Source organism: Aythya marila (assembly GCF_965140915.1).
Source record: "Aythya marila genome assembly, chromosome: 8".
In the NCBI taxonomy this organism is placed as follows: Eukaryota; Metazoa; Chordata; class Aves; order Anseriformes; family Anatidae; genus Aythya; species Aythya marila.
This window is the reverse complement of record NC_139049.1, coordinates 21,071,593-21,315,385: the sequence shown is the minus strand read 5'-3', so window position 1 is coordinate 21,315,385 and position 243,793 is coordinate 21,071,593. Positions and strand designations below refer to the sequence as shown.

At 39.9% G+C, this 243,793-nt stretch overlaps 1 protein-coding gene across 4 annotated transcripts; it reads left to right on the top strand.

Annotated features, from left to right (window-relative positions):
- Window positions 1-1,980: 1,980 nt before the first annotated feature.
- Window positions 1,981-228,013, top strand: ST6GALNAC3 (ST6 N-acetylgalactosaminide alpha-2,6-sialyltransferase 3; the record flags this gene model as incomplete). Of its 4 annotated transcripts, none has more annotated exons than XM_082766335.1 (5): window positions 1,981-2,081; window positions 109,561-109,755; window positions 154,696-155,105; window positions 223,348-223,455; window positions 225,038-228,013. In XM_082766335.1, exons 1-5 carry the CDS (start codon window positions 2,055-2,057, stop codon window positions 225,222-225,224), a joined length of 927 nt encoding a protein of 308 aa, XP_082622461.1. In that variant the 5' UTR covers window positions 1,981-2,054. The 4 variants fall into 4 exon arrangements, with proteins under 4 accessions (XP_082622461.1, XP_082622464.1, XP_082622462.1 ...); XM_082766336.1 differs by lacking the exon at window positions 1,981-2,081 and adding an exon at window positions 2,913-2,943; XM_082766337.1 differs by lacking the exon at window positions 1,981-2,081 and adding an exon at window positions 4,534-4,666.
- Window positions 228,014-243,793: the final 15,780 nt, after the last annotated feature.

Sequence of the window (243,793 nt, the reverse complement as noted above, 5' to 3'; positions counted from 1 at the left end):
TAAGAAGCTTTTACTGCTTGTGTTTCTTGAGTTGTGGCTAAGTAAGATTTTAAATTTTTCAGGAATGGAATTTCTTTGAGATAATTTTAATGGAAGATGTTGGATTTCATTATAATAATTTGATTGCTGTCATAACTCAAATCAGGTACATAATGAGGTTTAAAAATGGAAATACGTGGGTTCTAGTGAGTTTCTGACCTTCTCCGTAAATCTTTTCATATGACACCTATGTTAAGCAAGAAAATGTTGCTTAGTTTTCCTGTATATAAATCATATTTCTGCATCCTGTTTAAACATTGGAGCCATAACTTAAAAAAATAACTCCAAGCCAGACTACATATGCAAAACACTTTTTGTTGGTTCCTAAAATGACTGTCATTGTGTTACTGACCATTTATAGCATGCTGAAATAATTCTAGTTCAACAAGACCATGAGTTAAACACAGTGCTAGTTTATATCCTGTGGGAGCTTTGGTAGAATAGGTGGAGATGATAAACTGTTGCAGGGTTGGACCTTTATTGCATCTGTCTATTTTCTGTTGAAAGTTTGTAACCATAGAGAGCTACAAAACCTAAGACTGAGATTAGAAAATATCCTTTTGATTGCTTTTGTCTTGCTGTTGTGCTGTTTACAGAAAGAAGTTTCTATTTCTAAAGAGAGAAAATTCTGGACTACGGCACAAATCTGGCTTCAGGATCTTATTTTTTTTTTCTGGACCCAGGCCCTGAGCAGCCTCTGTCCTGCACTCTGTTCTGGCTGTCATGCTGCCCTGTTTCTGAAGATGTGAGGCAGACAATGGTGGCATGCTCTGTTCTCTGGCTTTCTGTGCATGGCAGAGCATGTTGTGCAGTGGCTGCTGCTGTCTCTCCTCAGTCCTACTGCTGTCAGCCAGAGCAGGGGAAGACCTCCTGAAGTCCTCAGAGGATGCTGCTGCTGGGCTCTCCACTGAACTTACAATAACACTGTATGAGATGCTGGGTAGGCAAAGTGAGTGGTGGGCGCTCTTTTCCCCGTTTTCCTACTATCCAGGCAGTGAAGTAGAGATGGATTGCTGTTCTTCACAAGACCAACAACAAAAACCAAGATTCTCAAGTTCCTATCTCAGCCCCAGAATTTATATATATGTGTATATATACATTTTTTTTTCATTTTTCTTTACATCAGTTTTACATATAAACATTTTTTTTTCAGTGTTCTTCCCTGGAGGACAGCTTCCCATTCAAACCCGAGATGGGGCTTTGGGATTCCCTGAGTTTTGTGATGCCATGAAGCAAAGCAGGATGTCATTGAGCAAGGTGGCTCAGATCCAACTTTATTGGTGCCCTTCTTAGTATGTTATATTAGAGTGGTCATAAGAAAACACTACTCTTCTTTGTCTTGAACTTAAATTAACTCACTCCTGCATTTAGAATAATAAATCTTTACTGATGTGTTTTCAAGTGCAGTGGAACATGAGATAAAGTGTCAAGAATGGATGGGGACAGTGTATTTTTTTTTTTTTTTAAAGAACAACTTTTTCCTCTTTCCCTAAGCCCCCAAAAGAGAGGCACTTTGTATAATAAAACCAGTATCTGCCTGGATCTTTGGAGGGAGCACGGCAGGGGAAGAGTCTTCATTTCTGCAGCTCAGGAGAAAGCGTTCCCCTGAAATGCTGGATTTAAATTTTCTGTTCAAATTTCAGGCCTTCAGTACTGTAATTGAAGGAGTTGCTGGTTCTTCCTGACGCTGCTTTTATGTGAACAGCTGTATACTCAGAGATAAAATCTTGTTAGAGGGCAAATTGGCACAAGCCTATCTAAGTGTGAAATAGCTTTAATATTTTTGTGATGTTAGAATTCTATGTTATAAAAATACTGGGAGTGTAAGGTTTTGATAATATGAGCAAAGAATGTAAATCATTAACAGTGGAAAAAACAAATGTGTCCTTGGCTGAAGAACTTGCTAGAAAGGCCTATTAACCAACCGTATTCTGTAGTCAGCAACATTACCTTTAAATGGCAGTACTTCTTTTGAACATATCATTTAGCTTTTGAATGCCTTCAGAATTTTATTGATGGCTTTTCTTCTTTGGGTGACTACGGTGAGTTATACATTTTGTTTGTCCTTACTTATTTTTACACGGGCAAAACATCTGGAGGTATAGCTGAACACAGCACTCTTCAGAGTTTAGTCTGCTTTAACTAGAGGTAAGCTACCTAGAAAGATGGGCAGTTTCTTCTCTGAGCACGTTTTTTATCCATTTTAAATTCCATTTGTTCTGTTAAAACAAATTTTATAAATAAGATTACACAAGCTTTTCTGTTTAAAAACAAACAAACAAAAAACTAGTTCAGTGTAAACTGGTTGCTGTTAAATGAGCAACTTCAAAAACAGACACCTAAAGTTCTCATCTAAGTTTGGAATGGAAATAAAAGAACAATCATCTGAAAAGTTGTTACTGATTTGTAGGGTTTGCTTTTTCCTTCTTCCAGTATTTCTATGGATGCTTGCATTTTGATCCCTGGAAGTTCATGCATTTAAATATTTAACTTTCTAAATAGTAAATGTTTTGTGACAACACTGTGCTTTGTATGAAAGCCATATACTGTGTAAGACAGGCTATATCATAGAATGGCTTGGGTTGGGTAAAGGATATATATCCTTTATATCCTATAGATATAAAATACTGTAACAGCTTATTCAAGGTTTATTTCATCTTGGAGAAGAAAGAAAAAGTTTTCCTAAAACGTTAGGTCTGGACAACACTTGATTAACGCTTGATTTTTTTTTTTTTTTTTTTTTTTTTTTTTTTTTTTTTTAGAATTTCTTTGAAAGAAAGTTGGGAGGTGTGGATTTGAGTGTTTCTAAGTGTGCATTTGAAATGGATGGGAAGAGACTCCAGAGCATGTGAGGCTGTGTGGCCATGCTAAATTGTTACCATGACACTGAATAATAGCGAGGTGGTGAGCTGAATTTCTAACAGCATTAATGGTGCCAAGCAATCATTGTCTCCTGGTAAAATGTGCAGAAGTACTCCACAACTCAACTTTTTTCTTTTTTTTTTTTTTTTTTTAAAAATGAAGTGTCTTGCAGCTGAGTAAGGTTTAGATTAATTGCACTGAGAAGTAAGCTGAGTAGGGCAATATATACTTCCCATTGGGCTCTTTCACTTACTTGTATGGCACTCTTGTTTGAAGCTGTAAGGTTTTCCTGAAAAGTAATAGTAGAATTCAGACTATACCAAGACTCAGGTGTTCTCCTCAGTGGTGAGAGGGGCTGAGGAGCTTGCAGGGCCTGTGTTGAAGAAGAGAGGAGGAAAACAAAATAAACCTGCGTGGGTCTGGAGGGACAGTGCAAAGGCCAAACACAAATGGGCATTTTCTTTGGAAGTGCACAGGATTGCAACCAGGGACAGCATGAGCTGCAGAAAGCCTCCACAGTCCCTTTCTGTTCTACTCTTGGGGATGATTTGCCTCTGTATGGAAATGAGGAGGGCTAATAATGCCTTTAGTGTCAATCTACCTGTTGCCTAAAGGGATTGTGCCTGGTTAGGAGCAGCTTGCCAGGTAGGAGCAGTATCAGTTACTAAATGGGTGGCACAGTACTAACCCCTTCTGGATACCACATACTAAGAGTCTGGGTTCCAGATGCAGTGCAGAGAGGATGACTGCATCAATTTCAAGGAATTTTGTGTTTATCACACAAAATCACAGGAGTGAAGCAATATAGCACGCAAAGTATACAGAGGTGTCAAGTGCAGAAAATGAGAAGAGTTACAAGGTGTAGTACTGAGCAATGCTGGGACAGCGTGGAAGTGGAAGAAAGACCGCAGGAGAAGCAACAAATAAGAAGTAAGACCTTTATGATATACAGAGTGCGGTACCGGGAAGTTTGAGTATGGTGAGATGATGTAGAAAAACCACAGGCAAAAACTAACTGCAATAAGAATTTCACAAGTGAATTCATTAATCTGCAGGTAACACCACTTCAGTGTAGTTAACCCCAGAGGAAGTTCAGAGCCTTTTTCAGACCTGCACCAAAAAGCTTTCCCTTCCCTGTGACGTGTGGCAGCCTTTTGCAGGGCAAGGTAGCACAGCACAGGCACCCTTGGTGGGCTACTTGTGTTGCTTGCTGATAACGATGAGCTCACCAAAGGAAGCTGGCCGAACACAAAACAATACTTCATTCTCACAGGCAGTGTAAGGGTTTTCAGAGCCCAAATAACAAAGAACTTGGACCAACTGGCAGAAACTGTCTCCTGGGAACACTTAGGGAGTTGCACAGGGATTAATTATAAAGACGTGGCTTGATTTTGGAGCATCACGGACCGCCTGTGAGCCGTAGATTGCTGTCTGTCCGTGCACTTGATGGTGAGCGCGTCCCGGGGCTCACAAACACGCTGGAGCCATGAATCAAACGCGGTCATGTGATGGAGGGGAGGTACCGGGCTGGCGCCCAGCCAGTGGCAGGAGCTGATGGGTGGAACAAACGGGGCATAAAAAGACTAATATGACTAACGGATCCTGGCTGCGTGGTACCCTTATTTGGATCTACAGGAATGTGGGCTCTAGCAGTTCTGCGGCTCTACCAGCCTTTTGCCTGACACTGGAACTGCTGCTCACAAAGTAGAATCCTGCTGCTCTGTGGTAGGAAGGCTAGAGAAAGAACATGGCCTGCATTCTGAAGGTAAATCTCTATCTGTTGCTTGAATGCATTGTTAGAGAGCCCCTCGCTGCTCAGAGGCATGGATTCGGTATGGTCCTATTGCATCTTCGTTGTCTCTTTTGAATACTGGTTTTGTTTGCAAATGAATATGGAGAGATTCTGCAACGTACAGCTGTGCTCTGCTTCCCTCTGCCATTCTTTTCCTCTTTCCCTGCATTGTCAGAACAGCGAGCTATCAGCTAGTGGGAAGGGAACTGTGTGCCGAGTAATAGGAGGGGGGTGAGGGGCTCTGGTTTGTCTCAGTTGACTTTGTTGGAGCTGAATTCCTTCCTGAGCTATAGCATTCGGGCAACAGACTCCCAGTACAAAGGACAAAACGGGAAGTTATTTTCTTTTCTGACTGTGCAGCATTCACTGCTTTTAAAGCAGAGGTTGCAGATGTACACAGCTGCCCCAGTTGCTCCTTAAGCACACACTTCCCTGCTGAATTTACCCAACACCCACATACTCCACAAATTATATTTAGCATTTAATTGTGATCCCTAATTAAGGGACCTATTTGATGCAGGGTTTTTTCTCCTTTCACGCCAGCAAATACAAGTGCAAACTTACCGTGTGCTCATATGCTTTCTCCAGCCTGCTTTCCTCAGATAAAAGTACTTGCAAGCAGCATGTCATGGAGATGGAGGGAGCATCGCTAGCACTGAGTCCTGAATGAAAGGGGAGGAGGCGGAAGTGCAGCCAGTTGGGAACAAACGGCGTTTGTTCCCTTACGGCATTGTCACTTGCAGGCAGCCCCTCTCCTGCGCCTGGCTCCAAAGTGATTTGTTTGCGATTCGTTGGTTATCTCCCTTGCTCCTTTCTGTGTATATTTTGAATAGGTTTGTGCTCTGTTCCTTTTAGTAAATAAAACCTATCTGGGAATACTTTGTTATTTTCAGTCTGACCTCCTAACGAAGGGCTGATTGTCCCAAACTTTGGGATGGCCTCTCACAGCAGTTGCCTTCAGCGTATCAGCTGAATGGGTGAATTGCAAAGCTTCAAAACAGCCCCCAAATAATAAACAGTCCTGTGTCTCCTGGAATCCAATTCTTATCACTTTCCTCGGTGTTGAACTCTGAAAATAACTGCTTATTTCACTGCACCGTTTTTCCCTCTCATTCTTTCCCTAGTCTTTCCCTAGTAGTAGGTCTGTAGTGCATGGATTAGTTTTTACTTTTGTGAGCGCAGATCTTGTGGCAGTTTTTTAAATAAGTATGGTGAAGTCTACCTCAAGTGCTGGAACTTCCTTGAACTCAGAGGTTCTGCATGGAGGTGGATGGTAACAGAATCCCTTAAGCAGACAGCACTGACGCAAGTGAGAGTTAAGTTGCAACTTGGGATGGGGCGGTAGGAGCTCTGTGAATGGAGCCTGGCTTCGCAGAGATAAGCAGATGCACCCCTTTTTTTAAACACTCCCTAGACTTGGCTTGGATCTGTAGGTTCCAGAAGAAGGGAAACTTTTTTTTGACAATGTTAAAAGATCAAATACAAAATCTTCCTTCTGGCACTGACAGTTAAAAGAGAATATCATTCTAGAAGAAAGCTGCAGTGTGTTCCCCCAGCCTCCTCCTGCACAGTCTGATGGCACAATGTCTCCCAGCATGACTTCTGCAGGGCCTGCCTTTAGAGTTTGAATCATAACACACTAAATGCCTCCCCTCTGCCCAGCCCTGCAGCTCCATTTGGTTGTAGTTCCGATGATTAAATCAATAGATACATTGGTGTTCCTTGACAGGGAGCCTGCTGCCAGCCTGGTTCTTAATCTTGTTAACACAAGCAGGTGCAAGGATAAAAAGTGAAACAGATAAGAGAAGATTAGCTTTGTCATAAGGCAGGCTGGACTTCTTTAGTCAGACATCCCACAGGAGTAATCTAAATGTATAGATCTAGATACTTAACTGTGTATGAGTTCTTAATGTAATGCCTGTACTTCATATAAATATGAGTAGTTGTGTAATTTCTGGATCTGACAGAAACAAAAGCAGCAATTGCCCAAAGGGGATCACAAATATTCTTCAAACTTGTACCATAGCAAGGAAGTTGAGAATAGTATGTATCTCTTAATGTGATGCTTAGTTCTTTCCTGAAATTACAAACCTGTTACCCTCATCCTCCTCCGTTCTCTTAGGTTTGTTCCAGCTCCCTAGTCTATTTGGTCAGTAGCCTGTGTGGAACCATACCTATAGCAAATACTTTTATATACATAAAAACTTTGAATAGGTAGTGACACAGTGTATAGGGAGGCAGACAAACTGTGTTTCCCTGCCACATAGGTTCTGAGTGGCTTTGTGGAGCTGCCTTGTGGCTCTACCTGCCTTAGTTCCTAGATTTTATTTTTAGTTTTTCCTTCTTGCTCATTCCTTTCACAAAGATATTGGGGCTTGTGAATACTGGAGTTCCGTATGTGTAAAAGCTTAATATAAATGATGTTTGATGGCGATGTATTTAATAGCCACTCATCTCTGTTCTTTGTAGTTAATAATTAACCAAAGTTAACTTGCAGTTTACTTAAATATATTGGAAAAACTGTACAACTGTATAATGTCTGATACCAAGACACCCCCCTTTGCTGTAATTACTGCAAGAAATCATCTCTGTATGTAGCACTTGTAGGAGTGCTTGGGAAGGTGATTTTTCCTAAAATGTGTGTCGTCTCTGGGGTGTTCCTTTGTGTACTCTCTAGTTAAAATAATCAGGACTGTTGCTTGTTGTGGCCCCAGAAAGTCTGTATCCCAATCACTGGTGGGACATCCTGAATTATAACTACTGAAACCCTCTTCTGAGAAATTCTCTCCTCTGTTGAGGAAATGCAGAGAAAGAGGCAAGTTCTAATACACAAGATCTTTTTTTTTTTTTTCCTCACCATCATGTCTTTTAAAATCATAGCAGAATAGCTGAGTGAAGTGTAGGCTTTTCTTGGAAGAAAACAGTTGATCTTCTGCTTGTTACTATGGCAGCTACGTGCCACCTCGCTGATTACTAGATTAACAGAGTGATTACTACTTATGTAATCACTGTTAACTCTGCAGATGTTGAACTCCCTGACTTCTGCTGTATCAGCCACTGGGTCTTCAAAATGTTATTAAATACATTATTTCAAAGGGACCCCGGTTTTTGATTAATTGAAAAATGACACTTCAGTGCACCTGTCTTCCTACAGCAAACACATGAATGATAATGGTACCCTGTAAAATGTTAATATCCCCCACTGAGGATTGGGCAGTGATACTTTAAAACAGACAGAATGGGTAATGTTACTTCATAAATACCATGCTTTGCAATGGATTATGCCTTCTCATATTCAGATTCTTCTTTTTAAGTTGAGGTTTTGAAGGAGATGATGAAGGTGAATTATGCTGTCATCACAGGGCAGTTTTAACTGTGTAGCTTTTAGTGTGGTAGAATTTAACAAAAAATGTACTTGACAGGCCTGAGAAGACTAAGTATGAAGTCTAGAAGGATGTTTATTTCTGTTTTGTGTGTTGTGTATTTACTCTGAACAAAAGTGATTTCATGTGTCTGTAGACTGGATGTAACCTATCTGCAGAGATCACCAATGAAACCTTCAGTGAAATTGTGTTGTAAGTAGTGTTATGCCCTATCCCTGGAAATGTTCAAGGCCAGCTTGGATGGGGCCTTGGGCAGCCTGGTCCAGTGGGAGGTGTCCCTGCCATGGCAGGGGGTTGGAACTGGGTGGTCTTTGAGGTCCTTTCCATCCCAAACTACTGTAGAATTTTGTACAACCTCAGGCAATGCTGTTGTGACCACAAATGACTTTGAGTTATTCTTTCCAAAGTAAGCAGGTGGCTAGCTAAAATCCATAGCTTCTTTAATATTTTCCTTATCTAATTACAAAACTGAAAAAACAATATCACAAACTGTAACTTGCAGTTTTTAACCCAACCCCTTAGCACTGCCAGTAGCAGTGTTTTGAAGGATGCTATAAAAGATCTTGTGTCTCAGCATAAATCTGTGTACTGCTAGGGGTTTGCAGAGTGCAGGGCTGTCCGTGGAGGCAATGTGTATATCCTGCTTGAATGAGGTCCAAGATCATTCACATGCCTCTTGACTGCTAAATTGACTGCAGTAATTTTTATGCAAAAAAATGGGACCTATCTATTTTCCTGTGCTGAGAATTATACTTTGGTCTCATTTGATTCTCCCGGTGTCCTCTATCCTTTGCCATGATGACAAATAGAGATTCTAATGAAAAGAACAAAGGTAGCCCTCCTTGTGGGAGGATGCCCACCTGATGGGTCATTTCCCAGCAACTGCTGAATTTGCTGCAAGTTGACTGTAATCTGGGTGCTCAACTCAACCTATGGTGGTTTGCTGATCAACAGTTCTGTGGGCTGAGCTATTTTTATTGTGGCTGGGATAATTTCTGTGAACATACCATTGTATCTTTAGGGATGGAAAGTGTCATGTAAATACAAGAGATCAGTCTTCTGAAGTTCCGTTTCCTGCCATTTTTCACACTTTGTGGCTTCTGCAAGGTTTCTTTTTATTTCTATTTTTAATTATAAAGTGCTTGAGGGGGAGAAATTTTCTGTGAGGAAAATACAAGAGGAGTTGTACCCATTTCAAGAGTCCTGAAAATGTTTCATTGCAAATGTAGTTAATAGCAAAAAGCACATAGTTTGCTGCAAGACTGCTTTGAAAAATCTCTTCCAAGAGTAGCAGGCTGTGTAACATTAGTGCTCTGTTTTTGTATAGTACCTGTATTCTGTGTTTTGGAAACTCACGTTTCTACAGTATGGGTCATGTGCCTTAAAGGCATTGTAATAGCAAGCAACCTTCCAGATAACAATTGCAGTGTAAATGCATAAAGGTGCCCCTTATGAGGTATGCAAGTGAGCTGGAAAGTTAGCAGGCAGATGCAACAAAGCGTTACAGAGCAGAATCAGCATTTTTGAGGCAGTAACCAGGTCTCTTGTTGAATCAGCCCATCCTTTATTTGCTGTGGCTGACTTTCCCCCACCCCCACTGCCTTCCAAAAAATAAAAATGCTTTTGTAGACAGTGAGAGATGTTCTAATGGATCCTAGCAAAACTCCACAGCTGCTTCTTTCTGATGCTCCTTTTGTTGGTCATTTCTATTTTAAATGCCTTACAGTTATTCTGTTACTAACTAGAAGACTTCATTTCTGTAGGTCTATATTGTTTGCTTCTAATTTGCTCCAGTGAATGAAGTTGCATTAATTAATCTGGCAATGTGTAGGGCTATGATTTGCTGTATTATGGTCCAGTGGTGCTTAATTACCATGTCAGATTTTTTTATAGGGTGTAGCACAAGAAATTTAGTAATGTTTTTTGTGTTGGATTCTTGAAAAAAATGAGGAAAATTAAATTCTAAGTATAAAACATTCTTGTTCTCATTTGCAATGATATTTAAGTAATTATACTTTAAAGATTATATACTAGTCCACTCCCAAGCACAAGGAGACAGAAGTGTAGTCGGGCTGAGTCCTACAGAAGGCTTTCCTTTGGTTGAATGAACTTAATTTTGATGCCTACGTAGCTAAAACAAGACAACCTCCAGTATAAGCATGCTTGAATTAGTTTAAAATTGGACTTCTGTTGTCCTAATTCAGCAGAGGTGTGAAAACCCAAACTGCAAAATCAGCACAAAATTAGGACCTGTCTCAGTTCTGCTTTTAAGTATTACATGATAAACCAGTAATGGGGCAAAAGGTTTTTGGTTTGCAGTTCATCTTTAAGCAATGAAGCATATGTCATCCAGATGTTCTGCCCCCTTCTCTCTCCCCCTTTAGGCTATGTGTGTTTTATGCATAATTGTGGGTATGGACTATTAAATTCCTATATTAAAGGTCAAGTAGTCCTCTCAAAATACAGCCTCTTTATAGACTTGTGCGTGAGCTTCGGTGATATGTCTTGTTCTTTTGTTTTTTAAATTCTCATTTTGGTACGTAATGAATGCCAAATAATGGTAGATTACAGCATTGCACACATCACAGGAAGCAGCAGGTTCTTATACTTTGTAATATATCAAAACGCTTGAAATAGAGGTCAGATGTGCTCTTCAATATTTGTAGTGAGATGGCAGGCAGAACAAAGCAGATCTGGTGTCAGAATAAATAAACATGCACCATCAATTAAAGGGGACCTGAAATGCAGCTTAAAATATCACTAAAAATAGTAGTCTTAGGTTTTAGTCACAAATATCACAGCATCTGCTCATCTAATTCAAAAAGGCAATTTTCAGTAATCTTTTGTTTCATTCCAGTAGTATCTGTGCACCTTCCAGAAGTGTAGTCCCGGACACCGATCTGTCCAGGGCTTGTTCTTCACCTTTTCCCAGAGAAGTGATATTTGTGCAGCGCAGGTTGACTTCATTTAGAAGGATTTGTTTGTGTGAGACTTTTTAAAGAAAAATAAATAAATCCTTGTGTGTATTAGAGGTGGAGAGGAAAGGTCAAATGCTCACATACCCAGAGCAGCTCTTGCCATAAAATAGCTATTTTGTGCAAGAGACTTGAAATTACTGGTTTTAAACTTATTACAGAGTTTTAGTTTGATTTTCAATTATTATGGGCCTGAGCCATGCAGCCAACTGCAATTCAATGGCTGACACCTTGAACAGGATTGGGAATTCTGTGGGAAGAGTGGGAGGTCTTGGTTTGCGTGTTACTGTTTGATCCCTTAATTGCTGAAGATAGGTGCTGATGTGTGGAAAGTTAGTTGTACCCAAGAACATTTCCAGCCTATGAACTAAATAGATTTTGTTATTGTTGTCCATGACCTGTTCCCAATACTTTCATAGAATCATAGAATATCCTGAGTTGGAAGGGACACCTTAAGGATCATCAAGTCCAACTCTTGACACCGCACAGGTCTACCCAAAAGTTCAGACCATGTGACTAAGTGCACAGTCCAATCTCTTCTTAAATTCAGACAGGCTCGGTGCAGTGACCACTTCCCTTTCTTCTGCCCAACAGCTGCTCTCCATCCATGGCCCAATTTGTAGCACAGATGGTTGGGAATATGCAAATATGACAGAGGTGGAGGTGCGTTAACTTGGTAGTGTTGGAATCCGAGCCCTGTCTCAAGGGGTTAGGAAAAACGGACCTTTATGGGGATCTGTGAACAAGGTGTGTAAAGGAAGCCCTAATTATAGGGTGCAGTCCCAAGAAATAAGGCAAAACTTTGCCTTGAGCCCTATCATTCCTCAAAGCTAAGGGAGCAGTTGCCTTATGGTTGTCAGCAATGTGGGTTGTTTGCTATTCCTGGTGGAAGAAATCTGCATCTACTGCATTTTCTGTGGTTCTTCTTGCAAATAATCCATGCATCACTTGAGCTGAGTTAAGAGACCTGCACTTTTTCTTTGGGTTCATGGGTTTCTGCATACTGGGAACTCTGGAATAAAAAAAGACAATGTGATTGTGTTGTGCATCGTGTTCTGGAGACCAGAGTCATTCACATGCTTTTTAGGAAGTGCATGGCTATATCATTTTTAATTTTTTAATCAGTCAACCAACTGAAATTATCAGTACAAAATCTGTAAAAGTGGGGCATTGTGTTTAAAATAATGACAGTTATTTTGTTTCTGATCGCTTTAGCAGAACCATCTGGAAAATGATCATTCTTAGCTTTATATATTTGATATTGGATAAAATACCACACAGGATATTCTATTTCTTCCTTACTATTGAGAAGAGCAAAGGTGAGGCAGGAACTGAAATGGAAGGGTTTAGGATATGAAATCTTGTAAGTGATGCTGTTCAGGAGTAATGGATTATGTTGTCTAAAGGCAATCCTATTAAGTATTTCTTGTATACCTGTGCAGCATGTGTGACGTTTTAAAATTGCTGTGGGAGCACCACACTTGCTAGTAATTAAATGAAGTGTAGCTTCTTATGAAAGATGTATTTTAGAGCAATTTGCATTACCAATAGGCAGTGGAATACTAGCATAGGCTGGTAACATCCAGGTGTGGAGCAGTTGGAAGTCAGCAGAAAAACATGTTTATTTCACGGGAATAGCAATTTGCGTAGAAGAAATGCGGAATGAATTATTTATAGATCCTGTTTCTTCTAATGAGGCATTGCTTGCATGCTGGTTTGCAGGATTAGGTATCTTCTCTTTTCAAAAATTCTCTTCCTTAAAATACAAATAACCTCACTTCTAGCAAAAGTTTGCTAGGTCTTTAGTGAAGGGAATGACCTCCTGAGTATGTGACAACAGTTAAGACATCATTTTGTGGTACTTGATGTTTTAATTCTAGAAAAGCCAAAACCAAAATACCATATTATCCACAGTATCACTTTTCTGTACACTTCCCAACCTTTTGTTTATAATGAACTTTATTTTCTTTCAAATCTGTTGTTTGCTCAGATTTCAGCCATTTCCTTCTGAGAAAGATAGGATGATACAACAATTAACAAAAAACAATGTGTATTTACTAGCTGTTTAATATTCACATTAGTATCATTACAAACCTATTTAGGCCAGTAGAGCACCACCTTGAATATTCTTGAATAATCACTATTCTATTGTTTTATACTAGATTGTGAAATTATGATCCCGTAGTTTCTATATGTGCTTCTCTAAATTCCTAAGACATGTCCCCTTCTCATAACTGGAACTCAATTGATTTTTTTGGATTCATCCGTGCTAGGTTTTTGATGTTTTACTGTGTTGTATTCCGCTGTGGGATGCAGATATTCTAGAATAATTTCCTCTCCTATTTACATTTGTTCTGATTTGGCAGGTGAATAAAGGTTTCAAATCTCAGTAGATGATTATTGGGGCTTATGATACTACTGAAATTCACAATAGTTTTACTAAAATTTTCTACCTTAGCGCACTCAGCCATGTGAGTGAATGAGTTACAAGTTAGTGTGTCAGCTGATCTATGGTAATTGTCCTGTGTTTGCATTTGTCTGTGGCAGTCTGGTCAGGTAACAAAGTATTAACAGAAGAGAACTTTCTCTTAGTGCTTCATATGTGGAGACAGAAGGAAGATTTTTGCATTAAAAAAACAAAAACAAAAACAAAAAAAAACAGAATGGAGAAGGAGACTGACTCACGGTCCTGTGGGATTGATCCTTGGAGCTCTGGAATGTGTAAGTGGGGGAAAAATGCTTGAAGACATATCTTTTATGGAATTTTTGTAGAGAAAAAACTTTAACTTTTTTTCTGTATGGTTAATAAGGGAATTTCAGACAGCTGTCTCTGAAGGTCTCTTTATCTGTCTCTTTTTATTTCCTTCCACAGGGCATAAAAATACTTTCACAGAAAAAAATAGATTTACCCTACTAAATGTTTTTCTTCTTAAGCAGGGGAATGGGAAGAGAAAAGCCACTGAACATCTCAGACAAGCTCCAAGAAATGGCAGTTTTGGAATACTCTGCGAATAGACCCTGTACTACAGTGCGTGTGTTCTCTCAGCTAGAGCTGGCTGCTCTGCTGCATGCTCTTAAGGCCTGGCAGCCTGTCTCTGCAGCTCTGCTATAAACTGTAGTTCATATATATGTATTTTTTCCTTTGCATTCACTGCCACTTGTGCATTTGCATTTTTTTTTTTTTTTAAACCAGTTAAGGTATCTTAGTGGTTTTATCAGGTCACTTCAAATCAACTAAGATCTGAAGACCTTAAATGGCATAGCTTTCCCCCCATCTAACCACACTTCCTCTTGAGAATACTAAATATAGTGTCCCAGGAACCCACTGTCCTCTCGCCCTTTCCTTGGAGTAGTTCTGGCTTTGTAGGCTGCCCATTGCTACTCACTTCCCCTCTGTTGTGCCAGCACAGCTGTATAAATGTGGTAACATAACCACACCTACAATACTAGAATACACATTATAGTATTCTATACAAAAACATATAGTATTTTTTATATATAAAAATATATTTTTATAATATATAAAATACATTTTTTGTAATTTTTTTTGTATAGAATACTAGAATACAACTGGAATACACTTTTTTTTATTTTTAGTTTTCCAGGCTTGCGTTTAAGATTGTTTCTTGAATATTACAGACATTGCACTGTGCCTAGCTGAGGGCCAGCACACATGCAAAGGGGTGGCCTACATGGGGACAAATCTTTATGCGGGTGGTACTACCTAAAAAGCTTCCAGCAGTGTTAATTGTTTGCACTTAAGTGAGGGGCTGGTTGCCAGTGTCTAGACAATAACCAGATCTAGCCACCATTTAAATGGGGGAAGAATCTATATGGGAAGTTTTGTAGCAGAAGCGCAGCTTTATCATGTGTGTGCCCCACTGCCCTGAGTTAGAGAGGCGACAAATGCTCTTGTCCACTGTGTTGAATCAGTGTCTCTGAGCAATGCAATCTGGTTTTAGTGCACCTAGAATGGAAAAAAGAAGTGGTCCCTCCTTCATCTAGTCATGACAGCAGCCAACATTTTTCCTGGACTTGTAGATACCCCTGTGACCTTGTCCAGCTACGCTCAGCTGAGTAGGTTGCACGCTATCTAGCTTTGTTACCTTTGAACAATGCGCATGGGTCACCTGTCTCCTTGTCTCTATGTGCCACTACTACTCATCTGTAATCCTGCAGAAACTCTAGGTACCACAAAATATCTGCATTGATTAATTTCTACATTTTAACAGTGGGTGCAAGGGGTAGGTAGCTGAATTATTTAAGAAGTAGTACTGTATTTGAGTAGCACTAATGCTATAGTTTGAGATGGTAATTGTACTTAAATAGTATAATAGAGTTGATGACCATGTATGTTGGATGTATGCTCTTAGGCCCTTTATTGCCCTAGATGTGTTCTGATAACTCAGTGTGTGTGTATGTACACTTCTGTCTAGAGGGTGGTGTGTGAATTCAGCTGGTGTCCCCATGGAGTGCTTGTACTCAAGGTACATTGTGTGAAGCTCAGCTGTTGTTTTGTTTAAGGTTTGTTTGCATAGTTTTCTTTGCCTCTTGGTCTGTCTGGTATTTCAGATGGTGGTTGGAAAATAAATGCTTCCAAAAAGTCAGCTTTAGATATTTGCCAAAACCAATGTTAACCAGAAGTATTAGAAGAACCAGATTGGCTGTGCTTTTTTTCACTACTGAGATCTTACATGAGACCTTATTACTACCAGCCATTCATTGATTCCAGTGGGAGAGGCTGACTTTGGTGTGCTTGTTCTGAATGCTAATTGCAAGAGCTTTTAGAGCTACAGACTCTTACTTTACCTCTTACCTCTGATCATCAGTTTCAAATCTGCCTGAGGCCATTGCAATGAAGAACGATCACACAATGAAAAGTGCATCTCCCAAAAGGTAGATATCATGCAGGTCACAGATATGTGGAGATGTATTGTAACTACCTTTCAGCTTCAAAGTCTGCAGCAAAACATTCAGTGACAGTGAAAAGAAAATGGAATTTAACACATTTGCTGCTTTTTAATTTTTGTCTGTCTGCCAAATCTTGCCCTTTAAGGGAAGTTCTCAGCCCCTTGTGAATAAGGCTTGAAGAACTGACTTGTGGGCCTCAAAGCTAAGTACCATCTCTTGTCATGATTTGCTAATGGCACCATTAAGTCACTGGTGTTTTATTTGTAAAGTGTCTTGTGAAGCTTTGCATGAAAGTGCTCTAAAGCAAATTATGGGAAAGAGTAATCCATTTATGGAAATAAGCATCCTTGTAGGAAGGAAAATGGAGAACTCATCAGTTGTTTAGATAAAACTGCAGGAAGTCTACTTGGGGAGAAAAACAAGATAAAAACCCGAATGTTGAATTGATAATAAAATTATTTACTGGGCGGAAACTTTTTGTACCAAATGAAAATGTGTTTTGAAATTGGGGTTGAGACCTGAAGAGAACTGTGGCTTTAACAGCCTTAGATATGTGACAGCTATTTGGCATTGTGTTTTTGCTCAGTAAAAACTTACATAAACAGCTGTGTGCTTTATTAATTGCTGGTTGTTTCTCACTGTTTTATTAGTAACAGAAAAATGGCTGTTTTGAAACAGGTTATTTTGGTGCTTGGAACAGAAATGGTAGGATAACGTTGTTCCACTCTTTCTCTTTAGTGGATGTAAGATTGTTTTAACCTTGGATCAAAATAGTCATTGCCAACTATAATATATGAACTATGCCTATAAAAAAAAATAATCAAAAATCCTTGAGGCTTTCTCATCCAAAAGAAATAGGAAGAATTGCTATGCTTACATGCTAGTACTACCATTGCTTTACCTCGCCTCTTGCTCTGATTAAAACCCAATCCTTGTTTGTATGCTTCCTCATACCTCTGAAGACGGGGGGGAAACCAAAGTGAGATTACAGGATTCATATTGAATCGTGTGTGGTATTCAAGGTGACTGGAAAGGACAGTTATTTTACATGTTTCTGGGACTACTAGACAAACAGGATACAGAGGAATATAATTAGTAGCCAGCTTGCTGCCTAGATGCTATTTTTCAATATACTATTATTGAGTAAAAAGTATAAAGTAACTGTGTTTTAATAGGCTTGTTTGCTTTCAGAAATTTAAAAACTCTTTATAAATTAGGTAAGAAAGGTATTATAAACTTCAAAGGATGAGCCTGGTTTTGCTGATCTTGTGTGAAAAGTTCCCTCTTACTGTTCCATTTGTGTGATTGCAGACTATGACAATAACTTAATTAGTGTAATACATGTACACTATTGCTGTGTATATGTAATGTATTTGCTTAATAGTTTTTGTTTTTGTACTTCTATTAGTCATTTATTTGCCACGCAGTCTGTGAGAGACATGAAATATAGTAAAAGCTGTATCCAAAGCTATGGAAGGAAGTAATTAAGTTTAATTGAAGTCATTTCTTTGAAGTATAATAGCAGATGCAAAGGCCTAATTCAAAGCAGATTTAGGCAACACATGCTTTGAAATGCTAGCTTGCAAATAGACGAGTATTACCATTTTTAAAATTTATGTAAAGCTGTCTCCTGAAACCTCAGTCTGGAGATCAGGTCCAATAATAGACACTTGGGCTAAGTTTTGATGAGGGTTGTTACTTCTGTTTCTTAATATATTACACTCTTAGGGTGAAAAAAAATCCCGGAAGTGCTGTCCACAACATAACAAACAACTACGATAGAACTGGGAATTAGGTCGGGCTACTTCTTCATCAGCTGTGTTAAGGCATCCATTGGAAATTACAGGAAAAACTATATTAATAATTCTGAAATGTAATTACATTATATTTATCAAATGTTACTTGCAAGAAACTTTATACCTTCTCATCTTCATTTTCTAATATTTGTATGGACTTTAAAGGTTCAGTTGTTTTTATATCAGGACTTGAAATTGAATTTTCTGCAATAAATGCAAAAACGTACAGGCTTCTGTTGCATGAGGGACTGATTATGAAATCTGCATAAAAAAAGAAAACAAAACAACAAACAACAATCAGGTAACACTTAGTTTTCACAGCACACATCCTTTATTTCTTTGCAGAACTGATGCAAACAAGAGAATCTTAAACATAAAGATGAAAACTTTTCTTACTCTAGTGTTTCCGAATTGCTGAATAACAGAATGTTTTTTATATATATATTTATATATAAAAAATGTTAACTTCCTTCCACCTGCACAATGATATTAAATAAAAAAGTTTTCAAATACCTCAATTAACTGCTCTATCCAATTCCAGAGAGGCTGAGTCTATCCTTCCCTTCCCAGACTCATGAAGGGGGACAGACCTAGAAGTAACAGCTGTGGAAGGCAACTGTCCCTCTGTGGATTTGGCTGGTGGTGGAATTAATGATGGGCAGATTCTGGTGATAGCAATGCAGAGGAAAGCAGGGTCTGTCTCTGGCCCCATATGGATGGGCACATAGCCTTCTCCAGCACTGAAGTAGTAAAATATATTTGTGGACAGATTAGAAGATGCTGCATATTATTGCTTTTTTTTCTGTCTACCATTAGGAAGAAGTAACAGATGAGTAGACTAGGCTTTTCTGTGTCTTAATTTCATTGCTGCTACTAAAGCACTAAATAAATGTGGTAAGTAGAATAAGATTTACTGCAGAACTGTGAGGGGGACTGCATTTTAAATGTTTTCTTGGGTTTAATTTGTATCTTAGACTGGCGATTCATACTGCGGGTAGGGATTTTATGGCAATGTATGCATAATACAGTAGGCTGTATCACCAGGTGTTCCTGATGTCCTTCTGAGAGGAAGGCAAAGCTTGGTGTTTTTTTGTTATTACACTAGATTTTTGTGTGTGCTGATAGACAAAAAAACAAAACAAAACAAAACACAAACAAAACAAAAACAAAACGGATCCAAACAATTGTTTTTCTTGCTCTGCTGAGAGAAACATTGTTCCTTGAAAGCCAGCTGCAAGAGGGCTGGAGGGGCGACATAAAATGGCTGCCACCCCGGCTAGGCGTGGTAGTGCTGGCTGCCTACGGGAGCAGGACCATGGGGGTACTGGCATTTTTCTGAAAGCCAACAGTGGATTGCACCTGGCTGGACTGCAGAGATGAGGTGCCTGAAGATGCTTCTTGTAATGACAGCCTGTCATCTGGCTTAATTGGGGCCTGTTTTCAAAAGAGACCTCTGTGGGGATTTTCAAAGCTTTTCTCTGGTAAATATAGGCACCCAGTGGAGATTAGGCCTTGGTCCTGTTTTTTCCCTGTTGCAGGCTAAGAATTATTGAAGTGTGACAAATAAGACAGAAAAGTGTTGTTGAATGGACTTGTGAACATGTTTACCTCTGTGATCGTTGTCTAGAACAAGAAGCAAATATGTCCGTGTGTGTGGGAAGCTGGTGTGCGTATGCATTCTCTCTACAGAAAAAGCATAATTAAAAGCAAAAAATTGTGAAGTCTGGGGTTTCTCCTTTGAGAAGAACAGTGGAAGGCCGGTAACCACCCACTAATGCATGTGCAAGTTTTTAGAAAAGAAAAATGTTATGAGAAGAGTCTGAGGGAGCTGGGCTTGCTAGGCCTGGAAAAGACTTGAGCAGTAGCTACTAGCGGTCTTCTGCTACCTCAGCGTAAGGAAGATGGAGGTGGGCTCTTCACGGAGGTGCACTCTGGAAAGAGTCAGCAGCCTCAACTTGAAGCAAGAACAGTTCCAAAGAAACATAATGAGAAAAAAATCCCACAAAGACTGGAATAACACTGGTACAGAGGCTTGGCATATCCACCCTTGGAAACTTTTGAAACTGACCAGGCCGAGGCCTGAGGCAGTGTGAGGTAAGTGACTAAAGCTAGGCCTACTTGAGGCAGGAGTTGGACTAAGTTATCTCTAGAGGTCAGGTCTCCAAGTCTTAATTATTCTGTTAATGATTTCTACAATGCTGCTGCTATTGATAATGTTAATTATAGTACACCATATGTAGCAGGTTTATTGAAGCATGTCTAATAGCTGTGTCAACAGAATCATCCTCAGTTATGTGCAGGTCAAACACTTTGCTTCTCTCTTTAATCTTGCTAAGTTGGCGTACTGGAGGTGATACCTCCAGAAGGTGAAAACCATAGAGTTTGTTTCTACTTAGAGTACATTGAAGAGCTGGAAATGGCGGCCCTTCAGATGAGGTGGAGGATTCTTTTACCAATTGGCTGGGGGGATGAATAAATTACTGTCTAGTAGTCTTGAATGTAGTGTTCGTGATCCTTTATTAAGGTCACTGCAATTAAATACAGGCTTTTATTGAAAGGAATTGCACTTTGCAATACTTGTAAGAGATCCTGAAGAATTGTATTTGGCAGCAAACTTTAATGTGGCAGATCTATTTATTTAGCTGTCCTATAGCTTTTTTCTTTTTTCCATGCAAAAGGCACTTCAGTTTTTTTTGTTTGTTTGTTTTATTGAAGTGGTGGAATGTAACTGCTTTTGCCGCATGTTTTCAACTAGACAGAAAAACCTGGCTAAACCAATAGGGTGTTGGAACTAGATAATCTTTAAGGTCCCTTCCAACCTAAACCATTCAGATTCCATAAGTCTGCTGTAATTTGATGGTATGTGAGAGTGCAAGTGCAAAAGTCCATCTTTCAGCTTTTTTCTGCAGTTTGCTGATTCATCTGGCCTTTTTTTCCCAAAGGCCCTATTTAAAACCCACATTCAGGGTTATTATCACTTTCACCAAGAGAATAAGCTTTATGTAATTATACAAGAGAGACTGATCTGGAATGAGGTTTATAGCTTGCTACTAGTATGAAAATTCTTCTTTACAAATTTATTTTTTTAATTAAGGGTAAGTGAAGGAATGTTTGATACATATGCCCTTATTACAGCTAAAGTGAACAGAAGTGATGTATTCCAGCTGTTTCTGCTGAAATCCTGTCTTGAACAACAACCTTTTCTTGTTGCTCAAGGGCTATAGTGTAGGCACAGAAAATGTTGAGTTTTGCCCAACCAAATTGTGTATGGTTAGACTGCTACTTGAATTTCACATCATTATTTTTACTGGAATGTTAGAGCATACAATGTAGTTCATGGGTGGTGTCTGCTAGATATACAGAAACCTAATCCTATAGGATTCAGGGGAGGTAAGGAATTGTTTTGCTTTGTTCTCATTACCTTACGTTTTTGTGAGGATTATGATGCTAATGTATTGTCAAAGTATTCACAACCTCCCTACTCCCTGGCCCGTTCTGCCATTTAATTTACCATAGCTTAAAATCAACAGCCTGCTAAAACACTTACCGGTAAGCGTTATTCTAGAATGCTTGTAGGAAACAAAGGTCAATCCACTGGTGCCCGTACACTGAATGCATTCTAACATTATGGTCACAGATCTTTGCTTTAGTGTGGCTTTGGTCCTCCTGCTAGCTGTGCTTACTTGTCATCCAGGAAGATTCAAATGAGTTTATGCCTTAACACCCTGCCATGATCTTCACCTTGAATCTAAAAGCTGAAACAACTAAAACAGTCCAGGTTCCCGGTCAAATTGTGTATTAATAGTGGGTGTCATATGCTTCACATCTAGAAGGACAGACTTCACCTAACAGATTTATGATACTCTGACTCCTGAACTAAACTGGAGTCTTTTTCCGGTACAAAGATGGAAACAAAACATAGCTTACTGCAAGCATGCCACAGAGTGGATTTTGCATTACTAGGAATGTTATTGTAGGTCTGCTATCATTGGCAAATATGCACATCTTTAAATAGCTGCTGGCAAGACTGGATTGGAGCATGTGTGTTTTTGTATGCACATTCATGTTCAGGTGGACGGAGGATAAAGGCAAATATGACTGCTGATTTTGGATCTCATCCTGTCTTTCTTGATGTAGTTTCTGGCTTTTCAAGACGTCTTCCAGCTCCAAAATGTTATTTCTTAGACACTGTAAGGTATGAATATAGTATTTTTAGTATATTGTGGGTTAGTTTGAGACAGACTGGAGGACATTAGTAGATTATTGTGCATGACTTGAGTAGTTTCATTTTCAGTTATTCAGACCTCCATATACAATAGGAACAAAACATTCTGGCTTTTCCAACTGAGATGTATGTATGGAATCTGTAAATAAACAATCCTTTCTGTTAGCGTGTAGTTCTGGTTGGTGTTACCAACCTTCAAAGATCAGAATTTTTCAGGTTAGGTTTAATGCAAAACTGCCTGTTGGACTCTATCCTCCAGACCTATAATCAGAGATTTTGATACTGGCTTTCCTCTTGCAAAAATCTTTTAATAGCTCCTTTTAATAAAGAATATAAACTAAGGCTAACTGTAACAACTCTGCCTTTAATACACACCTGCATTGAACAATTACTGTTGTATTTTTCAACACCCTCTCGTATTTTAAGGGATAATAACTTAACAGAAGTCTGCCAAAATAATAAGCAGAGACTGAACATAAGCCAGAATAATGTTCTGTCTTAAATCCAGTTTGTTTCTTGCTTGGCTTCATCTAAGCAAAACAACAGTGTGGTGTAATTTGCCAAATGGTTGTATCAAGTTTACGTCTACCTTGGCTATCACGAAGGGGTCTTCCTGAATTATCTGCTAACTTCTTAGCCATCTAGTTAAGTCTGGTATCTAAGAAAACAGGATGCTGTGGGTATTTTATCATTTTTTTCTAATGGAAAGATGTATTGTTTTCATAGCAGATAGCTCAGCAACAACAAAGTTCTGAGCAGACGGAAGAGCTTGAAGTTCTAGTTTCTTTTAATTAGAATTTTTCTTGTTTAGGCTTTTGCATATTTCTCTATAACTTGTACAAGGTCAGCTCTAACTGTACTCAAATGGGATTAATTAGCTTGCTCTCTGTGGGGCTTGACCTGTAACTGCTGAAGAAAGGATCTCATTTCTTGCAGAATAAGCAATGTTTTTTTTTTTCTTTTTTTACAGGAGTGTTGTAACAGAGCAGTCATTTTGCTTTTTGCTTTTTAATCAGAACAACAATATATTTATTATAATTACTCAAGAACTGCTAAGGCATCAGAATTTTTTTCCTGTGTCTATGAGTTTCCAGGACAAATATATGGATTTTATTAGTTTCAGTGATGAGACTGAAACTGTTCTTGTCTTGATGTAGGGAATGTGTTCTGGTCATGGTGTAGGGGACTGGTTTTGCCTTAACCATTTTACTAGCTGTACTGGAGTCTGAAGCTATTTTATGTTGTTGCGTTGCTTTTGAAGTAAGCTGTGTTCTCCAGAACACAGTTAAAAACTTTATTGAAATGGAGGAAAAAAAAAGAGAATGATACTGGGACAGAAGAAGACAGGAGAGGTATTTTAAGCAGTCACATATCACCCTGCAGAGGTGTTACAAACAATCTTGGGTGCTTCAGTAAACCAGAACACATTTCCATATTATAAATGGTGCAGCACTAAATTCCTTAAAAATGTAGAAGAACTTGTGGTGTTTTACATATTTTATCTGCATAGCAATAATCAAATTCCTGGATGAAGTAGTACAACTTCATTACTATCAGCAAGGGTTCACTGGAGTAAGAAAGAACTGAATCAAATCCCACAGAGCTCCTGTCATGTAAAGTAACAAGCTAATGCTTTGCATGGTACTTCAAAGAAAAAGGCAGAGCTTAATTGAAATCAGATGGAGTGACAAAGCTATATCCCCAAGCCAAAGTGAGCAGTGGTCAGTCGGACTCATGAATGTTCATGAAAAAGCAATAGTTTGCTGAAACTCTACATGGGTTTGGTATGTTTTTTAAAAAAAAAAAAAAAGTCAGGAAACATTGTAGTGGCTGCATCTTCATTTTTGTTTTTGATTTGGGACATGAATGAGATTGGAATAAAGAAGAATCAACTCTTACCTGCAAAACATGTTCTTATGAAATAGAGAAAAGATGCCTTGATGAAGAAAAATGTTTTCCTGCTTAACTTTTTAAGCTGTTTTAAGAAGTTGGGATCTTGATCTGCTAATTGTAATGTAAGTGTCCTGCTTAAAGGAACTGCACCAGCTGCCTTTCTCATACAGAGTCCAAGACTCTGTGCTCACTGCTAGGGCAGAAATACATGGTGTAAACAAGAAAGTAAGGTAAACTTTGAAAATCTGTGATTCTAGCAAGTCTTAATGTTAGTTCAAAAATTCAAAGACCTGTAACAATCAGCCCCTTTAGAGGATGTTTTAGAGGATCCTTCCAGGACCAAAGAAAGCAGGGATTTTACTCTGCAAGTCCCCAAGGGCATGTTGCTCATGTATTGTTTATGTTCCTCCTCTTCCATTCTGGTAGATACCAAATGTTTGTCCTCTAACGGTTTTCTGTCTGAGCTCCAGGTAGCCCATACACTGTTAATACGTTCACCATAATCTATGAAGTAGTTACTGCATAGAAGATCAGTACTATTTCAGCAGCTGTGAAAATGTGCTCTGAGGGCTGCATAACTTGGAATAAATGTTTCACTAAACTTGTTACGAATGATGTATTTAACTACTAGAGCAAGTCAATAATATTTAGAATTAATTTAGTGTTCTTTTTATTATTAAAGTTTGCTTGCTTCCGTGGTGAATAGTCTAGTAAGCATGTGGTACTATAGAAATATGATATGGTCTGAGTGCTTTATTAAATAGCTAGTCAATAACTGCATTTACCAAATGAACTTAATTTATTGCATTTATCTTTTTCTGAGGAGTTCACAGTTCATTACAAATGATTTATTGAACACGCGTAAACCAGTTTAGTAAGCTGTGTTCTGTCTTGAGTGAATGCATTGCTTGTAGTATTGCTAGTGTTTTATAAATTTTAAGCAGTGTTTTAAGTTTCTGAAACATCTGAAAATGGTGATGTATGCATTGTTAGAAGTCTTCATAGATGATCTTTAAAACGTTAGATTCCACCTGTAGCATATGGTGCTTCACACTTATTGGTAAAAGTAGTACGTGGGGATTTGTCCCATATCCTGGGGTATTGTTTTCTTAAGCAGCAGCAGCGAATGCAACACTGCATGAGGAAAAGACAACTGTAAAGCCTACTTCAAAGAAGCCATCCACCTAGGAAGTCCTGACTTACGTTCTGTCCTAAGAGATTAATCACAGTATGGGGTGCTTGTCTGAAGGGGTTTGGAGGTGGGTTGGTACCTCTCTCTGAGAGTCGTTCCCTTTTTCATTTTTGTGTGGTATGTGTGTCAGCAAAGAAAACAGTCCCTCTGCCTTAGTGGCTGGAGTGATCTGTAGTTAGAAAAAATAAAAATAAAAATAGGGCATATGCCTACATTAAAGCTGACTTTCATGGGTGTTGCAAATGTTTTTAGTATCTGAGCTGTGAATAACAAAGCTATTCTGTTTGGTAGAGTTTCAGTGGCGAAGAGAATGGGAACCTTTATCAGTGAAACTACCTCTAGACACTCAGAAACGTAGGGGGGAAAATGGGGCTGGGAGCTGCCTGGGGACTGTTTTGAGCCAAAGTCTTTTACTCATTTCCAGCATTCATGCTTTTTCACTTCCTTTTCCAACGCTGTCATGAGCTCATGTTCAATTTTTACTTTTCTTGGCCAACCCTCAAACTATTTTGCTCCTCAGCCTGTTGGTCTCAGCACCGTGCCAGCATGCCCTTATCTCACTGTGGGTACTTAACCGGCTCTGATAAAGCTCCACGAACGGGATTTTGTATGAGGGGCTGGCATCTCCAATAGAGCTTGTATGCATACTGTGGATGCAGAAAGCATTTTTGTGGATGTCATAAAACCCAATGAAAGGCTTTGACTGATTCAAAGATAAGGGATTGCAGAGCTGAGAACATCTTTTTAAGAAGCCTCTAAAAAAAAGTGGGATATCTTTTCCATTTTGATTGTTTTTCTGCAAAATGGTGGTATATCACAAATAGTAATGTCAGAGAGCTTAGCTGAAAGTACCTTCCGAATGTGCAAGTGCATGTGTATTTTGTTTTTAATCAAAGAATGGTGAAAAATTCCTTCACGCTTGAAATATGGAAACAAAAATTGTCAAAATATTTTCCCCAAGACTCTATCTGGGGAGAGCACACAACAAGAAGTGTAATGTTTCCTTTCTTTAAAACTGCATTGAAAGAGAAGAGAGCCAGCAGGCAGCAATGGTTTTGGAAGCATCATGTCATCGTGTTACTGAGAGAGCATGGAAGAGGTTGCTCCTCCTTTGCAGTCAGATAAAAGTGAAGATGAACGGAACAGAAGAGTTCAGTGTGAAGGGACTCTTCAAAGATCATCAAGTCCAACCGCCTGACTTCTTCAGGGCTAACCAAAAGTGAACCGTATTAATGAGGGCACTATCCAAATGCCTCGATCGCTGACAGGCATGGGGCATCAACCACCTTGCCAGGAAGCCTGTTCTGGTGTCTGACCACCCTCACAGTATAGAATTTTTTCCTAACATTCAGTCTGAACCTCCCCTGGAGCAGCTTTGTGCTGTTCCTGCCCGTTCTGTGCTTGCCTTGGCAGTTTATGATAGAATATCAAACCCAGCTGGGCAAGAAGAGTCCATTTCTGGACACTACTAGGTGTTCAAAAAGCAGCTTAAAATCCATAGGTTTAAGTAGAATAGTGAGGTATTTGAGACTTTTTGCCTCCATCCTGTGGTTTCTAAAAAAAGACTCAGAACTGTATTAACTAAATGCTGTGTGTTTGTAGGGGCTTCTTCAGGAGCTTTTGCTTTCCTTTTTATTGTTCTTTTGTTTTGCATTTCCCATTGCCCAGTTAGGCCGTTGCTCTTCAACATTGTGAGTTTTTCGCAGCCTTTGTTAAACTAATGATTTGGTCTGTGAAGCCCTGAAATCTATGCACAGAAAACAAAAGGCTTGGGGCTTAATTTTTTTCCCCTCTAAGTTAATGAGTTAACACAAGCATGAAGGAGGAATACGTTACCTTGCACGCACTTCTGAATTCTGGTTTAGCTGCACTACATCATGGCCTGTTCTCTTTGTAGCTTTTTAAGAACATGGGAAATTATTAGACCTGTTGCTGTCTTTATTAGTCATAATTTGAATTAATCTGTGGCATCCTTTTCCACTTCTGGTATGCTAAAACTGTACAGGCTTAAAGAGAATCTGATACCATGTCTGGTTCTATATATAAGGCTGGATTCTTCTGTCCTGAATCCCTTTCTTGTGTCCCCCCCTGCAACCTGGAGGCTGTGTGAGGTGACCTGGGTGCATTCAGATCCTTTAGGAACCCTTCCTAGATTCCAGCATTTCAATTAGCGACTGAATAGCTCGGTAATTTGGCTTGTTAAGGTCCGAAATTAATTCTGCCTCTTCTCCTCCAAGCTATTTTCTACTGCTGTTAGCAAAATCTGCTTTCTCCCTGATTCAGCAAATGGATATGCAAAACACTGAAATAATTTTCTTTTTGGACAGTGACAAGACAAATACTGTGAAACATCCATTGGCCATGACAAGTATGGGCTTAAGCCAGAGCTCACAAAAATCGATGGAAAGAATCTCATTGACTGGACTGGATCTGAACTCAATCCTCCTGCTAGCAGAAAAGGGAATGAAATCACTGGGATAAGAAGTCATGCATGTCTGATATTGCATGAAAAAATATTTCTGCCTAATATATTAGGATATTTGTCAGTTTGTGTTATCAGCAGTGTCAATGCTACTGTGTGCGCACCATTCTTCTCAATGCATTGATGTGATTTGTGATGCTTTACGTTAGACCTAGCCTTGTGCATTAGATTAATTTCTTTGCATCCATTTCAGGAGCCTCTGATCCTTGTTTTATGCTCCTGCCTTGCTTTCTCCCTCTGTATATGACTGTGTGGTATTGACAGATGTAACAATAACATTCCCATTTGCTACAGACCTATCTTTCTTGAAACTGTTCTCACTTTTCCATTTGATTTTTCAGTCACCTTGCTCTTCTCAGTGGATCTGTTTTGTGTATAGGTCACCAGACTTCTCCCCCCCCAAAAAAAGGCAATAAAAGCTTCCTCCCCCCCCCCCCCCCCCCCCCCCACTCCCCACAAGGATAAAAAGCCAAACATAAACCTGTCAGTCACCACATGGGAATTAACCAGGTTATTAACCAGGTTGGTGATGGCTTGAAGAAAAGGCACTTTGATTCCTGATGACAGATGTGGTGACATCCCGCATGTGAAAGCTCCCGGGCCCCATTCCATACAGTATAATAAAATCTACGCTGTCCCCATCTGTCCAGTGTCTAGTAGACTTGTGCGCATGTCATGACAGCTTCCATTCTGCTTTTGAATGGCCCAGAAGAAGGCTGGCAGTGGCATTGGTCTTTTGGGGCTATGTAGGACATGTCTCATAGCAACTACAGTCGCAGGCTTTTTTTTTCGCCCCTCATCCCAGTCATCTGTCAGCCGTTTTTGGCACACTGTCTTGGAGTCTTGATACCAGATAACGGATGGAAAGAGTTGCAGGTACAGTGAGGGGAGCAGACTTATTTTTTCCTTATTTGTGAACCTGCTTCTCTCACTCATGCATCCATTGCTGTCAGCAGAACTGACAGGTCCAGGTCCTGAATCTTACAACTGAGGAATATTGACTGAAAAGGCTAATCGGTTCCAGTGTCTGCTCTACGGATGTTTTTTGTGGCTTGCTGCTATCCTTCCCCTGGGAGTCAGGTTAGAGGCATAAGGAGGTGCCTGACTTAGTGGCGATCCCGACCCAGTGTGAGCTGTTAATCAGCAGCTGAAGAGGAGCCACATCCAGATTGCTGCCAGATGTTTGTCTCTGCACAGATTTTCAAGCTGTGAAGCCGGGCCCCTGCCAGCACTGATAATGCTAGGCATAAAATATTGGAGATGGCATCATGTGGCCCAAAGGCTAACATTTCAAAAGCTTGTCAGGCACAGGATTTAAAGAATTCTTGCAGGATTGCTAGGGCTAAGTCTCTTTTTTTGAAAAGGGATTTAAGCATTTGGGCACACAACAAGAAATGTACTTGGTGCCTGATTTCTGCTTCTTTGATATTAGTGAGAATTTAGGTCATAGGAGTGTTTGCATTATTTCATAAGGATCCCAAGGCTTCTGAGTTGCTTTTTAAGTATCTTACCTGATGTGGTGTTTATTTTGAGTGAGATAGTTTACAGATACTCATAGATAAGACAAAATGTTTTACAGATGCTATGTGGGGTGTGAGCCCTCCCATCCCCACCTCTGTGCAGGTGCTTTAGGACTACCAGCACAGTATCGATCCCTTTCACTGTAAGCGTTTCCAGACCTTTGCTCCCTCAGCACGATGCTCTGATCCTAATAAGGACTTCTGAATATCATTGTAGTAATAAAGATGTAAATGATACTACTACAAACCAGAGACTGGCAGCGATAGGTGAGACCAAAGCCCACTTGACAGAAGCAAAAGATCAGAGCAAGCATCAGATGATGCTCCCTTGTTGTCTTCCATCTCCCTGCAGAGCAGGGAGAGGTCTGTAGTTATGTGTAATGAAGCTCTTTGACCAAAAAGACTTGGGAGTTTGGAAATGCATATTCAGCTGGTTTCTGATTGTGAAGGCACTGCTGTAGTATTCAGTATGAGTAAATATGGCATTCAAGTGGATATCATCTCTAAATGTTATATAGATCTCTTAGGTTTAAAGAGGTCACTGCTCTTTGAAGCTACAAATACGACTACTAGAGACTTGAAGTTTTGTAGCTGTCTTAATAAAATGTTTTCATTATCGAGTGTTACACTGGGAGGCAGAAATTCTTCCATTTCATCCTGTATGCAGGTTGTTTTCCCACGTGTGATCCGGCGTGCTTGTATTCACTTTCCTTGCCTTTTAAAAAATGAAAATACCATTTAAAGAATAATATTCTTTGTGGGAACTAATCAGCCAGCATTTTGTAAACATGGGAAAGCATGCCTTAAGTAATCTTGTTCTTACTATTTTTTTTTTTGTTTTGTTTTTGAATGTTAGTGTTTTTAACAATGCTGTGTGTTTAAACTATGCATGTGCATGCCTGCGTTCAGGAGACCTTTCAGTAAATAGACCACTGCAGAGCTGCTGAATTGCACTTCAGTACCGGTGAGCACTTTAGAAGTTATTTCTCGAAGTTACTTCTCTATTGAACTCTTTAACAAGGAGTGTCCACAACCTTGAAGCAGTCTCTTCAAGTCCCTTTTTAGTTGGGAAGATGAAATTGTGATGTCTAACTGTTTAGATGCTTTAGTGCTGGACATAATAAATAAAGAGAGAAACATCAATATCTGTTGTCTGTTAGCAGTGGTTCATAGCCTCCTGTTGTCGAGAAAATATATTTATACTTTCTCATCCCTTAAAGTATGTCTTTGACCTCTTTCTAAGTATTCTGAAACTGTAAGGTTTATGGACAGCACCGACATTATTGGGTATATAAGGAAAATGAATCTGTTCTGCTATGAAATCAATCTTTGGTACTATACCCACTAGTTTTGGGTCACGTCTATGGTGGAAGAGGTTTATTGATGAGAAATACAGCCCAGAAACAAGGATGGCATGAGTGCCTGTGAAATAATGCAGAAGGGCTGTCGTTAACTGAGCAGGTCAGTCTGTTTGAAGGTCCCTTGTCCACACCACGTTTTCTGTTCCATTTTCATAACCCTATATAGCTGTGTATTTACTATAAAGCAAGGGCAAGTTTGGCTTAATTAAAACAGCTGAAGATGAAGGAGAGGTATCTTCTGTTCCCATCTCTGTGTATGGGGTCAAGTGATTTGACCTTTCTTGGTCTCAAAATTTCTATTTTCTGTCCTTGCTAGAGGACAATGCTGAGCTGAAGAAAACAACCAAAAACTAAACAACTAAAAATGCCCCCAACCTGTTTTAGAAAAACGTTGATAGAATAGGGCAAGATTAGTGCAAAGTAATAACTTCTTTCCTTCTTGCTTGTGAGGAGGCTGAAGATCCTTTTCACAGAAGTACATACAGACTGGGACACTTTTTTTAAGTATGAAACACATCACAGTCTTTCCTATAACTTATGTCTCTAAACATTGCATTGCAAGGCACGACCTAGATTTCTCCTTTCTTCCCTACTCCAAAGGGTTTCCCAGCTGAAAATAAAATAGGGGTTCAAGAAAAGCTGCCCTTTAATCTGCCTCTGTGATGCTCCTCGCTTTTGGAGTTGCTCTGAAGGTGTCACAGGTCTGATAAGGAACAGTCGTCATGAGTCTGCTTCATGCTATAAAGAAACAGAAGGAGCACAACAAGAGTGTGCCCCCCAAGATAAACAAACAAAAAAAACCACAACACAAACAGTGAACTCAAACTTCTAGGTTTGGAGTGGGGGGATGCCCTTATGGTGTTGAAGAATTGTTAAAGGGCTGTGGGTCATAATTGGGATTTTCAGTTTCCTCATTCACATTCTAGGACAGGGACCTTCAGGTGCTCAGAGCATGAGCAGAACTTGAGGGATGATGCCGTGATGCTCTGCATGCAGTCCCGAGGGAAGCCCCGACTCACACAGCTGTGAGCAGCGCAGGGCCTGTGCTGCCCATGCAGCATCGTGGGGCAGCCGGGGCCTCGTGCGCAGAGAAGCTGAGCAGAGCCTGCTCTGAGTGGCTCCGCAGAACGCGCTGCAATCCCTTACGTGACACAGCTGGAAGGGGAAGGCTTTGCATTCCTGCTGCAGCAGGAAGGGAAATGAAGTAATGCGTATTCCTTTTGCTTACGGTAGTGTGTCTTGACCAGAAGTGCTCTTAGACTTGCAAGTTGTTTTGTAAGGCTAGGGGAGACCTGTCTGTCACGGCAACCCTTTTCTGTTCTACTAGGAGAGATCTCCTAACACCTTAATAGAATTCAACCCAATATTTTAATCTTGAGATGATGTCAAAGAAGGCCTTGGTGAAGCCTGTGGTCGCTGCAAAAAACACTTACTTTTAGTTCCAAGATGGCTGCATTTATTTCTTTTCTTCTGCAAAGCCTCATTTTTGTTGTTTCAAGGCAAGCTCTCCAAAATAGTTTGCTACACTTAGGATTTGGAAGGGGGGTTATTTTCCAGATAACTTGTTTTTCCACTTGGCAGCTTTAACGTGACCTTTGTCCTAACCAGATCTGCAGCTTTTCCACAATTCCTTACAATTGAGTGTTTCATTCTTTGGAGCCTTCTGACTCCCATTCAGTTTTACTGACCTACATTTTGCTGGTTGGGATTGATTGCTGGGATGATCTAAGCTGCTGTCTGCTAAAGCCTTAAATTCCCTGATTTGAATAAAGGGAAAATTATTTCTTAACTCCTTGTTTAGAGTGATGTCAGGAGAGACAAATTCAAGTGACTTTTAACATCAGTCTTCCTTTCTGGTGAAGTGATCCAGCTTGGATCTTGCTTAGAAAACAGACAAATAGAAGTGTAAATTGAATTTGCTGAGGCAGCAGACCTACAAGAGATGTGACAGCTCAGTGCCTTGTGCTGCGAGAGACCTGAGGCCAGGGAAATTGTTCTTCAGGCGATTGGGATGTTAGCGGGTGACAGTGGCGCTGCAGGGCTTTAAAAACGTTAGAGGAAAACGCAGTGGGTGCTGGTTGCAGCGTGCTGTCTGTCAATCCCCTAAGTCCCGGAGGAATGTTTTGGGGGATCTGGAGATGTTCCAGAAGTGCTGTGTGTTGGAAAGCGATTCCTCCGCCCTCCTTTTGCTACAGCGGGAGCTGTGAGGGGAATGCAAACTCTCAGCAGCTGAAGCTGACAGGGACAAGCTGCTGTCTGCTGGAAACCCCCTGCTTTTCTTGCTTTGGGGGGGGATGTTGCTGGGTTTTGTTTTGTTTCCTGGTGTTTGTCCTTTGTCTCACTCTGTAAGTAAAAGCAGGAAGCCATTTTCTGAGGCATGTTAAAATATTGCTATGGCTCTCAGGTGACTAAATACCTCTGCAAATAAATGTGAAAGTTCTGGGGATGTGATTTACTGTTTTGTAAATGGATTGAATTTCTGCCTTGTGGAAAAAAGCGAGACAATAAATTATAAATTCACTAATAAAAAGTGAAGTTTTGCTGTTTCTGTCAAAAATAATTTACATATGCTATTATTTGTCTCTGTGTTCACATAAGGAACACTAAATGTATATATTACCATGGTCTGGAGAAGAAGCATGTGGTAGAGGAGGAAGGATGTGTGTGTGAAAGAAATATATTTGAGCCCATTGCCTGATCCCAGCCCACCTGTGGCTGACACACAGTGCTGAGGAAGGACCTGGGTTGGGAGAAAAGATTGTTCATGGGTTAACATGTGTTCATTAGGAACCGTTCCTTTGCAGGATGAGGGGAATGTCTTCGTGCTTTGGCTTGTGGCCAGCGTTGCCAGCACTTAGAAAACTTCATTAAATCTTTGTCTTATGAAAGCAGGACTTTGTTGGAAAGGTAGTGAGTAGGCCTGGTATATGGAGACACTTGTAAAATGGATATTGCTTTTTGTAATAGATAGTTCTTAATGCACATCGGTATTTACACATATTCTCTGGGCACCCCACTGGTGAAAGACATGCCGATATAGCAACATATTCTGGGGAAACTCTGAGTTATTTTCATTAGATCCAGTCTGTGTGGTAATTCTGATCTTGGCCTGGCTTCGTTATCGTTTCACAAACACCAATGCTGACAGTCACGGAATTTGCATTTTCGTTTAGCCTTTTGTAACCCTTTGCCTGTGCTCCGCAGCACGAGAGCACATTTTCCTCTGCCAAGGAGAATTAAAGTTAAAAGTCCTGATTTTCATATTTGGTTTTATGTCTAGTTTTGCAATTTTTTGTTTTGCATTTTTTAAACTATCTCCTTTAGAAACCACTTTACGCAGAAGGCAACAATAAAGCTAGTTGCCATTGAGGAGGACAGGAGAGGAGGAGATAGAGGACATTCTAGTTCCTACGTCTTAAGGTTCCTATGCCTTAAGAATTCTCTTTAAGACACAATGAACGATTGTCACAATGGCCAGTAACATTTCTTGTAACAGTAGATTCTCAATCACATCAAGGTTTTTTAGTTTTGTCAGCATATACACAGAACTAATCACATGAAGACTTGCTTTATCTGAGAAGAGATAGAGCATAATTTTTTAAAACAAATCTGCTGGAAAGATCCTAAGCTTACTTCAGGACCCCTTGACATGCCTCTATGTAGGGAAAGATGTCATCAATGCCATAAAGTCTTTTCAATCAAACCTGGTCTCATGGTGCAATTTAGTCTGCTGTTAATAGCATCTGATGTAACAGCGTGGTGGCAGGTAAACTTTTGAGTGACATCTGTTCCTAAGGATCCTGTGATTTTGAAGACTTAGACATTTGGATCCTAATTCTACTGTATTTTCAATTGTTTCTCCATTCATATGATAATCAGGCTGCTTAGTTGCTAATTATTATCACTGTTTAAAGAATGCAGAGAGCAAAAGCATGTGTATGGCCAGACGCTTTTAAAGATTTAAGCAGTAAGATGATAAAGCTAAAAATTCACAGCCCATCATGTGCTGCATAATGATTAGAAAGCAGCTAAGCCCTTCTTGTCAACCTTTTAGCTAAAAGAAGAAAAAGTCTGTGTTTGTAAGCAACATGCTAGCATTTTAACCACGAGATGAATGTCAGCATTTCCATAAATCTCCAATTTAGAAAATTAAAATACTATAGGGACCATAAAGCGCTGAAGCTGATGTCTACTTGCAGTTCTGTGCTGCTGTAGAAGACAGACTGTCAAGGACGTTCAGTTTAATTGCTGGGGAAGGCAAGCACACAATTAAAAGAATGAATAATGTGAGTGGTAAGGGTTTCATGTTCTACGTGGAGTCGACTTGTAAACTCCTTCCCTCTCCCTTTCCTCTTTCATCTTTCTACCTTTGCTTTAGGTCTTCCCATCAGTCTCTCTCCCCACCTGCTCTTACCCACTCTTCCTCGGTAGCTCTGAGTCTACTCTACTGCATGTAATTATGACAGCAGGGACAGGCAACCTGCATCTTCCCCAGTGAACCTGGCTTCGCTGGGGCTGCTTGCATTTGTGCCTTTTAATGAGAACCTGTCGATTTGAAATCTGTGGCCTTAGTCAATATGTTACCTCGGGGTGAGTGTCTGTGATGCCTTTCAGTTTTCATCTTCCCCTGTGCCAAACGATGCTTTCCTACTGACACCGCAGCGTAAATAGGCCATTATTTTCTGGAACTTTCCCATTACAAACTGTCTGATTTGAAGATGGACAAGGAAAAGCAAGCTGACTCCTGCCTGCTCACCTCTATTCTGGTTATGTTTTTGCAGCTTTTCCCTATCAGCTTAAAAGTGTTGGTTCATACTTATTATTTTTGTTAGTCTGCTGTGTGCGAATGTTTCAGCCTGGAGGAAGTATGATTCCCGCAGAGCTGAGCAAAGAAGCATTGGAGGAAACTGCATTTATGAGACAAGATAGGGAATAGATTATTCTGCCCCGATTTGACTTTGGCTTTCCCTGCTTGTGTGTCCATGAAAATAAAAATTCAGTGAAACAGGCTGGAAGAAAAAAATTAAATGTCAGAATCAGGTGAAGTTAAGAGGTGATAAGAAAGAATGTAATTATGTTGTTGCCGACTTTAAAACATGTTACGTGCCTCACCATCGCAGAGTAGTAATATCAGTTTTCACACAAGAGGGCACTCTTGGAATTTTAAAAGATCCTCGGCTCTGGTAGGGCTCTTTATTTTTTAAACATGCATGTATATTTTAATATGCCATTTTCAAAGCTCTCATGATTTTCTAAGGCTCAGTCTGCTGCCTGGAGAAGTGCCCCTTTCCTTCTGTATTTACCTTCACACTGATTAGGACGGACACCTATTCATGTTATACCTTCTAACCACTCAATCCGCTGGGTGGGGAGGGATGATTGGCAAGGAATTCGAGCAGCGCAACCAGGAAGATTTTGATAAGAGTTATGTAAATGGCAGGCGATCAGTTCTGTGTTAGATGTGATATTTGAATGCTGTCAGTCAGTGATGTGACCTAGTTGCAGGTTACTGACAAAGGAAATCCTCTTATTGGCAAAGTACTTATTACATTCTCAGTATCTGGAGAAAAGGATCTGCTTTTAGGGTACAAGGGGGAAGAACACAACTAAAAACCAGAATCTCTCCAGAAAATCTCTGTGGGACAGTAGTTTTGCAAGGGATTTTTTTATACAGAAAGCAGTGTGTTCAGTTGTGGTCGCTACGTTGGGTACAGTCAAAGCACAGCATAGGAGATGTGGCCGGTAGCTGAAGAACTTGCAACGCACTAATCGAGGATGGTGACAGCTGGGAAAGGTGGAAATGCCATTTCCTGCTGAGTTCATCTCATCTGTTGTCACCTGGGTATGAGGATTTTTGAATGCTCACTGGCCTGGTTACGATTCAGACTGGATACCATAAAGCTCAAAGGCTGTGTAGGTCATTGGCATGGCCCGTTGATATGTTCTTTGGCACACAAACTGGGTTTTATGTTGGTGAGAGAAGGCCCAGCTTTCTGGGAAGGTACATATATTAAATTTGGTTCTGGCTTTTTGGAGCTTATGGGATCGGGTTCTTCCACTGTCCTGAACTGCAATGTTTTTTTCAGGAGTTTCTTATCTCCTACAGTTTGCAAAGGGAGAACGCTTACTATATGACATACAAACCAGACTAAATCATGTTAATGCATTTGTTTTGGCATGCAATATTCTGGGTTCCTTGTGAGTGTCGAGGCAGGCAGTGTTTTCTCCTACTGCCTCCATATGCAGCTTGGTGCCCTCTCTTTCAGAACAGCAAACTGTGGAGGGCAGCCCTCTCCCATATCCTCACTTTACCTTCTGACTGAGTTATTCTTCCTATTGCAGAATTACCACATAAATAGCCGTAAATAATCACATTACTAGTGCTATAGCTGCATAGTTCTGGTAAGTTTGAGGATATTTTTCAGTGTCTATAAAAATGAATGATTGCTTTTAGTAAGGTATTTAACATTCAACCTCTATTTTTCCCTGGTAATGAATTCTGTGGCCCAGCAAGCTAATGTGTTAAAGAGTATTTGCTGTTAATTCACTTGCTTTGCTTCTTATCTTCTGTCTTTCAGAATCAGTGACTACTCTTCTTCTATTCACACACTTACAGGTCTGGAAAGGACTTGTCATCACCTCTGTGATCCTTGCCCTAGGGCATGGTCAGCTATATTGGTCATCTTGGACAGGTGATTGTCTAACTAGTTTTGGACACCTTCAATAAGGCAGACTTTGCAGGCTAAACTTCATTACTCTTAGAAAATGCTGCCCTTGTCAGTCTTGCTGAAACTTAATCCCTTTACTGCTTGTGCTGTCCACCTGGCATGAAGAACAGTAGCCTGTTAAGTATTTGAAGCATATCGCCTTGTCATCTCTCCTTTGAATTAATTGACGTATTTACCCTAGCCTTCCTCAGATTTCTTTAAGATTTCTGATCTGATCATTCTGATTGTTGTCTGGATTCCCTATTTAGTTCCCATTTTTTTTGATATGTGATGCTCAGGAGTGGGACTATTACTTTACTTGATACATTACAGTCTTGCAGTAGAACAAAAGTATTTTGCAGCTGTTTCTGTATATAGCTCCTATAAGATGTGTACTTTCCTTTAGAAGGCAAAGAGAGGCTTCTTTTTTTAATTCCAGAGTAATCTTCTGATCTTTTCCAGATGTGCATTTCAGTTTTGCTGCTTTCTTGCTCTTCATCAAACTACCCATCTGATGAATCTAGTCTTAGGTTTCCTTAAACTTCTATTTTTTTCTATGTGCTTGAGTCATAAAAATCCAATTCTTCTATTTGTTCTAAAATTGGAATATCATAAATGACTTTACCATTTGTCACTTCAATAGCATCTTAACACTTCCAATATTTGTCACTTCGCACAATGTAAATTGATCTCTTTATTTGATCATCAATCTACCTTGACTGTAAAATCTAGTGTTGTGTGTGGCTTATGGTTTTGTTTGTTTTTTTTTTTTTGTTTTTTTTTTGTTTTTTTATATTTGAGGCCCAGGCAAGAACAACAGATGAGAAGCAGTCAAAATGTTAATGTAATTTTAATTTACTTTAAGTTCAGCCCTAGTGAGGTCTCTTTCTAGAGAATGACCTTAATTTTGGTCCCTGATGGAAGAAATCTTTCTTATGCGACTATAGGCTGTAATATACCACTGATTTTTAAGCAGAATTTCCCACTGATTTCTTCAGGGAGTTTCTCTTAAAATGCGACATCACAGCAGAGCTCACTCTAGTTACGTGTACCAAATGAGAGGATGCAGTTCACTTACATTTTTGAGTCTGTTGTCTAAGCTCTAGTGGCCACTAGAGGGAACGAGAGATCCCAGGCTGTTTCCATTTCAAAAGAAACATTTTTTTTCCTCATTAGTTTCAGATTCATCTCTAAGAAATAACTGCTAATCTATATTACCTCATCTTTTTTATGATAAGAACATTTAGTGTGTGTGTAAATGTTTCAAATTCTCAACTCCACTGTGTGTTTGATAGCTCTTCTGCAGAAGTCAGGTTGGTCCCACAAACAAAACAACAATAAAAAACATTACAGGATTTTTTTTTTTTTTTTTAAATCTGGTGTCTGATTAGAGAGGTGCGGTTTTTTTTTTTTTTTTTCTTTTCTTTTCTTTTTTTTTTTTTTTTTTTTTCTCCCTCAGAGAGCATTAGAGCTACTGGCAAAATATTGGATTAGTGTTGCAAACTGTCAGGGCCTTCATTTATAATACTGTCAGACTGTTTATGCCAGCCACTAATGACTACAGAAGAGTAGGCATTTTATGCTACTGAAAAATCTAAATTACATTCCAGACAGGTTGACACTGATGCTCCAAAGTGCAGGTTTGCAAGATGATAATTCCTAATCTCAATAGAAAAGAGGTGTCAAATTCAATTTTACTGAGGGACTGATTGTAATTTGCCTTTTAACTCTAGGATGCTACAGAAACAATCCACTTGATTCAGCTCTTAGTGTTTTCTCTTCACTTTTTGTTCTGCCTGCACATAAGCAAGTGTACCTAAGCTCATGTGTTCCTCTGAGTTACTAGTTACCCATTCTCTGTAAGCATGATTTAATCTTACACAAGCTCAATATCTTATTACTTTTAGCTGTCATTAATCCTGAAGATGCATCAGATGCATGGGGATGTTTGAAATAAATCCATATTTCACGAAATGGGGGCTTCCCTTATAAAGAAATATGCATAATCTAGGCTTGTGAAAGGGATAACAGGACAGGAAACAAAAAAAATCCTCCTTGATTGAAATAGGTCATAAGACTCAGTAAAGTCTCTGTTTATTTGTTTGAAGAAACCTGGGGAAAAACTCAGTTTTGAAGAGTAGAGATCCTACGTGTATTTCCCCAGAAGCCAAGAGGCCTGCTTGTTTGAATAGGAATTGAGATGGGCCATTCATCAGGGGTTTGTGTGTCCTTCGCGTGTCCAGAACCACGTTATGCTAAGTGGTTTAGGATCGTAAAATAAATAAATAAATGAAAATCGAGTGTTACGTACTACAACATCTGTTGAAGCTTATACATATTCTGATCTCAAAGTGCTTCAAAGAACAAACATCCTGAGTGTCTCATACAGCCTACACAATAAATCTAAAAGCTTGTTTTAATGCCAGTTTTGATGGGGGAGGAGGAGTAAAATCAGGGGAAGTCCCAACAAGAAATCTGAATAATGAGAGATTTGGGGGTGTTTTGGTAGCAGCTAGTGTAATCATGGGAAGTGGTTAGCATGCTGTTACAGCCTGTTCAGGATGAATAATGTTACACTTAATAAGAGGCTTAGGATGAATTTACTGATAAAAACAAGCTTTTATAAGGTCTTCAGTGTACACAGTGCTTACTGGCACTGGACCAAACAATCTAAAAGAAATATGTGCATGCCCCAAAATAAATAACTTTGAGCTGTCTTATGACTTTCAAAATACATACTAATTTAAGAAGAATAGATCTAGACATCTCTTGCCCTGAAATAACTCACCTAGCCTCAGTATTTGCACAGTGTATGTTTGGATCACTTCTGAATATTAGCATGATCCAAATTGTTACCCTGTGCAAACATTTACTAAGGCAGTGTGAGGTATATTCTGTAGTTTGACGGAACTTAAAATGCCAATTAAAAATGATGACTTATTTAATGTCAACAGGCCATACCCTGCAGTGCTTACTCAAGCAAAATTCTAATTGACTCCAGTGGGAGGTTTGCTGAAGTAGGAACAGCAGAGAGGAAAGGAAGAGGCATAAGGAGAGGCACGACCTCAAATATTACCCCAGGCATCATAAGGAGAAGCGTTTTGTATTCCCTAGAACTGATGGGGAACCTGCCTCCCTTAGGGATGAGGATTGAAGGAGTGGGGATTTCTGTACGTATCCAAAATTCCCTGCAATTGCTATTCCCTTTAGGAAATATTTTCGTTGAAAGATGACTTTTCATCAAAACGATGGATTTAATGACAATGAAATAACTCATGAGCTTGTATTTGTTTTTTCAAATGAAAACAAGCCAATGAAATGGGGAGGAGGAAAGGAGATGAGGTAGCATTAAAATGTATGCACAAGAAGTCTAAGTGTTTAATTCAGACACATTTCACAAGAATCTTTTTCTTTTTAAAGTGCCTACATCTAGAAAATTTCTTCCAATTTTATAAAATGAAAGCCCTTAAATATTTGATATTTAAAAGAAAAATGAAGTGGCAAATGAACAAAAACAACAAAGATTGTTTCCATCTCTATTAGGCTTTATTTAGGGGCCTTCTGGTTCTCACTGTCCTACTCCCACTAGCCAGAGAAAAATGTTCTTTTTTCTTGTGACACAAGAAAATATAGGAAACATCTTTCAAGTGATTGTTCATCTCTATCCATTGTTCTTCTCTGTTCATTGTTTGAATATTTTTTTGTGCTTTTTGAACTCAAAGAAACTTTGTGCAAGTCTTTGGTTGTTACTACTTGAGACGTGTTCTCTAGACAGACAGTTTGGAAGGGTTCATCAGTGGCTTTATTCCTAAATGCTTTTGACATAACCAAAAACACTGGAGAGCAAACTGGATTGATTACTATTGACTGATAGATTAGTCTTTATTTATTTATTTATTTTTTTTGCAGGTAATGAGTTACTCTGTATTCAGCGTGTAAGTATAAATTACAGTGGTTTGGTTACCTTTATTTTATTAAATGCATCTTGACATTTTGAAAAATAACAGAATTTCATAAATTTGACCTTCTCTTTGTAGATGTACATATATAAATTTTACATTTACATACGTGGCTAACTAATTTGTAATGGGTTATTGTCCTGGTTTCAGTTAGCACAGAATTAATTTTCTTCCTAGTAGCTGGTGGAATGCTGTGTTTTGGCTTAGAATGAGAAGAGTGCTGATAACACCCCGATGCTTTAATTGTTGCAGAGCAGTGCTTATACTAAGCCAAGGACATCTCAGCCTTTGCTCTGTCCTGCCAACGGGCAGGCTGGGGGGTGCAGTAAGAGCTGGGAGGGGACAGACCCAGGACAGGTGACCCAAACTAGCCAAAGGGGTATTCCATACCATCTGACGTCATGCTAAACAATATATAGGGGTGGCTAGCCGGGGGGAGGGGGCCGGACTGCTCGGGGTTAGGCTGGGCATCGGTCAGCGGGTGGTGAGCAATTGCATTGTGCATCACTTGTTTGTACATACTATTATTACTTTCGTATTATCACCATTGTATCATCATTATTATTATTATTATTATTATTTTCCTGTCTTATTAAACTGTCTTTATCTCAACTCACGGGCTTCACTTTCCATTTCTCTCCCCCGTCCCAGAGAGGGAGGGGGGAGGGTGAGCGAACGGCTGCGTGGTGTTTAGCTGCCAGCCGGGTTAAACCACGACAGTCTTTTTGGCGCCCAACGTGGGGCACGAAAGGTTGAGATAACGGCAGATCTGACCAGAGTGTGTTAAACTAAAATTGGTATAAGTATTAGACCTGCTTAATAGTCACTTGTCATAATGCTGATTGCTTTAATCTCAACTGTGCTGCGCCTGTTTTCCAAATTGAGTATTATAGCACGTTATTTTCCGTATGTGCTCTCTGTCATGTTGTTTATCCTCTCCGGGCCCTGGTTTCAGACCATTATGGTACTGTGTGTTGTATCAGTGGCTTATGAGATGATGAAATATCTGGCCATGACTCTAACCTGGTATTTGTACTCGGTAACATCTTCGATTCTATACTTTGGAAACTGTATTTTGGAAACTATTAGCAATTGTATCTGTTGTCTTTTTTCATTAGGGAGTCAATCTGTGGAGGGGAAAGGGGAAGATAATTTTTCTTACTTGATCACTCTCCCTTTCTCCTTCACCACCCCTGTACCCTCCTTGATCACTCTCCCTTCCTCCTTCACCACCCTCTTATCCTCCGAGTTTATTACAATAGCTCTCCAAGATATTGAATATCCTTGGGATACTCAGACCAGCATAGTCCTGTTGTTCTGCCTCCTGAATGCACTTCAGGTTCTGCTTAAAGTTAAACAACTACTTAGGAAGCTCATCCGGAGATCTGCCCGGAGGCAGTATAGTTGTGGGTGGCAGGGAGTATGGGAGGATATGGGCAGGCATCTAGACCAGTTGGCACCCCCAGTGTTTTGGAAATTCACCCCTGAACAAGTGCAAAATCCTCAAAAACTGGCAGAATGCTTGAATAAAAGGTGTCGCGATTCGGGAAGTTCCAAAGTAACACAAATCATTGTAACATGCTGGGGCCTGGCTTACGCCTATCGAGCTGCCATGGATACTGCTATCAACTTAGTGACAGACCCTGCGGCCACTCCAAGTCCCGTGACAGATCCAACGGCCACTGTGACCCCTACGGTGGACTCTGCAGCCGCTCCAGTCCCAGCTTCTGCAGATGCTCCAGTCCCAGCTTCTGCAGATGCTCCAGTCCCAGCTCCTGCAGCCACTCCAGTCCCAGCTCCTGAAGCCGCCCCAGTCCCAGTTCCTGCAGTCGCTCCAGTTCCAGCTCCGGCCGCTACTCCAGTCCCAGTTCCTGCAACTGCTCCAGTCCCAGCTCCTGAAGCTGCTCCAGCTCCAGCTCCTGAAGCCGCTCCAGCTCCAGCTCCTGCAGCTGCTCCAGTCCCAGTTCCTGCAGTCGCTCCAGTTCCAGCTCCGGCCGCTACTCCAGTCCCAGTTCCTGCAACTGCTCCAGTCCCAGCTCCTGAAGCCGCTCCAGCTCCAGCTCCTGAAGCCGCTCCAGCTCCAGCTCCTACTGCTGCTCCAGTCCCAGCTCCTGCAACTGCTCCAGCTCCAGCTCCAGCTCCTGTAGCCGCTACAGCTCCGGTTCCTGCAACTGCTCCAGCTCCTGTAGCCGCTCCAGCTCCTGTGGCCGTGTCAGAGAAACGAGCTGTAGCAGTGCAAGTTGACCCTGCAGAGGGCATTCCAACCCCTGTGGCAGACCCTGTAACAAAGTCAGAGAAACGAGCAGTAGCAGTGCAAGCTGCCCCTGTAGAGAAGGTGAAAATATGGTATAGAAATTCAAGTCGTTTAGAACGCAGAGAGTCTTCTGCCAATCCAGGTAAGGCTTCTGCCAAAACTAAGTATAGAGATGACGAAGATGATGACGACGCTGGGCCGTCAAGGATTCAGGAGGAGGAAGATGAGGATGCCGAAAGAGCAACAGTAACTACCCGAAGCCTAAACGAGCGCGAGCTACGAGATGTGCGAAAAGATTTTGGTCGCTGTATAGGTGAGCAGCTTGTCACCTGGCTGCTCCGGTGCTGGGACTCTGGAGCCAATTGTGTGGAATTAGACGGCAGGGAAGCCAAGCGGCTGGGATCCCTTGCTCGAGACGCCGGCATTGACAAAGCAATTGCAGATGGAGCACGACCCACCAGCCTCTGGAGGCGTCTCCTCTCAGCTGTGAGGGAAAGGTATCCCTTCAAGGAAGATATTTTATGTCTACCAGGCAAGTGGACCACTATGGAGAAGGGAATCCAGTACCTGAGGGAATTAGCCGTACGGGAAGTGATTTATGAGGATCCAGACCTCAAACAAACATCCACAGATCCAGATGAAGTCAAGTGTACACGACCCATGTGGCGGAAGTTTGTACGGAGTGCACCATCATCATATGCCAGCTCATTGGCAATAATGGCCTGGAAAGAGGATGAGGAACCCACAGTGGGTGAAGCGGCTAAACAACTCCGGCAGTACGAAGAAAGTCTCTCCTCTTCCTTACAGGCCTGCGTCTCAGCTGTGGAGAAACTTTCTGAAAAGGTTCACCAACTTGAAGAGAATCTATTGTCCTCCCCACCTGAACCAACCAGTGCCCACCGACCAAAGGAGAACACTTGGGAGAAACTTTCTGAAAAGGTTCACCAACTTGAAGAGAGATTATTCTCCTTCGCACCTGTACAAAGCAGTGTCTCAGCTGTCAGGGGTAGGCGTTCACCCACACAAGGAAGACGATATGGTGGGTACTCACCCCGTGCCACCCTGTGGTTTTACTTACGAGACCATGGAGAGGACATGAGAAAGTGGGATGGAAAATCTACCGCGACCCTAGAGGCACGGGTACGTGAGTTGCAAAAGAAAACAATCAGGAAAAAGGGATTCTCCGAAAAGTTTGCTGCTCCAACTTCCAGCAGACAGTCCTTCAAACACAGAAACGAGGAAGATTCTGACCAGGATTAGGGGGGCCCTGCCTCCAGCCAGGGGGAGGAAAGGGACAATCGAGTTTATTGGACTGTGTGGATTCGATGGCCTGGCACATCACGCGCACAGAAGTATAAGGCTTTAGTAGACACCGGTGCACAATGTACTATAATGCCATCGAGCTATAAAGGACCAGAGCCCATCTATATTTGTGGAGTGACAGGGGGATCTCAGCAGTTGACTGTATTGGAGGCTGAAGTGAGTCTGACTGGGAATGAGTGGGAAAAGCACCGCATTGTGACTGGTCCGGATGCTCCATGTATCCTTGGCATAGACTATCTTAGAAGAGGATACTGCAAGGACCCAAAAGGGTTCCGGTGGGCTTTTGGTATTGCTGCCTTAGAGACAGAGGGCATTAAACAATTATCTACCTTGCCTGGTCTCTCAGAGGACCCTTCTGTTGTGGGGTTGCTGAGGGTCGAAGAACAGCAAGTGCCAATTGCTACCACAACTGTGCACCGGCGGCAATATCGCACCAACCGAGACTCCCTGATTCCCATCCATAAGCTAATTCGTCAATTGGAGAGCCAAGGAGTGATCAGCAAGACTCATTCACCTTTCAATAGTCCCATATGGCCAGTGCGAAAGTCTAATGGCGAGTGGAGACTAACAGTGGACTATCGCGGCCTGAACGAAGTCACGCCACCACTGAGTGCTGCAGTGCCGGACATGCTGGAACTTCAGTATGAACTTGAATCGAAGGCAGCCAAGTGGTACGCCACAATTGATATCGCTAATGCATTTTTCTCCATCCCTCTAGCAGCAGAGTGCAGGCCACAATTTGCCTTCACTTGGAGGGGAGTCCAATATACTTGGAATAGGCTGCCCCAGGGGTGGAAACACAGCCCTACCATTTGCCATGGGCTGATCCAGTCTGCACTAGAGCAGGGGGAAGCTCCTGAACACCTGCAGTACATCGATGACATTATTGTGTGGGGTGACACAGCAGAGGAAGTTTTCGAGAAAGGGAAGAAAATAGTCCAAATCCTTCTGAAAGCCGGTTTTGCCATAAAACAAAATAAAGTCAAAGGACCTGCACGGGAGATCCAGTTTTTAGGAATAAAATGGCAAGATGGACGTCGTCAAATCCCAATGGATGTGATCAACAAAATAACAGCTATGTCTCCACCAACTAACAAAAAAGAAACACAGACTTTCCTAGGTGTTGTGGGGTTTTGGAGAATGCACATCCCAAATTACAGTCTGATTGTAAACCCACTCTACCAAGTAACTCGTAAGAAGAATGAGTTTGAATGGGGCCCTGAACAACGACAAGCCTTTGAACAAATCAAGCAGGAAATAGTCCATGCAGTAGCCCTTGGGCCAGTTCGAACAGGACCAGATGTAAAGAATGTGCTCTACACTGCAGCCGGGGAGAACGGCCCCACCTGGAGCCTCTGGCAGAAAGAACCTGGGGAAACTCGAGGTCGGCCTCTGGGGTTTTGGAGTCGGGGATACAGAGGATCTGAGGCCCGCTATACTCCAACTGAAAAGGAGATATTAGCAGCATATGAAGGAGTTCGATCTGCTTCGGAGGTGGTCGGTACTGAAGCGCAGCTCCTCCTAGCACCCCGATTACCGGTACTAGGCTGGATGTTCAAGGGAAGGGTCCCCTCTACGCATCATGCAACTGATGCTACGTGGAGCAAGTGGGTTGCACTGATTACTCAGCGGGCTCGAATAGGAAACCCCAGTCGCCCAGGAATATTGGAAGTGATCATGGACTGGCCAGAAGGCAAATACTTTGGGATATCATCAGAGGAGGAGGTGGGTCGTGCTGAAGAAGCCCCACTGTACAACCAGTTGCCAGAGAATGAAAAGAAATATGCCCTGTTCACTGATGGGTCCTGTCGTATTGTGGGGAAGCATCGGAGATGGAAGGCTGCTGTATGGAGTCCTACGCGACGAGTTGCAGAAGCTGCTGAGGGAGAAGGTGAATCGAGTCAGTTTGCAGAAGTGAAAGCCATTCAGCTGGCTTTAGACATTGCTGAACGAGAAAAATGGCCAGTTCTCTATCTCTACACCGATTCATGGATGGTAGCAAATGCCCTGTGGGGATGGTTACAGCAATGGAAGCAAAACAACTGGCAGCGTAGGGGCAAACCTATCTGGGCTGCTGCATTGTGGCAAGATATTGCTGCTCGGGTAGAGAACCTGGCTGTGAAAGTACGCCACGTAGATGCTCATGTGCCCAAGAATCGGGCTACTGAAGAACATCAAAACAACCAGCAGGTGGATCAGGCTGCTAAGATTGAAGTAGCTCAGGTGGACCTGGATTGGCAGCATAAAGGTGAATTATTTATAGCCCGATGGGCCCATGACACCTCAGGCCATCAAGGTAGAGATGCAACATACAGATGGGCTCGTGATCGAGGGGTGGACTTGACCATGGACGCTATAGCACAGGTTATTCATGACTGTGAAACATGTGCTGCAATCAAGCAAGCCAAACGGTCAAAGCCTCTTTGGTATGGAGGACGATGGCTGAAATATAAATATGGAGAGGCCTGGCAGATTGATTACATCACACTCCCTCAAACTCGCAATGGCAAGCGCCACGTACTTACAATGGTGGAAGCAACCACCGGATGGCTGGAAACATATCCTGTGCCTCATGCTACCGCCCGGAACACCATCCTGGGCCTTGAAAAGCAAGTCCTATGGCGACATGGCACCCCAGAAAGAATAGAATCAGACAATGGGACTCACTTCCGAAACAACCTTATAGACACTTGGGCCAAAGAACATGGTATTGAATGGGTGTATCACATCCCCTATCATGCACCAGCCTCCGGGAAAGTTGAACGATACAATGGCCTGTTAAAGACTACCTTGAAAGCAATGGGCGCTGGGACGTTCAAAAACTGGGATACGCATTTGGCAAAGGCCACCTGGTTAGTCAATACTAGGGGATCTACCAACCGAGCTGGACCTGCCCAATCAAACCTGTTACGTACTGTAGATGGGGATAAAGTTCCTGTAGTGCATGTAAAAAATATGCTGGGTAAAACAGTCTGGGCTACTCCTGCCTCAGGAAAAGGCAAACCTATTCGTGGAATTGTTTTCGCTCAGGGACCTGGATATACTTGGTGGGTAATGCAAAAGAACGGAGAGGTCCGGTGTGTACCTCAAGGAGATTTAATACTGGGTGAGAATAGCCCATGAACTGAATTGCACCATGTTAAATAGTATATTATACTGTATATTATCACTACCATGATTACTATAGGTGACTAATTAGAATGTATGGAAAAGAGTGTAACCTGAGCATGACATAAATGGTATGGAATAAGGGGTGGATAGATGTCCTGGTTTCAGTTAGCACAGAATTAATTTTCTTCCTAGTAGCTGGTGGAATGCTGTGTTTTGGCTTAGAATGAGAAGAGTGCTGATAACACCCCGATGCTTTAATTGTTGCAGAGCAGTGCTTATACTAAGCCAAGGACATCTCAGCCTTTGCTCTGTCCTGCCAACGGGCAGGCTGGGGGGTGCAGTAAGAGCTGGGAGGGGACAGACCCAGGACAGGTGACCCAAACTAGCCAAAGGGGTATTCCATACCATCTGACGTCATGCTAAACAATATATAGGGGTGGCTAGCCGGGGGGAGGGGGCCGGACTGCTCGGGGTTAGGCTGGGCATCGGTCAGCGGGTGGTGAGCAATTGCATTGTGCATCACTTGTTTGTACATACTATTATTACTTTCGTATTATCACCATTGTATCATCATTATTATTATTATTATTATTATTTTCCTGTCTTATTAAACTGTCTTTATCTCAACTCACGGGCTTCACTTTCCATTTCTCTCCCCCGTCCCAGAGAGGGAGGGGGGAGGGTGAGCGAACGGCTGCGTGGTGTTTAGCTGCCAGCCGGGTTAAACCACGACAGTTATATATGTCTTTAGTAACTTCTGTTCTACCTTCTCCACCTAGTTCTCATGCAGCAGGAATGTTTTAAGAACAAAGGAAATGAAAGCTGTATTGTCCTTTTGCAGAACTTTGCCATTTATTGCCAGAGGTCCTGGCTCTTCTGCTAATTTACTACCTCATTGTCAGCAAGTGATGTCTTGCTTGGTTTTATCATTTCTATGGCTTTACCTTAAAAAAAAAAAAAAAAGTCTTCTGGATTTTCCTGCTGCCTTTTGAATTTTCCTGATTATCCTGAGGATAATTAGATGATCTACATATGGAACAAAAAAATACTGTTTAAGTGCAGCTATTGTTTTGGTGGTAGAGGACCTAAGCAGTGTGGAGATAGGCATGCCAAAGGAACAGGACGGTTACAGACACGTGTTCAGTGCAGGTTCCTCTCTATCCTTTCTGTTCTCCACACAGAGAATAGAATTATTCCATTACCCAACACTTTTCACTGAATAACTTAAGGAGGACTGGCAAGCTGCTCATTGCATAGAGGCTTGTAACTTGGTTTTAACTTGACCGCTGTGGTTTTGCTCTGTCATGAGCGCATGTCTTTAGCGTGGAGTTGTCAGGAGAGCTGACGTTCATTTAGGTGCCTGGTAGTCAGGGAACATTTCATGTAACAGATGTGTTTTTGGAGATCAATTTTCTATTGGATTTTTGCATCTTGTATCTGAAAATTTAATTTATTCTATCAAGAACTGATTTAAATAGACTTTCAGACTAGGGCCAACTTTGATCTGTCATTGACTTAAAACCTAAACAGGTTTCTCTTTCTATCATATTTTTTCACAGATGTACGGTAGCTTCAAGTGCTTAAAAAAACCCACTGATTTAAATATTCTCTTACTTCTAATCTTTCTGTTGGTTCCTTTAATTCAGCAGTGCAAGAGAAATGATGAGAACTCTGCACTACTTTTCTCTTTTTTAATGGTTGACTTCAGCATAAAGTGAGATTTTTTTTTTGCCTTTAGCCCCTGGTTGTAGCTGACTTCCACTAGAGCTGTGTGTGGAGATTGTCTGAGTGCATATTCAAAGTCTTAATTGTGTGCATGGATGTCTGTAGGGCAACTTACTGCTGCAGTGCTTTTGCTGACTTTTTTTTTTCCCCCTAGTATTTTTGAGATCATAAAATCAAGGGTGTTCGGAAGTGCGTTCTAGATGGTTCTGGGGGGGGTTAAAATATTTCCAGTTAAAACATGTGCCCACTATAGCTGTATCCTACAGAAGGTCTTACGGCCATTCAGTCAGGAAATTCTATTAGCTCAACTAATAACAAAGATGATTGGACAGTATTTTTTATTTATTTATTTATTTTTTTGTTACGAATATCTTCGTCTTGGTCACTATCTTGTGTGTGGACCCTGTAAAAGATGTATATATTAACAGAAATGCCTTTAAATGAGTTTTGTTCTCCTGAAGTGCAGCCTGTTTCCAATACCTATGCCAAGTGGAAGGCATCCTTCCAGTAACGACTGTAGGGAGAACAAACAAACAAAAGATTGAACTCTGCTTGTGACAGTCACTCCTCACAAAGGAGGAATACGGAATTTTTTTCTCCATGTTGTTTTTACAGCGTGGGCACTGGTGGCTGTTCTCTTGTGCTCTGGGTGTTCACTTCTGCTGTTTGCTTTCATCTTTTGAGCGTGCATCCTTCTATGTTTCTCCGAGTGGAAATTTTTATATTCTAGATTTGTTCAGTTTAAAGAATAATTATTATATTTGCTTCATAGTGGCTCTGCCATCTAATCCATATTAAACATTGCAACTAAACATGTGGACTAGTTTCCAAGGAAACAGCATTCCCTCCTCTGCCCCTGAACCCCTCGTGGAAATTTTGAAAGTGAAGTGTCTCCCTTTAATCGCACTCTGTTGTTGCCATCCTAATCCTGAACTTGGATTCCCAACAAAATTATAGCTTTTTAAATGTTTGCAATGCTGTCGTGAAGTTTACCATGCATTCCAAATGATTTAAGATACTTAAATGGTATTGGAACAAATTACTGCCTTCATTATGACAGACAACAGATGAGTACATTATACGACTTAGTCGCAGCTTCTTTAACTAAAATACTGTGATTGTTTTCCATCCAGAAGTTCTGTAATTACTCTTTCTTTATGTTCACTGTAAGAATCAAGCTGGCCTTTTTTTTTTCCTCTTCCCTTTAAATGGCAAAATATAATTTTTGGCCTTTTTCAGGAGAAGGATTGATTAATTTATGTTTCAACATGAGTGGAACGTTGGTCTAAACCGGCTAAAATTTGGCAAACATGCTTTGCTACCTTCTAGTACTACCTTCTTAGCACCCACTTTTTTTTTTCTTTCTTTTTTTTTTTTTTTTTTCATTCTACTGAAAGTTTTCATGTAGTAAGTTTAAAGAAGTCAGCATATTTGCTAGATTGCTGATAGGATCTAAGCCTGTAATTCTGAAGAGTGTTGAATGCCTAACACATTCATTGCTGAACACCCACTTTGGCATACAGGTTAAGAAAGAACAAACTTGATGCCTTTGTTGAATAAAGGATCAGCCAGGGTTTTAATTAAAAGGTGTTGGTACGTGATTCTCCCTCTGAGGTAAACAAGGATCAGAAATGATGTTGCAGTTTCCCACCATCCAGAAGGGCATCTGCACAAATCTGTACTGCATGTGTCGGCCAGCCTGCTCCCAGGTGGCGGTTGTTCCAGCTGTGCTACCTTGCTGGACATGCCAGGTGGATGTTCAGCAGTTGGATCTGAAATGTGGGAGGTTGTCCTCTCCTAGCAGCTCTATTTCAATAGGTATACTGACCAACATCACGTTCATTTCAGATCAACTACCAATACGCTAGCAAATTCTGTGTACGATAGTCTTTTGTGAGAGCCAGTGAAGGCACTGTCTAGAGTGCTTCCATATTTAATTGTTTTTTTAAAAAAGAAGGCATAAAATTAGTGCACTGATAAAAGATGATGTTTACAAGAATTGTGATCTGTATTAGCTACTGTGCAAGAAAAGATTTGTAAAGGAAATTTTTTGGATACCTTCATGTTGCTGATGAAGTGTTTGGAGTAACGAGTGGAGGAGAGCAGAGCATGCTTGTGCAAAGTTTCAGCATTTAGTCAGAGTTTTATATATATGGGATCAGATAACTTTGTGAAGACAGATATCCAATGACGTACTGCTGGTATTTTATCAGTGTTTTGCTTTTGAAGGAGCTCTCAATGTAGTATGGCACCGGCATACAGATGCAGATGCCGTGGCTGTCTGAAGCAGTTGAGTCTGGGACCTGCTGCTCCTCTCCCTTGATGCATGGCTGTGTTTCTGCTTGAGCCACCTTCTGAGGATGTAAGCTGGGGAGGACGTGGGGGAGATGCGGATGGTATTCTCCTCAGATACTGAAATGATCCCACATCGTCAAAAGAGGATTGTTTTTGCAGAATTGCCAAGAAAAGAAACTGGTACTTAATGTAAGCAAGCGCTATATAGGTTGTAGAATATGCTGATAAATATCTGGGCTTAGCTTACAAGTCTCCAGAAGTCAAAGTTAAGCATACTTTTCCAAGGACTCTTTGCCATTGCTTTGAATTACTCCTAAGGAAATTACTTAAAGGGCTTGGAGAACTGAGGTGGTAAAGAATGTAACACAGAAATAATTGATCCTTCTGGTTTATTAGGTTGTGTCCCTGTTGTGGAAGTTTTGTCAATAACAATAACACTGTGGAGATGTCTGTCTGCAGTTAGTCTGCAACTAGATCAAACATTTCATGGAGTTCTAGCAACATGATTTCTCCTTGAAGAAGGTGATGTATTATTTAATTTGTAACTAAGTCCTGGGATATCTTGAAGCACAGCACTGTTATTTATCTTTTCGATTCCAGGCGAAAGTCCACTGGTTACGTACAGCACTAACCTGAGTCTGTCAATATTTGGCTTGCATGCAGTTGACAATGATTTTGGAATATTTTCAGTGCAGAATTAAAGACATCACTTTTTAATTTGATTTGAAAGGATAGGGTGTTTGAAGGATCCCTTTCAATATGGTGTTTACTGAGTTCTTAAGCAGGTGTTTCTTTTGTATTTTGTAACATTTAAGATGTATTAATTTTCAAATACTAGTCTAGCACATGGAAAATACTTCCTCAGCAGGTACCAAAATTACACCACTCCTTTTTGTTTCTGCAGTGATAATAGAAGTCCATTTGCCTGGTGACAGTCTTAAGTCACATAACAAGCCATCCTGCTCAGGATTGCTCTTGATAACTGGATGCTGAACAGTTAAATTGGTGCTGTGTTGGCACTCTAAATGTTGCAGCAACCCTATGCGAAAATCTGTTGCTGTGGTGCTATGCAAGCTTTTCTTCATTAGTAACATCATGCTAAGTAGTCTCTGATGGTTTCTTTTACTAACCTTCATACAGTGAGGTAAACCTTGAGTTTTAAGTATCTGATTGTGCTGAGCTTCACTTCAAGGAGGCTTTTTAGTTAAGCTTTTAGCCTTCCATCGGACAGAAACATTATCATCAATAAAAATAAAATAAGCATATAGTCTTGCATTCTCTGCTTACTCAAACCGAACTATTCATAAACATCTAGCTCTTAGTTTGGCAACTATGGGCAGTCTGATGACTGCATTTACACCTAAAAATTTACTGCAGTGAGGGTCATTCCATTTCGAAAGAAACTACTTGGTAGATGAGTTGGCAAACAGAATGACTTTGTCGTGTTTAAAGCAGCTCTGCCAAGAATTGGCTGGAAAATGCTTGTTGTCTGTTTGTACCTTTGGAAATGAGAGGCACAGAAGAGGTTTGACTTTAGTCAAATAAAATATATGAGTCTGTCTTGGTCAATGAAGGAGCTGACATATTCTGGGATTTTATTCTTCGTAGCTTCTGCCTTTAAAATGTGACTGAAAAGGGAAGAAATTTGATGACCAGTGGCAGTCAGTGCCAAATTGTCTGATGAGGGATGCAGCCATAAAATGAGGTTACTTTTATGAGTTACTTTTATGAAAGTTCAAAACATTTTTCTTGAAATGCCAATGTGGGGTAGCCCACATAGCATATTCAAAATATACCATGAACAGTCTAGAACAATAGTAAGGAAAAACATCCTGAAAATTAGGAGGTCCAAGTACGGTGATGGACCTGGAATTTTATTTCTCCCTCTCTTAATCACTCAAGCGTGGGCTGCCAGTGTTTTCAAAGTGCTTCTCTTTCCAGTTTGGGCTCTTGTGAATGGGCTTCACTGAGCTATGCTTAGTGCATCACATTCACAATGTATTGATGCTTCAAGTGGGCCCCTGGCATAATGTTTGTATGGAACTAGTAAAAGTAAAGCAAAGAAACCCTTTGAACTGCATGCAATTTAGATCTTTCTTGTTGGAACTGAAGACTGGAGGTAATTATTTACATTTGTTTCAGATTAACTGTTTCCCGTCCTTCCCAAAGGGAATAATCTCTCCTTGCTTCTTCCTTTGTACAGCAATTTATTTTACTTACTCCTGCATTTTCTAAAAGGAAAAGAACAGTAGGAAGGAAAGGGAAACAACCTTTGCTTTACAAATGCTTGGGGCATGATACCGTCTGTTTTACTATGGCTGAGAAACACTTCCTGGTTATAACTGCTCAGGATCTACATCCAAAGCAATAGAAGGGGCCCAGAGGATAAAACTTCAAGGCTGTTCTGAACTGGAGAAGATAGCATGATCCAGAACTGAAAAACCTTCCTAGAAATTTCCGTGTGAAACTCCTCTGCCACTTGCAGTAAAGGAGATCTGGTTCTAGTCTTCCACTGTGTGAGGTTCTTTTTGTTTTTGTTGTTAGTGAGAAGTTTAGACCCACATAGTCTCAAATTTGTATCAGGTTCAGCGATATTTGTGTGGTCACATTGGCAAATTACTCAGGGTGAGATTAAGTTTTCAGTTGGTAGGATTGCCTTTTTATGAATTAAAACAAGGGAGGACATTTCTGAGAAGAGGGGTAAAAACAAACACTAAACCCAGCCCACGTTCTTAGCTGTGTTGTCCAATCCTGATGATTTTCATGCCTGAAGGTGTTGCAAATTACTACCTGGCAGCACACAGTAAATCTGTGTGTGGTAGCTGACGGATTAAGCACTAGGGATTCCAGCAGGGATTAGGCCACACGTTCTGGAAGTGCAGATGTCACTCCTGGTTTACATCACAGAGCTGAGTTCAGCTGCCGTATGTTTCACATAAAAACAGGGGCTGTTATATCATCCCAGTCCTCCCTTTTTTTCCACCCCATCCCATTTTCTCTTTTTATTTGCTTCACAGTGGTGTTTTTGGCAGCGTTTGTCCTCGTGGAGGTTGAGTGCTAACTGCTGCAGTAGCCATGTGGAAGCAATGTCAGGCTGCGAGCCCACTGCATGAGCTGGGGAGGTGGCCTCTTGGTTGAGTCTGAGAGGAGGAGAAAGAGCTGAGAGGATTTGAGAAAGGGAGCTGAAGTGAGGCAATTCAATGGCAGAATGAAAGTAGGAAAGCAGAAATGGAGAACTGAATGAGACATAAGTTTGGGAAAGTTGTCTTGTCTCTGATACTTGTCAGAGCTGCCATCTTTCATTCAGCTTGCTTGTAGCTTGCTCGCACTCGTGTAGCTCATCAGATAATGTGTTTGTGTATTCATCTCAGATGCGCTTTACAAGTATGCATATGAATTCATGTAGAACAATTAAAAGTCATGAAAGAAATATGTCCTGCCCTGAGGTCTTAAAATCAATGTGGGGAGAACTGAGCTACATGCGTAGATGCAGCAAAGGGAGAGAACGAATTCACTTTCACCAACTGAAAGCAAGACTGCAGCCAAGTCTGAACAGAAGCAGCCGCATGTAACTGATTGCTGCTAGTCAGCAGTGCAGCAGGACCTACTGAACAGTAACAAATACTGCTAATAAGTCTAGTAATACCATCAGGAACAGGCCTACACTTCGTAGCAAATATGTCATTAGTGATTCTTGTTAGTTTTCACTGTGCTCAAGGGATGGAGCATTGGAACAGTGCCCTAGGGAGACAGTGGGCTTACATCACCACAGGTGTTTAAGGAGAAATGGGCTGCTTCTCTTGAAATACATGCTTTGCTCCAGTTTTGGGAGATACTCTTTAATGTGTAGGTACTGGCTGCGTGGAATTAAAGGCTCCTCAGGCTGTTTCTTTCCTTCAGGGAAACCTTGAAATAAAATAGGAGTGGTTTTTGTTACATGGAGCTCTGTGTTAATATGACAATTATGTTATATTTCTTGCATCAGGGTTTCTGCTAATTGCCTGCCAGGAATGAATTCCTCTTCTGCACTCTGCCCTTTCCCCGTACATATTTTAACTTTGGTGAGAGCAGGGTTCCTTGTGAGCATCAAACCCAGGATGTAACTGGCTTCTGGATAAGAAGTAGGTCAGGTCAGTGTAATCACCAGGAAGCTGGTACAGAGAATTCCCTTGTGTGTCTCGGCACAGATTTGCTTGCAGGCCTGTCATCATTCAGATTTCTCCTCTGGCTTAGCCTGGCAGGGGCTCTGGGAGCATTTCAACCTTGTGCTGCAGGTGTGGTGTGGAACTACCTGGGCTTCCCTCCGCTCCTTAGTTCCTGGCCATTGCAAAGGTGGTGTGTGCCACAGGTGCTTTGGCGGCTTCTTTCCAGTTACAGCAGACCAAGTATTTCACTACTAAATTAAATTGTGTACCTTGGGTCTTTCAGCTTGATGTAACTTGTTTGGGTGCAACCTGGTTGTGTATCACGCAGACGTCAGGCTGGATCAGTGGCCAGAAGGATGGATTTGCTTTGCCTTAGCCATCTGTGTGTCCTGCTATGCATGGAGGGCTGAACACTTCAAGTCTGACTCTGTTTGGGGAACTGAAATTAGCATTGTTTCCTCCCAAGTAGCCCCCTATGTCCAATCGTTATCATGATTCCAAGGACAAACTGGATGTTTTGCCAGTGTTTTCTCCAGACCGAGATGTCTTTGAAGAATTAGTGTTTTCCACCTGGCTGTAACAGGTTGGAGCAGAACAACTCTTCCAGCAACTTACCCACAAATGTCTGCCAGGAGAGCTTAAATTACTCAGCAAAGAGGCTGAGAAAGATATTTAAGTTTTTCAAATAGAAAAACATTTCTTACTCCTATGAAAGCATCCCCATTGCTTCTGAAGATGGACTTTTCTTTCTTCAAGCACTGCAGAAGCAATTCTGAATGGGAAGGTCCTCTAACATTGTAATAATATTAAAGGGATAGGAAGCGTGATATTTTCAGCTTCTACTCTGCTCAAACTCTAAAAACTGGTCCTGTCTTGCAGTTCTGAAGCATGCATAAGATGCAAGAATTATTAGAAAGTACTTCTGCCTCAACTCGTGCTTTTCCCTGACCTGTTTTATTTAGGTATAATTAGGAGGCATGGGTTGCTGTGGTGGTGGTGGTGTTGTCATTGTTTGGTTGTGTTTTTTCTTTCTTACTTGGCTTTCCACAGACAGTAGGTTCCTTGATTAACAAATGACATTCTGATGTTGTGAAATAGCTTTGGAAAAGACTTCAGATTTCCTCACTTGTGGACTGCAGTATTTATTTAATCTAGTACTTAGAAGATGAGATTTTAAACTAGGTAGCTCTCGTGCTGTAAGCACATTCTTGGGTCACAGCCAGACTTCATAGTTTCCCCACAACATTTACAAATGCACAGAGCAAATCTGTGTGTGATTAATACTGTTTTTATCCAAAGCAGTGAAGTCCATTTTCTTGCAAATCTTCCATATTAGTGTGCTTTAATAGTTAGTCAGGGATGCAAACGGAAGAACCCTGTAGCCTGATGAGTAACGAGACACGATGCAAGTCAGCAGGGATTGAAGGGGGACCTCTGGCACCCAACCCTTGTCTGTGTCATTTGAACAAAAGGGGAGCTCCTCTAGCAGAAGTGAGCTCTCAGCACAAACACCAGCTGCCAGCAGAGGATGGCAATGCACAGGCCTTTCTGTTCCTGGGAACTCAAATTGCTGGGAAGGAAGATCATCCTGAAAAGATGCTGGGTGCAAGAGCGAGTAAACTTTTCTGTTCTGTGATTTCTTTGATTCTGTCTAGCATCTCCTCTGATATGGGCATAAAGCTGGTTCAGCTGAGTCTGACAAACCGAAGACTTAATATTACTGAATATTACTGCCAGGCTGCCGTATTTTGATGCAGCAAGGTTGTTCTGGATGGGAAGTCAGTTAGGTGTACATCACTCTTTTCTTCCTGTCATTATTATTATTTAAAACAAACAAACAAACAAACAAACAAAAAAAAACAACACACAAAACAAAACACAAAAAAAGTCTCTGGTGATTTATGATCTCTTTCCACTAGAATAGATTCTTGTCCTTGAACCAAACTTTTCACACACCAACGCTATTGCAAGGCATTTCTTTTCAATCAGGTGCGTATTTTTCCTCTGGCGATGGTGACCTTCACACACAAGGTACCGGCTGTCCCTTTTATAGGAATGATGCTTCAAGCCCCATCTCACTGGCATCACCTTCTGCGATTGCCTTTTTGTTCACGTAGTGCTTCAAGGTGGGATGATTGGTAATAAGCTTCATGCTATCTCTGATGGCTGTATCAAGCTGAAATAGACGTATCCAGGCTGCATCTTTATTTCGCATCTGATGCGTGTGTCATAGGAATCCTTGGCTTGTTTTAGCACTGCGAGGAGCACCCGTTCACTTGCTTTGACTGAGGGCAGTAATTGTGTTGTCTGTGTACTTTCTGAAATTTCAGAATTTATATTTATTCTTTGGTGTTCTTATAGAAAACTATAACCCTTGTTTCAGTTTCACTAGTATTTAATTTGGTTTGTTGGACAGTAGCTTTGCATCATTTTCCTCAGGATTATGCACGAAAACAGCATGGTGCAGTACATGGAGTAAGGTTCATGTTGCATTTAATTGTCTGGACTTAGTGCATGTCCCATTCATTCTCTTCACTGAGTGCTGTATTGCTTTGTGAACGGGGCACTGTATTCGTGTCCTACATGCAGAACGTTACCACTGATCCACTGAGCCACTGATCCCTGCTGCTCCCTACTTCAGTGTGGTGCATTATTGTCTTGTCTGGGAGCTGTGACATAATTATTCACCTACCTGAGTTGCTGCATATGACCATTTATACAAAACATTGCCCTACTGTCTTGAGTATTCTTCTTCCCTGTCTTCATAGGGCCTTGTATGAAGCTCGTCTGTGTTTTGTACTTGTGCATTTGCTTTCTTCTTGCTTTTGCACCTTCTGAGTGCTGGATGAACAGACATGGAGCCCGTACCACTGGTCTCCTATTTGCATGGGGCCTTGCTCACTAGCTTTGCATCTATCTGTAGGTCTTAACAGACTTCCTAAGCATTCTTGCTTTTCCTACATTTTTACTTCGCCTTATTAATCTGTTGCACAATAATTTATCTTTTTAAGATTTCTTAATAGCTTGACTTGGCCATTTAATGCAGATTGGCAATCTATCAAGGTTCTCTTTCTCCAGATTTCAGGTTATGCTTTGTTGGCATACGACAGCCATTGTGGGTTGAAAAATGCTTCTAAAATTTTGTGTAGGTCCTCCTGGTTTATGCTGAAAAAATCCCAACACTGTTTGGAGCCTGTGGCAGCCATTGCCTATTAGATGGTAATGTGGCTGCTCTTGTTCTCACTCTCTTTCTGTCTAGCTTCACTGCAATTTTTCATTGTGATCAGAAGGATTCCCATTTTCTGACTAAATTCTTTTCATGTCCATCTGCCTGGGGACAGGACTCCGGTACATTGCCACGGTCATTATTTGTTCTCTGTGTGCAGGAGCAGGGGGATTTGGTATTCTTAGCTTCTGCTCTTAGGTACCTGAAGGAGCTAATTTCTCTCTAGCACCATGTTCACTGCAGAAGAATAAAGGGAGACAGAGCCAAGAAGTCTAACACTTGACCTTTTTTTCCTTTCTGTTCATGTATTATCCCAGCTCATCAAGCAGTTTCTAAATGCAGAGCTTTCTAGATGTTGCCTTAGATGTGAATATGCCATAAAATCTCCTATTGGGTAGCAGTTTAATTGTAAAACAGCAAGCTTGGGAAACTGGCTTTTATCTTTTTTTTTTTAGTTAACTCATCTGAGTTGGAAAGAGATTGGTTACCTCATTAATGAACATTTGTATAATCCTTGGAGAGTTGTGAATGAAAAACTTGATTGAACTGCAAAATTAGTAGTGGTGATGGCTGTCTTTGTTCACACTCAGCTTTATTATTGCAGCTGCACACTGAACTCTTTCCCCTCCTCGCATGTACTTAGGCACTTTCTTCTCTACACACAACAGTGTTTTTTTTTGTTTTTTTTTTTTTTTTTTTTTTTTTGTTTTTTTTTTTTTCTCATTTTAAGAACAATTACATTTCTAGGTTAGACTAATGATCTCTCTAAGCCCATCACTCTGCTCCTACAGCAGCAGCACTCCCCTGTAATCCCCAGCATAGTCTCTGCTATGGGGACATTAGAGGTACTTCCCTGCTTCTTTCCTTTATCATCTGCTTATGGGCAGGTTCTGCCAAGAATTTCTTCTCCTTTCTCTGTAAGATATATTGGTTGAAGCTTATCAGTATTGAACTGCTTTACTATCTGTTAGCCTGCGCACCTGCACTTAAATGATCTGCTGCCTTCTGCATTTGATATCGTTTGCAGTGCTCACTTATTTATGACCACCGAGTATTTTAAAAGTCAAATCTTCTCCTGCACCTACTTGTTATCTGTCTAATGTTGGTATCCCACCTGACAGTATTGATCCTAATTCCTCGGACCTGCTGGATCGCGTTGCGCACGGTTTAGTCTCCAGAAAGCTCCAAGGTTCCCCAGCAGTTCACCTGAAGAGCGTGAATTCAAATCTGTTCCCACACCGGTGTCCGCTGCCCTTGGCAGGCCCCCAGGACCCTGTGCCTGGGGGTTGTCCCCTCCCCTGCCCTCAGCAGCTCCCAGGCACTGTGCCTTCACTCTGTTGCAACCACAACTCTCACCAATTTCAGCTTCAGCTCTTGGTGTGGAGGCTGAGGTGGCCCTGTGATCACAAAAGCTGTTCTCCAAGGGTCCTCATGCCCTGATTTAAAGCAGGGCATCCATAACAACTGCAGTGTGTGCTGGAAGATGCACAGCTTCTGCTGATGGGTATGGTCCAAAGTGTGTGCTCCACGTGTTGAGGTCCTGATCATTGTGCGGCGGGGGGGAGAGAACACCATGGCTCTGCTTTCCTATACTAAATCTTACTTTGCTGCTTCATTGCTCTCCACTGACTTAATTTCTGTCTCTGTAGCAGGGCTGATTCTGGGTAGGTCGTATTCTACTTGTGGTCACAGGCAGAAATGGGAAAGGAAGAGATGCTGCTTTTTCTGAAAGTTTAGTTACTATGTAACCTTTGACTCATTCTTCAAATTTTCGAGTTAGTTCTTCCAAAAGATAATTTCTCATCCCTGTAATTAAGCCCTCACCTTAGAGCTCACCTTAGCGATGTGCTTCCTTTACCATCTCTCTGTCTTCGTTAAAAACGAGGAGGCTGAATTATGCTGTGATTTTCATCTTGGCAGTATCCTCAAAGAATCTCAATTGATCAGAGATGAGCTTTTTTCCCCCTGCAAATAGATCAAATTTGTTTTAATCAAGCAAATTCAATTTCGTTGTTCCTCTTTTTGATCTTAAGAGAGCACTTATCCTTGATGCAAGTTTGTCTAAACTATGTGGTTCCCCAGGGCACATATGTAAGCTCATGATGGAAGTACACTCATCGCTAGCTCTAGGAATCTTCCTTGACCTAAGCCTGATCAGAAAAATGTCTTCTGGATTGTATGAGTGTTCTGGGGGTCCTGGCTTAGTGCCCTTCTAGGCAGGTATCCCCCGATTATAATTAACATTTTCAGTATTGTGTTAAAAATGAACTGGGATGGACTTCCTTCCTGAAGGCATTTGCGTAACCGAACCTCGTTGTGTAAGTACTTGTGTTTTGTGTAGATGTCTTAGTTAAAAAGCCTCATTCATCGTGGCTGCAAAGCTTGGGCATAATTGCGAGCATGTAAATGTTGTTCATAATTTTCTGGATTTCTCTTATTGTCTACTACACAAAGGCTTATGTTTTAATGATATTACCTTTAGATTCTAGACTGTAGGGTAAAGTTCTTTACTAATTTCATTATGCTAAGGCTTTATCCATCTAAGCTGAAGTGGTGGTAAAAATTATTTTTTCTCAAGAGGCTTAAGAAGCTTAATTAAGGAAGGGAGTCTTGCTCTAAGTGGCCTTCAAATAAAAAGCAAGGAGTGCAGTGTTTGTTTCAGGAAGCCTAATGGCAAACTTCATATTCCATTAAAATTTTTTTTTTTTTTTTTTTTTTTCTTCCCCTGTAGATCTTGATGGAGAAAACAGTCACTTCATGCCCACTGAAGAGTATTGCCTGGACTGGGCCACTTAGTTCCATGCAAACATTTAATATTTATTATTTCAGATTTGATTATAGCTTATTTATATTGTCGGAAAAGTTGCATGCTGTCACTTTGGGGTTTGGCCCTATGACAGGTTGAGCAATCCAGTGCATGCAGGCAAAGATAGCCTTTGATTTGTGTAGATGACATTGGACATAACCTTGAAAATTGCAGTTTGGTGTTGGTTTTTGTTAACATTTCTGTAAATTAAGATAATCTCAAACTCTGACAGAAAGCAGAAGCAGCAAGGGAGGTGAAGTGGGGCTGAATGACTCTAATAAGTGAAACTGAAGGGCTGGCCCAGCTTAATTATGCAGGGGGGTCAGAGGGTGCGTCTTCACCATTGGAACTGTGTGTGAAGGCAGAGCAAGGACTGCCAGGCTGGGAGTACTGGGAAGAGAAGGAAAATGATGTACTTCGTTTCTATCAGACCAGGTTTGTGGGTCTCACAGCTCACCGAGTCCTGAAGAGCAGGAAGCAGTGGCCAGGTCGTTGCATTGAGATGAGCCGTAAGCAGTAACAGGCCAGGGGGGCTCTGACAGAAAGGCTGGGGCGAGTACTGAAAGGAGAAGGTGAAGCTGAGTTCTGCAGGGCCTGACAATAGTGTTTTTTATTTTTTTAGTTGGATGGAAGGGGATCCAATGGAAATAATCAAAGGAAGAAAAGCTGTGGGGAAAACTAGAAGACAAATTTAGCAGCAGCTTTTTTTGGATATTTGAAATGAATAAATTCAGAGCAGCTGTGGGAAAGAAAATGTCAAAACTTAAATAATGGGGACCCAAATTAGTTGTGCTGATGTCCACACAACTCAAGATTGTGCTTTGGAAATGTTACATAGGAAGTAGCTTTGAGACACTAAAAAGGTTTTTTGAGAGGGAAGAATCGAAGGTGACCCCCTGACTATGGGCCCGACTATTACAACTGCAGCGATTATTTACAGAAATACTCTGCAGTATTATGCGACATCTATTGATCATTTCTCACACATATACTGTTGGTTCAGAGAGCAAGATGAGCAAATCCTTGTTTTTCTTCTCAGCAGAAATGTCAGGGAACAAACACTGGCTACCTTTACCAGAATTTCTGCTGGCAAAAAAAAAAAAAAAAAAAGTGCTTTAGTGGAAGTGGAAATCTCTGTAAACTAACTAAAAGGAAAATGATCTTTTTTTTTTTTTTTTTTTTTTTCTTTTGGGAAGGGGTGGGGGTAAGGCTTGTTTTATGTTTTATATGCCTTTAGCAGTATTATTTTTTTTTCTAAAATTACAAATAACAAATTCTCAACATTGAAAAATGTGTTTAAAAACACATTTTTCTGGCCATATGTTATATTATCCAGCCATTTTCCTCCACGAATACTCATGTTCCAAAGAAAGGTTATATTAATTGGTTGATGGTATGTAGCAGAGGTATTCAGGGTGGAAGTTAAAAGTAATCCAGAACTTGACTGTAGATCATAACGTTATTATTCCAAGTGACTTGGGTACAATAAAGGCCAATAATGCGCTAAAATATGTTGTTTAATTTTTCTTTTAAAAAAAGTATGTAGTGCTTTGTCATCAATTAACTGCGGGAAGGCAAATTATAGTTACAGTAAACTATGCTTGCTCTATAAATCACAAAGAATTAGCAAAGAATTAACATAACTGGTAATTTAAAAACTGCCTTTAGCTCTGAGTAAGGATTGGCTGCAGCCATATTTTAATGTAGTTGAAGAAGTAAAAATAGGTCTCCTAAAGAGCATTTCTGGAATTAATTATCTGCTCTCTTATGAAGTGGTGGTATCTTTTGTAGTCTTAGTTGTGAAAGGGTAATGTGCTATGGAAAAGCCTGGTTATCTTTTCATGGACCCACTTCTAGGTTGGTTTTGGAATGGCAAGGCTTGTTATTGCCACCAAAGGGCAGAGGCAGCTACTTTTCCCATTTCCACTGGCTGGTAGGGTGCAAATGCATGAAAACTGCCTGACTTCTCAAATGCAGATTAATAAGAAGAAATTCAAGGAGAGACCTTGGTATTATTATTATTATTTTTTTTTTTTTTTCCCCTGCATATCAAATACGTTTGGTATGTTTCTGAGACAACAGACAAATTGCTCAGTTGCACGCTCCAAGACTTTACTCCTGCTGGCTAATGAAGTAGAACAAGACCTAGAAGAAAAATACACCTTTCTCATTGGTTTGCAGTATCACATTAATTTTCTTGTGGAGTCTTTCAGTGTATTGACAACCTCAAAATGAAGCTTATGCAAATTGAAAAATGCTGTTGGTGGTTTTTGTCTCTCTCTTTTTTTTTTTTTTTTTTTTTTTTCTGAGGTGGTGGGAGTGGTGTTGAGCTTGTCATAAATGCAAATTAAAGGCAGTCCACTCATGCTGAAGATATCCCCCTCCTCCTGTATTCCCTCTGTGATTACACTCGGTCAATCTCCTTCTCTTATGCTCTTCCCTCTCTCCTTCTCCTCACAAAAGATTGGGAAATGCTACACAAAGACCATATTAATCTTCAGTAGTAGTTTATTTTAGAATGAGCCTGAGCTTGTTGCATCCTCTCTCACCCAGATACTTAAGTCAATTCATGCTCTTCACTATGAGATCTTCAAAAACAGCTTCAGATTTCTTCCCTTAATACTGCTGGTAGCTTTGGTCTGCGAGAAATATGTTATGCAAATATTTTGGTCTTTCATAATAATGCAGCTAATTACTACTTAAAGATTCTTCCTAATTTGTTGCAGTTAGGCTTGATCAAAGACTGATATAAACAGACATTATAGCTGGACACTTGTGTTTATTTAAACTCTTATAGCTTAGAGGACTCAATTAGAACAGAAGAACACAAAATGATTGTGTGCAGTGCAAAAGAATAAAACAAATAATTTCCACAACCTCTTTAATTTTTTAGATACTTTCCATTTGCTTAACAGATGTGTTGTTCGGTGGTTCTTAAAGCTATTTCAAATGCTGTTTATACATTTTTAATGCTTCTGTTAAGCCACAATGTGTAGGCATTAGATATAAAACTCATATTCTTGATGTTTTAAAGAAAAAAAATATTTTTTATGTCTTGTTTTTTGTTTTGCTTTACCTGTTTGGCTTCTTATTAGGCATGCATTTAATGCAGCCTTTTTAGGGATGAGAGCAAAGCTGTGAAGAAACCTTCCAGTGACTTGGACCTGTATTCTTTGGAACAGCAAGGAGATCCATAACACAGAGCATTCCTGCTTGCATCTGTTGGGTTTAGTTTGAGGGAAGGAAAAAGAAATTTTGATCTTGATTGATCAATCCCAGACAGACATAGTGTGTTACGCTGGAGGTATGGTATCGCAGAGTTAAAACTATATTCCAAGTAGATCTGAGAAGAATTTAGTTACTTAAAATACCTTGTTATGTTACGTCTCACTTTTCTTGGCTGTGGCTGTGATGTATCAAGTTGTTTTTTTGGTATGATCTTGTGGTACATAAAATTGCTTTCCCAAAGCTGTATAACAGAAAGAAGTGATAGCATTGAAAAAGACATTAATCCCTAAACTGCTAAAGTAAGTGGATATTGAATACTAAATTAGGTTGGAACAGGATTAGCCTAAGTGAACTTTGACATGTCGTAGAACTGTTTCAAAATCTGTGTTCACTTGTGGAAGATGTATTGAAACTTTTTTTATACTGAGTTCCCTAGACAGGGGTGGCGTCTATCTGGAAATTAATGTGATCCTATCCCCACCAAAAGTTTTAAAAAGTGGCAAAATACTTTCTTGGTATTCTTTGGTGACACTTAAGTGCCATAGTGATATAATGGAGTGAATGTTAGGGAGAACATTATCATAGCATTGAATAAATTACAACATTTTGGCATTTAATGTTCGTAATGCAGATCTCTGATGCCTTTGTGTTCCTCCTCCCTAGCCTACCATAGGGTTTTTATTCTCTTTCCTGAAGCTCCCTGGGCTGGGCACCAAAACGAGGTGTACAGGACAAAGTTGCAACATCCTCTGCAAAATGATAGACTTTTTTTTTCTGTTTTCCAGCGTATTACTACTCAGTGTACTGGCCTGTATTGTGTGTTGTGTACTTGTTTTGCATGAATTAGTTTTCACACTTGTTGTATAGCACACATGCAAGTACGTACACACATATTTGTCTACTACAAAATTTGAGATGCATAGCACCTAAGAAGCTTATAGCTACCACTGATCCTAGAATAAAATGGATGGTGTTTACAATGCAGTTTAATGGCAAGCACTCTGGAACAAAAAATTGAAGTTGCCTAAACAGCATGGACATAAGTGGGACTTTGATACTTAAATATTTTTGTGGACCAGAGACCTTTTATTCACTGTAAACCTGTCCGATTTCTGTTTATTATTTTTTTACTTTTGAATGTCAGAGCAAATGTTGATGAATGTTCTTCGTTCAAACAGCAAATTATTTGCCCTGAAATTTTCAACTCTAGGTCACTTCCAAAATGCTATTAGGCTTTCAGTCTTTTGTGTGCCTCATCCTTTGGTCTTTATTTTCTGTTGGTGAACCAAGCATAAAACTAAAGGTAGGACCTAATGCCCCAGACCCTCCTCAGGGGCTTCTGCCGAGGGCTGGCACCCGGCGGTTTTTGCCGCCCCGTGGGCTAAGAAAGCTCTTTGTGTGTGAGCAAGATGGGGTGCGTGGGGTCCCTCCTGAAGGAACATGAACTTCTATTGCTGTTGGTCAATTTCCAGTTGTGCAGTTCTCAGAACTGGTCAAGTTATGTTTACTTATTTCTTATCTAGGTTTCCTACCTTTCAGCACTTGGTCTTGATGGAACAACTAATGATGCAGAGCGTCTTTGCTAGAGCCATATTCTTGTGATGTGGTTGATGAAAGTGGTTTTATTTTTTATTGCTTTGTAACTTTGTCTATCAGTTTATCACACAGAGCTACCAGTTAGGCACACAATGACGCTTTCCTTAGAAGTTGTCACAAAATTTAACGTAAGGCATTATATTTAGCAAGGGTTTTGACAGTATCATAGGGATGTCAGAGCTAGACCTGCACAACATGTGTTATATTGAAATGTAGCCTTAAGCTGTGAGTTTGGCTGCCATTAAAATAAAGGAGTTATTTATGCATGCAAGCAGCATTTTGTCCTATGAACATGTGGAAACCAATTAACGAACCTTAGCTTTTTAGGAGTCCTAATCTGATACTATTTGACAGATGAACCAACATGCTTTAAAGAGACCTGGTAGTACTTGGCACTCAAGATATTTCCCATTTGGGAGAATGTTCTTTTTAACTTTTTAAACTTTTTTTTTTCTTTGTTCTTCCAGAGACAGAAAACCTTCAGCAGAGACTTCTTCAGGTTATTTTTTTGTATTATTTTTTGGTTTTAACTCTAGTCAAACTAGCTAAATGGGAAAATGGACTGGATGTCATTGATCAAGTTGCAAAGTGATTTGGGAACAGCTAGAAAAAAGGTAGTGAGTGACTTATGCTGCTTTGTGGGTTGTCTGCTCTGCCAGGATGTGTATCTGTGCTTCACACACATCATTCCTTTCTAGCTATTTTATTGCTGAATTTACTGACAGTGTTAGCCATAGGAATAAGCTGACCTCATCGATCTTCGACATTGACACTGTTATTTATGATCCCACATTAACAAACTGGGGCAAGAAAGTTTAAATGATTCTGTCAAGGCCAGAAAAGGAACTGAACATTTCTGGTTACTGCTCTGTAGCCTAAGCGTGTTGTTCCCTCTGTAGGATCCCTGGCTGGAAGTCATCCAGTAATCCTTTGTTTTAAAAATCCAGGTTTAATTCTAGTGAAGGTTACTAAAGCCTTTTTCTATTTTCTGTTTAAGAAGAAAAACAAAAAAAGACATAACAGATGACTTTATTGGCGCACATGTGTTATAGCTGCTTTCAGATTTATGTTTTCCATGCAGATAGATGAATGATTTCTGTGGAAGTAAATCAATTGCACTGAAGCTAGTAGTACAAAGCACCAGGGTTCAATTCCTAGTCTAAGACAATAGAGGTTCTGAAATAATTCGAAATATGATTTAACACATTTCTCTTCTAGAAGAATTTACTAGCATTGTTTGGTCCTAAAACACACACATGACAAATTGCAACTTGGTGTAGTGTAAATGTGCATTAAAATTTTGAAGAGCTGCAGAGTATTTCTCAGCAGGAGATTGAGGCTCCTCTGGCTTCTCCTTCCCAGACATTTTGTTTTCCCTTCTTTTCTAATTGACTCATCTTTCTTCTGCCAGGTACTGCACCTAATTGTGAATATTGTCATCCAAGCTTCATTTCAGCTGTCAGTCAAATAGTTATGTTTTCCAGCCAGCAGGAAGTGGTCATTGGTTATTCTTATCAAACTTGTTTTCTATGTAATGCATTTTTTTAATCTTTCCATGCAATCACTTGCTTTTAAAGCACAAAGGCAAATCTCCTGTAAAAGAATGTACTAAGCACCTTAAAGATTTCTGAGAAATCATTAGGTAATTCAATGATTAATTTCATGTTTGGGAGTCAGGAGAAAACATTATTATGTATTATGGCAAAGCTTATAGGAGAGGTATTTAAAGAGACTTTGAAAAATCTATACCACCACTCTTGATGAAAAATCCTGCTTTCACACTACAATCTGAATAGCAAAACATTTACTTGGCTTCACTAGCCCCCTGTGGATTCCTAGCTGATTCTTCTATCTTCCCTAACTGTGCAACAATATGAAATACTATTATTATAACCATTTACTGTTATGAAATAGCAGCGGCTAATATGTAAACCTAAGTGTGTAGTAAATTTATAGGATATACCTCTCTTAAATCTATAAACTCGATATGTTCCTAGGGGAATCTGTCCTTTAAAACACTTTAAAACAACTGCATATTGAAAGTAGCTGAAGCTCCAAAGTTTCTTTTCGTCTGTTCTCAAGCAGGTGTTGAGGAATTTGGAATAGATGTTACATGTGGGATTCAGTTGCATAAACATAGGTGTCTAATGCCATTTCATGTGCCCAGGTACAGCAAAAGCATGCGCCCTCAGGGGGAGGTGTGAGGCACACCTTCCTAGAAAGTCAGCTGGAGACGTCCAGCTCATTTGTCTAGAGTGTTTGTCAGAAAAAAAGGTAATGGGCTCTTAGTAGGAAAGAGTTTGCCAAAAAGTCAAAGCTAATCAGTCAGCTTTGGTGCAGTTGTAGCATCAGGCAGCGCTGTTCTGAGAAGACAAAAAACAGATTTTGATTTCTTCTGTGGAGGGAGATAAAAAGAATAAGAATAAAGAAGTGCCTTTAGTAATTATTTTCAGCAGAAGCACTTTTCTCCTAGAGGCGGTTTTTCATTCACCCTTCTTAAGGTCTCCCCTACAGAAACAGAGCTCTAGGAAATACAGTGCGGTCCCCATTGATCCCCATGGAGATTGGTGGGAGTTCTGCTGATTTCAAGGAAGAATGTGTTCTTCACTACACGTGTAAATGACCTACCTAGAATTAAGAAGTCTGTGCCTTGCTGTAGCGTGTGCCCTCACGTTGTATGTTCATTGTATACTTTAAGGACTGTTTTTCTCTTTATGAAATTGACATCCCTATGACTCGCTTTTATGTTTTTCTCCCCTCCGGATAAAGTTTGTTCTGACAGCTTTTCCATCAGCTTGCTCCCGAAGTATCGCTGGGTTTGGGTGCTGGATGGGTAGTTCCTCTGTTACAGGGATGGCTGGGTTTCAATATGCTGTAAGAATGTAGTCTTTGAAGCAGTTTGGTTAAAGATAAATTAAAAATTAACGTATAATATTTGTTTTTTTTCATGGAAGACTGCTCAGTGATGCAATGTTTTCCTTGTAAGATCAGTTTTGAGGAATATGAAAATATCTGGCTATGTCTTATACATGTAAGTGTGTTTTTGATAGCTATTTTTTTTACCCTAGCTAAATGTTACCAGTCAAAGAAGTAACAAAAAGAATGATTCTTAAGCTAAGACTCTCTGAAGTTTCTCTGTGTGTTCTGTCTTACATAGATTCCTTCAAAATAAGTGCTGCAGATTTCAGAGAATCTTGTTTACAACCACATTATTTTCAGAATTAACTTCCTGCAAAATCTATTGTTGCCTTAAAAGCAGTGCCACCGGAGCTCTCTTCTATAGGCCATTGTTACGTGTGGCCCCATTGGAAGCAATAAGGTCATTTCTGAAGGGAGCTGACACCAAAAGCAATGAGCTGCCTTGTGTTGTTACTGTTATTCACAACCTTTAATTCAAAGGCTCTGCAGTAAGAATGTGATAGCATCAGCTCAAATAGCGTTTTGCTTATTCCCTTCTTAGAAGTATCATTGACCTGTGGGGAAGCTGTGGGACAACCGGGCAGTTGCAATACAACATACTCAAAGGCCAGAGCAGTAAAAACATTACTAAATGTCAATGAATACATTTAGGCATTGGGATTCAGAAAAGGTACCTTGTTTTCAGGGGTTGTATTGAAGAGAACAGAAAGCAGCACACAAATCTACAGCAGAGACATAGATCAATGGAGGACACTTCTTAAAAACATATAGGTCTAAAAATCTTTTAAAATGTCTTTTGGAGGAATGGGCAAGTTAGTAATTAATTTTGCATTGACTGGTTGTAAAATATACACAATTAAAGAAGTGTCTTCAGCCCCCAGGTGACTAGCATTCGGGAACTGGAAGAGGAACGAATACAGGCCTGTTTCCCATCGCCGATTGTGTGAGCAGAGCAGCTGCTCCTCTGCACGGCGTCCTTGCGTCAGCACAGAGCTGTTGGAAGGCAATTGCTAGGTATGGAACTGGAGCATGATTCCAGTTTTACTGAACCCTTTCAGGGGATTATATTCTGTCTCTTAGTGGGTCAGCCAAGGATTAAGGCCATGAGACGGTTTTATTTGCCAAACAATGGCAAAAATAGTCTTCCTTTATTCTTTTAGATTAAATAAAAGGGTTTATTTATGTATTATTTGATGCCCCAAACTTGTAAGTGTTATGGTCAAAATAAATAGCAGTCCAAGAGTTTATACAATGATATATTTTGATGTGGTGGGTAAGAGTGGCTCAAGTAGAAGGAAAGAAAAACTTTCCAAACTACTCATTTTTGCTGCAGAATTTTTTATTTTCCAGGGTAGTGTGAGGAATCACTTATTTGTTAGGCAGTGATCTAAGCCTTGGTATTTAAATAAGTTTCACTTACTCTCAAAGTTTGACAGAGGAAGAGCTGGAGTTCCGTTTTTGGTGTTGTTTCTGGATTATATTGGTAGTGTCACATCCTAATTAAAGGTGAGACTAACTTTCAACAGTGCTGTTTCTTCATTACTTTAAAAAGAAGTTGGCGTTTTGCCAAAAGTTAATGACAGCTAAATTTTGTTTTTCTAGTTTTTGAATGTTATTGTCTCAACTTCTAGCTCCAATTTTTTCTTACACTCGTAAACGTCATACCAGCTTCTTTCTAAAACCCAGAAATTTTCTTCCTGATATTTTTCCAAGGAACACGCTTGAATAGGAACAGATGGCATCTAATGCTTTCAAACACGAGGGCCTTTTCTATAAGTGACTTTAGTTGTGTCTCTTTCTACATTTTTGGCATGTAGCTTTGCAACTTTGATGCTATATAAATTCATCACCTTAGGACCCACTGCGTGGCCACGCTGTCCAAGCCATTGTTTGAATACGTGCAGAGATACAGACACTGCTCTGAAGTTCTAAAGCTTCTTGCTATACATTGCTGTCTGGATCAGCAGAATGGAAAATTATATGTCAAATAACACATAAGTGAATATTTAATTTGGCTTTTGATTTATACTGTTTTCACAGCTCTTGTAATCTTTTCGCAATTTCTCTTTGCCTTCACTGTCTAAAGTCATGCTGCTCAGTAACAGTTGTGCCTGTACTAAATGGCTGAGTTAAAAGGCAGTATTAATGCTTGGGCAACTCACAGGGGTACATGCACATGTTCTTCTATTTGGATTGCATTAAATGAGGTTTCAGAACCATATGGCAACGTACCTTAACTATTCTTTCTAAAATAGTCTAACTGTTGCAGCCTTCTGTTCTAATTAGTTACATCTTCTGAGCTTCACCAATTCACTGGAAAAACTGCACGTTTAATATTGCTTAAATTTTACTCAAATGCCTTTTGTTCTTGTGGGTGTATTTTAATACTGTGCGTGTGAAATGCAGATAGCTTCTTAGTTACTTGCCTTGCTTTTAATATCTCCCTGGACAATACATGATTATTTTGAAATGGTTTCCACTGTTTATTACAGTCAAAAATATTTCTGCTAAATGGCTGGGATTTGAATGGTTGCAGAAACCATATGAATATGCTTCCTTTGAAACAGACAGATTCTTTACAGAATTACAGTGAGACAGACTTGCTATGTTCTTTTAATTCTTTCTTTCCTTATTTTTTTCCTTCAAGGTTGTTTTGGAGGCAGGGGGAAACGGGACGCACTGTTTCAAATGGGAGTGTGCTAGTCCATTGTTTCCAGATGTTTGAATGTTCACCTGGAATACGTTCTTCTTAAAGGACTTGCTCTTGCGTACTGGAATTGGCCATTTATTTAATTAGAAATCTAGTTGAATCACTCTTATAATCAGTAAGTCAACAAAGAGTTTTGCAAATTTTTATTTTGTCCTTACACCTTTTCTCTTGTTTTGCCTAAGATGACGTAGTTGTCCTGCTTTATTCAGTCTTCATCATCGACTGTGGTAAGAATGTATGGTTTGTACTCCAGCCTACTAAATGTGGAGCTGTGTCTCCATTATGTGTAAATTTTAACTTTACTCTTACATTGGAGTGTCAAAATTATTATTTTTATGATCCAGAACAGTCCAGAAAATGGAAGAAGCACTAAAAGTTGTTTGGCATGAGCATTATTTTTTTTAGAAATTAGTAGTCTTTTTGTGAGTAGAAGAGAGGAAAATACCTGCCATAGGACCTTTTCATCAGTAAAAAGAGAAACTCCATTCTCTTGTTCCCAAAGGCACTATGCAAGTAGAATAATATGAGCTGTAATATCAAATCAATCACATTTACATTTCAAAAGCATCCTTCATAAGAGTGCCCCAGAGGGCTATATCCAGCTAATAAAAACACAAATAAAATAAAATATTTAACAAGCTAAATCAAGCAAAGGTAGGGTGTGCGTGTTTTGTAAGCCTGACCTTAAAAATGGACAGCAAATCAGAATTTTTCAAAGAAATTAAAAAAAAAATAAATTCAATGTCTATAGCTAGGGACCAAAGCATGCAAGTGCACGGTGCAAGGAATACATAATGGATCAGAGGCAAAAGCCACAGAGGCTAAGCAGAAATTGGCCTGAATAAGAGGGAAAATATGGGCATGAAGCACTACAACTCTGCACTGTGCCAGAACACGTTAGGTAACCTGTGGTTTTGCTGGAGAGAAAAAAAAAAAAAAAAGAAAAAAAAAAAGGCCATCTTAATTGTTTGATATAGAACTAAGATTGTAGGATCAGAAACTCAAAATTGAAACATTTCCTCGAAATTAAATTTATTCTCAGATTATTACAACTGAGTTGCACTTCCAGATAGGTTTAAAAAAAAAATAATAAAGAGTGGAGATCTATGTTTAAAACAATCAAATACAGTTGTTCTTGGGCGGCTTCTGAGCCAAGAAAATGTTATGTTGGCTTTTCACCATAAATGCTTTTATGTCATCACTTTTCTTTAGCATCAAAAAGGCTCCACTTAAAGGGTTTACAACAACGGGGTAGACCCACATGCATTTGCATGTAACCATACTGTCTCTCCTTAGCTTCTTCAAAGTTGTAAAGTTGTTTGGGTCGCTCTGCAGGCTGCTTTATTTAAACAATGTGGGTTTGGTAGTAGTGTTTTTTTTTTTTTTTTTTTTTTTTTGGTTGTTTGTTTGTTTTAGGATATTGCTAATATCCTGTTACCTATTTTTACCTATTATTTTTACCTTTTTACCTATTATTTTTACCTATTATAGATATTATTACCTATTGCTACCAATGGGGAAACAATAGTTGCCCTTCATCTGGGAAAACTGTGAAACAGAGATGCTCTTTTGTGGAACAGATGGCAGAGTGATAGCGGATTCCACTTTGAGTATGAGCAAGCACAGGGTGGGCAGAAGGTTTTGCTGCGTATGATTTTATGAAGGCTTGTATGGATGGGGAGGTGGAAGCATGGAGGAGGGGGCTGGATTTCTGAAGTATTAAATGGGATCAATACATTCCTGGCAGTCTAGAGAAAAAGATGAAAAATCATTCTGGATTGAATGTCAGCTAGAAAGAAATTTGGAGCTGTGTGAGTATTAAAAGCAATCAAACAGAAACTCCTTTTGCTTTAATTTCTGTTGTGTTCAAGGCAACTCTGGTGGTGGTGGTTGTTTTTTTGTTGTTGTTGTCTAGTATTAGCAAACAGAATTGCACGAGATGCTTCCTTCTGTCATAAATTCCTCATCCTAATCAAACTGGGGGACTCTTGTGTTGGCTAATGAATTCTGTCAAAAAGGATTCTCAGAAATATGAGTGCTGTGAATTTGCTCTTGTGTCTTAGGGTTGGCATAAGCAAAGTGTTAGATTTTCTCCATGGAAACATTCTATTTCCTGACATTAGGTGAGAGTTGATGTCTTTGTGTACAAGCCCTAGTAGTCTCCTCCAACTTGGGCTGGGCCACGACAAGCCCTGAACGTGGCTGCTACATGCGCACGGTGTCGCTGGAGCTGGCTTTATGGTGGCCAACACAGAACAGCTATTGCACTGCTAATCGATGTCTGCGCACTTCGCTTGTGACCTCAAGCAGACAGTGAAACACCTCTACATTGACTCATTTGTCTTACAGACATCTATTGTTATCTAACCCTCCTAATGAATCCCTCTGTCCTGGAAACAATCAGAACAGACTCAAACAGACTATCTAAAGGGAGTCTCAAAATGAGTAAAAAGTCATTCCATCAGGAGTGGAATTCAGGCAGCCTGCTTGCCTCGGGATGGGGATCTCACATGCTTCCACCTCACAGTATCTCCTGCTTGTCTCTCTGCTTCCCCTCAGCCCTTATGAAATGGCATTTCCTTGTGGTATTGCTGATTTTCCCCTGTGTTGTCTAGCGCCTTTATCTAGCTCTCCAGCTAATGCTGCCCAGATAGCTGGCTGGTCTCTGAGTATTGGAGCGAACCAGAAGAGCATGGGGAGCTTCTGAGAATACTGTCAAGCAGATCTTCACAAAACTTGTAAGAAAATAAGGTTTTTGAAGGTGGGGAACGGACAGGCAGAGCACGGCTGCCTATGATTCCTTTCTTAGAACAACAAGCTGAAAATAGCAAATGAGATGGAAGATGCTGGAAAAATAATGGGAGGCCGTTCACCGTTCTTGGTGGCCCATCAGTGGAATCTCACGTGCTAGCACAGACTCGATCAGTTCCTACTTGTTTCAGGGCAAGTACGAAGTGGCTTCTGTACTAGTCAAGGTTGTAGTGACACACTTCTTGAATTTTAACTGATGATTACATAGAAAGGGCAGAGGTAGGTATGAATTTTTATATTTAGGCAACCAGATCATGTGTGAATATAATGAGCTGGCTGCCAGTTGACCACATAGTGGTTATCCTTGTTGCTGGGCATCCCCTCCTTCTTCCACTGCACAAGTATATGTTCCCTGTATTCTGAAGGTATCATAAATTCGTACCTTGGCTTCTTTAATCCTTAAAATAATTTTCAGCCTGTTTTGCTTTTGTAACCTTTCTATTTGTGTAGATGTTATCTGTGAATCTGTGCCTCTCTCTTCTGAAGATGGTTTGTTTCGTTTGCTTTGCCCCCAGAAGTTCTCACCCTGGATGTGTTCATCACTGCTGTTGGCTCATGCGCAAACCATTAGTGGCAGGATGGCAGGAAGCTTTATTTATTTATTTATTTACTTATTTATAAATACCCTGGAGTGCTCTTTCAGTGTCCTACAGTATTTTAAATAACATCAAGCTGCAGTTTGTCTGTCCATGTTTGACTTTGTGCTATGTGAAATGTTAAGGTCCATTAAGTTTTTTGCAGCAATTGAAATCTTTGCTGGAAGTGGTCTTGGGTATTTTAAGGAACATAAGGATGGGTATAAATGGTGGCATTTTAAAGTTTTGCTTCACTTGGAGCCTCTTCTCAGCTGAATTACAGTAAAACTGTAGTAAAACGTTTTCATCGAATTGTTAAATAGTTTGGAGGCAGAGCTCAGTTTTGGATGAGATTTGCAGAATATTACGGCTCATAAAGCGGTCTTACCAGGAGTGAGGCACAGACTTCATTGGCAATCTCCCTTTGGTTTGTACAAAATTCAATCATTGCTTTTGAGACAACTGATTAGAACCAATTGATCAGAAATGATCTTCAACTAAGGACAGGTTTGTGTTTGAAAATAAAAATAAGAATATAGACAACAGTTGGAGCATAGTAGTTTCTTCAATTTATTTTGCCTTACTTGTATTTTCAAACCAGGGAAGTTGGGTGGTTTTGGCCCCAAATTTTTGACAGGTTCAGTGCTGCAGGGAATCCGTAGCTCTCCCATGCAGCATCTGGAGAAACCTGAAACTTTTAAAATGATGATGATGAAAAACAATGTTGTGAAGTTAGAAGGGATGCCTACTGAAGTCAACTCACTTAGGATAACATCTGCAGCAGTCAGATGAGGTGCTTCTGGGGTAGCAGCAGCCTTGCTATCTATTAACAAAGTATTTCAATCATGAGAATTCCTTGTTGGGAGTCACAAGGCTGCGAAACAGCAACAAGGGAGGCAGTTTGCTTGACGGCTGGATGCCTTTTTTTCTGACCAAATTGGGCCTTTAGGAGGGAGAGCTTTCCTAAGTACAATCTGAAATATGTAGGCATTTTAATACTGCATTTTAGCCATAGGTTTCTTTTCTTTTTGCTTGAAGTGTTCCGCTTATGTGCGTTAACTTGAAAGTTATGTCTAAATGTCTTAGATGGGCTGCTGCAGGGAAAGGTAACATTCCAGACAGACCCAGTGCAACATCTGAGCAGTGGGGAAACCGTGGTCAAGGGGGTGGTGAGGAACTGGGATACGTAGATTTGGCCAGAACCTTGACTTTGTTTGACACTCATAATGTGCGTCCTGTAGGCGTCTTTGGCGGATGATCTACAGGAGGGAAAATATTGGCACTACGTGCATCTGTGACAGAAGTTGTAGGGAAGAAATGTAAATAGAAATGTTTTAAAGGTATGGAAACATACCGCATTTGTGGTTGGGAACGGAACCTTGTTTTTTCCATAAGGGCTGCATTTGAGGTAATTTATTCTTATCTCAAGTAATGTAAAGTAAGTGAAAGGGAAATGAGAGGGTATTTGTTTCACAATTTATCTTTCATCTGCTAACAGTATCCCAGGGTTTCTCCGAACAGTTGAAGTGTTCAATGTTTCAGAAGCCTTGCTTGCTCTCTGTTTGCTAGGTAGATATAGTTTGAGTATTTATGAGGGGAATATTATCTTGCATGATCGATTTTTACCCTCCTTTTAACTTTTTATTTAAAAGTCAATAGTCTTACTATAAAGCCAGCAATTCTTGGCCTTGAAAAATAGAAAAAGTATTTTATTTCTTTTTGTCTTGCTGCTGATAAACAACTGGGGGATAGTTCAGAGCAAGTTTATAACAAGGTGCTGTTCGAGTTAATGTGGTCCATACTCCGAAATTACTTAACGTCCAGTGAAGTGTACAGAGTTTTTGGCAGGACCCTGCAGGATCTGTGATGGTTCTGGCGTGTGTAGTTACTCTGAACACGGTAGAGATGGGCTCCAGGCAGAAGCTTAAAAGCAGTTCCTGGCTCCAGATCAGCGTTCAGACTCAACACAATCACTGCTTTGGCCTCAATTCAGTCCACTGAGGTTGAGAAGCTGGGGATCCAGGATCCCTTATGCATCTCCTATTCAGGATCATTTGGATTCTGCCAATAATTGCAGTGCAGAGGCAAATTTTGATGTTATTTGCCAGTCTCAATTTGGAGTGTGAGGCTGACAGATACAAGATCTAATGGCTGGCCAAAAGAGCCTAGGTGATGCGTTTGAATGCAGATGGATCTCTGATCGCTATGGAGCACAGATTTGAGTTTAGGAAATGTATTATTTCTTTTGACTGGTTCAAAATTTATACTAATGCAGATCAAAGTCCTAAGACCAATTTCATCATTTCAGATCACTTTCGTAGATGAACGCTCCGAGCTACCCTTTCAGTGCCTCAGTTTAAACCCTGCCATTGAGTTCCCCAGTAGCAGCCTGGTGGTGCCAAGTAGCGCTGATGCTGCAGGATGGAGCTCTTGAAGTCTTGTTAGTGGGTCTCTGTCTCAGGTTGAAGCCTGCCCGCCTTCACATACTAGAAGACTGCCAAAAGGTTTTGTTTCAACTGGTTGTGCAGAAGATGTTCTGTAGTCTCATTGCTTGCTTACTGAGAAGGGCTTTAAGAGCTCCGTGGCCAGAGGGCTGCTTGGAGGGAAGGGGCAGGAGATGTGGTATCCTTAGATGATGAAAAAAAAGGGAAGCTCTGTCATATGGTTTTAGTTTAAAAGCAGCGTGTGTGCACAAATATGTGATTCTGGCTGTCCTGGAAAAAGTGCATGGGGTGCTTGTTGTGATAAAATAGAGCACAGACAGTGGAGGCTGCTGGAACAGGATGTACGGTAGCTACAGCTTTGCTGCAGGAGAGCCTGTGGGAATTGGAGGGCATCGCTAACACCACTGGTGTTTCCTGTGAGGACAGGTTACTCCCAAAGGCAAATGATACCAGTGCATCTTTAAAGCATCTTAAATGGCTTTGAAATTTCTAATCCCAGTCTGCTTGCAGCACTTCAGTCCCATGTCAGGTTCAGCAGTGCTCAAAGACCACAAATACGAGCTTTTGTGCGTAGTGGTGAGCAATTATTAAAATGTTAGTGTGATTCCTGTATCATGGGTCTGCAATCTAGTCCCAAGTCTATTTAGATCGCAAAACAGGAAAATGAAGTGACGTGGGGCAGGGTCTGCAGGAGCTGAGCTGGCCTTGTTAATCAACAGATCAGCTGAATTGTCTTTGCTATGGGGCTTGCTGGGGTAATCTGATTAATACTATTAAGTCTGAGAAATTGGTTCACAGGCTTCTATTTAAAAAAAAAGAAAAAATAAACCTGCCCCATCAACAGTGTGTTCCTGAGCATTTAATTTCCTTTCTTTCTTTTTCTCATCTTGGTCTCAGTTTGATGAATCTGATATTGGCCCAAGAATACAGAATTTGTGTGTAGGAAGGAGGGATTGGTATCTGGCTGACACAGCTGCAGCTTTGAGTATGTCTGCAGGATTTGAATATGGCAAATGATGCTGCATGGCTGCATGCCTTTACATTTTATGTTTCACTGCCCCATCATTATATACATTATACCCTTTTGACTTCTTAGCTTTCATTAGCAAACAGAACAGGGTGCTAGGGTACGATTAGCCCACAGTGTGTGACACACAATTTGCTTTTTCATTAGTTTTCAGAAGTGCAAGCAGAAATCATTGTCTTCATACTTTGCACTGGTGTTTGTATAGAGTATTGCTTCTGATCTTTAAGTCCAGAGAACTGGAAACCATGAGAAAGTCCTACGGTCTGTCAACAGAAAATGACCTGAAAATTTCATGGGAGACGATGGAGAGGCTTTGTGCTAAAAATACCTGAATGGAAGTACGCGCCTTGCACTTGGGCTGCAATGACCTTTCAAGGAATGCTGAGTCACTTGATAGAGATCCTCTTTGCAGACTGTGAAAATGACACGGCCCTTCATCCTCCTCTTCCTTCACCATATTTTACTTTATAAAAGACAATTTATTGCTTTGTTTATCCCCAAAGTAAAGATGTTCGTGAGCATTGTGCCCTGTACAGGTTGCCTACCGAGGAGCAAATAGCTAGAGCAGGTAATGCTTATCCCTGAAATCCCACCCTTCTTCCAAATGTAAGATGCTTCAGCAGTGCTTCCTCTAACATCAGTGCTGTGGCATTAAAAGAAAGTCTGATGCTTGTAACTTGTCTTTCAGACAGCTGATGACAGCAAAAAAGGCCAAGTTTATTTAATGCATCTCTTGACAAATAATAAATCAGTTTGAGCTCCCACCCAGAAATCAAGTAAAGCTCCTTCCTTCTGGAAGCAGGAATTCTACATTCATAAGTGTGGAGGAGAAAATTTAAGACTACAATATTTCCCTTTTAATTTGAAAAGAACTGCAACAACAATATGAAGGAGGAGAGCGTGGCAGCGAGACGATGTTCTGCTTCTTCTTCTTGCAGTCAACGGCAGCAACTTCACCCAGCTATTCCACTCCCATAAAAATAAATATCCCATTGTTAAGTGTTTGCCCAAGTATCAGAATAGGCCAAGCATCTTCTTTCAGATCAGCTTCCTGTGCCAGCAGCACTTACCTGGTCTTTTCTTGTCTTGTGGCACCTGATGCAGTCAGCGATGCAGGTGGCAAACAAGTGAGGTCCTGCAGGCTTCTGTTAAGGGTCCTGTGTTCTTGGAAATGTTCACTCTGCTTCAGTGGACACTTGCAAACCTGGTGACCTGGTGGCTTGCTGTGCTGTTTTTTTTTTTTTTTTTTTTTTTTTTTTTTTTTTAAAGGATTAGGAGACCAGATGGGTGACTCACTCTCACATTTTTCCAAATGAAGCCCACAAAAGCTCTCATTTTCCCTCTAAAATGTCTTACAGCGAGACTTGCCCAATGTGCGCATGTAACTGTTTTCCTGGGCAGGAGCTGAGACACAAGGATCTGTAAATAACGTTCGGTGTGCCTGTTAATGTGCTGAAGGATGCTGCTCAATGAGTGTGGTGATAATGTTATGAGAATCTGCAAGGAGCAGAACGGAAGGGTGCCGTGTGTGCCACCTTTTCTCCCTAACTGGAAGGCACCTAATGGCTTATGGACAATGCTGGGAGAAAGTAATGAGTGTAAAAGCAGTGTCCTTGCTCTTAATCCAGTGAGTTTAGATGGAGGGCATGTTCTAGTAGCTGAGAAGCTGGACTGATGGCTATAAAAATGGTTCGGTCTTTGGATTAGTGATTGTGATCTTACACCAAAGTGCTGAAGTAACTAAGACTCAAAAAAGGGGTCTTTCTGCATGGCAATATCTAACAATAAACCAGCTCCACAACACGCTGAAATCCAGTAACCTTAAACAAAAGCCGAGTATATACATTGGGAGAGAATAGGCAGGAAGAAAAGGAGGTCTTGACAGGAGAAAAATAAGTAAAAGAACAAAAATAAGACACAAGAGAATAAAACCAGAAAGCATGAAACAAAAGCAAAACCAAATCCACTAATAAGAGAATTGTCAGACAGGAAAAGAAAAAGAGAACAAACAGAGAGCAAGACAGAAGTAATGAGACAGGGGGGAAATCGGATTCAAAATGTAATCTGGTAATAAAAGAACTGTCAGACATAAAATGAGCCAATGTATGACAGAGAATAAAGAGCCAAGGAGACAGAGGAAGGCAATCTGTGAAGAATTAAACTAACCAGATGCGGCCTCCAAAGGTAATTTTGGAAAAAAAAGTTGATACTACTCCTGATTTCTAATGAAAAGCAAACTCTAAGAAGCACATTTCTTTTATGCTCTAAGGAAAAAGGTACCTTTTATTTATTTATTTTTAGATAAGTACGCAAGAGAGATCAGTGGAGTTTGCATTAGTTTTATACAGCGGTGTTGTAGCTAAGGCAGCACTGAAAGCAGGTAAACTGCTGTAGCTAATGGATCTTGTGGTTTGAGCAATGACTCAGGTGTGCTCAAATTTCCACCTTAATCTGGATTACTTACCCAATCTGCTTGAGTTTTCCTCATTTCAAAATAGTGGTTCATTTTGCTTGTGCAGAATAAACTCATTGACTTCAAAGGAGCTAGTATTTGAAAAAAAATTTACTATTTCAATAGGTTAGCTCAAGAAACTCGGAAATCCACTTAAAATGCTTATGTTGGGATTCTCAAACCTCCTCATGTCTGAAGGGTATTTATTATACAATAACAATTAAATACACATATTGGCAGTGCAGTTTATAGATGTATGCTGCCTACTTCATAGCCCATTTACTAGCAGCAATGTTGGTGGTATAAGTTTATGGAAACAAGTTTAATGCCCTGTAGAAACCCACCAAGTCTTTCATTTCCTTACTGAGTTTTGGGTTAGATGGCAAATGGGTTCAGCTGAGATGGTATTGGTATTTTCATTCTCAAACCTTACAATACTTTCCTTCCACTTAAGACGTCTAAAGATACTTACAGAAGGTACTTTCAGTTACTTCCTTTCCTTGTTCAAAATACAACTGTTCTTCTTCCTGTTTTAGGCAAACAGTGAATTTGCCTGGTCCATGCAGATTTATCAGTGGTATTTACCAGTAGTTTAGCCGAAAGGTCCTTTGCTCGATGTATAGCATTCCACTCACTCTTATTTGAACTTGTTCCCTTTTCTTCGCTGGATGGCTAAAACTTCTCAAGTAGAAGAAAAAAATATTAATGAATATTTCTATTTCCTCATGTACAAGAATACAAGTATTTGCACAAAGTCTTACCATTTGTCAGATGTGAATTGTGGAGGGAAATATCAGAAGCAGCAATTGAGAAACAAATACTGGCCAGCTGAGCAGCAGTCACGGGCCGAATACATGGTCAGGACTGTTGCAGAAGGAAGTTGACACGTGTCATTCTGCGTGTTTCAGCGACCCTCAGAGGAAGCTCTTCAGAGTCTTACTGGTGTTAAAAATGGCTTTATTCGTTCCATCTGCTTTTGGTTTTGATGACGATATAGAGGGATGTACTGCCTTGGTGGATATAACTTGTTTTAATTCTTTTTTTCTTTTCCCTACCATTTTCCTTAGAAGAAACTAATGCATTTTCTGTGTATCTGGAAATTGAACGTTTACACTGGGATATGTCTGAAACAGTATTTGTAGCCACATGTACATAGCAATGTGAAAGTTAGTGGGAAGGTGACATTTGGAGAGCTCTTCTGAGAACACTCTGGGTGACAGTGGGGAATGAATAATGGAAGTGGTGCTTGCAGAGGGTTTTGTCTTGTGAGATTTGTCACATCCTCAGCTGTGTGGTGCACTCAAAGTACCGAGTTACCTCAAGGTACCTTACAGTTAGACACTTGTAGGTTAATCTGCTTGGAGGTTTCAGGGAAAAAAAAAAAAAAAAAAAAAAGAATGTTTGGCTGGTCAGCTGGAGAGAGAAATCCTGAAGTGCAGATTGGGAATGTTCCTATTAGATAAATTACTTGGACTTGGATATATTTTTTTTTTTCTTGGTCCTGCTTGCATTGTGCAGAATGCCTCTGGTCTATGATACAGTCTTCAGTTGACGACCACTTAACAGAGCTCTTGAAAACAAGCTTGAATGTAGGAAATTTGGTTTCCATACTAACGCTTTGGATCTCAGACAATTCCTGAGATGAAATGCACATCGTATTTGGAGATGAGATTAATAATTTATATAACTGTATTGGAATTAAGCTACCTTCATGTGCTTAGAAGGGAACTGCATGCAGAATGATGCCTTAAGGATTAAACTTCTGACGATGGCAATAAATAATGTAGAAAATTCAAATGTTGAATGTAAAAGAGACTTCAATCAGGCAGAGCCTTGCTGAGAGTTCTTTTCATACTGCTACATTCATGTTCCTTCCACTGCTGTTTCTAAAACTGGTGGCCCCCCTCTTGAGAATTTTATTGTGAGCCATATGTAGACTTTGGTGTAGTTTATAAACAAATACTCAACTTGAAGGCAAAATGAAAACACAGGAGGGTGGAACCCTGCCAGGGCCAAGTCCCAGGGTGAACTTCAGTGCATTTCACTGAACGACTTCTACCCTGAGTTATCATGTAAATGGTAATACGATAGTGAAACTCCTGTTGGATTTGAAATCAATAGGGCAGGAGTGGAACTACATATTTGTTGCATTTATTTTTATTTGTTTCAGAGATGTAGCCCTTATATTAGATTTTCACCAGCAAACAACACAGCTGCTTTAGTAGGTAGTCCAGCTAGAAAGTCCTGTAAAATGTTAAAAGGAAGACACAGAGATAAGAATTCAAAAGCCGAAACCTCAAGCAGGGACAGAGTTGAAGTGAGCTGTGAAACCTTTAACTCTCTATCCTTTTGGGTTTTTCTTTATAACAGAGCTGTTATAACCTCCCTCTACCAGTCAAGCTTTATTGTTAGCAACAAGAACTGGACTCAAAGTCTGGAGCTTGTTCTGCAGCAATATGGAATGGAATTATTGTGTGCTCCTAACGAGTAACGTGGGGAAAACTTGGGCTTGCACCGTGGGCGTCATTTCCACACTCACAAACATGTGGACTTTGGTAGCACAGTTTCTGATTTTTTAATAGGAATATTTTTAAGAAGCCCTTTATATCTGCAGAGGTAGAACTGCTGGCTAGGATTTAGAAAGCATTGTCACAAACTGTTACTGCATACAGAGCCTCAGGAGAGAGGAATTTAGAAGTCAGATGTCCCTTCCTTAATGTCCAAGTCTGGGTATTGCCCTTCTTGGGGAATATGTTTGTTTCTTTTTCCCCCCACCATGCAGACAAACCTGTGGGGAAGCCCTGTACTTCTTTGTGGGACTTAACCAGGCGTGCTAGCAGTGTACCTAAGGCACTTGGTGGTTTGCGTTGGGCTTGTTTGAACAGGGGGGCAGGTGCAGGCATGGTGGCTAACTCGTAGGGGATACGTTTTGTCTTAGAAACAAAAGCACTCAATCCTAGCAAGGGAAAACTTCATTAACCAAGCTGAAATTGCTGGGTGGTGCCTGTTGCCTTCGCAGGCTGATGTGACAGAACTGAGCTCTGCCACCAGGACGTGCAGTCCCGCCACCTGCCGGTGCTCTTCTCGCAGAGAGGGCCCCAAGGCCCAGCGAAGACACGCGGGGTCTGCACTTGCAGAGGGCTGAGCACAGGTCTGCCTGCTGCATGGAGGTGACAAAGCACTCCGTCCTTCACTCCTTTCAAGCCATGCTGCTGTCCAAGTAAGTTCTTTCCTTTAACTGATGCTCCATAGGAAGGAGGCCGTTCTCCCATGCCAGGGCCCTGAGACACATGGGATCACTCCGATCCTTCAGAAATGTGTTCCACAGTTGGTCGATCAGTGTTTTTCTGTCGTTGAAATTTGCTGTAACTGAAACACCAGAAATGTTGGGAGCGGCCCCCTGCGTGCTGCTCATTTTGATAACATTGACGTATCAGATTTGTTAAAGCACAAAGCCATTTGCCTCTGCGGGTTCCTTTGCAAACAGTTATTAATGCTGCTTGGTTACTTTTAATATTACATTTCATAGATTTCTTTCACGGTGTGGGAATGCAACACTTGTAACTGTGTAACACAAAGAAAAAAAAAAAAAAGACCAAAAAAACAACAGGAAGGAAAGGCTGAAAGTGGAGACCTGACCTTTCCCAAACCTGGCTAACGGCCATTGCTGGCTGTGGCTGCTGTGGAAGGTTCAGTTTTGCAAGTGCTACGGCTAGGAGAGGACCAGCAGCTTTCATCTGGTGAGAGAGAGACTTCTGTTGTGTCTGAATGGTGATAATGGCAGAAAAGCCGAGGCGCTTCACAGCAAAACACTATTTGATTGAAATAAAAAATGGAATATTCTTTCTTAGTGGTGGAGGCTGAGGAGACTGGGGGCTGCCGGAGCTAAAAGTGTGTCTTTTGCACAAGTGTTAAAGTGACCAGAATAGAGTCACTTCTCACCTGTAAAAACTGGACAATTCAGAATCAGTGCCATGAAAAATTAAAGGTGTCTGAAATACAACTGTGGGAAAGCCGAATGGAAATTAAAAGCCAGACATATGAAAGATTTTATATCCCCACTCCTGGGACAAAAAGTCTTTAAGGATTTTAAAATCATAATGTGATTGATTCTTTATCCAAAGAACAATTTTTTTAAGATTTGGTTCATAAAATTGAAAGTGAGATTTGCATGGAGATAGTTGAGAAAAAGCAGTTGTGTTAGTTTGAATAGGGCTGTGCAGGAGCTGGTTGTTGCAGAAACCGTTCTGAACTTGCCAAAATAGCACATCCCAAGGTTTTATTACAAGGAAAAATATGTAATTGAAATGTTGTCAGCTGCAATCAAAAGGAGCAAGGCCAAAAAAGACACCTTGGTGGTTCGGTTAGTTCTGTATTTGAGCTAAAGCAGTGTTTGTTTTTCAAGACCTAAAGCGTGATCCAGACTTACAGCACGGATGCTATTCCATTCAGTGCAGGTGGGGTTACTGAATGACAGCACTCGAAGAGCGCTGCAGCCTTTTAAACTGATAATCATGTTGCTGATGAGACCATTCTGAGAGCCTTAAAGCTGTTGCAAAACAATGGGAATTGTGCCATGGAGTTCAAGCAATGCAGCCTGCTGCAGTGAAATTGCTGCGCGGAGCATGGGCCGATCAATGGAGCTGCGGCCGTTCTTCCCCGGGGGAGAGCTCTCCAGGGGCACGCTGCTGGGCACGGAGCTAAATGCCAGTAAATGAAAGGAGCGAGAGATGAAATTAAAACAAGCTGTTCAGACAGGTCACTGAAAGCAGTGGCAAAGGAAGGCAGCTTGGAGCCAGCCAGTTTTGTGCATACTCTGTGAAAGCAGCCGGCAGCAGTGCTTGAGGGGTGCTGTGTGGGGAGGGAGCGTGCGGGCAGCCTGGCAAGGCAGTGGGGGGACAAACCTCAGTGACAAACGCTGGCAGGCAAACCCGTGCTCTGAAGTTTTGTGCCACCCAAGGGAAACTGTGATGTTCATAGGAACAAACTTACTGCAGCACTTGGGTTACAAGGACAGAGTTACGCTTCTCCTTTACCTCAGTGTGATGTCAGGTTCCAGGTGTGCTGTTCCTCGAGTCAGTGGTCAGATGGTGATTTCTCCTGTTTGCCCCTTAGGAAACGTGAACAGTCACTGGAAATAGAAAATTGGCTTGATATGACTAGAACTGCTTACTAAGAAGGCACCACACAGTCCACTTTCAGTTAAGCAAAGGCAGCATCGTGGCTGTTCCCGGGCTGAAGACTTCACACTCATGTGAGCCCAGCTCAGACCAGTATGTGAGCCAAGCTGAATCCTGCCTCTGTGTGGGCAGAGCCCTGCAGTGATACCCTGTGATGGGAGCTGGTACCTCACCTCATCAGCAAGAGCACTTCTGCATGATGGAATGGCAAATACAGAGGCTTCCATGAATTTCAGTAGCTTAAGTAGCAAGAATAGCATCTGAGCTTTTAAACTAGGGAGAATGAATGCAACTGGAGGGGAGCTGAGAAACTGTAAGCCCTGTCAGCAAGATTTTGTGATAAACACAGCTGTCACCTCAGTGGCTTCATTACTGCATAAATGGGTTGATGCGTGAATGGCCTGGGGTGCCAAGTTTAACAAAACCCATGCTGCCAGTCAGCAGCAGGTGAGAGATGCCTCAGGTGAGAGGTTTCTTCCTGGACGTGGCACCGTGCTGTAGCTTGAATGCATGGAGGAAGTGAGATTGGTGAAACAGCTGTAGAAAAATAGGATTAATCTAAACTGACTGCAGACACAGTTACCTCATCTTTCCTGAAGACTAAGGTGTGTCTGAGATCTCAGCTATTTATGGTCTTGTAGTAAAAATAGTGAACATACTTAAAGAATCTCCTGAAGCTACCAAAAATACTTGAAAGCATGCAGAAAAGCAATGATAAATGAGCTGGGGAGGGAGGAAGAGAAGGTCAAAAAATGGCTTTTGGGGGATAACTGTTACCTAGCCAGTCACCCTGACAGACAAATCCAAAAATGTGTTAAAGCTAGTTGTCTGCTGCTGTCCACCAACATTAGCCTATCCTGATATTTTTTTTCTTCTGTCTCCTCAATGTTTAGTTGAAGAAAGAATGAATTCTAATCATAGGCTTGGGAAGCTAAACCGGGAGTCTGGCTGTAGTGAAGAATGCTACTTTCAGTGCAAGGAATTGTTACCTTTATTCAAGGAGGCAAAGTTCCTAGCTTTGAAATTACGTGTAATGCTGTGATTTTTGTAACTGTGGCTGTTAGGCACGGTAGTAATTCAGATACTCATTGTACTTGCAAAGGAAAACATTGCAACCCACCAGCCAAAACGAATAAGCTCTCTGAAGCTCGAATGAAAATTTGCTCTGGCAAATCACGACAGACAGGCATTGCCTTGTAATGTGGAAATCACATGAGAAATTGTACAGGAGAGATGAATAAGTACGTTGATTCTCTCCTAAAGTCCTTGATCTGTTGGTTAATACTTTTTAGTACGTTTTTATTTATTTTTTTTTCCAGTAAAGACTTCCGGTGGTGCACCAAATCTACCACCAAGTCTGTTCTTTGGAAAGATGTTACGGCAACCAAGAAAAATTTGGTCAATGCCAAAATTCTTGACCTTAAAATATGAATTCAGTGACTAAAACCAGAGAAAGATGACAAAAGATGACCTTTTAACCTTGTTTTCAAAACACTTGCAATATTGACAAATCCTTGATCAGAAAATGGTTCTATAATAAATGGTTATTTCCCTAAAATAGGAAAAGAAAGCATATTATGAGGTACATGAGGAGGTGGGACATATAAAGGATAAACTTAGCGAGCCTCATAAAACATCTGCTGCATTGGACCCCAGAGGGACGGCCTTTTGGGACATCCCTGGAATTTTAAAATATTTGCACAGAACTGTTTGAGGTTTTATCAAGACTTGCAGCTAGAGAGAGTGTAGAAGCACATGAATATATTTATGTTGTCTGAAGTAAGGCACCAAAGCAACTGTCATAAAAGCAGACAAACCTTGCCTTACGTTGGATATTATTGATGGAACAGGAAGGACTGCTTATTAGAGAGGTGGGAGTAAAGCCTTACTTTTTTTTCAGTTGGTAGAATATTATTCCTGAAGTCCAGGGTGGTATGTATCTTGAAGGCCCTTTAGTTGACAATGCTCCTCGTTAGATGTTAACAGACCCTACTGTGTATCCTCACCGTCCACAGTGCACCTGCAGATTTATGGTCTTCTCTGTGCTTGTCCATTCTTTGATCAGTGTCATCTTTTTTAAAACAGAAACAAATGAACAAAAACCTTTAAAACATTAAGGGATAGCTGCAGTTGAGTAGATTGGATGTTAAAAATACTGTATGTGATTTTTTTTTCAATTTATCAGTATTGTGAAATACATTTGATTTATTTTTAGGCTTAGATGCCTCACCACATGAATCCACTCTAAATGTAATTGAGTTCAGTTACTCTCGTTAGGCTGTGAGTAGCAGGACGCAGTGACACTGCATTGCCAAGCCAGTGCACTACATGTATAATGCAAAGATGTTACCAAGTGATTGCTAGACTAGACCAGACCCCAAGTTCTGAAGTCTTCCAGGCATCTCAGTTAAGTCTCTTGTACTTTGCTATTATTTATGCCTGTTTTTCCCCTTTTGCTTTCCCTTTTTCCTGTATTTTCACTTCTTCATCACTGTCAAAATGTGACATTAGCCTACATGTGCACTCAGAACCACCAGGGCAGAAACATTCAACATGCTGAGTGCAGAATACATCCAGCATTGCAGCAGAGACATGGCTGCTGGGATAACCTGAAACTGAGAAGTACAAGGAGAAAAAGAAACAACAACCAACAACCCCCAAAAAGCCTTCTTTAGTGAATTTTATTGGAAATATTGACTGCTATGTGGGCTGAAAGCCTGATTCTGTGTTCTTTGGTGAGAAAATTACAGTGAGTTATCTCACCATCTGTGATACTCATGTGGACTCTTCAGAGGAATGGCACAGTTGTTATCAATCAAATTGCTTTATCAAACAGACCTCTGCACTATCAGAAGAGTATGTTCACAGGATGAAACAAAGAAAAATATATAATGTATTACTCTCACCTTTTCCTTCTAACATGCTTGGGTCCTTGATTTGCTGCTGCCCAGGAAGGCAGGTTTGCTGAATTCATGTGTGTAAAACACTTGAATGCACATTCTGTGTGATACCCTCTCAAAATGCTTTCACTCAACGATGCCCTCCAGCAGTTGTACAAATCTGAAATGTAAGTCTGTAGGTTGTAATCCTTTAAGACAGCTTTCTCAATCTTCTGGGCTGAGCTATAATCAGACAGCGTTTTCAGAACATACCAAACCAGTCGGGAGCAGGCGATTTCCTACACGTTAAATGGGCTCTTTCAAGATGCTATTGTTAAAATCTTAAACTAAAATGTTAATTGGACAATATCAGGCTTCTGCACGTCTCTGTCTCTTTTCCTTTCTTTAAATTGAATTTAACAATGGAAATGTTTCTCAAGCCAGCTAGCCAAAGCCTGGGAAATGCAGAACAGTTTTCTCTAGTGAATCTTCTCTGTTTTTCTTCCGTTAATTAAATATTCAACATTGTAGCATCCTCATTTCTCACTTGTTTGAACTGGATCAGCTTCCATTCTCAGAACATTTCAATGCACCAATTCATTGTAATCACATTGCTGCCTTGAGGATGTATTTAAGCACATCCCTGGGAATAGAAACTCTGCAGTTCTATACACATGCACTGTCTATCTCCCAAATTCAGGATTTTTTTTTTTGTTCTCCTCCACCCAGTCCTTGGATACAAGCCTGCGATGCACCCAAACTTCACGTACTGTATTTTTCTCATCTCCAGTGAGATACCAGAATTGCATGGTTGTCTAACAGTGTTTGTTTGTCTGTTTATCAATCTGTAACTTTTATGATTAATGAAAAAGGTATCAGACCAATGAAAATCAGTGACTTACCAAAGCTCTAGTATATGCAACTTTCATTCAGTTCATGAGGATTTTAAATACTACTTAATTGTATCTTAATCTTGAACTGAATTCTTTTCACACAGATGAAAAATCAGGAATAGTTCAATTGACTCGACTTACAATGCATCCGTTAGCTGGTGTGCATGAAGAGAAATCAGACTCTGCCAGTATAGTGCGATTGTGGAGCTGTTTGTTTCATGTGATTTAACAAATATTTGTGTTTTTCCTCTTAGTTGCATTAAAGCATTATCAAGTAAATCTGAGGTATGTACATATAACTGCACATAGGGTTCTTCTAACTTCAGCTAGTTGTGTCTGCAGAGATACTGTGAGGATTCGAGCTTCTTTACAAGATCAGCAACATTTGAGTAAACAGCTTTTTCTCCATGAGTGGTGATCTAATGTGTCCTTCATCCTTCTTGTACATTGTTGCTTACCTGCTCTCTTTTACTGTTCTCTCAGCATGCAGGATGGCAAATGATCTGTCAAGTCAGGAGCTATGTGCATCCACTGGTCAGCCAGCAAAATGTCAAGCAAAATGCTGAATAGCTGAGTTGTTCCTATCTGACCTCAATTTTGGTCGTTGATCTGATCAGCTGCTGGTTTCTCTGCTGGGAATTTAGTTACCTCTGAGCTAAGAAACTAGCTTAGCACTTTCTTGATTTCATTGAAATTTGCAAATGAATACTTAACTTACTAGAGGTAGAAAGGATATGTAACAGAGAGATGAGTTACAGCCAAGCTATGAACAACCAAAAATAACCCATGCCCCAAACCTCATGTTAGCATATTTTCAGCAGTGAGTTCTTGCATTTAAGGTGCTTGCTTCCTATAGATCTTACTTTTCATGTAATAGTGAACTGGTTAATACTTATATTCTTCCAATAAACGGAATTAAAATCGTGTAACATGCACTCTTTTTCTGGCAACAATTTGAGAAAAGAAACCTTTTCGGCTTGGCGGGATTCAATTCTATCTTAGCTCCCGTAAAGTGTTTTTCTGGCCATGCTGCTCAGTATAGTTACAACCATGAATTCCTGCATGGCCCTGGATTTGTTATAGAATTTACTAAAGCCAGCATGGAGCCAGAATTAGAGTATTGTAGCCTACTTCACTAAATAAGTCTCTGAGGGCTTTTGCTGTTACAGTGTACTTAAGTACTACAAAAAATTATTCAATAGTCAGTAAGCTGGATCCTGTCTTACAGTTCCTAAGAGCTGGAAGCTGCCAAGACATGCTCATAAATGCTTGTGAAGAACAGGTGGACTATGGACTTTCTCATCCTCAAGTTTGTATATACATGAGGAAAAACAAATCTTGTAATTTGTCTTTACTTATGATTTGTGTTAAAATTGTGATGTCCAAGAATCAGTAACAAAATAAAGAAGAATGGTTACCATCTTTTATTGGAAATAATGCTTACACAACCGTGCTGTTTATCTGCCTGTTCATCTGTCTAGTTATCCTCTTTCCCAAATAACTTCTGCACCACTTGATTGTCTCAGAGCTACTTACAGTCCCAAAAGTTTTGTGATCTTGAGAAGAGGGAGTCTCACATTAATGTCCCAGCTGAAGGAAAGCCAGGCAACGCTGAGCTGTAACACATGCACTGTTTGAGAGCAGCTGCCAGCTAATCAAGCCATATATAATTCCTCAATAACTACAGTGTACGCTGTCTCTGGCCTGGGGAGAGTGTCTTCGAGGACGTAGTTTCATTATTTCCATTATTCATGGAACATCTTGTAATGCTAAATGATATACAAGCAGTAGGAGGAAGATGGAAAACTCGTCCCTGTTTGATCATAAGCTGCAGAACCCTCCAGGGACTAATGAGAGTAATATTGCTTCGTGCTACAGTCTGGGCCCAATGGCAAATGGAAGTCCACGGCTAGATGCAGATGGGAAATCATCCATCTGCGCTCCGGCTGCCTTTGATCTGACACAACGATTAAGTGATTGCAAAGGGCGAGCAGTGTATGTGTGCATGCACGTGCACATGCATATATGGATATCCCGGCTCTTGTACTCATTTCTCTAATTTACAATCCACATGGAAATTGAGGGGATGTCTTCCTTCCATTAGTAATGTTATCATCGCTGTTATATTCTGAGGCAGCGCGCGGTTTGTAGCGGTACAGCATCTTTCCCATGAGATTCTTCTGTTTAAATACCCTCCTTTTGTTTGAAGTAAGACACTTGAAGTTTCATTTCTCTTTCACTCCTGCCTCCTTCAGATGTTAAAGAATAAGGTATCCTATTAATTTTGCTTGTAGGAATTCATTCTGCTCTCATAGGACCATGACTGTGTTTGAAACTGTGTGCGCGTTGGGCGAGCAGTGCTCCTTTGTTCTCTTTGTCACTGTGTGCCAAACTGCTCTAATACCAGCAAATGAAACATTACGTCTGTAGTATTTTTATCACACTGTCTGAAAGACCAGCCAGGAAACCAATGCATCAGGAGCAAACAAGATCAGAATGAGGGCCCTTTGCTTGATGGCAGCGATGTGCTGCTATCCAATGCCCGGTAGGTCTGGTTCCCAGCTCTCCTACCACTGCTGCCTCTGCTGAAAGGGGACTTAGGGAACAAATGCATGGGGTGAGCTTGGGATGGTCAAAGCGGGAAAAAAAAAAAATAATCAAAGAACAAGAAATGAAGGCATGGGTTTAGAATAAAAGAATGGAAAGGAGAGGTGTGGGTAGTGAGTTTCTTCACCTCATCTGCAACCCCCTGATTTCAAATTTCTTTGTAACTGAGCAGTCCGAGTGTGCCATCAGTGGTGCGTGGCTTTACTGGAGCATCTCTAGTATGTTGGGTACATTCTTCTGACACATCCTGTTCTTTTGACAAATTTAACATCAGATTTCTGGAGGTAGCTGCTTACTGCACCTGCAGAGCTCTGCCTGCATGCAGGCTGCTAGGGTTGCTGTGGGTGTTGCTGCTGGAGTCTGGGCAGAGATTGATCTTCTGTATACGCAGGTATTTGTTCTCAAAAAGCAACTGTGCAGCAAATAAAAAGCATTTTCAGATGCTTCTGTCTCTTTTCGTGGCTTGTTCTCCATTCATCTCTTGGTGCCTCATTCTTAATGGCTTCGCTAATAAAAAAAAGAAAATCAATTTCACTTCACTAGATTTCCCAGAGAGATAGCAGGAGCACGGGTGGTGTTTTTGGTGGAGTTTATGCTTGAAGCTTTGCTATAAAAGAGCTCCAGGCCTTACTGAATGCCAAACCAAACACTTCTGCCTTGGGGTTGAGGGTTTTACTGCAAGACCCTTCTTCCACTGACCCTCTGGGGTGCACATTTCGTTTGAAATCTGCTGAATTTAGCATCTGCTAAGTAGAGTGTCAGAAAAATGCAGTATTTCCCCCAAGCAAAAATATTCTTGCTTAATGCCATCAAGCTTAGTGCTTTCATAGAATTATAGCCAAAGCAGTTGTGTTTCTCACGTTCTGTTGCTCAATATGTTGTACTACACAGAGGTTACAACTAACTGGGGATTCAAGGGATGGGAAGAAGGTTCTTTCTGTCTTCCATCCAACCTTTCCATATTTAGTCCAAGTTTTCTAAATACATGTTCTTTAAGCCTGATCTTTATTGGAGTCTTGGGATATGTGGTTCTGAGGTTTTCAGGTCAGTAATCTGCGTTTGTTCTGTATGGTGGTGAAAGCTTGGATGCTACCAGGCAGGAAGGAGGAATCATCATGTTAGGGAATGTCACAGTAGAGCTGTGTAGAACCCTTTCTGTTGGTCTGTGCTTGGTGTGTTCCTGGGAGCCTGTGTGTGCACAAACCCGCTTCTGTCCTTGCTTCAGCTTCTGAAACAGAATGTTTTGGGAGTCTCTCTGTGTATCATAAAGATGTTTCATGGATAAGTGCTCCGTCCATCACAACTGAGGACGTTTTGCTATTTATTAGACAGATAGTGCAATGTGACATACAGCTCATCAGAAAACACAGTAACTAATTTCCGCTGAAAATTTACATGTGAATGCAAGATTCTGGTCTTGATTACTTCCCATTCATTGTTCAGCAGATGTTATTGCTGCTGCGAAGATCTCACAAATTTTTAAATGTAGGACATAGGAATCAGATATGTGTTTGGGACAAGATCTAATCCAGAATCTGTAGAAATTGACTTCATGTGATGGAAAGGTGAGGAAAAATTGCAAACGTATGCTTACATATTTTATCCATCTTCCTTACGACATGTATTTATTGCCAGATACTGTGTAGGGTTAAACACTCGCCCAAGGCCGTACAGTTTGGCAGCAGACTAGGTCCCAAGTGAAATGACTTGTAAGACATGTTTATTACATGGGTATCTGCTACTTGAGTGGCACAGTCCTTCTCGCCTTGAAGATTTAAAATTCAGAGATTTTTACTTATACCCACTTTTAATTTGTGGTCATGTCGAGCCGTACTACAGACTGTATGTAACAATAGCAGTACATATAGTTTTCTTCTCCTCCTTCCTGCAGCGCTCCAGGATGTTGGAGTTTGTCAGATGATGTATTCTTAGTATTTAAGTCTAGTGACTGGAAGTTCAAGGCTCGCATCTGCTCAGAATAATATTCCTGGACTATTGCCTATTAATTATTCCCCCACAATAGCTTTGCAAGCAAGTATCATGGGTCAGGATGATTTACGCTTCCTTGAAATTAATCTAATTAACAGATAATTTTACTATTGTACTTTCTAAAAAGATGATAAAGTTCAACAATAATGGACTCTACTATGGATTTTTCTATCTATTAATATCGTTATAGATCAAATTTGGTGATCAAATTAAATCATAGATGGGAATTAAAAAGCCTTGATGAAATGGTAATTTTTTTAAAATCTCATTCCAGTACTGTTGTAATTGTGCTGCATAGGAGGGGAGAATAAAACGAATCAAACCTAATTTATTCATTACTAGACGATTGCATAATTAAAAAATCAAATTTTGCTTTTAGTGATATGCTTGCCTTACCTGGTTTGAATCTTGGATAGCGTGAGTAACTGGAAAGTTTTGCACTCGTTTGCATTTTGATCAGGCTGTTTTTGTATCATGGCTATTATTGCAACATTTCTTTCCCTCTGATACGATTTTTAATGGGTTTTTAGTTCAGCTTATTGGCCTTGTTGTTTCTTAACAAGAGCTTTGTTTGCACTCGATGTGGTTAAAACAAAAGAAAATCATTTACCCCTATATAATAGGAAGCAATGCTTCACCCCCAGGCAGCAGCCAAAGCTGCTGGAGGATGCTTTTGGTGCTGGTGGCAAAGGGTCTCTTTTAGGTTCTTTATTTCTTGCATGGTGCAGAAGTTTCTCAAACTGAGCTTGTGTGCCAGGACTGGCTGTTTAGTTGCTGTGTAGGTTTTTTTTTTTTTTTCCTCCACTATATTTTTGATTTATCAAAACCTTTCTGATTCTCCTGTCTTTAAGGTCTTTGTGCAGTAAAATAGCATGTTAATTTATCTCTATATAAATATCTTGTGGACAATCTATTCTGTGGCCAGGGAAGACAGAGAAAGCTTTGAGATTTTTAACTGAAAAAAGGCTTTCATATAGATTTTAGTAGTCTTTGCATCACCAAAGACTGAGACATTGGGTGTGAGAGAGGAAGCTGCATTACTTCTCTATTTCGTTGAGCATCTAATAACAGTAACAGACCAAAGCGGAAGATGGGTAGCACATGCCTTTCTGTACTTATTGTCATTTAAACTGATTTTATCATCTGCAGTTTTATTATGCCACAAAATCTCTTTTCCTTTCACTAAAGGGACATGTCAGCTGCTGTCTCGTTGAGGTGACAGGCTGAGGCTTTTAGGAGATGACAGCTCTGGAGCTCAATGGGGAAACAAAAGGAAGAAGGATGGAATAAAATGTGTAACCCTAATATACTTCGTCCTCTAATGCTTTGTACACTTTTACCCTTCAGTGGACAACATATGACATTCCGTGGTACAATCTTTGTCAAAATTCAAGAGGCTAAATTGTTTAGCATGAGAAGTGCACTTTGGTTAAAAAGAAAATGAATATATAACATGATGCAGCTGTGGTAGATTTTCCCTTGTGGTACTGCCTGTGTGCACCGTGTTTCCCTGAGATATTTCCTAAGTGATGTGAGTTAAGGCTGGCTGTTGTAAACTGTCTTTGAACTAGTGTCTAAAGACTAAGAAATGGATTGAAACGCTCTTTTCAAGACCCATTTCTGTAACTTACCTGCCACTTATTTTTTTTTCAAAAACCTGACCCCGAACCCAACAGCTGCTATTATTCCAGCTGCTGCAGCCTCTTCTGTCCTGCCTGGCATTGCTGAGACCTGAGCTGTTCTGAAAATCTGTTCATGAGAGCTTTCTAGAGGTCACTTGGCTCCTACCAAAGGTACATTTGCAGAAGACTCCAGGGCTGTTGTAGTGTTGGCAGAAATGCCATTGGACTGATTCTGGATGTGCTGACCACTCACAAGGTGCTCTGGAATCCGAATGAAATGGGATTGTGAAATATGTTAGCTCAGGGAAGTTGGCTGGCTGGTACACACCGGTGAGGTCCCTTTTGAAAGACCAAGTGCAAGACCTGTAGCCAAGGAAGATGACATGAAAGCAGAACATGGGCTAAGAAAATAGTGTGCCAGGAGACTGCAGGACCTGTGCTGTTGGAAAATGCAAGTTTGGTTCTGTCAGCTTGCTGAAACTGGCTGAGAGGAGATTTGTTAAAGTTGGTTTTTGAGAAGGGATAAGACTGGTTATATACATTAAATGCTGTCTGTTTAGAAAACTGCTTCTAACCTAGTGGCCTTTCATTTAGGTTAATATTTTCTAGGTAAATACATTACAAGAAAGGGGTGTCTGCAGTAATGCCTCCAGAGCTCACTCCTAGGCAGCCTTTCCCAACAGCATGATACACTTCCAGGCTTAAACAAAGGCTAAACGTATTAACACAGAGCTGAAGTACAGAAGTCTGTGAGCATTGTAGCCACCACAGTAGCGGTGTCATAACAGAAAAGCAAAAGCCACACCTTCAATAAAAAAGGGCCACGTACCGGGCTGCAGAGGGAATGGAACTGGTTCCAAAAAGAGAGATGAGATTAATCCTTCTTTTCATCATGTTCAATAGGGGAGGAGAGACGATGCCCTGAGGGGGAATTTAGGATGGAATTAGTCAGAAAGACAGAGGAATATACGCAAATGGAGGGTAGTTAGGGAAAACATGAGAAGGTTCTTAAAAGCAATTCTGGAAAAAGACACTGGCAGGAAGGCTTTAGAGTTAAACAGGAAGCTGGGGCATAGCTGCAGAAAAACGGTGGGTATAAAGAATTAAAGATGGAAATTCCATAAAATAAATGAAAGAGGAATATTCAAAAACAGTAGTATTGGATAGCAAGAAGTTTCTGCCGCAGAGGCTCGCTCTAGCATAGCAAAATGGGGAGCGCTCTGTGAATTTTGTAAGATTAGGGGGTCTAAGAATGGTCAGAGGGACTGACCTTACATGTTGTGGCTCTCAGTGAGGTAATAAACTTTCAGGCAAGAGAAATGGAGTAAGAGCAGCTGAAACTTGACTTGTGGCATTTGTGATGAGTGCTGAATGACCAAGAATGCACAACTGAAAATATCAGGATTTTGTGTCTTGGAACATAAACACCTGAAGTTGTGTCTTAGAGTCAAAAAAGTTTTTGGAGTCCCAGCAGACCTAGGGTTTAAACTGATTAAATCTATTTCCTAGCACTGTGGAGGTGGTTATGTGTACAAAAGCAGGGAAATCACAAAGAAATATTTTGTTTGTTCCCATGCTGTTTTTGGTTTTGTGAAGTATATAAAAAAAGATCTAATAAAAAAGGAAGTGCATCATTAATTTTGGCATTGAAAGCCAAATGAGGAATGATCAGCTGATTAGTGATGTGCATTTTGTTCCTTAACTTCTCCAGCAGTGTGTGAATGTCACATTATGTAACATTTGCAATGAATAAATCTGGAAATGAAATAAGTTAAGATGGATCTTTGTATTCCTCCCCTGACTAGTGGACAACTTGTCCCATTAATCTGTATAGCAGTCTTAAATTAAGCAAACAGCATTATTTGTGGAGATTTATGGATGAAAGACTGAGAGGCTCGCTGAGGAAATCTTGGGCTACTTTTTTCTGAGCACTGCGGGATAATTGTCACAACATACAGTGATTGGAGCAGATCATAAAATACTCCCATAACTTGTAACGACCGTACGAAGTGCTACAAACCCAAACATTCTCACCAAGGACACAAATGCAGCAGGAGCTGTTTGGGCACACGTGGCCAGGGGGCTCTGTGCTGCCCTGATTAATTCAGCTGTCGGTAATCGCAGTTTAAGCAGCACTGGGGTAAAACTAGAGGTATAAACTGATTGCTGTTACCTAAAATAAAAACATCATACTGTGCTGGCGTCAGGGCACTTTTGCAGACTGAAGCCAAGGAACAGAGCAGAGGTGACTTGCCCGAGGGCAGGCCATGGAACCAGAGCCACCTGGGTCCATCCCTCAGTAGAGGCGCCTCCTTCGTGTCTTGAGCCCACCTCATCTCCTGGAGAGCAGCCCGCAGATTGATAGGGGCACTGTTGCCACTGTCATTTTCATTTACAAGCATACAAAAATTAAGCTCAGTATGAATGTTTTTTTTTAATTGCTTTTGTTTGTTTCTTGCATGCAAATAAGGAAAATGTGCGTGAAGGGAGCTGACAAGTTTGGGATCATGTCTGACACCCCCTCCATATTTCATGAACTAGAGGATGAAAAATCGTTAGGCACATGTTTTTGTCACATTTCCACCAAAATGGACAGTGTGTGTCAGCAAAATGTTCAGCATCACCTCTGGTATGCTGGCCAGATGTGGTTTCTTTTTAGAAAGCCATGACTGGGATGTGTTTGCCTTTCACATCTAGCACTCCTGGTTTTTAATATAGCTTCATGTCCAAATGTATTTCTTATCTAAGCTTTATTAGGCAGAGATTGATATTCTTCTGTAAGAATTTTCCATAGGGTTTTCCTTGTGCATGTGCTAGTTCAAAGTTGCATTTTCATATGAAATACATAAGGCTTTTCAAAGCAAAAGTAGAAGCACCAAAAGCCTGGATCCATTCAATGACACTTGCAGATTAAAATAAAAGGGTAATATATATCCATTGTATCAAAATGCTAACTCAGTGAATATCTTATCTGCTTTAAAAATGTAAATCTTAGATTTGATTAGATTATCTCTGGAGTAATCTATACCAAATAAATCTGTCTTCCTTTCATGTGATTTGTCAATGTTTATAATAGGTCTGTACACACAGCTTTCACCATTATTTTCCAGGCAATAAATGCAGCCATGCAGAAAAGCCACCCATAAATGTCAGAAAACAGAGAGATTTTGTTGCATTCCAAGGGCTTTGAAGGTCAAGTTCAATTCAGTTAGCTCACCCAGCATGAGAGGAGTAAGATATGATGATGGAATGTGTGTTTGGCCAGGATATATATGTTACTGTCCCTGTTCTATTCTATCAGGGTAACAGATCAGAGAGAGATTAAACTTTACTGCTTGGAGGAATTTCTTTCGGAAAACTATCAATTTTTATGATTTCCTCTAGCTCCTATTGAGATGCTCTGCAGAAATAATGAATCCAAAGAATTTATAGCTTTTAACACAATGGAGATTGGCTCCTGATTGTGGCTTTTGGGTGCTATTCCACCACAAGTATACCATTAAACTGGGTGTATTCACAAAATATGTCTCAGATCATGGATTTTATGGTAAATGTGAAATTGTGTTTTGCTTCTTTCTGATGAAAACAATTCACACAAATTATTTTCCTAAGTCCTGGAAGGGAGAGGTCAGCACAGAAGGCAAAGATCGTCCACTGTGGATTTGTCGCTGGGATTCAGAGCGGCCAAGGAGGCTGCTCTGCAGTGTCCCACCAGGTCTTGCTGTGAGCTTAGTGCTGCCTTCTTTTTTCTTTTTAAAACAAAGTGAAGACACGATCAATAAGACTCATAATTAAGTTGAGGCCACTACCTTGATCCGTGCTTTTATTGAGTTTCAGTGCCCTGATGTAAGCAGCTCCCTAGTCAGCTGAGGAACGTGTTGTCAACTTCTGAGTGGTACTGGAGTAGCCATTCTGGTCTCTAACTGTAACGCTGCATATGCCTTGCTGTTTGGAGAGTCTCTCTTCTGATATCCTCTTGCTCATGCTTTCCAAGGATGAATAATGAACAGACTGCTACATGGAGAAGGAATGCAATTGTACCCAACGGGCAAGAAATTTTCTTTAAGTTCATGCTAAATTGGAGCATTTTCCTGTGACTGTATCGGGAGAAATGAGCTAAGCAAGGTCAGACTGTGCCAGTACTTAAAAGGAAAATACCTGCCAAAAACGTATAGGCCATTTGCCCTTCTGGGTTAGTGCAGACACAGCATCGCTCCGTGCAGCACCTCCTACAAATGAATTTAAAATGGGGGCCTCCCTTCAATTTTTCACTTCGATCACAAACCTGTTGGGTCTGCCCGTGCATGCATGGTGTTTAACACAGTTGATCTGCATCCTAGATGGAAAGCTCTGTGCTGTACTGCTGTGATAATAGTATTAATCTGCATTGCAGCAAGGTACACTGGCCGTCTGAGGGTACCTAACACAAGACGAAACTGAAAAATGACTACCTGCTCCTGTTTTCCCTCCCATGCTTTTGAATAGCAGGTGTGCCGTGGCAGAGAGAACATTCAAAGCAAGTTTCCAAAGGTATCGACCTCGGTGTAGGATGAAGCTGATGTGAAGGGCCAGAGCAAGAGTCCTGCCAAGCAACAGGCTGGGCAAGATCTGTTTTGTCTTGCAGCATTAGCTGGCCTGCAGAAGGAAACTGAGGCATGAGGCCAAGTTTTGTTAGCTTCAAGTCCAGCATGGCAGCCGGGGATCTTTACATAGGATAATTAAATGGAGGAAGTTTGGACTTGTCCAGATGGTGGTAGGCAATTACATTTCACTTGTGTGAATTTCTGGTTATGCAATTTTTGCTCTGTAGCACAAACTTTCCCCTGCAGGTAGAAGTGAGCTGCAGGCAAGTGAAGGTTTCCAGCAAAAAGCGTTTTCCTCACAGATGTGCAGCCTGAGAATATGGAGTTGGTACAACATTTTATTTACTCTAATTTCTTCTGCCTCCAGGCTTCTGTCATATGTTTAATTTTATTTGTTCATTTTTTTTTTTCTTATCTAGAATTTAGTACTTCCAGAGGTTCCATCATGGTAGCGTGTGCTAAGCATATATGTACGTGATTAACGGCTGCTCCTCCTGCTGTGTACCAAAGGCACCGAGCATTTTACTGCTAGGAACAGAAATTGAATTTATCTCACTTTGATTTTATAAGCTATCACATTCTATTTCCTGTAATTTTTTGAAACAAGAAATTGAGTATTTCTGATATTTCATGTAAAATAATAAAGAAATGCAATAGGCTTTTAATAAGTATATCTTTATATAGAGAGATCTACATATCAGAGGTCTGCTGTTATTTTTTTTGCTAAGAATCTTTCCTGATGCATCTGTAGGGCTTTCTGTTGTTGCCTTTCTTCTAGTTTATGTATTTTTGTGTCTATTTCTTGTTGAAAGAACCAACTTTCTGCAAGGTGTTATTCATGAAAATGTTGGCAGCTACAGGGTGTCTGGCAGGATGCTTGTGACACCACTCAATAATGGGTTCACTCTGAAGATGTTGCCTATCATGAATCTTCATCTATTTCTACAGAGGAGAGAGAGGTCACCTCGGTGAGGTATACCTGGCAGGGGAAGAGTTAATACTCAGACATGGGTGGTTTTTCTTTGAACTTTTTCTCAGCAGGTGAAAAATAGCTACAATCAGGTGGTACTTCAATAAGTAGTAGCAACCAACTGCCAGGTTGAAAGATCACAAATTCTTATACCAGCAGTTCTATTATAGGGAAACACACATCAGCCTGCGTGTGTCTGAGAGCTTGCCAAGCTATTGATAAGAAGAGCTGGGCAACAATCCAGTTTATTTATTTATTTTACACACACACACAGAAAAAAACCACCAACCACCATTTGAGACTGTGCTGCAGATGCTTCTTTTTCTTTTCTCTCTGTAATACTGCTCTATCATGCAGAGGCTGCATTAGTATTTGTATGTTATGCACCTACAGCTGCTGATAAAGTTCACCCTATTTGTGAAGGACATTGATGAATCAGTAACAGCAGTATTAGATTAAATATTCCTAACAGATCTTAAAGAATGAAAAATCAACAACCTTATTTAAAGTGTGCTATTTAAAGTGTGCCATGGATGTTTTAATGGGCTAGATCTTTTAAGCTACCGGACGGCTTTCAGTTTTAACATAAAATGAAGTTGCAGGCTGGCAGAAGGCATCCTTTGCTCTGAAGTTCAAGTTGCCTTGGTGGTGCAGTGACTTGCTGCTTGTGAACATTTGAGCTGTGCTAAGGATGCGTTTGTGCCTTGTTGGGAGCAGGAGCTGTTGGCATTGGGTATCCTAGGCCAGAATTGGGCTACTGAGGGAAGCACAAATCCACTTTCAGGTAAGCAAGAAAAGAGTGGGAGGAACAATGGTCAAAGGATAAGAAGTCCTGGAAAGCCTGAAATCACTTGGAGGGGTAAGGAGGTCTTCAGACAAAGAGAACTCCTCCTTGTCCAGCTGTCAGTTAAGGGGACAGGGGAAGAGTGATAGAGATCAACATCTGGAATCTGGCAGTGCTTTGCAATACCAACAGTCCTCCTGTATGTGAGCACAGAAAGCTTTTAATATAGGCTGCTGCTGCTACATCAATTGTTTGGGCAATAATTTGTCTGCTGATTCCTGTTTTTCTTTATTTAGTAGCTCAAGTCAGATGTGTTTTTACAGTGACATGGAAGCTCTCATTTGTCTTACCTCAGTAAGCCTGAGCACTATGTGCAGATTTTTGGCTTTTAATGAATGAGATGTTTGAATATGTTTTATTTTGCTGTGGAAAACACTGTTGAGCTGTTATAAATCTAGCTACATCACCATTCATTCATCTGTGACTGAATTGAAAATATCACGGTGAAAACTGAATTATGTAACAAGTTCTCAATAACTGACAACAGGAAAAGATGGATGGTGAGCTGTGGTCTTGAAAGCTTTTCAGCAGCATTAGCTACATGTATATAAAAGGCCAGAGCCCCCCTATAGGGGAGGCATGAGGAAAGTAAGGGGTCTCCTGTTCATACCTGCTCGAACATCTTAAGCCATGAACGCAGTCCTGAGTCAGGGAACATGCTTAGAAGAAACACTTCCCAGGCCATGCATACAAGCTGTATGTTTCTTTCATCATACCTTTTCTACCTACTTTTATGTACACAGCATTTGTTGTTTCTGTAGCACTGATCTTCATTTCTGCTCTTACGCCTCTGCTTCCTGGCTGCTTACATTCCGGTTTCAGCAAAGGTGCCCTTTTCCAGAAAATATTAAAATTTTGCTTTAATCTTAATTTTACTGGGTTTTGAACTCAAACCAGATCTTACTTCTGATATAGCCCCCTACCTGCTTTGTTCTCTTCTCCTGAGAGAGAAAACATTGACAGCCCTCTCCCGTGGAGCCTTTGAACATATTCACATTAACTTTCACTTCTGGAGGAGAAAAAAGTAAATCTTCAGCTACCGATTTTATGCAAATGTTGTTTGATACATGTCTGTTTCTAAAAGGATGTTTGCTATCCAGTCTTGCTCCCTCTCTGAAAAGTTTCAGGCCCCCTGCCTGAGTCTCCCCCAAGCAGCCCTGTTAAAGGGAGATTCAGGCCAGAAGGAATAGCTGGAAGGCGTATTTATTGCCTGCACTGGTGAAATCAGAAGGTATGCTGAAGTAGCATGCTGAAAGAATTTCATTTTATGCTCTGTTGTAACAGAAAGCAGTATTTGAAGAGGATGCTGAAGACAATAAAAGAGAAAATTAAATAAACTAGTTTTTCCATGTAGTGGTCTACAAAATGAAACAAATTCAGTAAGTGTAACCATTATTGTTTTCAATTGGTATCGTACTTGAATAAAAAGCCTAAAACCCTGCATCAGTCCCATAATAATAGTAGTTTAATGTGCAGAGATATTAAAAAAGTGATTGAGTTATTCACTATACCTGTAAATTTTACTGCATATTGTGTCATCTAAGATACTTAACACTCATGTAACTCTTTACCTTTCATTTGTCCTTCCAAGCACAGTGTTATCATGTATCCATGAAAATAATGGAGAAAATGAATGCTGAAAACATTGATTTCTGAAAAAAAAAAAAAAAGCTATTCTCAATTTCTGTTTGTGGCATAGAACTTTACTAGTTCCAATGATTCTTTACTAGAGTCTTCCATAATATTATGTTCAACTTTGGCACTTAAAAATTTCAGGCAGAATTAATGGAAATAATAATTCTGAGAGACAGAATTGTTCTAGAATAAAACTTTAGGAGTAGATTCTGTTAATTTTTTTTTTGGTGATATCGAGGAAGCTGCTTTCAGCATCAGTTTATGCATCTGTGAAATGGGTCTTTACTGTTAATCTCACTAGGATGGGGATTTATTATTGCTTATAAAGTATTTTGACAGTGTTTGCCATATCATACATCAGAAGTGGCAGAGTATTGCTGTTGGACTAGAAATCATAATAAAGGTATTACTACATACCTCAGTAAAATTTACAACTTACGAAATTCTCTGCTTATGCTGAAAATATTGCCTTTCTTCCTCCTTGCTAGACATTTGTATACAACACAAAAAATGTTTGTGTGTCATTATTCTATCAGGTATTACTGAAGTGCAAAAAAGGGTCTCATCTTCTCCACACTTCTTAACAGATTATGAAAGAGAAATGACTTAAACTCACTCAGACTGGCAAGTTCGTGCCAAACTGAAGCTAATGAATCACCCTGGCACTGGTAAATAGCCAAAACCAGATGTTATGAAGGTTAGAAATAGTGATAGGAACCACGGTACCAAAATACAGATATATATAGATATATATATATATATGCCCACAAAAATATTGTTAATGTTTTATTGCCACCAAGTTTTTCTTGATATCCCAGCCAGCATACTATTATGACAGTCCTGGTTTTATCTCATTCCTTCTCCCAGCAATATAAATATAAATTTAAGCCTTAGAAGTGTGAATCATGCCTACTGCTTTCTGATTTCCATATACGCACTAGACAAGAGTCAGTCTGGGATTATGTTATTGTGGATATTGAATAAAAAGAGTAGAGAAGAAACAGTGTAGTTCAAGTGTGGGATTTTTGCTTGGGGGGGGTATCACATATGGCAGTACCTGTGTTCTAGTCTGAAAGGTACACACTTCTTTTTTTTTTTTAACAACATCAAATGACCATGTTAGAAACAGCAAAACATCTACATTAAACTCGTTAGAAAAACATAAAGATTGGCTGAGATTTTTACAGAGGATGTTTCCATGCTAGAGAAAATTTCTTCTTGTGGGAGACAGTTTGCATCCATGAGAAGTTAATTTTAAGAAGGAAAAAGTTTTTTTCTTTGCAGAGTGTCTAGTTAACATTTGTTAGGTCTCCCAAATGGAATGATTTTGTAAGTGTTTAAAATGTTGCTGCAGAGCAGTTTGAGATGGGTTAGAGTCTGGTATTCATCCATGTACATAGCTCCGTGCTTCTTGTCATGTCCTAATGTCTAGTAGAATTCCTGGAAGCTCTAATGCTAAAATTTATTATTATTATTATTATTAATTAATTTATTTTTTCCAGAGGAAATATGGCAAAATCTATTTGTCTGCTGGAAGGGAGATTTTACAGGAAGTGCTTGTTGACAAATAGCACCTGTTTTTTTCTTTCTTTTTTTTTTTTTTTTTTTGAGTAGGTAAAGGAGGGAGGAACTTCAGGAGAAGCAATTCTTTTAAGTGTCCTTTAGAGTACTCTTGGCCACAGAGCAGAGAGCAGACTGCCTCACTTGATCTTGAAGAAGGCTAAAATTATAAATAGGTGCTTCGTAGTTTTAAAATGTTTTTTCCAGTGAAATTTATAAAGCCAGTGAAATTCCAGTTTGCAGTAGTGCTTCCTTCAGAGAATGAATACTGTTAGATCTCATGGCTTCAGTAAAATCTGCAGTCGAACTGAATCCTGAATGCACTCGTCCTTTGTACAAGTTGTTAGGCAGGTATTTGGCTTGCATATGCCAAGATTTTTTTTTCCCCCAACAATTGTAACAGATGCCTCAGTTCCTTTCTGTTGTAAAAATTCCTTTCTCTCACTGTGCTGTTGTGGTTACTGCAGGTTCTTTCTAGCTCAGCAACATACAGAAAAATCTTTGTTGTTTTCTTTTTCAAACCATATTTTCTTAAATACCAAAACAGAAGAAAGCCATACTTTTCTTTTCTCCTGTTGTAGTGCATTTAAAGAGAAGGAATATAAAAAGCGCCTGGCATCCTAATGAATGTGTTGTGGCTACACAATCTGACTTCTTCTGGGGTGGAGGTTCTTTGAAAAGCTTCCTACGTGACGCATGCAGAGCTGATCACAACCTTTTCAAGTTCGGAACATCTCTGTACAAAGCAAAGCAAGATAAAAAAAAAAAAAAAAAAAGGCATTTGACAAGCCGTAAAGTACATCATAAAGTACATGTATGTGGAAATCAGATAGTGGCCTCACATAGGGCAGGGTCACTTTTTCCTGTTATGGACATTTTGATTGAAGTGTGCCCATGTAGTGGAATGAGTAGCTAGATTCCCTTTTAAATATTTGCAATCTTTTAATTGAGATTTGCAATAAATAATATGACTAATCTATGCTCTTTTTCACTGCTTTACGATTATCACTGGTGCTGCACATCTTGGCTGCTCTTAACACTTACAAGGCCCTGATATATAGCTAAACATTTCTGTTTCCATCTGGCACAAAGAGAAGTGACACAGAAGTGCTCCCCAGCCAGTTTATTGCAATTTAATGTAAATCTGTTATAATGCAGCTGATGAAAAGTGCAGTGGCTTCCATAGATGCTGAGAGCTGTGATGGGGTTGTGGCTGTTACACTGTCCTCTGAAGATTTGCTGGGTTTAATTTAGCATTACACAGCCATTAGTTGACTGAGATTCCTCGCTGAATCATGTTGCCAGAACACTTCTCTTCATCATCCTCTCCCCTTTCTCCTCAGTGACCTCATTCACCCAGCTCTCCCATCTCGGTCTTTTGTTTCTTCTTTCTTATTAATTGCAGCCTCCAAATACCTTGAAACAGATAGAGCCATGCAATTGTGCCATCCAAACCCTGCCGCAAGGCACTATTTTCTCAGCTCTTTAAGTGCTGATACAGTAATATCCCTGCAAATTTTCTGTGAGCTCTTTGTGATCCTCACAGTTTTCGGTGGCCAGACGCTGACCCGAAGCACGGCAGCGGTGCCTGCAGGCTCTGTGCAGGAGCACATGAGCCTCCTGTGTCACGTTCAGTACAACTTTACGTGTTTCACTGGATGCTTGCTGCGTAAATATCATTGTTTTTTCTGCTTGATGTTTTGAATTTGAGTATCTTCAAATGAACCTCCAAAGAAGAAATTCATTTCTTTTATATGGTGGGTGTCAGAGCTCAGCTTTCATCCCTCCGCCACTATTGCAGCACCTGTGATCTCATGGCCTTCATGTGCAAAAACAGTCAAACACGTAAAGTGCTGGCTCCCATGGGTTGGTGGTGTTTGTAGACAGGAATTATGGGGATCAGATTCTGCCATCCAGCACTGAGGGTTACACTTAGGTAGACTTTTAGGTTTAAAATAAATAAATAAGTCTCTTTGTTATTGTTTAGAGCGATAGAATTAAACTCACTAGGATGACTGAACTGTAGCAAATTCGGTAAAGCTAGAAAGTTGTTGAAGTACTGTAGGAAACACCTGGAAATGATCATTGCTGCATTCTGTCAGGGAGATTGTAAAAAAAATCACCTTTACAATTGAGTATCATACCACAAAGCATTACTTATGCCAGCTAACCCTTTTTGTTCGTAAATAGTTTGTCCAGAAGTAGTTGACTGCAATATTTTAAAGATAGATGTTCCCCTCTCTTTTAGCTTACTTCTTTTAGTTTTTCTCCTGTAGACTGAGGAGTTACCCAGGGAAAAGGTTGGTATCTTTTTGTGGTTGTATTAACCAGTCCAGCCAAATGGATAGGTCAGAGGTGGAAAGCAAAGGTTAATTAGATACAGGCTGCAGATCTGGTACATTATTAACAGCGGAGGTCATCTTGTCCAAGATACTAATGCCTTTGTAAATTTGTGAACCTGGAATAAGGCAGCAGGTTGTGCCGACTTCACCGACCATTCTAAAATATTTAAGATTAGAGTGTAAGTTCTGTTGCACAGAGATGATTTAAAAATAGCACACAATAAAGAAAATCAGCAGTGACCTTTGTCTTCACAGTAGACTTTATTTTGTGTGGCTGCAAATGGCATTTGCACTTTGTATATTTATTTGTGCCCACAGCACTGATGATTGTGCATAGAGGCTTTGCTGTGAATGTTTACAGAAAAAAAATCTTAATTACAAATACAAATAAAATTTAAAACTGGTAGATGTGTTTTGAAACATTGTAAGAAATAAAACGATAGTTTTTGAGCAAAGTCAATTTATTTCCTACCTGTTCTAAAAGAAAGTCTCAGTCCCTAAAATACACATTTATTGAAGCAAAATGAACCAGTACACCGGTCTTCTTTTGTTCTTGCAGCAAGGTGACTACCATACAAAATAATCTTACAATAGTTTTCTAAACCATTTTTCCCTCATCCTACAATAGGAGATACATTTTTAAATTAAAATTAACTATTCATTTTAATACTTTTTTCTTTTTAATACTTATTTTTCTTTCTTTGTATTACAGAGAAAGTCTGTTGTTGCTGTGAGTTTCATTGCAGCATTCCTCTGTCTGATCATCGTTCGTCTCACCAATGAAGTAACTTTCCCTTTGATTCTAAACTGCTTTGGACAAACCAGTGTCAAGTGGATACCATTTTCTAACGGCCAAAGGCAGCCTCTGAGAACTCACTATGGATATGTAAACGTGAAGACACAAGAGGTAAGGCCTCGTATCAAAAGTGCTGCAAAATAGACCAGTAAAACTCTCTCTGATCCCACATAACTTGTTTTCTACTGCCCAGTGTAAAACCTTAAGAAAGGAGTGTGTCTGAGCAAAGTGTCTTTTAAAAGTGTGCTACCACTTAAACAACCACTTAATTATTTTCATTTTTGTACTGGTTGCAGTGGATAGAAAAGCGAGTTGCCCTCAAAATAATTCTTGGTTACAGTGACAACTGAATTTTACACAAGCAAGAGAATTTTCCAAATGAATTCCAACCTTCAGACTATACACATGAAGTTGTATTGTGTATGTTTGTAATAGAAGTCTTAGGACTTAATTTTGCCTAGGATACCAAAGTTAGAAGTAGTTTATCTGTATTTCTATGTGCATAGAAGAAAAAGAGAATGATTTTTGTTATGAATGTTTGTAAGTTTAGCAAAGATATAGAGCTGGAGATTTAAAGGGTTTTTCTGAAACTGGGTATTTTGTCTATATTTTAAAAATGCATTGGCCTCTAGCTCCCTTGCAAAATACTTTTTTTGGGGGTTGATAAAAGAATATTTTACAAGGACTTTTGCTTTATACTATCTCGGTTGGCAAAATGTCTAATGACAATGTTGATTTTCCATGGCAGTGGTGCTTTTTCTGCAAAATCTTCCCCTTTCTGTCTTTGTGTGTACTATTATTAAGAGATGCAAACTTGGAAAATAAATTTGCTAACATAAAAAAAAAAAAACAACAACTTTCTAAAAGCTCTTTCTGATTAGTTATAGCACTGTCAATCGTGAGAAATACTTTGGGTTCCATTTACTACTAATTTTTATTTATAAAATTGTAATGATTATATTCATGAATTGGATAGTTTACCACCTCATGATACTCAGTCCTACAAGAGCATTGGACAAGTTATTTATTATTTTACTGCTAGAGAGTTAAAAATGAAAATCCTTATGAGAAAGGACTGTAGTCTTTAGGAGATAGCTTCTTTTAAACCTCTTTATCTTTTAATTGTTGTTCATGTAAGATGCATCATTGATTATACTGGAGGCCAAAGTACTTCATCTGCAGGGCAGAAAAAGGACAAGCACCAGAAAGGAAATCTGTTTGAGTCAGGGTGAATCTGAGTCCCGGTGAAATGAATGAGAGCTCTGCTGTTGAGTTCAAAGAGGCTAAGGCTTCGTCCAGCATATCTTAAATATAAAAGCACCAGGAACCCACTAAAAATGAGAGGGCAGTGTGTTCTGTGTGTCACTGGGTTACGTGATTGCTACAGCCACAGGCGTGGAATCTGAATGAGGCAGAGCTGCCACAGTCACTTGATCACTATCAGTCTGAACTGATAACTGAAGAGGAGAAGAGCATCTAATCCATTTTTATTAACCATTGCCTTCATCAGAGGTTAGATGTAGCCTGTGGGAGCCTTAATTCATTCTTAAATTTGATAACACGCTTGGAAGTTCTAACAGTAAATGGAAATGAATGTCCTGAAAGTTGGTGTCCAGTACTGATTAGTAAGACATTTGTCTCAATTTAGCTTAGGTCATGAAGGACTCCTTAAACTTAGTAATTTTAGTTGTTTTCCCTCTTGTACTTGTAGATTACATTAATATTTGCTAATTAAAATGATAATGAAGAAACTGAACATGCCCTGCTAATTGTGAATGCACTATCTTCTGACTTAATTATTCCCAGTGCGAGAGAAGTTTTATTGTGCTGCCCATGTGAAAAGCTTTTACGCAGCTCATGTTCCTAACCTGCACTCAGATGTTCTCTGTGACTACAATCTATATAACAGATTGCTTTATAAAAGCGTGGAAATAAGCACTGGCGTACTATTTGTATTAAAATGGCCAGCATTTCTCAGTTGTTCAGAGATTAAAGCCACAGTTCTATCATTTCGGTAAGTGTAAGTGCCAAACACATTAAATTTCTGCTCATTTCATAGGATTCAGATATCCTTGCCTAGTGTTTTTATGCTGCCATAGTATGTGAGATAAGCAGAAGCTCCAGGCTGTGAGGGCAGCTAATGCCCCAAACAAATGTAGCCGAGGCTTTTACAAAAAGGGACTGCTGCCATCTCATCAGTGAGCAAGGACTAAAAGGTGGGGAAACTATACCCTAATGAATTATTAGAAATGTATGTGGTAGAAGGGAAGATAGGAGAGAAGGCTTTTAAAGACATGAATTATGGTTTTCTCTTTTGTTGAGAGAATCTGTGCACACCCACTGAATATGTTCATAGTCTTCTAGGGTGTCTTTTGAAGCCTGTCACCCCACTGGGCCCTACATGTCTCCTGCTGTTTGATAATGCTGCCTTCTGTTCCTCACCCACATCCAGCATCCTTCTTCTTTCTTCACCACTCTCTGTTCTCCTTTACCTCTCAGGCTCCACTCCTGCAGCAGTGTGCCTGGCTGCATGTTGTTTGCCAGCTTCTCTGTGTACTAAAATAACACATATGCAAGGTCAGCAAAACAAGGTAATGAATGTACTTTAGCACCAGCCCAGTCAGTCATCTAATATTCGTTTCCCATTCCTCCCTCCAATACTTACTCTCCAAGGAAAAAGGGAAAAGGGAAGAAAAAGCATCCACCTTTAATCCATGGGGGGGGGGGAAAGTTGGAGTTAGGAGGAGTTAATTTCTTTTGGGTAAGGCTGGATGGGATAAGAGCTGGAAACCTTATGAGGTGACGGAAAATCAATTACTTCGGTGGTTAGGGCTAAAGTGATCAATGATTTGTATTAAAGAAGGTCAGAAAATATGGTGATATGAACATTTGTACTTAAGTAAAAACCAGTGACATGTATATTATTAGGTATGATCGAAAAAATGCTTTAAAGGCACATTTTGAGTATGTTGTGTATTTGACTTGACAGTATAATTGTATGGAATTCTTATTATTAAAAAAGTCTGAAAACATTTTAAGATTACTCTAACTAGATTATACGGGAGTATTTAATATAAACTGCGAAGAGAGACATAACTTAATCCCTAATTAGGGCTGTGCATAATACTGTGTTGTTGCTATGGTTTCCTTGATTTGTAGCTATAGCAACAGCTTTAGAAAAACTGACTTTATGTACAGTAAACATACTATATTTGAAGTATAAATAGATGTGAAGTGTTGTACTATACTGGCCCATTATGTCTAGACACATTTTAATTTGACTTTTGAGATATTTCGGAAAGAGATGATTCCTCACCTAGAATACTTGCATCCCATCCCTTCCCTTCCCCACAACACAAGAGGATCCCTTAGTCCTCCGCAGGGAGATTTCTCCCTTTTCAATGCCCACATCTGGGAGGACACTTTCAGATTTGCCTGATTTGCAGTAGCGCTCTCTCACCTAAGTACAGGAATTTTGACCTTACAGTGGAAAGGAGGTGTATGGCTGAGATGACCTTTACCATCTTTTCTGTCTCTTAATTCCTCTCCCTTGAACCTGTGGATTTTGGTGATAGGCCCTGAAATGATGAAATCCATCTTTTAAGAAATGCCATGTCTATGGTGCTGATTACTTTTATCTTATTCCTGGTATTTTTTCATATAAAATTTAATTTTGATACAACTCCAGAGTGGATACCTAATTGAAGCCTATTGTACTTTGAGTAAACTTCACGCCCCCACTCCAAGCTGATGTGATGATACTTCTTGTGTATCAAGAATGGGCAAGCAGATAAAAAGAAGCAAGTATAGAAAATATAACCTTCGTCTCTCTTCCATACTACTCCTACTCTACAAAGAGTTCTAGCCATGTATTTAAATTGCGGCATTATGACATCAATTTAAAACCCATTAGCAGTTTGAAACTTTATGCTGAGCAAGTCTAATAGTGTTCTTGGATATTTGACTGTGCTTCCTGAAAGGTGAATTTTGAATAGATTTTTATTCTACCGTCAGTATTAAAATAATATAGCATTTTCTTACATACGTAAAATCTGAAATATAGCTGCAATAACACTTGAAACATAATTATAAGAAGTATATTCAAGTACTATACAAAGATTAAAACTGTTCTTGGGAAAGGGTACGTTCTGAGATGACCTAAAATCCTACATTAAACTGCAGCTGTGAGATCTAATGGCTTAATCTAAAATGAATTCAGAGGGAGAGAAAAGGCTTTGTTTCATGAACATTGAAGAATCTCATAGTATAGCGATGAGCAGTAGATAAAATGAACAGGCATTGTAGCTGTTACGATTTTTTAACTTCTTTTGTAACTGAAAAACCCATCAATACTGTGTTGATATTGAAGACAAAAATTTGGAGCATATCACGTAGCATTCTGTCCTGGGATCTGGGCAGACTACTATACAAGCAATAACTGCTTGCCAGCTGTGGCAGGTAGAGCCACATACATATAAGAACATAGAGACCTTGTTTTTTTCTTTTTACCAGGAGTTCTGTGGTAGATCTCAACTGAAATGAATGGGGGTTTCCATGAATTTCTATTTAGACGAAATGTTCCAGGTATGAATAAAAAAAAGAAGAAGCTGCAGACCTAATGCTTGTTTGTGTATTAATAATAATTATCAATAAGGTCATTTCATTAAAAACATCAACAACAACAACAAAAACTAACATACAATGAAAAACAACACCAAGTATAGAGGAAAACTAACATAACATGCAGAAACGCAGGCTATGGGCTGTGCTCTCAGATCATGAGAGAAGGCACACACCATTTCTGCAAGAGCAAGAGCGTGGTTGTCAAGCATGTTAGGAGTAATCATAGGAAGGAGCCGTAGCAATCATGAGAGACCATGTTCTTATAAAAGTTTAATAGCTAAATTTAAAAATGCACAAAGAAAGCAAAGAATGTGATGGATGTTTTAATATTAGTTTCTTTCCAGATATGGGAAGTCAGCAATAATTTTAAAAGGACTGAAATTGTAGAATGAAATACTTAAAATAAGCAAAGCTAGTGATCCGCCTGGGAGGGTTTAGGTTTAGCCTTAGTGGTGGATGCAGAATCACTCTTACTACGAGAAGAAACTGAGGGAATAGCACTGGGCTTCCTTGCTAAAGCAGAAGGTACCAGGCAGTGAGCTTGGACTGCTGCGTTCAGCGGCCTTCGGAGGTGTTGGTTTTATTCTCTTGCAGGGAAAAATTGGGTCCTAGAGAGACTAAAAAGCTACATCAAGCAGAACTCCCTGTAACAAAAAGTTGCTTTAGTCTTTAATTTCTGACACATTCATGATTTCCATCCTGTCTTTTCCTTTGGGACTTTATTCATTGCTGCAGCTTAAGAATTCATAGGGTATTTTGTTAAGAAAAGGTCATTTGCTTCTCTGCCATCTATCATTGATAGCCTTCCTAAGACACAATTTTATGTCAGTTGCTCATTTACATCATTTCAGCTTTAGTAATCTTGTAATCATCACCATCATAATAATAAGAGAAGTAAAACTAAACACGCCACATGTTTCTGGATATTTTTCTGCTTCTGCCTTATAAATTTTCAGGAACAATTTTTGCTGGAAATATTACAGAAGGATTGGCTACATAACATTGTAATGACAACGTACTGCTTGGTACACTTCTGAGAGAGATTTGTGTATACATACATTTTTTTCTCTGTGTTTGCTAACTGTACTGGAGCTCACATTCCCAGCGCAGGGAGCTATAGGCACATGCTTGAAAATAAAATTCCTGCCGACGACTTTAACCACTAGGAGCACATTTTACATTATGGATATGGAGCTCACTAAACAAATTATTGCCGGAGTCTCCACTTGCTTCTTCCTCTTTCCAGCACCTTTTGGCCTAGGAGAAGAGCAAACCTTCAGAATAAGCTGCAAGGTCCACCTGGCACCACTCAGGCTGTTATGAACCTACAAGAGGGAAGGGAGCACAGATCGTGTGTGTCCTCAGTAGAATAAATCCTGCCAGCTCAGCCTTTTTTCTCTGTATATATGGAATTAGTTTAGGTTTTTAAAGCTGCCACAACTCGGATGGTGTCTCGTGAGGAAAAAGTCAAGTGCCAGGATAAATCCATCAAGTATTCTGTACAAAGGAATTAAATCTGCTCCACAGAGCCTGAATGTGATGAGCCAAGCAGTGTTGCCTGCATGGCAGCTCTGCTTTTTCAAAAAACGGCAAAGGAACTTGAGATTGCTATCAGCCGGCAAGCTATGCCAAAGTCAGTCCTTAAAGAGTCTGGTCTGGTAGGAATAAATGTGCACAACGCACAGAGCCCTGGGCTGGGTTGCTCTCTTGCACAGAGCTTACAGGTTATACCAGAAGAGGTGCCTGCTGTCACAGGTATGCCATCTATCCTGGTTGTATGTTATTTCCAGAGATTTCTCCCACTTTCTTTGGGATTTTTTTTTACTACTGCTGAGGGGAAGGTTTCTGTTAGATAACACTAGTCTCCCTCCAAGAAAGTTCCAGCTGAGCTTTCCATGTGAGGAGCGTGGAGGATGGACGCCTGTCCAAATGAGAGGCGCTGTGAAAACTGACTTGAGGACATTTGGGAAACAGAGACAGAGTTAAGTTTTGCAGTCAGCCAGCTTGACAGAGAGATTTCTATCAGTAAATTTTGTTTTTAGCCAAATAGCAGCAGGACCAGATGAGATGAATGAAGCATTCTGGGAAGGAAGAGAGCTGGGAGGTTTTTAACAGCTTCTTGAATGAGGCCAAACCACAGGGGAAGATGTGAAAGGTGGGCTGGCCAGAGTAATAAATGGACAAGGACAAAGCTTACTATCAATGGAGGGAAGGAGAAGCTTGCTATAACCTGAACATGCTCATGAATTCTATTACCATGATATCATCTCAGCTTTTGTCAATAATATTTGCTAAATGAAGGGCGGGCTGGTTGGCATTATTAGCAAGCAAGCTGTCTTGTGTTTCATTTCATCAGCCGAGAGAGCACTGTTCTGCCATTTACACAATTTCATCCCAACACTGCTGTTTAAAAATTAAGACGCCTTCATCATAGCGAGTCCAGTGGCAGCCTCCTGTGTTAGACTCGGGGTGTATTTCTCAGAGAGATTCAAGGTGTGCTTTGCAGCAAAGTGTCCCTAGTTCTGGATGCAGAGATAATGGCTAAGGTACTCTCTGTACTGGTGCACAAAATACACCATGGGGTAAGAGCAGCCAGTGAAAATGGAGTTTTGCTCGTATAATTGTTTCTACACAAGGGGCTTCTGCTGGCTCTGGCAATCAGGAATTTTAGCTCTTTGAGCACTTGCCCAGCATAGCTATTCTGGCAGAGCTGTGCAGCACTGGGCGGACCTGAGGCTGTTAATACTTCCCTGCAGGGAAGTGGAGCGCCAGCCTCACGCTCGCAGTCACACATACATTCATGGGTGTGCATGTAAACACAGCAGCTAGAACTTGCTCAGGAGACAGACTTCTAACAGTGACAATCATGCCAATTGCTGGCTAGTTTTAAAGCTACTGCCATCTTCCTTGAAAGCCTTTGCTTTCCAAGTTTGCTCCCTTGGCCATCTGTCATAGCCTGTGTTTGGCAGCTTCAGGTTCTGCTGCACAGCTCTGTGGATTGAATACATAGTTCTGTCTTTTTATTGTTCTCTGAGTTGGTGGAAAGTTTGTACCGCAAGCCTTTTCTCTTAGGCTTTTTGTTAGATTAAATTGTGAACCTTAAATGCATTTCGTCTGCTAATCTGTGCTGTCTGCTCTCAGACTGGGCTGGAACAGGTGGGCTGGTGTAGCTGTTGCATAGAAAGAAATGAGCTGAGAGACCCTCTTAGAGCAGATGCAGATCGTATCAGCAAAAAAAATTTAAAAAATTGCTTTTCTCGGGATAGCCTCTTTTGTCTGACTAAATACGTTGATTCGTACTACCAAAAATGTGGTATTTGGTCTGTAAGAGATCCTGTATGACTATCTTAAACCTCATGTTCCTTACTGGCATAACTGTGCTCGCAGCGTGTGCATTCTAGAGCTCTACCTGACACAGTTACGCTGTATGTAACGAGGAGCTAAGTTTTCTGTAAGCATAGCACTAGCTGTAATTTTTGTCTGTCTATTCATCGTAAATCATTTTTGCACTATCTCTCTACCAATAAGTGATATCACTACTAACATTGAAAAGTTCATGGTAAATCGTGTCCATGGGGCTGCACCCTTAAAGAAAAAGCAATTCAGTTTGGGGAGGGATGGGAAGAAAATGAAGTTCTGTGTTTATTTGCAGTATTTCTTTCTTCCATCTATATCTTCCCCCTCCCCATTTGATATATTTGTCATATTCAGCTAGTCAGAGATTACAGTAATCTGTTTCTTCCTGTCATGCAGGAAAACAGTTGAGTTGTCCATTGGATGAATAAATACAGTTTTAAATGAAGTTCCCAAAAACAGTGCAAAGAAATTACTGAAGTGATTTTGTGATTGTCCACTTAATAACAACAATTCATCCTCCATTTTTTTCACCCACCCCAGGGGTGCACATTACTGCCTTCACCTTGTTCCTACCAGTTCAGTCCTCTTTTCCACAAGTAATAGCATCATTTTTTCGAAGTACAGCTTCTTGAACTTGTCTTTAAGAGTATCTCATAGCTAGGACCCAGAGTTTCAGATTTGAAAGTGATGAAAATGTCACAGGTCTTGGATCAATATTTCTCCAGGGGGTAGAACCTGCTTGCTCCATTTAGGGACTGCAAAGAATTCACAAGGGCTTTTTATTAACATTACACCAGCCAAAGTACAAGTTGGTTTGGGTTGATTCCCGTGGTTCTAGTTCAGTAATGCTACCACCCTCCCACTCTCCCTCCCGCCTTTTGAGTTCTTGTTCCTAGTAGTCATGTTCGTAAAGAAAAAATACTGTTTCTGTAGCACATCTCATTAAAGAAGGAAAAAAAAAAAAAAAAAAGGTATTTTTCTGTCGTGGTTCCGCTCGAGTGGGCAGCCGAGCTCCACCACAGCCGCTCTCTCACTCCCCCTCCTCAAAGAGGAATGGGGAGAAAATATGTGAAAAGGGCTCAAGGATTGAGATAAGGACGAGAAAATCACGCAATAATTATTGTAACGGGCAAAACAGACTCGGCATAAGGAGATAGTAAGATTTATTGCCTACAACTAACAAGCGAGAGAAGTGAGAAAACAAAGGAAAAAAAAACCAAAAGCACCTTCCCCCCCCCCATCCACCCTTTTCCACCTCCTCCCCCCGAGCGGCGCAGGGGAACGGGGAATGGGGGTTATGGTCAGTCTACAGCACTTCTTCTCTGCCGCTCCTTCTCGGTCACTCTCGTCCCCTGTGCTGTGGGGTCCCACCCACGGGATGCAGTCCTTGATGAACTGATCCGGCGTGGGCTTCCCACAGGCAGCAGCTCTTCCAGAACTGCTCCAGATATGGGTCCGTACCACGGGGTCCATCCCTCAGGAGAAAACTGCTCCAACCTGGCTCCCCTACGGGCAGCAGCTCCTGCCAGGTCACCTGCTCCTGCGTGGGCTCCTCTCCACGGGCTACAGGTCCGGCCCGGAATCTGCTCCGGCAGGGGTCTTCCACAGGCGGCAGCCTCCGTCGGTGCAGGGCCACCTGCTCCACCGTGGTCTCCTCCACGGGCTGCAGCGTGGAACCCTGCTCCACCGTGGTACTCCATGGGCTGCAGGGGGACATCCTGCTTCACCATGGTCCTCACCACAGGCCGCAGGGGACTTCTGCTCCGGCACCTGGAGCACCTCTCCCCCTCCTTCTACACTGACCTTGGTGCAAGGCTGTTCTCTCACTCCCTTGACTCTCCCGGCTGCTGTGTGGCGCAGCGTTTTTTCCCTGTCTTAAATATGCTCTCACAGAGGCGCAAAACAACATCGCTTATTGGCTCGGATCTGGAAAACAATGGGGCCCTTCCCAAACATGGGGCAGCTTCTAGATCTTTCTCACAGAAACCACCCCTATGGCTCCCTGCTACCAAAACCTTGCCACGTAAACCCACTACATTTTCTAAGCTCTTTTTCCAAATCTATTTAGACTCATGAAATGCCTAACTGCAGGCACAGAAGTCACCCCAAAGTAGCACCAAGGTTGGTACACTGAAAAGCTCAAATCAGCACTGGCAAATATCCTATAACAGAAATTACCCATAAAGGTGAAGGACAAAGTTTGGCCTTTAGTTAAAAACAGTAACCCACTATTTGATGACATACAGTATATTATAGGATTGATCAATGACTGACGATTTTGTTCTCTGGTGTTATTGTGTAATTAATTTTATTGCTTTGTTAACACTTTCTAGCTTAAAATATAGCTTCTCATGTCATCCCGTTTCTAGCATGTAATATCTGTCCTATTTCCTGCTCGCTCTTCCCTTTTGGATCCAGTGCACATTGTCCAGAAGTGCTGATTTCTTCCTTCAGCCTATGTCCTCTCCAATTTGGCTTGCCCTTCACTGCCCAAAGTGTCTTTCATTAAGTCATCAGATTACCTCTTCTCAGAAAATATACTACCATTTAGGACAGCTTCTAAGGCACAGCTCGGAGATTTGGGGAATGGGGTCTGTTTTTAACGAGCCAGCTACTGCTGCATTCTGTGCAAGGTTTGTTTCCTGAATGGATTCAAGGTGTAGCCCCAAGATGAATGCGTTGTATTGATCCAGTCTTGAGGTGACAGGCTTTTGAAAAGCAACCAGGAATAGATTTCAAACCAGAAGAACCCATGGCAAAATTGTGTCTCAGCTCAGGGCTCACATACATTTTTAATTTTTTTTTTCCAATGTCTTTACAAGTACAACTTCTTTCTCAAATGGGATGAATCTCTCAAAAGTTTATTTGCAGCCATGCAGGTGTCTTCCAAAGGCTTAGAATGGGCACTTTTCAGTGTTTTTAAGGCTAAATAGGCTCTCTGGTAAGAAGGCAGAGAAATGTAATTTTCTCAGACACGTATCAGGTGTTTCTTCATTGATCCCCTCTATGGCAGAGCTCCAGACAGTCCCACAGGAGAATGTCTTGGGGATAGAGGGAAAGTCTGATGGGATCCCCCATTCAGGTGAGTCCTGGAGCTGTCCTATTTATTTCTGCTCCAGCTGATCCTTGGTGTTGGATATGCTATGTCATCACCAGCATCCGTGACAGCTGGAGGAGCTGGTACTATTACTAGAATGCAAACAATGATACTTAGCTTTGACCTGCTACTCAGAAGAGGACAGGCAGAGGAGCAGGCTGGAACACATGAGAACTAGTCTCAATTTCTGTTCTGCCGCTGGCCTGGACCGAAGTATTTCCTCTCTTCACTGCTTCAGCTTCCTCATGTTTGTAAGAGCAGGTAGAGTTCCTGAATCGAGTCGCTTCTGGGAAAGTTCAGGAAGCGAAGTTCAGTCAGATTGAGTCTCCTTGCAAAATACTGGGGGATCCACTGCCCCTATATATTATCACTTACTGCTTGTGCATTACTGCCCGAACACTTTTATAAGAACAACAAAAATAATCTTTGCACTGTACTAATGCTTTATTCTGATCGACAAAGGACAAGGCAGTGCAGGTACTGTGACAGCAGTGTTGGCAGACATTGTATAATGATATATAGCAACTTGCCTAGGCTGCCATTAGTTTTTGCATGAATTCTGTCTGTCTTTGATAAGCATGTGTAACTCCTAATAAATTATTTTGGAGCTGAGCGCAAGAATCAAGGAGAAATGGACTTCTGTAAATATGGAGACTGGCGATAGCTGAAAATGAGAAGGTAAAATTGACAGATAATTGTAGATGAGAAGTCATTTTCAAGCAGTGGATGAGAGTGATATTGCTTCCTGTTTAAAATGACGAGTTGCCTCTGCTGGGCACAACGCCAGGTAAATCCTGTCATGAAATCTAAAACATTTGCTATGTTCAGGCTGTTGGCAATCATGTAGGAACCAACATTGTGGGGCTCCTTCCACTCGCTATTTAATGGCTTGTGCCTGTTCTGGTGGGTGTTAGCCAGAGCTCGTATCCTGGGGAAGAAATGGCCTTCTGTGAGGTCGTTTATCTGAATGCTGCAGAAATCTTCTGCAAACCTTACTATTATCATAACAGAGTCCTTAAAAAAATAAAATTATAGTGACACTCTGAGGTTTCTGAGATTAGTGTCTTCCTTTAAGGCCTCTATTTCCTCTGGTATTACTTCCAGTCCTGTTCACTGAAACTACAGTGTCTGTCTACCATGAGTAGCATGAATAATGCATATATTTTCCTACTAGTTTCAGCGTGCTAAATAGCAGCATACACAAAAACTAAAATCTAGACCTGAAGACAAATAATTGGCTGCTCATCTCCCTGCTAGTACGTGATTGACCCATATTCCGCATTAACTCAGTTTGTAACCTGCTTGCTTTCATATTTACCATTTTTGGGCCTTTGCCCACATCCCTTGGAAGATCCCGCAGTGGACTATCAGTTCACCACTTCAGTTTTCCCTCACAGACTGAGATATGGAAAATACTACAGCTGTTTATACCTCTTTCCTTCCTGCTTCCTTAAACATATGAAATATTTCCACTTCTCATTCTCTCATTTCTTCCAGTGTAAACAGATGCTTCCAGTTCCACCTTTATCACCGTGTTATCAAGCAAATCTCTTCCTTATTTTTCCTAATTCATGCATAGCAGCGGTCTACCTGCTTCTCACGTCTCAGCTATCTCAGCTTCCCAGAACTCTGCGTGGGATTCACCTGTACTGGGGGAGCAGACGACATATCATTACCTCTGCTTCTAGATACCAAATTACCCGGGATTTATTTTTCCTAAAACGTCTTGGACACCTTTTGCATGAGATGAATCGCTTCACAGTTTCCCAGGATGATACCCAGCTGGGTACTTCCCTCTTGCTTTTCCGCTCTTTCTGCAAATGCTATTTATTTTCTATTGGAGAACATTTGTAAAGATAAGGCAGATTTAACAAGATCGCAAAGATTTGTGTTGTATGAGGTCAATTAAAAAGGGTTTAGAACTTAAAGGCAAAGCATTTTTTGTTTGTTTCAGTCCATGTGAGCAGTTTGAGTTATTGCTGAAAATAAGATTTGGGGCCATTTTTTCCAGCTTGAGCCAGTTTTCTTTAGCATTCTTGCAGTTTAAATGCTTTTGTTCATATGAGGAACAGGTTTCATAATGGAGTGTGCAAGATCTGTTAGGAAATTAGCTGTTCATTTTATGTTCATAAACACTTGATTTGTATGTATATTTATAGTTCTTGCACTTTCAGATTACTTATGCAATTATCTAGGAAATTGTATTCTGAATTCCTGAAAAACAGTCTTTTTTATCAATCATTACCAAATCTGAAAGTGCATCTAGTAATTCCCCCTCCCTCACTAAATGTCATCTTTCTTTGAAAAATCTAGTTTGTCTGGCAACATCTTTATAAACACAAACATAATTTTAGCAACCACATATCACTAATAGACATTTCTACATTAGATGTGACTGAGTAGATGATATAGTTTAATAGTTCTTAAAATGTCTTTAAATGTTTAAATTACTAGAGGATTTAGGAATTCAGCATTTTTGTTTCTTTCCAATATGAGTGTCTCAGTACATAACCCTTAGTTATTTCTGGATGCAATGAGGTATTTGTCTACATAAGGATGTCCTGGATTTCTACTACTTTCTGTGTATTTGAGATGGGACAATCTTAAAAAATAATTTAAAAAGCCAACATGTTCTACATAGAGGTAGAACTATTATTTAATGACTTACAGGACGTGGGAAGGGCAATGTGTTCTTGATTGCTTGTTTGTTCTACTCCCGGTATCTCTGGAAATGAAGCCCAAGGCTCTCATGCTTTGAGGAACACGCATGCATCTGTACGGCTCTCTTCCTGTTCACTAGATTTGGTATTTTGTCAGATTCATACCCAAATTCTGTTGCCATTTGTGAAGCACTGCTTACAGCTTCCTGCAAGAGTTTTAGAGCAGAGGTGACTCAAACGAGTTCAGGAAATATCCATATATCAACAGCTGTTAGTCTCAGCCCTGCGCTCAGCGATATTTTAAAAATCCATATTTTGCACCATTGTAACTAAACTGTTTATGGGAGTCAGTGATATTTGTGGTTGTAATATAAATCCTACTATGAAAGAATGCCCGGTTTCATTTGCAGCAGAAAATGAGCTTGACACGAGCTTTGGTCTATAGGTAATAGGTTCTTGAAGGCTCTGAGAGGTACTTTCAGCAAAAAGTTAATCTGGCAAATTGGTGGAAGTTCAATCCACAAATGTACCCTTTTTTGTAATATGCAGTTGATTGTAACAATTACAGATGCTATTTAATGGCACCATCCTTAATTTTTCCACTGTGATACTACCTAGAGGATTTGTTACTGATGAAATCATTATAGAGTTACAGGAGTGAAATAGGTTGCTACTGAAATTGGTCTCAAAATCTAATTGTAACTTCACTGGAATTTTTCCCATGCTGGATATTAAGTATATGCATATTTTTTTTATTTTTACAGAAGCAGTGTTTTTATTTGTATGCCTAATTTTATTTCACTCTCTACTGTGTATATATTAGGTTTGGCTTCTTATTTTCAGTTGTGGTGAAAGATAACTTTAGTGTAGTTTGCCTTTCAGTTGATTTTCTTCCATTCTTATTTTACTTGTCACATGAATGAATAAAGCACCTTATTTCTTTCCTTGCAACCTGCCTAGGATTACTCAAATTAACACAAAGAAGAGCTGTATTTTATCAATACCTGAAAAGATACGACTCCTCTCAATTTCCTTTTGAGGGCTTCTCTGGGAAGAAAATCATGCTGCATTATTTCTTGCCTACAACGCAATTCAGATTTCTATTAATTATTTTAATCAAATCTCTTTTTGTACCCAGAAGTTTCTTGGCTTGTGATTGTCCCTCATTTTAGGTTCTGACAGTGTCTGAATAATAAAACAGAGCAGAAATCCTCTAGCTTGGTCATAGCCCATGAAGAATGGTTGGAATCCTTGCTCTGAAGGGAGGGTTTCTGTGACTGCCCGTGTTCCCGGTATGCAGTGCGCCGTCCTTTCATGCCATCCTGTATTGTTCTAGCTCTTACTGAAGATACTATGTGATATCTCACCACTTTCAGAAAGACAGCCTGACATCCATCATTAGCTGAACCATTCTTTCTTTCTGCTCTTGATCTTACAATATAGATTTATTCTATGAACGCTGAAAAAATGCTTGTGTCGGTTCATCAGATTCTCTCCCTGCGGTTGCAGTGCTGGGGCACAGGGGGAGTAAATGACCACCAGCTGCCACCTTTGTCGCCAGCCATAGACTGAATTTGTCTGCTGGGCTCAGAAGAAAATGGTGTAGAAATCGCTTTTCTTTAATTTCCCATACTCTTATGTTTCTTGCATTTTTGCCTCTCCCTAAAGCAGCAGTCTGGATGAATGATTCAAACTTAATTTGATAATTATTGCTGCAAATTTCCCTTCAGGAAACTTGAAATTCACAAATCCACATTTCTAAACACTTACAGTATATTCTGCATTTATACAAAATGCGTTACTCTGTACTTGTACTGAGTCGTCTCATTGTGCCTGGAAGTATGCTACCCTGCCTCCTAAACACAGGGAGCTTTGCAAAGCAAGGGGGGCAATATCATCTCCATTGTTTGGATAGCCCCGTGGATTTCTATTATTTTGCTTAACAATTGCTTCCCAAGAACCTGATACCAGAAGCTATTTGTTAGGAGCAAATATTGTGAAGACCATTGTGCTTATATCCTACTGTGGCGAAAATTGCCATGGGATTGTTACCTTTCACCCAGGTGGTCCCCACTGATGGGCAGAAATGACCTTGATTTAATGGCTCATCTGAAGGCAGACAGCTCTAACTGTGCATCGCCATCCCCCAAAAGCGCCGCTGCAGCGTCAGCATTGGACACGAGCCCACGTCTCAGTCAGAGCTGTGCATCTCTGACCTTCCAGCACAGAGCCAATGGTGCTGCCAGCTGTGTTATGCTGACAGGCAAAGGACTTTGTTTTGATATCCAGAAGTAAAGAAATTGAGCTAAACACACACACTGACTTCTACTGCTGGAAAAAAAAAAAAAAAAAAAAAAAAAAAGTGGCAATAAACCCCAGCCAATCTTACCTTCGGTTTCTAAATTATTTTGTTTTCCAGGTTGCTGGGAGTAATTTTGCTTCATTAACGTGGCTCTGCAGCACGATCTATTTGGATTTTATCACAGAATGAGTTCTTTTAGCTGAATAAAAGCCTTTTGAAAAACCTGATTTATGTCCCAGCCACAACATTAAATAGAGCAATTCTGGTTCAGTGGCGAAGTGCTGGGGTCAAGGTCCATGGTCTGCATTTTCTACATGCTGTGCGTGGATTTGCATGCACACAGCTCACGTTAGCACTACGTGTGGCCCCTGTGCAGCACTTTGGGAATGTAGCCCTCAATAGAGAAGATATTTACGGCAGTGAAGCTCGTGTTGGGATATATGAACAGCTGTGCTCCAAGCAGAAAACACACATCTGAAGTAAGACAAGCATACTGAAAATTATGTCCTGGCAGTTAACATTTTTATTTGTACACACTGCTATGCAAAACTGAAAGGAAATATCACTCTTTCAGGATTAATACGTTCTGCAGAGCTAATGGGAGAACAACCTGTCTTCAGAAACGATTTTGTCTGATTCTAAATTTTTTCCCTGCAGTTCCTGTAGTGTTCATATAAAAGAAATACAATCAATAAGAAAAACTTCTGTCACTTCGCTAGCTATGTTTTACTAGCAGTGAGATGACCTCTTTATACTTCTGAATATATTTACACAGATTTTTAATTTTTATTCTCTTAAATTACCTTTTCTAATATCCCAGCACCTTTAGTGCACAGGAACCAAGCACGTGAGAAGTGCTTTCTCCATTGTTCCCCTGTAGGATCCCTGCATTTGGATTTGTTATTTCTAGAGTTGACCAGTAGCTAAACCCACATTACATTAGAAGGACTTTGCAAAATGCAGTCTAGTTCATTTTAGGTTTCACGTGTTGGTGCTGCAGGTTCCCCCTCCATGGATGCCAGGAGCTGAGGAGCTGCTCTGCGCTCCCTCCCTGCAGGGCGATGCCAGGGAGGTTGGTGGTGTAACTCTGCTCCTCTCCATGCACAGGGAGTAAATGGGGAATGGCATTTCTCTAACGAAACGAACCACACAAATACATGTCCTTCTCACGCTGTTTTACTTGGGGAGACGTTTGAGGCTCTTTTCCTACAGCAGTAGTGTAACAAGTCCATGCAGTTCTTTCTGAGGTAAGAATCAATCCCATTTTGCAGCCTGGGAAAACGAGACCTTGAGGTTGCTGTTTACCTGAGACTACAAAGGAAATCGGCAGCGGGCCAGGCCAAAATTTGGACTTCTGAGTCCGAGGTCACTGTTCTGACCTCTAGACCTTTATTTCACAGTGCCTGTGGGGCTTGTATGTCCAGCAAACAACTTGTGTTCCCTGAAGGAGACCTGGTGAGTGAAAGGCCCAAAAAGCAATTTAGAAAATAGTCTTATTAAATACCTCTTATTTAGGTATTTATTAAGTACTTATTTATTCAGTAGGTATTTATTAGGTACTTATTTATTCAGCATATATTGAATTTTGGAAGACAGGTGCATGTTAGGCTCAAAAATTTGGATGCTTCCTTAATATGAATATTTTATTTTTTAATGACATGTTTGTTGATCAGGGAAAACACATTATTTTTACTAGAGCTAGTTGAGAAAAATATTTTCCTAAAACCAATCATGAAGTTATAATGAAAGAAGAAAAATAGCATGCCTACTAAAGGTGAGGGTGGTGTTCTGCTATTGCCATATTCCTGAAAAGGCTGAAATGCCTGAAATCTGTGTGGCGGACAGGAAGGTTGTGGCCCTGCCAAGGACAACAGAGGTATCACTCTCATGCTGTGAGCAGATTTCCTTGTTTTTTGGTATGATTATGTATCTTTGAAGCTGACATAATGCTAATAGGGCCTCAAAGTCAAGATTCAGGAATTGGGAAATTCCGTAATTAAAATCACCTGTCCACTTTTGATTCAGACTTGTGTGATGTATCCATGGCTGTGCACGGTGGAACAACTTCAGCCTCATTCACTGGCCAGATTTCACCATTTCAGGTGTCAGTTGGAGATGTATAAAGAACGTTTCTAGGACTGCTGCTTAATTTGCTGCATAAAGGCAATGTGTGAAGGAGACAGGACGTTATGGGAAAGGAAGGCGAGGCTGCGACAGTTTGGCATTAATGCTGACAGAGTCTGGTCCAGAATTTCTGTATGATTCCAAACTAATCAAGCCATGCCTTTTACTAATTGTGTGTTGTTTACTTTTTGAACGCTTAGTTTGAGACCCTTGGGTCTGATTTATGAAGCACTGATCTTTCACAGAGATAGCTCAAGTCAATGGAAATTATTTGAATATACAAATTAGCAAAGAATTTTAATTGCCTCAGATTCTGTGTGTCAGTGAGTGTGTACTTCTAGATTTAATTTACAACTTTCACCTTAATTTGTCAGAACCCTTCTGCTGAAGAGGGTTAATACAATCTTCTCCTGTCTCTCCTTAGAAAGGTATTTGAGGAGTGAGGAGCTACTAGAATTAAAGCACTGTACAGCGGCCCAGGCAGAAATTAATAAGTCTCAGAGCAGGGTGTGAATAGTGCTCAATAAATGAGGCATGGGGACACATTGAATAATAACAGGAAAACAAAGGCATTGAGTAGCAGCTCGTTATGTCAGTCAGTGCAGGCAGGGGTCCAGTGGAAAAAATAGTAGGTGGTTGGGTAATTAAAGGCAGTATCATAACGTGTGCACACAAGGTTGCCCAATTAGGGCTGCACAGCAACCTTAATTCTGACACTTGCCTAAATTTTCAATGCTTGATTTTACACATTTAATGTTCTCTAGCATATTTTTGGTGTATTTACATATAGATGCTCCCCATAGCCTCGTTCATTGCCATGCTGTTAATTAGGTAGAACTACTGAGCAGTGCAGTTAGTTGGATAAGCAGGGCTTTGCAGTGAGCCTCGCGTAGCACGCCACAGAGCAGAAAACTTCAGGCTGTCAGAGCTCTGAAGGCCTTACATTGGCGGTGATGAATTTGTTTTCTTTAATTATTTTTAAGTTAGTGATGTTTTTAGTGCATAATCATTTCCAGTCTCTTTTCTTAAACTGTTCCATTATTTCTACTTCTGCTTCCACATTTATTCTTCACGGCTTATTGATGATGGTATGGTTGAAACATCTTTTTAATGAGAATTGTGTTCCTAACACTCTTCTCCCTGGAGTCTGAGTAGTCTTTAGCTATGGCCCTTATTTTAGAAGATAATTTTATTTCATCCATTTCTCCTTTTGCAAAAATATTATCTGGAACCAGACGATTTTGGTTCTGAAGTGCTGCTCTCTAATTGGCATTATCTGCTTGTATGATTTGGAACTTTTCAGAATACCAGTGAAGAGTGATAACCATGAAAGTGGAAAAATTGAGAGACTGGAACAAGAGAAGGATGGACAGGAAAGTAAAAAAGTTTATCCAGACCTTTGTCTTATGCATGCAAATACATTGTTTCAGTGCTTCAGTGATGCTGCTCTCCTGTGCCCTGCCCATTGGATAAGATGGGATTGCACACATAGTAAGTGGGCTACGTGAAGTAGGATGCCGTTTTTCTGAAAAATGCCCTCAGCTGATAAGGAATATGCTCAGTGGTTGAGTGTGGGCTTTGTTCCCTGTGCTCCTCTGGTGAGGAGAGATGCCTGGATGGCTGTTGTCAGAGTCTGGGTCCCCCTTCCCAACCTGTCAGAGCTAGGGACGAACGAGGGGGTGTTTGGATTGCAGGGTGTTGGTTAGAGAGCCACCTTTGCCAGTGCGTGCTCCGGAAGGCACACCCTTTGCTCCAGTACGTGACCACCTTCACAGTCTTGTACCTAAGAGTCTGCAGTCAGGTTTATTTGTAAAACTATGTTTTTATATTTTTACTCATGATAAATCTATCTTCATACCAAAGGGACAGCTGGTGATGTTAGGTGATCTTCAGCATTAGTAATAGTGTCAGAATACAAACCAAAGTGATATGTTTAAGATTAGAAAGCCCGAAAAATGCAGCCTTTTTTCATCTGCTCTCTCCACAAACTTGTAACTCAATTGTTTTCCTTCCCTTTTCTAAGATTTTGCCTGAAATAAAAAGCTGTCATGACGGGGACAAGAAATCATGGACAGAGGTCTCTGCATTACATATTAAGCCTTGCAGATGTCATCTACTAAGCACTATTTGTATTTTTTTTTCCAGAACCAATATTTCTTGGACTTAGTCAGATGTGCTGTAATGAAACATTGATGCACAGGAACGAAGGGAGCTGTTTTTTCTGCTGTAAGGAAACGAGTTTTAGTACACTAATGGAAGAACAGAAGTGTAGTATAGTTTTTAAATGACTGAAAATAAGCTGCAAGTGCCCTTTTACCTGCACTTAGTACTTAATATGTATTTTATTTTTCAATTGAAATTGTCTTTAGTTGCATCTTTTTCTTTTGGTTGTTTAACATTCAGGAATGATGCATTAAAAAGTCTCTAAGACCCTGAAAGCCTCTCACAAAATACCTAAAGTAGCAGTGAAAATAGATGGCTACCTCTGAAATGATATTGACTCCTTTATTGCAATTTTATATCAGTTTTACCGCATTTTTATAAAGCTTTCCATTCTTATAAAACTCTCTTTTGGAAACTATATGGAAATCATTTGGCAATGAATTATGCTATAGCATAGCCTAAAATTATTATTTTATCTTACATTGTGAAGTCCTTTGGCATCTTTGTATAAGACTCAGGCTGGGAGAGGTTCTGACAGTCTTGGAGTACACGTAAGTTACAGAAGCTTTGCCAATCCTTTGTTATTTTGATATACAACAGAACTATTTTTGAGCATCGTATCTGGATGTTGTGACACATTTTTCTCTTTTATAGTTACTGATTTGTGGTGTCGCGTATTCCTGTAACACCCTGCTCATGTGAATTGGAATTAGAAACACAGAGAAGTGCACGTAGATGGTCAGGTGATAACAAATGCAGATGGAAAGTCAAGCCAAAGGACATGCAAAGTACCAAGTATTTATCCAGAAGTTATGACATCTGCTGTGCTGCATTCAGGCTTCTTCAAAAAGCTGTTCTTGAAGCACCTGAGTGTTTTCACCCTCTATTGTTTAAAACTTGGTATCTCAGATAGCTTGGTACTGGTTAGTGCTGGACAGAACGTACCTCGGTGAGGTCTTTCTTTCTCTCTGGTACTTGCTTAGCAAAGCACTTCAGCTCGTACTTGGCACCAGATGTATTTAACAGGGGCATCATCCAAAACCAGATAAAGACATTGATTTTTCATGTGCTTTGGAACAGGTCCCAAAGCATTTAAGCACATGTTAAATTCTATATTCACTGAATTACCTCCAATTTGTAATAGATAAAATTTTAAAGGGAGATAGTCAGTGGGTGTACACTGAAGGCAGTGAAGCTCACCCCACTCCTCCCTGTTTTTTAGAACAACTTGCTTCTACCACAGTCACATGATTTTTGCTGATTTTCTGTTGTATTTTTCATCCACGGTAAACTTAATTGCAAATAACAGGACTCTAGCTACTTACTGAAGTATCTCTAATGTGGTCCTACTCTCTGACAGCTTCAGAAAGTAACATCTATTGAAAATATATTGCACAGATGGCTTAATGTATAATTTATCATCATCTCCAAACCCTTCCTTGTTCTAGATGTTGTGCTGTTCATTCCTTTCTTTTATGATTTAGTCTGTATGATTTTTACTACTACCCAGTCTAATGAGTTCACACGTTAACATACCATTCCTGAGCCCCTTTGTAAAGCATGGGTATCATCTGCGAGAACCAACCCGTGTGTGGCCTTAACATATTTTGATTTATGGGATCAGTCCCCAGAACATGGGCTGATGCCTATACATAACTGTCAAATCTTGAAAAAAACAAAACAAAACAAAACACAACCAACCAACAAACAACCAAAACCAAACCAAAACAAAACTGCAAAAGAAGTAGAAATCAATCTGTATAAACTGTTACCCATTATTCTTCACTATTTGGGTGTAACCATCTACACTGTGGATACAGAGAAGATGACACCATTTGGGTTTTGAAAGTGGAATACTTTATACAAGACAACACTGGTAGGGTTTGCAGACATTTTGTCCCCAGACTTTGATTTCAGTTCTCTGCAGTCACATTTAGAAGCAGCAAGCTCCGATCTCCTCCTGTGGACCTGCTTCTTCCCCTCCAGCTCTCTGTAAAGACCCAGATTATTGCTCGTGCTATGCAAACAATAAAAAGCAATAAAAAGCGTTTAGCACAGACTGTAATATGTAGTAAAGATATTTTGGTTTTTATCTATGTGCTGTTTGCATACCTAACATATATATTACAGATCATTGACGAAAACTACTTGTTAGGCTGGAAATTACCCCACTACATCTAAGAAAGGCCCACTGGCTAGCATAGCAGGTTGCAGTTCATTTGTTCCTCTTTAGCAGACTTTTTTATTATGCTTTTCTATTTTTACGTTTGACTTATGTTAGATGCTCTCTGATTCATTTTCTTCCTAATGGCTACAAATGGTATAAAAACAGCTTAAGTGGTTCTCATAGGAACCCGTATGGCACCACGCATTCTCTACGCTAAAACCTTGAAATGTTCCTTTTATAGACATCCTTGTTTTCTTCTCACTGGAAAGATTTATAACCTGCTCTTTTTTTTCTGTCTTTCTCAATGCCACGCTTTCCCACTTTAGAAATCAATCTGTTGGATGAAGCAGTATCAAATCACTTTTCTGAGCTCCAGAAAAGTTGTGCCCACCCTTCCACCTTTTTCTTTGCTGAACGGTGAGAGGATTTCAAGCAGCTTGCTCACGGAGAACTTTCCTTTAAGAAAAGAAAAAGAATAATAAAAAAAATACTGTTGTCACTGATCTGTGTTCAAGGTATTTGTCTCTGGCTCTGGAGATTGTCTGCTCCAACCTCGCTCCTCAAAGGGGGTCAGCTGGAGCAGGATGCTCAGGGCTTTGTCCAGCTGGGTTTGAATACCTCCATGGATGGAGACTTCACAGCCTCTCTGGGCAACCTGTGCCAGAGTTTGGTCACCCTCACAGTCTGAAGGTTTCCTCTGTGTTTGAGGGGTATTTCCTGTCGAATCCTGGTACTGGATGCCTCTTCTCCTGTCACTGCCCCCCCGAGAGCAGGCTGGTTCTGCCTCTCTGACTCCCACCCACCCTGACCAGACATCAATATCATAGCACTGAACGGGCCCAGTTCTTGGTCTTGCCATGCTGAGTTATCAGTTCAGATGCGCTCACTGAGCCAGGATCTTCTAGGAGGATATTGTTAACTGCCTTTCAGATGTGGTCTCTGCTGTCCCTGCCTTCCTTCTGCCTTGTTAAACTTCTGTTCCCATTTCTTCTTCCCTGCATCTGCCTGTGGTCTCCTCATGGGAGAGGGCAAGTGGCACACAGCACAGACCAAACCCCATGGGAATGAGCGTTGCCTCGAACTGCAGTGCTCAGGGGGCTGAGGGATATCCAAGGGATTGAGAGCTGTACGCCATTTGGTATGGGTTTGCTCCAAGACTGCAAAGATTTATATTTCTTTAAGAGCTAACTTGCTATTAAAACTAGCCCTGACGGCTGCTCCATCCATTTAGAAGTTCAGAAATGGACGTGGGTGCCAGAGTTCAGACTCCAAAATTTGGAAGTGCGTGCACAGTCAGTCTCAACCTTTACTGCTACTGCTGTTTTGTGCTTCTTCACAGGGGTTATTTCCTTTACCCTTCCTCTGTAGTCTTAAATACCCCTTGAACAATGCTACCTATATATACACAAGATTTTAAAGCAATTGGTCTTGGTCTAAAAGATAACTGTATTCATTATTTTTTCTCATGTTTCAGCTTTTGGGGAACAGAACTGGAATTTTCCATGCTCAGCTACAGAGACAAAAGCAAAAAGCGCAATTATAAACCAGAAGCAATATCTTCCCTCAGCACAGCAGTTTCTCAGGAGAAACTTGTTCATTCTCTTTACCCTCTTTGTTTAGATCTCTCTGTAGTGGTTTACAATTCACAGGGCAGGTTTCTTATTTCTGCCACTGGCATAAATGGCTTACCCAGGATTTCAGGCTTACATTAGTGTGAAAGGAGAATGAGGTCCCTTTTCCTTGCAATGACATTGTGTGCATTACCACACTCATACAAAACTGGCTATTTTATTTTATTTTATTTTATTTTATTTTATTTTATTTTATTTTATTTTATTTTATTTTATTTTATTTTATTTTATTTTATTTTATTTTATTTTATTTTATTTTATTATATTATTTTTAAATTACTGGTGGTATAAATACAGCTCTTCCTGGCCATGTGAGTAATCTTGCTGAAGCAATAAGTAAATAAACAGAATAGTGGTCAAAAGATTACGTCTTAGAGGAAATCTCACCATCATTGTTCTGAATAGTCCCCTCGTTGTGCTATTACATTTAATATTAACAAGTGTAAAGTCAAAGCGCACACACACATACAAAGATCTTAGTCTGTCATCCTGGTGACAGTAGTTAGAGCAGACCAGCTTTTGCAGCCTGGCTTTCCCAAGCTTGCAGCCTTTACCTTTGCCTTCTAACCTCGTGTTCGTGTTGCAGCAGAGCTGTGTCAGTGCTCAGCTTCCAGGGAGCTCCGTGCAATATTTGCTTCCCATAAGGGAAATGGAGTGGATAGGCTCATCTCTGCCAGGGAGACTTGTTCAGTGCTCAAAGCGACTTGTAGGGATTGAGGCCAGTCTGGAGTTCAGTGGGCAAGTTCATCTGTAGTGAGGGATGTGAAAATCTATTGCAGCAAAATCTCTAGATATGCATTTCCACTGGTGAGGGGTTTTCTTTGATAGCAAACTCAATGTCACTGATTCACAATACCTCTCTGCTCCAGGGGGCATCAGAAGTTAAACACAATACACTCGTGTTTTATCAAGGGTTATTGCCATTGAAACCCTTTTATCTGTTTTTTCAAGTGAAACACCAACTTGGTTAGCATGCAAGCGTGCAAGAACTTGAACCAAGCAGTGCATGAAATGCAGATTCAGTCTGTCTTTTGTAGGTCAGTAGGCTCAGTCGCTTAGCAATGTTTCTGAAGCATTCATAACTGTGTTTTTTGTGAATAAATTATCAAATGTATTAGCCACAAGCTAGCATTTCTTCACCATAGGACATGCGTGCCTCCTCTGCAGTAAACAAACGTATGTTTGCCGTCACAGGAGGAGCCCACCAAAGAAACTCGGAGCAACACTGGCTCAGGCTCTGTGTTCGGAAACTTTTTGCAGAAGGGTCCTCCAAGGCTTCACTGCCCTTGAGCAATTTGTAGTGTCTGATCCGTTTTCCACTCATAGCTATATGTGAAGATGACACTGACAATATGGCACCGATTTTGGAAAGCAGCAGTGAAAGGCTGATCAGAAACATGTGAAAATGCACACCCACAGATTGACTTTAAAAACAAATTTTTTGCACAGACAAATTTCTATACTTGAAATATGCATTCAACACCACAGTCAGTGTAGACATCACTGTTTCAGACTGTGATATGTACATTAGGCAGCTTTTGAAAAATAACTCATACACCATATTATTTATTTAAGTGACCTTGAAAGCAGGGTCTAATTGCTTAGCATTTGACAGAGCTTACAATAGACCAGAATTTGATATGCTCACTCATGATGAGTGGTACTTTATTCCACAATTACTCCCATTCTTTCTACTGAAAAAAAAAATAAATAAAAAAAAGCAAGCCTAGAGCTATCATAATCTAAGAAGAAATACAGCTTTTGCTCAAAGACAGCTTTGTCTTCTGTTGTAGAAAAGCAGGAGTTTGTTAGAAATACTTAAGGTAACAACAACATAAAAAAGTTGACTGCAACGCTTCTGTTGCCTTTAATTAGCATTTCAGCAGAAACCTTAAAAGGTGATGGGCTGGTGAATTCCTCCATTTCAGTTTCATTTTACTGTAACTCGATCTTGAAAGTGAGAAGCATGTGACTACCTTAAAACAACCAGAAATATTGAACAAGATGTTCTTGAATCTCCAGCAGGTTGGAAGTTGTTGTCATTGCTGTTGCTACACTATGGAGAACTAGATTTGTTCTCGTTTTATTGGCTTCTCTGTGGATTAAGGTATGTCAAACTGCAGTTTGCTTGCTAGTAAATTAATTGCACCCCCTGCAAGGCACACATACACAAGCCCCCAGCTGCCTTTTTCACTCGAATACCTGGATATCTACTGTTCCATGTGTTGCAGAGCACAGTGCTGAGCGGTCACTGTACAGCACAGAATGTCACCTACTCTCTTTGGTATTACCCAGGAAGGCTAAATTGTGAAGTGCTGTATGTATATCAGCCTATTAAACCCACTGAATCACAGAAAACAGGGTAAGAAAGGACTTCAGGAGTTATCTAGTTGGTACTTGTGCCCCTGGCAAGATTGTAACAGTGTTTTATTGTATCACTTGTTAGAAAGCAGCTTAAATTCTAACCCAAATCTCACTTGCTACCACCCTGCTCATGTAGAACAGACATGGAGAATCCTTTGCAGCATGTTTTACATATTTGGAGGCACTTATCGCATCTCCTCCATTTTCTCTTCTCTGCCCTAACCCAGTTTTTCCATTGCTGGTCAAGTTTTCTAGGCCACGGATTATTCTTTTTGCTTTTTCTGTCCTTTCAGCAGCTGATCCAAATTTGTGCTGAAGTCAAATGCCCAGACTGAATTTACTGTCATAGTTGCTGAATAGACTGAAAAGATCATTTCATAACCCTTTATGTATGTCTCAGGATTGTATAACTATATATATATATAGTTATTAAAAACTGTAGTGATGATTTTGTTGCCACTGAGCACACGTTTACTGGCATTGTCAGTGACAGCTCCTCCACTTTAGAAAGTTAATACATCAGTTAAATTAACAAAATGTTTTTATTGCTGTCATCTGGCCAGCACAACAGATATATCTTTTTCTGGAAGAGAAATCCATAGAAATCAAAGGCCATGCTTGGAATAAGATTATAACGTCATAATCTCATTATTTCAATGGTGGTGGTGGTGGGGTGAGATTAAAAACAGAGAGAAATGAAATGAAGTATAGACCAAAACTGGTATTTGCTACAGAGCAAATGCAAAAGGAAGAAATTAGAGGAGACATGCCTGATTTGAACATCAAACCAGTGAAAATAGCATTTCATTTCTATTTTTATTTCAAAACACATCTGAGAAAAGAAAAAAAATGTAGATGGAGACAAAAAGAGGCTTCTGAGTGCTTTTCTTTTCAAAATTTGTCCTAGTGAGAGATGAATGGCAGGGGATTTTATGCCCCAAACAGCACTTATAAGTGCTTTTGCTATTTCAATACCATCCTTAGGCTGAGAAGAGGAGACGGAGAAACAGACAAGGTGCCCTGACACATCACTTCTAAGTGATTTCTGTCCCAAAAGTATTCAAAAGACTGATAGAAGTTATTTTTTATTTATTTATTTTTTTTCTTCTTGGATATTTATTTTGTTCTGTGACTTGGCAGAAATGAAGTGGGAAGATGAAGGGAAGCTCCATCAAGTTTTTATTTCCCAAGGTCAGAAGAACAAAAGGCAGTCCCCACCCCCCCACCCGATTTGACAGAGATGCAGTAAGGCTTCTTTTGGGCAGCTAAGGTAACAACAATGTGGATTTTTTTCCTCATATTTTGTAACGGTAGTAGCAGTGAAAAAGAAAGAGGGGTGCACTCTTATTTTCAGCATGGAGCAAAATAGTGTAAGCTCGTGACTGAAGTACAAATAATCCAATAGCATGAGAAAAAGAAAAGCTGACATATTTTGCAGCATCAGAACCTTACAGTGACCTGACTTGCTGTGGGCATCACCCAAAAAGCATTGTGCAGAAACAGAGTATCCTCAGACAGAGCTGAATTCCAACTTGAAAGGTAACTGCAGGTAGAAAACCTCCCAGCCCTGAGAACATGTTTCTTCATCTACTCCTTTAAAAAGGGTCATTTTCTCTTTTCTGGAAGGTGACCTAACCTTCCACCTCCTCCAAAGTGCCAGAATTGTAGTTACACAATGCAATTACGCTGTAGCTGTGCCTTTTCAAAACCACAAATCATTACTTCATGTATCTGGAAAAATTACATATTATTACCAGTCTTTTTGTTTCAAGCGGAGGCAATAAAATCTTGGCATCCCTACGGAATAAATGCATTGTGTGCATCTTCCTAGGCTAACACACCACAAATCTTGAAAAATTAAGCTTCAACTGGGCTGTTCTGATTCCTAGGTGAAGCCGGAGTATTCTTTAGCTGCAGCAAGGATTAAGAGAAGTCAATTTTCCCTTCAAGGCATTTGAAAATTTAGCTCTGTGTTCCTGACTATTTTGCAAGAATGCAAAGACCCAGCGTTTGGGCTCTGAGTCCCTCTGTATCATGAATCATCACTGGAGAAACCATAGAATAGTTCATGGGAAGAAAAACAATCAGTGTGTTTAAAGGTGAGAGTAGTTTAAATAAGGAGTTAAGAATCATGTCCTGAAGGTGCAGATGTACAGAAGAGTTTGTGTTGAGCAGTGAAGTTCTGCTGTCCACATTAAAAATGCAGGAAGACAAATTCAAGTTGACATATTTACAGATATAAACATGTTTTCCTTTGACACCAAGGTCAAACAAGATGTGTCATTCATCAGGTGATGCAGCAATGAATCCACTTTGCATCTTGAACACTTCTGTACAGGTCGGACATGTCCATGGAAAGCATTCTCGAGTTCCAGTATCAGCAGGTTGCCTGTCTTTGTATGTCAGCTGTTGCTCTTTGGACAGTGCTCTAAATACAAATCAGTACACACATCAGAGGCTCAGACATTTCGAATCTATCAAAACCACCACCACCAGCAAAACCAAAGCAAAACAAAAAAACAACAACAATAACAAGAAAACAATGTACAACCCTCCAAGGAAAGTAATAACAGATAACATTTAAATTAAACTGATACATTAAAAATTCACCACTGTCAGAAGATGTTCATTTAAGAATTCTAAAGATTCTGAAGAAAACAAACTGTCTCAGCATCACGGGGAAGTTTTTCCTGTGAGTTAACTGGTAATGTGATAGGAAGTAAAAGTTAACAATAAACGGCTAATTTTTATTTGGTGGCAAGAAGGGAAAAAGAAGATCTAAGAGGTTGTGTGACAGTGCTTCTTTGATCTCCTCTGCCAGATTTGGGGATTTTTTTACTTCACAGTCTTGTTCTTAGATGGAGGTTGAAAATTAGGACCACAGGAAGCTTGTACTCTAGGCATCATGTAGAATTTAAAATACCAAAGTTAATGATTTAATCTGAGGTGGAAGATACTTGCAAGTCTAAGGCTGAATGTGCACCAAGTGGTGGGGATAGGAGGGGTTTGCAGTTTTGGATTAGTCACCTCCTCTATATCTAAGGCCAATTCTGAAAAGAAACGTAGACATTTGTGACATGATGAGGCAATGCTCATGAGATTGTGGAGGCATCTACAAAAGTCATCTTGGTATTCAGTTGGAAACCAAAATATTACCCAGCTCCTGCCCCTGAGATCTATTTTTCTCAACCTTTGCAAAAAAAAAAGGAAGCAAACAAACCCCAAAACAAACATAAAGGAATTGGCTGCTAACAAAAACCTGTAGTTTTCAGCTACTAGTCTCCTGTTTGCATGTTGAATTCAAGCAAAGAGCTCTTGTTTGTGGAATGGGGTGAAACATCTAACTTTACTTTAGTTGTGAGGGTGATAGGAAGGGTGATAGGAAGTATCTCTATTTGCAGTGGTGTGCCAGAGAAAGTTATTGTTATATTTAATGTGCTTCTCACTGAGTGGTTCCTTTTCCAAAGTATGTTGTTAATCCTAATGGGGTTGCAAATCCTAAATCAAATTCTCTCATGCACAAAGGTGGACAGTTTAGAAGGCAGGAGTCATTAGAGGATAAGGATTTTTCATTGTAGTTTTGAAACTTAATTTCTTTTCACTGTCTTCCCTCCTTTGCCTCAGAAAAATATTGATATAGATATAATTCCTGACAGTGATGTTGATTATAGCATGTAAGTAGTATCCAACAGCAGAAGCAGATGGTGTAATATTGTGATGGGGCCTATCACATAGTGACAAGGTTGAAAGGTGCAGCAGAATGAGTGTATAATTTGGTATAAATGAGAATCTTCAGTCTGAACACTCCTTAAATTAAAAAAAGATCAGATCTGAATACAAACTTCCCAGCATCATCCCACTGCTGGATTTCCGCAACGATTGTTCAAGTGGGGGAGGCTGAGCAGCAGTGTGTGATCACAGGGATGTGGGTAAGGAAAGCTTTCTGCAGCAAGAGCTGCAATACCGAGCAACCAAGTGGATTTTAATCCTGCCAGACGATGGTTGTGTCTCATGTTGTTTCGTGGCAGCCCCTGCCTTTCCTGTTCTGGAGTGCTTTCCAGCTCTGTTGTTAATGATGGCTACCATCAGATACCTGTGATTTTGCTGTGACAGCTGACTGATCATCTGTGTGAGACAGAAACAGCCTCGCAAACCTTTGACCATCGTCCTGAAGTAGAAGATGTTTTAGACTTTCGACATTAAGTTTGACTTGTCAAGGTTTTTAGAATCAGGGACTGGGGGCTGCTCTTCCTGAAACAAAAGTTTCAGAGCATTTGAAATCTGGGGAAACTTTTTGTGTGTGTCTAAGTTTTGTTAGGGTGATTTGTTTGTTTGTTTGTTTTGTTTTGTTTTGTTTTGTTTTTTTTTCATAAACCTTTCTTCCCAAACAGTTTTTTTTTTTAGTTATTATTTTTTTTTTTATTTTTTATTTTTTCCCTGAAGTTCTTCCAGCCACTGATGGTGCTCCGAACAGCTCTGTGCTGCTTCAGACCAAATCGTTTTTGGCAGCAAAATAAAGCACAGCATTAACTATTTTGCTTCAACAGTAAAATGGGAATTAAATTAATAATTCTAGAAAATAATTAAACTATAGGATGGGCAGAAACCTGGAATTAATTTGTGAGGTGTATCGGTTATTTCCACAGTTAATTGCATTTTGATTTGAAATGCGTGTAAGTGGAAGTAAACAGCCATGTGTTTAATAGGCACTGTGTCTGGGTAGCCCAAACAGCATTTAATCCCCTCCATGTCAAATGGTTTGTGGGTAAGAGGGTGTCTGGGGAATATCAAGGCCTAACAAGATAACGACCATGCTCTTTGCATTTAACTTATTAATCAACAGGTGAGAAGAAGGAATGGTTTGGGTACGGCTACCTACCCACGGGCCGCAGCCAGATGCTCTGCCCTTTCCAAATGTACTCTGCATAAGAATGAAACCATGCGAATTGTTTTGCCCATTAGATAGCATTATCTCTGCGGAATGCCAATTCATATCTCCTTGTGCTGCGTGTGGTTCTCACATATGGGATTTTAATAACCTTCATGCTGCGCTATGAATTCATAAACAGGGCTGATAGAGGAAAAGCACCACAGGACTTTATTTTTTCATTATTGCTCTTTTGAAAAACAGGGTCTGCAGGATTTTTGTGAGGATCTTGTGACAGAACAGGTGATGTTTTTGCTACTATAGTGGAGTTATTCCAAGGGGAGGGGATAAGTGCAGCATTTACTTGAGATAAACTTTTTCAGAATTGGTTTTCATCATCCTGAATTTTGTAGCTGCTATAATTCTGGTGTATTGTAGTTGCAGCTTTGTGGATCTGATTGTATGGGAGTTTTCCCATTTCTCTAGAATGCAATGGGCAGCTGATTCCTTGCAATGTACCTCTTCTCCTCTGTCTTAGCCTGTACGTTACAATCACTGCAGCCCTCCAGCTGTGAAGCTAGAGCTTGCTGATCAGTGATCACTGGTACATGACAGCGCTCTTGGCTTCTCTTTAGGAAAAGATTTGTCTTTTTTTATTTTATTTTGTTTTTTAATTTTACCCCTCTCCTAACCTCCGAATCCACTGACCTACTGCTTCTACATCTCAGCCACGTTCCAGTACGTGTGGGGGCACCACTATTCATAAGCTAAAAGCAGTAACAAGGACTCCCAGCCTCGATCTCGAGGCATGAAGTATTCCATGTCACCTCATATCCATTTCTAACAGGACTTAGAGGGAACTAGGAGGAAGGTTCAACTAAAATTTAGTCTCTACAACTATCCTGTGAAGTAATGAACCTAAACTTTTTGAACCACCCCGTTTAGCAGTCCTGGGAGCTGGTTCACACATGCCAGGAAGGAAACGGCACTGTGCTGCCTGTCCGTACCCTGTGCTGCACTGGTGGGGTGTACTTGTACTTGGGAACTTTCCTCAGTCTGGGTTCCAGGGTTGTAACTGTGCCTAGTAATGTTTAATCAGGAATAAGATTTATTAGCTGTGGATTTGGTGTAGAACTGTGATACGATATGCAGATCAAATCTTATCATCCGATTTTCCTTTTAAGAATGTTTCTTTCTCCTGTTGTATTTTATATTTGATTTTGTGTGTGATAAGTGATAGAAACAACCAAGAACAGACAAGGAAGAAGATAATTATTTTCTCTAATTATCTTCTGGTGTTTGTTTTCTTCTCCCCAATGATGAATACTCCTCACTATTAAAAACACGCATCTTCATTTTCATAGAAATTTACCCAGCTTCAACTTGGCTGTTAAAGTGATAGAATTACAGAGTTATTGAGAAAAATGGGTTGGAAGTGACTTCCAGAGTTCACCTTGTCCAATATCTTACTTAAATAGGACTAATATCAAGGTTAGGTCTGGTTTTTGCCTCTACAAACTTTGGAAATCACTAGGGATGGAAACTCCGCAATCTTTCTAAGCACCTGTTCCAAAGTGTAATTGTTCTCTGCTATGAAGGTATATTTGCTAAAAAAATGACCTGTCTGACATATGTAGCCTATCAGTATTCCTTCCTCAGTTCATCTCCCCTGGTCCTCTTTAGCAATAAGGATAGCAAGGTCCTTTTTAGCAATCAGTTGCATAGCTGTAGACCACACATGATGAGCTAGCTGAACACAAGCGCACACATTTTTCTTCCTACTGCATCTATAACTCTACGCTGATATGACTCAGAGAGAAAAGATGCCAAAGCTTTCACATTTGCTTTGTAAATATTTTCTTATAATGAAATTAATACATCATCTAAACCCTCCACATACACCTCTGTTACTGCTTCTAGTTTTGTTTATATATTTGTGGATATATATACACACCTTATCTTCAAAGTCATTAAACAGACAAGAGAACATTAAAATAACATAATTAAAAAATAATAAAAAAAAAGTTTTCTGATACATGCTCTTCATGGAAGTGAAGAAGTGCTATTTTTATGCCAGCCAAGGTTCATTGCTGAGCTTTTTTTGCTCAACACCAGCTGTAATCTATAATGGTATTTTTTTTGGTTTATTATTTTATAATCACATGATGACTTCAGTAGAATGGATTTTTTTACTTAGCTGTGTAATATAGTCTCTCAGACTTTCTTTGAGGACCTTAGCACCTCCAGTTGCCAATGTGCAGTTGTGAGCCAAAGGTATGCCAGAGCCTGTGGCATGGAGCAGCATCCTGCTGTAAGGAGGACAGAAGGGGACGCATGACCTGTTTGCTGTAGAAGGTAGTGCTCAGTCTTCTGTTCTCTCCCCATGCTGTGTAAAACACAAGGCCATCAGCTGACCTGTATTCATAGTGCCAACAAACCGAAGTGGTGAGCAGCTGGATACCATTAGAGGACACTGATTTTCCATCCTTATTACTGTCCCCAAGAATCTGCTTTGTCAGAACCATCATAGTCCATGCTGTATCAGTTGGAGCTGCAGAGCAGCTGATGAGATTTGGTGTTCACCTTTATGATTGCTTTTCAAGTTATCAAACAGAAAAGATTCTACAGTCATTACAGTCCTTGGAAGCACAAGGAATCACAAGCTTCCTTAAAGTCAACAGATTTTTTAAAAAGCAAACCAACACACAGACCCTGTGCACTCAGAGGCAGGGCCGAAATGTAGAATCTGGCTGAACCCATCTGATGCCAGCAAGATCATGCCTAGGAGGCAGTGAACATGGCCTCCTAGGTCTCCATCTCAGGAACTGACTTTGGGGTAAAATTGTACTGAGAGTCATCAGATAAGCCTATATTGTACAGAACATTTGCATGTATGCCCGCATACAAAACCAGCTGGCTTTGTGAGCAGATAGCCTACATCACGAGAACAGCATTTGTCCTTTGCAGAGGTGGAAGCAGAATCATAGCTGAGAGGTGTCTGCTGCTGCCCAGGCTAAGAAGCCGTGCTATATTCTTGGTAGTGGCACAGAACGTGCTTTCCTCAGGTCTTTTGTCATGGTCCAAAGTACAAATTTGTTCTTCAGAGCAGAGAATGTCTTGCTGAGCCCAGTCCTGAATGGATTCTCACCCCAAGCAGATGTGTCACATGAGAAGTTTCCTTGCTGTTTCTCTGTTTACAGATAGAAAACTGTTCCATCTATGAACTAAGAACCTAAATTTCTCATTCCAAGAATGCAGCTGTTAGGTGATATAATGGCTCTGATGATGTCAGTGGGAGTTTTGCTTTTCACTGTAAGGAAGGCCATGAACGAGCCATAGATATTCCTAGAAACTGGCATATAGATGCATGACAGTGGTAATGAGTAGTCTTGTCCTTAAGACATACAAAGAACTAAATTTCTCTCCTAAAAATTTTAAATTATGAGTAGAAGAGCTATAAGATGAAAACTATCCACTTTGGAGCTAATGTTGTTTATACCTTGCAACTGTGTCCCTGTCAGGCCAGCCTATGTAGTGGAAAAAAAGATCGATAGGGTTAATTATTTTCATTTTTTAGTAATATTTAATTTTGCAATTGCTACTAGCGTGCTTCACCTCATAACTACCACCAGACCTGTGCATGTGTGTTGTGCAGCACCTCCTCAGGCCTCGCTCCTCTGAGCCCCGCAGTGATGCTGCAGTGACCAGCACAGCCCTCTGACCTGGTGAGCTGGGGCAGGTCAGTGTGTATGGGGCTTATCTTCAGCACAGCCCTGTAAGGGAGGGGGTGGTGGGGAATATGGCGATAGCAGAAGCTGCGCTGTCAAGCTCCATGAGGAAGGAGAACCAACAAAGACTGATCTGTGAATTATTTGCAAGTCATTTAGCCTGGTAGTTCTCAGCTGAGCGTGCTTACGACGTTATGGTAGGTGATGTTAGCTCATGATACACACTAGTGCCTGCCATGGAATCTGCACAGATGAAATGTGGTTGGTGGACATATGCACTGGGTCAATTGTGTAAAAGCAATTGGAAGAGAATATGTTTGCAACAGATTTTTCATTTGAAACAGACCTTTAGCATCAAAGTTTTTAAAATGCAGCTATGCTCCAACAGTTTCCATTAATGATTTAGAAGACTTTAAAATAAATCTTCCTAATTATTTAAGCAGAACCCTCCAATGCAGTTTAAATTTCTGTCCTAGTGCCCAATGCTGCAGTGTTTGAAAGTTCAGATGTCTGAAAAATGGAAATGTAAGCTTGTATCTTTCTGCAATTAAAGTGATTTAAATAAATTAAAAAGATATTTAAAACTATTTAATTTTTGGACTAGGACCTTGTAAAAGAAGTTTTAGCTTGAAATGGCATTTCTACAGAAGTTTTTAAATATTTGTAAAGCTGACAGTCATAACGTGGTACAGCAAATGCTCCCAATATACCAATGAAATGAAAAGAAATGAATGTGGCCAGAAGCAAGCATGTATTCTTTTTTAGATAAGGCATCCTGCAATTAAAAACACTGGACTCAGCTTCTTAAGGCTTATTTTGTCAAATGAAAAATGCTACTGGTTTTAATGCTATTGTAATAAACCTTATTGTTATTCCTGGCATGTTTTTTTTTTTTTTTTAATTTCAGAAAAATGGATAATTAGCATTTTAGCTTATCACTTTTCTTCCATGCATACAAATAATTTGATAGATAGACCACCAAGAGAGAGAAAATTAAATAATAGGTCTAGACAGCATGGAACTGGAGTAAATTAGAGGTTAGGCTTCCAGCCTGTTAGGCTGATATTCGTGGAAAAAAAAAATAATAAAAAATTATATATATATTTATATATTGGGAATACAGGAATACGAGCTAGTTCTTTTCTGACAGTTTTAACTACTTACCTTGATATCATTTCCCCATACCAGATCCCAAATAAATTGACCTGAAATAGGATGCAAACTTGGATTTATTTGGACTCATAATTTATTTGAGTACACATTTTTCAAATGTATTTAGACTGGGGGCCTAACAGCCATTCCTGCATCTTTAATTCAGCCAAGTAAGTTCCTAGATAATGGCCTATGATTAATGGTGAAAGCTGATAGTAGGAAGTTATTAGAGAAAGCAAACTTGGAATAAATCTACTGTATACATTATATACTTTACCGCCATCTGTGGGTATTTGTAATAAATACAAATGAAAATCAGTGGTTACAGAGTAATCGTGTCTCCCATTCTCACCAATATTTGGCACATGTGACAAAGAATTCCTTAGACATAGCATTATGGTGGGCAACGTCGGAGTGAAGAATTGTCACTGTTTTTTGCACAGCTACTTGCCATTATATGCAGAAAACAAAACCAAAAACCAGCGTTTGTGGAGAGAGTCCTTTTGGCTGTGGTTGTTTTCAAGGTCGTCATTCTGAAGTCCCCTCTGTAGGGGAGGATTAGGCTATCCGTGTTACACGTCACCTGAGCTCCACTGCCACACACGGTGCTGGATGTAGAAGCTGTTTTTGTCCTTTACACTGATTCACTCAGTGTTCAGTCCATTCAGCTAAGGGTATCTTCCCCCTTTTATGTCTCCTTGAGCTGTAAATGACATTTTACCTCCTCGTGTTTTGTATTGTTTGCTGAGCAAATGCGCCTGTATAGGGAAGACACAAATTTTATCGTCCATATTGCTACGTACAAAAACCAGAGAAGAAATACAATATAAATGGGGAATTGCCAAAGATAAAAGTAAACCTAAAAATTATGATCCTAATAACTTGCTGGTAACAAGTATTCTTTTGACCATGCTTCTGCAAATACAGTTTTACAAGGCAGAGATAAAAATGCTGTAGTCAAAACTATCTGGTTGTGTTTGGAGTTGTTTATGAAGTTCTCTGGACAGTGTCTGGTTTAAATTGTCCGTTTCCAGTAATGTTTTTTGTGTGCAAAATTCAAGAGTCATGAAGTGCTAATGAGAGCAAGTGAGCAACGTGGCAGATGTGAAGATAAATGTCTTATTGTACTCAGCATTCAGCAAGTGGCATTTGTTTGGAAGAATTCCCGGCTTTTGAACTATTACAAAGCCATGGTATTTCAAAGGCTGTATATTTGCAAATGAGTGATAGATGGAGTGTGACAAACATAATGGTTATTTATGGTCATCAGCTAGACCACTGGAATGAAATTAAGGGTACTCTAGAACCAATAGAATTTGTTTTTCCTGGATAATATTTGAGAAACTGGGAAATTATTCTTTTTTCATAGGATGTTTTTCAGAGTAAATATCATTTTAGTGCCTATTGTGTGAACTTACTGCATAGAGTGGGTGTAAAGGAGGATACCTCCCCCCTATAAAATTTAGGCATTCGATCCTCAAATGTTTGACATGAACATTTCCAATTATGTTCTTGTGCGGGTTTTTATTTTTATCATGATATTTTATATACCAAAGAAGATTTTTTTTTCCCCCTGATTCAGAGGTGTTAATTAGGTGGATCTGGAGCTGTAGACATCTGTATGTCTACTGCTGTCAGGGTTTCTGGCTACCTCCAAGCAGTAGCACTGCGCGCTGGGATGACTGTGTCTGTCCCCATCTGTTCTCTGCCCGAGCAGTTGCAGTTTAGAGGAAGACAGCTCCTCTCTGCCTAATGCTGAGGTGTTTGATTGATGTGTCTGATAAAGCTTTCTTCACAAAAGTTAGTTTCTATGTTAACAAATATCTTTAGGTGGTTTTGGATCTCCTCTTGTGCTAGTTTTCATTCCCAAACACTATGGGTTATCTCACCGGCTATGGATTGGTATTTTACTTTTTCCCAAATCCTCTGTTTCCATACTTCTCTCCTTTCAAACACTAACTACTTATATTCAGCCTTTCCATAGCCTGTTTCACTTTTCTGAGCTTTTTTTTTTTTCTTTTTTTTTTTTTTTCCCCTCGTCTCTTCTCTTTTGGTATCCTACTTCCGTTTATTTCCTTTCCCTTTTGCAAAGTGCTCATTTCTGTTAATAGGAGCACACCCTTCCTGCCATCGGACATCAGGAGAGGGGAGGCTACCAAGCGCCTGAGCCACGAACTAAAACGGGCCTTCTGCTCTCCCCGCAGGACCAGAAGGATGCTTCCCACATCCTTCAGGCATTGCCTTAGGGCAAAACATTCTTCACTTGCCTCTCTCTCTGTGCCGACAATCCCCTGGCCTGCTGGCCATTAGTCCTCCAGGACTTCGTCTTTGCTGGCTCAGTCCTTGTACGTGAAACACCGACTCTGGCAGCTTCCTTCCTTCCTTAACCCTCCACATAGAGACAAAACAGTTTCTAATGTTCTTGAATTACTCTCTGCCCTGTCTCTGTTTTTGAGTCTTTTTCTTGCCAATAGCACTATCAGAAATTTCTCAACAGTTTATTTTTTCCATGAGAAAATACTAGTCTAAACTTATTTAAAAGGCACCTGTTACAGTGAAGTTTTAGTTGGGAATCAGGGAGGAGGGAAAAAAATGAACGGGACTGCTCTGTTAGTATAAACTGCTGTGCTTTAACTTTTCCATAATACAGCAAAATTTTCAACTGAAGAAGAATTTAAATTCAATTTTAGAGAGCTATTTCAATATGATAAAAAAAAGAAAAAAGTAGAAAATTAAAATATTTTGATCAACCAGGACCTTTATTTACCAGAGTTTATTCTATGGGATTATCAAGAGGAGCGTTATCTTTGACTTTGCAGTTTTAGCTTTGTTTTAGAATAGAGAAAAATACACAAGAAGATCGACTTTTCTGATTTCTTCTTTGTAGGTCATATGCTTGACCCTGTTGCTACTCAGAGTTTTCTCACATTTCCTTGAGGTGTTTATTTTTCAGTGCTCGGATATTTGAGCTGTACTTGATTCTTGCCTTGATTCAAAGCTGCCTGTATTGTTCCCGATAGCAGCAGCAAAATCGAACAACATTCTGGTGAGCATTTGCTCTGCTATATCTTGAAAAAGGTACGAGCTGGCATGGAGTAACTTGAGCTGTCTTCAAAGTGAGAAAGATGACACTGCATCACTTTGCACTGTGGTTCATGTTCAGAAGTGTTTTTTTTTTTTCCCTTTCCACGAGAAAGCAAGCTAAAATGTTTCAAAACTGCATTTGCTGAATGAAAGTTCAGATAGTGCTGGAAACTCTGGCATGCACGTTTAAACCTCTGCATGATGTTCAAGCTTCTTTCCCTTTTCTATCTCTTTACCACTGACATCAGGAATGCACAGGATACCTGTTCAAGAGAAGGACTGATACCAAACCTTTTAGAGAGCTGCAACATGAGCTGCAAACCGAAGCCTAGCAGTTCTCTAACAACTGGGTCAGTGTGTATGGAAAGAATTTCAGTGAAGTTTATTTATTCAGTCTCTTACTGCAAGATTAGTCTCATTATGTGGCTCCTATGGGTTCCCTTCCAATTCATTCAATTTAAATAAAAACTTCCTGCTAGCACTTATGTATCAGTGACACTCATCTAAGTAAAATAGACCAGGCACCTGAGTCACAGGAACAGCCGTCTGAAGAGGCAGATCGTATTCTATTTATTTGGAAATGGGATGCATGTAGGCATAGGGCTTATTTCAAAATATTTCAAAATAATGTCAAAATGTTAAAATCTTTATGAAATCTTAGCATTAAATTTTATGAAGACAGAGATGTTTGCTGAGATGTGATGCCGGAGGCTGGGACCAAAAGCAACCATATGAATATGAAAAAAGCACTTCCACAGGAGGGGATAACCACAAACTCAGCGTAATCAGACCTGTGGGGATCAGACACGCAAGCAAACATGGCACTATCTTTATTTTCTTTAAATGTGCTGAATTTTCACTTAGAGAAGCCTGACAAGTCTTTCATGTCAATCAAAGGTCTGAAAAAAGTGAGTAGGTGTGGATAAAACCAGCTTGGTTAATCATTACTGAAACACGGGAAAAATTAAAATACATTTTTTGCTTGTAAAGTAGAGAAAGGCAATAAAAACAATGCTGGATGGTTAATGCCTCCCTTGTACCTTTCATTTGAAAGACCTCAAAAGAACATCAAGAAGAATAAACGCAAAATCTATTCCCTGTTGGCATCATTATAAATGTTGTATCCTCTGAAACTCTAAAGATGTCCAAGAAGAGTAGGAGAATAAATGGCATTGAAATAAAGAAAGTCTCTCTGGAGCTTTGTTCAATCGGCTTTGTTAGAATTCACTCAAATAGGATGATTACAAGAAAAGATCTCATTTGTTTCAACATTAAAGGAGCAAATTAATATGTGGTGAGCTGCTAATAATTGCCTCATTATGTAGTGAATGGGCATTGCGTCCAATTTACAAAATTACAATCATATTGTTAAAGTAACAATTGGGAAAGTTTAATCTGAATTTCCTAACTATCGCTGTGATTACTTGTGGGATTCACAGAGCAAAGCGGGGCTGGTGGGTTGGGGTGAGCTCTGCAGGGCACCACGAGCCCACGGCACCAGGCACTCTCCGGAGGAATTCAGCTTTTCATTTATGTGAATTACATCTGCTTAGGTCCGGAGCTAGGTTTGGTCCAAGTGAAAAGAATCAGGCAGCGCTGGTGAAGAAGGCAGCTTGGCGTGGGAATGCTCTGTCAAGGCATTGTGCTGTCGGGCTCCACCAACCTCCAGAAATCAGACGGGTTGTGCTGAACGTTTGGCCAGGATGTTTGAGAGACATCCTTCAGGTCACGTCCCCTTTGGTCTTCAGCAGCCCCACGGGGCTGTGGCTGGGGAGCTTGGCAGTCTGGGGTCTGTGCCACTGGGAAATTGACCCATACAAAAGTCCTGGGGCTGGAATGTCATTCACTTGGTGGAGACTGGAAATGACTGGGGGCAGGGGGTGCTCGGATTGGAAAGTAACATTTCCAAATATCAAAATCCTCTGTGGAACAGAATCGTGTTTTGTGACCTTTTCTAATTCTGGCTGTTTTTGTTATTTAATGATTTGACCTTTGATTCTGTGAAGCCACTTCAGTGCTAAATGCAAAGATTTAATAACTAGAGCTGTTTGATAAGTGACCTTTATTACACAGCTATTTCTCTTTGCTAGAGATGCAGCACTGTTTTGCAAGTCCTAACTCACAGTTTTAATTATCTTTTCTATTGTCTGTAAGCTTGCACAGGAAATGGAAAGGTCAGACATTTCATTTTCCTTACTGATTAAAATATAAGTGCTCCTCAACGGTTACAATCTATCACTCAGGAAAAAGACGGGACAATTTGTCAGAATCATGCCCAGCTGCTCTGCTGAGGAGTTCTGTGTCCTTCTGGACAGTGACAACATGAATAATTTTTGAGGAGCAAAAAGCAGCTTATCAAAGATACTAGGTCAGAGCCCATGGTGTCTAGAGGTGAAGGAGCTGTCTAAATACATAAAAAGAGAAGTAAAGTTCTTTATCTCTTTTTCTTTAGCTGATATATCTACCATGCAAGTGAGTGAAGATCTTGTGAAAGGTACAGGTAAACCTTTAACTGCTGTTCTTGGTCTAAAGAGCATAAGGAGTAACAGTGCAGGTTTCCATGTTCCTGCCAGTCTTTCTCAGCCCCATTGCTGCTGAACTGCTCTGCGGGCAAGAGGATAGCTTGCACTGCCTGTCAGACTCATTTTTTGGCTTCTCTGATAAGGCTGCTGCTGAGTTAGCATTTAATTGCTATCCCGGTGTTTGCAGTATGGACACCTGTAGCCAGTTTCTGGTAACTGTAGAACATCACCAGTGAGGCTCGTTTTCTCTGAATCGCAGTTTCTGTATCTCTGTATTCTGGTTTCTTTGTGCAAGAATTGGCTCTCTGCTTCTGTTCATCCTTAATATAAAAAAAACCAGCAATTTAAATAGAAAAGTGGTACTTTCTCATACAGGTTAGGGCTATCATTAGCAACCTTGCGACCAAAAATCCATGCACAGGCAAAGGGTGTGAGGCACAGAGAAACCTCAAAGTATGGGGTGAAGAGGGACAACTGCAGATCTCTCCAGCTCCTAAAGGTTGTCAGGAGACACCAAATGTGTCCTATTTTAGTAGCAGAAGTAGCAACCACAATTATCCAGGTGCTTCCCAGTTTTGGCCCCTCTGGGCACCCAAATCCCTGTGCCTGGGATCCTATAGGAGCCCCGTGGCAGAAGAACTACGTTTGAGCAGCTCATCAGTCCCAAAGTGATGGAACAGCCGTATTGGAGGTGGGGCGTAATAACAAATGGGAATTTCATGTTAAATGAGGAAAATGAGAAAGCTGAGATATGTGGATTGTTGAAACTGCCCCTTTATGTGTAGCAGTTATTAACCAAGACCACAAGCAGTGAGGCTGTCTCCATATGGGGGTTTAACAAATTAATATCGCTGTGTGCTTTCCCATGTACTGCAGAACACATGATGCAAAAACGTACTGAATTCAGTGAGAGGTGCTGCAATCAGTGGGATGTCTGTCATGGGTGTCAGTCTGTCTTTTAACTCTTTCTCTCTTGGGAAATATGCATATTAGGGCATCTAAAATTTCTCTACATTGTAAAATTATTTGTTCTGAGATAGGGCTGGGAGGGGTTAAGCTTCCACTTCTATTGAAGAAGAGCAGATTATATGTTGACCTAGTGCAGGCATTCGATATTATGAAAGTGCTTTATAAATTGGAACAAGATAAATGAATCACAACAAAAGAGCTGGAAAAGTGGGGGACACAATTGCAGGAGTGAGTGTACTTAGTTTATTCGAGCAGAACAGTTTCACTCAGTGAATAGAAAATGTACAATGCATTTCTAGCTAAGGTCAGAGAATCAAACAATTCCAAATTTAAGAGAGCAGCTCTATTTTAATGGAAAAGAAAGAATATTGTGAAAAAACACCAAGGTTGAGACAGATGTAAATGGGACCAGATTCTTGACCAAATTGACTTTTCCTATCTAGCAGTTTCATATTCAGCATTTGTTAGTTTGAAAGTTCACCCTGAAAGCCATAAATTAATCTATTGGGACTTTAACAATTCACTTCATGTTAGGATGTGAGTTATGCTTATGGATTTGTTTAGGTCACCCAGCCATGTCCTCATAATGTATCTCAGAGAGGATTTCTGTAACTAAGCAGTAAACAGAGAGACTGTTGTGTTCAGCTGTATCTCCTGGGACTTCAGCCCTGCTGTCAGGGAGCTAGGCAGGACAGCTCTCTAAAACTACAACAGCTATGAAAAATACATGGTGTACTGTAAAGGAAACATTGCCAATGCTTTTGCATGCAGTCAGGCATCCTTAACTCCTGAAGAAATGAGGAAAGAACACTCTCAGGATCCACTCACACAGAGAAATCAAGCCAATCACAACAGAGAAATCAAAATGTTGCCACCGTGAAATTCATTGTAGTAGTTTTGCAGGGCACACCTTTGTTAAGTATAATGATTATCATCCAAATATTTGATATTTTCTCTATTATAATTTGGCCCTCTTGAGATGTTTATTTCTTGTCCTTACATAATACACCATTACCAAAGAAAGCTGATGTTTTGTCAGCCACCAGGTCCTAAGGTTATAGCGGTCAAATGTAGCTGGGATGTTATCCACATCAACTAAAAGGAGTGTGATTTTGAAGGAAAATAACCACAAGGCTGGTCAGAAAAGCACCTAGTGTCTCATCAAACTAAATGTCAGAAGAACATTAAAGGAATTATTACTAACAAACATTTAATCGAAGTAACTGGCTTCCAGTCAAGAGCAGCACAGAAGATCAAGTCTGTGACCATACAAAAAAATCAAAGAATTGCAGACAATATGTTGTCTGGATCATCTTCAGTGGTTTTTATGGATGGATCTATTTTTTTTTTTTCTTTTTTCTTTTTTTTTTTTTTCAGATTTCTATCCAAAGTTTTCATACAATGCAACTTAAACATAAAGATCTTTTGGTTCTTTTGCTCTTTTAATCTTTTAGAGCAAAAGAACCAAAAGACACCATCTATTATTTCTATTCTGGCAAAAGAAACATCAGTTAGGCCCCTATATCTCTGTTAAACAGATAACTAGTTTCAGTTCACATGGGAGAAATAGCACCATGGAATGCACTTAGGAAACACTGTCTTTGACTTCACTTTGTCCATGATAAGTTCCTAGTTCACACGTCACCACTCCATCTGCCTCTCATTGGGTCGTAGCTGTTCTCTGGAGAGCACACCATATTCCTGTGTGTACATCCTCTTTCCAACTGCAGGGTTTCCATCCTACAGATTGTTTGTTAGAGTTGTGGTTCGCACTTGACTTCTGTCACAAATTTGGGAACTATTCATTCAGACACATAGCCAGAGTCAGTGTATAGTTAAATTCCCAGCATTACTTTTTCTGTACATTTTTCCTGTTGCTGACAACTCGTTAAGAGAGGAAAAGGCCTTGATCTAAGTATTGTTCTCTGCTCCTGCTCTCTTTCATTGTATTCTAGGGGAAAAAGTAACATTTAGAGAGAAAAATAAATTATTATTTTTCTAGTTGACTTTGCAAGGTGGAGAACAAAGGAGAAGATTACAGCTGCCACTTATTTCACTAAAAAGGATTGCATTTAGAACTTTGAGGCAGCAGGGTTTTCCACCAGCTCTAGCACAAGGGGATTGATAAAGAAGTATCATTATCAATTTGTGGGACTGTGCTCATCTTTCTATTAACTGAATTTTCAGTCTCCATGCTTTACAGAGAAGGACTTCCATATATTTTTGTTTTCTTTCTTCCAGCCTCTACAACTAGATTGTGATCTCTGTGCCATTGTTTCAAACTCAGGACAGATGGCTGGCCAGAAGGTGGGAGCTGAGATAGACAAGTCCTCGTGCATATGGAGGATGAACAATGCTCCCACAAAGGGCTACGAGGAGGACGTTGGGAAGAGGACAACCATACGAGTGGTCTCTCACACGAGCGTGCCTCTCCTACTCAAGAATCCCGAGTACTTTTTCAAAGAAACCAACAGCACTGTTTATGTGATTTGGGGACCTTTTCGAAACATGAGGAAGGATGGAAATGGCATTGTGTACAACATGCTGAAGAAAACTGTTGACAGCTACCCAACTGCCAAAATCTATGTGACAACAGAGAAGCGCATGAGTTACTGTGATGCGGTGTTCAAGAAGGAGACAGGAAAAGACCGGTAAGTCCTACTTGTGAAGAGCAATTATGATGTTTGACAAAAGATGCATGAGAGAAGGCCATGCTGGATGCCAGCTACTAAATGAGTCCCAAGATATGTTTTTAATGGATTGTTATATGGTTTTGACTGTTATAAGCACTTGATGAGGCAGCAGCTAGGCCCCATTTACCCCACCTACACTACCTTCTGTTCTTTCCATTTCTGTTGGCTTGAGTCCCAAAAATATTGGATGTCTTCCTGAAATGTTTTCAAAGCTGTGTGTTGTTTTCAGCTCAATTTACTATTGATTAAATTGACATTTTATTTGAAGAGGATAATCCTACACAAACAACATTTCCAAGTGCACAACCTCAGGATAACTCTGGATATTGTATTTTCATCTCTGTTGATATTCACTGTAGCTTCACTTCAAACACAAACCTCAGGGTTGTGTATTATTTGTATTTCTTGCTGAAAATGGATTATCAGTGATACTATAATAGATGCAGGCTTTTACCAGAATGATGCTGAAATTGTATTCACCCTGTGTGAGAATATGTGTTTATGCTGCTCAAGTAAGGGCTATAAGGAGATGAAAGTGTGACGGCCAATGTTTTGGCTAACATTTTCAGAGCTGAATTTGTATCTGTGGAATTAAGACCACAAATTGCATGATTTTGTAGCTGACCTACAAAAAATCTGATGCTCCATGTTTTAGCATGGAAGGGGACCTCTTCCTCATAGTCTCTGGAGCTAGCTGGGAAGGAGTTTCCAGACCACTGTTGTGCCTCAATGTTTGTCTTTTAATTTGCACATTGTGAATTTGCAGTTGTGCAGGACTGTAGCTATTCTGACCAAATTAACAATACAGATATTCTCAAATAGTTTAACTTAGTCTAAACTTTTGACTTAGCTGTTGCAGTAAAAGAGCTTGTTCTCTCATACCGTCTTGATTCCCTTTGTTATGAAACTGTCCAAACTTGATTAGACTTGATTTTGCCTTTTTAAAAAAGCATTGAAATATGGGGAAGAATTTCTCCCTCAGCTCTCACCACACACACATGTGGCTGCTGTCATACAGGAGTTGGCGGGGGCTCCTATACACCATAAAGGTGTCAAGGTTGTCATGACTTCTTGGGTTTAGCTGAAAAAGCTTATGTATGAACAGAGGCTAATAGAGAAAACACTCAAGATCCATTCTTCAAACCCCTCTTTAATAATCCAAGCCATCCAGTTTACCTGTTAATTAAGCTAAATATGATCGTGGATACATTATTGCATAAACATAAATTTGTTTATATTTATGACTCTTCCGTATTAATAGTCTGTCAGGTGGCAGTGACTTTACAGTACTTCATTAAAATCTTATTTTGAGACCAGCCCAGTGTAATCGGTACCTACTATAGCCTATCAAAAATCTCATCATCCAATGTCAAAGTATCCTCAGCTCCAGCCTAATGCATTCCTCTTCAACAAATTAACACATCACAAGGTTTTATTATTACCCAATTAACACGATACAAATGCTTCTTTCCATGTCAAAGACAGATTGAACTTCTCTCCTCCCAGCGCTTATGAACAAAGTTCTTGAGTAGCCTGATGTCAGTGCCCCGATTTCTTTCTGAAACTAGAAGTTTCACACTGTGGACAGGGGCAAACTGTACATAGACTGCCTCATGATCCACATCACATTGTGTATGTGAGTGCTTCCCTTTAACACTGTGAAAAAAACACACTTCTCACAATGGCTATCGGATAATATCCTTGTATCTACTGTTACTTTCATTTTTAGCCCTACTTTTCCTCATCAAATGCTAAGTGGCATCATTTATGCACTTGTAAGCCCAAAACAAGAGGAACAACCAATGTGTCACCAGCCAACACCTTCTCTACCACTAGAAAACATCCTGCAGTTCCCTGCTAATCAGGGGACCTCTGGCTGGAAGCTGTTTCATTTTCTGCAACATCTTCAATTCACAGGGCCCTTCTGCTGTTTCTGGGGAGGGTCATGATGCTCTTAGAGTTATACGCCAGTTGTGGAAGCAATAAAGGCACAGCACAGGAGATTTGGGGGTGATGAAAATAGTTTCACACATTGTGCCAGACTATTATGATACTGAGACAGAATCAAGTTCCTCAGCCAAATATTCCTTCTGTTCCTCAGAGAAACATCAACTCTAGCTCGCAGTATTAGTTTGAACAGAGGTCTGCTTCAACATGTTCCCAGCAAAAATTCTGGAAGGAAACCAAGTTCAACTCATATTCTAAAATGTACCGAGTGGATTGTAATCATGTCTATTTTAGTTTAATCCTAAAATACTGTCCTTATGTACAGTGTATGCTACTAAGGCATAGTAAAATTACAACAGATTTCTAGTCTGTCAAGCCTTTAATGAGTTTTCTATTTCTACTCTTTGGTGTACCATCTTTTCAGGTAATTAGTGGGACTTACAAGTAGTTTCAGTAGAGCTCAAGTTTTAAAGGATATTTTCAGAAGCAGCTAACAGGTGTGTGCTGCAGTCACTTCTCTACTGAAAAAAAAACTCTGGTCCTGCACTCCTGCTGACACGGGAGCTTTATCTCTGACTTCCGTGAGTGCAGGTTCAAACCCCACAGCTTTGCTATTGACAGGTAATTTATTACTGGTTCATGGAAGAAGCAAGAATTGTCCCTAAAGAAGTTCCAGCAGACAAGTTGATTTAACTCAGAATGAAGCATTTTTTATATTCTACAACAGTACAGAATATACTGAGATACGGGTTATCCGTGCTGGTGAATTAACCTTGCTCACAGTGTTATGAATCTGGGGGACATATGTTCTTTCTGAGAGTCTTCATTAGCGAAGCAATGAGTTCAAGGTGGTGAATGCTTATCCACTTTGAATAATTGTTGTACATAAATAATATTCATTACCAGACATTGACAATTTTTCATTAATGCATTTTACTTGGTGCTTCCCTAGAGGGAGCATAAACCTGGCAGCTTCTCCCAGTATTTCACTGATGTTTGGGTATATGACATGCATTGAGTCAAGTGAAAGAATGTAAGGAAACATGAGGCAATTACTCAATGTGGCATCTTTGTATGTATCCAGGTAGGTGGTTCTAAAGACATCTTTAACTTTGCCATGTGTTAGAAATATAATGCAAGATGATATAACAACATTTAATTGGTAATAACAGAGAAAACTGTGGTCTTCATTAAAGCAGCAGAGCTAATTCTGGTCTGATAAAGTGCACTGAACAGCCCTAAATAGGTTTTAATTAGCTGGCACCAAAGCTGCACCACCCTTAGGGAGGGTAAAATTAATGAAAACTAGCAGCAAATAGATCAGTGCTACTGGATGTTATTGCCTTAGGTGAAGGTGATGAGGAAGAAGGGAGTGTCTTTTAAGGATCATTTAGAAAACAGTCTGCGTTAAAAGTCACTTTCAAAAGGCAATGATAAAATAAATTTGTGCTAATATTGGTGAGACACTGTAATGCCATCCAGATTCCAGACTCCATTTGTGTTTATTCTACAAACATCTCAGGCTCACCTCTCAGCACAGTGCGTCCAAGCAGTGCCTCTGATGCCGCGGCTCCATGTCCCCTCTCAGGCCGGTGGTGTGATCGGGCCGCTGCTCTGCCGCTGCCTGTGGAGGACGGTGAGCCTCAGCAGACAGCCACTAACGCGTGTGCTGACACTGCTCCCTGCACAGTTTCACCTGGCATCTGTGGTAACATTTCTTATAAATAACTACCTGCAAAGAGCCTGATAAGCTTTGCCCAGGAGATGTATTCTGATCCCCAAAAAATCCCATTAAGAGACCTGAGGTAATGTGCTGAAAGCCAGCCAGTTGGCTAGACAATTGCCACGTGCTCTTACCTCTAACAACACCCATCCCACTCCCAAACAATTCAGTTCAATACAACATTTTATTGAGATTATTATCTATACAAGCATGTCTACAGGAGGTAGGTCCAGTGAGCCATGTTTGCAATCAGATTGCTCTTTCTGAAGGCTTTTTGTTAATATCTTGGACAGTTCTGAGGAAATGAAATTGCTGCTGTGCTTCTCCTCCAGAAGCTCTCGGTTCCCGCTGTGCCACTTGGTGCTACATGTTGGGTTGTGAGAAAGCTGGTTGAGGCGGAAAGATGGATCATCCTGATCACTGACTTCTACATAAAGATTCAAAATTTGGAGGCGTGCTCAACCTGCTATTTTACGCAGTTCTGCACACTAATTATTTATTACTTTGGTGATATATGAGATCTATATTATATCTCTGTCATTTAGAGCTAACAAATTATATTCATCTGAAATTCAAATTGACACTGTTAGACAACTGCAGTCATCACAGCTTCACCTCAGTTAATATGTGGTTTTTGATGTGTCTGACTAATCTATGCCAAACTGTAGTCTAGTAAAAATGTCACTGAAATGAATAAATGAAATTACATTCTCTGAGCCTCAGGTAGCTGCACCTTCTATACTTTGGTGATGTTCTCTGTGAATTGAGATAGCAAAGCTGTCAGTGGCCAGATCACCGGAGTTTTATGCTGTATTTCTGGATATTGGCTTGAATAAAATAATACAGTAATGCTATTTTCATTTTTGCACTTGCTTACATAGACATACTACTTTCCCTATCAGGGCCATTCAGAGAAAATATAAAATCTTAGCCAGTGTTAAATAACATTTGCAGAAAGCAGTTTTTCATTGGGAAGTTGGGAACACTGACGCTGAACTTGGCTCAAACTTAGATCTTGAGACTTGGGCAGTGCTTCTCATCCATGCTTTATATTAACACACTTTGTCTAAAAACTCTGGAAGATGAGGGAAAGTTCATTTTGCTTTGAAAGGAAAATGAACAGAGCTAGGGAACATTAGCTTGTTTAAACATTTTAAGGACAAAATGTAGTTTATATTTTTTTGTAGTCTTTGTCACGATGATGTAGCCTCTGCTGTTACACTGATAAAATCAGAGAAAGTTCTCCATTGCCTGAGAGCATCAGAGCAAACCCTCAAACTTGTGTTTTATATAGTGACCATTTTTCAAGTGCTTGACTGTAGATCTTTCTCAAACTAGTGCTTGGCACTTCCACTCTCTCTTTTTATAAAGTAATCCCTTCAAAAAACGTTAATGGATTTGTCCATCTTAATTCAAAGAGGGCTTAAATAGTTTCATTGTCAGCTAAGACTGCTTTATTACCTGAAAAAAACAAGGGTCTGCAGCATGAAACCTTAATGAAATAAATAGATTTTTCATTATAAAACACTTAAAATCTCAAACTCTATTGCTATTTGTGGTCAATCATTGGACTTGTAACAACTGTTTTGGGGTTTACACTCACTGCATTCACTCTTCCATTCCCTGGTAAAACACCAGTTGTTCCGGAGTGTCCTAGATTTATTCCCTGCAGCCCATTAGTATCTGCATTTCTGTTTCTTTGTGAAGATTTTCCTAATTAAGATGAACATTTTTCTCTATTAGGCAGATAGAACTCAATAGAAGTCTGTTTTTTATTAACATGTCAGTAAATGCTGTATGAAGCACCGACACTTTTGCTAAGAAACATAGCTCCCACTACATTATAGTAACTATGTAGTAGAATGAAGTTTTATTTAAAAACTTATCAGTATTAGTTATTATTTTGTGGAAATATGTGGCTGCATTTGTGTGGGTTTAGAGACCTGTTGATTCTGTGGTGATTGCTGACTTTAGCCATGGAGTTATTTATTTTCATCTAATCATGTAAGTGAAAAAATACCTAACCAGAATTAACTTTGCCTTCATGTGTTTCTGCATGTTCTTTGAATTAATCCAACATTTCATTCTTTTCATTTATTGCATCTTCTTTAGATGCTACTGAATCTGCTCCTGACAAGCTGGATGTTACATCTTTGTACAGAGCTTGATTCTGTCCTAATTACATGCACACCTTCTCCATCTTGTCCTTTAAATGTTCTACAGCTTTTATGGCCATGATTGCATTGTTTTATCTCTCGTGAGCAACACTGTGATTGCGCATATAGATGAGATTCTTCCTGGACTTTTCTCACATCCCATGAACGTTTACATTTGAAGGATAAGACAAGGCAATGACACATGCTAGCAATCCTGGTAGCACTGTGGGCCCTAGCGGTTCTTGCTTTACTGTTGGTGCTGAAGGTATTTTATGGTTGTAAAGGCAGAAGACTTGGAGGAAAAAAGTAGAGGCACAGATTTTCACTGAAGAGGCTTCACTGCATCATTTTCCATCACAGCATTTTTGTTTTTTCTGAGCACAGTGTTTAAACTAGACCTTGATTTTTCTAAAAGAGTTTAAAATTTTAAAAGAACAAAACAATTTTTAAAAAATCAAGAATTTGATGTATTTTTTAACTCAACCTTGCTGCCAGTTGAAATAATTGTCTTTAAAACAGGGTGATTTCCGCTGAAGTCTATGCTTATCACTGCTTGTCATATAGCAATGCTTTTCTAAGATATATTAAATAGATGAGGAAATGTGATGCTGCTATTCCTTTAGTGTGATATGTGTTGGTTACTGATAACTCTGGGTTTTCTAATGGAAGTTCCCTAAGGTACGCTGGGTCATATTTGCAGTGTTTAGCAATATAAAAGATACTGCAATCAAACCGCATGCGATGCACTGGGAGATTTTGTGTTACTGAGTTGCTGCTCAAGTGAGGATAGCAACTTTCAGAGGCAGGCAATAAAACACTACGGTAATTTGTTGCTTCAGATAGAGAAGGGTTTCTGTATGTCCATCCACCTGCTAGCTAATAAAGTTTACAAGAGCAGAATTTCATAAGAAAGGGTCTATGAGAATAAAAGTGACCCAATACTAACTTCAAATCTCTCAGTGAATGTGATATAGGAAATATTGTGTTCTTAACCTTTGAACAGGTAGGCAACACAACAGAAGAGAAACTGGTTAAAAGTGGAAACAGTTTAGCCAGAACTACTACTGGGATATTTTGCCTTAAAAATATAGAAGGATTAGGAAACAAACACTGCACTGAAAGTTTAATCTGTAAGAACTCACGTCTCAGATGTGAGATCTTATACACATAGGTGGGAGGAAAACTGTGAAAATTGTGAAACGTTGTCTCATTAAGTTCATTTGGAAGTTGTGTAAACTAGCTCATGCAGAGCTTCAATATGTATTTTTGCCCATACGTAAACAAAGCAGATGTTCTGCAATGTTTGTTTATGTGTCAGTGATCATGGATCCCGTAGACAAAATCAGTCTGCGATTTGGAACTCTACAAATCTGTACGTGTGCACGTGGCTTTATAGTGCACATCTTCGAGGGTGACTCGGGATTCACAGCCATGCTTCTGGGGGAGCTTGCTGTGCTGGTGGGTTATGCAGCAACCTGCGTTATGAAAACAATCGCTGGTACACCCCATACAGGTCCTGTAATGCTTGGATTCTCTGAGCCTTTAATGGTGAGGCAGTTGTGCATTTAAAGAGTAACATGCACAAGAGCAGCATGTACAATTTTACTCAGTTTGGAAAAACATAGCTACAACTTGGGGATTTATTATGAATCTTGAGGAGTGCCCTCAAAGAGTTTGTCTGATGTCTTGAATGCTAATCAGCATGTAACACAGTTTGGGTGTGAAAGGGAATACTTTCTGATTCAGGCATCGAAGATTCAGCCATTCTACTTGCAGCATTTTGTTAGCAGCCCTGGCCTATTGCAGCAGTCAGCGCAGGGGGCACTGCATGCCCGGCACCGCTCCTCTCCTGGCCTGAGCTGCCCTGCCCAGGGCGCAATAAACACGCAACTACAGTAGCAGAAAATGTTTCTAAATGCCCATATTTGTTCTTTGCAATTTTGCTGTTCTTACACGAGCCCGATCTTTGGAGACTTCCTTATATTCTTTTTTTTTTTTTCTTTTTAAAAGTCAGTCAGCCCAGCAAGCACATCTCTGCTCTGTTCGTGCTGCTACAGCAGAGAAACCTGAGCAGCGCAATGCAATCTCTGCGTTGACTCATTAAAACTTCCAAAGCCCAGCATCTGCTGCAAAACTTTAAAACTCGCTGCAGATTATGTCATTTGTGTAGAATAAGACACAGAGAATGGAAAGGAAGCAACAGCAGATGAAATCCTAAGAAACGAACAGCGTGCTTTTATCTTAACAATAAAAACAAAGTGTCAGAAATAAGCGCTCCGAGTTCAGTTGTCTCTCCATATGTTGCTTCTGAGCTTTCCTTGAAGTACATTCATTAGAGACACTGGTGCTCCTGTCACTGAAGAACATCCCAAACATTTTCCATGATAGCATTTCCTCATATATTGCAGATATCACTTAAGCTTCAAAACGTCTCTGTGAGGCAATGAATATTTATCCCCTTTGTATAACTTGATTTCCCTGAGAAAAGGACACTGGGGGAAGGCAGGCACTATTGCTATGTGGAAATTCACGCCTATGGGGATCTTTGTATTTTGTATATTTACTGTGATGGCTTTCCTGTCTCCTACACTGCTAATTGTGGGTTGGGATGGTCTGGAACCGCACAAGAGAACCAATTTCTGCTGCTGTGTAACCTGTTTTCAGCCAAACAGGGTAATATTCTGGCACTTCCTTCCACGTGAAATTAGCAGTAGTCTCTTGACATTTTACAGTCAATCAAAATATTAAGGAAAGAAAATAATCTGAAGAGTATTTGTGAAGTGTGTTCCTCTGAAAGAAGAATTTAGCTTCAATTTGTTCAAGTATAAGCTTTCCTATCCTGTGTCCATGTCTCTCAGCATCATCTCCACATCTTCCTCCAGAGCACTGACAGATGTGACTAGCATTCGTCATACGTGGCTTTTTGTTTCATCAAGGGAGAATTGTGGCTTTATTGGAGCTCAGAGATTTTTTTTTTGCTCTCTGTGTGGGCTGCTACAGTTTTATATTAGTGATGACACTGATGAAATATGGTTTGTATTTGGAGTAGAAGAAAGCAGTGGTCCTTAACTCCTCCGGGCTTATTTGATGGTCTTAAATTGCCTTTACCTGTTCTTCCAAGAATGCACACTGTTCAAGGGAGCTGGATTTCAGCCCCACTGTACGGATCCTGCAGGCAATATTAGCTGCAGTGGCATCCCAGAGCATTCTCACTCCTGGAGGTATTTTGGGTCTCACTCATGGAGTGCCTTGCAGATACGGAACTTCATCTAGCTTTGTATAGGATATCCTCAGGTGTTATGTACTGCCTCGACCTGCCTAAGCATCAGTGGCTTCCTGCCAAGCTATACTGCTTTGCCTGGTTAGGAGAAAGGCGATGAATGAATGAATGAATAACTACGGGCAGTTCATTGTTTACCAGTGGGAAACAGAATTTTAGGCAATATTTCTGGATAGGGTGTGGGATGGTACCTGGGGATGATATGGCTAGGATAAGCTTATTCCAGTTTCACTTTAAACTTTTAATTCTGGATCACTTAAGGGTTTCCTTCAGTTTTTGAAATAATAACCTCCACTTTCGTAAGTATTTGACCGGTTTAAAGGTAGCATTAGCAAGAGCAGTTCTGCATGTTTAATTTAAAGTTTTCCTTTTGTCTGTGTACCAGGGCCAAGATTGGCATATGATATAAATATTTTCTTCATTATTGCTTTACATTTTTCCCAAGGCTATCATATTGATTTCAAACCCATGGTCATCATTATACTGAAATGGTGGCATTAATACTCTGGTCTCTGTGGGTGGATTGTAATAGAAAGTTTCAAAATAATAGCCTACTAATGTGAAAGGTGGAAATATGTGTGGTATCGTATTGCTCATAATGTAACCATTAAAATAACAATTATGTGATAATGAAAAGAGTCATTATGCTTTAGTTTATCTTTACATAATGTTAATAGCTAATGAAAACAGGGAAGATTATATCTAATTATGTTTAAAAATACTTTTGCATTTCCTGTAAAGAGAATATTTTGCATGGATTTGTGGATTTGGATGTTTCAGTAAGGTTTGTGTCCACTCTGTCTGTACTTGGAAATGTGACTATTTTTAAACCAATAGTTAACAAGTTCTTTTTTATCTAGTGGAAGACAATCTTCACAGAGGTCAAGATTTTGAATGTTTTTGAAATTTACTTACCAGAGGTAGTTACATGCAACGTGGCTACATTGAACAGAAATAAAAAATCATTTTAGGTCATTTGGGTTCGACATGTTACAAAAATGAAGGTAGTCTGACATTGGGTCAGGCAGTAGAATACCTTCTTTCTTTAGGTGAGTGAGAAATGTTAACTGGGTGCATTATCATCTGTGGTAATTTTGTTTTAATGTTGGCTTGGTCACTTCGGCAAGTTCTTTTTCTGTTATCTACAGAGACAGAATATGCAAGAACAAACAGAAAAACAATGCTTTGACATGGATAGAGAAGCTTCTTATTTTGGATGTTGGGATGTTGAGATCAAATTTAGAGGTGCTTAGCTCAGGAGCGCATGGCTAGAGCTCCCAAATGATCTTAGGGGCAGGAGCGTTGATTAGAATTAAGACATTTTAGTGTTTGCACATCCAGAGCTGACTACACTGATTTTTCAAGATGCAGTGAGGTTGCTCCTCCATTTTTCAATACTTTCAATATTTTCTAAGCATAATGACATGGTTGAACGTTACCTTTAAATGCCAAACTCATGGACATGGGAATTACATTATCTAATCCATTTCACTGCAAAGCATAATTAAGAGATATGAGTAAAACAGTTATGAATTAGGCATTGAAATATAATTACATTGATTTTTTCTAGGTATTATTCCTCATGACATCAATAGAAAATGTCTTTGGTCTAACAGTGTGATATTTAATTAGTTTGTTAATTGCCTGCATTTCAGCAACAAATGGTTTGATTTCTCTATTTATTCAATGAATGAATGAATTAATGCTTGGCCTTCTGCTGTTCCTCCACTGCCCAGTGTCCCCGTCCCCTGTATACTCAGCAAATGCTTTAAACCTGAGTGGGAAGTAAAGGGGACAGAAGAGGAGTGAGGAGAACCACAGATGCAGCTGGCAGCCTCACCACTGCCAGGAGGTCACAGCAGCCTGGCCTTCCTGCCAAAGGCTCAGAGAAGCCTTTCAGTTGAGGTGAAGGGGCTGTGGGCTTCCATCTCTTCCCCACGTTCCCTGTGACTCTCGCCCATGAGCCATGGGAAGGCCAAGGCAACTCAGGGCCGGCGGGGTAGGAGTGGTGCAGCAGAGGGTGAGGACAGAGGCCACCTGAGTTATCTGGTGAGTCCACATAGAGGATCATCCCCTTGAAGGTTCAGCTTCCAACAGCCTTGTGTCTTTGCAGAAGCAGTGTTTAATTCTCTGTTCTGGTGAGCGAAGTGGTAGGTTGAACTTGCGAGCTGCAGTGTACCTGCTTGGGTGGTGGTGCTCAGTGCCTGGCTGCTGGCTGCGTCTTTGGGTGCTAGGAGAGCTCGGTACATACTCAGACACATATCATCCATGAGGCCTGACCCCAAGCAGTTTCTGAGGTGTTTCAGATTCTGTGGCTCCTTCTCTTTTTGCCCATCTTGGACTCTTCCATTTGGATTAGCTGACTCAGATCATGGGCTGTCATGCTGTCACTTTACTTCGATCCGAACTCCTCCTTGTTCATATTTCTCTTTAATAGGATACTTGTTTCCATTTGGCATATTTCTTGCTTTCTTTGAAATATTCTTTTTTCCTTCCTTCACATATATATATTTTATCTATCATTACTTTACTGGTATTTTCCACATTTTTCCTCTTTGATTTTCTGCCTCATTGTTTGTAACTCTGTCATCTGTATAGCTTTTTTCTTTCCACTTTTTGTCCTTTTATTGTGAAACATATTGCCTTGAACACACCTCCTGTTTTTCTGCACGATCTCTATTAAAACAACCCACAGCCCTGCAAGGTATGTGATGAGGAACAGTTCCCCTCCATGTGCCCGTGCCCTTGCCCTCGCCCTTTCATCAGAATCATGGATCAGAATTCCTGAAAGACTGGTCTGGAACTGCAGATCCCAACTCAGTACTTCTAGTACTTAAAACAAAAACAAAATTTCACAGTGGGATGTAGAAGCTGTGCATGATTATTTATTGATGACTGTTGGCTATGTGAATTAAAACAGCAGGGAGCTCAGATTCTGATCAGAAACCAAGTGATTTCCTGTACACTTTTTATTTTTAAAATGTGAACATAATATAAACCCATTCCACTCGTGCTGTTAAATGCTAAACTCTGGCATGACCTATTGTATGAACAGCACATGTTCCCTGTTATACAAGTAAGTCGCTCTGTATGTGCAAGCGTTGCTGAAGGCTTGGAGCTATTAGATGGCAATTTATATATATGCTTTGTATATATATGTATGGGCATATTCACTACATGCACAAGCATATAGATTCAAAGTGGCATGTGGGAGAGAGAAATTCTGTTTCCAGAGTATCTAGGCTAGAGAAACACACAAAGAAAGATAAAAACTACCCAGGAAGTTTAATAAAAACATTTGCAAGCATTTCTTTGACCCAGAGGATGTAAACGCCCTGACACCTATAAATTGCAGCATGGCAAAGCGTGTTAAGTGCGTCCCCCAACCCATTGCACTGTAAGATGAGCTATCACAAATGCTTCACGTCTGTGCTCAGGTGTACCAAGCAGCACTGGGATTTTGGTGTGGAAAGCAGAGGGATCTGGTGTGCCTGTGCACAGCCAGCACAGCCTTTCTGTGAGGTGTTTGTCCAGAGGCTGCCTTTGTATGTTCCATGGCGTTAGCAATGAGCAAGTTTCTCCTGGTTTGTTTTGGATTCTGTAAGTGCTTTTCAGTTGTAACCGTCTGGGATAGCCAGACTGGCAGTGACTTCTGGGTCTTTATGTGCTAGATGTAATTTATTTGCTTTTAGTTTTTGTAACGTCACCAACTGCTAAGGGAATTGATGTTTAATATGCTTCTAAATAAGTAAAACGAAAGTATAAATAAATAATGCCTGGTTTATTAGCCCAGGTGTTTTCAGCATTGCTGAAAGTGATTTGATGACAGCCCCCAGCACTAGCAATGGAAAAAAAAAAAAAAGTGATTTCTCTGTGATTATCATCATTATAATAAACCATAATTGAAAGATTACAAAATTGATTCTTTTAAAAATTAATGTTGCATGAGTAAGCAGGCTCTGTGACATTCAGATTTTTCCAGTGTTACTTGGAAGGAAAATGGCTTGTTTTATTTCCTGGCAGAAAACTGCTGATTTTCAAACAATCACATTAGAGAAAACAGTCCCAGAGGGTTACAGGAGACAACAGACCTATGTCATTATGCTTTACCCTTTCCTGATGGGTTCGGAGAAGAGCCAGAAACAAAAGAAAGTTACATTCATTATTGAGAGAGCCTTGGGAAAATCTGTTTGGCCAAGCAATTTTGCATGAAACTAGTGAGAAAATATTTGACTGCAAAGAACATAAACTCCTTCCATCAATATGCAATTTTCTGAATCCATTTGTCCAAATGATTATTAAGAACAGTAGCTAAATTTGTGGTGCTTTAAAACTTCAAAGAGCTGTGAAAGTATTAACTAGTTAAATGGATGGAAGTTTTAAAAAAAAAACACCAAACCACTGCATGACCAAAGTCAGTTGTAAGACAGTTTAAAGTGCAAAGTATTGAAAACAGCAGGAAACCCGAGGGCCTGGAACAGCAATCATACAGTACCATCCGCCCCAATCAGGAAAGTGGAAACCACAAATTTATCTTTGATGATTTCCTGTAAATATGCTCTTTGAGGACAGATTGCCCTGCCCACTGTTGTTGTAAAAAAGCTCTGAGTTATCTCTCTCCTCACCACAACATATGGATCTCAGCAAGCCCTGCTCCTCCATTTCCGAAGTCGTTCCTCAGGTGGAAATGTTTGAGCAAAAAACTAGTCAAATATTGTTGCAAAAATGCATGTTAGCATCCTTCAAACCTGGTCAGTTTGATCAAAAAATAGCTTTCGGAAGTTTTTCTTTTTTTTTTCCCTGGACCTTTCCTTCAGTAGGATCTGGGCAGTTTTCCACACTTTCTAGTATCCTCATGGAAGTGGTATCACTGATGTTTTCACTCACTCCAGAATACCATGCCTCGCTTTTCCCTAGGATGCAGCAGCCTGAACAGCCTTGCCACCCTTATGCACGTAGTGGCATGTGCCAAGGGCACATGTCAAACTGTGCACAGGTGTCATCCTGCAAGTTTATGGCAGGGCTATGAAGACATCCTTCAGTCAGGGTTCCCAAATGTTCCCAGGGCTCCCTGATGCGCTACCCCGTCCTTTAGTAAGCACAGGAGTGGATTCATGCCTGTGTAAATTCACACTCAACTGGGAGAGAGTCCTGGGTGAACAAGAGATGATCAAATCTATATCAAAAACAGTTTTGTAAACAGAAATTGGACTCCCTACGTGAATTCACTAGAAATCACACATTTCCTAAAATACTGTATGAGTTTAAATACTATATGACTTGGCTCTTGCCTTTCAGCCTCAATTCAGGGTAGGCTTGTACTGCTCAGCTGAGCCTTGCTTAAGGATCCCACTTTGCAGAAGGGAGAGATAATCATTAGGTTTGGGCAGGAATCTCATAAGATGTGCTGGAGCATTGTACGTCTGAGCAGTTGCATTCCTGGCACTTTCCAGCAGTCAGCACTGCCCATCACAGAAAACTGCAAAATAGCTCTGCTACATCATTCTTCATTTGCATTAGAAATGGCTTTAAGCAATAACAGGATTATAGCCAAGAAGTGCCAGTGCTTTATCATTCATTTATTTGACTTAATATATAGAGGTACCTATTTGAAACAGCATTTACTTTTCTTGAGCTCATCATAAAAAAACACTCTGAATGGGAGTGTTTAAGGTAATGATGGCTCCAATTAATTCCCTTATAATAGCATGACTGGAATCAGATACAGCATTTCTCTTTTCATTAGGCATTTCTGAGTTGCTCTGAGTGATCTTCTAGCATGAGATGAATGAAATTAGCTGAAGAAATCCTGATGAAAATAGTCCACAATATGCCGCTATTCTTCTTACTCGACACAGTAAAAACTGTGAGTTCAGGCGCACTGTAGTGGCATCCAGATAGCGTTAACAGAAATGGATCCAAACTTTCGTTCTGGGAAATGTGGAAAAGCCATGCTTGCTGCTTGCTGCAGCTTTCCTTTCACCTGCACTGTGAACTGAGCAGTGCTACAGCTTTCTCAGCCAGCCATGACCTTCTTCATCCCCTCTCCTCACAGCCACCAAATCCCTGTAAATCCTAGTCTGGTCTGAAAAGAGGATCTTTAGTCTGGTTTTCAATGCACACATCCCACTCTGAAGCCAGGAGGTCAGGCTTCATGTTGCTTTTTGTTCACAGATGGGATTGCTCTGTGGGAAGCTACATCAGGAGCAGGCTGACCAGATAGCATGTTTTTTTCCTGCCTTTCTTTTTTTCTTCTGTAATTCCTCTGGAATATCTAGAAAGAAGAACTGGGAACTCTACTGAGGGATGTTTTCATTAACCAACAAAGCAGGGACTTTATGGTAACATTTGTCTAAATCTCTTGTGCTGTTTTTCCAAAACATAATTATGAAGTTCTGCGTGTTGCAGGCATCACAGGTATCTTAGTACTATAAAATGATGGTAGTAGTAAATAAAAGATGGATATAGTGGGAATATACTGAAGATTGAGGTTTTGCAGTGTATCCTGTCCATGTCTAAAAGTAATGTACTCCAGTATCACAGCAAAAAAGATACATCTAAATATCTAAATACTGTACCTTAAGTAGAAAGCATTGTTTCTAATGCCCTGGTCTCTCTGCCCATTCCTTCCTTTTTGGGCCGTCATGAAGTGTACTTCGAGAGAAATGACAATTTTGTGACATGAGTATTCTCTGCCTTCTGAAACTGGAGACAGCAACTCATCGTGCATGCAGTCGGCCGTCCAGCAGTAATGGCTTTCTGTTCCTGTAAACTGGGATTAGATTCCTGATGGGCTTTGACAAGTCATATCCTTCACTCTCCGAAACTCTTAGCTTACGTGTGAATAGCTTGAATAATCTGAGTGCCCTTAAAAGTGACAGACTAATGTCACACACCAGAACCTCGTAAAACCTTTCCAGTTCTGTGAGTTTGCATCAGTCCCAGATCACTGCAACTTTGCTGTTCCAGGCTTTGGCTCCTCCCCGGACAAAGATCCCTGCTCCCCCTGACGTAAGCTGACCTCTCCTATCTACACTAACCACTGCCAGGCACTGGGGAAGCTACCGGCTTCTACCAGCTTGTCTAATCTAGGTTTGGCCTTAATTCTCTGGAGTAAAAGGTGGACATCAAAACAGTGATAGAGGCTCATTATTTAGTAATATTTTAAAGCATTTTGAATAAATCTGAGGTAGCAATGTCTAAAATTCAGTCAGTGCCTTAACAGTGAAAGACTCCAAAGTACCTCAGTGTCTGATGTGCAAAAGGATTGAATTGAAAGGAGTGAGTAGGAAGACAATGGAATACAGAGAGCATCTCAGCTGAAAAACATCTGAGAAAATGCTGTTTAAAGTCAAAGTTACAAAGTGCATACTTTTCTACTGAGTGCCAAATGTATTGGTTTCAAATTAAAGGCTCACACAAAAGTTATCTCTGCTGTGTCTAATATGTAGTAATTGATTCTTCTAATTCCTAGGGGAGACATCTCTATTTAAAGTACAATTGAACTCCAAATTACCTTACAATGCTGCCATGTAAGAAGTCATATCAGCCTCGCACCGAGTGGCACCGAGCGGTTTGCCGCCGCACACAGGAAGTTTGGAGCCTTTTCATTGTGTCACGCCCTTTGGATGCTAAGGAGTTTGGTCCGCCGCCTTCCCCACCTTGTAGTTAGCAGGTGCTTTCATTTCTTACATCCCTGCTCCTGGCAGCAGAACAGAATTTGAAACAGCATGGCTTGCTTTCAGTCATAGGCTGGCTTCGTGGGTTGGTTTTTCTTCTAAGCTTTGTCTGATTCCATAAACAGCACCTGTATTTACCTATTGGAATATCAGGGATACCAGTAACCTGTTTTTATCATTGTTTGAATACATTTTTGGGGAAAAATAGAATTCTGCTGGACCATTAGCTTATCTATCAGAGGAAAATGTATTTATAAGCCTCCATGTGGAAGAGTATATAAAAATAAGTTGTACCTAGTCATCCGATCTGCACCATTATGGATTATAAAAGTACTGGCCTTACTGAATCAGTTTTTAGCATTATTAGTAGCCATAACTTTAGTCATCAGTGCTACAGAAGAGCCTGGCTATAACTAACAAACTGTGTGTGCCTGTGTTTGTATTGCCTGCCTTGATAGTTTCACATATCAGTTCAATAAAACATCTTGCACTCACAGGGGAGACATTTGGGCAGGAACATCTCGGTGACATTCTTGCCATTCCCATTACCATCACCACGCACTCAGAGCAATATATGTTTTAAAAATTGATTGAGTGTGTATTTACAACACAGATCATGAGAAATGTTTTTTTAATAGTGAGAAACTCCCAGTGATGCAGCCTGTGATCTGTAGCATTGATTTGGATTCTTTGATTTTAGTGCTACAGAATACAGTCATAAAACTTTTAGACCCTTAATGTCATAGGGTGCAGCTTTTTGACACAGAATGCTAATGCAAAAGGAGAGAGCTGCTGCAGGCAAGAGCTCCAGACCCAGTAAAAACCAAAGGCTTAAATTAAACATAGTTAACCGACTGAAGTTGCATTCTTATCATTTTAAATATGAAATATACAGAAATTGCTTGAAATGACTTAGGGTCGAGATGTGAAATTGCCAATGCAGGTAGACTTTCAGTGGTTTGCCTTGGCAGTGTGGAGGTAAGGCACCTGGTGTAGATAGTTCTCTCACCTCCCTTCAGGCAGTTTCCAGTAAGCATCTCTAAAAAGTATTTTATTCTGAAAGAGCTGTCGAAAGATAGGTGAAGTAAATTGTCTCTCCTTTCCCTGTTGACTAAAGGGAGTCTGGGTGCCTGACCTAGACACTTAACTCTTCGTTAGCAAAGAGTGGAGAGGTAAATTGTGGTTACGTGTCTTCTGGCTGTGTTTCACGTCTTCTAATAGGTGCAGAGCAGAAAGTTAGTCTGCCACAGCATACTTCTCTTTTCTGTCTGGTTGCCATACTGGTGTTCCCAACTGTTTATTTCTGGCAACATAAAACTGGATCTGGCAATTAATTCCATCCTGGGACAGAGTCAAAAAATGAGAATGAGAAAGTGAGAGAGGTACAAAAAGTCTATTCACAGACGTTCGGCCAGGAAGCTGGAGCGCCTTTTCCAAGTGTAGGAATTATAGCTTTAAGTATTCTTTCAAGAAGTTAGTTGTAGGGAACAGTATGGGGAAGTTTTAGTTGTTATACAGAAGTTTCACAAACATGCTAGATGTGCTGGAGCTCACTTTGATAGAGGAATACCTTGCCATAGCTGACTGCAGTGAGATTACTGTCCAAAGCTGCCTGGAATCTCTCCAGTGCAAAAATTGAGTTTAGAAATGGCTGAAATTGCTTTGTTCCAGTTCTGCAATGATTAAACTCAGCTGGGACATTCAAGCTAACAGTGCTGCGGACTTAAATCCGTGAATACAGTCGGCAGTTTTAGTTGACTGCCTTTTGTTCTGAGATTCATTCCTCCTGTAGATCAGCAAGGAGTGCAGACAGGTCTGTGCCTTCCCCGTTGCACGCTGTCCTGCCCTTGTAGCCTCACGCTGTGGGACCCACAGAGCTGTACCTGGGCCACACTTGTCTGTGAGCGCACTGTGAATGTACCCAACACGTAACATCATTGCTTGTCCCCTCTTGGGCTGCAGGGCTGTGGGCAGAGCAGTGAACCCACTGAGGGAATGAGATGGAAAAGAAACTCATCACAAAGGAGTCAGGTACCTTAAGCTGAAGCCCGACAGTATTTACAGCGCCTGTTCAGACCTGTGTCTCTGTGACTAACCTTTTGCAGTGCCTGCTGTCCAGGAGTGAATTAAGTTTCCCATCTGTCGTGGGCCGGTTTCAGCACTGGATGTTACTATTCCAAAGGTTTCCTGCTGCTCCCAGGCGCTAAAGCTGTTAACGAGAGTGTGCCCCCTGGCCGGGCTGGGCCTCAGGAAAAGCCTGCAGTAAATCCTCAAGACTCCGCTGCCTTCTCTGTGCATGAGCCCAGGACCCCTTGCCACGCACCCCTCACAGCACAGGGCCCGTGCTGGCCTGCAGCAGCCTGGCAGGTGGGAGCTGTCCCACGGTGCTTGGGGATGCTGAGTCCCCGTCACCTTCCCACGTGTTTGGGAGCTTCCACAGTTGTGGGCGAGCTGAATGGAGGAGAGCCAGCTCTAGGAGGCTGTCTTTCATTGCTCCAGCTGTTCACAACTGCTCTACAGCTGACTGAAAAGATATTTACTCCCCTTGTGTGAATAACTTTGAGGGAGCAGAGTCTAAATTGTCAAAGCACATACAGCCAGTGCAAGATGTGTGTCCTGGAGCCATTGCAAGGACGCTGATGTTGAGAAGAGCCTGGTGATTTTTTTAGCGGCTGGCAGGTAGCTGCAGCAACTCAGGGGAATGTAGAGCTGGTGAGAAGGATGCTGAGGATACCTGGCACACAACTACCAGGTTTTTAAAAGCTCTGTTCATATCTGCTTTCCAGAGAAATGCTGAGCCCCCGTTCCCCACAGTTTATGGTTTGCCAGTTCATCTGTGAGTGGAGCAAATACTACTTTAATTGTAGTTCATCAGTTCCATCTGGCGCTCGGGTGGGAGCGGAGACCCTTTCTTACCTTACAGAGCAGCATATACCTTCCCTGCCAAGCTGCTCTGCTGAATAACAGTTAGAGCCTGAGGCTAATTCTAAATGTAAAGATTCAGAACTGTTTCCCACTGGTCTTCCCACTTGGCTCTCCGGATCTGGCTGCTACCTAAAGAAATTAAGACCAACCATATTTTAGTTAAAGCAGTAGTGCGCTGTACACAAAGGCAGAGATGCTGTGTGATACCAACAAAATTGGGTATCTGTCTGCTTTTTTTCTCTCTCTTTAATCAATAAAAATATGATTTCCCCCTAGTTCAAAGGAAATTGAATTTTCACATAGCAGGGGAAAACAAATGCCCTTCAGCATTGCTACCAGTGAATTGGGGCACCAGATGTCTTTTGAACAGGTCCAGCATATTGTCTCACCATTTCCAAGCTACTCTTTCATGCTTCTATTTATTGTAGGCAATTATGCTTTGACCCAAAGACATAATCCTAGTGGAATTAAAAATCATGTGCCCTCTTTGTTAAAAAAAAAAAAAAAAAAAAAAAAAAAAAGCTGAGTCTGAGTTTATGGAAAAGAAGTGTAGAGAATGAATCTAATGGGAAATTAGGCAGTAGTATTTGATGACTGTAAATGTATTTATTTATAACAGCTAATCTTGGTGGAAATGAAGAAATAAGATGAAATAATTAACTTTACTATTTATAAAAGAGTCTCTTTTATCCACTGTGAAATGCAGCCACCTCTGGGATGAAATGCAATGGCTGCTAAACAGCATAGAGACATTTAAGAATGAAAGAAAAGAACAAATGCGCATTTGGCAGAGTAGGGAAAATGCAGCATGGAAGGAAAACATTTTCATGAAAATGTTGCCCCTATTTTTGTTGAAAACATGTTTTTAACAGTCTCTTGTGATTATTCAAACTGGAATTTAGTTATAAAAGTAAAATGTCTCTGGCCTTGCAAGATGCACTTTGACATTTTTAATAGCTTCAGTGCAGAAAAAGTATTTACTTTACAGTAAGAAAGAACACTTGCTTTCGAAAAGATAAAGGGCTTCGTTTTCCTCTCACAAGGACCAGTTTTACTGATGATTTCACTGGAGTTATTGCAGACTCAGAACAGTGCAAGTGCGGGAGGAATCAGAGCCATCACTCCAGCAGCTCTGGGACGGAGGTAAGAGTGCTGCCTACTGAATTAACAGCCCTTTTCATAAACCCAGGGAATGAAGGAGTAATAAAGAGGTTGGCTGGCTGTTGATGAATTCTCTAACAGTGTGCAGTGTATCCTAAAGCTCCAGTTAAACCTTTATATATCTCGAGAGAGAGAGTGAATGATATTGTAAAGAGCACTTTGCCAAATAAAATAGAAAGATCCGTGGGATTGTTGCACTATTACAAATGTCAGCACACAATTAGGAGTCAGTTTATATATATAAAATGTTTTACTGAGGTTGTTGAGTGAAGTTTACAGTTTATAACAGGAGACCTATTGAAAGATAAACTACCATGCTGTCTGTGATGCATGCATTCAAAAATTCCTCTGTTTAAATTATATCACTATTTTTTTAAAAACGAAATTTATGCTATTTCACGGATAACTATTACCCCCAAATAAATCCATATTCAAGCAGTATTATTTAACTGACATGCTAACTGAAAGTTGCAAGGAGACCGAGTCTTGATAAATTGAAAAAAGGCAGCAAAGTGATTTTAGTATCTTAGCATCGTTGATTAAATGTGTGAAGCTAACTAAGAAAATAATCTGCAAGTAGAGATGTTGTGATAGCGGTCACGTCGTGTCATCGATGTGTATTAAATGCTTAGGAAGAGAGAGAGTGAAAGACAACTTTAAAGATTTGCTTTTCATTATGGCATGAATTGATGTTCAGCTACTAAAATGAAATAGGTTTGCATAAGAGTTACTACTGTCAAAAACCATTTGGAATTTCATTCTGTGCAGAGAAATTAAAATTTTCAGTGATTATAAGAAAGACTTTCTCTTCTGAAGCAAGATTATAAAACCAGAGCTGTCCCTTGTTACTGGATCTTCAGATTAGGTGAAATTCTTACATACTGTTTGTTTTATCTCATCTCAAATTCCTTTTAAGTGACTTGCTGAATTCATATCATATTAAATTCAAGGAACTGTGGTGATGGAACAGAATGCTTGAGATTTTAACTGCATATAAAGATGTTCAAAGTTATAGGTCATACAGCTAATGTAAGTCAACCATCTGGGTGTATGCATACAAGAAATATTTATTTCAGTTAATGAAAGCATTCTAATTGAGTACACTGGGCAGATACACAATTAATTACATATTACAATACGGTCTGATCTGATATCGGGAGCAGAACACTTGAAATTCAGAATCTCTTGACATTTTTCATTCATTTCCATAACAATCATCCACTCAAACCACTCCGTTTTGGAAAAAAGGGACACTGGTAAAGCAGTGTGCCTTGCAGCATGCTTTCAACATCCTGGGTTCAATTAAAATGGAAGAACATATTCTGAAATCGTGAGACTTGTCCTTTGAACCAGAATCTGCAGATGAACTTGTATGATCCCTGTTGGCATAAATTTCCCAGATAAGATTAACTAAATCTTGGAAATCTGAGGCAATTTTGAGGGGTCTCAAAGTTCTGATTGTTAAATTCCACAGCCCCTGTATTTTACAGCACGTGACCGTGGCTAAGTGGTTGCTATAGGAATTGTGGGCCTATTATTGTAACCACGTTAATAGAAATAGAGAATTTGGCCATATTGTTTTATCCCCTTAGGAAAAACTGTTAGAACAATCAAACAGCAGAATTCATGGCAAGATCCTAATGGACGTTGTAACTGCGGATCTGAGTGACCCGATCAGCGAGGAGCTGTCAGATTGTGAGGCACCACAGAAAACGCATGTGTAAGCTTTTGTGCATTTAAAGCTTTTAGCCTGTTATTGCAGTATTTGCAGCTATCATTTGTTTTAAAGGAAACAATAAACCAGCAAAATTACCAAGGTGATGACAGAATCAAATAGTTTTGCATATATATAATCAGACGTTCAGATAAAAGCACATGGTGTGTGCACTCTTTTGAATGAGTGCCCACTGAAATAAATGCACTTGTATTTTCTCTTTAGCAAGGGTTTCTAGATGTGTAGAAACAAGCCTCAGATTTTTTTACTGCCACGCAAGGTCAGACCTTCAGACAGCTGGCTTACCTTCAAGTCCCAAGGTGTGTTGGTTTCTTGCTTTTTGAACTTTGGCTCTTCACTGCAGAGAAACAGTGCTGTTGGAAAAAGTCAGCAGATGCTTCAAGAAGGTGTCTCTTTGGAAGTGACACGTGTGCTTGTCATCCCATCCCCGCTGACATGTAGTGTGGAGCTTCTCCTCTGAGTCCCTGGGTGGATTCCGGGCCAGGAGCAGGAGCTTGTTTGAGGTGTCGGGAGGTGTCTTAATGTCATCATTTCCAGCTGTTAAAGGCTGGGGATGAGATGTCAGAAGGATGATCATGGAGTACTGTTAATTCGTGTTCTTGTTCTTGAGCCTCCAGAGTTTATGTTTTCCAGCTGTTCTCTGAAATCATGATGGCTAGAAAATGCCTTCTGTCTCAGCAAAAGGGACGCCTCCCATCTTGTCAATGGGTTCCAGAAAGTGGGGCTCAAGGAATACTAAATACTGTAAAACTTGTAAGGACATTGTGAAACCTCACAGCCCTAGGGGCTAGCCAGTGAAGTGAAAGACATTTGGATCACATTTTCAGGCCAGAAGGGCTGCACGGGTTCAACAAGACAAACATCTCTTATATTTGCATGGATGATTTACTGCACTGTGGAGGATAGGACATCCTAGAAAATGGCCTTGCCACATTTTTAACGTAACAGCCCATAATTGATTAGCTTTCCTTTTTTCACTGTGGAGATGTTTGAGTTAAGGCTACTGCGGCTTTTCGCCTGCACTCTCAGCAGAGGCAAGGAGTGAAACAGGCACAGGCCTATCGAGAGATCCTCAAGCTGTGCCAAAGGTTCAACTCCCCATGCTCTTCAGGCATGACTGTGCTAATAAATTTGCATTTCCTCCCCCAAGCTCACATCACTTTCATCTCCACTGTAGGATTTGCTCTGTTGGCTTGCAGCCAATGTCACGTCCTGCGAGGCTGAGGAAGGTGTTGCAAAGACAATACAGCAACGCTGAGCACTTCAATCCAAACAGTGCAAACCTCCTCAGGAAAAAATGGGCTTTTAATAGCTCCAGCAACACGGTGCCCTCTCCACTCTGCCACACCAGTTACTAGTGATAATACATTACAGAAAAGACTGATAAATTTGTTACAGAGCTCAGGTATCTATACATTTCACCAGCAGTAGCTTCTTTTTATCAGCTCAGCTCTATTTAATAGCTTTGTACCCAGATGACAATTTAAGGGATGCTAGACCATTACTTTTGGATTATGATCCAGAGGCCTGATGAAAGAGAAGCTAAAGTGTTAAACCTTAGGAAGGGCAAATGCATAGGTTTTAGGCTGCATTGACATCCTGATGACAAAAGTAACCATAAACAAACATGAAACAGACCATGTTATTTTTTTTCAGACTTTGCCAAGCTAAATGTAGAGGCCTGTATAAGAGGCTTTTAAAAAAAAAAATCCTATTATTTTCTGGAAATCTTCAGATGCTCACTCTGGGACTGTATTGCTGAGATACTGAATTGGCAGTGTCACTTTGGCATTACTGGGGAAGCTTAGGGTAATTTTCCTTTCATACCTACCTTCTAGTGTGAATCGCTTCTTTCTGATGATGATGGAGTCCAGCAGAAGCTGAAAACTGACCTCAAGGACTTTGAAAGCAGAGCCTTTGATGGACTGCATCTCAGTGTCCTACAGTGCCCCTTTTGTCATTCTGACAACATTTTGACTTTCTGCTAAGACAACCTGCTGTAATTTCTGTGTGTCTGTTTACAGCAAGACACCTAAAGAAAGGCACTCTGAAGTTAGCATCTTAACTTTGTGTATGGAAACCGAAAATATACCCAATTTTTCGAAGTATGCGTAGAGCAGTTGCTGTATTTTAAAAATGACTTTTTTTTTTTTTTCCCTTGTACTGCCATTCAAAAATAAGATGATAATTAGGAGGATAATTATACAGTAGATTGCATTGATTACTAGTGCCTGGTGCTGGGCACTGAGCAGAAATACACTTTTAAACATCTAGGCAATTAATTTGGAGATAACGTTTATTGATTGTGTAAAAAGTTCCCACAAGTCGATCTCAGATGTGACACCCAAAGATGCATTGTTATAAACACAATAGTGAGCTTTGCACTGCGTGTGCAGTGAATGCAATGCTTTTGGAGTGATGTGTTATTTATGTATCAAGTCACCTTAGACACATTCTCCCTAGAGGATTGAGACTGTGGCAAATAAAAGCCTGACAAACCTTGCCTTTGATAAGGAGCCATGATGGGGAGCTCACAGGAGCTTTTTCTCCTCTCCTGTGCAGCTCTTTCATCTCCACCTACAGCTTACCTGGGCCCCTCTGCTGTGCAGGCTGGCACTGTCCTACCTCAGCTGACCACCTCTGGAGTCATCTTCACTTTCAAGTCCATCCAACACGGTTTAGAGAGGAGTGACTGCAACTGTGGCACAACGAGATGGTGTGCAAATGCCAATTAAAGTCTTGAGGCATTGATGGACAGTGTTGGAGAGCTGCCACTCTAAGCACAAGCAGACACCTAGGACTGGGATCATCTGCTGTCCCCCCTGCAGCAAGGGCTGTTCTGCAGTGGGCATCGCCACAGCAGAAGTGTACTTCAGGAGTTCTTCAAGAAAAGCAGGTTTAGGTTTTGGCCTTTTCCTTCTTTCCTTCCAAAAGCATTTTTAAGGGTTTGAACCTGGATGTTCATTTCCCTCATCCCTAATTTTTGCAGCTAATTTCATTCCTATCCTGAAGAATTTCACCATGCGTAGTCCACCCTTACATGTTAGAATCTAGATGCGCAGCCGAGAACAAAGTGACGGCATTAATCTCCACAATGAAAATGTATTTTGGGACATTAGCACACATATGGTGAGGATTTTTAACCTACGTTACTGTATGTAACTTTGCAGCTTAATTAATCAATTAGGATTAGTGCAGTTTGTAATCAAGTCCAAGAGTGATTGATGCATGCCGCATTAATTGCAACATTCCCATGAAGCATGTCATATACGCAGTCGTTTTACAGCTGGATTTCACATTGGGTTGCTCATAAGCACTTAATGGAAGGAATGTTTTAGACTTGCTGTCAGGGAAATTGTATCACACAATATGCTGTATATGTTGTACTCCCTGCTTAGAAAATAACTCTTCCATCACTGATACATCTTCTTGCTCCTCCCTCCTGGTTCGATAATTGGCAAAGTAGTCCATTTTCAAAGGTTTTCTGTTGCTGTGGAACAAGAGGTATAATTAAATTGTATCCCAGTAGTGAAGGTTTCTAATGATGATGAGCCAAAACTAATTGTATTGATTTGTTTATTACTGGCTTAGGAAGCTCATCAAACAAATGGACTGAAACTATTTCCATATTCTTATCTGTTTGGTAAATGAGAAACAAATAACACTTCCATATGTCTGTTTCCTGGTGTCATGGCATTAATACTAATTCTGAAGTCAGACTTGAGCATGGGAAGGGAGATTATCCCCAGTACAGTGTATTTACAGCTAAGAAATGCCACATTTCTTTCCACATATGTGTCTTTGGATGAGCAAAATGAAATGATTTTCTTTCTTTTTTGATATAAATGTTATTACTAATGAAGGTTTTCTGACTGCCAGCACTGGAGAGTAGCAGGCTATGCCCAGAAAGCGTAAAAGATTGGAGCAGCAAAGGAGACTGGAATTAAGTTCTTGCCTCCATGCACGTTTGTTCCTTGGCCTCTGTATTAAACAAAGCTGGATGAGTAATATGGACTAGAAATTTCTATGAATATTCATTTTATTTTTTAAATTAATTTACTTTCGATTCTCACATTAGCTCTGCAAACATGCAAGCAATCGCATCTGGTATAAACGTTTGCACAAAGTAAATTCTGACATTTCATGTGTGGGTTTTTGTAGGAACAGAGTTTTAATAAGAATCTGTGATTAATTCCTAGAGCAAGAGGCCACCCAGAGTCATTTAAATGGGTGCCGATCAAAAACTATTGAAACCCAGGGTGGTCACTCACTGGCTTGGGTGTGTGTTATATCGGTCTCATCACGGATGTGGTTGAGAAAATCCAGATCCAGGGAAAAAGACCACATTGATTGAATAGATTGTTATTTTAGTTGAACTTTGGGGACTGATTGTGTTGATGCCATGAGAATGTGGATCCCTCCTCAGTGACATGTTGGTTTACTCTTAGTGTAATCCAAGAAAAGTGGCTAGCGTTATCAGTTTAAAGCCTGAATCTACTTTCAGTGTAAGCAAATGCAACCCTTTTATTGTTTATTCTGGATAACATTAGTGAAAACTGCCATTTCTATGTGTGGACCCGTCCCCTTCAGTTTCTGAAATGCAGCTGGCGTCCTCTTGCACTCAGTTGTGTGTTTTCAATTACAAATGTTCCCCACATCTCACATCTCTTCTGTGCTGTAGCATATGACACATCGTGGCAACTTTTGTTCAACTAGCGGGTTTTGGTCCAAAGAGGATTTGGTAAAGTTGGAGGCTGAATTACCCTTGGGTCCCTCGAGAAGCTGATCCTGTCAGCTTGGCAGTGCATTGCTCTGACTGCTGCACTGCATATTATGTCGAGACTGGGGATAAGTTAATAAGACTGGAAATAGTGCTAAAGGTAGAGGGAATTATTCACCACAGTTATTAAACTTTGACCTTTTTGATGCTTTAAAATCATAAAACATTTTAAAATAGCTATGCTACATCCAGGATAGCATTACTGTAGGGAAAACTGCCCCTCCATACAATGCACAGCGTTTATGGCAGCACCTCTCTTCATATCCCAATTTCTGTCCATGGCAGCTAAGGGTGATACCTGTTCTGTGTTCCCGTTGCACTGCTTCATGGGCTTCAACATCAGCCTCACAGCCCTGGAGCCCGCGGATGGAAGGGGAGAAGCTATCCCATCTTGCAGGTGAGGAAACTGAGGCACCTGCCTTGTGTTAGGCACTCAGTCTTCTGGAAGAAGCAGAAACAACTAAGGAGATTTAAACTCCTAATTAGAGACCTACATTAGAAGATGTGGCTTTCTTGCTCCTTCTGTATTCATCGGAGAGAAAGCCTCTTTTCGCAGCTGTTGGAGTCCTTTTGAGAGTCATTGGAGAGAGAGGTGTTTAAAAATAGAGGCCTACTTAGGGGCCCTGGGTTGCCTTCTGAAGTTCTCTGTCTTCAATGGCTGTAGAAAGCCTGGGGAAAAGTGTCTCAATTAAGCTGTGTGAATATCCTCTTTCCCCTTGCTGTGCCTTGTGCTCTAATTATAAGGCAGCCTTTCTTCCTTGTTTGTGGCATTGTTGTGCATAGGGAAGAAACAGGTATCAGGGAACAAAAAATTCAAACTCTAGACCTCTGATCTGAGCCTACCCAGTAGAAAACCACCTCAAAGACAAGTGTTTTGCAGAGGCGAGATTTAGATTTGGCTCATTTTAAAGACGCAAGACCCTTTGCAAAATTTAGATGCCTCCTGGTTTAGATCTTCTAAGGAGCTGTCTTCCCTCACCCACGCAGGGCAGCATGAGCAGACAGTGGTCTCTGGGAATCAGAATTCACCACCACCCATACCGTGTTGACATTCGCAGAAGAAAAAAAGTACGGTTGTTTTTTTTTTTTTTAATCATTATGTTTTGTGGCAACAAACACAGAGTGCTTTTTTCCAAGCTGTCTGAAAACCTGCCCATACATTTGTGCACACACAATTATTTTGTTTAATATTTACAAAAGTTGTGGAAGCCTTTGCATTTAAAACAGTAGGTGAATCGGAGGTCTTAAGAGCTCTAATGAGCCGGTCCTGAAGCAGCCATTTCCATATGTCATGTCATTTGACTGAAGTTTGAGTTCAAGGAAAAATGAGCTCTCAGCCACTTAGTATGCAGACATTTGCATGTGCCCTCCAGTTGCTAAGCTTTGCTCCAGAAGTCAGCTCTGTGGCCACTCCATGTATTAACAATACAAACTCTGAGAGTTCAGTTTTTTCTTTCACCTTGTGATAATAAAAATATAAATGATGAGATTGGTCCCGCAGGTACCAAGCAAATGCGTTGAGCGCTGGAGCTCTAAATCAATGGCAGCAGCTCTCAGCACTGGGAGGGAAGCAGCCAGCGTTTGCAAGATCAGATTTTCTGCGTGCAGTTAAAAAGATCTAGTGTCATTTCATTTCAGAGACATTAGAGGAGCATAAAGAAGAAAACTTCAAGCCTTTGAATAACACATTTGGATTTCTGCTTTCACAGTTTTTCTGCCTTTGCATTGCCTTCATGTTGCACAGATGTGAATGTTAGAGTGCAAAGCAGTTCTCAGAAGTGAGGATCTGAGGATATTCACTCTGCCCACTGTACTTCAGAACAGAAGAAAGCTACTGGCACCATCTCCTTGCAATAATGAGGAGCAAGAGAGAGAGAAGTTTGTCATCCGGCAAGGTGGTGTAGCAGAAACAGCCCTGCCTGTAGCTCACCTGACAGCAGCAGATATTCCAGGGAGAATTTACCCCATGCAGCAGACATCCCTTGGGCTAAGTTATCAGCTTCTTGTGGTGCTCACTGTGCAAACATTCTTGGGCGGAAAAACCTGGGAGATGGGATTTACTAAAAGCAAAGGCTTATCAGGACTCCCATTAGGTAAGGGGCACTTTTACCTCCTATTGCACTAGCAACAAAGCAAACAAACACCTGAATGCTTTTGAAAATCCTATCTTTCAGTGCTGGGATGTTTGTAAATATGCAAACAAAGAGGGATAGGAGTAGGAGCAGAAGTGTCAAGGGATTTTATTTATGAAGCTATTGACAAATACATTTTGCTCTGTTTACTCATCTCTTCCCTTAAGGAGAAAGTAGACACTCCCAAGGATCTTTATGAAACCAAGCAAAATTCTAATGTAGCACCAAAGCCCTGAATTTTGTGTCTTAAATATTACTAAGATTGCTATGCTGAGCATGGGATAGTGGGGAGGACACTAGGAAACAAGAGGGAGAAAAAAAAAAAAAAAGAACTCAAGGGCAATTAGAGAGGGCAAACTGTTGTAGAGATCAGATTGGTCTGAAAAGTGAAACTTCACGGAAAGCCTGTGAAATGCAAATATCAACCCCAATATTTTTCAGTTCTTAATATCATAAAAATGAATCTCCAGTCTCTAATGTCAGTGGGAACAGTTCAAATGCCTGTACCCCCCAGACAAAGAATTTGCCTTCTCCTAAAAATATCCTCATCAACAGCTCAGAAACTGGAGAGCCTCCGCAGGGCACAGGGCTGCAGCTGGCACATCACAGCCGCTGCTCCAGGACTGGCGCTGTTTCAGCATGCTTGAGCACCCATGCCCAGGGGGGTCACAGAGACGGGGAGTCTGAGTGCAGGCTGGGTGGGAAGGTGCATGAGGACCAGCCTGGTTTGGAGGTGACCCTGTCCTCTTCCAAACCCAGGAGGATTCACTCGCTTTCAGGGCAGCTTGGGAAAAGCTGAAAACTCACTTTGCAAGTGAATTAGCCAGTGGAATTCCTTCACCACCTACCTTTCACTGCCTTTTCCACAGAAGAGCAAACGCTAATGCTTTCTTTACTTTCCTTTCGTAGAGGAGAAATCTTGGCCTCCAGTCACAGCTGCTTGGTTCTTTTCCTCTGTTTTTCTTCTTACCCAGACGATTATCCAGCTTTGCTGTTGTAGGTTGAGTAATTCAGGTGGAATGAACTGTGAGTTGAAACAAGCAGACAGTGTTCCACCACTTGTCCACTTAAGTTATTCCCAAATTGTCTTGAGATAGGACCTTTGTTCTGAATCTTAAATGATTACAGTGTTTCAGGTAGAGCTATGACTGTATAGTAAGCAGCTGTGTTCAATTTCAAATACTCGGGCATAAAATACATTAGCATTTTTCTTTACCGTATAACTGAAGATGTATTCTTTAATTTGAAGTGCTATTCTGGCCTAACACTAATGAGTCATGTCATTACACTAGGATCTCTTAAGCTTTTATTTTTTTTAATGTTTCTTCAGTGCAGTTCACTTTATTAGTGCTCCCATTAGTTCCACCTGCAGTTCCAGCATCAAGTTCATGTTCAGCCAAGTTATGTATTTGAGTGTCATAGAGTCAATATCTTATTTTCTTAAAATCTCAATTTCCCCCAAACTTCCATCAATAACATCTTTAAAATTCATTTGAAATGTAAATTACTCAAACTATAATCCATCCTGCTGTGTTCCAGAACACTTCCTTCTTATTTAATTGCTATAGACACTTTAGTTACTAATTAAACTTTATTGTTTATGATGTTGCATTTCATTAATAGTTGTGATAAAAATTGCATGTTCTAGCAGATTTTTTTTGCATGCTAATATCAGTAGTGGGGTAGAATTCAGAACTGACAGGAGAGAGCTCATCACAAAGGTTCATCCTTGCAGTCTTATAATTGCAAACTGGTTATAATTGTAGTGAAACTGCCCTAGAAGCAGTTGACCTTAAAAAAAGGGTGCATGTCTGGAGTCTTTCCCTTCTTGTGTGATGGAATGAATTAAAGGTTCCTTAATTGTAATGAAGAGACTGGAAATACCACAGTCATTTGCAGAAGAATGTTTCAGATTACAAGTTTTTATGCATTTGAGTGACAGAGCAAATGTTTAGGAAAGTTGGTGACATAGTTCGAAATAAGAATTTTTTAGGCTCAGAAGTTTCTAAGCCTATTCTCCAAAACCCTGTAATTTACAGATATTAAGGCAAACAGAAATCTGAAGCTTTAGTACTAGGCACAGGAAGGGAGCAGGAATTATCTTTGATGGAAGGCAGTCAGGAAGACACTGATAATTTATAATGGAGCTCTGTGACGAGAAAATGGCCTTAATTTCTGAATAGATAAGTTTGGCAACTCCCAGTCCCGTGGATTCAGGGAAAGGTTCATTTAGGTCCAGGAGCTCTGAAACTACCCGTTATGGGAACTCCCCATCACCACTGTTTCACTGCCCTGCAAAACCCCAGTATAGCACATCAGCCTTACTTCTGCTGCTGGTGGTGCTGAAATAGCATCCGGCCCAGAGAAAGTGGTGCAATGCAGTACTCATGGTATTTGACAGTACAAAAAGCCACATTGATCCAGGTTACTTTTTAGGGTGGAGGATGTTTAAACCAGGATTTTGTCCTAGGGAAGCTCATGTTGCTTCTCTGTGCAGAGCAAAGACCCTCTCCATTCTCAGACTCTTGCACAAAAATCCTCAGGGATGAGAGCAATGAGAATTACTGGCTGTAATCTGCCACTCTGGCAGGAGGACCACAGGCAGATTTTTCCCTGGAAGACCGTCCCTCAGTGTCAGGCACAATTACAACCCATCATCTCATTTCCAAATTTCAGCTGGACCTGTGCTTGAGTGAACAGGCTTGGTGATTTCAGAGGCTATTTCTTAATGGAAACAGATTCTTTCTTGCAGATGCAACTGGTAGAATCTGCCTCTAACCTGCCTGGACCAAGTAAAGGTAAAGGACACAGTCAAGCAAGCCATCTTTCGTGCCCTCACCCGTACACGGTTGCTCCAGACCTCAAGAACTCAGTAGCAGCACATTCAGCACCATTGGAAAGATGCTAAACAATGGGCACAGTCTTAGCAAGAAGTTTCTTTTTCTGGGTACAGAATAATTCTCTCAGGTTGGAGCTGTGCTGAACTGATAGTGTGAGCAGAGCAGCCCAGTGCTGGGCACTCTGCCAGTCTGCAGTGTGTAGAGTACAGGATTTGTCCTGCAGCTAAACAATAGCTCTCCTTCACCTCCGCATCTCTTGTGGCGCAGCCCTTTCAACACAGAAGGAAACTTTGGTCTCCTGATGGCTTGAAAGTCTAAGTTGGCTGTGTGATTAAGAATTATTTCTTTTGTGCCTTAGCAGAGAAAGAATTCAAATAGATGTGATAATGGTATTGCAGTCAGCATGTAAAGATCATTGAATGTAAACGTGGAACAGAATGTACTTCTGTCTCACAGAAAATTGCATTTAGAACTTGTTGCTACTTTGTTGTTTTTGTAATAATGCATCAACCTCAGACCCTGGATCTCAACATAAATATGTTGGCATTTCACACAAAGGAGTCAGAGAACATCTATTATCTCCCCAAAGCTGAGAAATTCAGGAAGGTACATTAAGACTTGATGGGATTCTTCCCCTTGTGACTCCCCAGAAAGTCACAGAAGAGGTTGTTTTGGAAGAACTAATTTTTAAAAAGAACATTTTATGCAATGGAATTATGTCACGATTTTACTTGCACATACTGATCTACAGATCTCCTACAAAAGGAAAAGAGAGAAGAGAATAAATGCTGAATTAGGAGTTCTGACTTTTGCAGTGCCAAAAGATCTAGTGTCACCGCAAATTAAAAATTACTTTTCGTTTTTCTGCCATTGTGTATAAAGCACAGGGACAGTGCATATAACTAAGGCACACACACTTAGGTGCCAAAAATTGAATGTTCTCTCCAGGGTTTGACAGGGAGGAGATTTCCCAAGGTATGCCTGGCATTTCTGTTTCCATAACTGCATGTTTTCCTTGTGAAAATCTTCCCCTTAATAAATGGCTTTAGTTCAGATGAATTCTGAGGTAAAGCAACTTCAGCAGTAGCTGCCGGGTATTCATTACTTGAGAAGGTCAGGCCTCTTGGATAGGCGTTTCTTGCACTGTTTTATTACCGTGCAGACAGGAGGCATGGGACTTGTTTGCACTTCACTCCTTAGCTGAAGTTGGAGCTCTCTATTTGGCATTACACACATCTGTGCTACACATGTGTATCCTTCATTCAGAAAAGCAGAAGAAGATGTCAGCTTTTACTGGCAATTAATCAGCCGTATCCACTTTCTGAAGGTAGCATGATTCTTTTAGCTCGTATTTGCAGTACACGCACAGTAGTGCAGAATGGATTACTGATGTTTTATTGGAAGAACAATAAAAGAAAATTCAAAAATCATTTTGAAAGGGAAATTTAAAGATAAAAAATGTCTGATGGCACACCTTGTAAAATGTTACTTTGGCAATCATCATTTTTAGTTTGAGTGAAAGTGAATTTTGGATTGTCAAAAATTCCCATAAAATGGAAATCAATTTCGGTTCCTGTGTGTTTGCTTCCAGCACATCCTCATAACGCCCAGAAAGAGATCTCATGAGATGTGAGCTGGCCTGACCACAGCCCTTCTTCTACTGCAAACTAAATGGTGATATTACACAAAATTAAGGTGCTGGGCGGTTTGCCCTGTCCAGGTTGGATTGTTGCTCTAAAGTAGATTTAGAAACTTTGCTTGGGTTTATAGATTTCAGCAGATTTTTAATGAACGTTTAGGGGGGAAAAAAAAAAAAGTCTTAATCCATTTAATGGGTTTAGTTTGTTTGTTGTTTTTACTTTTAGTGATAGCTAGAGATTTATTTTAAAGACACGAAGACCGTAAAAGACACCAGGACCATACACTATACAGACATTTTGTAAAGCTATTGTTTTAGTTATAGAAAGATTCAACCAAACAGTGAGTTGAAACAGACAGAATTTAAGCAGAGGTACGAGCACATGAGTGTCCTTATCCATGCATGCAGCAGGTACGGTCTTTTGTCCTTTGAGATGCATTCTCAATCAGCTTGACCTAAGGCAGTTTCCCAATCTGAAATCCTGCTCTCATCAATCCCTCTCCTGTGCTTCCAGCTTCCCACAGCAGCCATTCTCTGCCTTCTCTCCTTGCTTGTGGTCCCACTTCCAGCCTATTCTGATAACTTCCAGAAGAAGATCCTGTGGGATATGCACTGACCTGACAGCAGCTTTTCTCTTTCTTTAGGGAACAAAGTGCTTCGTCTTCTTCATGCCTCGAGCTACCAGTATCCAGAGTCCCTTGATGCCTCCCAAAGGCAGTTCAGATAGGGTTAGCAGCCAAGCCATTAGACTGACAGCAGAAAGAAGTTTTGTTTAGACAGCATAAGAAGTGTGCAGTGATACACAGTAACCTCTTGAATGCAAATATGTGTGACATTTTCATTTTTGCAGTTTTCTAAGGAAGTAGCAAGCCAGGTCATTGTAATGAATTGGTAAACATCACACTGTATTATATATGAAATTCATCTCCTAGAGCTCGGAAGCGGGGTGTTAATGCAATACTCCCCACTATGATGTTTGCTTTTGTGATATTGGTATGATGCTGTGTTCTAAAATATCCGTGTCCCGGGCATACCATACTGCTAGGTTATTAGCCTAAACCTATGAAGACAAAAAAGACCAGGAAGAAAGTTAATTTCACTTTTGGCTTTCAATTCTTATGCACTGTAACAGAATGTGAATAACCTCATTATTATACAATTTTTTGTCTGTCACATAATGACCTCTATACTGAAGACCAAAGTTTGCATAATTGAGGAGAGACTCACCTACAACAGTGCTGGAATTCATTTGCATAAGGCTGAAATAATGCTAAGAAAATAGCATTTGGTGTCACCTATTTAAAGTGAAGCACTAGGTGTTTTCTTTCCTTTGGCTGTCTTAAAGGTACATGCCCGTGATGGGGAACAGAACCGTGCTGCAGCACCTGGCACACGGGGAGGTGGCCCTGTTACTCATCACCACTTTACATAAAGGGAGAAGGGCCGTTCTTCTGTAGCTGTGCACTTCCTCGCAAATATCAGCAAAGTACATGTTACTTAATGCATTTATTTTTGTAGAGGAAGTATTCATATATTTATCTTGACTTTTAAGTGTTCATCCTTCATGCTAGGCTCTCTATGGTAATTAAAATATACCATAAATCATATCCACTGTAATTACCAAAATACACTGTAATTATCTGTTGATCTTTTGCGCCTATTAAATAACTACTGTGATGTTTCAAAGCTAAGTTATTTTTGTATTCCTTGAGACAAACCTACTGCAAAATGTTGGTAATTCACTTAAAACTGCAGCACAGATCAGCTTGGGAGCGTTTTGTATCTTCTCCCTCTCCCCACATGTAATGTATGGCAATTCTATTGAGTATCATTTGGGTAAAAATCGTGTTTACAAATACCACCTGAATCCGGAATGCTATCCCAGCTGGTGACAATATCATGTGGTATGGAGAGGCTCATGAGGTATTTTCAAAGCTCACTCTGAAGATAGCTATTCCTTTCATCTTGCACTTTGTCTTTACCATGACTGCAGACAGAAATTTTACATGAATTGAGGGAATGTGAACCTGAGGTTGGAAAAGGAGCGACTGTTATCTGAAACCTGCAGGTAGTTAAACCTACTTCAGTGTATCTGCTCAGAAGGAGAGAGAGCTGGGAGCCCAATGGTAATAAGCACAAAATATACAAAAACAATCTGAAAAATGGCAAAATAGTTGTGCTTACCTTCACTGAAGTTGTAAGTATCAGTATAAGAATGTGTGCAATGTAGTTTTCATGAGCCTTGGGACAAAGTCACCTGCCATTGCTTACTGCCACATTTCCCTGGTTTTTACCTTTTCATGAGTATAAATTGTAGCTAAAACACAGGTGCCTTCCCAGATTTTTGAATATTACCAATGTCATAGCTGCGTAAGAAGTGTGGGGATGCAATGTCCTGTAGCATTTCATATAGCATTATATCCGAAATGGGGGTGAGCCCAAGTGGAATCCTATAGGTGTCGGGGTTAATTTTATTACTCTTTGTGGAAAAACTTTCAATCAGTTTCCCACAAACTTGAATTTCCACTGGTGGTAATAACTTGCAGCCACAGTTGTGTGTAATGTAGCAGTGGTAGATTCTTGTCATTAGAGATTTATGCAAGTCATTATTTAATAATAGAGATCTAGGAGTCACAGCTGGCTAATTAATCTGTACTAAAGTTAAGTGTCTGGCCTTTCAGGCATCCCAGTGATGGCTGGGTAAGTTTGCCATCCCATCAAAGTGTCATGTCTGTGGTGCTTCTTTTTCTTTCCGCCCCAACTTTTTTTTTTTTTTTTTTTTTTCCTTCTTTTTCTGTATAAGAAACAGGTGCTGAAACAATCAGCTTATTTCAGACGCAGTTTTCAAATAATTGCATGGATCTATTTCGTAATTAGAAAAAAGTTAGAAATAACCAATGAACCTCTCTCCACTGTGGACTGAAGATAATTTATTATGCATATGCCTGTCAGGAATGTAACTAGCCAGGTATATGCTACAATGCTTCATTTTAAGATTGTATGTGATGCAAAATTACCATTATAATAATTCAGCCTTATTGCCTGATGTTACTGTGTTGTGCTTTGGGTCTTTTCATGCCATCCATGACATCTATTGTCATATTGCAATTAATTCTGACAGCCCTATGGCCAAGCGTGAAAGCTGCCTAATAGTTAAAATAAGGCAAAAAAAAAAAAAAAAAGATTCTGTTTATGCCAATATTACAGTAATTCATATTATTAGGATAATAGAAAAGGCAAAAGCGTGTAACCATAACAGCTTGATTGGAAAAAGGAAAATGTCCTATATTTGCAGTGTTTTTCACTAGGTGTTCTTAATGACTGCCGCAGTGGGTAGTGATAGTCCCCAATTCCCTGTAAACAGAAGTAGTAAGTAATCAAATGGGACAAGCCCAGCTAGCAGAATCTTATTGTCAGTTAATAAGCCAATTAATTATTTTTAGTCATAACAACATACATGGGAATACTCCAGCCTTCATTCGGTTGTAGCCTGCTACTGCCATGCCAAACCAGGGACAGCTCACAGGAGCGGCTGGATGTCCTGGTGGCCCTTGCAACCCGGAATACGGCCTCTTTACTCCAAACCCACTCTCACCCAATATTTGTTTAGTTACCAATAAGTGTAGTGAAGAATTAAATGAGTTATTTTCTTTAAAATGTATGTATCCATAAATTAAGGCTATTGGTCTGTTTTGGCTGGGATAATTTTCTTCACAGAGGCTTGTGAAGAATGCTGCACAGATGCTGTGGTTTGGGTTTTGTTATGAAAATAGCGGTGATAACACACTGATGTTTCAGTTGTTGCAGAGCAGTGCTCACACAGAGCCACGGGCTTTCCTTCTGCTTGTGCTGCCCTGCCAGCACCTGGAGGTGCACGAGGATCTGGAGGGACACAGCCAGGACAGGGGACCCAGGCTGACCAGAGGGATGTCCCATAGCATGTGGCATCACTCTGAGCAATGGGGCAATGACAGCTGGGGCAAAGAAGGAGGAAGGGGGGACATTTGGAGTGATAGTGTTTGTCTTCCCAAGAAACTGCTAGGTGTGATGAGCCCTGCTCTCCTGGAGGTGGCTGAACACCAGCCTGCTGATGGAAGTAGCAACTGAATTCCTTGGTTTGCTGTACTTGCACACGCGGCTTTTGCTTTACCTAGTGAACCGTCTTTATCTGAGCCCATGAGTTCTCGTACATTTTCCTTTCCCATTCTCTCCCCCATCCCACCCGGGGACAGCAAGCGAGCAGCCGTGTGGTGTTGAGCTGCCTGACGGGGCTCAGCCACAGCGAGCAGTTACAGTCCACAGCAGCAGATTATGTATAAGGTTTGAACATTTATGCTAAGGTTAGAATTTCTAAAACACCTGCAGGGAGGTTTAGATCCAATTGCAATCACATAAAGAAAATAGGTATGAAAAGGAGGCCCATGTCAGATCACGATTCCCTTCAGTGGAAAGAAGTGCCAGAGCCATAAGCTTGCTGAGCCCCACACAGGGCTGTGGAGCTTGCTAGGCCGATGATAAAGAGCTGAACTGAAACAGAGGTATCAAAGCAGGTGGGTTTTGTCTGTTTCTATAAATCGGTGTCCAAATATTGCAAATATGTTGCTTTGGGGCCTCTGCTTTAGACAAAGAAAGTCTCCTTTTTCCTGTAACCTCTTCCTCCCCCCAACAGAACTGATGTAACACTGGTACCAGCTTTAGCTGCTTAACACATTTCAGTGTGTGCACCTTCCAGATGAAGGCAAATGTATTTGTATTTACCTGTTACCTTCCCACAACTCTTTGGAAATACAACATCTTACCCTAGTCATCTTCCATGAGACAGGAAAGAAAGTTGGTGATGCTCTTAATCAGTTTTATGTCTAGCAAACTCAAACAACAGACCCTTGATAATTGCTAGTTTTCATTCTTTATCTGAGCAGCCTGCCTTGTTTATCTCACACATTGCCAGTCTTCCAGAGTAAGACTGAGACATTGTTATGTTGGTCAATCCGGACGATACAAACGTTTGTTCTGACCCAGAACTGACCAAAGGCTGCTGTCTTGGACCCATGCTGTGTCACTGAGCAGTGTCAAGTATAAACCATAACCAACTACCTCAATTAAAGCTATTTTGGTCATATCATTAGATGTAATTATTCTTTTTTTTTTTTTTTTTCTTAATTAATGCAATCTTAAGAGTTGTTGAAGCACATCGGGCTTTCACTGTATTTGACATCAAAATTCTCGAGGTCTTTCTTCAGTTCTGTCAGCAAGAGTTGTCATTTGATCCAGAGCAGGCTTTTTAACTTACTATTCCTTAGTGTCAGATGAAAGGAAGAAAATACTTCTGTAAAGGTATTTATGGCTCTGTAACGTAGGAGAGAGACTAATACTTACTCTTGCAAAGTCCTTTCAGGGATATTGGTAGACACTTTGTCAATTACAGAGTGACCATAACTATCTGTAAGGAGGAAAGAACTGATGGGTAACAGGTGTGAATAGTTTCCTTGTCTGTTTATGGTGGAGACATGCCAAAGCTAGTGGAAAAGGGCTCCTTCCCTTATGTGGGAGTTGGGTTAGACCATTCTTGCAATCCAAGGACAACTTAAAACTGTGCCTCTAGTGTCCTGCGTCTGTATTTGTGAGGATTTCATTCCCTCAGCTATCAGGTACCTTAATGACATTTTTGCAGCATTCTTTTCATTAGCCTCCTGTGGGAAATTCTGTGTAGATATTGGCTAATGTTGATATCTTGGCTTATTTAATGAATAATAGCTGTAATAACACTCTTTCTAAAACTGTGGAGCAAACAGAGCTGATTGTCATTTTGTCATTTTTGAAGTGCTAGAGTGGAATTGGTATGTCGCTGGCTGCCCAACATAAGTTGATTAGTTGATATATATATATATATATATATATATTTTTAATAGCAACTCATATTTCTACCTTTTAGTGAAATTGAGCCTTTATCTGCTATAACTGATCCTTTTGGTAGAAACCCAGTACAGCGTGGCCTCAGAGGGAGGAAGGCTTAGTTCAGTAATTACACCTAAGGTAGACCTACAATATATACATTTCTTCCATTCTTCTTTTCCATATCTCTCTTTGCTCTGTACCACCTATGACAAGTCTTATGGAGCCCAATGTAAAGGATTTTGAGCCCTAAAGAACAAGGAATACCTACTAATAGTAACCAGAAATTCTTTTACCGGAAGTAAATGTGTACATAAATATTATTCAAATTCATGAAATAAATCGTGCCATGACTTAATCTGTTAGTTTTAAGTCATCTTTTGAAACTGACTAAAACACTTAAATCTGCATTCCTGGAGAGATCTGCTGTGACTCCCAGAACTTTTTCCTGCCAGTGGATGAAGAGCACTTAGAACGACCTCTGGTTATGTTTGCTTGCTTTTTATTTGTGCAAAATGCAGGGAAGAAAGATACAAAACTCTCAGGAGTTCACTTCATGATTAACCATGACGTAATTGACAGAGGAAAACAGCAACAATTCATACAGCCAGTAATTAATCTCTACCTTTATGGCCTACATTTGCCAACTGTCTCCATATTTGACAGCGAGAGTGACTTGCTGAATGTTTAATTTCCTCGGTGACAGCTAAGGTATGAAATCAGATTTGAAGATGAACATCTTCTGTGGCTTCTGCTTGCAAAAAGAGTAGCCAATTAAGTATGCTTGCTTAGTCCTTGCAAATATTTGCCATGGAATTGACATAGGAGACAGAACTGGTTTTTCCTTTCTAGTAGGAACTCTGTTTCTCTGGCTGCTCACCCTCTGCAGTGTATTCAAAAGGATTCCTTGCTTCATGCACACAAACTATGCAAATATTTATTTTATTTCAGTTTAGTTTAATTCTTCGTTTTCTGCCTCTGTGTGTTAAGGGCCAAATCACGTGGGATGCCGAATGTCTCCCGTGAGGAGCAGCGTGCTGTAGTGGGACATGTCCCAGGAGATGATTTGCATCTCTTGGGATAGGTAAAATCAGTAACTATGAGACCTGACAGTGAGTGGGTGCAACAAATTCTTTCCTGGAAAAAAAAAATAAAATTTATATATATAGTTTGAGGGAAAGGATTTTTATTTTATTTTATTTTACATGGTTTTCATGAACAGGCAAGCTTGCCTTTCTGACCCACACCACATACTGTAGATCTGCAGGAGGAAGCTTGTCCTCTCCGCTCTGAAAATCTGACATTCTGTCTACATTCTCCTTCCTCTGGACAAGTCAAACTATCTGCAAACAAATCAACAGCTGTGGTCCAGAAATGAGAGGAGAATTTTACTAAATAAAACAAAACAAAACAACAACAACAACAAAAAAACCCACAAAACTGTGTCCTGCTCCTCTGAATTTGACCTTTAAAGTCAATATACATCAGATGTTTCCCATTTAGCACTATTGAAAGGGTAGTTTCTTGACACAGTTTCATATAAAGTGATGGGGAATGGGGATTCAAACAGCTGTATATATGACAGGACTGTGCTTGTCAGAATCTTCTTCATTAAGTTGGAATTGGTAAAGGATATATATATATATATATATATATATATATATATATATATAAAGCTTTAATGTGCTTTTATTTTGAACTTGTCATTTTGATTTGCCTGTGAGCTTTGTTTTGATTTTCCTTGAAAATTTCTGGTAACAATAATTGTTTGCAACAGAAAGATTCATGTGAACTGACTTCCATTTTAGACTTCAATTCCTATAAAATGAAAAGGGACTGTAATGTGGATGTGAGCGGAGAGAACTGATGCTTCTGTACAATGCACTTCGGCTCCAACTGTAAATATATTTTCATGATTAATAAAACAAGTAGAAGCCATTGTACTCTGTTAGGGTTTTATTGATGGCTGCTCCCCAGAATACTGAAAAGATGCTATCAATACTCTTGACACCCTGCTTAATCAAGATGTGACCCTCCAATGCAACCAGACAGTGTGCTTGCTTCAGAGACAGAACAGTGCTGCGGTTAGGGATGAGGTGCTGGCTGTTATTTTTGGTTGTTTTTTTTCTTTCTTTCTTTTTCTTTTTCTTTTTTTTTTTTTTTTTGGCAGTTTCATTAAAATGTAATCAGAGCCATTAAATAATATTTAATGCCACTAAAATGCTGTTGGACACAAAAAGGAAATCAATCAGCTTGTTCTCTAGTTCAGTGGCCTTCAGACTACAGCCAACCATGTGAACTGCATAGGTACCTCAGGGGGAAAAGCCTGCACCTTGCACAGAAGACAAAATCAGATCAATAATAGTATGTTCATTTTGTTTTTTTAAATTGCTCTGGCTTGCAGTGTGCCAACAGGCACGTTCAATATCAGATATCTGGGCTTGGAACAACTTTTCAAATGCACCCTTAATGTTTGCAGCTTGCTAAGTAGTTTTATTTCGTAGGTGCCGCACATCAAAAGCCAACCGATAAGAGTGCCCAGTTCCTCTGGGCAAGCTGGAAAGATTGTGCTTACTGTCAGATATATAGCATGATCTTAGCCCAGTGGTGGAATTAGTTAGGCGTGCTCCTTGATGTGCTTTACAGTTTGAACAGGAGGTAATCTTCATTGGTTCAGTGCATTCGGCCTCATTGGTGTGCAAAGATGCATTGGTAAATGGTGCCCTAAGATATATTGTGGCAATTGAGGCAGGTTAGGAATTGAACCACACTCTGGCTTCTGTTGCAATCGACCAGTCCCCAGTGGGACTGTTAATGGAGTAGTGTAGTTGCCTCTGAAGGATTTAAGATGATCCCATTAACTGCAGTGGATATTTGTTTGGGTTCCCTACCTGTGGGGGCAGGAGAGGGGATTACTCTCAGTAGCCATAAGCAAAGGAGAGCTGCTGACTGTTAGTAATGTCTTCATAGGGCTGGGACAAACTGAACAGTTCTATAAAATATCCAAAAAATCCCAACCAAAGACTTGTGTATTCCTTCAAAAAGTCCATGTGAGGTGAGTTTTTGCATGAACTCAAACTATTTCAAATGCTCCCACTGGGTCAGGCCAAAATGTGTTTGGTGATTCCTTGCAGCTGTTTAATTCCGACTTAATTGCCTTAGACATTTCCTTCCTGATGTTTTCTTTTTTTTGAGTAAGATTCACTAAGCTATGTAGATAAGAAATGATCTATACATTCCTTTTATAGGAGTAAATCGAAGAATATAACACAGATGGACAACAGCAAGCAAAATACTTGGTTCTTCGTAATTTAAAATACATTGCAGTGTGAATCCCACTGAGTTGAAGAATCTAATTTCCAAGAATTTCCTGAGGCAGGAAGCATGAGGTCACTTTATTCTGCGCCAGTCACACCAGTCTACAAATTAAAATCTAATGAAACATTTGAAACAATTACACACACCTTTTCTGAGTACTTCACAGAAGAAATTTATACAAGCTACCCAAGGACTAGCAATTGTTGCTGACAAACATGAAAATAGTTAAACATGATGCTACATAATTGTGCTGAAAATGTGTTTTTCCCCTCTGATACCACAAAGATAGCTTAATCAACTTTCTGTCATCTATAGGTGACAGATGGAATAAATTACCAAGTCTTTCCCTTTTGGATGATGTTCCCTTGATACTGAGTCCTCCACTACTGTATGTGCACTTTAAAATTTTGTCTTACCAGCATTAACTATTCCAATTGTCTTTTTCATATAGATCCTAAATCCTAACTGACACGTTGAATTGTGATTACCAGGGCATCTGAGCATTCACCCTGTTGGAACACAGCCATGGGCTGTGCAAACTGTTGCGTTAGGCGTTTGGTCCCTGACAGGCGGATGTGGGAACTGTTGAGTGTGGTTTTAAAAAGGAGGGAGGGAAGGAAGGGATGGTGGAAGCTCAGAGCAGAAGGAGAAGGATCTCTTTTGTGAAAGGGAAAAACTGAATACCTCGCATCCCCGGCTCAGCCATATCTAATCTCCACACTCCAAAGAGAAGCAGGATGCGCGCTGTGTGCAGTTGGAAGAGCTATTCAAACCATGCAGTATGAGCGTGGTGTTCTGTTTTGTGATTTTACTTCCTCACACCATCTCCATCCCAGCATGAGAGAAGTCTGTAAGCTCAGTGCAATCGTATCATAATTTGGATCTCTACAGGAGCCTGAACTCGCATCACCAGAATGCATCAAGCCAATGCATGTGTCAATGCACAGTTACATACACACACAACAGTTCCAGACCCATTGTGACATTTTTCAGACTAATATATTGACAGGAGTGCCAGGATATTTTTAAGCATATCCAGGAGGAAAAAGAGCATTACAATGAGGTAGAAAACCCAGCACAACACTGACACCCAAGTACATTACTTAGTGTGCAGTTGCATTAATGAACCATTACTTCAAATCCCAGGTTTGCCAATAGTGTCACTGTTCGTTTATCAAGGCAGAATGATCCTGGATGTGAGCAGAATGCCTGTATAATAGATAACTTCTCAATCCTCCCATACCATATATTTCCTTGAGCCCATTACAAAAGATTTATTTTTAAATTGGAATTTTTTTTTTTACAGCTGGACAGAATGAGACTGTTTGTTGAACAAATGGTGTTAAAATCCCCAAGGGTCTGACTTACTTCAGTAACAACCAAGACTACTGCTTGAGCCAGCTGATGCTCTTTTAATGAGCGCTGCTTGTCAGAGGATCATATCTGCAAGTTGCTGTATAAAATAACTGTTTTCCATGAGTTCATAAACCAGGCTCTCTTTTGAAATGGATGAAGTGTTGTACCAATCTCTGCAGCACACAACATACATTTGTTTGAACTGAAATTGGCGATGGTGGGGAAAAACTCAAAGTATATGACAGGGAGTGTGTCCCCCCCATTATTTTTTTTTGGAGTTGTTTTCCTGTTGTATGACAGACAGGTTTGTGTTTGTACACAACAAGCTCAATACATTCAAAAATAAAGATGCTGAATTATGAGCTTCAAAATGAATTTCAGTCTTGGCCTGTGTGAATTAATGCAAACGCGACAGGTCACTTATTTAGCAAACTGGGTGGCCAGTAAGATGTGACAAGACATCCCAAAAAAGTCTGTGTCTCGCCTAAGGTTTTTCAAGGCAATTCAAGAAGAGACTCCCAGATAAATCAAAATGACAAGTTCAAAACAAAACACACAAATCCTTTTTTTAAAGGAAGATCATACCCATACCAAGCCCAAGCTGATTAACGTTGCTTTCTGACAAGCACCGCCACTTTGTTTCTTCTGTCTGTGGACCTGATTGCTTTTAAATAAAACTGTACCATGTAACTACTGTACTGCTACTACTGATGGATTCAAAGCTAAGATCACACAGTAGAAGAACAGCATTTAGATGCCCTGCAATCAACCTGTTCTTTTTAATATACATGTTATTTGTGGCTGCAGGTTAGGCTATACCTTTGAATATTGCATTCTTCACAAAAACCAGAAATGAGTAATTGGGTACTGCAGGGTTTAATGTTCAATATTGAGTCATTTTGATTAGACCCATATTGTATCACTTGTGCTATTAACATCATAGATTTTTTTAAACTACAATACACAATATATTTGGTTTTAATGTGAGTTAAGGAAATCAGGTTCTAACATTCTCAATATCATCTTTGTCCCATGCATATCAAGCCAGCCCAAGTCACTGATAAAGTTGCCATTGAATTTGTGTACAAACTGCCTGTCTTATGAAAATGAACCACCAAAGTTAATTCAGATTTGTTGAAAGCCTTGAACTGTGTAAGTAATGAATCTTTCAGACAGTTAATTCAAGCAGAGCAAAACTATAAACCACCTAAATGTTACTACTGACTGGATTGAGTCCTGCCAGCCTGGATAGGTCTGAAAATCCAAGCCTTGGTGGGTACAAACTCTGAATCCTAAATTGAACGTAGCAAATAGAGAGGTGATGACTTGGTCTTTGTTTATTCAATGAAACAGCTGCCCTAACTTTCAATTTCTGACCACAATCATAAACATATAATTCTGTTTTGCTCTAAAAATCATCTTCACTTTCGTAAATCTTTCTTCATTTTGCAGATCTTACATCCAGGCTGATAAAATCATGAAGCAGGAGTAATAATGATTTCTACCACAGATAAATGTGTATGTTAGAGATGTTGGTTGAATGTTTCACCTCTATTAACCTCTCTTCCAAACCAGCAGAGAAGTGGGAATATTTACTTATCATACAAATTCAAACTAAGATGCTTTTCCTGTGAGCAAAAATGCTTTCAAACTTTGTTTGCAAGGGTAAAGTCTTGTGTGATTTGCCGTATATGTTACTCTCACTGTAGTTTTTCAGATTATTTAGTGTTCTTAATATTGGGCAGATAGTAAGAAACGTTCCCTCTGGTATTTAACTTTTTACTTCAAAACTCATTAAACTTTTATTCCTGCCAATCCATCTCGAGTTGTCACAGATTTTCCTACAGTATCTAGGCTGCTGTGTTATGATGCAGGCTGTATATATGATATTTAACATACTACTTCTCTTTAGTGTGCTGGGCTACACGGAAAACAGCCTCTAGCATATTAACTGCCTGTTTCACCTGAAATAAAACAGGAAAGCATTTTAAAAGATAAGTTTTCCCTTGACACCTTCCTGCTTGTACTGTAGATTATCAGAGCCTTTTTCCCCTCACATGTAAGCAGAGGCAGATACAGAGAAAAATGTGTTCTTTAAACCATGAGAACATTTTTCTTTGCTGTTCTATTAATATCTGACTGAAAGAAAAAGGAAAAATTCTGAATAAATGACTGTGGGCTTCTTAAAACCTGTAAAATGATTTTTTAAACAGGGGTTTGGCTAACAAAAATGGGATCTGAATATGTGTGTAATGGAGCCAGACTCACAGAGGAAAATGATAATTTCTTATGTCTGGCACCTGTCAGGTTTCTGTAAGAGTCTAAATACATGTGTTATCACTGATAACCAGCCTTTCTCCCAAACAGACCGATCAAAGCCTAATTTTCAGGGGTAAACCTTACCATCCTTTCGAAGTCCAATTTCAAAACATGATCCCATGTTACCCAACAGAGGCCATTATCACTGGATTTGTTTGCACCAAGCATAGCTTTGAAGGATAGTAGTGCTAAGAAATCAGAGAGAATCTCTCATCTAACACTGAACAAGAAGTGATGATAGTACAAGAAGTAGTACCAGTCCTAAAACTTGCCTCTCTCCTCCAGTGGTTTTATGCCACAGGTTTAGAGACGGTATGCACAGCCTCATGGCTGTGAGTCGGCTGAAAGCTACGGTGCAGTACCAGGAGCAGTGCGCAGAGCAGTTAGCAATCATATCACCCTATATATCATGATTAGTCTGGGACAAAGAACAGATGGCATGAGAAAGAGATGGATTCCATGAATATGGAGTGGGTGGCAATTGTAGCTGGTCCAAGCTCTGAGACCTGAGCAGTACTGGTAAACAGTGATAAATGCGGAGGGGTGGTTTCCTAGGTATTACAAGCTACAGGAAGACAGAATGGAGTCATCAGCTATCTGACAACTAATTTTTATACATGAGGGTTTTTTTATGTCTGCTTTTATTCTGTGATGTGTTGTTTCATTTGTTTGTTTGCTGCCAGGCATTCACTGTGAGATTTTACAATTCCCAATTTATGAAGAGATGGCTTTGCATTAGGTCTGAGAACAGCCTGTGAGACCAAGCGGAGAAGCTGTGGTTCTGCAATGAGAGAAGGTGAATTCACAGCTAGTGGTGAATGCTTAAACCCTGTTTTCAGATAAATGAATATAAGGAAAAACATTTGACTTTCCTCTGAGTTGTGTCCCACAAAGTTAGTTTTCTGATACTGAATTTCAGTTGATTCCTTCTCCATTCTGTAGTTACTACACTGGAAAAGGAGTGCTCTGAAAGCCAGAGGAGAGGAAGGTACACCAAAGGAACTTGAACTACTCGTCTCCTGAGACACCCAGTGTATAGATTTCTTTGGCTTATAAAAGACTCATCAGTCACAGCTCCATTCAGGATCAAGCCTAGCCTGTTTCTGAGACTTCGTGTCATAGGCAGCAAGTAATAACTGCTCCCCTCTCTGCAGTGGAGAGCTGACATGTTTCAGTGGCAATGCCAAGGTGTAAGCACTGATTAGTTCAGTTGACCTCTTCTTGGCAGATGTCTCAGAAGATGTCAAATAGCAAACCCCATGGGAATACATCTGTGATTTTAGGAATTTTATTCCTCTATCCTTAGAAATGAATTAACTAATTATTGTTTTTCCTCCTTTTAATCCCTGTGATACTCATTTTTATTCCAGAAGAAACCAGTAGCGTGATACCGTATAAGTTTCACGATTAGAAACTTTTGACTGTTTTTTTTTTTTTCTTATTGTTGTGTAGTTTATTTCTGTACCTAATACTTTGAGTTTAATAGTTATAGACTTTCACAAGTTCTTTACTTCTTTGCAAGAAAAAAAATGTTTCACAATTTCTCAAAGGAAATTATTGAATCATTCCTGCTTTGTACTTAAGAAATATTTGCAATATTACAGCATTGGCATTGTTCTCCTCTTGAATACTTCATGTCTTCCATTGGAACTTGGTAAAAGGCTGTGAGAATATTTTTTTATTTCAGCAAGATTTTGTGTATTTCAGGTGAGGCTGAAGCTCATTTGTAGATGCCATATGGGTTAAAATTAAGATATTGCTTCTGAATGATATATAAATTCTGTAATGAAAAATGGTCATTTTCCTTTGGCTTTGAAGTTGATTGCTTGCCCTTTCCAGAGCAGTTCATTTAAACTGTTGAAGATTTATTCAAACTTCGTTGAACAGGACATGTTGGAAAAGAAATGCAAAACCGCCAGGAACATCAGGTCAATTCATTGAAGGAGATTCTGCATCATTTGGGGAAATAGGATTGAACAATACACGTCTCTTTCCTATTCTGTGGAGGGAACCTGGATTCTGTGGTGTGGCAGTCATTTTGATGTCTGTTTTGTGGTAGAGGTGCACTCGTTAGTGAAAGGAATGTGTGGAGTTGGCTGAGAAAAAAAAAAAAAAAGCTCTCTAAGAACTTGAGGCAGTGAAGGATGGCAGTCTCAGAAACCAGCTCCCCCATATTTGAAACCTGCATTCAGTGAAAGGGTAGTCTGTAACATGCGGCACAATGAAAGAGGATTTACCAGTGTTTAATCTTATGTGAAATTCTCTACTTCAAGAATTTCTGCCTGCATTCAAGCCAGAAGGAAGATTTTATTTATTTATTTATTTATTTTGCATATGAAACCTAAGCATACATTCCCTTTATTTATTTATGATGATTTATGGAATATATTTTTCCTCACAGGGAGTCATTAGGTTTATCAGCTCTGCTTGAGGTTCAGGGACAGATGCAGACAGGGATCTTCACTTTTTCAACAGGCCTCTCCATCCCAATTGGATGATTGCATGCACATTGCCCACATGTAAGGGAGACGTTTGAGATCTGCCAGGGCAAACTGTACACAGGTGCTTGTGTTGCCAAGGCTCGCCCACACCTCATGGAGTGTGCTTTATTTAGCTGTTGTTTTGTGCAACTTGTGTTTGCCAAACACATTGCCTTCCTGTTGTTCTGTAGACTACTATGCATTCTTAATGCAATTGATTGAGAGTTAGATTTGTCTTTAGTTGATTTGCTGCTGATCCTATGGGATTGATTATATGACTCTGGAGACGATGAGAGTCCTGCTGGTGATTTCAGTGGGAGCAAGAGCAAGCCATTCGGGTACCTCAGATAGCCTCTGTGTGCTGCAGTTAATAAGTCTGAATGCCTGCTTAATTTACAGGTGTGCTAATATCTTAATAGCTTTTTTGTTTTTTTCCCCAGGGAAACACTTTGAACAGAAACTGAAAGGCTACTATTAATTTTGGTGTGCTTAAGTGAAGGCAACTTAATAATTCAGTACAACTTTGTGCAAACACTCGTTCTTAGTACGTGATAGCTGAGGCCCTCTATCTACACAGTCATTTAGGTATGAGCACAGTATGGTGTATTGCCAGACCAAAACCAAAAGAGATCTTAAAGAACATAAATAATCTTACACCTTTGTTTTTATAACATTTTGGAAAAAAAAAAAATGAAAACTTTTTCTTTAAACAAATAGGAGAAAAGGATAGATTATTTTCTAGAATGTGCATTCGTCTTCTACCTTCTGCTACTGAAAGCAAATCCATAATGTTAGCTTCCACCTAACCACTCTGTCAAATATCTTTTCCGCCTCCCCTTGTGATTATTTTTGAACAACATTAAGGACCTAAGGCAAAGCACCGAAAAGCTCTCACCACTATTTGCTTAAGGAGGAGTGGTTTACTAGTGGTCTTCTCTGAAGTTGGCAATATTCTGTCACATTGCATAATGTTTGACTTGTGGGGGTTATAACTACTGCTCTGGTAAATAACAATGTGGGGCCAGGTAAAAGAGACAACGAGGTGAGCTGAATGATCTTTACTCAGCTCTGCAGGCTCCTGGAGTGGACTCCTGGAGTGGTGAAGCAATTACCATTACAATGATAATCTTTGTATGTGGCTAGTAGGCATACTTCGATGCAGGCTTGAAAAAGATGTGGTTCCAATAATTGTGTTTATAGTCATAAAGCATTTTTGAAATTGGTTACTTGTCCATAATCAAAATATCAGATATTTTGCTTTCCCTCCTCTGACTCATTTACTTTCCCACTTTCCTATTAATAGAAAATTCTTGGAAGCTGCTCTATCAAGCCTCATGAATGCACGTCTGCAGAGGGTCTTCACACATACCCCGCTGACTGCGCTGCTTTAAGACACAGCCACTTCCTAACTGCTTCTGTCTGCCCAGCCACTGGGGGTTGCTGTCCCGGTACAAATTCAGCTGTCTGCCGTTGTGCTTCCAGGGGACGTGACGTAGTCTTGGTTATTTTGCTGGGAACTGCTTAGGACCTGCATCAGGTGGACATGTTTTGCTGCTGGAACTGTGGGATCAGTAACCTCCAGTTGTTTGGTGGTGATAAATAGCTGGAGCAGAAGCATCGTCTGCCACATAGCTACATTCAGGCACTGGCTGACAAGCTGCTGAGCATGAGTGAAGATGGTATATAAACTCAGCACAGATTTAGCTGTGAGCCATATAGACCTAGCTTTGTTCACCTGAGTCTCAGCTTTTCAGCTTGTTAAATGTTAGTATTCATCCTTGAATACCTTGCATAATGCTGAAGTCTCATTTATGTGCATTATTAAACTGCTTAGGAAGGAGCATTTCAGCAATGCGTGTTTCAGTTCCAGACTGCAGTGTAAAATGTGTTTTTTACCATGGTTAATTTTCATGCATTCATTTAATACAGAATTGCATTTCATGCAATTTATGCAATAGTGAAATAAGTCATCAGGAGGAGATAATTTTGTATTTGTTATGCCTTCATTCCAGACCCTCTTCTTAAAGGTAAACTCCTGATATCTCTAGGAAGGTAAGTAAAAGCACCCTTCCTAGGAAAAATGACATATCTTATGTGTTCATTTTCTGGGGTTGTTGAGGACTGAGTGAGATAGTATCTAACATCTTTTCAAACACTGTGCTGTACAAAACACTTCCAGTCCAGCTGCTTCTTACAGCATTAATAAACTCTGTTTAAATGTTATGGAGCCTGTCTAGTCTACATTGCAGTTTGCAAGGTAGAAATGGGCAGTATTTGAAAATAAGCATTGTTTCTTTACATGCACTTGAAGAAGCCAAATAAAAACACAAAGGTAAAAAAAGAGCAAAGCATCATTCAAGGCCCATAGGAGAAGTGACAGTTCCCTGTTTGAAGAGCAGCTCTCTGATTATGCTTGCACAATGAAATGGCAAACTTGCATCATCTCAGCTGAAGATGTTCTCTCTTCTTTCTCCACCTGTATTGTTATTCGCAGGTACTTACAGAAGCTGTAGCACGTGAACAATTGTTGAAATTTATTGTCTGAGTCATTTTAAGGAATGGCTTTCATAAAATAGTTTAATTTATATTCCTTCCCCTTACCAGTAAATTTTTATTTCTTACATCCTCTTAGGAACAAATTGAAGGAAAACAAAATCATAATGTCCCCACTAAAATCATTCAACATTTACAAAAAGTGATCCTCAAGTATATAAATATAACTCATTTGCTGTTTCTTGTAAGCATAAGGAATACCTGTGACAGATCTCAGTGCAACGTATGTCTATGGTATCAGTAAATCAGTTTAGCTTAATCTCTCTGTATTATATATCTGCAGAGGCTGCACATAACGAAGTGTCTAATAATGAATAGTGCACAATGGAGGACAATACTACACAGCATAAAGGATAATGACGTTACTCTAAAATAGCAAAGCCCTGAGCAATGCTAGTAAACCTATGAGATGCATGATGCCTGCATTGTTTCATATGGTAATATTTGTGTATCCATGTAGTTTTAATTGATGATAGATGGTTATAGACAATTATGTGAGCAGTTCAAGAAGAAATTAGCTGCTTATATTGAGTAATTTCCATATGAATACTTTAGGCTTGTACGTTTTCTTTCTTTGCTTTTCTGAGATCTTCATTTTCTTTCTAACACTGACTTCTTATCACAAACTTGCAGCCATACCTCCTGATCTCATCAGATCTAACAAGTTAATCGTAGGCAGATCCGGTCAATACTTAGATGAGTGATTTCCGAGGTAATTCAAGAATGCATTAGCTCCATATCAGTATTCCTCTCCTGCCAGCATTGAACAAGCATCTCCCATGCTGTTGGGGAGTTCATATGATACATGGCTCTTCATCCCCATCCTAAATTGCCCTTAGTCACTGCTGCACTATTAAACAGTTTCCACATTCCCCCACAAGTGGCTGAATTTGTCAGTAGGTGTGTGTGTGGAAGGTGCAATGGTGCCAGCTTGGACACTGCATTTATATTAGCTTTCAGCAACCCCAATTTTAGTGTATGCCAACAGAATGTCAGTTTTGAAGCGCCGTTCTGAAGCCTTTGACTGGAATATTCAGAGCATTTTCCTTGTCAAAAGTTCTCATGCAGAATCAGGAGAAACACTGGCATTAGACCTTTCAAAAGGGCAAGAAAAACCAGCATGTCCACTATCATCTTCTGTAAGACAAAAAAAAAAAAAAAAAAAAACACAAAAAAACATGGCTTTTTTTTTTTTTTTTTTAGTTGTTTTGTAAGCTGTGATGTAATTGGCATAGTGGACTTAACTGGGAGCTGGACTTGGCCATTGTGTCTTGAGGTTTCTGTTTACTTTTGTTCTAAACCAGATGAGGTAACATTTCTTGACCTGACTGACCACATAGGGAGAAATTGTCTTACACTGTGTGGATTTCTGTCTCTTCTCAGCTCTGTGTAACAGTGACAATTCTACCTCTCTTGGGGAAAATGATGAGAGAGTTACGGTGGAGAATCCATACATGAGGACTGAATATTGCAATAGCTATGAGCTATGGTAAGGAATACCAACTCACTCGTAATCATCAAGCTGTAAGATAGCATCAGTGCAAAATGAAAAAAGAGGCTATCAAACCTATTGCCAAAGGAAAACACAGATGAAATGCAAATAAACACAAAATACAAATGAAAGATGTGTGTAGGCTTCTATAATGAGAAAGAAGAGGCCCAACAATTTGAATAACTTCTTTACTGTTTAATGCCATACTCCAATGACAAACATTACATTTAATTTTACAAAGTAGAAAAAGTCATGCTTTTCTTAAGTATTTTTCCTGAATAAATAGCGAAATCATGGAGCAATTTCTTTAACTCAATGTGCAGAATGAGAAATACAGAAAACAAACAAACAAATCTACAACAAAAATCAACCATTATTAGTGTGATCATACTTGTGATTAGGTAATCACAATTGATTTTATTTTGCTAAGACAATCATCATCAACTGTTTCGGAGGAAAACAGCGTTTGGCTTAATTATATAGGAACTGTTTATAAAATAAAGAAATCTCTGAGCATAAAGCTGGAATGTAGATAGATTCTTTTCACAGATGTAGGGTGGGTCCCATATTAGGGAGCCTTATCTCCAAGAAGTACTTCTGTCTGTATGTACAATATACCAGCCTCACAGAAAAAATTCAGCTCTGGCAGAGGTGGTTCCAGTGACTTCAGTGAAGTTCTGCTAGCCCACACCAGAAGCGAGTTATACTCACAGATGTGAATTTTTGTCTGTATAGTGTGTCAAAGTGCTGGCGCCCGTGCTCTGAGTTCACTTCCAGTGAACTTACCTATTTAGAGCAAATGATAAAATGGAGTCAGGTGCCAATCATGCATAAACCTCTTGTAGTTTTACATATAAGGCTGAGTAGGCAATCTGATTGCATATCAAAAGTATGTACACTTATTGAAGGATAAAAACAAACAAACAAACAACAACAACAACAACAACAAAAACACAAAAATCTCTTTGCTGCTGGTTATTCTTTCAGTTTATATGTATATATACATTTCATAAACATTATGGACACTTGGTAATATGCAGTTTTGCACTGCTTCCTTAGTCTGGTGCTAAATGAGGATGCTTATTTCCAAAATCTCTAAAGCATAGAAAAGTTTGCCTATGACTTTGAAATCCATGTTTAGGTAAGGAGGTCCTATTTTTACAAGCTCAGAGGGGTTTTGTTAATACCAAACATATCTGAATATGCCTGCCTTTGTGCCTTTGCAGGATTTCACATTGCCTACTGTAACGTTCGTCATGGTTTTAATTTTTCCTCAGAATGGATCTCTTTTATGTCTGCTATTTACCATCCTTGCCAGAGTCATTGAGCACAGTATCTACAAGATGCAGAAACTGCTTTCTTCCTCACACTCATGTAATAGGTAATGGATGGCTTTAAGAAAGGATCTTTACTCTGTGCTTTACCTATTCATGTGTAGGATTTTGATTTCATTTGAAATGAAAGGCGTAAACCTCAGGTCTGAAAACTAATAGAATTTCTGCATTTACCTGCTGATCCATAGCCTTTAGGTTAGATTGTGTGTCAGCCAGCAGTCAGCTTGTTGAATGAAGCAATACTTTAAAACTAAAATGAAAAGATTTCTGTTATATGTAGCCTGATACCAGATATGAAGGCAGATTTCTGGTGGCTTATTATTGGAAATATTTTCCAGCATGCCTGATAAGCGAGACTGAACAAGCCGGAGGAAGTAGACCTAACCAGATAATGCTGACTCGCAGACCAGAAAAAAAGAGAGAAGAAATGTGTTTTGCCTAAGTGCTGTACCTTCTTCTGTCGAGTTTGAGGACAAAATGGCTGGTGTAGTAGCAAAAGGCACTGCAGAGAACAGGGAATAAACCTGCTTGTTTGTGAATGTGACTGTTGCATCTAAGCCTCATTTCCTTGTATATATTCATCATCTGTATTACGGAAGGTTTGTATCTACAGGCCTGACTGAGTTGGAGCCCTGGAGATAGGGGAAATAAAAGAACTGGGAGAACATCAAACTGGATCAGCTATTCATTTTTCAGTAAGTCTAGGGTTTTTTGTTTGTTTGCTTGTTTTTTGAACTTCAAAGGAATTTAACATACAGAGTTGTGAGGAGGGTCCCCATGAAGGAAGAAATTCTGCTCAGACTCATAGACCACGCACATCCTTGATGGAAATACATTTGAACACTGGTGATATTCACAGAATGAGTGCATTCTCAGTATGTTTTGAGGAGCACTCATGATGTTGCAGGTTGGAGGACAAAGGAATATTTGTAGGACATTCTTGTAGAAATTGTTAGAATGAGTTCCCAGAGAACCAAAGCAGAGATCCCTACATTATTTCCTGGCCTAGATATGAAGTGATTGTTAACACAGGTAGATATTTAAGCACGGAAAGATATTTAACACAGTGTTGTGGTCTAGCCCAGCAGGCAGCTCTGCATCATGCATCTGTTGGCTTACTCCCTTCTACCCCATGGGAAGGGGAAGAGGATCAAAATAAAAAGGTAAAACTCTAAGCTTGAAATAAAGTCAGTTTAATAGGACAGAAAAGGAAGGGAAAATAATAAAGATGATGATGATAAAGGAATACACAAACAAGTGATGCACAGTGCAATTGCTTACCACCTGCTGACCAATGCCCAGCCCGTCCCCCAGCAGCCCTCCGCTCAGCCCCCCGGTTCTGTTGTTCAGCATGACGCCCTGTGCCATGGGATGTGCCTCTGGCCACTTGGGGCCAGCTGTTCTGGCTGTGCCCCCTCCAGCTCCTGGTGCACCCCCAGTCCCTCACTGGCACGGCAGCATGAGCTGCAGGGAAGTCCTTGGCTCTGTGTGAGCACTGCTCTGCAACAACTGAAACATCAGCACGTTACCAGCATTACGCTCATCCTAAATCCAAAACACAGCACCACATCGGCTACTGAGAAGAAAATTAACTCTATTCCAGCCAAAACTAGGACACACAGCTTCATATTCTTTGCATCTCTTCAGATTTCACATAGATAACAGATCATATCAAATGCAAGCGCAGTCAGTGCTGTCTTAATACTGCATAACAAATGTTCATAGTGTTATTTGTTGGCCTGGACACTGTCTTTTTAAAAAAAGACTATTGCTGAAAAAGCCTCTTAGTTCCAAGTTTTGTTTTTTTTTTTTTTTTTTTAGAAAACAGCTCAGCTCTTGGCTTTGTACCTCAAATGTCTCTTCTCAGGGGAAAGGGAATTTAATTGCATAAAACCTACTCTGCACTGATGTTTTCCAGACAACTATTTTAAGATTAAAGTTTTAAATGGATTGACTGTCTCTGTAAGTGTATTCACATTCATACATGTCTGGAGTAAACATGCCATCTGGGGCTGCTACTTTATTTTCCTTATTGTATACTTGGAATTCATAATAAGGTTTATTTTGTGAGGAAAAATCAATAAATCATTTCAGTTGTCCCACACTTTGTATAACTAATTGTAATTAGTATAATGTCTTTGTTGGCAAGGGCTTATCAGGCAAATAGCATGAAGAGGCAAAGAAAAAGCCTCATAAAGAATGATGTTGTTTTGTAAAGCTAATTGTGATGCTATCTCTGGTATTGTGTGTGATCGAAATGTTAATTTTTAATCTGGTATTCCTTTCGGCAATGTAGCTGTTAGTGTTACCTTAGGTTCTTTGCAATACAACTATATAATCAATTTTGGCACTTCTGAATTTTACAATTTGGTACCACAAAGATATAGTCTGGAGTCATCTGCAAGTGGGCTGTAGTTTATAGTTGTAATAAATCAGCTTGTTTTAATGTTTGCTATGCAAATCCTTCAGATACGAATTTAGTAAACTTTCATGTCCTGAACTTTGATGCCCAGAGAGCAGCAGCAGCCTCTGATGTACGCTGCCAGGTGTGTGGTGTGGGCTGCCGAGGGACTGTTTGTCTGCAGAGCTTTACTGGTCATGTATCCAAACCCTAACTTACTGATACCAAGAATTACTGAAGATGTGATGTCACTTAGAGCAATGTAATACATGGAGGAGGAATCAGAGCATTTATTTATAAAGTGGAGGATCACTGTCCTGCTTCATGACTGTTCTAATAAATTTGGTTCGCTGGAAATTTCAAATAACTGAAGCTAATTGAATTCTCCACCATATTTGATAATTAGGCATTAGCATTGTCTGACAATGAGCTGGCTAGATGATTAGTCCTATAATTCTTGAGTTTACTATTCTCAAAAAGCTGGATTTTGTAAGACTCAGAAAATTAACTAATTTGCTACTTCAGTTGATGGCAGGGAAGCTATAAAAATTCTCCTCTAGAGCATTTCACTGCTGTTGTAATAAGTATGGAGATTTTTCTCCCAGCTTCCATTTGCACAGTTACCCTCCTGCAGTCTGTTCAATGAATATGGGGAAAAACAATCCAACATTGTCGAATGCTGAAGGAACCGCAAAGTGGACTACAAGGGAATCTACTCTGATCCGTAGTTCCTCTTCCTATGCACTTCTCTGTGGCATTTGTTCTGCTTCCAAATTGTTTGCTGCTTTTTTCCAAAAGATGCTGTAGGACTGTTCAAGGGAAAAAAATGCATCATTCTTTGTCCGTTCTGCCTGATCTGTCTTGTCTGCAATTAAGGTGCTGCCTTCATTAAATTTACTTGTGTCAATGGCTGCAGACATCTGGCCTTCAAGGAGACCCTGCTGTATAAATGTAGTGGCTCTTGCAGAACAGAGGGAGAGACAAAAGCTAATTTTGCGTGTTTTGAGGATATTATATTTCAAGTGGACCTTTAATTCCTTGAAATTGTATTTCAAGAGACCTCATCCTCTTCAGTCCACAATGTGTGTCAGGGAGAGGTGCCCATCAGAAAGCCAGCTGCTCTGTAGACAGAGCTGTGGAGAGGGAAGGGGATGCTTCAGTAGCTCAGAGGCTAGTGATGCTAGTGATTGTTTGCTTCTTTTTAGGTAGTTGGACATAGGTGACTTAATTAGGAAAGCAGTGAAAGACTAGACCTATTGCTAGCAAAAGAGTAACATGATACCTATACATATATTATGTGTTTTATTAGATAGTACATCAAAAAAAAAAAAAAAAAAGGCAAGAGAAATATTTTTTCCCTTTTCTACATTAAGGAAAAAGTTAATCTGGAAAAAGTTACAGTAGTAAAAGGGAAGGCAACATCTGTGTTAATTAGCAGTTCATCTTCAAAGCTTGACTGATGGGTTACATTATGGCCTCTTGCATTTGAATTAATATTCAGACCCACGCAAGTTCTTTTTTTACCTCCTTTTTTCCATATCAGAATAATTTGTCTGGATTTAAGATTTCATTTTTCTAAAAATATTGATGTTCCATAATCTAAAATGAACTTTGGCTTGTACAAATAGGTAGTGGAGAGAACACTACTCGCTCCCTGTAGCTCCGGATTCAATTTCACAGAATGTGGCTTTGTAACACAATGCGGTATTGTAGGAAGTTTCTATGGAACAGGACTAGAAGGTCGTGCATTTTTTTTTATTTCATTTTACCTACAATACTTGATGGAGAGACTTTAGCATGCATGTTAAATTACTACTTATGTACGTGCCTTAAATGTAAGGGAGCAAATTGCAGTATGCAGCAGTTCCCTATAAGAGCTAGGGATAAGGAGATGTACTTTCTCTTAAAAAAAAACTGTTTCTCTTGATTATTTGACAGGTAAACTCTTTGTGTCAAAGGCTGTCACCTGGGGTGTATAGTGCCTTACACAGTGAGGATTCTCAGTGCTACTGTAATGTAAATAATTTAGCAACGAGTTAGGAATTAATTTTAGAGTATCTGGAAACACTCTTATGAATACTACAGGTGAGGAGAGATATGTTGTTAATAATGGGATGTGTACTGATGGAGGACTCATCTGTGGGTTTTTGAGTTCCCTTTTTTTCAGAGAATATTTTCCTTTCAGAAGTGAAACTTCCAGTTTGTAGCCTGGTTGGTCTTCCATAAGTTTTTTGTTGGTGAGACTCCATCCAGATGAAAAGCAAAATTCTCAGATAGATGTGAAATATAGGGAGAAAAATGCCACTTTCCTCCCCTCCATCTTAACATCAAAGAGGTAGCAATTGAATTAACACAATGACTGCAGACTATAGAAAATTCAGAAGGATATCAGCTGGTGCCCATCTGTGTTTTTCCTGTCAGCCGAGTATCTGGTGCAGTGTTCTCCCCACTCGAAAGAAGAGTTAAAGTACAGTCTTGTGCTAACTGTTCTTTCATTTTCACCATAGTAGTAAGACAAAATACCTATATAATAGCCTCTGTTTCCATCCCAACATCACAGACATACAATGAGCATCTTTAGAAAGTTGTCTCTTACTTTTTTGCTTTAAAAACTAGTAACATATTTTTATGAAAAATACAAGCTGCTTTCAGCCAAGGTTAGAGGAGCACCCTTCAGTATCTTGTCTTGACAAGGTAAGAGCTAATTGAGAAATTGCTTCTGTGTTCACCTACAATAGATTTCAATAGATATGCAGCTTGGAGTATTAAGTGCCCTTTAATACCAAAAGAAAAGGGTGGGAAAGCCTGCCTAATTAATTCTCTTTGGGGATCCTGGATTAACTGCAGCTCTGTTTAGTTTACATCCACCCCGGAGAAAAATGTGGAGGCCCAAGACAGCAAGTGTTGGTTTAAATGTAGATGCAGGAAGAAGTCACTGTTTTTGTTTGTTTGTTTGTTTTGTTTTTGCTTTTCTTCCCTTTGGCACACTTTTGGTTCATTTTTGGTTACAAAAGATGAAAATGTAAATCCTCTTCTGCTCCCTTTCATTCAGTGGGAAAATGCTGAACCAGCATTCACCAGATTGGCTGCAGGTTACTAGTGAAGAGTGCATAAAGCTGCCCTCCAGAAGCCCCTGGCACAAGTCATGAAACCAGTGTCAAGATTTCAGTCATCAATCCCCATGTCACCAGCCAGCAGGAATGTGCTCTTTTGCAGTAAGGTTTTGACCAAGCCAATAGAAAGTGAAAAGTAGTGGGATGGGAGTACAGCGTGGTGCCACAACTAGCTTGCAGGTTCAAGTTATTACCCAGGGAAAGCAAATTTGGCATTACCACCCATTTGCCTCAGCCCCTGGAAACATAATTAATTGTACTGTGAAGAACGCCCTAAACTGGCATAGGCCACAAGAGTTGCATTTCCTGATGATCTCAGTCTTTCTCAGGGTGGAGTGACTTTTACTCAGGTAATTTCCAAAGAAAAAAATGACTGTAAAGATGCCAACAGCTTAGCCCTTAAATCTGCTGATGGGAATTTAGCTTCCTGTCTTTCCAAACATAATTGCATAGTTGTGATGGTTATTAGTATGACAAAAAAAAAAAAATGTAGAAAAGAAAAAAAATCTGACCGATTTGTCAGTGACACCTAACACTTCTGTGGATCCTCTTCTGATTTAACCATCCATTTGCTTGTCAACTAAATCTAAATGCTAATGGAGATTTGCAGAGCCATGCCCATCAGTTTCTCTCTCTGCACTGTACACCTCCACGGGGCCCGGTTTACCGGTTATCATGCAGGAGCTGCTTGACTTCCCATCCCAGCTGGCAGCTGCAACCAGGGTATTTACAAAAGACATCTTTTCCTAATAGCTCAAACACATGCAGTGGCATCAACAATGCCTCAGACCACAATTTGTACTTACAAAAGGGAAGCAAAGGATTTGAAAGACATCAAGAGAATATGTATTTCTGGAAGAGAGTAGGGGAGAAAAGAAGGTTGGGACTGATTCTACCAAAAAAGGATAGTATTTTGTTGGATCTGAGTGTGGTTTGCTGCTCTGTAAGTGGTTTGCACCAAGATCACAATTTTATCTGAAGAGTCAGTATGAGCTGCAGAAACCCAACAGCTGTAAGAAATTTAGTTAGCAGCTCTTGTTCTCTACAGGGGATGTCATTCAACATGAAAAGTGTAGCACAGATTTTCCTCTATGAGAATCAGCTTGAAAATAGTACGTATATATTGGATGGAAGGCAGGGTTTACAATGATAATTCATTAGTCTTGTTTCTTTTCTGTGTGTTTTGAATCAAGCTAGACCTCCATGATTACTATCGATAAACAGGAATTCTTTTCTCCTCTGAGCTCAGCAGCACAGGAGTCTGAAGGAGCTCTCTCTGCATGGATGAAATAGCTTCCTTCTTTTGCTGCTTGAGTTCACAACTGAGCTGAGATGCATCAAAGTCAGGTCAAGGAATTGGAAATAAGGAAACTATAGAAGCCTGGGCAGCAGAAGTCAATTTCTTTAAGTTCATTTTTTTTTCCCCTTTGTTCCCATTTTCCATGTAGAATAGAGCAGAGAGAGAGAGAAAAGAAAAAAATTACACACAACACAAAGATTGGAATTATATGCATAAATTACTTACCCAAGCAGATGCTGTATGCATTTCAGTCATTGCAAAACACAGGCTTCCTTAATTCTAATACTGTTTTTACCTTTCCTGCCAAAAATTGTAAATACTAAGACAAATAGTTGTATTGTTATTTTTTAATTAGAAACGGTTAAATACAAAGTCATAATTTCTCTATTTCCTTTTGAGATCATTCATCAGTGTCCTTTCTATCCTTTTTTCAAGGCCATTTTGACATAGGAATTATTAATTTTTACATCTCTTTTTAAATTAGATAGTAAGGGGAGATTCTCGTGGGCTAGTTTGTGACCCAGGAGTAGCCTTGTGCTGCGTTTGTAGCAAATTCAACTGAAATGTGTGACTGACTTGTCCTCCGAGTTCCATTAGTGCAGTATTAATGTAGCTAGAAGATCTATATTTTCTAGACATCAATTGGACAGTATGCCACCTGACTTCAGTTTATTTTCAGGATTCACTGTAAGGATGATCTGCTAAGAGTTTTTTAGCTGGCAGGAGGGCATCACTTGTCTACTCCCAAGTACATCTTGATGGGCACAGTCACTGTCTGAATCTGGAATGTGGCCTGTGCTGTTCATAATGCATTCCACTTGTTTAAGCTTTGCATGAAACCATACACGATGGATAATAAAACATCTGTCCATATATAAATGTTTCACTTTTCACAATGACCTGAAGCACCATGTGGGCCTTTGAATGTGTGAGACAGCCTGCTCACTGCTTGAGGGGCACGGGTGTTTATTATTAGATGTCCTGCATCATTATGAATGCAAAGCAAACGCATGTGTGCATGCACACACGTACAAAAGAATGAATAATTATGATAAACAACTGCCTAACAGGTATCTTTATAATGCAGAAATAGCAACCATTTTTACCAGGTGAAATCAATTCTCTGTGCTTGCATCTTGTTCATTGCTCTTCCTGTGTTATTATTTCTGCAGAACGTATATAATGAAATTATTAGCAACAAAGCACTGAGTCTTACAGAAAACAGAATTAAATCCAGGCAATTGCTAATGCTTTTCATCATTTAGAGTATTACCCTCTCCTGTACCAAATTTCTTTCCTTTTTTTCCTCTCAAGAAAACAGCTTTTTGGCATGAGAAGTATATACACTTCTCAGAGGAGAGGTGCACAGCAAATGCACCTTGCTGTTCTCTCCGAGGTAGGGGCATTTTGCTGTCAGCTCATTCTGATCTGTCATGTGCGAATCTACTCTTGATACAAAGAGGAAGGCATAGACCAAACCTGTGACTTGGGGAATGTGGGTCTCTAATTTGGCAAAGAAGAGCTTTTCAGCAGCTACGTTAATATCTTCTTCTTTAGGAAAAAAAAAAAAAAAAGAAAAAAAGAGAGAGAGAGAGAAATCTCAGTCAACATAAGTACAATAACAGAATTAATTTGGTTAGCAGAGAATTTTGTAATGGATCACCAGTCTGTGCTAGTAGATAAATTTTTCATATCATCTTCAGTTGTAAGGCAACATACTGTTATTCACAAACCTACTGTAACCCCAGGAGGAAAGAACTGGTAGTTTTCAACAAGAGAGCACAGAGGGGACATGCCCCTCATTGCTGAGGGTCACTCACCCGGAGTGGCAGAGCCAGGCAAAACCAGAGCAAGCTGACCCCTCACAGATTGACGGGATCTTGATGCCCTGCAGCATCAAGACCAGGGACATGTTTACCTGAACAGTCTACACTAATCTTAACATTGTTCTTGAAAATATTTCTTTTTGTTTTGAACCATTTTCTACAAATGTTTTAGCATGCTGAAACACCTCTCACATTGTTAAGCCTCCACTCATTGAATAACTGTTGCTACTTTCGGTAGGCAGGTCAACTGAGGATTTGAGTCTATAAACAGCATTTATGAATGGATACATTTTTGTCAACTAATTGGCCTGGACAATCTTGTCATTTCAATCTGTCATTGTTGAATTCCATTTTACAGCAATATTTTGAAATGAAGCAAAGAATTGTCTTGTTAATGCTTTTGGCAAGCTCTCTGTTACTTAATAGCTTCTTGAAGTCCTAAATTTCTGAGTTTTTCCCCTTAATTAGCACTCTCAATTGACCTGCGCTCTCTGATTTCTCCAAGGAAAGAATTAAAAAATAGACTTCTAAATAATTTTCTGAAATCAGATTGACATGAAATTGCTTGTCTACAGATCGCCTCCACCTTAACAAACTTTTTTTTTTCTTTTTTTTATTTTTTTTACCACTGAACTCCTCACTGCAAATTACAATCCATTGAACCAGAGAGCTAGAATTGATTGTGCACTTAAAAAAAAATTCTGGAACAACTGAATAAAGAAAAGAGCTTTCTGGAATCTTAAGGTGAAATCTGAACTCAAGTGACAACAAAATTTTTACCCAATTTGAACTCATATTCCCTTGATCATTACAAAAATATAATATACCTCCATTTTCCCCTGATGAGGGAAGGAACTGTTTTTTCCTTTGTTTAGTCTACACCAAAGCATGGTTATAGATGCCAAAGAAGGTGAATTTCAGTATACAATATTTTTATGAGGCATTCTCTACTCCAGCTTCTTTACATCAGTTTCGTATTCTTTTTGTAGAATATTGGAAAGCTAAGGCAGAAGAACCCAATTGCTTACATTTTAAATTATTTTTTTATTAAAGTTTTATGTATCACACATTACAATTCTAGCAATCCTAGCCTAAATAGTGTTATAGTGTTGTTGTTGTTGTTGTTTTTTACCTTTTTACCACTTTCTTCTATAATATAGAAGGTAAGTCTTCTTAACGGGTTGTGAGGAACTGTACTTAGTTCTTTCTACTGGAGTTTACAGAAGCATTGCTCAAATTGCAAATTTTATGTTTTGCAACTTGCAAATGAATAGTAATCTTGGCACTTGCTTTTCTATTCTGAGCTGAAATAACAACATTTTAAACAGTTAAACCTTCACTAAGAGCAAAATAGGCTAGCATACACTTTGTTTTAAGCATCTTAATTGATTTCATTGGTCTTTTCAATTGTTTAATGCTGAGCATAGGCCTGTGTACTTTCCAGGAATGCTGGATGGTATTTAGCAGAATGAATTTCACCCTGATAACTAACATTTCTTTAAGAATCCGTATAAAGTAGGAAGTATGCAAAATAAACTTTCATTCTCAAGGTAAACAGAGAAAATAACTTTTTGTGAGCATTGCCTTTTTATTGCTGCATCCAGCTGTAAATCATGTCTTGAAAGCAAAATCATCTTCTTTTTAAATGCATTTTTTGAAAAATAGTGCATTATTTTCTCTTGAGCTGTTGAGACAATTTCCTGCCTAGATCTGGTGCCCCATTAATTCTAGAGTATAAGAAAAAGTCACTCGGAGCCATAGGGAACAATTTTGGATTTGCTGCACACACATATATCACAATAGATTTGCCTATAGTACTTCTGCAGATGATGCTTAACAAACTCCTACTTTCACTATTTTGGGATTAATGTTCATATTCCTTCAGATTTGTGCAGTAACATAGACTCATGCTATGTGTAACTGGAGGATTCTTTTACTTTCAGTGTGCAAAATTTGAAATTTGAATGCAATTACAGTAACAGGAGAAACTCTTTCAAATGAGTCTCAAAAAAACTCTGGCCAAAAAACATGCAAAACTCTCCTGTAGAGAGAGAAATTGCATGCATGGTGTTAGCATAATAGCAAAGGCTGAGACACTGCTTTGCACTACGGTTTTATGGGATGATATTTTAAAAAGTATTCAGAGATTTATGACTTTTTAGGGACAACTAAAATTGTTTTCACACTTTTAATATTGCTTTCATTAGAATGTTGAAAGTCTGTTTATGGTATCAGATTGAATTCTAAGGTGTTACCAAATCATCCAGAGTCCCCACTGCTTAAGTGTATTCCCTCATATTCCTACGTATCTTCAGAGGAAAGGGAAAAATGGGAGGAATATAAGTGCTTTGTTTTAAAGTACATAATCTATATTCTGTCATGTACTTCATCTCCCAGGGAAGGTATCTGGGAACTCACTCTGCTGTTTTTATTTATCTTTCCAATGTAGTATATAGATGAGAGTACTAAGGTCCAATGGTGTTAAAACAGGACATGAAATATTGATTAACTCTTTTTTAAAATTCTGTCTTCCTCCTGAGTATAGCAAATTTCAGATCCTACTGCCAATATAGTACTCTCCAATAAACCTCCAATATTGGAAGGGTCCTGATCTTCACAGTGTTTTTATAAATGGTTATTATGATTCTAAATGGCTTTAAAAGTTCAAGGATAGTGTTCCTCTGGTACAAAAGCAGAAAGCAAGTTAGAAGCAGTACAGCTGTTTATCATGGCAGGATGTTGCCCTGAAGTAACATGAACCAGGCTGGGAATTTTCCTTGCTAGACAGCAGAAGAACATTTTGTTCGAAGCAACGGAGACCCTAAAGGGACACATAAACAGATGTACAGTTTTGTGGCTATGAGGTGTCAAGCAAAGAAGCACAATTACAATTGGTCTCCACCTAATGAAAGATGGGTATTTAACACCCAGCCTTTTGTTCCCACTTGTCATTCTTCAGCACTAAGTTAACCCTCTATTTCTTGCTTCTGGAATGCTCCTCTGCTCTACAAAGACAGCTCAACAGATGCTTAGGAGTTTCCCCAAGGATAAAGACTTTTCAGGAAAAGTAGGGATAGAAGTTCTTCATGCAGTCTAACCTGTGGGGAATGCTAGACATGGACAAGGAAGAGAAGATGTAACCCAAGGTCCTTTGAGTGTTCTTGAGTACAGGACAACAGTAAGCATTCATCAGAGCAGAAATTTGATTCTCAGTTTTGTATGTGTCAGGTCAGTGTTATTATAAAGGTTGTGCAACTACTTTTTTACCAATCTTCTTAATCTTACCAATCTTACTTTGTCCAACTTCAACAAGAAAGAGCAAGGAAATAACACCAAATCTGAGCCAAATGCCACTGACTGACAGATTAACCAGGGAAGTTACCATGGTATGTCCTTGCTCTGAACCAGGAAGAAGCACCTGAAGTTGGTTCTTGTGTCTCACAGGAAAGTTGGGTTTTACAGGCTGGATGAGTTGCTGTATGATATATATGTGTGTGTTTGTGTGTGTGTGTGTATACATATATATATATCTATATGGGTTTTCTTTGTTTGTTTGTTTTTTCCCCCACAAGAAAGCTTTATTCCTACCTCAGGATAAAAATGTTTTCAGACTTTTTTGTTGATGGGGAAAACTGATTTGCACATAAGCCTACCTGGGAGTTCTTTTGCAGCCAAACTTAATTGAGTGCAAACCTTAGGTTACTTTAACTTATGATGGAGAACAGACTGCTCCCTGCTGTACCTGAAAGCCAAAAGCTAAAAGACATGGCATAAAGCTACACTGTCACCTCCTCTCATTCACACATGGCTGAAAGTTAGGGCTCTATTAAGATGGTTTCATTACTTCTGTGGTGTCTTTCTTTGGAAACTGGATACATTATTTATAATTTCAAGATAATGATTTTCATTGATTTCAGTCAAACTGAAAGCAGTACATGCACAAAGCTGGACTTCAGCCAGTTTGTAAGCATTGAGTACTAAGTGTATTCTTATTACTTATGAGGTTTTAAAGTAGTAAGTGTTGCTTGCCCAGATTATATGGGTGATTTTTTTGACTCCCAGTCTGCCATTGGTAATGCTTGTGTGCGTAGAGTGAACAAGATTTGGTCTGTAATTAACAATGCGCACATTTGCATACATAGCCAGTATGTGACCAAATCCTTGCAGATAATACTTTTGGACTGATTTAATGGGACTAGTTATTTGAGCAAAGGTTATCAATTTGGGCAGCATCCTCTTGTGCTTTTTTCTCTGTGTTATTATCTTAAAGAACAACAGCACAAGTTTGTGTAAAGGGATGGACACAAAGTTCTGTTTTTCATTTACTTGTGTTCAATGGTTTTCTACCAAAATGGCCTTGAAAGTTTCATCTCTGTGTGAATTTTCTCACAGAGGATAGCCCACTGCAAATTCATATTTTGCTTGGGGAAGAGGATAGTGCATACCCACATGCATGCAGCAGAAACCCTGCCTGTAGTTTGCTTTCTGGCGAACTTTATCTCATTTTACACACTCTAGTAATTGTTATCTTTTGGTTGTACAAATAAATAAATTATTTTACATCTCATGGGAGATGCATTGCTTCACTTCATATATTTAACATGGTATTTTTTTCTGTGGACAATAGCTTGAGGCCCCATGCTGGCAAGAATGAGAGCGTATCTATAAATAATTCAATATAATTCAAAATAATTGTATGGTTTTGACAGATTGTCAAGTTGCTTAATGCCTTTTGTCCCAGGTAATAGATTATATTTCTTTGATAAAGTGTGGGTAATTTCTCATTGCAATTTGTTTTGTGTATGTTGTATTTTTACAGAGTCCAGTCAGGTTCATATCTCAGTACGGGTTGGTTTACCTTAATTTTGGCTATGGATGCCTGCTATGGAATTCACGTCTATGGGATGATAAATGACACCTACTGCAAGTAAGATCACAGGAAATTATTTTCATGCATCTACAATTCTGATGTCTTGTCAAAATTTCACAATTGATTTTAATATCATAAATCCAAAAAATGGATCAGGCAGCCATTTCCCAATGTTTTGCATTGATGTGACACTATATTGTCAGCATACTTAGTACTGATATGGCATTTGTTGTTGGTAAAATAAAAATATTTACAAAGTCTAACATCAGATGTCATAAGGAACTATTTTTAATCAAAGATCTTTTGCAGTTTCTGAATTAGCTGGAAACCAAGTATGTTCCTATTCTTTTGACAGAATGTACTTACTTTACTGCTATAGAGGAAATATTAATATATTAGTTCTCTGAATGCCAAATACACCTGGAAGTGAAAGAAACTGATTAGTCCTGGATAGTTACCTGAAATTACATTTCACAACCACTGAGCAACCTGCTTGAACTTTCTAGGTTATATATGGCTTGTTTTGAGTAGTAGGGGGTTTCTAATTAGATAATAAAACAAGTCCTGCAAGCTTTATCACAGTAAACTGACATAAATTCCAACCAACTACTGTTAGTGACCTTACAGTGACAATGGATTAATTCTATTGTCAGAAGTATAACTCCAAACACAATTTTTAAAAGTCCAAGTTAAGTGCTTTAATCTACAGGATAAGGTAGCAAAATATAAAATGAAACTATTCTTCATTCACAAAAGCAGGAAATGTCATAAACAATATATGATGCAAGTCCAAGTCTATTTTTCTGTACCTAGGCTGGTTTAAGTCCTGCATGTAACCAGTTCAGGGGTCCTCAGCTCCTAGAGTAATGTCTTCATGCAGATGCTCACTCCATATTCTGTGTCACTCCAGCGTGGGAGTCATTCCTGGCAGACCACCCCCCCCAAAAAAGAGGCATTTGAGTCACAGCTGTTTAATTAGGATATCATAAGAGTAGAGAGACTTTTCAGAACTTGCAGATCCCACTGATTGAGTCATCCAGATGGAACGAACATATGTTGTTCTTTGTTTATGAAAACACAGTAGGTGCCCTGAGATGAGGAGTGACAGGACTAAAGTTGTCCTCACAGAGTTCGGCTGAGCTGTCATTGCATAGCCTTGATGTAAAACCAGCTAATGGCATGATAGCACTTCAGTCTGTTGACAGCAGATAAGGATGAGTTTCCTTAAAGCTGCAGTTCTGCCTGCATCACCTCCTTGTAATGTATATTATTCTAACATTAATTAGCCAGTCCAAGAACCGGTTGCAAACTTGGGACTACTTCATGAGAAGACTTTGCTTAGGGATAGAGCCTCCTGGACTGATTGCTCCTCAGAGTCAACTAAAACGTGTGGTACCCATAAGAGCTGGCACCTCAGCTCCTTGCTGACTGATAAGATGAGTATACGTCAAGAGATACGCTTAGCTTCATTTTCTACATCAAAATTCATACAAGTCATGCTGTAATGAAAGCCCTTGTGCAATTTAATTTAGCAAAGGAGCTGAGATGCCAACACATGGAAGGGATTTCAGTGAATTCAACTGCGGTATATAATGTTTTTCTTGAAAATAATACTTAAGACTATCTTTTCTTTCCCTAGGTCAGAAGGCTTTCGTAAAGTTCCCTACCACTATTACGAGCCAGGAAGAGATGAGTGTGAGGAATACTTCCTGCATGAAAATGCTCCATACGGAGGCCATAGGTTTATCACGGAAAAGAAAGTATTTGCTAAATGGGCCAAGAAACACTCAATAGTATTTACACACCCCAACTGGACAGTGTCTTGATAGTGGTTTTCTTAACTCTCCCTTAATAGCATAATATTACAAAAATGTCTCAGTTTACAATAATTCTGCTTACATCTGGCAGGCCTTTCTCAGCCTAAGTAACACTAAACTAAAAAGTAGAAGACAAAGAAGGTGATGGTTCGGTAAGCAAAATTGATCAAACTGTGGAAGGCAGACACATGGCTTGTTATTTCTTAGGGTTTTACTCCACAAAATGCACTTTATACTTTAACTGGATTTTACTTCAGTAGTTAAAGGTGGATGAGATTTCCTGTATATACAGGTGCACACAGAGAACATGGTGGTTCTTTAAAACTTATTCAGTATCTTAGTTAATTAAAATTTGTATTTGCAACTCATTTGCAGTACTGATAGTATTGCAGCACTTGTTCCATTTGCAGTATGGAGAATTTTCCACAAAGGAAATATGAAAAAATATACAGGCCTCCAAGGTCTGCTTGTCTTATTATGAGTAAGCAAATGTTAAGAAACCACCTAAATACATTGATACATGTGAGCACTTGCATATGCAGTAAAATTAGAGATGAGCTAAACGTGGTTCTTGAACTGCACACAACTTTCCACATTTTTTTCCAGCAACACTGGACTTAGCAAAGACTGTGTGCTGCAGCCCACACCAAACCTTTGGCTGTTGTAACTATCCTGCTGTCAGGATACACTGTGTTAGTGTAAGGTTGGCACATGAACATCTCCAGTTGTGCCTTTGAGTTGCTCCAACATCCAAATACTCGTATTTTGACAGTATTGCCCTTGCAGCCATAACAACAATTCCTCTCTCCACTTCTCCATCTTTAAAAATGGGGACAGTATCTATCTACCTCACAAGGGAATTGTGAGGATTAATTTAAGTCCATAAAGCACATTGCTGATAAAGAATGCTACGGCATTTATTCTTAACACAAAAGCAATGGTACCTGTCATTTATTCTTGTCTGTTGGGTATTTGAAGAAAGTGATGGCATGTCTGGATATGATGGCAGATTACTCTGTGTGTCCTCGTTCCTACTGAGGATAATTTGGAATAGTTCCCTCAGCTTGCATTGCTTCAAATGGAGTTGAAAGAACTAACCACCTCACAGTGTTATCTACACATCAAGAAGCAGTTCAAGAATTTTAAAATATACTCATCTCTAGTTGAAATATGTGTTTCCAAGCTTATTCTCATGGAAAGTTTTCAAGTGCAGCAGACTCATTCTTAATATGACCATAATTCAACTAAGCATGTGAGTTTTATTTAAACTATATTTAAATTAATGCTTTAAGTTTAGAATGTGTCCTAAGAATATTTTAACATCTGGAATGTCAGATTCAACACTGTAATAGCCAATACTGTGAACACTTGAAAGAGTTATGTGTGGAACATGACACACAGGGTTTACTCATGCTACTTTAACATTAAACAATAGGAAACTTTGTATGCTTTTGTAAATCATAAAAAGGGGAAGTAAAAAAGATATTTTTACATGTAAGTATTTGTATACTATTTCCTATTGTATATTTGTACATATAAATCTATATTTTATATGCTCATAGCATATATATATATATTCTCATCATCAGCTGCAACTCTTATAGGATAGGGACAAAAACTCTTTACCAGTGTTACTCCTCCTGATCATTGGTTACTCCTCACTGATCATTGGTTTCCTGTTCCTGTTGGTAGGTGATACTAGGGTATAATCTCTCTTGCCCTTTGTATTTTCTACTGTAAATGCAGCTTTCTGATTTTATTTTTAATATAGCTCAGCTTTCACTGCTTACTTTAGTGCTTTAAGTGTTCGTGCTGGTTAGACAAAGGCTGGGGCCATTCCTATGATCATGGATCATAGGAATACCTATATTGAAATACAGGCTCTGTTCCACATTCGTGTGACTTGATATCTCACCTTCCTGCTTGGAGAAAGAGAACAATAATACTTTCCTACTCCCTGTCTTGACTGACTTTCTTTTAAGCTCTTGAGACAGATATTCTCATTTGCAATGTATTTGTATAGTGCCTTGCAGAAGAGGTGCCCAACATATCCGAAGGCTACAGGCAATGTACAAGCAATATTTTTAAAGTGGCTGTTTCTTGTCCCTGGAGTTTACAATCAATCGTAGGCTAATACAGCATGGGATGAAATCCAGAGGGGAAAGGGTCATGGATGCATGAAGGGTTCTAGTAGCAAAAGACTGTGAGCTAGATTTATTGCTATATGCATATTCATCTTTTCAGTTTAGATGGATGGCTGGATAGACAGAAAGCTAATAAGGAAATTGTAATGAAGGATTTGAAGAATGCAGGGCACACAGAAAAAGGGACAATGTTCGACATATTTTGTACAGGGAAACATAGGACAACCTATAGCTCCCCTGTGAGAAGAGGAGGTGAAAAAGAGAATATCAGTTGAATTGATCTTGTGTTTAGAAGGTATTTGGGTTAAGAGAAAGTTACAATGAAAGTGCTGCACACAGAAGTGCAGTTGGGCTTGGACCCATGAGAAATGTTCTTACAAAGCATAGACTTTATCCCAGCAAGCACAGCATAAGGATTCTGCCTGAGTTGTGTTTGCATGCAAGACCATTTTTAAGCCTGAGATTTTTTTTTAAGACAATTAAGGCATGCCAAACTACCATGAATGTGTTGTAAAATATGTGCTTCATCCTGCAGCTCTTTGTAGAGTGCTTGCATGCTGTATGAAACAGTATCTTGTGCTATGGCTAGCTAAGAAATATGTAGCTCTAAGAACAGCTAAATGTACAGCAAAAATGAGAATGTCATTAAGAGTGCAGTTGTCACAGAGCAAAAGTAAAAGTGTTGCTCTCTGTTTGTAGAGGGGCTTGGATTTGCAGTGAGATCCACTTTTAGAAACATTGCAGCAGACTTCATTCACAGTAGAGGAAATGAACATCAGTTCCCTTATTTAAATGAGACTGTCTTTAGCATAAACTAAACATATTTGCATGATTTTTATTATATGAGTAAGGAACTGTGACCGCTGTGTTAAAGATAATTCTACAAAGAAATGACTTTGTAGGAATTTGTTAAAAATCAGCATTGTGGTACTGAAGAAAAAAAATTCAATGCTTGGCTGTGCGGTAAGAAACCTTGATGATTCACCTTCTGAGAGCAGTTAAGACATCAGCTGAGAATCATTTATTAATTCTTTGAAATAAAACCTACTACAGTTTACCTGAATGTAATCAGATCCTAATTGCTTATTCATTCAGGCAGTCCTATTTTAATCAACTAGTTATGTGTATAAAACAAGCAGGGAGTTTACCATGGGTTTTCAAAATAGATCTTCCCATTGCTGCTAATAGAGGGATACTTACAGATGATTTGGCCTTTTTTTCCCCATCAGTCAGCTAAGTAGTCATCAAATATTTCTTTTGTAATTTAGTTGGTTGTTGAAAAGACACTTTTAAAAATATACAATTTTTGGCTTGCCATAGCCTTAGTTTTGATAAAAGTTTAAATTTTAATATACTTTCTGTTGCAGTACCGTCTGATTTATATTTTTCCAGAAAAAAAAAAAAAAGAGGTCTTAAATAAGAGCAGAATTTTTCTAAATCTTTTTGACTAGCTAATTACCAATTCATAGTTAATTAACTGAATAATGAAAAAAATTATTTTTGTTTTCCAAACAGATACAGCAGACATGATCCCAACCTTCTCATTCCCCCCAGATGTCCAGATCACTTCCCTCTTATACCGTGGCCTCTTCACAGAAAGAAAGCAGTAGTGTATCCAGCCGAATTCCCTTCCCATCTGGGCTGGGAGGCTCCATCTGCAGACTGCTTGTATCAGTTACAGCAGTAAGCAGGAAGGGCTGAGGAAGAGTTCTACTGAGGAGCAGATGGTGTTCCAACTTCTAAAAAATGTCCCTAAAATGTTTGACGAGTGGAGTATCATTGATCTCTCCTGCAAATACTTTCCCAAATACTCTGTTTCTTAGTGTGCCATTAGCTCCTATCTAGATATGTTGTTCCACTCCCCGCTGCTGATTACCAGTGAAGAGAAAATGTCTTTTGCAGGGAAAGGCAAAGGCAAATTCCATGTAGTCAAAGATGTCTATATAAGCACCACCAGGGAGGTAGAAGTCAGCCTGGCACAACTTCAGTTATGTGTAGAGGACCCACTTCTACAGATCTAGGAATTTCTGAGGACTCAATTCAAAAGTAATGGAAATCACTTTGGCAAGTTCAGACCCTGAGTAGAGCAACCATCCCGGTAAAATTTTTGCACTCCAGGGTACTGAGGTAAGCAGAGTTTTGTCTGAGAAGCACCACGTGCACATAATGCATTGCATAGTTGATGATGTTAAAGAGGAGCCCATCCAACACAAGGAGGGCTGATGCAGGCAGTGCTCAGTCACCTGGTAACGGTCCAGACAAAAGTAGGGCCCTGCACAAAGAAAGCTGGCAGCAGAATACAAATGCTCAACCAGAGGACATGTCCAGGTAAGTACAAATTAAATAAGTAATCACTCATGAATTATAACTGGATGGTGTTCTTAGCAAGTAGAAAATCAGAAGCACTTCCCAAATAGATGCTTAAATGTTGCTGACAATATTTTTCTGCACGTTTCATAGAGCACATGTCGTTAGTGGTGCTTGAGCAAGTCTGAGGCTTGTTTATGAGAAACCTTAGGGGTAGCCTTAGGAGGGAAACTTGGTGTCAGTGCCAAAGGATCACACAGGAGCTGTCTGGGGGCATTTCTATGTACCACATACATCGGAGAATCATGTATTTACTAAAAAGGGCTGTTTCTCCTGACTAGGCATAATTAGCTCTTTTTGAGCAGAAAGTGTTTCATTTTCAGCAGATGTGTCTCATTCTGTTCCTTCTTTCCTGGGAGGATGCAGAGGAATGTGACTTAACCATGGGGGAGTGAAGAATGATATGGTGAATAAATAGCCAGCTACCAGGTTCATATGTATTTCTCTGTCTGTTGTTGTGACATATAGCTAATGACAAAGCAAAAAAACAAGCATTTTGTAAGCTTTGTATTGCATAACCCACAAAAGTCTCATGTGTGTGGTCTGCGCTGGAGTCTCAGGCAAACCCTCCAGAAACAGGCTGAAGGAGAAAGAGGCAGTCTCTCCCAAGTGAAAGGGAAGGCTTCTGTGTAATGCGTGGCATCCCAGGACCCACTCCTCAGCTTTTGTAGGCTCATGTAGCCTCAGCTTTGGGTCCTTTCCAACCCTGTTGAATTATGTATATTCTCCAGCTGACTTACACAGCCCCTGAGCTGCACAAAGTCTGCCCCGTTCCCTGCCTTGGGTGGGGCCAGGGGACTGTTGATGCTGCACCAGGGCTGAAGAGCAACAGGCAGGGACACTGTGAAGTCAGCAGTGACCTCACTGGGGGCACAGTCTCACCTCAGGTGCTGAACAGTTTTTTGAATGAGGTGTGAAAGAGCTCACTGGGGTTTGGTTATTTATTTAATTTTTTTAAGGTTAACTCACAAAGAATCACCATTTTATGGGTGTCTAAAACAGCTGATTTCACATCTTTTTTTTGCATTGCTTGCTGCTATTTCTGGGAATTCATGAAGATATGCAGCTGTCAGCATCTGCCACTGCTGTCCTGATTTACTGGCCATAAAGAGATTGTAAACTTGAACTAATGCATGTTCTAACCATGTATTGTGCATGATAGCATGTTATATATTTTATTCTAACACTGTAATAAATAACGTAAGTTGTGTGTAGATGTAGTTTAAGTAGCAGAAGTAGTGCTTTTTCTTACTTTCATATCATGTGTTGTCCAGAGCACTTCACTGGAGCTCTGTGAGTGCCATTAGCAGCTGGCAGCATATAAATTGTTGAAACCAGTCAGGAAGTATTTACTAAACTTGACATTTTTCCTTAGAATATCAGAAATAGTTAAACTTGTTTTCATGAACCTACTTCAGTGCTCACAGTCACAATTTTGTGTCCTGTTATAAGGAAAACTTCACAAGTGTAAGGGAATGACTTCATTGACACAGGTAGTGTTGAGATGCTGGCAGGGCAGCAATCACAAGTTTTGATATCTGTGGCATCTCTTTAATGGGAATTGCACATGTAGAAGAGTAGCAAAGATGCCAGCAGCTTTTTCATATTGTTGCTGCTGAAAATAGTATTTCTGAGGATGGCTGGAGCAAAAAATTGGGTGCTCACTGCTCTTTTGGCAGTTAATCTGTCCCCTCCTCACACACAGACTCTCATACACATCTGCAAACATGAAGAGTGCCTACAGGGAAAGCCTTTTTTTCCAGATAGTGGCAAGTCAGAACAAAGAAGACTAATCTCTTATGTGGCAAACATAGGCTGTAGTACTTGTTGATTCATGTTTGTTCTGTATGTTTTTGGAGCCTGTGTCTACATTAGTGAGAAATGAGCTCAGCTGGATCAGCTCTGTAGCCTGAAACTGTTAGTGCTAAGTACTTGATAACCACACCATACACAGTCTCTAGTTTGGTCCCATGGGCTGAATGCCACATCTTTTAGTTTTATCAGAAAGGAATCAAGTCCGTGGCCTGAGGAACGCTCCATCATGCAATACAAACCTTGTTAAATGGGGCTACTATAATGGTCTGCCCCTTAGGAAAGTGAAATTTCTATTAGCCCATCTTTTGGATAAATAGAAGCCCTTTGGGTTTTACTTATTTATTTTTCCCCAGTCTTTCCATGAGTTCCCTCTTTTCATAGGTATTTTTCTTTCAAGTATGAGATCTGGTCCCTTCTGTCAGGTTATGGGAGATGAAAGCTCTTGACTCCTCCTAAAATAGCATCCAAATGTGGTGTAGGACCATGTAATCCAGTATGGGTGCAGCATGGAAAGTTTGATGAAGAGTTAATTGTGATTCCACTTGTGGATGTGGTTTTAGCATGAACATGTCGAATGCTTGCTAATGTATCCATTGTTTTTTATATACAGCACCCCATTCAAAATTCCCTTCATCATTTTTCCAGGGTATTTTTTGTTGTTGTGGCCTTCCAGTTATATCTGTATATGTGTGCACATATGCGTGTATATACAGTATACAATCCTTTTTCTGTTCTTATACAGTTGCTACTATATGCTTCTAGGAAAATGATGTAGAAAGTTCATGTTATGCTACTTATTACATGTATTCTTTGGTTGCCTTTTTGTAGCGCTGAACAGTGTATTCATAGCAGATATCATTGTAGACTTAGAAAACTTTCATGCAATTTATTTTAGATGTTTTGCCATGTGCTACATGCTACTTAGTTTTTGCTCTCACTTGGAGAATGTGCTTCTATGTACTTGCTAAATTGTGCCTGGGATATTTTAAAGATATGAATAAATGTATACAATTTTCCAATATCTCTTGCTGGATATGTTTTATCTGACATAATTTGTGTATAATTTCGTGCTAAGCACTTTTATTCTTATTGATGTATATGCCACTGTAATCATATCTGACAGTTCACTGAACTCAAAGAAAACAAGATCTCTGTTCTAGAAAGTATTATACTCTGCAGCATGCAAACATGAACTATGCCTAAATTATTTCTTAATTGACATTATGGATATCTAAGGCATCTATCCCAAACATACCAAGTAATTTTGGGAAACCAGCTCACAGAACCTACACACAGAAGAACAAGAAATGTTTTCGTTTCTCTGTGTAAATGCACCTGCACACACACACAGAAATGGAGATTTGTAGGAAAAGTATATTGGATCCCATCCATAATATTACATCCTTCCAGCACTCCCTCAGACTGCAGCACTTTCAGAAGTCACGTCATGCAAACCCTTAGTGGACATTCACCACTTACCTGAGAGACTTCTGTGAGACTGAAGGGCTGTGGTAGAGCTCACATCTCCTGAAAAGTTGTGAAGCTCGACTTGCAGCTAGCAAGTTGACATAAGCATGAGTGGGACCTACGTAACTTCTCTTTCTTCAGCAGACCTGCTGAAGGTTTCTACAGTAGCAAACCGTAACTACATTAACCTGATATTGTCCAGCTAAGACTGTCAGTAAAAAGCAACCAGCTTCGATGTATAAATTTTAACTTGGTCTATATGTGAATTAAACATATACAGACTGGGTCTGTAAAAGGGTTGGAGATTGCAGGTATGTCTGTCAGCATTGGCATATGTAATGCAGCAACTGTGACCATCTAATTTTGTCCAGATTCTGGTACACAGGTTCAATCCTAAAATTGAAAAGCATGGCATAAAGATTTGTTTTTTTAGAAACTGCTATTTTGTCAGCCACTACAATGAGGGGAAGGAAAAAGAGAATTTCTATGGTAAGACTAAAACTAAATAAAGGGAAGAAATGCCATTCACATGTTCAGCTTTGAGGGTCCTTCAATTCTGATATGCTGCCAAGGGGCTTGTTAAGAATTTGTGTGTTATTTTTCAGACATACTCTCTGAAGATATCATAATATTCCCTTCAGAACCATTTCAGTGTGAGCTGTGAATACATACTAATAGCATGATGAAATATGGATTCATTTAATCCTTTTTCCATGCAGGATAGTTGGTTTTGTATATTGTTCATGAAGTGCATTCATACCTAATAGTAGCAGCATGGGGTAAGAATGCTAATTTATTCAATTATTTGTCATAGAACCAGACACTCAGATAAAAAATAGTGTAATTACAGAATTATCCCCATTAGCTATTTTCAAACCCTTATGGAATAGCCAGCCTATCCCCCTGAAGTTTTTGTTCCTATGGTTTTACATTTGGATCTGATTTTATTGACTTGTGCCAGCTCTCCCAGTAATCTGTGTCAACTAGTCTCAGTGAGCCTTTCTTTTTATTACTGAGCAATCCCTTCATGACTGAGTCTTCTACAAACCTTTGGTTTTTCTTCCGAATTGTTGATAAAAATGTTAACTAGAGTATGCCCACGCAGCCATCCCAACAGAATACCCGTTCTGTGATCATTCCCCATTTAAATTCAAGTTTTGAAATATCAGTTAACCAGTTTTTGATTCACTTATTGTGTAACATGTCAATTTTGTATTGTCATGGTTTCTTAACTCAAATGTCATAAATACCACATCAAATGTCATATAGAATCAAAGTATATCAAGTGTTGTGTTTTACTTGTAGTCACAACTGGGAAAAAAAAAAAAGCCAACAAATGTTTGACAGTATCTATTTTCCATATTGCACTTGGAGTGGCATTTAACGTATTTCTCTTCTTTAATTAGTTAGTAATTCAGTCCCCTGTCAGCCATTCCATTGCTTTGCTCCAGATCAATTTCAGACTGACAGGACTGTAATTATTTGGGTCATTAAGTTTATCCTTCTTAAATATTAACACAACACAAGTTTTCACACATCTTTCTGGAACTTTCCAAATTGTTCCAAATCTTAGGAGGGAAAAAACAAACAAACAAAACAAAACCAACAGTAATAGCAGTACAGACTCCTCAGTCAGCTCCTTTAAAACTTTTGGACACAAGTCATCTGAAGTCTCCTATGCACATATATCTTTCTTCAGTAGCTACCATTCAATGTTTTTCCATGTGTTTTTTTTTTTTTTTTTTTTTTTTTTTGTAACATGGTAATTCATCATCATCCTCCTAGCGCATTACTAATTGTCTGTCCTTTCCTTAAATACCAAACACAAATACTTACTGAACACTTCTTTCTTGTCTTCATTATTCTTGACAAATCTTTCAAGTTAATCTGATAAAGAACTGTTACCATTGTATGGCTTCTGAAGGTATTTGAAAATTATCCTTAATTCTCTAGCCATACATTTCTTCTTACAATTTGGCTACCCTTATCGAAGGAATTATTTATGTAATTCCCTACTTCTACTCCGTGTTCAGTGTTATCAACTTTCTTTCTTCTTTTCATTGATTTACGGTTATATAGAAGTTTTCATTAACCTTTTGAGATAGATTTTTTTTATTTTTTAACACATGTGGCTTTCTTTCCTAATATTACAGATACTTAATAAAATATTTGTATTTTCCAATTATTGATCAGTTTTCTCTCCCAGCTGGTTCTCCTTTACAATAGCTTTCAATTTGGTAAAGTGACTGCACCATCCATAGTACTGTTTGGGTTTCATTCTCTTTTTGCCTTTTTGTAAAGAGCAAACATGCTATCATCATAGCCACTAATATTTAGTTCTTTTATCAAGTTCTTTGGTCTCTTTTCATTATCTGTGAGATAAGATCTCACATAAAATCCCCACTTTTTTGGAGAGTTTCACTTTTTCATTTAAGAAATGTTCATATATAATGTTCAAAAATTCTACAGAGTAGTATCAGCATCATGAAATTTTAAGCATATGTCAGGCAGATTGAAATCTTAGATGATAGTGCAGCTTTTTTGCTCCTACACATTAGAGAAGGTGCTAAGGCACCCAGTCATCCTGTTCTCTTCTATGATTTGGTGATTTGCAGACAGCAGCTACTATCCCATCTTGGTTTTTGTGCGTTAAGAATACTGATCCAATGCATGCCAAATAATTTGCTTTTGAGCTGTCAGTGTCCTGAAATCAGACGATGTCATTTTTTACTGTATATTTCAGCACTTCTTTCTCTTTTCCCTACTTGATCTTTCCAAACTAGTTTATAACCATTGATTTTTAACTTCCAGTTATGCAGCTCTTCCCATCTGGTTTCAATACTACCAGCTACACTGAATTAATAAATAGGTAGTTCTGATTCCTTTCCCTTTTTACCCAGACTCTTTAGTATTGATATATAGAAAATCTACTAACTTTACATCCTTGATTAATTTTGCTTTTGTCATCTTGGTTTCATGCTGCATAAGGACTCTGTTTGTTTTGCTTTGCTTCAATTCCCCTGTTAGCATTCATTTTCAGCCTCTTCCCTAGCAGATTGTTTGCCTTTTCACTGAACAGGAGACCACCCAACCTGTGCCATCCTTTCTACTGCATCAAAAAACAGATGCTCCATGTTCAGATTTTTTTTTTCTTGTATCCTGTCTTCTTTTATTTGCCAGCCAAGGATAATATCCTAGAGGATCGTGCAGGCATTATTCTTCTTCAGCAACATTCAGTGTTCCCTGAATTTGTGTACGATCTGTGAGACCTCCTACGAAGCAGAGTTACTAGTGCTTAATGCATAATTATTGATGATACTCATTCCTTGACGCTGTGTATCTGCCCAATCTTAAAGACATACCTCAAATCCAGGCTGCAGGAATGCTCTACTGCTCTCTGTTATTCCTTTGCAATGCAGTCTTTCCAGTCATCTTTGTATTTCCACCCTTTCTCCCAGATCAGTTCAGATATATATGATCACTAGCTGCCCTTTTATTAAATGCAGCTTCCACCTCTGGAAGATTCTGAAGTTTGGCGTGGGGAATGAGAGACAGGGGAAAACCATCCTGTTTTAAAATGAAAATGTAGGCTGTTTTAACACATCTGCCTGGGTGCTTCTTTTTAGTGTTGCAAAGAGAAGCCAGAGCTCCGTGGAGAGCCCAATCCTGGGGCTAGCAGCTTCCATCTCTCCTCTGGATTGGCAGAATTTGGGAACTACAGACTCTAGGCTCTCAGCCAGTGTATAAAGTGAGCAGAGGAACTGTCAAAAATGAAACAGATTAAGAACTGGCTTGTTTTGTCAGAAGATTGATCAAATTCTGCACCTTTCTATGGGAGATTTAAATGACAACCAACTAGCATTCTTCACTGGGGAAAAAAAAATCTACCAGAGAAATCCTGATTAACTCTTCTCCTGTCCAGTGGAGAGCTATCTAAATTAATTGTCTTTGACAGGTGAGGTCTGTCCTCATCTTGGCACAGCAGATAAGGTACTGGTTACAACACATCTGGGTAGCCTAGCACAGCTTTTTAATTACAACAAAAGCACTTATCACAAATGTCTTGTAAACTCAGAATCAACAGCATTTGGATTGCAGATGCTTGGCTGTGGGGTTCGATGATTTACCTGCTTAAACATTATCATGCCTTCTGTGACCAACTTTGTCTTTGTCTTCAACCCATTCTTACAGTGTCTATATTTCATCAAGACCTCCTACTCAGGCTTTTGCTGCCTTTTTTTTTTTTTTCCTTTTTTTTTTTTTTTTTTTCTCAGAACTTCAAAAAAGATGCTCAGATTTGATGCACTGCAAGTTGCATTGCTTCATCATCTTAGTGACCTGATTGGAGAAAGGTACTAAGGCACTTGATGTATGGTGGGCAAAAAGTTTGATTGCCTCCTTGTTCTATGTATTCATACTGCAGAACTAGGGAAAGAGCTATGCAAATGTGTTCCCTGAAGTTACCGTAGTAGCACTGAAAATCCTCTGATAACTAACTTGCAGGCTATGGCTGCACAGTACAGAACAAGCCCATGCCATGTGGAAGAACTCTAGACATCTCTGAATGAACAAGTTTTTACACAAATGACACTGCATTTGTTACATCTCTGTGAAGGAAAAAATGAAGCAAACTGACAGATCATAGCCTCATACCTCTTCTTAAATATCTGATTTTTATGGCCTATATTGTGGGCAACAGCTTGAGCTACTTGGAACTGTGAATCGCTTTTGGTATTGTGTTGATCAATTTTGTCTCTCTTGTTCTCTCACATGATAAAAGTCTCATGAATGGTCATAGATCAAGTCACTGCCATGTGTTTTTGTTTGTTTGTTTGTTTTTGTTGTTGTTGTTTTTTGTGAAATTGTTTTGAAAGGAAGGAGAGACTGCACGGTTTATACTTGCATAACTAGCTGAAAGCTGTATGCGGTAAGCAACATGAGATCATCAAGCAATTGTGGTAGTAATTACCATGAATATACTATAATGATTTGTTGTTGTTGCTAGTTTTTCATGCTATCTTAAAAAAATCGTTTCTTTGCATCGGTACCTCAAAGATTCTTTCAAAAAAGTATGAAGCAGACAGACAAAGATACGAGTTTTTGAAAGCCCAGTTTCAATTACATGAAAAAAAGAAGCAGGAATTTAAGAAAGGCAGAGTAAAGAGTGAATATTTAAGCTAAAGATATTGAGCCACAACATTGCAGGTCTTTATATGCTGTACTTCTCATTGGCATCAGTGGTGGCACCTACTTACAGCTCAATACAGGACTTGAGGTTCGTGCTTTCTGCTTGTAAATGGCTATAAAGCACAGAAAAAAGAAAAAAAAAAAAAAAGAAAAAAAAAAGAAAAAAAAAAAAAAGGAGGGGAAAAAAAGTCTTTTTCTGGTGCTGAAACCTTTGTTTTATCTTTAATGATATTTGAAATGGCAACCAGACTTAGTGATAGTTCAAGTAAGCATCAGAATGCAGTTTTTCAGAAGAAAGAGGGACAGGGAGTCAAACTGCATCATTTTTCAAGGGCAGCTTTGCAATCCTTGGGAATTTAAAAATGTGAAAAGTAGAGTATTAATTTGAGTGCAGTGGTAGTGAATGGGATAATTTAATAGCACCTTCCGCTCTCAAGTATTTCTTTCCTTGAATAGATTATTAGACAGCAAGGGTTGAGGATACAAGCCTTGAATCATGAAAGCATGTATACATGCTGAAGAGGTACTACAATGAATTATAAGCACTGTTAATAGTTTAGAATCCAAAGGGCTGACGACCTCTGCTTTTAAAAACATGTTTTAAATGTTATCATTCTACAGCAGTGTTTTCTCAACTCTTTATCTTCTAAATGCTTTTGGACACACAGACCATGGGATTAATTATATACTGCAAGCAACAATTCATGAATATTTAACATACTCATTTATACTTAATGAATAAATTTGCATTTTGACAGTGTTATTTAATGTGGTTTAAGGAAATACTGCTCATTACCTTTCAATTTTGTAGATTAGGAGAATGTAATTGGAATGATAAGGTAGGAGAGAGATTGCACGATTTCCATGTGGTTCTTCAGGTTTGTTTCCATGAGTTTCTGACTGACACAATTCTGTTTGCGGTGTTCTGGGGAGGTTTCTGTCTCTATTTCTGATCCTCCAGGCAAGGAGGCAGGCGGTGGCCAGGCATCGCCATGATGGCCGCCATTTTGTGTGTTATGTTGGCCGCCTTGATGGGCGCCATGATGGCCGCCATGTTGTGTGTCGTGATGGCCACCTTGATGGGCGCCATGATGGCTGCCATGTTGTGTGCCATGAGGGGCATCTCAGGCCTGCGGGCCCCAATTGCCCTGCCCTTGGCCAGCCACCCCCCTTGGGGTGGGGCGGTGCCTGCCTGGCCGAGAGCTGGGCTGTCATTGGAGAAGAGCTGCGTCACTCCCCGGGGAAGGCAAGGGATTGGCTGTCCGGCACCAACCACCCGCTGAGGCGTTCTGAAGGGGGCGACATTTCCCTCAGCAGCGGAATGTGGTTAAGTGAAGTAGGTCATGTGAATGTTGAGCAACTAGGAGGTCGCGAGCTAAAAAAGTATCGAACGCAGCTCATATGAGTCTGAGAAAGTACGTAAGGTCTGGGAGCTAATCAGGCACAAGGACACGATATCTGTTGGAGGTTTGGGAAAGTACTAACTGTGTTATTTCGGTCGATGGGAGTGAGAAGCTAGCTGATAAAATAGAGAAATGCACTAACCAATCATGAGCTTAACTTTTGCAATATGTATGAGCTAATTATATTGAATTAGATAAAAGACGACTGAGCTATCCAATAAATCGAAGTTCACTGATCACTCATATTGAGCATCTATGTCTTCCTTCCGTCGACAACAAATGTTCTCGCAACAGCGGAATGCAAGATGCGGTCTGCTCCGAAGGCACTCATAAAGATGTATTTTGCAAGATTTTGTGACTTTTCCCGAAGACCTGGTTCATGACAGAGCTCTCTTTTAAAAGAAGAAAACAAAAAAATGCAGTTCATCCTTAAGAAAAACCTCAGAGCTGATCCGTGTGCACTTCAGCAGTTTGAAGACAAGAAACAGGTAAAAACAAAAAAAAAAAAGTTAATTTTTGCTTCTTGTATTTTTAATTTTTTAGCCGTTTAATGATTTGGGGTAAGGGAAGCGGAGGGGTGGAGGAACAATTTGGTTTTCAGCTGTCACCATTTGAAATCTCAGCCCCATTTCATTCTGTAGAATTTCTTCTTCTTCTTTTTTTTTTTTTTTTTTTTTCCTGTTGATTTTAATAGGGCTAAGTACTCAGCTTTTCAATTACAGTGTCTTTGCTTTGCATTTTAAGCATAATCAGAAGTATTTTTTTTAAAAAAAAAGTCTTGATGGTCTTGGATCTTTCTGTATCTGAATAGCAATGTGCACAGCAAAATATCCCACAGATTTTCTGTATTTAATATCAAGGACTGATTTTGTAAATCAGTCTTTAAAATTGCTTACAATTTGCTTCTTTAACAAAGTATATATATTGTTTCTATTTGTCATTTTGAAGTGCCATATGGTGGCAGATACTAATCCACAATATGTTACCATAGTTCTCTCTGATCACTCTTGAAAACAACATAATTACCCAAATGGAGACTTGACCTTTCATTGAGTTTTAATGGACTGTTTTCTGAGCACATTTCTAATCAAAAAAAAAAAAAAAAAAAAAAGGCGTGAAATGTTATTGTCAAAGTTGGCTGTGTATATCTTGTCTGGGAATGGAAAAATCTTCAGGCCAGAATCAGGCTATATACCAACTGTCTGCTCGGCACCCAGAATGATGACGTCTCGATTCTCACAGGGGGGCCTGGAAATATCTCTGATGGTAAGCAAAACTGAGATTTGAAATGTAAAAGTTGTGTTGCTCTCCTCCTCCTCTGGGCAGCAAAGTCAGCCTATCTTTGGCATGCACCTCATCCTCCATCTTCCCACATGGTATGAATAGAGGTGGGTGTACTGGACAAAGTTTGGATCTGGATTTTGGTATTCCTCTCCCTTATATTTTGTAAGGTTTGAAATCTTAGATACTGTTTTGATGTCATCTAGTGAGGTAAGAGGCTATGATTGGGATCCACTTTTCAAAGCAGTCTGGGCCTCAGTGGTGTCACATTGTTGTACATCTCCGTATCAAGAATTGTGTCGCAGTCTGTCAGCAATGTAATGCATTTCTGTCTTTAACGTATCAAAAGAGCCAAAGCGTCTGGTGGAATGCATGGGGCAAATCTAGGTGGTTTGACTGCACGTGGTCTCCTTTTCACCTGATGTACCAAGCTTTGTCAGGGGCAAAAGAAGGTGTGGTGGGCACCAAGGTCAGCTGTGTGTCAGGGGAGGTGCGCAGTGGTTCTGTGCATCTGAGTTAGTGCTGGGCAGATGCTGAGGAATAGCTGCAAAACCAGCAACTTCTCCTCATTGGGAAGAGGGTTTTTTAGTGGTGAGTACAGGTTTTTGTTCCTGAGTTTGTTCACAAAAATCACTGATAATATGTAAACCAAAGAAACTAACATTCATTCTTTTGAGTAAACTTTTTGACATGTGTATTATCCTCTTTGTCTGGAATTTGGTAGCCTTGCTGTGTTTTTGCCTTTATTCCTCTCAAAACATTTTGCTATCTGGAACACAGAACAGATCTGGGTTTAGCATGCTGTCTTAAACCATTATATTGGTAGCAGTAAATACTAACACTTCTGAGAACTGCGGGACTGAGCCCTTACTATATTTCCCAGGATATTTGTTGCTGAATATACGTACTACTTGCCTCCATTTTGATAAGGCATGAAAGCAATAGAAGTCCTATCTGTAAGACTTTTCCCACTGGGAAATCTTGAATTTGTGAATATGGTGACTGATTATATGCATCACAAAGCAAAAATGCATAATTGAACAGCAGCAACTGTCTGAAAATAATCTACTGTTCCAAACAGTTGAAGGCCCCAGTGTGACAAGTCACCAACTATTAAAACTCTCTTACTGTGATCAGTCCACATACTGACTAGATAAAAAGTATTAGCTATGAAGACATGAAAGAAGCAACTTAATTCCTCACATGCCATACCTTCCAGTATGCCTAAATCCTGTTTCATCGGAGCATTGCCAGCATGGGCACAAGTCCTAGAATAGATGGCATCAGCCCCCAGTGTATCTGTTGCTGAATATATGTGCTTTTTTCCAGTACAGAAGGTTTAACACTTATGGAAACAAAAAGATGTTTCAGGGTAGATTAAAGACGTTTTCTTCCTTAGGTGATCCAGATTTACTTAGGTTTTTAAACTCCATAATATTCTGCCTGAAAATATGGAAGAAAATGCTTGTTAACACAGAGATGATCAAGTAAGCAGTCTGTACCTTTTCCTGAATTTTATCCCAGGATTTTCAGTCTCTGAACAAATTCGCAAGTTGTATTCAGATACTTGAGGAAGCCATACAACATGTTTGCTTTGGATTTTCCAAAGCACTGGTACCCACATCCAAGTTACACAAAATCAGTACATTCCTCTATTCATAACTCATAATGCATAAGGGATAATTAACATCAAACTAGTCACATATAGGAATTCAGCCTAGGGGCTGTATTTAATTGAACCCAGAGTTGGCCATGTTTCTGTGGGCAAAGCAAGGTAACTTCTCTGAGACAAAAAAAAAAAAAGTCACCCTTATTTGTATCCTGTCCCGAGGATATTTAAGCTCTGTGAAAATCTTCCTCGCTGGAGCACTCTTCCTTCAGCTACTGTTTCCTCTTAACAAGATACTGCTTTTGTGCTGTTAATGAGAGTACTAAAATCTCTTAATAAGAAAATGCTTGAATTAATTTCTATCAGCCTCTCCCCTGCCAAGTGGTCAAAAACCAGCATGTTTTGGCTGGATTAAAGTTACGCGTAGGCTTCTGGTCCAGTTAAGACATGTGGCATGACTCACCTGTTTGCTACTTCCTCCTAAAATCTGCACAAACTGAACAAAAGAGACAATTTGAACCATTCCTGCCTTTTCTTCATTCCAAGTGCTATCAGGGGCTCTCTACTATTAGCTACCTGCTGAGCTTCATGAAGTTTATGCCTCTGTCTGAGACTTGTGCTTTTCTGCAAAATTAGTTTTAAATTATCCGGTGAAATTCAAAGTTCCCTGGCAGAGGCAGACACACTTGCACACGAGCAGAGTGGCAGTGGTGATGTAAACTTTGATTACTCTGCCTTAAACAAACCTAAGTGGGAAGATGGAGGCAGTGGCTCAGTGTTCCTGTGGGCATTGCTGTCAACCTTCAGGACTAGTTGCTTGTTTCCCCTTTGGGCACAGAGGCAGAGGGACTGAGAGGGGCAAGAAGGGAGTTTGGGTGAAACATTTGTAGGGTTGTATCACATTTTGCTTTAGGTGTCTTATCATACGAGAACTGTTAGTCATTTGATATTAAGAGGTAATCTTGGTGGCTGCAGAGATGGAGGTGTCTAATTTTGGATGTATCAATAATACAAAAGTAAATGAGAGGTAAGAATGGAAGTAAGGTATGCAGGGAGGTGTTCTGTAATAGAAAACTATGGGCAGAGGTTTAGAGAGGTCTGGACTGCCAGCTGCTGTGTCTGAACTTCATGGGATCTGGAGGAGAGGAAAGAAAAGAGCAGCCTGACCTTTCTGTGCTGCCCTTATAAGAGGTCAAAGGAATGAAACAGTAATGGCAGCCTTCAGTCTCAGAAAGGGCAGCAGGAAGAGAAGGGCAGCAGCACAACTCAGCCACTGCTCTATTTTCAATTAACATTTGCTGCCAC